We start from the raw sequence: 267,515 nt of genomic DNA, 5'->3' as shown, positions 1-267,515 counted from the left end.
TGCATTTTGCATATTTATTGACTAAGTATGAAAAGACATATAGGGGCAGGCTTATGTGTGATTTACTATTCATGTTTTTACATTTCCTGATTTTTATGTAAAATAAAGAATATTGGCAACTGGTTCCACAACACAATTTCTTCTGAGCATTAAAAAAAAAAAAAAAATTTAGCTGCTCTTTCTCCTGTTCATGCTGAACTATAATTTTTACAAAATATATAACATACTTGGGTTTTGTACATATATATATATATATGTTTTCCCAGGAATGTCTACTTTTTATCAATCAAGAACAATGTTTGGAACTAAGAGTTCATTTAGCACATTGTAAGCTTGAAGAAATATTAGACTTCTCTTTTCATGTAGGTTACTGTTTGGTACTGATTATGAAATATAACCTCCCAAAGGCACTGTCAGCCTAATATTTAAATCACATAACTGCGAACTCATTTCACCTGCTGCTATAGAATGGCAATTACACCGTAAAATGTAACTTGGAACAAAATGGAAGTAAACAGATTTGAAAACAAATCTATACATATAATTTTGATAAAAGTGGGAGAGTTTCACTTTACCTTTTTGATTGTTACACTGTTTGCAAAAGACTTAAGTGACTGGTGGGCTGATTCTAAAATGCTGGTTGTTAAACCTCAACCCAAAATGTCCATCATGATTTTATAGCATTTTTGATAGCTTAATTTAAAAGAGTTAAGATAAAATGCATATGTAAATAAAACAGTTCTAGATAGAAATTTTGGAGAAATGTTAATGAAAGTAATGAAATGAGGGCCAGCTAAGCTAGACTGGCCAAGAAAATAGCCTGGGTTTAGGACCTATATATAGAGGCCACCAATTTTTTGTAAATATCTGTGGTTTATTATGTTATGTTCTTGAAGATAAGAATTGCTTCACAAAAATAAGTGGATATAATAATGCTGTTTACATAGAAGTCTTTACAAATTTTATACATCTATGAATGCTCTATTTGAGTTTGAATTTGTCGTCAATTACATTGTAGTTATATTTCAGACACACTGTAATAGACTCTATAAATAAAAGTCGTCTGAAAAATAAAATCATGTTTGCATATATTTTATGTTTCTGTGAGAACCTTCAAGGAGATAAATTCAGTGCACCCCTAAATAAGATGCAGCAACTGATTGCTGTTTTTAAAAAACTGAAAGATGGGCAATTTCAAATGTCCTCCATGAGAATTCTTCCAGGATAAGAAAGATGGAAATAAAGAATATAGAATTCCAGAGCAATTCACTGACATCTATATTTCAGTGCCAAAGGGGAAAATTGAAACAGGAAGTGACAATATACAAACATTTAGCACACAGTGACAGTATGCATTTGTGTGTGTATGCGTGATAGCACTGAGAGATAATATGACATACATAATGGGTAAGGGCTTGGGTTTGAGAACCAGAACTGTATTTGGATCCCAGTTAAACCATGACTGTCTGAGTTTCCTGAACACACGATTTAACCAATACATGCCTCAGCTTTCTCCTCTATAAAATGAGGATAATAGTTCTAAGTTGTAATATGGTCATAGTACAGAATGAGAAAATCCCTGGGAAGTCGTTAGAACAATAGCTGACAACACAGAATCAAGAGTTTATATTGGTCGTGCTTAGTGCGGCAGTTGACTTGCCACTAAAAACTGTAAGAGCCCAAGCTAGCTCTCTAGCACACAAGAGCTCAATGCATTCTCCATACATGTTAAATAATAACAAAGTTCCCCTTATTTCATATGTCTTTGTGTAGACATGGTGCCCCAAAGGGTCTTGTGCATCCTTTGGACATGTAATGAGCATATAGTGATGTGACATATATACCAAAATATTTCAAAATTGAGCAGTTTTGATATTTGTGAACTTAAATGACATGCTAAAATGGGTAAACATGCACATTTACAAAGGTTTAGCTTATTTTATGAAAAAAAATTGGAGGTGGTCACTTCCATATTCAGCGAAATAGCCAATTCAAATCTCTTTTATTTGAGGAGAAGACAAAAATGACAAAACATGAATAATTAGAAATATCAGAGAGTAAAATACTGATTTTGTCAGATATTATGAATCCTAAATGTTTATGTATTACATTATGTTTCATTATATGTCTATTACTTATGTTATATACTATTTTATTTTGTGATAGTTAGACAGTATCAAGATGCTTCACTCTCAAAAGCTTCACAATTTTTGGTCATAACTTAAGACTTGAATTTGTGCATATTCTTTTATTGTAATTTTTTTATAATTCTGGAAGTACTCTAGTCATTTAATTAATAATTTATTTGCTGTTTTGCCAAAAAAAAATCACTCAGGTGCTAACTTCTTATACCTGGCAGTTATTTTGCTTCTCATGTTTATAAATGAGTTATTTTGTTTTAAAAGAGAGATTCAAAATTGTCATTTCACTTTGGCAGTTCAGGTCAAAGATTTAAAGAGACAAGATTAAAATTTGTAATTAAAATAAAAACTTGTGTTTCTGTTTGAATCTAGGACACTATCATTATCCTTGATGTTCTCAATATTGAAAATTAAGAATTTATTTTACAATGAAATTTTATGGATGAGAAATAAATACTAAAACTCTACAGAAATGTGTTTTCTTAAAATATCCCATCAAGCTCACACACAACCACCAAACTTCTAAATATCAAAGTTTAATTTGACTCCCTTTAAAAAACTAGTAAAGACAGATTTCTCTTGTAATCTGCCTAAACAATTCAGCACATCTTGATAAATTGTTTTTAGTTGGTACCCTCAATAGAATCAGCTCTGAGAAGAGAGGATTGGAAGGAAACAAGTGGGAAAATAATTACTCCATGTTTCATTTTTCTGCTTAATTTATTTCCCTTTATATACTCATGTTACCCTAATCATCTCATTTTGACTCTAAATTCAGAACAAAGATTGTTCACTGGTTTAGAGTCATCTAATTATGCTCTGACTCTTGCAACGAAAAGAAATGTGTATCTCTAAAGAAGTACACATCGTTCATTTATTTCAGATACAAATGGGTCTGCCTCCTATAAACAGCAGCCAGAATACCACTTAGAGCTAGGTTATGGGCGGAAAGAGATCTGGGAGGAAGCCAGGGCAAACAAGAGAAGCCATCTATTTTAGCTTTGTGACTCTAAGGCACAACCTGTACCAGAAAACTGTGCAATAACTGCAAGCATATTTAAAGTTTCCTGTGAAATAAAGTTTACAATTCACTAATTTTCATGCCTAGAGCTAGAAAGGGCACGATTAGCTTAGTCTAAAGAAGTCAGAGCTTGTACAGAAAAACAAAGCCCTTTGATCTGCACACAGCTGAAGAATCAGATGGCAGCCTTTGGCATTTTTTCCATATTAGCATTTTTTCTCTCTAGTTATTTCCTCCTAGAGTAAGAGAACCCCCCTTTTTTTTCCCCTCCCCTGTTTCTGTCATCTTGGTAGCTAAAACCTTCAAAACAAATCTCTTTCTCTTTATAAGATCGATAAAGCCAATTAGACATGACATTGAAAGCACTTACAGAAACCTAAGCTCTGTGTTTCAGAGTATATATACCATTGCCTGCCTTTAAGAATTGCCAATAAATGTAAATATACATTCACAGTAGCGTCATATTATGTAAAGTCATGAGTTTATATCTTTCTTTGCTAACAATGTGACTGAACTTTTTTTTTTTTTTATCCTCACCCGAAGACATTTTTCCATTTTTTGTTCAGATAGAGTGGGAGGGAGAGAGAGGAAGAGATAGAGAGAGAGAAACATCGATGTGAAAGGGACACATCGAGTGGCTGCCACTGCACGACCAACCAGGGCCGCGGACAAACTGCAACCGAAGTACGTGCCGGTAGCGGGAACCAAACCCGGGTCTCTCCGGACCTCAGGCCGACGCTCTAACCGCTGAGCCAAACCGGCCAGGGCTGTGACTGTGAACTTGAGTGATGTACTGATTTGCTGAGCCTCAGGTTCTTTATGAGACCGGTACTCAGGAATTCCAAAGTACGTTAAGTACACAGTAGTAACTTTAAATGGCAATAATTTATTATTCGTTTTTTAAGTCCTCTCAATCTAGGATTCAGTCATAAATTCAATAAAATGATATTGCGCATTTACTGTGTCCTGGAAGAATGAGCCAATGATAACAGTATTATGCTGTGTTTCCATATTGTATTATGGACACACGAGGGAGAAGACCCTAATCTAGCCAGGGTCACCTAGAGGTGAGTACAAACACCAACAGGAGTTAGCTTTTTGTTTGTTTGTTTGTTTGTTTGTTTGTTTATTTTTTATGTAAGCTTTCTTTTTCCCCTTTATTGATTTTAGAGAGAGAGGAAACGAGAGGGAGAGAAATATCCATAAGAGAGAACATCGATTGGTTGCCTCCTGCATGCCCCCTACTGGGGATCAGGCCCACAACCTAGGCATGTGTCCTGCTTGGGAATCGAACCAGTAACCTCTTGGTACGTGGGCTGATGCTCAACCACTGAGCCACACCAGCCGAACCAAAAGGAGTTAGTTTTAAATATGTTGAGTATGAGGTGCTATGGGTCAAAGTAAGGAAGTCCTGAAAGCAATTGAATATAAAGGGTCTGAAGTCCAATGAAGACATCAGGGTTAGACACATACCTAGGAGTCCCTGCTTCGTAGGGGTGGTTGAATCCAGAGCAGATTAAGTCAATCATAGTGTATGTATGCACGTAGAGGTATGAAACAGAGTTTTAAGGAGAGTGGACAGAGTATTAAGAGAGAGAAAGTGATCAGCATTACAAATGGCTAGAGTTGTCACACAACTAAACACCCAAGTGCCAGTTGTTTAATAAAAGTTACATTGCATGAGTCAATGAGTAATATGTTAATGCTTAATATGACTATTAACCACCTGTCATAAAATTTACCTTTCCAGTATATAGCTAGATAAATATTGTAAAAAGGGAAAATTTTTAAAAGTCAGATTGACTATCCTGTTGTGGCATATGTGCTTTTGCTTTCTCCACCTATTTTTTTTTTAATTAGGCTTTCAGAACATCAGTGAAAATATCAGATTAAGAACTTCTGATTATCCACTTCTCAAAAAAAGAATATGAACACTGGCAGTATTGCAAAATCAAATTTTCAGAGCTCTGGAAATTAACCAAAGAAGCATATTTTCAAGAAAACCAATGCTGATTCTCAATAAAAACAATAATCTCTATGGCAACTTTGAAAACCAATTGTCCCACAATCATAATGGAAACTGCAGCCTAAAAGCCGTTAGAGGGGACAGAACGGGTTTGGAGCTTCCTTAAAGCCCTATTTCCAGAAAATTGTTTGTCAAGTCCCTGGACAACCCACTTGCAAAGCTGTCTTTGTTTGGCCTGATTCAGAACTCAGCCAGTGCAAACAGCTTTTTCCCTGGGGTTGTTTGCAATTATTTAACATTGCAGCTGCCTGAGACAATGATAATAGTTGGGGTAAATAAGATTATAAAAAATTTTTAAAGGAAAAGCTGGGGACTGAGATGTTTATAATGGACTTTGTAAAAATACAATCTATTTCTGGGAATCTATAAACCACATGCATTTTCAAGGCTGTTAGTGTCTCAAGGCCATGAGCATCCTGAGGCCATGACCATCCAGGGCTGTGCACAAGCCCTAAGCTCTCACCTCTAGCTGACCTTGATGATCTGCATAAACAGGAAGTAAAAGCTAAGGTAAGGTTGTAAACTATCTGCATCTTAAAGGCATATCTGAAGAATAAAAGACTGGGAACATTAAGGGTCTAAGCCTAAGGCATCTAAAGAAATTCCTATCCAATCATTAGCTGACCACTAACCTAATTGAGCAGAGACTTCAGTGACCACACATGACAAAGAATACAGATTTTACTCATTTAGTCCTGGAAAGTCACTAAACAAACAAGCAGCAGCAGCCACCACCACAGCTAAAAGTAACAATGACAAACTCAGGGAAGGTGAAAAATCTGACCTTAATAAGATTAACAAGTGATTTTTGTATTAGAAACCATGAAGGACAGAGGCAGGGGGATAACATAGTCAAAGTATTGAAAGAAAGACTGAATTAAGAATTCTGTATCTAGAAACACTAACCATCAAAAATAAAGGAGAAAATACATTCTTATAGAAACAAAACCTAAAAGAATTTGTTGTGAGCATACCTGTCCTACAATAATTATTAAAGTAAGAGAGTTCTTAGGCTGAAATGGAAGGATGCTAGACAGTAGTTCAAATATGCATGAAGAAATGAGGAGCACCAATAAATGTAACCAAATCAGTAAATGAGACAATACAAATATACTATATTTTGTTTGTGATTTCTCTTTTTCTTTTATATGTTTTAAAAGACAAGTGCATATGCCCAGCCGGGGTGGCTCAGTGGTTGAGCATTGTCCCATGCACCAAGAGTTCACCAGTTCAATTCCCAGTCAGGGCACATGCCCAGGTTGTCCCCGGCCCTTGTTGGGTCGTGCAGGCGGCAGCCACTCAATGTGTCCCTTTCACATTGATGTTTCTCTCTTTCTCTCTCTCTCCCTCCCACTCTATCTGAACAGAAAATGGAAAAAATAAAATAAAATAAGATAAAAATAAAAATAAAATAAAATAAAATAAGATCCTCTCTTTGTATCTAACCTCTGGCATTTTGATGATGATGTGTCTTGGTGTGGACCTCGTTGGGTTCAGAACTTTCTATTGCACTTAGCATGACGGCAGACTTGTCAGCTTTCCAAAGGGTCTTCAAGGTCTGGCCCCTGCTTCACTCCACAGCCCTATACACACACCTCCTCACACTCAGCACTCAGCTTCCTGCCTTTCTCGCTGTTGTTCAGTCCTGTAAATTCACTCTTGCCCCAGGGCCTTTGCTCTCGCTCTTCTCTGCCTAATTCAGAACACAGCTGCATTATCTTAAAGTTGAGCTCAAATGTTTTCTCCTTAGGGAGGCTTTCCCTAATCGGCCCACTGAAAGAAACCCCACTGCCCTAGTCACTCTCTACCACGTTAAACTTTATTTTCATCTCGCCATTTACTCTTAGCTAATATTGTTATGATTCTGTCTGTGTGTTTGCTTATCTCCTCTCACTTAATAAATGTGACCCCGTGAGGAACAACCTCATTCATTTTGGCTCTCTCCGCTCCTGGAAGGCCGGGCCCCCAAGGGAAGCTCGGCATTAGTTAAGCAGATCATGTTAGAGCCCCGAGCTTCGTCCAATGGGCTGGAAAAGGAAAGGCCCTGGCGGACGAATACCGCAGAAAGGTCAGTGTCTGCTGATAGGTTCGTGCTCCGTTTCCCACAGACTGGTGGATTCCACGGTGGATTCCCTTGTGGGACTATGGAGGGGAAGAGGCCCGCAGGGAAGGGAATCTTTCCATTCGGATCTCATCTCTGGGCTCTGTTCGGTGATTGTTTGCTTCATAAGAAAAGCAAATGACCTCTAATCAACCCGTCAGGATGTCATTAACCACACAGGAATGTGGTGTGCTGGCAAATGTTTAAACACTGGCTCTCCTGTGGAAAAGTGCTCTTCTTCGTGTTTACCTTCTGTCAGTTTTCGTGGTGTCAAGACTCCCTCCACTGGCCAGTTTCAAGCAAGCTACCTGAAGTCGCCCAAGGCGGGGCAGACAGGACATGGCCACCCACCGCCCTCTCCAGCTGGGCCAGCTGGCGCCGGCACACGCGATGTAGACCACGTGCCAAGAACAGTGTGAAGTGTTTTCTGTTCAGCTCTCCCATCTTAGAGCGGCCCAGGAAACTGATGTTCTACACATATGTCAGAGATAAGGAAGTAAACTTAGGTAACGTACCCAAGGACACAACATTACGAAAGGGGTGAATCCAGAGTTCAAATTCAGATCCCTCTGACTCCACATCTTTCCTTTATTTTAGGTTGTGGAAGTCAAAAGCCACACAAAAACTCGGGAACAAACAAAATAACAAGACTTTGGATCGAGCTGCTTCTTAAGATCATGGCTATTTTCTGACCGTCCTGGATGTCTGGCAGACGATGTGAATTTTATTGCTAGCATCACTATATGTGGAGTATACAATCAGCTGGCTTGAGGATCCTAAAAGTAGAATATTAATCAGAATGCAGTGCACCAACAAATCTTGGGACCCCTCTCGTTGCTCCTTTTTCTTGTTTTCTTTGCTAGCCTTGAGTTTTTTTTGTTTGTTTTTTATTTTGTCCTTTCCCTCTAAATATTAACATACTAGACACGAAGAAGCACAAGTATTGAAGAAAAAAGTGAGTCACTGTCAAACAGGATGTGTCTATTCGTTTTGCAACTGTAGTGAAAAAGCAAAGAAAATGGATCATTTCCCAGGATAAAACTGTCCTTAAGGTACTGAAGAAGTCTGATCCCTTTGGAAGGTGGAGTTACCACCTGTCAGGAATAAAGGGAGAAGGAGCCTGGTCCCTTACTAGGCCAGTGATTGTTAGATATTGGTACACATCAGAATCACAACAGATGGCAACCCTGTATGCTCAGTTTCTGGTTAGTGGATTAGGCGCGGGGGGGCGGGGGGGGGGTTGCAAACCTGCATGTCTAGCAAGTTCCCAGGTGTCACTGAGGCTTTTCATTCAGTGACCACAGCTGGAGTAGGGCTACTCCAGATGCTGAGCAAGTTGTACATACCTCACAGCTGAAAAAGCACTGGTCAAGACCCTGCTTTTCAAACTAGACTGCACATTGGAATCACCTGGGGACCTTAATATCAACGTCTGGGTCTCAACCTGGAGATTCTGCTTGAACTGGACTGGGGTGCAGGATAGATATTGGAGGCGGTTAGAAACTCCCCAGGTGATTCTATTGTGCACCTAGTTTGAAAACCAATGGAAATTGTTCTAGACTTCAGTCTCAGGTGTGATATTTTTTACATACAGCTCGTGGTGACCCCTGCCCACACTGACCCATCAGAAAAACACTCATTCCCTCAATTTCCTAGTTTGTTTCGAGTGTGTGTTGAATGGCAGAAGTTGGAGTGCCAGCCGAGAGGTCCAGCAGACTGTGCCTGTGTGTCTCACTGCTAATTACTGCAGGTCGACCTTACTGAGTTGAATATGATAGTTAACTTCTCTATTTTTCTCCTGTTTGGGAAAAGAATAGATAATAGTGAGCAGTATATAAAAGAATTTGGAAAATTCTTGGAAAACTTTAAAGAGTTAGTAGAGAAGAATTTGTATTAATAAATGTGAAGACAGTGGTACTCATAGATGGTATAGAAAGGATTAAAAAATTAATCCAGCCCTGGCCGGTGTGGCTCAGTTGGTTGGGTGTCGACCATGCACCAGGAGGTTGCCAAGGTTGCTGGTTTGATTCCTGGTCAAGGGCACATGCCTAGGTTTCAGACTTGATCCCCCAGTAGGGGGTGTGCAGAAAGCAGCCAATCGATGTTTCTATCTCTCCCTTCCTCTCTCTCTAAAAAACCGATAAAAACACATTTACAAAAATAAAATAAAAATATCCTCCCAGATACTATGCAGCTGTAAGGAAGAAAGATCTCTTATCCTTTGAGATGACATGGAGGGACCTGGAAAGTATTATCCTAAGCAAAACAAGCCAAACAGAGAAAGACAAGTATCATATGATCTCACTTATTTGTGGAATATAATGAACATAACAGTCTGAGTAATGGGGTAGTCCCAGAGGTGTGAAAGTGGGGTACAGACTGACAATCCCCAGAAAAGGGGGTGGTGATAAACCACAGAACTTATGTGCATGTATGCTTGAACAATGGACATGGACAACAAAGCTGGGGACAGGGCGGGGAGGGAGGAAAGGGGGGAATCAGAGGGGGGAAAAGGAGAAACATCTGTAACAAAAATAAATTAATTAATTAAAATATATATATATCCTCCCAGAAAATCTGCTATATTCCAAACAGGAATGTTAAAGAATCGCAGTTCAAATAATACCTGTTTATTAAAATGTGCCTTGGTCTGAGATAACCAATGGCTTATAATTCTCTAGTATAAATATGAACCATCTTGCTCTAGCTCATAGATGTGTCTCCTTATGGAATCCACACTGAGGACAGAAGCTATGCATTTTCCAAGTGTGTGCTTCTTTATCGAAGTGCTAATTGCCTAATATATCATTTCTGTGCATATGTGGAGTTAAAACACATTACCTTCTTTCTACTATGAAAATCAAGATGATACTGCTCATTCCATTAAACGTTTTAAAATGATAATACAGTCCAGTAAAATCGTAGTTCCCTTTTGGCCTGCAAGTTTGAAAAATTCTTTATGTAATGGCTCCATCTTGTGGTCAATGGAATAAAGAGTTTTGAGGCTCCAAGATTCAATCCTAACTCTTGCTCCACAAATAATTAAACTTGTTTTGTTTTGTTTTTTTTAATCCTCAGCCGAGGACATTTTTGCATTTATCTTCAGATAGAGCGAGGGTAGGGAGGGGAGGAAGAGAGAGAGAGAGAGAAACATCAATGTGTGTGAATCAGAAAAGAATTGGGTGACTTTTTATTCAGAAAAGTTCCTCAAACTTGACTAACTTTTTTCCCTGAGAATTTCACTTTATTTATTTATTTATTTATTTTTAATTTTTTTTCCTTACCCAAGGATATTTTTTCCATTGATTTTCAGAGAGAGTGGAGGAAAGGAAGAGAGAGAGAGAGAGAGAGAGAGAGAAAGAGAGAGAGATCATGGATATGAGAGAGACACATCAACTGGTTGCCTCCTGCACGACCCCAGCCAGGGCCGGGATAGAACTACAACCGAGGTACATGCCCTTGACCAGAAATGAACCCGAGACTCTGGTTCTCTGGCCGATGCTCTAACTGCTGAGCCAAACTGGCCAGGGCGAGGATTTCACTTTCTATGTTGTCTAAATTGGCCCTTGTCTCTCTGAAGCTGTGTAAGTGCCAAAGTGGCTGTCGTCGTCCGGGTCCCTCGAATGTCCTTTGTCACACTCCCCGTTCTTCCCACCAGCAGCACTGCCCCGGCACTGAGTCCGGCTGCTGCCCTTGAAACTTTGTGTAGACTCCATGCATCACCACTGTGCCCAACTTTTCATCCTAACTTGTAAGAAACTTTATAAAATTTACGTTATAACCACAATGAGAAATTACGGGGAGCTGCACTGACCCACGAATGAAGTTTGGTTCCCAGAGACGGAATGTCCAGCAGAAAGAAAGACTCCCCACAGCACATGTGGATCCAATGAATACATGAGCTCTTTGGGGTTTATTGGTTTAGCTTAGTAGGTGTGAAGACCTATTGGAAAACATTCATTTTAAATGGATAGCAATATGTATACTTAATGAAAAAGTTACTATGAATCCATTTATTGCGTGGGTATAAATCTCATGAAAAACATTTTATTCTCCTGTCCCTAGTCTATTTGATGTTCTTCTGGCAAACATAACACAGTTTACCCATATTCTTTAGTTCATGCAATACAGTGAAATAGTAGACCATTTTAAACTACAATTCAATGTCTGTTTGAGTCTTAGCAGATAGAAGTTACTGGTGCAATATAGCTGAGTATTGATATATACAGCTAGTTTATTATTTTAGGAATCCAGTTTTAGCTTTACTGTTGTTTTGCTTTTTATTAACAGGAAAAGAAAAGAATCTTTTCTTGGAATAGGGAGACAGTGCCACACTTAAATAGAAATTATAATTTTACTCTTTATATTTATTTATAGAAATGGTGATTTATTTTTGTATGCACTCAAATGTTCTGGGCCACAATAAAGGATAGCATTCAAACGAAGACATATGGAGTCTAAAGGGATATTACTCATACCAAGGCATGTTGAGTCTATCAATTTGTCTCTCACAATAAAGCATGTACAAGCAGTTAGCTGAATAAAAAAAAAAAATGTTAGGAAGAAATACCATACTTTCTTCTCTGTAACATCTTTACAAGAAATTGAAAGCATTTGTTTCTGTTTTACGCTACAAATATGGGAGTGAAAAAACTTAGTCTCTTGTGGTACTTAAATATGGAGATGTTTTTAATAGTTTATTAAGGCGAGAGGACAAGAAAATTACCTCAAAAGTACGGTAAAGAAACTAAAAAACATATAGAAATAGGATATTAAATGCTCCAAATATTAAAATAACCACTGGGCCTCTTTTGAACCTGCAATGGTCACAGTATTTCCACTAGCTCACTAACAAAGCCTTACATTCTCTGACAGGAAATGTACGAGGAAAAGAAATGATCATCAATGATTTTTTGTAGGATAATTAATTCAATAGATATTCAATATATATATATAATGACAACAACAATAATAGCTAACAGTCGTTCAGCGTAATCATACTCGATCCTAAGTGATCTATTTGTCTACTTTTTTCCTCTATTACTATTTGGAACAAATTTTTGTCTGTGTCTCCTTCTTTTCTTCATTATCTTTCCCTGTCCTCATTTGTAGTAAGAGAATCACAGCGGCCCGAGCTGATCCACAGCAGTGTGGCAGAGGGGAGGTTTCGGTGGGGAGCGGGAGATGATGACGGCATGCCTGGATCTGCCTCCTCCTCCCAGCTCTCGCCGGCCCAGAGCAGAAGTTAAACAGAGATCTGGATTTCAAAGAGGCCGGTCATCATAATCCCACTAAAAATAGACTGAAGAGTCAAGAGAAGTAAAGGGGGCGGGGGAGTAAGGTGTGGAACAAGCACACTAGACCAGGTCAGGAACACCTCAAATAGGAGTCTCATAGCTACTCACTATAGAAGGTCCCTGCAGGATGGATGCTAAGAAATGGATCTCGGAAGTGTATCTGTGGACAGCAAGGATTGTCCTATAGGGTAGTAGGGTAAGCCTTAAATTACCTAAGATACAGAAGGCAACCAGCCACAGCTCTGGATTCCAATGATTTACAGGCTGCCACTCTGCACCCGGAGAGCTCTTGCGGGTGTCCCTCAGGAAGGACTGGGGGCTCTGGGGAGCTGCACCCATTCCCTCATTTGCTTTTCGTCTTTGCACCTCTCCTTGCAGGTTTGCTATAAGCTGAGGTGAGAGCAGCTGGGAAGCAAATCTCAGCACACATTCGCTCGTCGATCACAGGCCAGTCCTCTGCAGACCGGCCAGCTCAGGTGGGCCGCTCTTAACATTCCACCTCACAGATCACACTGGTCTTGCCGAAGGGTCTGCACTCTGCTCTGGGGGTGGACACAAGCAGGGTACTACAGAAAGATACACTCATTACCTCCTTAAAAATCTACTATTGGTTCCTCAGATTCCAAAATGAATGTGTTCTCTTCAGAAACTTGAAAACCAGAGAAACCGCCCCCCCACCCCCCCAAATGTTATGTCCCTTAAGATAAACAATTATCGCATTTTGATGCAGTTCTTCCCAGTGTTTTTGCCTACGCGGGTGAAGTTGATTTTTGTGTATTCATGTGGTCCGGATGTGGTCATGATGTCACAGAGCAATCTAAGAGCATTTATTTTTTAGAACTGTCGGCTGTCCATTCAGTGATCTACCTGGTTGATTTTTCAGAGCTTTCTCTCATTTTCTCCTTGTCTCTGTGTATCCCTGTCTCTGTCTCTCTCTGTGCCTCCCCCCCCCCCCCCCCACGAAGGCACTGAGGCTGGTAAAAGTTCCCTTGGACCACATGGGGAGGCTACACTATTTAATTTCATTTGCTTGACTGCAGTGGGCCAGGGAATCAGCTGCATTTTTGGGTGTTTCTTCCCAGCTGTGGTAAAAACAAAACATCAGTCTTGCTTCCCAATGTTAATCTCCTAGGGAGAAACTCCTAAATCACATGTGTGTAGAAACCCACGATTACAAACATTTACTAAACCAGCTCTCTGGTCCGGGGGCAGGCCCCCACAAGATTCTATGCTCCCTCGTAAGCAGCCTCACAGATCTGTTCATGCTTTGTTCCTATAACCACAGTTAGAACAGATCTATGTATGGGTGAGTAACTCCATTCTGACCCTCAGTTACTGCATGTACATTCCCTGGGTTTTTTTTGTTTTTGTTTTTGTTTTTGTAAACATGAGGGCCTTAAGAAACCCGAGAAAACTATAAAGATAAGGGGGTTAATGATGGCCTTGGGAAACTCAGAGGAAGCAGGAAGGGAAAGAGATTAATGGTTGCCCTGACCTCTGTAACAGCTCTTGTCCTTTCTGTATCAGTGCCCCCCACCCCCAACGGTGCCAAAAGCGGCGCCAAGAGAATGTAGGTTTTGTCTGTAGTTTGTGCCTCTCTAAGCAAGGAACAAATAAGGCTCGGGGCTGTCGATTTGGGAAGCGATACCCCCACAGCCCGCCGGCGAATAAAGTGCTCCTTGACAATTCGGCTGGGCGTCGCTGGTTCTCGCTGACGCGTTAAAACATAGGTATTTACAAATATTTCTCAAAGAGGGGGAATGTGTTTGAAAATATTTCTAATTATTTTTAACTCAGAAACTCATATAACTGCATGTGTATATAAACTCATAAAAATGGCCCCAGCCTGTTTGGCTCAGAGGTTGGAGCATCGGCCTGTAGACCGAAGAGTTGTGGGTTTGAACCCGGTCAAGGGCATGTACCTTGGTTGTGGTTCAGACCCCAGCCCAGGTCAGGGTCCTGCGGGAGGCAACCAATTGACGTGTCCCTTTCACGTCAATGTTTCTCTCTCCCTCCCTCCCTATGACTCTACCCGAAGATAAATGGAAAAATATCCTTGGGTGAAGATTTAAAATAACAAAACAAAACAAAAAATGTATAGAAGCATATACATCATATATTCATGTCTCTAGGTAGTGGTATTTAAGTGTTTTCTAAATGTTTGGTAAATTTATGAATTTCATCTTGTATGAAAGCTTTTAAAATCTAAGTATAAATTACTTTAGCAGAAAAAATTGTTCTCATTTATTTTAAAAATTTATAATTTTGCTCAGTGGTTAGAGCGTCAGCCTACGGACCAGAGAGTGCCGGGTTCGGTTCCCACTGAGGACACATACCTCGGTTGCAGTTTGTCCCCGGCCCTGGTTGGGGTAGAGTGGATGGCAACCAGTCGATGTGTCTCTCTCACATCAATATTTCTCTCTCTCTCTTTCCCCCTCTCTCCCTCCTACTCTATCTGAAGATAAATGCAAAAATGTCCTCAGGTGAGGATTAAAAAAAAAAAAAGATCTATCTGAGACATGATTCCAGGTCTTTAAAAAAACAAAACAAAACAAAAAAACAAAAACCTTGATATGATTAAGTTCAGCAAAGCACTTACCCTGGCTTATTTGCATCAATGCACCTGGGAGGGGGAGGGGGAGGGGGAGGGGGAGGGGGAGGGGGAGGACGGTGGTACCAGTACAGGGAGGAGCAAACACAGAGAGTTACATTGAGCGAACACAGGCCTCCCCTGTTGTGCAAGGGTTCTTTGCCAAGTGTCACCCACTTGGGGACAATTGAAGTGATGCATAGAATATGATAGGAAATTTGTCTTTCTGAATATGGCAGCAACTTAAATAATATCTTATTCTAAGACTCACTTCAGAGACCTATGTACTTTCCTTACCTCAGTCAATGAATCTTGAAAAGCTTGAATCAAAACTCAAAGTGACCAGGTAAATAGCATCCTGCCGGATTTACATCAAATTCCTAAAGATATTTGAAAACTATGTATTCTTCATCATTAAAAATAATAACAAACTGCCCCCCACAGAGGCCAAGGTTTACAATAAAATGTTTAAAACACTATTAAAATTGGAGAAAATATTTATGTCCAGAAGAAACTCTCAGCAAATAGACTTTGGCACAAGAGTTACTGTACTGATAATTCTTTTTTCCCCCAGCTAAATAAAAATGTAATTGGCATATAATAATATGTGAGTTTAGTTGTACAGTATGATGACTTGATACATGTATTATTGCAAAATGTTTGCCATACAAGGTTAGTAAACACATCCTTCACCTCACGTAATTACCATTTTGTTGTTGTTATGGTGAGGACGTTAAAACTCTACTCTCGTGGCGACTTTCAAGTATAGACTATGGCGCCATTAGCTATACTTTAGATCCCCAGAACTTGTTCATCTTTTCACTGAGAATCTCTACCCTTTGACCAGTACCTCCCCATTTCCCCCTCCCATGAGCCTCTGGCAATCACCATTCCGATCTCTGTTTCTATGTGTTCCATGTTTTCAGATTTCACATATAAATGAGATTATGTAGTGTCGTCCTTCTCAGTCTGACCTGTGTCACTTAGCACTGTGCCCTCAGGGTCCATCCGTGTTGTCATAACTGGCAGGGTTTTCTTCCTTTTTATGGCGGAGTGACGTTCCACTGTGTACATGTGCCACGTTTCTTAGCACTGAGCCATCAGCGGCACTTGGGTCGTTTCCACGTGTGGGTTCTTGTGAGCAGTGATGGAATAAACACAGGAGTGCAGATATCTATTTGAGATCATTACTTCATTCCTTTTGGATTTACTCTAGGCCCAGGAATGGGATTTCCGGATCCTATGGTAGTTCTAGTTTTAACTTTTTGCGGCAGCTCCAGGCTGTTTTCCACTGTGGCCCTATAGTTTGCAGTCCCTCCGGCAGGGCACAGGGACCCCCTTTCTTCACATCCTTGTGTCCTCGTGATCTGCTTTTTCCCTTTCTCTTTGAAAACAGTCATTCTCACAGGTGCGAGGCCCCCGTTCTGTGGCTGACGTGGGTAGCTTTCACTCTTCTAGCTTGTTCCACGTCTCTGTGTGTCTCAGCTTTGCTGGTCCCCTCAGTGAAACCAAAGTGGGTGCTTCCTGCAGTGCCCCGAAAGGCTGGGGAAGCTGGTGGCTCATCCACCCTCCTTTCCTGAGGAGGGGAACTCTTTCTAGCTGGAGCGTTACCCTTGACTCTGGGCTGAGACAGCCTGGGGGTTGGGGTGATGCAGACAACATGAAGCTGTTCAGCCTTCCCTTTTAGTTTTCGCAGGTGTTTTTGTTCCACCGTGTTGCTGAGGTTCCGTAAGTGGAATCCTGATCTCTCCCAGAGCTGTCTGTGCATAGCTGTCCAACTGTTCATCGTTGTGGGAGGGTAAAGGTCGGGGGAGTCTCCTATGCCACCATTTTGGTGACAGTATTAATTCTTCTACCTCTGCACATCACAACTAAAAACATTTTGAAGAATCAGAATATTTTTGATGACCCTAATTTCAATAAAATAGTAAGAATCATTTTTTTCTTATAATGACTCACTCTGAAATCTACAAATAATTACTGGCCATTTAGTCTGCATAAGCGCAGCACAATAAAACAACTTGGGGTCATAGGAACATATGCTTCTTGCATGAGTCACTCATTTTCATATCTGCTGTCACCATCTAGCCAATCATCTTTTCATAGTTAGGTTGTTGCAAGAGTTTCGTGTTTTCATTCCATTAGTCATAACCTTCCCCAATTAACCTTTCTAAAATCGAGGCAATGTTCCTATAGAAGGTGTTGCTTAAAAACAGTCTGTGTGCTCCCATCACCTACAGTGTAAAATCCACACTGGTTATTCTATCACTCTTATCAATTTCAACTTGCTTGGTTATTTTAATCCTTCACCATTCTGTCATTCAATCTGTCACTCCAATTAATCAGAGCTGCTCCCCTCACCATATCAGACACTTTTCTGCATCTGCCCTTGGCCTCTTGCTATTTTGTCTGCACTCTATCACTCTGAAGTCTCTTTCCCTCGGTGTATCCGAGTCCTCCCTGTTATTTGAGTACAACCTTTGGGGACTGTAAAGGAGAGACACTTGGCATGTGCCCAGGAGGCGATGCTCAAAAGGGCAGTTTATATCAGGAGAGGAGCAAAATGGAAGAAGGGCATTACCAAGAGGACACTCCAAAATCAATACTGGAGGAAGAAGGCAATTTTCAACCCGCGAGTAAAGTGGAAGAATAAAGAGCTTTGAGATTTGATCAAAAGAGTTTCCAAAAAAGACAATCTACAAGCAGAATGTCAGAAAATTACTGTGAGAGCTGTGTTGGAAGATATGAAAGGAATAGGTATTGGTGGGCCAGAGACTGGTTTGAGCATATTATCATCGTCTGCCTTCTATAGCTGTCCTCTCTTGTGGTTTGGCATGCTTTGCAGAGTTGGGGGATAGCCTTAAATTAACAACACTGCTCTACTGGACACAGTTCAATCTAATCTACTCCAGGCCTTCGTGAAACTTTCTTAAGTCACTTCAACAACTTCCTCTGACATCACAGCACGTGTTATTTCTGTCCCTCATTTGGCAATGACTTCTTGACTGCTTCAGGACATCTTTGTATTGTGGTTTTATTTTTACTTGACTTTCTCTGGTTGTGTCTAATATAACCTTATTAGGTTATGAAATTAAATCTTCCTTCAGTGTGAAGATATGGGGCTTTTATTATTTTATATCCCCTCTATTTTTTATTTTTTAAATATTGGGGTGATATTGTTACTTAGCCATAAGTAAAGATGAAATAATGCCATTTGCAACATGGATAGACCTTAAGAATAAATCCCCCTCTTAATTAAAGATAGTAATATACAGTTTATAGGCTCTCAAATAAATACTTATTCCACAACCAAGAATATGATTTTAATTTACTCTTCTCTTTAGGCCTAAAATGAAAGCTGGTATCATCTCCTTTCTGAAACCATGTCTAACACTGTCAAAATTTACCTAAACGTACATTAAGATAGAATGATGTTGATTAAATCCATAAGGAATACAGGCATAATTTAGGCTTACACTCAAGAAAGCAATGTTTCATCTGGAATTCTTTGGTTACAAGCAACAAAATCAACTCTGGCTAACTTAAGGAGAAAATAATATATTTTTAGGATACTCTATAGTTCAAAATTCATGGGAAGTCTGAAGAAGAGGCCTCAGGAACAAATGGTATGAACAAGACTGTAAAGGTTTAAGCTGCAGACCCATCAGATGCCACTGTCCAAATGAATAGGCTCGGTCCACTTCTACCCTGTGTTCACTCTTCGCTCAAGGTTCTATCTAAGTCATGTGTGTGTGTGTGTGTGTGTGTGTGTGTGTGTGTGAGAGAGAGCGAGAGAGAGAGAGAATCCAGTTGGCTCAACCTGAGTCATTTTGTTTCTCCTCCTGACCAGCAGAGAGCAAGACATCTTGACTGCACAAAAATGAGGTTCATAAATCTGAATCTTGTATTCTTACCAAAAGAATAATGGAGAGTAGACTTCCAAATAAAGAACAGCTGGACATTATAGTCCAGTAGATGGAAGTGTGAGGTTTTATAGGTCAAGGTTCATTCTGGTGAATGAATTTTTTAATCAGTTTAGACATAAAGCAAGTGGAATGAGCATAGGGCAGAGAAGTTATTTAAAGTTGGAATACCATGCTGAGGCTTTAACCTTGGGGCAGACTTGGCCCCGGAGTAAGTTTGAGACAGGAAGCACAATCAGGTCAACTGTGAATGCGGAGAGTGGGCAGGTTGCCAGGTGAGGATACTTGCAGGATTCAGACCTCGCTTATCTACTTGTTTATGTTGTAGGACAATGAGAAGCTAGGGAAATTCTGGGACAAGAGGAATAGGGAAACTGAGGCAGGAAAGTTAAAGCCAAAAGCTTTGCAGGCTGCTTGAAGCAGGACCTTATCTGGAGAACAAGGTTAAAACATCTCCTCACAGAAGAATGCAGGAGAGGAGGGGGAATGGAAGGGGAGAGAAGGAGGATGAATCAGAGACCTTCAGTGCATATCATCCTGAATTTGTTAGGATAAGAGGGGGGAGGAGAAAACAAAAATATAAACAAATAAACCAAAGCCAGGTGCTTTCCATAAACTATGGGAAAACCATAACAAAGAAAAGGGGAGATCAGGCATATCTACCAGGATATCTAGCAAAGGAACTTTAAAAAAAAACTTACAGACAGAAAGTATATAAGGCGGAAACCCCTTACCCTACTTGCTCTACAGATTAGCCGAGAGCCCGTCTGTGCTTCATAAGCTAGATGTATAGGTTTGCTTGCTTTGTTCCGTTAATAAATGTGCATGCTTCAATGTTTTAATAAATTCACTGACATTAATGTTTCGATAAATTCACTGAAAATAACGCACATATTACCTAGAGTCTCTTACATAAATTATTTTATATGAGAAGATGAGGATTGAGGTTGGGGACAGCCCACTCTCTCTGATTCAGGAGCCTCTCCAGTAGCACCTCTCTGGTGTCTGTAAGGGGTGCATGTCACTTTTTGTCACAGATAACTCTTAAGGTCATGTTGGTAAAGATTCCAATTGGTTCACATTGAATTGAAGCTTTGTGTGTGAAAGGTCATTGTTTCATGGTAAAGGGGGAAAAGCTATACTGACATGAGTCCCTATTGCCCAAGTAGCATCTAGGTTGCATAGAATTGTATTCAACAAACAAAGACAGTGGGTGAGATAAGCTGCCCACTTATCCACCAGGAGTCTCCAACCAAACACAAAGGTCGGAGAAATGCTTTTTTATCCATTCAGTATCTGGATATACAAAACAAAACAACAAAAGATTTATCAATTTTACTTTGGAAAAAGAATAATACCGACAGCCTAAGAATAAGTAATGGACTGTGTGGAGTTAAAAAAAATAATAATTTATCAACAGGCTATGTTTCTCGTGTTTGTGCTACTTTTTAATTGTTCCTATTATCTTCAAGAATAGTACATGCAAAGCTTACTCTGTAAGAAGATTCTGATTACTCTGGTCTTAGCAGTTGACCCAAACACTCTCATGTCTTCTTTAAAACAGAAGAAAGTTGAGGAAATAAGATTCTGTTAGTGCGAAGAGAGCTAATCTTAGTGTGAACACACTTTAAGGAGTGATTCAGGCCCTGGCTGGTTTGGCTCAGGGGTTAGAACATCGGCCTGCGGACCACAGCCGGCACGTACCTCGGTTGTAGTTTGTCCCCAGCCCTGGTGGGGGTCGTGTGGGTGGCAGCCACTCGATGTGTCTCTGTCACATTGATGTTTCTCTCTCTCTCTTCCTCCCTCTCTCCCTCCTGCTCTATCTGAAGATAAATGCAAAGATGTCTTCAGGTGAGGATAAGAAATAAAATAAAATAAGGAATGATTCAGGTTGCACAGGCTGTTCAGAACTAAATGAGATAGTTGATCTTACTGGTGGATAAAGAAAAAGTGGATGACTAGGACATCAAGAAGTGGAGACAAGAAAAATCAACATTTCATTTTCTTGGTATGTGGAAGGGAGTCAAAAACCAGTGAATAGTTGCTCAATTATTTTTGATAAACTCATAAATAAGAAGACAATGAATCAGTCTATTTTCATGGGCAAATATGGTATTTTCATTAGAGAACAGGTATCACTAAACTAGAGAACTCTTTAATCCAAATTGGGAGCTCAATTTCTAAATTTACATTTATACCTGGTAATATCTTACTGTTCTAATGCATGTGAGTTTATTTTACTTCTTGGATTAAAAATAAATAAAACAATGAAGTTTCCATTTTTATGGCATTTTAAGCATTAAGTAGGAAGATGGGTTCACATCGGCCATTTCCTCCCTACCAACCAACCATGAATAAAAGGAAATTTAAGAGATGTGTTCTGCAAAATGAAGCTCATTTTACAGTCAGATATTCCCTACACAAACACTGATAAAGAACATGTCCCATAGTCACTGTTTAACATGGATATTGCTACACATTGAAGCACTTAAACCCAATTTGCATATGGCTAGGAAGTAGTAATATTGGACTAAAGGGCCCATTAAAGTGTTATTAACTCCGTCTGCAGACACTAAACCAGTGTGGAGACTAGCAATTTTACCGACTACAGAGCACTTTTTAACACAGAGAATAAAAAAAAAAAAAAAAAAGGAAGCATGTTATAAAAATAAAGAAGTTCAGTGGGGATATTTTTTATGAAATAAAGTCTGTTCTAAGAAAAATGTTCATCTATCCTATCTCCAGGGCAACAAACTAGGGTGTGTGTGTGTGTGTGTGTGTATGTGTATGTGTGTGTGTACAATATTAACATTACTACTTACTATTACTTTTTGGGGATCAGGAAATGTGTGTTTGGGGGTGAGCAAATATGTATAGAAGAAACTGCAATCTCAATGCTGTTTCCAAAGCTCCTGGGAGCTGACTGACCTGAGCTCCTCACAGCAGGAAGGGCTTTCGCCCAGCAGCAACCTCTCTGACTTCTTTGTCAGCTGGGGGTTGGAACCTGTTCCTTATAAAGGTGGCGAGACCAGGCCAAGGCCACCCTTCTGCCTCCATTGTCGGTCCCTCATGCTTCACTGCTAATGTCTGGTTTCTGATCACAGCAGTGGGATCGGCAGATCTTTTAAATCACAGTGGACCAATTAACTAGATGAAATTGCTTCCGGGGATTGCAGTCTTATATTTTGCAGAGAAATACCTCAAGTACATATTTGCCTCCAAAAAAAAAAAAAAAAGCAAAACTAGGATCATCTCAATTTGAAGACGTATGTACTTCTATTAGACATAGTAAACATCAGCCACAAAAATGTGGAGAACTCATGGATTCTAAAATTCCAAAAAGATTCTAACATGCTTTTTCTGGAAAGTGGTAATGCGGCACACGAGTTTCAAGCAGTCACCAGTTCTTCCTAAGGATCTTCTACACCTTGCAGAATTTTAAAAAATAAGTGGCTTAATATTATATAGTTCCTTGATGGCATACTCTGATCAAAGGAGTACTTTATAAACTAATTTTTCCTTCACTCACCTCAGGTTAAATCTGCCTGAGGTTTCAGAATAGCATTTCTTGTAAGATGAAAGAACTTTAGAAGTAACTTACAGAATGCTAGTGCCAAACTTAAACAATGGAGATAAATATTTATTCCATGGCTGGTATGCACCAGGTGCTGAACAAAACGCTAGTAACCCCTATTCCCCCAAGCATACATTCTAATGTGTGTATGTTGGGGTGGAGAGGTAGGGTATCTGAAACATTTTTTAAAAAGCTAAACAAATAAATGAACAAGATAATGTCCAATAGTGGTAAATTCTAGGATGAAGGGAAGTCAGTGTGATATGAGAGGTGATGACTCTGGGGAAGGAGCAGGAAGGGGATACATTGGATTCATTCACCAGAGAAACACCTTGCCAAGGAGGTATATGTAAAACTGGAATGGTTAAAAAGTAAGTCATTTAAAGATCCAGAGTCACAGCATTCCAAACAAAGAAAACGGCATGGGCTAAGGGGGACACTGAGGGCAGGCGATTTGAGGAAGAAGCCTAGTGTAAAATGGTCGGAAATGAGGCTGAGGCAGGCCAGGCAGATCATGGGGGGTTTGTGTAACTTGTAAAGACTATGAGTTTTCTTTGGGATGCATCAAAGGTGGAAAAACAACGCTTTGATTTACATTGTTTTAAAATTTTATTTTATGTATTGGTGTGACACTGGTTAATAAAATTATATAGGTTTTAAGTGTACAGTTCTATAATACTTCATCTGCATATTGTGTGTTCACCATCCAATGTCAAGACTTTGTTGTCAACATTTATGCTCCTTTACCCTCTTCTACCTCCCCTCACCCCCTTTCCCTCTGGTAATCACCATGCTGTTTTCTGTGACTATGAGTTTCGGGTTTTTTGTTGTTGTTTTAGCCTAACCCTTTACCTTGTTCATCCTCCACTCCCTTCAGATAGCTGTCAGCCTGTTCTCTGTATCAATGAGTCTGTTTCCATTTTGTTTGTTAGTTTATTCTGTTCATTAAATTCCACATATACGTGAAATCATATGATATTTGTCTTTCTCTGACTGGCTTATTTCACTTAGCACAATACTTTCCAGATCTATTCATGCCATTGCAAAAAGTAAGATTTCCTTCTTTTTATGTCCAAACACCATGGCCAGTAGACATGAAAGATGCTCAACATCACTAATCATCAGAGAAATGCAAATTAAAACCACAATGAAATACCACCTCACATCTGTCAGAATGGCTGCCATCAATAAATGATTTACATTTTTAAAAGATCATTCTGGCTGCTTGCTGGAGTACAAACAGGGCAAGTGTGGCAAGAATTATAATTGCGAAGGTTTTGCACTAGTGTAGGTAAGAGATGATGGGACTTGGATTAGGGCGGTAAAAATGAAGGAGGCAGATGCAATACTGTAGAAATGTAGAGAGACAAAATGAGCTCTTGGAAATGAGTGAAATACTTATTTCCTAAACTTCCTTCAAAAACATTCACTTATTCATTCAAACATTTGTTGGGCTGAGCACCAAGTTCTGTTTTGGTACTTGAGATACAACAATGAAAATAAAGCCTTGTAGAATAATACTTTAAAGTAGACTAAAAAAAAAACAGTAACTATAATATCATATAATAAAATATAAAGTATTTTCATTTGCTCTCTTTTAATAGTTCTTTAAATACCTATAGTTTAGAAAAAATTGAAAATAGGAATATGCAAAAAAGGAGAGAAACTAGAAACTAGAAGTATCTACTAAAATTACCAAAGAAAAACATTGTTACTACTTTTTAGTTAAGGCTTTCTCATTTTTCTCTTGCTTTTAGCAACTGTTTTCTTAATGACAATAAAGCCTGAAAAGAAGTATTAAGCTGGAGTTAGGAATGTTGGTATATGGTTGGAATTTACAGTGTTCATAATTATTTCATCAAGCAGTAGTTAAAGGATTGTGTTCTAGTCTTAGCCAAGGTTGACAAGAAAAGAGCCTGTGGCCATCAATGACAGAGGAGAGAGACAGAGAGACAGAGAGAGAGAGAAGGAGAGAGAGAGAAATGGGGTTGAGCTGGAGAAGGAAGAGTGAATTCAGGTGGTGCATTATGGAGCTAGCCCACTTCACCAAGAAACATAACTGATCACTCAGACCTGTGGGATGTCTCTGGACAGGTTACCATGATTTGGAACTGTCCGTAAGAGGAGGAAAAGGAGAGGCAATATGTCTGCTGGCTCCTCCCTCTCTCTGTTCATTATGTAGAAATGTACTACCTTGTCCCCCTGTGGCACAGTGGTTCATGTGACCAGATGTGGTGAGCAGAGGCAGAGACTCCCTGCAACGGCCTCACTGCTCTCTGACCACCTGAGTCCGTGGCAGCTGCATGGATCAAGCAGGCAGAAGTAGCCCGGTCAAAGCAGGTGCAGAGTAACAGCAGCTCCATGGCAGGGTTGGCCAAGGAGACAGGAGGTGAATATGAGAATCCTGGGAGACAGCCCTGAAGCCAACTTCCTTTTGGCTTTCTCTGATTAAAAATCTAAAGCTCTGTTGTGTTCTCTTTGAATCAACTTAGACGTTTTATGCAAAAACTAAGAAAAATGTTTAATCTCTAAGCATAAAATTGCTTAAAAATTTGAAATATATACACACACACACACACATATTATTCTTAAAAATTTATAATCAGTCTAGCTTTTTTCCCCTAATAAGTGATTCTTAAAACAATTTCCTTTTCCTTTCAGAGACAAGAATATACTATGTGTTGGCAAAGGTTGGAGAAGCCCTTTGAGATGAACAAACTAGGCCACATTATCTCTTTCCCTTAGACCCTACCTTCCGGAGCTACACCTGAGCCACTTGATAAGTCTCAATACCAACTGCACCTGTCCAGCCAGCCTGAAGGTAACCAGGCATCCAGCCTGGAAGTTTTCACATTCCACAGAAAGCAAAGAGTTGCCCAACTACTTTCTAGTTTAGCAATTTTTGTGCTAAGTTTCATGGTCAGTATTTAGGTAGGGGTCTGCATGTGTTTTAGTTTCACCTACATGATCTGATTTAAAATTCTTTCTAAACTTGAGTTTGATGCCAATTTTTACTTTGGATTATGCTTTTCCTTCTCTTTTGTCCAAAAGATACATATTTAGACAATGTTTAGTTTTAAACTACAATTCTTTGGTTGGACTATTAATAAACACTGTGGTGGTTTCAACAGCAGCCTCTTAAGATTTGAATCATTGGGAAGGATGGGGTCATAATCAAATCAAACCTGCAGTGGATCACTCTTGAAATTGACCACTGTGTGCTTCTATTGATTTTCTCTATTGGATGAAAAAAAAAAAAAAACACAACAAACAGTATGGTCCCACGATAAAGCTCTCTGTTTACCCAATAATGGGGTCTGGGAACACTGCAGAAAGACTGAAATACAGGCCCTCCAAGTATCCTCTATATGCTCCACTTTTCTAACTTTTCATAAGTCAGAAAAACAGAGTGTGATGTTACAGTTTCTGACAAGGGTCTAAAGTATGACTATTCCAGACATTGGTCAAGAGCAAATTCTATGTCTTCAGTGTAAAACGTGTAGATTGGAAAGTTGACATCTTTTTGTGAACAAGTAGACAACGTCTTACGCAAATATTGTACGTGGAGAAGGACCTGTGGTATGGCTCCCCTCACTCTAGAACTCTCAGATTGTCTTACTACCAATTCATCTCTTTCTACTTCATTAGGAATGAGCCTACAAGTATATGCATGTTTCCCACAGGCACCACCAATGTCGCCAAATATATTTTTTTAAGGATAATATTGGGACTTCAGAAAATAACTTTTATTTTACTAACATCTTTATAAGAATCTGCTAGGTTTCTCCTCATACCTAAATAAGAGATTTAATATAATAAATTGGATATTGTTATTAAGTTGTGGGTTAGAATTATTTTCTATTCTAAATTTAGAAATAAGAATTTACAATATAGAGATTACTTGTAAATTCTAAGAAAATCAGTGATACCTCCTGACAATAAAGAGAATTCTGAAGGTACAAGTTTACCTCTGCTCCAAAAGAAAGGCATGAGATTTAAATAAGGAAGACAACAGGTAGCATGGATAGGCTGTAGCTATCTTAAGACATGGACACAGAGGTTGGAGAATAGTGTAATAGCTGTGGTCCTCACTCAAACGCCCTTTACCCAAGACAGAACACAGATCCCAAGCTGTTGTCAGTGTTGACATAAAACATTGACAAAGCTTTTCCCTTTTCTAAAGAACTGTCCTAGTGTAACAGGGTATCCTCCTCCTGTGGAAATACACAGGAAACCCTACCCTCTTCCCCAGGAGAGCATCTGATGCCCAAAGTCTGACTGTTGAGAGGTACAAGAGCCTGTTCTGCTTTGAGGGAACCCAACCTATGGTGGTCAGTATGGAGAGTGGTGGGCATTTTTATCAAATGTTCTTCTTCTTTCCCATTTTACAGCATAAGGACAGGAATTTACTAATATGAACATCTTTGTTGGACCATTTAATTTCTTGGGTCACTTAATAAAACCACCTTAAGAAGTCTTTATGAATTTTGGCCCTTCATTTCTCAGACAGCTCTTTGTTGGAAACAGTAGAAAGGGAGTATAGACAGAGAGGAGAAAAGTATTATAAGGTCTAACAATTTTTCAAGTCAGGTCTTTATGGAAGAGTTATATTTCAGAATAATATTAATATAGTTACACATAAATTCCTCCCAAAAGAAAATTGACTTTAAAAATTTTTTTTTCTTTATTGATTTTTAGAGAGAGAGGAAGGGAGAGGGAGAGAGAGACAGAAATATTGATGAGAGAGAACACTGACTGACCACCTCCTGCCTGCCCCCCCACTGGGGATTGGGCCCACAACTTGGGCGTGTGCCCTGACTGGGAATTGAACCGGTGACCTCTTTCTGCATGGGTTGACACTCAAACACAGAGCCACACTGGCCGGGTGAAAATGGACATTTGTGAGCAATTCCTATATGCCTTATCAAATTTTTTAAATTCTTGCATTTGAGTGATAAGTGAACGAATGACTATTTGTGTTGGAATTAACACACATATGAATATATTAAGTGATAACTAAGGTTCTCATCCAAAATATACATGATCATTCTTAAAAAAACATACAAGTAAATTCCCTGTCCTTGAATGTCTTAATTCTAACCCCTATAGATCCAGTCTTAAATAACAGTTCATTCATTCACTCATTCTGTCAGTCAATAAGCAAATAAGAGACACTGAAATACAGTAGCATACAATGGTGAGTAATTCCTTTATTCACCTATAGCCAGTCAACAACATGACCTAGACATGGGCATGCACTGTAACATACGCTGTGGAAGTGGTGAGTGCTGTGAAGACAGGCAATACCTGGAGAACGCAAAGGAAATGTACTTAACTAGAATCTGAATCAGAAAAGCTTCCTGAAAGAGGCGACACTTCAGCAAATACCAAAAGAATGAGGGACAGGAAAGCTCAGAGGAAAGGACAAGTGCCAAGGTCAAAAGTAAAGCACTACATGTTTGAAGAACTGAAATTGGGTCAGACTAGATAAAGGATAGCATATAAAGGGAAGAAGTCATACAGTATGAGCCTGAAATGCCAAAATGTCCGTGAGAGAGTCTTGCACCAAGGTTGGACTTACGTCGAGGTTTTCATGCAGGGAGTTTACTGGGGAGAACATTCAATATCAATTCCTCTCTGGCGGCAAAGGCCCTCTACTGCCCAACTCCTTTTTCCGTGTGCAGGGGAGAAGCTGGGCTGTAATATGGTCACAACAAAGTCTTCAGCCAATCCCTGCTCTGAAATTGGAACGGACCTTCAGAGTTGTCTCTGATTGAAACACAGAGGCTGGAATTGTATACCTCTGAAAGGAGCTGCCATTGGTTGCAGGAAGCCCAAGGAAGGGTGTGACTCTGCCATAAGTTCTCTTTAGTTGAGAGAATGTCCCAGAGAGAGACATCATTGAGAGTTGCTGGCTGCAACACTACAACAAATGCTTGAGTTCTCAGTAAAGCATGTGAAAGATATATCGTGTAAACCACGTTAGAACAACAGTAATCATGAGTTTTAAGCATGGAGAGACACAATCTGTTATACATACTTAGAAAGGTCTTTCTGACTGCAGTATGGGCAACAGATGGGAGAGAAGCATGATGAGAGCAGAGGAACCAGCTGAAAGTTGGTTAAAACATTTCAGGCACCAGAGGATGGTGACCTGAAGTAGGACAGTGACAGAAAGAATAGAACTGAAGATGGATCAAAAAGACACGTAGGAACTAGAAGGGGCAGGACTTGGTGTTTGGGTTTGAAAAGTTAGAGAAGAGTGTAAGTTGTAACCCAAATTTCTAGCTTGGGCACTCGTGATGGGAAACAAAGAAGATAAACCAATTGTTGATCATTATTGTATTTTTTTAGTAGTAGGAAGGAGATGCTAAATTCAGTTTTAAAAATGTAGAGTTAAAGTAAGTTTAACCATGGCACTAATGTGGAAGTTACTAAAAGGCTTATAGGGTCTGGATCACATGATAGTGATTTGGACCAGAAATAGAAATACGAGGGCCATCAGTACAAAGGTGGTAACTGTTGCCAATAGCAACCAAGATTGCTCAGGGAGGTGTAGAAAGGGAGGAAAACAGAAGCCCTGGGATAAAATCATGAGATCTTGACTTTTCTTTTTCCATAAAGCATTCTTTATATTCCTACCCTGTATTTTCAACTTGATTAAGAAGGAGAAGGAAGAAGAAAAGTAGTATTTTTTCAATAACTTTGGTGTGCCAAACACTTTATCTCACTATCTTATAATTTCAGATTTTCATTCACATTTAACAGAGAAAAACAAAGGCTCAGAAAATGTAGGCAAATTCTGGGAGTCACAATGCTATTTAGTAAAGAAGCTGGTATCTCACTCCAGATCTGCCTGTTTTACTGTAATGTTTATACTATATCATGGCTAAGGTCAAATAATCATGTCACATAGATTTATTGTTAATTATAGTTTTTATAAACAGTGGTCTTATTTTGGTTTATATAATGTTCTAACCTTTAAAATATTTCATAATATATTAAAAATTGAAACTAGAACATTTAAATCTGCTTTGAGAAATAAGAATAGGATCTCCTACATCCTCAAACCTTAAAGAAGATGTATAATGTTGCTTTGATTGAATAATAATAATAATAATAAAAGAGAAGAAAAAGGCATCATCTTTCAGTAATCACTTTGTGAAGTTTCTGTTTTCTGAAGGGAATTAAAAATGTATAGCAATAGACATTTAGGACAAAATTACCTCACAACAAAAAGTGTATGTACTATTAGCACTGATGTTATTTATTTATGTGTAGCTAGAATTACATGCCCATATAGGACCCAGGCTTATGAAAATGTCTAACAGGGTTTCTCAGGGCTGTGAAAAACTGTGACTGCAGAAGCCTATTGTGAGCTTTCTTGCAGGGGTTCTGAGAAACACCCCCACCCCCACGGCCTCTGTTGACAGAGATGCTCCAGTGATCTGTGCTCATTGATATCTACAAATGTCCTTGCGTACATAGGCCCAGAGAGGGGGAGCTCAGTCTTCCCACTGGGGAATTGACAGAGATAGTAAAGTTACCAGAGGGACTTTTTGGCTATATTCATGAGTGGGATAATCATTCTTCAGTAGTTGGCCCGTTTGGATATATCCTCAACATGGAAGATAGTACACACTCTCCATGAGGGCGGATCCCCATCTGCAGTTCCAGTGCTGAGACTTGAATATATATCTGCCATTACGGGGTGTTTAGGGCAAACATCATTGTACGGGTGGACACACTATAACTGCAAAGCCTCATGATTTTGCAGTTATGAATGAATGTTAAATTCCACACACTTTAGGATTCCTTGTAAGGCCCATGCAGGAACAGAAAGAAGACCTCCTTTTAAAATCATTCTTTATGTCACTAAGTATCCTTAGGATGTTGATTTTGTTTAAGATTTAATTGGGTCAAAAGCTGCTATGTAGCCCTTGAAAAATTCTTTTGCTCTCTAAGGAAAAAAACATTTAAACTGTGCAGATCCTATCCATCATGAATGTGGTTTTTAAAAGAATAAAATAATAGAGGATTGTAGATTGTAGAGGGTTTTGAAAATATATTATATAATTTTAAAATGAATTAAAATGCATTTAAGTGTAGTTTTACTTATTTTTTACATGATTATAGATGGGAAATATATTCAAGGTCATAAAAAACATTCACAGATGGGAAATATATTCAAGGTCATATAAGAAAAGAGTATTTAATGGTAAAAGTAGGGCTATAAACCAGGTTATTTTTAGTGTTCCAAATCAAAACATGTTCCTTGTTTCACAATTACTTGATAAATAATAAACATAAGATGATAAAACAATATCAATTGATGAGCACTAAGTAAAAATGTCAAGTCATATATTCAGAAATCTCAAGGACACTGAAAACATTATTAAAACTAAAGACTTATAATTTGCCTGGGGCAGTGACATTACTTAGTTTTAAAATATCACACATAAATCATTCCTCTAATGAACTTTATCTTATTGCTTTCACTTCTTTAAGGAAAAAAAAAAAGTGTCCCCTGTCATTGAAGATGCTAAATGAAATGCATCAAGAAAAATTAATAGGCAGTAGAGCCTGAGGAATTCTCCTGGAGGATATTTTTATGATGAAAGCTTGGCAGCTGTTCCCGTGATTAGTCATGACAATGCACAAACTCTCTGCTTCAGATAAGCCGTCCTATTCCTTTTTCTGGAATATTCCTCCTCTCTGGACTATTGCTCTCCGTCCCTTTTCCCTCAAGGAGGATTAACCACTCCACCCTCGTTATATTCTTCCCTGTGATAGCCCCACCTCCACTTCTTTATTCAAATCCTCCTTTCCCAGGGAAGATACTGATCTTGTTTTATTTTGAATTCCAATGTACTTTATATTTCCAGGACCTAACACTGATCTGATCATACAGTGTAATATTATCACATATTCCCCAGACCTTAAACATTACAAAAGGATTGAGTTGTATGTTCTACAGGGTAGGTAGCGGGGTACGGAGCCAATAAACTTTCCTTGCTAATAGCTAGAGTGAACACACAGCAATGGGTAGTATATCAGAAGCAAGGCTACTTGAACAATTCGACCCATCAGTGGATCACGGGTTAGCACACACGCTGGGACTGAGCTTTCTCTATGAAGAAGGAATACTTTCAGCCTTTCCTCTTACAGAGAATTAAGAATAAAAGAAAATCTTTTGAAAAGAAACTCAAAGGAGAGATTTCCAATTTAGTTTAATCTGAAAGTGTACTTAGCTAAAAATAGTTTTCCCCTGGCTGACCAGGGATCAGAATTCCCATCTCTCTGTGAGGGTAACAAAACCATTTATTTCCCACTGAAATGTACAGCAATCCTATGAGAGAGGCAGTGTTATTCCATTTTTCCCTCCAAAAGTTTCCCTGAATGCTAGGAATCCAGGATTGCAGAGAGCGTGTGGTCAAGACGTGGTATTTCCTACAGGCAATATTTACTCTGCTCTGTTTCATAAAACCAATTTATTTTGAAATAAAATACCTGTGCTTTTGTGTTTTTAACACTCAATACATATCAAGTGTTATTGTTCATTAGACTACTCATTCATTAGGCTTCAACATTTGAATAGCAAACTATTAACAACATATTACATTTTAAAAACTGTCATATTTGTAAGAAAAAATTGTGGGTTGAAGTGTGTTCTTAAAATATTTTTTAAAAAATTCACACAACATGAATCAAAGTCAAATGTTGTCTGCTTCTGTATTTATCAAGGTAGCCATGTGGGACAATAGCAAAACGGGGGTTTCCTCCAGCCTCCCAATCCTGATTTGTTAATTTACAATATACCTTAATACTGGAATTAGGGGCAACCTTCCACCTCATTTCGCTTGCTGACAGGGTAGTTCCTTGTACATGTGACATGCGCCTGCAGTGGAGTCCAGTTGCCGGTCCTCTGTGAAGAGGACAACGTTTTAAATCTGAAGACACTTGCAGCTGTTCAGCTAGTTGACTATCACTTCTGAGATTTTGTTCCCCGAAATAAAAATCACCTGGAGACTAATCATTAGAGTAGTAACCGAGCTTGGCGTGTCTGAAGATCTGTTCATGACTGGATTTTACAAGTGTGATCCCATCTCTGAAACCCCAAGCTTGACTTCCAGGGGTGCAGGTGGAGGCTGAGTGAGAACAGAGTCTCTGTGGCAGGTGCGGAGTTGGGACTGGACTCTCCTTATTTACATCTTTCACTCACACCCACGTGGCCCTGCACTTGAGCAGTAGAATCTAGTGTCCTGGCTCCCTCCTAACAGAGGCATGGAATCAGGTGAGCGAAGCCTTACACACCTGGTGTGGACCTGGCAAGGATCTGTCCCTAGAGCAGCGATTTTCAACTGGTGTGCCACAGGAATGTGTAAAACATGCCATCCTGACTATTCAGTCAGGGGCACTGACCTCTTTTCCCTTAGATTGTCAAATTTAAAAAAATGACAACAGCCAACACAACAATAGCCGTCCAGTATGAATAAATCAAAATTACTCCTATGTGTTGTGGGGATATTTTTGTTTGTTTGTTCTGTTTTGTCTTTTTGTTTTGTTTTGTTTTTATCAGATCAGCAAAAAATATAATGTATTTTCTGGTGTGCTGCAGAATTTTAGTAATTACTTTTTGTGCACCATGAGATGAAAAGGGTTGGAAATAGCTGCTCTGGGGATCAGATATACCAATGTGCTTTATCAAGTATTAAACACATTCATACAAATACAAATTATGATTCACGTTTATCTGTCATCAGCCCAACATTCTCATCAATTTCTATACAAAGGGGTAAGAGGAGGATGACTCAGCTTATATACCGTCACTATGAAGACCAGGTTTGCAGGTTTACTAAATGCAATAATACATTTTAAATTTTCTATAATTCGGCTATATCTACAAAAAAATCTGGGCTGTTTATTGTCTATTGTAATCATTGATTTTTTGTTTAGTTGACCCTAGTCAAGAAACCCTATATGTAGGTCAAGCCTTAGGGACAACTAGCTCTGTGGCCTCAGGCACATTGTCTAATTTTTCCAAGTCTTTCTCCAACTGAAAATTCTGGGGGTGGGAGGGACAGGAAAGAGATCAGGCAAAGGGAACAAGCAAATGGGTCTGGGTCGCCTGCTTTAGCATCTGCAGCCTTGATTCTGTGCCTCCGGGAGAACTCTGGCCTTAGCACAGGGAGCTTGCTGGCTTAGAGCTCTCCGCGCTCACAGATTTTCATGTTCCAAGCGTCCGAGGGAGCTGAGACTTGCTATTTGAAGCTAGCATTCCTAAAGCTGGGTTCCAAATACAATAGCTTAGTTTGGAGTTCTGACTAAATAAATACCCGAGGACTTTGCAGAAGCCGTAAAGGGTGGCAAACAAGACGTGTTTGTTGACTGCTTGATTGGCTGGAAGGCAGAGATAGTTGGCGACGACAATAATTTAGGACCCCTTCTGGGAAGTGACAGCCTAGCTAGGGACAGCATTGCTCAGCCTTCCATTGCATCTAAGTGGAACTGTGTGACTACCTCTCCCCACCGAAATAAAAGCCGGTTCATGTGCGTCACTTTTGAGCTGAGAAGTAGCTGTAATTCACGATGATCTTTCTCCATCTGCTGGCTGCTCTGAGTATCTAGGGGCAAGAAAGTCGCCAGACAGAAAGATGCGGGGCTCACGAATGATCGCATAGCAGGCCACCCGCCAGCCAGAAACAACCATGTAGAACTCTGCATGAGTAAGAAACAACTTCATTGTGCTAAGCCACCAAGACTTTTGGGTGTACTGGTTGCTAAAGCTAGTATTATTACTCTAATGAACATAAATTGCAAAAATAAAAATCTCACATTTTATGGAGTTAAACCTAAGATAACTAAAGAAATACTAAGGTGACTGAGCTGACCTAGAAATAATTAAATGTTCTGCCATGAGGCAAAAATGGGACATTAAAATAGAAGTTAATTGAAAGGACAAAGAAGAAATTTACAGTTGTGTTCTCCCTTGAGTTTATGACTTGTAAAACTCATACCTGTCAGTTACTAAATGTATTTTAATTTTGCTGTCTCCTGTTTGGTTGAACACAGTCTATTTTTCTGCAAATAATTTTACCTATTTATTCCTGTAAGTGAATGAAATGAATACCATACTCCATGTGGATTTTTAGTGTACTAGAGACTAGTACAATATTCAATTTTTTCTAATAGGTTACTTCAAGGTAATTGTGACTTGGGTTCAGAAGTAAAATATCTTCCATATAAAAGTTGAGTTTAATAGAAACTAAGAATGCCATTATTTTCTTCCCTCTAGAGTTAGAGAGCTTCTATTCCAGTTAGCCCAGGAACCCTCTACAAGTTTAAAGTAAAACATTTGATTTGAGGGGCCATCTTGTTTCAGGTCCTTTAAAAGATGTCAGTATTGCCCTGGTCGGTTTGGCTCAGCAGCTGGAGTGTCGGCCAGTGGGCCAGGGAGTCCCGGTTCAGTTCCTGCTAAGGGCACGTACCTGGGTTGCAGTTTGTCCCTGGCCCAAGTTGTGGTTGTGTGGGTGGCAACCAGTTGGTGTTTCTCTCTCTCTCTTCCTCCCTCTCTCCCTCCTGCTCTGTCTGAAGATAAATTCAGACAGAAGATAAAATCCTTGGGTGAGGATAAAAAAATAAAAGATGTCAGTGTTATCCCTTGTCCCAATATGAAAAGCAGATTTTGGCTTTTGGCTTTTGGCTTAGAGAGGCATTCTTGCAAAATGATTGTGTATCCTACAAAGCCCTTCCAAGGCCCAGCGGGAGGAGCCACATGCTTCTGGTCTAGCTGCTTCTAGCAAGATAACAGGCAGGAAAAAATAAAAATCTCTTTTGTAAATTAGTGAGATGCCATTTTACATAGAAATTACGGAAAATTTAAGGACTAGAGCTTTAATTCAATGTTCATTCATTCTTCCATAGTCAGAATCTTTTCAGATACTGCTTTAGACAACCTTATTTTGGGGGTGAATATGGGATGAAATGGTACATAGGATTATTTTCCCTTTTCATTCTGAAAAGTTTATCTGCAGCTTTCTCCCTGCATACATTTGAAAATTTTTTCCATAGATGACCCAGATATAAAATGAGAAGCTTTTATCTGCTTTTGGAAGGTTAATCAGTTTAGATTAAATGATCACATTGAATGCTTTACAATTTTACCGGAACTACCAAAACTATATGCTAAGAGAGAATGGATATGGAGGAAGCAAACCCCTTTGCCTTTATAAAAGAACCCCAATTTTACTGGGGGGTGGCAATGGGACCAGCTAAAAAGATAATTGTTTCAGAATCCCCTATAGAAGTGATGGCATTTTTCACATTTATGACCCATAAGACATAAGTCAAAGTTTCTAGATGATCAGGGAAAGCTCTTGGAGAAAGAGCTGAGTCAGCTGGCACTTGCCTTTTGCTTTTTATACTTTATTCCTCTGCCTGGAATGCAGTCAGGATGCTGAAGAGGAGGCAGCCATTTTGAGACCACAAGGCAACAAATTAGAGGATACGAGCCACATGCTAAGGATGGCAAAGTGGAAGGAAAATGAGCTGAGGTCCCCGAGGACTGTGGGTTTGCCAAGACTGTCAAGTCCTACCTTAATGTTACTTGACATCAATGTCACTTTTTCTGACTTAATGTCACTTGAGAAAAAATTAACCTCTATTTGATTAACCTAGTGAAAGTGGGATTACTCTCATAAGCTGTCAAACCTAAACCAAGTTGACCCAGTTAGATTGTAAGGAGAATGCTAATTTTTTTAAATAGGAAGTTTCCTAACAAGTATTTTTAAAGCATTCGTTTACTTTGGCAATTATTAAATGGATATATTAGTAAATTATTTTTTTACATTTCTTAAAACGACTCCTCCAAGGAACTCTACTAGGTGATAACATATGCAACTCCCATAAATGGATTATTATGGATGCATTTCAGCCCTCCATTTATTCACTCAAACATGTGTTGAGGACCCTGTAAACTCTGTGCTGGGTCCGGGATGCCAGGCTGAGAATAAATGCCCAACTGCAAGAGGCTCAGTTTACTTACAAGTAATAAGACAAAGCCTTCCAAAAAATTCTCTGTTCCAGTTCCTTGCTTCCCAAGGGGTTGTTTATTTCATGTACGTTCGTTCTACAAGAGACAGAAAAGCCTGGCACCACAGTCAGCGTTAACAAAATAGAGGAACTTAACCACCGAAGTGGTGTCCATCGCTCAATGTTCTGAACACTTTCATCATTTGAAAATTTAATTCAATGTTGCACCAATATGTTCATTAGTTGTGAGAAATAATTGAATACACTTTATCATTCTATCCACTGCAGAACTTGTTTTCCCCAAATCAGCTGCTGCTAAAAGACTAGTGCTACTTCACTTTATTTTTTATCATTTCTGTGATTTTTAAAAAACACTCCTAGCCCTGGCCGGTGTGGCTCAGCAGTTAGAGCGTCAGCCTGCGGTCCAGAGAGACCCGGGTTTGGTCCCCGCTAAGGGCACGTGCCTCAGTTGCAGCTTGTCCCCGGCCCTGGTTGGGTCATGCGGGAGGCAGCCACTCGATGTTTCTCTCTTTCTTTTCCTCTCTCTCTCCCTTCCACTCTATCTGAACAAAAACTGGAAAAAATGTCCTTGGGTGAGGATAAAAAAAAAAGTATTTCTTTATACCAGCATCCAAGGACAATTATTCATTGGAGTACGGTAGGCAAAATACTGTGTGGGCAAAAGGAAAACCACTTGACCTCTCTGTCCCCTTAGCACACCATCTAATTTCTTTTACCTCTGTTTCCTTAGGGGTTAAATGACGGCGTGAAATTAGATCATTGTGCTGTTCTGTGCACCTGAAATTGTTTTATTTCCCTGTTTTATTCTCAGTGTGATGCATTAGTAGACAAGTTTCCCCATTAAGAGCAGCACATTAAGATTATGTTTAAATGATGCATGGCTTCTTCTCTGTTTCCGTTGTCTCAGGAATTATGTCTTCACCCACATCCTCATATCAAACCACAGTTTTATATATAATTAAATAATATAATACATCTCATATTAATAATACCATACCACAATACTCAGGATCAGAATATAGGACTGGTTTTATTATTTCTAGCTTTCAAGGACATGCATTGCACACATTTGAGATAATTGTATGGAAATTAGATGGAGAAAGTATATTGTTCTTAATTTGCTATTTTAAAATATCCCCACCACCCCCATACTTAGAAGTGAGTCTAACAAAGCTTATTTCAAAAGCACAGTAATTCTCCTGCCCTGTTCTGAGAAACTGCTTTCAAACTCTAACAAAAGATTCATTCTGTGCAAAATATGAATGCTGAAATTCAGATCTCCCTTTTTAGTATTGACAATGGAAGTAACTAATGAACACATCCGACAGTTACCTGCAAACCACCACAGAGAGGTACCTGCTTTTCTTATTGCTTTTATGAAAATATCTCAAATCGAAATACACTCAGCACAACCCGTTTAACCCACCCCATTCTGAATCTGATATACAAGATTAAAAATGCTCTCATCTTGCTTGCAACAAGATGTCTAAGAAACATGAACACTCTTGATTCTCCTTTAGTTATCATCCTGCAAACCAACTCACACCTCCAACTGTTCCTCTCATCACATACACACACATTCCCCTTTACTCACCACAATGAGTTAAAGGTAGACAAAAGCTCTCGGTGGCAGCCTTTGAGTCATTACTTTGCGTTACCATCCCCTTCACTTTAGGTGTCATGGCACAAGTACTCTACAGACAGCAACTCATTCTGCTGGGTTTACTGCAAACACTGAAAGAGGTGTCTGGCACTTGCTGGAAGGTTTAGCTTTTATGCTTCTGGTCATTCTCCCCACAAAATAAACGAGACCAGTTTCTGAGCTATTCTTAACTCTCCTTCCAAAACACTTCAAAAGAGAAAGACAAGAAAGACTTCATGATTTTCATGCAAACTCCCAGCCTGCCTGCCTGCCTGCTGCTGCCGCCAATACTTCTTGCTCTTGCTGGTGATGACATTCAGCAAGCTCCCCAGTCCCGATGCTTCTTATGTAAGGCTGTCTAGGTCAAGTGTAGGAGACACACTGCCGGCCTGTGAAAACTCATGGAACTGTTACCTTCAGATTAACACTTCAGGGGCTATGGAAGCTGGAGGAAGCTGAGCTTGCACTACATCTTTTGGGGGTAAATATGTTTGCATGCTTCAGTGGTTTATATGCTATAGTCTTGGCAGATGCCTGTCAGCCATGCTGAGAGGTGCAGGGAGAAATTACTAAGAGATTCCAGTTCTGTCAGCATGCTTGAATAAGCATAGCAAATGTTCTAGCAATCCTACCTTTAAGGCATTTAAGGAGTAAATGAATTATACATTGGGGTTTTCTTATCATGCATCATCTCTAACTGTCAAGGAATGAATGTTGATTTGGCTGTTTAAACTCTGAATACAATCCATTTGCTCAGAGGTGTTGTAGGAGAGATTATTAGATGTGACTATTCATTTGAAGAGATTTACTGCAGTTCTTGGCTGTTACCTTGCTCTTAGCTGATCACACATTTGTTTCCCTTGTAAATGAGCTAGATGCTTTCCTGTGTGTGTCTTCTGTTTGATTGTGATACCAGGAGAAAGAAGCCTGCATAACCTGGCAGTTATGTGACTTCCACAAATAAGTAGCAAGGAGAAGACTGCAGTAAGAACAGCGCCATTCAGTCCTAGCACTGAATGATGTTGGCTTCCCTGCATTGATTCAAATGGTGCTGCGTTTAGGGAACTTCGTGGCGTGGTCCCAGGTTTGACATGAACAGTTATTCACTCTCTGGGTAAAACTAGAAAACGTCCAGCGCTGATTCTGTCTTGGATTCTCACACGGCTCTGGGACAGGAATTAGTTAAAATAGCAGGCTCTTGCTGCATGCTGCAGAGAAGCCTGGAGAGGCGGCAGGCGAGATTGCAGCAGCAGCGTGACGGGGGCAGGGAATTTTAATAAGATTTAACCAGAGATGGTGGTACAGCAGATGGCACCAAATGTAGAACATAACTGGATATTTTAAAACTAAAGACAAATGCAGCACATTTGAAAGGGTTTGGCTCCCTGGGAGTCCTTGGCCAGGGAAGCTCAGTCCCTCGGACAGAATGTCAGGAGTTAATAAAATGAAGGCTGTGTAAATATCTCCATGATGTAAAGAGCTAAATGGGGAAGTTGAATATTCAGTCATTGGGTGTCTTTCAGTTGGGGGGACTGTCACAGGCAGGTAATTAGAGCACCTTCAGTAGGTAAACAGGTAGTTGTAAGTATCTGGCATTTCTTGCGTTCGTTTTATTAAATTAAAGAAATGAAAACAAATGTTTCTAAAATAAATTTTTTGGGGGTGCTTTTTATTCTATTAATCATGATTAATAGTAACACGTTGATTACTTATGATGGGAATATACTGCTTATCATTTTAGGCTATATTTAATTGATTAAATGTGTATATGTTTTCCCAAATAATTTGAAGAGACAGTTACAGCCCCTCAGGGCCTGATTTTATATTACTGATGTCAATAGGCATTTTCTCCATAGATTTAGCTTGGCATTTGAGCCTCATCAAACTAGGTTTTGCTCAGTTTAGCATATAGAATATTTCTCATAAATATAATATTAAAAATGATGCATACATACTTAATTGTACTCACAATCTTTGAGTTTATTTATCTTCAAGAAAACACTCTCAGTACTCAAATTGTCTATAAATGATTTTCATTTGATACTTTTTAATTGGCCATTGTTGAAAAGGATTCTTTTTGGGGGGACAATGAAGCTTAAAGAATTATATTAATTTCTTCATTTTCAAAGTAAGGGATTTGAGTTAAATGAGGTATAAAGTTAGTTTTGGTTCTGCCATCTATAGATTCTCTAGGGGTGAATTAGCTTTATTGATTAATCTTTGCTAACGTGTGCAATTACATTATAAAGTGAGATTATTGTTTTAGAACCTACAATATTAGGCCAACATTCATGGAGAACCTGTTCAAGGCCAGTGATTCTCAACATGTCATCTCCCGACCAGCAGCATCAGCATCACCTGGAATGCAGATTCTCCGGCCTCACATGGGACTTACTGAGTCAGAACCTCTGGGGTTGGGGTGGGGTTCCTTATTTTTGAACAAGCCCCCACATTATTGTGAAGCATACTAAGGGTTGAGAACCACTAGCTGGGCAGTACTTTGGTTAAATATCACGAAAAATAGGTTTTACTACATGCCATCAAATATACATTACATAATGAAATTCTCTATTTTCCTAGTTGACCAGATTTCCTGATGCAAGCAGTTCTGTGTTTTAAAGATCTATGCAGTTGTGTATTTAGTACATCGTGAGCCTAACTTTGTCTATAAAAAGCTTTGTTTTCCAACAGTTCCATTTTTAGCGTTTAGAAGTTACATATTGTGATGGGGAAAACACAAAAGGACCTGTCTCTTCCAGTTGCTCACTGTGTGACTTGGAATGACCCTCTCTGATGTTCAGTTTCTCATTTGTATAATGAAAAGTTGGCCTAAGTAAGGGTTTCACAACTTGGCCCCACTGACATTTGGGTCAGATATTCCTTCTTGTGAAGCCTGCCCTGCACATCACATGACGAGGAGCATCCCTGACCTCTACCTACAAGGTGACAATAGCAACACCCAGTGTGACAATCAAAACTATTTTCAGCCCTGACTGGTTTGGCTCAGCGGTTAGAGCGTCAGCCCACAAACCAAAGAGTCATGGGTTCAATTGCAGCCAAGGGCATGTACCTCAGTTGCAGTTTGTCCTGGCCCTGGTCAGGGTCGTGCAGGAGGCAACCAATCAATATGTCTCTCTCACATCGATGTTTTTTCTCTCCCTCTCTCCCTTCCTCCCTTTCACTCTACCTAAAAATCAATGGGAAAATATTCTCAGGTGAGGATTAACAAAACAAAAAAATGTTTTCAGGCATTACCACATGTCCCCTGAGGGCAAAATTGCCCTCCCCTTGCCCCCACTTCTTCCCATCCCCTCCCCACGCTGGAGAACCACTGGCCTAAGTGAATTCCACTATGTAAAGTTCTATTATATTCATAGTACAAAAAACTTATTGCTCCTTTTGGAAACAGGCAGGTTAAAAATTACAAATAAATAAATAAATATATGTCTCGCTGGTTGGTATAACACTGATGTGAGCTGGGACCTCTATGCCCCCCCAGAATAATCTAGGTTTAATTTGGTCAAATACTTAACCAATTTCATAGCCCGGCAGTCTAAAACCATCTGCAACTTTGCAGGAAATAAAATCTTACATTATCTTTGTGTCCCGGAGTCCTGCTTCCGTGTATACTACCTCATCACTCTAAAGAAGTGACCCAGATTCCAACTGTCACGAGTTTCCACCAGAGATTTATCTATACCAGTCATCTTTGGGGTTTAATAGATTTCACTAAGGATTTGAGCTCTTCCCTGTCATCCTCCCTCCTCTCTCTTCCACCCCTTTAGACCCTCCCCGCAAGATGTTCTGAGAGCTACACATTCTTCTTCTAGGACGCACAATAGTTCAGCTTTTCACAGCTGTGATAGCTAGATGTAAATACCCAAATCCACCAAAGACTTCAGAAGGTCAAAGGCCTTTGGTTTAGGGCCATCTCCCATTCAGAGAAGGTGTTTGGGCTCCTAAAGTCATAGGACTGAGATTGATACTGAGTTTAAGTTCATTTTCACACGTATATAAGTCATACTGAAAAATAGCTGCTGGCCCCTAAAATTACATATATTGCCTGCTAGTTGTAGAATTTTAAAGTATATCTGCCCGTGAACTGTTACCTCAAACAGGTCAGCAACTTAGACCTGACATTTTGTAAAGCTAATATGTATGGTAGAAATAGATAAGTCCATATGCATACACGTGCACACACGCACACACACACAGACACATGCACACATCCTTCCCAAGAGTTAGAAATTATTATTTTTGTTTTTATTTTTATTTTTTAATCCTCACCCAAGGATGTTTTTCCATCCGTCTTCAGATAGAGTGGGAGGGGGAGAGGGAAACATCAATGTGAGAGAGACACATTGATTGGTTGCCTTCCATAGGACCCCAATCAGGGCCTGGAACAAACTGCAGCTGAGGTACATGCCCTTGGCTGGAATCAAACCTGCAGCTCTTTGGTCCATGGGCCGATGCTCTAACCGTTGAACCAAATTGGTCAGGGCTAGAAACTATTTTTAATACACTTTAATAAGGGACTTAATCTAAAAGGTATGTATAAAATGTACCAGATAGATAGATACATTTCAATTTATCAGAATTATAATAGCTTATATTTGAATAATTATATATGTATTTCCAAGTAATTTTATGCACATGATTCATTCTGAGACCCACAGCAACCCTGTATGACAGGTCCCATTACTGTTATACTTTTACAGATAAGAAAAAAAATCTCAAGATTTCCAGATGCCAAATCTACTTCTCTTTTCACTATTCTACAAGGCAAAACTCGATAGTATGTAGTTTGAACACTTTGATGAGTATACTTTCTGGTTTTTGTTAAAGACCTTTTTCAAGAATCTTCCTACTCCAAAATCATTCAGATAGCATAAGGGCTGATGTGTGTTACCAAGTCTTTGCTTTAGTTGCTAAGACAAATACACTTCCCCTGACTTATCATACATTTATCTATTTCATCTGCTCAATTAATTGTTCTTTATATGTGTTGTTAAGGTACTTATGGGTTGATTTCAGCATATCACTTAATATACTACTAATACGTTATCTCTTTTTAAGTGGTGATTAATGTCACTTAATATCTCAAAATCTCCATGAGGATGGGAGAAATTCCTCTCTGAAGGATACCATTAAATCCAATGTGACCTGCACTTGAACTTTAGCACAGTTACTGCACTGACCCAGCCGTCTGCTCAGTCTGTGAATCACAGCGCAGACCCTCCCTTTTCACTGCTATGCCCCAGCGCCCGGCACGATGTTGGGCAGATACTGAGTCTCAGTGAACGTTTACTGAATGACTGTTGCATAGTTGTCATTGCTATCTAGTTCCGTTATATTTTGGAATTTACATAACGTTATTCACCCAGGTCAACTAAATAGCAACTTCCAAATGAGATGTAAAGGGAAAAATCAAATTCCAATAGAAAAAAAAATGGATTCATTTATGGCTGTAATCTATTTGAAACTCCCTATGACTCTCAATCATTCACACTACTTTCTATATTGAACTTGAGAAAAAGAAAACTTTTGGGTTTGATATAGAGACTTTCTCAGACTTACAACCTGAAAAATTATTTCCAACATCAGTACTGTTGGTTTCCCAACACCAGATCACAGCTCCTTCAACTTAACTTGATCTTAAGGTAGACAACTGAGAACCAGAAAGATTCTTTATTTCATTTTAGAATGTTAATTCGGAAGAATTTATTAATAATTGAAGCTAACTTAAACACGTATTCAATGTAGTGAAATCCAAACGAGCTTGCGGCATATGGGAATTCCATTTTTCTGAAGCTGTCACTCAGCTCAGTATTAGGGTCTTCTGTTCAGAGTGGAAGTTGCCAACCTACGTCCTATCCCTGCAGTTAGGGGTATAAGTTTGTGGTTAAACAATTCCCTTTCTTACCACTGGTTAGCTCTGTGACCACAGAGAATTGATTCGACCTCTCTAAAATCTCAGTTTCTTCAGCTGCCAAGGGGGAACCATGCTATCTCCTAATCAGAACTTAAAAAAGAGATTATGTATGTCAAATGGTTTATTACAGTGCCTTTCACAATATTAAAAGTATTAAGGCAATAATAGTTAATAATAATATTTGTATCACATACTCCCAGACTTATCAGGCAATCACAGGGAGCCCTCCTGGTATTTTCTGAGCAACTAGGACATTTATATCAATATCAGGATTTGGGGCTCAAAAGATGCTACTAGAGTCAAGGATTGAGTTTCAAAGAACTGATGAATCAAAAAGTGGTGATTAGGCAGGGCAAGGCTAACCAATAATGGGTGAAAACCTGGATTCTTTCATGCTGTCCTTCTAAATCCTCTTCAAAATGTAATATCCTAAAAATTAGTCATCCAGATGTCTAGATTAATAAAATGTTAGCCCCTGTTCTTAAAAAATTAGATTATCAGGATAAATAATTCTTTGAGAGACTGGAAAAGCCTAGGAAATGTGACATTTTTTTCTTCAGAGTATAAAATAACAATTTTGGGGAGAACAAGTAAGTATCACTAGAAAAGAAATTTAAAAGTACACTGATTTTTTTTGGAGAAAAAAAAAATTTGGACCAAAAGACAAAACCAAACAAATTTCTACCAAGCTAATGTGGATTATTTGACAACAGAGCCTGAATTAAATAATTCTTTAGATTTTTTTTTCTAATTCTAATATTTTGTGTAAATAATTTTAACTCTGGAATATGATCATCCAAATAACAACCAAATCCAAGATGATCAGATTTCATAGACCCATTTTTTGTCCATTGATAATTAATGATAAATAAGTGTCTCTTAATATTTATATTTTATCATTATCCTAAAGTGCACCATTAGTTACCTATGTCTCACAATCTACACTTTATTTGATAAATATGCTTGTTGTGAAAAATTATTGCTTCTTCTTAAATAAAATTATTGTTCTCTGATAAAGTGGCATTATACTTAAAATTATTATTATTTTTTTATCCTCACTAGAGGACATTTTTTGCATTTATCTTCAAATAGAGCAGGAGGGAGAAAGGGGGGAAGAGAGAGAGAGAGAAACATCAATGTGAGAGAGACACATTGAATAGCTGCCACCCACACAACCCCAACCGGAGCTGGGGACAAACTGCAACCGAGGTACACGCCCTTAGTGGGAACCAAAACTGGGACATTCTGGTCTGCGGGTCAATGCTCTAACCACTAAGCAACAGGTCCGGGCACATTATACTTATTTTTATATCCAAAAAGTGAATGAGTGAAATAGGATATCTAGAAGTTATCACTGTTCTCTTAGGATTATCTCATTTGGGGGAAACAAGAAAAATAAAACAGGTGTCAATCTTCCATATGAAATTTCCTAAAAAATTCTGTTACCATCTAATTTTGGGGAAGGGAAAATGGCAGTAATAGTAAGGGGGTTTTGGATTTAATTGTACAGTTTCTAGCAAAAGCATTATGGAAAAATTTGTATTAGCACAGTCGGGACAGCAGAAAGAAATGTTTTGGTCTTCAGATTTACTAAACATTGTCCCCTTGACATTTAGCCAACTTTCCCACATGCACACCCCCTCTATCTAAAAAGGGTTTGGGGAACAAATAAGCCAGTTATCAGGACACTGCTAATATTAGTGAGTGCCCTGACAAGAATAGATGACTCCCTCAAACTAGTGGAAAGAAAAAACAAAATATTTGGTTTTAGCTTCTCCACACCATATTCTCTTGGTTTCCCCGTGAACACAGTCCCATCTTTCCTTCTGTAACAGGTGTGCCAGGCCCTGTGTGACCTGGCCAACTGCCCACCTATCCAAACTCGAACCTCTTCCATAGACCCAACCTCACATGTGTCTGTAAATAGTACTCCTCTTCCTAGAACATACTTTCTCTCTCCCCTCCACATGTCTTTGTACTTCTCCTGGCAAACTCCTATGGGAAACTCCTAGGTAAAGTCAAAATTTGGCCTAGATTTCACTCCCCAGTTAACAACAACAAAAAAAGTTGAATAATTCTTACTGATAGCTGTCAACCCCTGGATGGCTGTCAACACCAACAGGAATCCCCAGTTTGGGGTGTGGGAAAGAAGGAAACTTTATTCAGTACAAAGTAGATCAATTGTGATACTGCAAAGCTGTGAGGCAGTCCTGGGGCCAGTCTCCTCTCTGGCTGGACAGCTCTGCTCCGCTCCTTGCTGGGCTGCTGTGCCCTGTGCTGGTCCACTCTCTTCTGCACCAGTCTGCTCTGGCCTGCACTGGTCTGTTCCGCTCTGCTCCAGGGAGACATCCTCAGTGTTTTAGTTCAGCAAGGGAAGCACAGTCTAGTCTTTGGTAGAAAGGAAAGTACACTCTCTGAGCCAATGGGAAGCTGGCTTATATAGACATAAGTTCCCACTCCTGGTCCCTGATTGGTTCATCCTCATGTAAATGAGAGCTTCAAATCCTTGCAATTTGATTGGTCTAAAAGGCACCAGAATGGATTGCTCAGAATGGAGTCACTCTGATTGGTTGGTGAAGATGCTGCTGGGGATAGAGCTACACAGCTCCAATTGAATGGGATAAGCCTCAGTCCTGTTGGCTGAAATAGGGTTCCAGGAACTCCTTTATAAAGGCTGGCCAACTGGCAGTAACACCGTGCGGGGAGGCAGTCCAGCGCAGAGGCACCGAGTTCAGTGCAGGTTCTGTCCCTGAAGTACAGTTCTCGTGAGGGGCCCCTGTGTAGAAATGGATGCTAGGCTCTGTTTTTTAAAACTTGAACCCAGTTAGCCACCAGGAGCCCTTCTAAGTATCTTCCTTCTCAGGGTCCACATGCCAAAGGTGTGGAAAACAGGTATCTTTTTTTTTTTTTAATCCTCACCCGAGGACATTTTTCCATTTTTTGTTCAGGTACAGTGGGAGGGAGAGAGGAACAGAGAGAGAGAGAGAGAGAAACATCGATGTGAAAGGGACACATCGAGTGGCTGCCACCCGCACAACCAACCAGGGCCGGGGACACACTGCAACCGAGGTACGCAACCGAGGTACGTGCCCTTAGCGGGAACCAAACCCAGGTCTCTCAGGACCGCAGGCCGACGCTCTAACCGCTGAGCCAAACCGGCCAGGGCGAAAACAGGTATCTTAAAGCTGTTACTAGAGTAGAAAATGGTGCCAAAACTTTGGAGGGAAGTCTAATATATCTACCAAAGTTAAAAGCCACTTACCCTTACACTCAGCAGAGCCATTTCCTAATAATGAAGCCTGAAAAAAAAAAAAACTTGTACAAGTGGGAAAAGGGTTTGTAAGTGATGTCCTACACTAGCATTGTTTGAAATAGCAAACAAACATAAAAGCAAAAACAAACAAACAAAAACCCCTAGAAATAAGTGTTAATCATTGGAGGATTGATTAAATAAATTTTGGCATATATATCTAGATCTATTCAGTGTGTGTGTGTGTGTGTGTGTGTGTGTATACACACACACACACACTGTATATACATATATACTGAAATACTCTAAGTAAAAACAAGGTAAGAGATTCAAGATAAATTATGTACATCAAACAAGGTGTACATAAATATATATAATACACTGTTAATTCTGAAGAAAATATATAAAACATATATTTCAGATGCTTGGATAGACACAAGAAATTTCAGAAAAGTTTCAGAAGAATTGTTAACAGTGACTGCCTTTGCAGAACGGGTCTGGGGGAAGAGAAACTGGAAAGTTAAGGTCCACAAAGGAAACTTGACATTCGAATGTCACTTGAAAGTGGGTTAGGGGTTTTCTCTGTGGAAGAAGGCGAGTACCTGCCTCCAAAGGTGGGTGGGAGTGTTGGGTATTGGTGAGGACAGTGGCTGATTTGCATGTTCTGGGAGCTGAGGGATATGGGTAGTCTTAAGGATCTGAGGCGGGCTGTGAAAGTCATGGCCATCAGGACTACTTTTCAAACTGTAATGTGCACAGGTATCACTTTGTGATCTTGTGAAAATGCAATTCTGCTTTAGCAGGGATGAGTGGAGCCCAAGACACTGCATTTTCACGAGCTCCCAAGAGATGTCCATGTAGGGAGTCCACTGCCATACTTTGGGAAGCAAGGTGTTTTGTCTTCACAAAAATTAAGCTGAGCCAGAAAGCACTTTACTTTTTGTTTTTAGAAAACGAGCTGAGAAAAGTCAGCTCCTTGTGTATGATGTTTGCAACACGAAGCTTTGCCAAAGCAGTCTTACTGGGAAATATTCATGGTTAGCAACTCTGCCTTCAGCGCCTCTCCCTGGGTAACAAGCGTGGCTTCTGGAAACGAGAGCATCGCCAGACCGAGGCAAGCTCCCCCCGACTCCTCATGCATTTAGTTTATTTAGTGACTTAGTGAGTGTATTTCCAAACATAGCTACATTCTTTCACATTCTAGGAAAGACTGAAGAATCCAAAACATGTGAAAAGGAAGGACTGCCATCTGTCACCCTCCCACTCGTACCTCCCGAACATGTTTGGCAGAAATCGGGCTGTAAATCCGCTGCACACCCGCAGGCTGCCTTGGGCTGGCCACATGTGGAAATGTCTTCCCTCCGGGGCATCCCATGTGAGTGTGGTGGATGGGGTCCAGCCCACTGTGGGGTGGCTCTGTCGTCTCCCACTTGTTTGCCTTTAAACTTGGATCCCAGAGACTTACCACGAGGATTTTTATAAAGTGACATTGCAGAGACTTATATAAAACAAGACGGTATGAACTTGTGGTAAGATTAGGTATTCTGGAGGCAGATTGATGGTTTCAAACCCACACTTAATCATTTCCTTGCTGTATGACTTTGGCCAAATTACTAAATTATTCTTTCTTTTTTTTATATACAGTGGAAGGGAGGGAGAGGGAGAGAAAGAGAGAGAGACATCGATGTGAGACAGCAACATCGACTGATTGCCTCCCACATGACCCCGACCAGGGTCAGGGATCGAACCAGTGGTGACTCTTCAGTCCATAGGCCAACGCTCTTACTGCTGAGCTAAACTGCCCAGGGAAAGTTACTAGACTATTCTGAGTCTCAATTTGCTTATCTATAAAATTGTGATAATGATATCAGAATCTATTTCATAAAATTTCTGTGAGGTTTCAGCAAATATCAATTATTATTTCTCTTAAATAGTTATCAGAAATGATTTGAAAACAGGGATGTTGGAATATCAATATACTTCTAAGTACCTACTGTATACTATGCTAAGAGTTAAGGTATTAAACAGAATTTTTCTGCAAAATACTTTAAATTCATGTGCTTGCTATTTAACGCAAAAAGAAAGGAGTGTTTCTAGGGATAAGACAGAACACGGTTCTGTTCCCCACTTCCCACCAGCCCTTCACATTCGGTAGAACTTGCAAGTTATCCTCCCTGTGCTTACAAAGGAATGCAAGTGAAGAAGGACAGCATGATGAAGGGACTGTGCACAGAGCAGGTCTAAGGGAGCCCAAACAACTTGATGAGGTACCAAGAGATACACAAAATCGGGGAAGACTAAATATGCACATGGAGGAAGACAGTTGCAGAGCCCAGCACGAGCTGCAGCCATGGAAGAGGCCACCCCGGCAGAAGCTGCAGAAGCTTGTCCAGGGAGGGAGTGGCCACCCCGGCAGAAGCTGCAGAAGGCTTGTCCAGGGAGGGAGTAGTGGGAGTGAATGTCAGGTAGAAGTAGAACCAGGGGCTGGAAAGACCTTAGCCCCCAAAGGCCACTTTCCATGTTTAGATATAATCTGGGAGGTCTTGTCTTCTTGCTTCTTCTAAAATTGTGCCAGAGGCAGGCATTAGTTGAAAGTGGGAGGATCTCTCCCTCCATACCCCACCTTCCAGACTAAAGAAGTGGCTACATTCTTCTATGGGGAACCTCCTCCTGGGTCTGCCAAAGCTCTGCTCCTCCTGCAGTCTAGTCGCTGCTCCCTCCTCTGGCCTGTTAAAACCAAGGGGTAGCATTGGCTCTTTTCATTGCTGATTCCTGGAGGCTTCATCAACTATCTTAAACTACTTAGAAAATAGTTTCTCCATTAAATTATTTTTATTTCACTCTTTTTTTATTGTAGCAGCTATTTCTTGCCAGTATCCTGACTGAATCCAAGGTGCAATTTTAAAGCATTTGATGTTTCATGGAAGGGTAGCTCTGTTGTGACGTCCTAAAGAGGAGACAGGGCAGATGAAAAATGCATAAAGTTACTGCTATCTCAAGGAACAGAGGGAAGAGGAACACGGAGGCAGATAAGGGGAGTTAGGACATTAACAAATGTATACACACACACACACACACACACACACACACATATAAACTTAAAAACAACTACCACATGAAGAAGAGCAAATAATTTTTGCAGTTCATCATTGCTGAAGTCATGGAACGTTCTCCTTTCTGTATTTGCTTAGTTGCAGAAAGAATAAGGGGAGCAGAAATACAGATGGTCACATCGCATATGTGTTCATTAAAGAGGTAAGACACCAAAGGAACCCTTTCCTGTTCTCCAGCCTGCTCTTCCCCACAGAGAGCAGGAATACGGGTTCCTTTAATGTAATGATAACAACCAGAATGTCAAGACTTTCAAAGAGACTGAGTGGAGCATGGAAACCAGTACATTGGTTTGCTTATGTATCAAGAGCCATGGAAAATATTAAGACAAAGTGGTTGTCATGTCAACATCCCCAAATGAGTAGAGAAATCCATTTGTCTTTCATCCCACTACAGAAGACCAGGTTTAGGAGACGGCCCACAGGCACGGGAGTATGGCTGCCTAGCATCTCTCTCTTACCCCTGGGCCCCCTGTGACCCCGTTGCGGGTAAGACATTCCAGCGCTCTGCTATCTGATATGAATAAGGACGATCCTCAGTTCATGGGCCGCAGAATTTTCAAGCCATTATAGGAGGACTGGGCTAAATGTAATTACCGTCTGGCTGTCCTTGAAGATTTCTCCCCACTTGTTCACCCATCTTTTCCAAGGAGTTTGAAGCCTTGAAACGGACCCTGAATGACCTCTGTTCATTATATGGCCCACAGTGGAATTCTTGCTTTTCCCAAGGGGAGAGAGAAGACATGTAATCATATGTGATTTGTGTAAATTTGTGAATAGATTTCTGAAGATCGAAACTGCTTCAGGGTGAGTGAAAGGTGTTCCTGCCCTGGAGAAACATGGTAGTGCTTGGTTCTAATGACATATGCACACATGATGCACGGCTTTCTATGCTTTTGGTAAAGACAATGGCTTTCTGCCTTTGAACATGAAAGTAAAAAGGTGTAGGTAAGAACACTGTAAGGGAACAGGAACTACATGTTTGCTTGTGCTAAGTTATAGCAAAGTTCACTTTTAATCTGTAAAGATCTGTCTTCGTAAATATCAGTTATTTACTTTAGTGTAAAGACATTCCTCTTCATAACAAATATCTAATTAAACATCTTCAATATGTAGACAAGTGATGTAGTTGATTTGAAGATATATTAAAATACTGGTCAAATGGAAGTTCAATTTTTAATTTTTTAAGGTAACACCATATTGTTTTCCATGGTGGCTGCACCAGTCTGCATTCCCACCAGCAGTGTACTAGAGTCCCCTTTTCTCCACACCCTCACCAACACTTGCTATTTGATGATTTGTTGATGGTGGCCATTATGACAGGTGTTTGGTGATATCTCATTGTTGTTTTAATTTGCATCTCTCTGATGATTAGTGATGTTGAGCATTTCTTCATATGTCTCTTGGCAATTTGTATGTCCTGTTTGGAGAGGTGTCTATTCAGCTCCTCTGCCCATTTTTTAATTGGGTTCTTTGTCTTCCTTTTGTTGAGTTGTACGAGTACTCTATATGTTTTAGAAATTAACCCCTTATCTGAAATATTCTTGGGAATGATATTCTCCCATACAGTGGGTTGCATTTCCATTTTGGTGGTTGTTTCTTTTGATGTGCAGAAGCTTTTGTGTCATCATTTTTTCCTCTGTTTCTGTTTTCTTAGGTGATGTATCAGTGATAATTCTGCTGCTTATGATGTCTAAAATTTTGTTACCTACATTTTCTTCTAGAATTTTTATGGATTCATGGGTCACATTTAAGTGACCCCACTTCTAGGAATATACCCTAAGAAGCCTGAAACACCAATCAGAGAGAATATATGTACCCGCATGTTCATAGCAGCACTATTTACAATAGCTAAGATCTGGAAACAGCCCAAGTGTCCCTCAGTAGACGAATGGATCAAAAAGCTGTGATACATATACACAATGGAGTACTATGCAGCTATAAGAAAGAAAGATCTCTTATCCTTTGAGATGACATGGAGGGACCTGGAAAGTATTATCCTAAGTGAAACAAGCCAAGCAGAAAAAAACAAATACCACATGATCTCACTTATTTATGGAATATAATGAATATAATAGTCTGAGGAATAGGGTAGACCCAGAAACATGGAAGTAGGGTACAGACTGACAATCCCCAAGAGAGGGGATGGTGGGGGGAGGGAAGAGATAAACCACAGAATTTATATGCATGTATGCATAACCAATGGACATGGACAACAAAGCTGAGGACGGGGCAGGGGGGATGAGGAGGAGGGTGTCAATGGGGTAAAAAAGGAGAAACATCTGTAACAAAAATAAAATAAATAAATAAATAAATAAATAAATAAATAAATAAATGATATATTAAAATACCAAATTGGTATTTGGTTCAAATAAGGAATCAACCCAACACTAGCTTTAACTGAGTCTTCTTTGCAAAGGGGGCTGGGGAGATTTCTACATGAAATAGATCATACAAAACCCCAGGCATCATGTTTAGTTGACTTAAGAGAATGAGAAAGAGCATGCATCGGAATAAAAGGGATCCAAATTGGAAAGGAGGAAGTGAAACTGTCATTATTTGCAGATGACATGATACTATACTTAGAAAACCCCAAGGACTCCATCAAAAATTTACTAGCTTAATAAATGAATTTGGAAAAGTAGCAGGATACAAAATTAACATCAAGAAATCAATGGCATTCTTATACACCAATGATGAACTCACAGAAAGAGAAACTAAGAAAACAATCCCATTTACCATTGCAGCAAAAAAAAATTAAGATACCTAGGAATAAACTTAACCAAAGAAATAAAAGACCTATTCGCAGAAAACTGCAGGTCATTGAAAAAAGAAATAGAGGAAGATATAAAAAAGTGGAAGCACATACCCTGTTCATGGACTGGAAGAATTAACATCATTAAAATGTCCATACTACCCAAAGCAATCTATAGATTCAATGCAATCCCCATCAAAATACCAATGGCATACTTCACAGAATTAGAGCAAGTACTTCAAAAGTTCATATGAAACCAAAAAAGACCTTGAATAGCCACAGCAATCTTGAAAAAGAAGAACAAAGTTGGAGGGATCACAATACCAGATTTCAGGTTATACTACAAAGCCACTGTAATCAAAACAGCCTGGTACTGGCACAAGAACAGGCATGTAGACCAGTGGAACAGAACAGAAAACCCAGAAATGGACCCAAGGCAATATGTTCAATTAATATTTGACAAAGGTGGCAAGAGCATACAGTGGACTATGGACAGCCTCTTTAATAAATGGTGCTGGGAAAATTGGACAGCTACATGCAGAAAAATGAAACAAGACCATCAACTTACACCCTACACAATAATAAACTCAAAAAGGATAAAAGACTTAAATGTGACTGATGAATCCATAAAAATCCTAGAAGAAACTGTAGGCAACAAAATTTCAGACATCATACACAGCAGAATTTTTACTGATACATCATCTAAGGCAATAGAAACAAAGGAAGAAATGAACACATGGGACTGCATCAAACTCAAAAGCTTCTGCACAACAAAAGATACAATCATCAAAACGGAAAGGCTACCCACTGTATGGGAGGGCATCATTGCCAATGATATATCAGATAAGGGGTTAATTTCCAATATATATAGAGTGCTCATACAACTCCACAAAAGGAAGACAAAGAACCCAATTAAAAAATGGGCAGGGGAGCTGAATAGACACCTCTCCAAACAGGACATACAAATGGCCAAGAGACATATGAAGAAATGCTCAACATCACTAATCATCAGAGAGATGCAAATTAAAACAACAATGAGGTATCACCTCACACCTGTCAGAATGGCTGCCATCAACAAATCATCAAACAGCAAGTGTTGGCGAGGGTGTGGAGAAAAGGGGACTCTAGTACACTGCTGGTGGGAATGCAGACTGGTGCAGCCACTATGGAAAACAATGTAGTGTTACCTCCAAAAAATTAAAAATTGAACTTCCATTTGACCCAGTAATCCCACTTCTAGGAATATACCCCAAGAAGCCTGAAACACTAATCAGAAAGGATGTATGTACCCCCATGTTCATAGCAGCACTATTTTCAATAGCTAAGATCTGGAAACAGCCCAAGTGTCCATCAGTAGACGAATGGATAAAAAAGCTGTGGTACATATACACAATGGAGTACTATGCAGCTGTAAGAAAGAAAGATCTCTTATCCTTTGAGACTACATGGAGGGACCTGGAAAGTATTATCCTAAGTGAAACAAGCCAAACAGAGAAAGACAAGTATCATATGATCTCACTTATTTGTGGAATATAATGAACATAACAGTCTGAGGAATGGGGTAGTCCCAGAGACGTGGAAGTGGGGTACAGACTGACAATCCCCAGAAGAGGGGGTCGTGGGGGAGAGATAAACCACAGAACTTATATGCATGCATGCATGAACAATGGACATGGACAACAAAGCTGGGGACATAGGCAGGCAGCCATTGGTGTTGGAGAAAAAAAGCACGCATCGGTACAGAATAGAACCCAGCACAGCAACTTAACTTTTTATGATTGTTCATTCATCTTTAACAATTTACATTTATCTTTCTTTTCTCTCTTTATCCTTCTGTGGCAGTAGCTCTGGACTCAGTGCTTTAGATATTGTGATGTATCTGACATTCTTTTAAGAGTCATCTTTATGAAGCTTTTCTCTATTTAAAGAAAGACACAAACTTTAAGCATGTGAAACAGCACACTGTGTTCCCTTACGTGAAAGAGAACTACCGTGTAAATATGGCTTATGATTCTAAAGAAACAGAAGATATATTTTCAGATTGCATTTTGGCTTTTCAAAGAAATTCTAGAACTTCCTAACCGTTTGCTTCCCAGATGTTTCCTGGGGCTGTCTTTGGGCCTGCATTCCTGAGGTCTGCCAGCGTTACATTCTGAGTAGCTGGTGCTCCTGCCCTTGAGCTTGAACCCTTTGTGGTTAATTAATATTTAAGATCAGTACATGGAGCTAGACTGAAGGACAGTCACTTTCTTTAACCTTTGCTAAAACCAATGTTGGTTAGGGCATCACCTTCTTAAACAGTAAGGGCAAAGATACCACATCCATCTCTCTGTCAAAACACGAGTGAAAATCAATTGTGGCATTTCTAGAAATATTCCACTCACTTCCATTTTGCTTCTTACGTGCGGAGGCACCTAACTCAACATTAATTTCCTTCATGTGGAAAAACTTTGAATGGACTTTTGTGGTGTAAAAGCAGCTGTGTGACCTTGGACAAGTCCCATCTCTTCTCTTGACATCATCCCTCGGATCCAAAATAAGAATCCTTGTCTGGATGATCGCAGAGAACTTTCAAGCTCCACAGTCCCTGTGGGATTATCACCTCTATAAAGCAGTAGTAAAACATTTATGCCGGTTGACATTCTTTATAAGGTTAAAAAATTATTCCATATAAATATTTGTAGAATTTTATTCTGGGGTTTTGATTCATCGAGAGTCAGCAGATGTCTTCAGTTCATCTTCACAGACTACCTGAATTCAACCACAGACACAGGCATTTGTTCGGGAAATAAATAAGACTTTGTTCTTGCTCTCAGAGATTGGGGGCGAGGGCAGGTAGGGGGAGGTACACAGATAACAGGCAGAGGGGATAGAGCCAGAAAAGAGGCCTCTAAGCAGAGGAAAGGAAGGAAGCAAGCTGTGGAAGGTGTGATATTCCTGACTTATTTGGGGGAAGGCAGAGAGATTGTTGTTATGAAAAATGACATTGGTGTCATCTTCAGTAGATACTGATAGCACACTCTTACCGTTTAGCTGAAGAAAAAAAATAAATAAATAAACCAGGCTCTCAAATAAGAAAGAACTTAAAACTGAAAATTTGTACAGAACACTATAGTGATTTTTGAAGTGGAGATATAATTAACATAACATTGAATTCGTTTTAGGTGTACAACATAATGACTATATATGTATATGCTGAGAAATGATAAAGTGCTTTTTAAAAATGTTACTTGGATGACTGTATAATAGCAGAGGAGTAATATTTATGAAGTGATAAAAAGCAGTTTCATAATTTAATGCCCATTTTGAACTAGTATTGCAATGCTGACCTCATCGGATGTTTTACGTTCATATATTTCATTCCTCTTTGAGAAGTCAGGTTTGTGTATGACTGTGTCTTGCCCAAACAAACGATTTATGCCGTTTAGGGAGACCATTATTCCTTCTCCAACACCAATGGCTGCCTGCCTATGTAATTGAAAAGAAATTGCAGCGAACCTTCCAACAAGAAGAAATTGCATCCCTGGATGCAGTCATCCCTGGAAATGATTGCCTACGGACTTATAATTGAATCCTGGCCTTCATGGCTTCGGGGGGGACTGCAGGATGGCGTGGGGGTCTCTATCATGATCCCACAACCGCCCACTTTAAAATGCAGCATATGGTGAGGTCAGAAAACCCTTACTAGTCTTCTCCTCTCCTGCTCGGGAGGACATTTGGAGTCACTTTAATGACTTTTTAGAAACTTTTCCTAAACTTTAGATATTTCTGTGTGCCCACAGGCATGAGAAACATTTTAAAATAAAATTGGTAAGAAAAACAATTCCAGTGATTTAGGCTCAATACATTGTAGGTGATCTTAAAAATGGCACTCTATGAGTGGCAAAATCATAACCCTATACCACATTTGATTCAGTAAATTTTAGTGGGAAGGGCCTGAAATATTTTTAGTATTTCATGTTTGATAAGATAGTTGATTTGTGGGTTTCGGGGTGGATATATCGACTTTACCACCATTTCAAATGTGTACCTTCTAATACTGGTGTTCTGAAGCTAACAGGCCGATTTTGTGCTATTAAGAAACTAACTTTATACTTGCTGGCAAACTAGTTAGCTCAAGTCCTAAAAAAGGGTCCTTAATGGCAGTTTCTGCATTTATTTATCTAATAACTGGTAAATTTTACATCACTTCTGGCTCATTTTCAAAAGGACGAATTAACCTGGAAAGTAAAGTAAAGAGTTCATTATTTTCTGCTAGGAGACGGTTTTTATTTCTGAAAGAGTGGCTGCCAACGGCCCTGTGTTAGTCAATGCTTGGGGGAACGCGAGGCATTGGTATGAAGTCTTTGCAGAATGCTGCACATACAAAAAAGTACTGGAAACACACATCTACAAAAGCAAAATTCTAAGGTGGTAAATCATGCTGACTGGGGGGTCACAGCAGTCCTGTGCTTTGGTCAGGTCCATCTTCCGATCACCACGGGGCAAAGCCAGGATTTGAAGTGAGGTAATGATACAGTGTTCCTATGGATTTAGAATCATAAAGTCCCGGTTCAGATTCTGGCTCTGGCATTTGCTATCCATGTCGGAACCACTCAGCGCTCTATCAGAAGGCCTACCACCACTCACAGCCTCTGATATAATGGCATCCCCATTAAATCCTGAGGGACACCATCCCAAGGTCAGACCACTGCCCAGATTCAACTCCCCAGATTCAGCATTCCGATCCCTTTCCTTCAGGGAGGACCCAGCTTCACGTCACTTGGTAAGCCAAATTCCCAAACAAATTACTGCAGTGTCTACAAACACCTCCTGCCTTAAAATTCAAATGTACTTATAATTCTGAGCAAAGAAGTCTAAAATTCAAAACATAATGATTGGACCATTACTCTGGGAAATTTTGGGCCAAAGATCAAGTATGACCCCCGTCTGCTAGCCGGGCCCCAAACTGAGTTAACACTTTTCATAAGGCAGCTGGGTCAAAGATTCTGATCTCCAAGAGATGGAGATCAGACAGAATGTTTTGATAGCAAGTTCCCTTAATTTTCTGTGCCATAAAATATTAAATAATAACCTACTCTTAATCACACAGATTCTTCAGCCTTCTGATGACGAGCTTTCTTTCAAAATTCTAATTGCAACAGGTGATTCTGTCTTAGAGCTGACAGACAGAAAGACCTGGTACAGTTTTCCATCGGAGACACCTCTCTTCCTCTTTAGTACCCACGACTCGCGGACAGTGATGCTGTCCCACTGCCGCATCCCTGACTCATCTGCACATGGAAGAGCGAGCTGCTGCGACTTTCCCCCCGCAGAGCTCGACCAAAGTAACAATCCAATTCCCGTGACGGGGAGAACTATGCGGAGACTAAAGGACATCTTAGGCTTCCGTTCTCTTTGCCTTGTTAGACATTCTGTCACAGGGAAAGCACAGGTCCAGCCTCATAGCCCACTGAGCAAGTCTATGCAGTCACAGATTGAAGTATTGTCACACGGGCACGTGCAGTCTTCCCACCACCTGTGACAAGACGACAGAGACTCTCTTGGAATGGCTAACAGTAAGGGCGGGAGGGAAGGGGGAAGGTTACCATTTCATTCTTTGAAACTGGAAACAGAGCAATGAGAAAGAGAAAATGGTATCTCAATAAATTAACTTGATTCACGAAGATAAATAAAATGCACAGCTGGTTCCATGGGGAGTTTATAATTTGGGGGGCAAATGAGATACGTGTGTAAAACTCTCAGCACAGGTCAAAAGGAACAAGTGCAGTTGCATTTTAGAGTAGCACATATAAAGTTTCATTTATATTTATTTTTTGCCATGATTTATGAATAAGTGATTACAAGTGTAAATTACACTAATTGAATAAAAATCTCATATTTTGTTTTATGTCAGGCCTTATGTGAAGAATACTTAAAGTTGCCAAGGTTGTTAAAAGTGCTTCAGTTCTGACCAAGGAAGTGGCCTGTGTACAGAATGGGGAACTATTCATTCATTAGACACACTCACTGTGCGGCGGGTGGGATGTTGGCTTCTTTTTTCAGAGTGTGTGTCACAACCGCTATTGATTACCTTTTGTCTAATGCTTTCAAATTAGCAAATAACTACATTTCACAAAATAAAATGTGAAGTTGTTCTGTAATTAACAAAAGAAAAAGGATTCTATTTATGGAGGAAAAAAGAAAGAAAGAAAGAAAGAAAGAAAGAAAGAAAGAAAGAAAGAAAGAAAGAAAGAAAGAAAGAAAGAAAGAAAGAAAGAAAGACATTAGAGAAAAAAGAATATGTGACCTAGAGCACTGGTAGAATTTTCCGTGGACAGATGGGGGGAAGGTCTGTCAGGAGAAGTCAAGATTGTGAGCAGAGACACAGAGGTGGAAGGGGGTGGGGCTGTGGAATGCAGCCCGGCTTTCTGTTCGCCTAAAGTGTCAGAGTAAACTCTTAACGGAGAGATGTTGATCTGGGTCACTCACTGCTGTAACCTCAGTATCTGGAAGGGTGACTGGCATGTAGCAGCAGCTTGAGGAAGTGAATAGATGAAGTGCCAGGTGCCCAGAGTCTGAGCAGGATGTGATAGCCTCCAAGGGCAAGGTCCTCTGGATTCCTGCAGAGAGCGAACTGGTTAGGACTCCGCTGAGGAACAAAGCTCAACTGAGCAAAAATGGAGTTTACTTGCATCAGTCATGCAACCCCCAGTCAGGAAAGTGTCTGGATCTTGGGAAGGACTGGAGCCAGAAACAGGAAGTCGGTGAGACTTTATTGACTCTTTTTGTCACGACTTCTTCCATACCTGTAAGATTTCTTTTTCTCAGCACCCTGGCCCACCTGGTCCGGAGTCTGCCCTGGCAGGGAAGGCTGGACCCCACAGCGGCTGGTACCACACATGCATTTCTCTGTGATTAGGTCAGATGGTTGGACACCCTGCCTTCTCTGGTCCTCTGTAGCCTGGAGCACGGGTCATCTAGAGATTACAGAGCACTGTTATGAGCAGACACTAAAAAACGTGTGCCCTATAATAAGCAATTAGAAGGCATTAAAACATATGGCCCGGGTGTTCTTATTTTTATGCCTGTATGTCTAAACCATAAGTACTATTCATATGGAATAAATGTTTTAAAATACCTGTCAGTTGACATATTTTCCACTTCTTCATGTCTACATCCTGGTAATTATTTATCAAATACTAGTCACTTCTCTCTCCAGCTCCTTTCAACATTGTTCTGACTCTACCAGAGACTGAGCAACACCATTTCCCAGACACCGGCCAACATTATTTAATGTGCTCATGCTACTGTGACTGCCTTTTGCGAAAATTTAGGACTTTTGAGCTGGAACAGAAAATAATTACTCAATTTCTTTCTTTTATAGATGAGAAGATGGGTCCATGAGTAAGTTATAATTAAGGGTTAGTAAATGTTTTGCAAACATAGAAATAAAAAATACATTCTTATGATTCTAAAACACAGAAAGAAAGGTGGACTTTTACTATGTTGTAAAGAACATTGGATTTTGGGAACAAGAACCTTAGTTTTATTGCTTTGCAAGCTATATGTGTGGCCTTGAGCCTTACTAAATGCAGCTCAGAAAGCCTCTGCATTCTCAATTGTACAAGGAAAACAACTATAATAATATTAATAGTACCTATTGTTCAGTCCTGTAGTAAAAAGAAAAAGGAAAAATAGAATATTGAAGGTGATGTCATTCAATAAATGGTAAAGCACATGCAATGATAGTTATTAACAATAGGTATGTTAGGTGGAAAACAACCAGGATGAGATATTTACTGAAAACTACCACAAATGACTACACTTAGTTAATGGTGAGCTTATGCACAACTAAATGAAAGGCTGTTTCTGTTTTAAAGTACAGTATGTAACATAGAACATTCTGCTAACAGTTTCTGGAGTTATAAATAGATTCACATGGATTCTGCATTGTCTTAGGAAAACCTGATATATGTGGCTTTCATATTTCTATCAAAAGGTAATACTTAATTAGATTCTAAATTTGCTTACTAAAATATGCTATCATAATTAAACTTTGGGTCATGTCCACAAGATGGGAAAAAGAAAATAACACCATAGACATTTAGCGTGGGGAGATAATCTTGTTTGACCTCTCGTTACAGATGAAGATGGAGAAAATGTAAGTGTTAATAAAAGAGCTCAGTGACGGGCTCAAAGGCACATGGTCACTAATGTTGAACTTGAAGTAAATCTCACCATTTCTCACTCTGAGCTATTCACTCAGAACCTATTACTTAAACACAATGTTAAAAATGAGAACAATTTTAAGTTGATCCCCAATGGAAAACTATAGATCTGCAATAAAGGACAACCAAGTTTTCTCCAGGTGGCATAAAAACACAGTTTTATTCACAAGTTCTATAATTTGTAAAGATAACAATTGTTTATAGTGGGAACAAAGTAATACTTATAAACAAAAATAAAATGCAAAAACAATCAGGCTACTTGCTATAATAAAATAACTATATTTTATTTTAAACGTTTTCATTTTGAACCATTAGGTGTTTGATATAATAGGACAATTGGGAACGAAGGCAAAGCAAGAGGGAGAAATGAGACCAGCCAAAGGAATAGAAGAAGGCTGAGACAAGAGGTTGAGAAAGAACCCGTAAATTCGGCTGATGAGAACATATTTAACATTGTCCCACTAGATGGCGATATAATGTAAGGTGCTACTTAGACTTTTTTTTTTTTTTTAAACAAGCTATTTGCTGATTTGTATTAGGTACCATAGAGTGAGGCCGGGATGAAGCCGAGAGGATGCTGCAGAGGTCTCTGGTGCATGTTGTGTATGTGTACGTTTGTGTGTGTTTGTGTATGTGCGTTCTGCCCCAGTGAGACTGCAACCCTTGTAAATACTTGGTCACCTTTTGCAAGAAGGAATCTGAGCAACTGCAACTGAAGGCACATTGTTATCCTCTGGTCTCTGGGAGATGCAGTTCCTCATTGCAGATGGGTGATTTTCCTTTTTATCAGGTAAGCCATCTGGTTGTTTTTTCGTGATGTTAAACATATTCATTCCAGTTATTCCTTTGGGAAAAAAGAGCCCATGGAAATAGAGTTTGGGCAGAGCAGGAAGTCAATTTTTGTCTGTGAATTCGGACCAACTGTCCCCCTCCTCCCTCTCTTCTCCTCCTCTTCCCCTCCCCCCACCTCTCTCAACCTTCCACGAACTGAAATCAGGTTTGTTTTGCAGTTCAGCATTTCCATACAAGATGGGATTCTTTGGCCTGAAATAGCTTGGAATCCAGCCAGTTCTTGCCTTTGCTTGCCTCGATCCTATTCAAGGTCTCCTTTTGAATCCCCCTCCTTCAGGGTGCTTTATAGAACTGGACTAGCTGTGAATAGAGGTCACAGTGTTCTTAAGGAGGGAGCAAAAATTAGATCTCAGTGTTAAGCCCAGGAAGAGAAGGCAGCCGGTCGGCTGCTGGAGCCTAGCATTGCAGGGGTGTTCGGCCTCCTCGGGCAGAGGCTGGGCTTTTGAGGAGAAATGCCTCATGGCTTGCCTGAGAAGGGGACCCTGGTTTAGTCCCCCTAACTCCGAGGGAACATGCTAAAAAAAAGGAACTTGAGGGACGTGAGCAGGAATCCTTTCTGTGGAATGCCAAATGGGAAATATTGAGTTACTTTTCATTAGACAGAGGTCACTATCAGCAATGATACTGCAGATGCCGTTCCATTCCCCCGTGAACGTCTTGCTTTTCCAAATGGCACAAGAAATGCCTCCGGTTGGACAGGAGGCTTTCTTGATCGTCTTGTCATTGATTCCCTCTCTCCTACCTGTTTGAGGCCTGTGTTTAAAGACACCCCCCACGCTCCGTTACTTTTACTTCTCATGTTTCTTTTTGTTCCATTCAGTTGCTCTCTGACAGCTGTCACTCCTCTTTAACAAGTCAGTCCCAGTGGGGTGGTGGTACGTGCTTTTGATGCGCTGATGAAGTGATCAAAGAAAAAGCAGGGCAATAAGCTGTCCATATGTGCCTATGACTAGATAGTTCTGAGTGCGGGAGCATCCTTGCAGATTGCCAAACGTGGTTACCGTTGCACTTAATAAAATGTGGCTTCTTTTTCTATGGATTGACAGGTTCCTGTGTTGTTTCTGGTGTGCTAGTGTAGTCACAGAACCCGTTTCTCCGTAAAACACTTTAAATGATGATGCCAGACAGAAATAGGAAAATTCCATCCTGAGGCTGGTGGTGTCTGCCCTAGGAACAGTTGGGAGCTTACCTTTCCTATTTGCTGCAATACCTGGCCCGCCAGGCTGGTGCAAGGAGGCTCTGCACGTTCTCCGGGCATCTGCTGCTTTATTTCCCTTCGTCTGTGCACTTGAGAGCAGAGTAACTATGGCGAAAAACTCCTGCAAACCCCTCTTTTGTGGCTGTTGCTCTTTTACTTGCCATCAAGCCACTGCACCCTTCTTCCGGGAGCAGCGTTGCAGTTTAGGCCTCGCTCCACAAAGCTCCTTGAAGAGATTTTCAGATGGTGTCTATTTTAGGAACATAATGTGTAGACAGGAATGGATGGCCACAGAGATTTACGGGAAAACAATTTCGTGGAGAGGCCAAAGTAACATTATAAACCACTGGAACAGAGCACAGTGGCTGGTTATATATCTCAGGAACCCAGCAATGGAATTCGCTTCATTAAACTCACTGCAACTCATTTGATGACTTTTTTTCCTGCCCTCTTAACATTGTTGGTCTGTTTTTCCAAATATCTCTTTAGGCATCCCGTGCATCCAGAATGCTCATACAGGTAAACAGAATTAGTTGCAGCTGATAACCAATAGTCTCCATTTACTTCCTGTGATGTTTTCTATCTGGAGACTCATTCATTAGGGCACTTCCCCTTTAAGGCATGGTCAAAAGAGTATCTCCATCTATGGGAGGGGAGGGGAAGGCACAATTGGAGGCCTAATTAATTATATAGTATCCAAGAAGGCACTGGGGATCTCAGACAGGATTCTGCTTTACCAACCAGAGATACCAGGGGCAGACTAGAGACCCAGAGGCAAATTCTCTGGCCACCAACATAGGAAAACTCCAGAAGCTCCCAGAGGAGTCCAGTAAGGAACATTCTAACTCCTTGTGTAGAGGACACTGTCAGGGAACCCAGAGACTCAGAGAGGGAAACATAAGAGCATCTTTCCTAGGGGTTGAGGGGGAAATCTGGGGCTTGTTTGCAGTTATCCCTAGCACTGGACAGATCAGGCAGTCCTCACCAGTTTTTGATGGTATATGCTTGACACTTAAAAGCATCCCTCCAAAATTTAGCCTGGGGGCCCATACCAGATATTTTCCTGTGGGTGCTGGGAGGCCAATCCCTCACTTCCACCCTTTAAGTACCAAGAACCCAAGACCTGCTTTCCCAGCTACCTTGGAGAAGGGAGAGGAGGAGGAAGGGGAGGGTGGAGGGAGGGTGGGAATCAGTGACGGACTCTCTTGCAATCTTCAGCTTGGGTCTAGGAAGCTGTGACTCTGAAGTCCTTACTTCCCATTGAAATTCTGATGAGTCAATTAAGCATGTTTCACAGCTCAATTTAGATTATACTGGTGTAGGGTAGAGGAGGGGAAGAAAGTTATTCTGAGATCAACTGTGGTCAGAAAAATTAACCAGATTTCCCTTACATGGCGCTTTTCAAACTTTTTCTTTTGTCCATGTTTCGAAGTTCCTAGTTATTAATTATTTTATTTAACAAAGATGTATAGCATTTATTCGGTGCCAGCCACTATTCTAAGCAGCACTTTACAAATATTTTCTCATTTAATTCCATGAGATAGATGCTATTATTCTGTTGTTGTTGTTAATCTTCACCCAAGGATATTTTCCCATTTATTTATTTATTTTATTTTATTTTATTTTATTTTTGAGAGAGAGTGGAAAGGAGGAACGGAGAGAGAGAGACAGAAAAACATCAATGTGAGAGAGACGCACCAATCGGTTGCCTCCCCATAGAACTCCAACCGGGGATAGGGATCTAACATGCAACTCAGGTACGTGCCCTTGATCAGGAATCGAACCCATGACCCTTTGGGCCTTAGGACGACACTCTAACCACTGAGTCAGACCAGCCAGTGTGGTAGATGCTATTCTTAATCATCAATTTATGGAGGAGGAAACCAAGGCACAGTGAGGTTAAGTTAACTCGCCCTTGGTCAGGCTGTTTGTAAGTGGCAGAGCCCAAACCTGGCCCAGGGCCGTCCGGCTTGAGCGTCATCTCTGCCCTCCCGTTCCTGTCACCTGTGCAATGGTAGAGCTTCAGCTCAGCCGTGATGGTCAGGACTCAGGACTCAGGCTGGTGCCATCTGTACATGGCAGCTGTAATTCATCTGCTTTCTGACACACCGACATTTCAAAATAATTCTTCTTTGGTTTAGAAGGATGCCCTAAATCTATATTCATTGAAAAAAACAAATGTGCCCTCCTATAGCATAGGACAGTCCCTATTCTAGGTGCTGGACTATGCTAAATAAAACAAAATTCTTGCCCACATGGTGTTTTCAGTCTCATGATGGAGTTAAGCAGTAGACAAATAAATGTGTAATGAAATAACAGCAAAGATACTTTCTTTGAAGAAAAAAGAGCAGGGTAAGCCAATAGTGATGTTGTAACCCAGGAGATCGACCAAACTCAGACGCCGAAATGGGGTTTAACAAAAGGAGTTTATTGAGCTAAGTCCGCAGGCACCTGCAGTATGTCCCACACAGGAGTAACTGCGGCGGCGGAGACCTAAAATGGCTCCTTTTTATAGGATTTTGTAAGGGGGGTTGCTACGTGTAAGCAAGCATGTTACAGAAGCGGAATTTAGCAGTTAGTTAATTACCTGTTACTCAGTTTCCCAGACATCTCAAAGGTCAAGATGTTTTCAATAGATTATCCCTGGCGCTGACCCCAGGATTACTCAAGGGTTAGTTATTACCCCGGGGTTAGCGATTACTTAGGGATTAGTTAGTGAAGAATGTTCTTCAGTAAATGAGTAAACTGACAACCCTTTGGTTGTCGTGAAGGCCTCTGGGAGTTTGGGTCAATGGCACTGAGTTATAACAGTGAGAGCAAGAGCGGCATAAAGGGTGGAAATGTTACTGGACTCAAAGGGATCTGTTTGCCTGTGCGCATCCATCACAGCCCCGTAAAACGGGAGCAGGAGTTCTCTGCAAAGAAAGCAAGCTTTATATTTAAGAAGTGGCCTAGCCAAAGCCAAAGCCAGATTAGCTAATGCTCAAAGACCTGGCTCCCCAGGGGTGGGTTAAATCACAGTGACTAAGGGAGTTAGGTTTGTGGTCTGGTTGTGTCCTCTATGGAGTGGTCTGTGCAGGGTAGGGGGTACTGGTTCAGTGCATCTGGTCCTGATGTCAGCATGGATGGCATCCCTTCATCCGGTTTTGCCACTTTTCTCGGCCTAGAGCTGTTACACAGCTGAGGCCTAGATGTCATCTCTGGTTTGACACAAACGCTATCTCTAAGGTCAACAGACCCGAGGCGTTGTTCCTAAGATTATCTGAGGCGGATCAGAACCTTTTTGTCCTGAGAGCCTAAGGCCTAAGGGAGTGGTGGGTGCTGGATGAGGCCAGTTTAAATCAAAAGGAAAGAAAAGAGAAAAGATCATATTAAAGAAATAAAGTTGCTGTGCTGCTACAGAAATGCTGTTAAGGCCCTGGCTGGGTTGGCTCCGCGGTTAGAGCATCAGCCCACGAACTGAAGGGTCTCAGGTTCGATTCCCAGTCAAGGGCACATACCTGCTTGCAGGTTCCATCCCGGGCCCTGGTTGAGGTTGGGATTAGGGTCAGGGCTGTGCGGGAGGCAACCGATAGATGTGTCTCTCCCACATCAATATTTCTCTCTCCCTCCCTCCCTCCCTCCCTCCCTCCCTCCTTCCCACTCTTTCTAAAAATCAGTAGAAAAATATCCTCAGGTGAGGATGAACAACAACAAATAAGGCTATTCAGGAGGTGCAGAAAGTGAGGTTTATCTGAATGAGGTGAAAGAAGAGCGCTCTGGGCAGAGTAAAGGGAGGAAATACAAAGGTCCCAAAGGGCAGTGCCACAGGGCTATAAGGAATGGCACCTGTTTTGTGATTGAGAGAAGGAAGCAGGGGCAGGAAGTAGGCCTCCCAGGTGGCCCGGCCTGACTGTGGAATCAGTAGCGTGCTCCGATTGTCCCTGGCTTTTACAAAAAACAAATCAAGGAGCAGTTTCAATCTCATATTTAATTGTGACAAGTTACTGGGTTAAAAAAACAACAACAACCATCGTTTTCACACACACACACACACACAAACGTTTTAATAATTTTTGTGAAGTTCTTTGAAAAATACTGTGGTGTCTTAGAATACAGTGAAAATGACTAAAAAGTGTTTAAAACACACTATTAATGAAAAAAATCTGTTTGAATGAAATTATTTGTCAGAGTGCTCCAAATGATCAGTTAAAATAAAACTAGCCCCAGTGACCCGGTTGATCTTGCTCGCACTTAAGTACTTAGGCCTCGAGGCCTGAGCTGAGAAGGTACAGCTCACAGCAGACGAGCCGGGGACTGGTCTGAACGTCCCGGCGTGGTCAGGGCACTGCAGGTGCTCAAATCATTTCCTGTCAATTCATTAATGTCAATGTCATTTCCAAGTAACATGGTAAAACATAAACATTAGCTTTCATTTTTAAATGTATTAAACCTTTTGTTATTATATTTCTGTTTCTTCAAAATTTACAGTCTAATGGTTTATGTGTTTATATTTTCTGGCTGTTTGCTCCCACCCCTTCTCAGTTACCTACCACCCTTCCAGCTCCTCTCCAGCACATGTGAGTTTCTATTCTAACTTAGCATAGACCTTGGTTCTTATTTTATCCCTATACGTGGTAAAAATAAAAAATAAAAACCTCCTTACCTTCTCATATGGCCTCTCCTTTCTTCTGTGCTCCATCTACAGACAACATTGGCTTTAATGTGGATGAAATAGCTGTAATCTTGGTCTTTAACATTTTTCTTTTGTCACTTGTGTTTTTGATGTTATATATGAGATACTGTTGCCTAATTAAAGTCATGAAACTTTACTTTTATAATTTTTTCCACAAGTTTTATAGTTTTAACTCTTACATTTAGGTCTATGATCCATTTTGAGCCAATTTGTGCATATAATGTGAAGTAGGAGCCGAACTTCATTCTTTTACATGTTGATATCCAGCTGTCCCAGCGCTCTTTGTTTAAAAGACTATTCTTTCCCCATTGAACTGTCTCGCTAACCTTGTTGGCTGTGCCAAATTTACGTGCATGTATGTTCTAGCAAATCACTATTAACAACATTTTTTTAAAAATATTTTTTCTTTATTGATTTATTCTTTAGAGCGAGGGAGAAGGAGAGAGATAGAAACATCAGTGAGAGAGAACATCGATTGGCCACCTCCTGCATGCCCCTCACTGGGGATTTGGCCCACAATTTGGGCATGTGCCCTGACTGGGAACCGAACCTGCAACCTCTTGGTACATGTGTCCACGTTGAACCACTAAGCCACACTGGCCAGGCTTAACATATTTTTATTTACTGGGTACTAGAAACAACTTTTTTATTTAAGAGAAGAGTAGTGATATTATTCTTTCTTGAGAATTTACGTAACTTTAAAGTAAGAAAAAATTGACCCTTAAATGTTAAACACTTTTTTGACCGAACTTCATGTCAAAATTTTCTAATTGGAAATATATTCATTTTTTACTATACTGGGAATTTAAGAAGATAATGATACACAGTTTAGTAATGAGCTAATATTTTTGGAGAAAGATTACTAGTAATTTCTAAGAAACATCTCTAATGTATTGCACATGCTTTATCAAACATATACAGATGTTATCCATGTTCTTGATGATACACTTTGCTCGTCTGCTTTTAGTTCATAAACACCGTTGAAGAGAAACCTTTGAACTTGTGATAGAGGAATTCCTTTCGAATTGGGTTGATTGGTAAATTAGCTTGCTGGGGCTGCCATAGCAAGATAGCACAGAATGGATAGCTTGAGTAACAGAAATTTATTCCTCACCGTTCTGGAGGCTAGAAGTCTAAGATCAAGATGTTGGCAGGTTTGACTTTTTCAGAAGCTTCTCTCCTTGAGTTGTCAATGGTGGTCTTGATGTGGCCTCATATTTTGTTTGTTTTTTTTCCCCTCTGTGTGTGTATCCTTAGTGACTTTTTTTATCCAAATTTTTCTTTTTATAAGGACACCAGTCAAAATGCAAAAGATGCCACTCTAATGGCCTCGTTTTATCTTAATCATCTTTTTAAAGGCCCAATCTCCGAAAACAGTCACATTCTGAGATATCAGGGGTTATGGCTTCAACATATGAATTTTGCAGGGGTCACAATTCCGTCTGTAGCAGTTGCCTTTGGCTACACTTATGATTGCTAAAATACTGGGCAAAGAATATTGAAATTGATAAGTCATTTTTTTGTTTTTAATAAAACTTTTTCATGTACGGGACAGCACTCCAACCAACTGAGCCACCTGGCCAGTTGTACTTTTTTGTACAAAGATGTTTATTGTATCACTAATCAAAATAGTAAACTCAGTGTTGCTGAAGTATCAGTTAAGTGTTTGAATATTTTATCCGCTCCCAAACACTCTAAAATAAAATTATAGTACTTTGAAAATTTTGTAACAACAGATGAACTTTGGGAAAGGGTCTAAGATAAAGTTAGTTTTAAAATGTCAAAGGGCTGTTGTCTTGAAAATTGTATAATTTGGTAATCTACATTTTCCCTTTAGAATTTAGCGGAATTTAGGAAAGTAATTATATACTCCTGGAGTATCTTCTATTTCCAATGAATGGTTTTAGTAAAAATTGACCTCAGATTGAGATCACTAAAAAACAAACAAACATGAAAATACTAACACCGTATGTACATAAAATTTTAAACTATATAGAATAAAACTCATCAAATAGACAAAATCAAATTATAAACCTACCATCATTAGCAAATGAAATGACAAGACTAAATAATAGTGTATATGTACTATTGAGCCAGAGGGGGCAGAGTGGGGCAATGGGGGTGATTATCAGTATATGTTGCACTTGAAGATGTGAAGTTATTTGTGTTGAGGGTGTAGTGGGAGGAAGCTGTGTGAAGGGGAATAAATGGTTAATGACAAGTCTAAGATTGCAATATCTGGCATGTTTTAGGCAATTATTAATAATTTAAAAATTAAAGAGAAATATTGACTTAAAGAAAAGAAACCAGAGTTCAGAGTTTTTAATTAAACGTTCAGGGAGAAGGGAAAACTAAGAGAGTTCTGTTATATAAAATATTTCAATTGAAGAAATTCAGTGAATTTGAAAATCCTGGAAAGAGTTACTTTGAGACTTGACAAATGCTACCAGGCAGCAGTTTTGATATTACCCTGGAATGTGATATGCCATTTTAAAAGGCCAGTGGTATTTTGGGCTATGTATGTCAGTGTGTTGGCAAAACCAAAGAGGCAACAGACTGGGTTTAGGTCTAGAATACCATGATTTCTGTGCTACCTGGGCCTCGGCGTTTCAGGTTTCAGGTGATTCGAGAAGACTGGAAGATTGCACACCATTTTTTTAAAGGCATATAGAGGATTATAGATCAACCTGTATGAATGAAAACAAGAGTGCCTTTTGAAGACATTAAAAAAGGAGGTTTGAACATAATAAAGAAGTTAAAAAGAAGCAAGCAACGAAACAGAAAATAAGAGGGTGATCTCCATAAAACTCTCTATGGAACAACAAAGAATGGAATCTCATCTCTCTCTTCTCTGGGGCCAAACCTTATTTTATTGCTTTTCTTTACTCTTATTATTTTTTCATGCCTAGGCATTTTGTTTTACCCTCTCTTTTTGCATTTCATTTATAGCCCTTCCTTCACTCAGTGGGTTATGTAAAAATATTCCACAGTTGTGTTCTCCACGTGTCCATAGTCTTTGATTCATATAGAGTGTAAACCAGCTATTTTCAAAGCATGGTCCACAGACCCCCTTGAATTCCCTTGAAACCTTTTAGGGAGTCCATCACACAAAAACTATCTCCATAATGACACAAAACATTGTTTGTCTTTTCACTGTATTGACATTTGCATTTATGGTGCAAGAACAATGAAAACTCCTAGCCTTAACACTTGTCAAGTCAGTGGCACCAACTGTAATAGTATTATTCAGTCGCATTATTCTTTGCTGTCATTCACTCCCAGTAAAAATAAGTAAGTAAATAAATAAAATCGAAAGCCAGGTTTACTACAGAGATGTCTTTGATGAAGCAGTAAAAAGTATTAATTCTATTTCATCTAGACACAGAAGTACACACATTTTAACTAGTCTGTGTGCTGAAATGGGGAGTACACAGAGGGAATATCTGCCACATACTCACCTGGCAGGGGAGATGCCACATCACGAAGGTGGTTTTCCCAGGGCGGGGCTTATGCCTTGCACTCCAGGTGTGCTGACCCCTGCGGTTTCCCCAAATGCGGGAGACGCAACTGCATATTTGTGGTAGTAGAGGACTGCGTTCAAGCTCCCCTGGCAAAAAAGAAAAAGAAATTTGTCACATGCTAAAATATGACAATAGTTGACTCAAAAAAAAAAAACACACAAAAGACAATAACCAAAAAAACCTTGCGCAGCTGTAAATGTAAATGATAACATTGAATACAGAAGCAGATTGAAGAATCTAGACATTACAGCATATATTAAGAGATTTGAAAATTTGTAAAATAATTCCACTCAGATTTTTTTAAGGCTATGATTATTTTTTCACCTAATATATTATTTTGTTAACTTGTTACTGGTTTGTTATTATTTATAAATTAATTAATAAATATTTTTATGTTTTCTCTATTTTAATTTCTTATATGGTAAATATCAATAAACTTAATCCACATAAACAAATATGTAAATATTAACTGATCTTAAGAAAATCAGTGCTTTTATTTATATGTAATAGTCTCAATGCAAATTCAGTACAGTACCGTGATTGGTCATAATAAGACTGAAAATTCCAACTTAAAGTTGGAACAATGATTTTTCTTTTTGTAATGCCCAACATAGCACCATAGGTAATTAATAGACAGTCTATAAAGAATAATCATTCTTGACTTTATTCAGATGTTGTCATCATTGTTTTCATAAAATTCTCAACTTCTTGAAACCCTAAGAAGAGTAAAGGTTAAAGAATCAAGATACTCTGATTCATAAAAAAGTAAGGGAATGATATAATTCACTGCTGACACGATTATCATTGTGGTGTTAGCTTTTTAGTATATTTACAGAGTTGTGCAACCATCACTACAACTTAATTTCAGAACATTTCCATCGAGCTGAAAAGAAACTAATGCCCATTAAAAAAAAATGTTTTACTAATTTTAGAGAGAGAGGAAGAGAGAGGGAGAGAGAGATATAAAAATCAATGAGAGAGAACATCAATTGGCTGCCTCCTACATGCCCCACACTGGGGATCAGGCCCACAACCAGGGCATGTGCCCTGACCAGGGAATTGAACCTGTGACCTCTTGGTGCATGGGTCAACGCTCAACCACTGAGCCACACCGGCCTGGTGAAACTAATGCCCATTTGTAAACACTGCCTACTCCCACTCTCAGCTCTAGGTACCATCACTTAAGTTCTGTCTCTGCATTTACCTTTTGAGACTTCATATGCATGGAATCATGCAATACATTATCTTTTGCATCTTCTTTCACTTAACATATTAAAAATATATTTGAGGCTCATCTACGTTGCAGCATGTATCAGTACTTTATTATTTTTAATTGCCAGTAATAATTTATTATATGAATATAATACACATTTTGTTTATCCATTTACCAATTAGTGGATATTGGGAGGTTTCTACTTTTTGGCCGTTATGAATAAGGCTGCTATGAGTATTCCCATACAAGTTTTTAGATGCAGGTAGGTTTTCATTTACCCTTGGTTAGGTATCCAGGAGTGAAATTACCGAGTCTTGTAATCTATCTATGTTTAACACTGTGAGAAACTGCCAAAGTGTTTTCCAAAATGCTGCACCATTTTACTTTCCCACCAGCAATCTATGAGGGTTCCAGTTTCTCTACATTGTCAACAACATTTGTTGTCTGTCTTTTTTTATTTTTCCTCACCCAAGGACATTTTTCCATTTTTTGTTCAGATGGAGCAGGAGGGAGAGAGAGGAACAGAGAGAGAGAGAAACATCGATGTGAAGGGACACATCGAGTGGCTGCCACCCACACGACCAACCAGGGCCGGGGACAAACTGCAACCGAGGTACGTGCCCTTAGCGGGAACCGAACCCGGGTCTCTCGGGACCGCAGGCCGACGCTCTAACCGCTGAGCCAAACCGGCCAGGGCTGTTGTCTGTCTTTTTTATTATCATTATCCTAGTAGGTGTGGTGTGACATCTCATTATGGATTTGGTTAGCATTTACCTCATGGCTAATAATGCTGAGCATCTTTTGATGTGGTTATTGGTTTTCCATGTATCTTCTTTGAACAAATGTCTATCCAACTCCTCTGCCTATTTTTCTAATGGGTTTTTCTCTTTTTATTATTGACTTCTGAGAGGTTTTTAAAAACTATATTATGCATACACTCTGATCAGATATATGATTTGCAAATAATTTATCCCATTTTGTGGGTTGTCTTTACTTTCTTAATGTCTTTTGAAGAGCAAATAATTTTTATGGAGTCCAATTTGTCAATTTTTTAATAAATTTTTCTTTGTGCTTTTAGTCTAATATCTATGAAATCATTGTCTAATCTAAAGGCATGAATAATTACTCATTTTTTTTAACAATGTTATAGTTTTAGCTTTAATATTTACATCTCTGATCCATTTTAAATTAGTTTTTATATGGTGTTATACGTGGTTCTAAATTCTTCCTTTTGTATGAGGATATCTAGTTTTTCCAGCACCTATTGTTAAAAAAAATTACTTTCCCATAGAACTGTCTTGGCATCTTTGAAAAAATAATTGATCTGTGTCCTTAACTGATAAAAATTATTATCAAAGTTGTGTTTTTTTTCTTACTCATTAAAGAATGAATCAGAAGAAGAATTATTGCTCTGTGTGTGTGTGTGTGTGTGTGTGTGTGTGTGTGATGTCTAAATATTAAGAAAACTATTTGGTTACTATAAAATTGACCCTCTAGTAAATCATATTCATTTCACTATACGTACAGTGCCATTTACTATAAAATGTTCTGTATTTTAGCTTTTGATTTTGTTATAGCTGTTGAATTTTGAACTGTTGTGTTTTGTACCTCTCACTCTTGGAAAATAGCTTTGTTATTCAAATTATTTTTATTGGTTAATTCAGCAGCAATTTCTTATGTGCCTCTCATGAATAAAGCACTGTGCATGGTATAGTGAAGAATGCAAAGCTGAATGCTACTCTCAAGGTGCTCATGGATTAAAACAGAAAATGAGGCATATTCAGAAGTAAATACAATGGGAGGTGGAAGCTGGCAGGCAATGTGAGAGTTGCACATAGATGCGTACTCAAGTTTAAAAGTGACTTGCTATTTCTTTGGGGAAAATGCAAGTGAATGAAGGGATTAACCATGTATATGAAAGCAAATTGGGCTCCACCTTGGGCTATAAAATTAGTGAAGGGATTCACAAAGAATAAGTAGTAAGTATCTGATTGATGAAATATATGTAGCTATTACGAAGTACGGCCTGTGATAAAAAAAAAAAATGACTATGAATAACAATAGCCATTGTACAACTATTCTAATACTCCAAGTCTCTAGAACACAACCTAAAATCAAGAACTGAATACAAAGGCTTTTGAATATCCCAGTGTCTTTTTACATCTCTTGCTTTAAAATGAAATCTAGCTGGCCCTGGCTGGGTAGCTCTGTTGGTTAGAGCATCATCCCAATACGCCAAGGTTGTAGGTTCAATCCTCAGTCAGGGCACACACAAATCTACCAATGAATGAGTAAATGAGTGGAACAATAAATCGATGTTTCTCCCCCCCATCAATAAAAAAAAGTTTAAATTATTTTTAAATGAAGTCTAGGTAGCCTCATATAATTTTTTTTAATGGAGTCCTATTAGAAACAGATCTTTCAAACCCTGACATTTGGAAAAAGCAAATTAATAGGGACTAGAGGTTGAGGTGGAAGTAGAGATTTCTAGAATCAGGCAGTCTCTTTCAGTCAAGGAGAGGAAAGAAAAACTAAAAGTAGAAGTAAAGTGTAATTACTGTGTATTTGTAAACTATTAAATAAGGCAGAGAAAAGTATGTGATATTTTTAGAAGACTGTCAGTAATGGTGAAAAGCATTTTGTTTTCGTGGTAAACTGCATGAAAAGGCAAATCGGAGGGGTCCGTCTTTGAAAAAAGTGACTGAGGAACATTAGGACCTTCATCTTAGCTGAATACCTTTAAAAAATAAAAAACTAAGAAAAAGAAGAAAAATCTTATTTATATTGTAATTGATAGTCACCTAAAATAGTACAGATAAATACCACCATGACCTTGTGAATAGAAATTGTCAGACCGATTTAATTTCCTTCTGTGACAAAGTAAAAAAGTCAAGTTGCTCATGACAAAATAATAGATATCACTTATCTATTTGTATTTTGTTAAATACTACCATATAGATATACTTTTTACAGAAACATTATGGTGTGAGTGTGTGTAAGGCAGGTATTCACTGGAGAGGGCATTATAGACTTTTTGTAACCTCTGGAATAATTGAATTTGACTTCCTGCATATATTGGTTGACGTCATGTTGCTGTTAAGGTAATGTTTCAGTCATTCAGGATGATGAACAATGATTTCATGATATCCTGAAGAAATAGATCAGTTATACTCTACTGAAATTAATCCAGAGACTATTACTGTTGAATAACTTTTTACTCATCTTGATGTTGAAATTGAGAATAAAAATTAAAGTGGTAAAAAAAAACAGTTTAAATGGTATGTAGTAAATAATATTAATAGCTCTGAGGGATACAGGAAAGCAAATAACCTCAAAACCTTTAGAAATTGGCTCATTAAGCCAAGAGAGACTCTAGTGTGTAAATTCAGCCAAAGTGTGGTATATTTTAAATAAAAAAGAAATTATACAAATAACAAGGTAGTGGAAAAACTAGTCACAAGTTGGTGGAATTAACAAGGTGTTTGTATTGAACAGGAAGTCGATAAATATTTGTTATTTCTGATTAATTATAGGAAGAATAGGAGGTCATAGGGTATTTTTACATGTAAAGATCAGCTTTATTGTTTCAATCCTTTTTTGAAAAAAATGTCAAATTAATTTGTACAAAGATACAAGCTAAATTAAAAACAAGATATCCTATTACTAGTAGACGACTAGTATTTTGTATTAAGGGAAATGTGTGCAAAAGTCAGGCATCGTCTTTATGTTATTTTATTGCCATTTTTCTGTTAGAATGTCTGCACAGATCAGTGAAGTTGGGAAGAAATTGGAAAGGAGCAAATGAACAATTATATAGTATTCATAATATTGGACTGAGAAACTGTCAGTTTGGTAAAGAAAAAACTAAAGGGAGACAGTATAACTGCTTTCAAGTTTGTGCAGGTTTGTCTCAAGGAGAGTATGAGATTAGACCTTTTATCACTGGAAAAATAACTCCCTGGAAATGGAAATAAACTAGCAATAGAAAGCTTCATTTGGTTTATTTCTTTTTCTACTTCCAAAAATGATTTGATCTGAATTACAAAATTAAATGCAATATAATTCAGAATAATAAAGACCAAAGAGTCAAAAGGAGTAGTAATGTTGTTGCCAAATGCTGAAGTATAGTAATAATGTTTGCTGGATCTTGAGTTTAGCTTTGTGCTTCTAACAGCTAAAGGGACAGGGTCTGGGAACCTGATGGATTACATAAATAGACCCCATTGTCTACACAAGAAAGTAATTAAAGGGGAGCACACACCCTGGCTGGTTTTGCTCAGTGGTTAGAGTGTTGGCCTGCGGACCAGAGAGTCCCAGGGTTCAGTTCCTGCTAAGGGCACGTACCTCAGTTGTGGTTCGTCCCTGGCCCTGGTTGGGGTTTGCAGGTGGCAACCGGTCGATGTGTCTCTCTCACGTCGATATTTCTCTCTCTCTCTTCCTCCCTCTCTCCCTCCTGCTCTGTCTGACGATAAATGCAAAAATGTCCTCAGGTGAGGATAAAAAAATAAATAATTAAAGGGGAGCACACTGCAAATCTCTGATGGTCCTATGTTCCCTAGCATGTAACTTAGCATAGTTGTGGTTTAATAGTGTTTTTGATGATTAATTGATTGGCTGATTGGTATTTAGTCCTAATTTTTGTTGTTGCTGAATTCTGTTCTAGTACATATCTGCTGGCAACTGTATGCCTATGCTAACCAAATAGAAATTTCTGATGTTTTTATCATCTCCAACTTATTTTCTGGCCCTACTTTGAAACATCTAAAGCACTAGATATTTTTATACCAAGAGTCTGTTAATTCTGAAGTGCTATATTCTGAATGTTATTCCTTATTTCTGCCAAAAGATTATGTAACATATAAAACATTGACTTTATGTGGAAGATAAATTTGGCTCAATTTAATATTATGGGCACAACTTCGTGGAACAGCACTGAAACTTGTTCCTTCTGCCAATGTCATACAAGGTCTAAACTGATCATTTAAAAGAACACTTCTAGCCACACGACCCATTGAGTAGTTCTGAGCCTCCATTTGCGTCGCCCTTTCTGACAGACCTATCAGTATACCATCCTCAAAGTCAGTCAGTTTCCAAATGTCTTTTTTTTTTAATTATTTATTTATTTTTTCTTTATTGATTTTAGAGAGAGGGAGAGATAGGAACATCAATGAGAGAGAACATCCATTGGTCACCTCTTGCATGCCCCCCACTGGGAATTTAGCCCACAACCGGGGCATGTGCCCTGACTGGGAATCCAACCAGCAACCTCTTGATGCATGGGTTGATGCTCAGCCACTAAGCCACACTGGCCAGGCAATCTTTTTTTTTTTTTTTTAAATGTTTAAAGTGTAATAATAATGGCTGCCTTTTTCCCCCCTAGTAACACTTTTTATTCATCCTTTACAACATAGAGCTCTCTCTGACAGCCCAACTTGATATTTGTCCACATGCTTGAAATTATATCAAAGACCATTTTTGAGGAAGATTTGTTCTAGAAGGATTCCTTTAGTCTATTGAGCTGTGAAACAGTAGACCTCTATTCAAATGTCCAGCTTCCGGCTCACTATCTGAGTGGGGCTGGTCACTCTGTTATCTGTGATACCGTAACAATCTTGAACCTTCATTTTTCCCTCCTGTAAGATAAACGGTTAAAACATAAGAACCTTTACGAGCAAAGCCTTTTTACATTTTTAAATATTGGCCAGGGAACACTGACCAAATTTTAAGAAATTAAAATGCATTCAAACTACTGCAATTAAAATGGGCCATTTATTGCAAGATTACAATTGAAAATCCCGTTGATCAGAAAGAACCTGAGAAGTCAGGAACCAAATCAGGAGAACCCACTTTTTCTCAGTGGTTGTGTGCTTACTTCTTGTGTCTGCTTATCTCTCTTTTCCTGATTTGGCTGGTGTCCTCTGCTTGCTCATGGCCACAAATCACTTCCCCAGACTCAACTTTAGATCACTCAGTTCAGGTTCCCACAACATTCTGACTCACTCGGTCTTACTCCAATTTAAACATTCTCCAGGAGAATCCTATTGTCTCAGGTAAGCTTAGGGATTGGTTTCCCTGTGGTCAGTGGTGTCCTCATTTTAACCCATGGGCTCTGGTCACGCCAATGGGATGGCAACATGTAGTGGTGCAAACGGGGTTGTCTAGTTCATCCTTCAGCACGAGTTACACATGGTGCACAGTTTCCCAGGATGTATGAAGTCTGGGAAGCACCAAAAGTGTGTCCTTATAACAATCATTCATGCTTTATAAATGATAGAATTGAAGCTGAGGGAGGTCAAGAAACTATTTTAAAATCGCAATGTTATTAAGAATTAGAACCAAATTTTGAGCCAAGATATTCTCATTCAAAATCCAGTATTGTAGCACTGAACTTGCACAGTTAAGAAAAGAAATCTTTTGGTCGAAAACGATTCCTTCTGACAGTTAAATTAATTAAATCATGGATTTATCTTTAATTAACAAACCAATACTTGCATGAATTGACTCAATTTCCTAGGTACCAAATGCTTGTTTTTGGTATTTGTTGAGGGTGTTTCACCCAGTCCATTTTTCTATACTAGTGTTTCTCAGTACTAGTGTTTCTCAATGTTTGCCGATGAAGTGCAAGCCCCATATCCTAGTCACCCAGACAGGATTGAGGACAGATTCTGGGTCTAAATGCAGAACTCTAAAACAAAATTTGAGGGTGGGACCTTAGACTATGTATTTTCAAAGAGCTCCCCAGATGATTTTTATGAACGCAGTGGTTTATATCCTCAAAGTTCAGTGTTTATTAGAAAAACAATAAGCAATATGCCATATAATTTTAGTTCAGACATATAAAAATCTTTACTTCATTAAAATTTTATGTTACATTCTTGGATTTCCAAGAAAGGAGAATTTTTATTGGAATGAAACTCTGAACATTTTCATTGTGGCTACATGTTTCAGTTCCCTCGGTTTATTGGTAGCGTGTGTATGAGATGGGAGAGAAGGACAGATAGTGCCATCTTACGGCCTGTGCACTGAATGGATGTCCTAGGATCAGCCATTGATTATTCCTTCCTTCCTTCCTTCCTTCCTTCCTTCCTTCCTTCCTTCCTCCCTCCCTCCCTCCCTCCCTCCCTCCCTCCCTCCCTCCCTCCCTCCCTCCCTCCCTTCCTTCCTTCCTTCCTTCCTTCCTTCCTCCTTCCCTTCCTCCCTCCCTCCCTTCCTTCCTTCCTTTCATCCTCCCTCCCTTCCTCCTTCCCTCCCTCCCTCCCTCCCTCCCTCCCTCCCTCTGTTCTTTCGTCCCTTCCCTCATTCATTCAAAAAAACATTTACCGAGCACAGTGTGGCACACATTTTGGTTCTTGAATATGTCAGATAGAATGACTGTGCGTATATTTCTAGGGGAGCTGGAGGAGAATATTGAGTTGATTTAGTTCTTATTGAATATTTGCATGATTTGCCTTTTTCTTTAACGCTGAAATAGTCTTTTCCCCTTTCCTCTGTGGCGGAAAAACGAACAATGGTGCAGCAGTAAAAAGGGTCTTGACTTGCTTATGCAGCTGGCAAGATGTAGCAGTTTATGAAAATGCCCAGAGTGCTGAGTAATGCCTGCGAATGTAACAGGCCAGTCAGCCCCTTCTCCGCAGCTCAGTTCATGTCTCCACCAGTGCTATTTAATCCCTGATTTTTTTAGCCCTGTTTCTAAGCTCAGAGTGAACCTCAAACCAAATAAAGCATACAGTAAGTTTAGCACTCATTTCTTTATTCAAATCAATTTGTAGCATCAGAGCCCCTCTTGTAAGGCCCCTCAGCTTTGGTTACTAGATAGCTTAAAATATTTAAAAGTTCTATGTCTCCAGTTTCTAAAACTTGGTAAACAATTTCCTAAGGTAAATGCCTTTCCTTGTTGCCAGTGTATAAAGAAATTAACATTAGATTAGTTATGATAGTTTAAAACAAAAAAAAAGGGAAAGAAAATCTCTTTTTTTCTCTCTCTCAGCTGAAAACAAGCAACGCGAGCTACTCCAGAAATGGTTTTATTTCCAGTCTCCCTGCAGCATCTCTCCGCTGCATTAGGACATAGCTGCAAAACTCTACCTTGTATAACCGGCCCCATCGGTTGGTCGGTTGTTTAGTCCTCTTTCACATAAAAGTCATTGTTCAAGAGGGGACAAAAAATAAAAATACAATGCAGGTTAGCTCGTTATGTCCTGACATCTGTTTCAGGTAGCCTGTGGTGCAGTAAAATGCTAGTAACGGAAATAGATGTAATGGTGGTTCGAGTTATTTTTGGTAAATTGTGTTATTTTAAACACAAATCTTAGGAAAATGAAAATGTAAACTTTGATTATTTGATTAAGAGTAGCAAATAGCAATATGAAGAAACCAATAGATAATATATAATATTAGATTTTTGAATTTGGAATATATTTGGAAGATTTTGCTTAAAAGATGAATTTTAATTAATAATTGTCCAATTAACCAAAATATTTGGAGGGCCTATTAAGTACATATTACTCTTCTGGGTGTTATGGGAAGTAAAGAAAAAAATTGTAACTCTGTTTAGTATGCAACATAGTTACATTTTATAAGGCAGTATCTGTCACTGCCCAGTGAGTAGCAAAGACAGTACAATTAACCACTGAATAGCACGGGGTTGGGTGCACCAACCCTCCCATGCAGTCAGAAATCCATCTATAGCTCTTGACTCCCCCAAAACTTACTCATTGCCTACTGTTGATAGGAAGCCTTATAGAGAATGCTTGACACATTTTATGTTATATGTATTCTATACTGTATACTGAAAAAAAATCTATATATCTATATACTACAGATTGAAATATTTGTATATATACAAAAATCTATATACTGTAGATTGAAAAAAGTTTTATGCATAAGGGGACCTAAGCAGTTCAAACCTGTGTTGTCCCAGGGTCAACTGTGTAAGCTGTTGACTGTGGTGACGAGGGAAGACTTTGTGACCTATGTTTAAGGAGAGCTCAGTGTTGCCAATTTCTGTTTGTCCTTATGCTTTTGCTAGGAATTTATTGTGTCACATCTAAGATCGAAGGGAAAATATAATTGCCTTATCTCTCAGTGTATATAGGTTTATGATGCACACAGATGTTTAAGAGCATTTTTATTTTTGTTATATGGCTGTTCAAGTTTAGCAGTTTTAGCCATAGTCATCAGAAATCACCTTCTCTTTCTTTTCTTGTGAAATTTGCATGTATAGGACCTAATGAGTCAAGAGGAAAGTGATAAAATCAACAAAGGAGAAAAGTCTTTGATGTGGAAAGATGCACTACCCAAACCTTTGACGACAGTCTCACGCTAATAATTTTTGCAATAAAATAAACCTGAGCAATTAACATATGAGCAAACAGATATTATCTATGCCAACAACTGGGTTTTCAAAACCATCTATGTGAGATTGCTGTTAAAAAATGGAAGACAATGTCATTAATATAAACATCATTATTTACACATATTGAGGCCATATGGAATTAGTTCATTTGATTTGCCCTGCCATTTCATTTTTCCTTTTCTCCAAGTATAACTTAAAAAAAAAAAAAAATGACAGTGGCTTTAGTAACTTTATCAACCAGTCAGTTGGTAGATTAAGATTCAAGCAACCTTAAAATATACTCCTAAAGAGTTCTATTCATCTACCATTCATCCCTTCAGGAAACATTTATTATTCCTGTTGGACAGGAACTGCTCTGAGTGTTTTGAAATGGAATTAGGAAATCACAGCTGCTTATTTGACTTCAGAGGTGGGTTGATCGAGTTTGAACAGATTCAATGTACTTTCTAGGTGGTACAAAAGGAGAGTTTAAAGCTGGAAAAAGCCTTCCAGATTTTACCTGAGAATACTGATTTAATTAGTTATACATTGCAGTTCATAGGAAGCATTACTATCAGCAAGGTTGTTACAGTAAGTAAATGTTTTATTTCCATACATTGATCCTTTAATTTATCAGACGTGGGGCTGAGGAAGTCAAAGGTAGTAGTTGGTTTCATGGTAGCATTTTGAGTCATGCACCCCAGGTATTCATTCATCTGGACAATGTGGGTATAGATACAGTGACAATCTATCTTCACTATCTGGAAATACAACTTTTCTACCTGGAAAGACAACCCCACTGGGGATTGTATGACCCAGTCATAGGACACATAAATATACTACACTCATTTAAGCTTTGTAAACGGAGTTCTTCCTTTAAGTTTAAGGCAAAATAATTCTTTATCAACTCGTATAACCATACTTTTTTATTCCCTAAAGAAAATGAAACTCTTTTAAAATGTGAAATTACATAGTTTTACTAGTTTATTGTGATATCTCCACCATTTGTGAACATCTGCTCGCCACTGATTTCAACATTTGCCATTATCCAATTTTGAAAAATAAATCCCACCACAGATTCCCCTCATGCGTTAAGCTTGTCTTCCAGAAAAACTCTGGAATAAGTGACTTTTCTCTGGCGCTACCGTCTTACACTCCACCTTCCTTCTGTCTTTTTATAGCCAGTTGGTCCGTGGCATTTTGATAATTTTGTCAGAAAATCCCCACTAAAAATAGTTCATCCACAGGTATCCTTCTTTTGAAATGCACAGTTTCTGCCCAACCCCACACTCTGCCTATTCCCACCAAAAAAAGAAATCCGGAGACCCTCCTTATTTGATCCACTTTGATACTGAGAAATAAGTTATACAGAGAAGTAAGCAGTCTCTCTTTATTTTAATCCTCACCCAAGGATATTTTCCATTTATCTTCAGACAGAGTGGGAGGGAGGGAGAGAGAGAGAGACATCGATGTGATAGAGACGCACCAACTGGTTGCCTCCCTCACAATCCCAACCAGGGCCAGGGACTGAAATGCAACCGAGGAATGTGGCCCTTGACCAGAACAGAACCAGAATTGAATCTGTAGGCTGATTCCCCAGCTGCTGAACCAAACCGGTCAGGGCAGTAAGCAGTCTCTTTAAATTAATTAACACTGCCCTGGTTGGTGTGGCCCAGTAGTTGGAGCTGCCTGTACCCCAAAGGGTCTTGAGTTTGATTCCTGATCAAGGGCACATTCCTGGATTGCAGTTTTGATCCCCAGTTCTGGTCAGGGTCGTGTGGGAAGCAACCAATCAATGTGTCTCTCTTGCACTGATGTTTGTCTCCTCCTCCCTCCCTTCCACTCTCTCTAGGAATTGATGGAAGAAGTATCGTTGGGTGAGGACTAAAAAAATAAATAGATTGATTAATTAATTAACACTGATGTATGAACGATCCATATATTTCCAGAGATATTTATCTTTTAAAAAGAAAAGCTTTTTTACTGAATTGAAAATGTTAATTAAATTCTAGGCAACATGAAAATAATTTTTAGCAGAGAACCTTCTCTGCAGATTTAGGGTTGCCAGATTGACCAATCAAAATACAGAATGCCCAGTTAAATTTGAATTTCAGGTAAATAATGTATATACATTTGTAGTGTAAGTTAAATATTGTATCGGATATGTTTGTCCTTTAGAAAAGACCTGTTGTTTATCTGAAGTTCAAGTTTAACTGGTTGTTGTAAATTTTTCTGACAACCTTAGTGGTTACTAGTGTCCTCCACGGCTTAACCTGGTCCTGGCTCCCCAACTTCCGGTTGCCAGCCCCGCCTCTGCTGATGAGTTGGCCCTTGGACACCATTATGTTTCCTCTACCCAACACTCGATCCAGCAAAGAACAGCAGTTGTCATAACAAACCAAGCACTCTTCTGGGCCGACTCTTTAACATTTTAAAAACAATAATGCTGGGCTGCAGGAGCAGCCTGTATTTGAGACATGACGTGCCCTGGGCAGAGGGGACAGAACAAGAGGCCAGGTGGCAGCACAGCATTGCCTGGAAAGTTTCTGTTTGAGTGAAGACTGTGTCGCGTTCTCTCCTTCCATTGGCCAAAGCGAGTCACATGGTCAAGCAACAGTGGGGGAAGAAAGTACATTCCAGGATCCGCACCTACCTAGAGGGCCTGCAAGTCACATAGCAATTGCTAGAGTTGTACCAGTCCCTTCCTGGGAGCAAATGATTGAAGGGCTATCACATCTGAATGCCACTGAGGTGCCCCTTTGACTCCTTCAAGTCCTGAAGGCCTCTATGCCATGCTTAGTGTGAGTAAGACTAAGGTCCTTGCTGTCCAGGATCTAGCCTCCCAACTCTCCCGTGAGATTTTTTCACCCACCTAGGTCACTGCTGTCCCCTTCCCTATCTGTAGATCCTCACTACTTACCCATGCAGGGACAGCTCTGTCCCCTGTCTCCCCTGCTCTGGAACTTCTAACATCACATCTCTAAAGCATTTACAATTTTACCAAGAGAGAGAAGGAAGCATGGACTTTCAGCAGCTCCTGTTTGCTGTCCTTAAATTCCTGAGGTATTAAAGACCTCACAATCCAATTTGTTTGAACTGATAGAGAAAGGAAAACGCATAAGCACGGCACACACAGATCTATACTTCCGTAAACTACGCCACCACGGAATGATTTTCTAATGGCAAAGGCTCTCAGTCTACATGGAGGACACATACATTTCAGTCCTTCATACTGTCAAAGCATCGTTTTCCTTAGATACAGTAAGTGCAGGATATGTCTGTCCGGGTCGAGTGGTTTCCAGAGCTCAGGAAACAATCCGATGGTATAGTTAGAGGCATACTCTGAAATAGCCATTGCACATAAGGCTGGATCCAGTGATTTATTTTGCCAAATAAAATGTGCCATAGGGCAAAGAAAAACAGGATTCAAGAGAGAATATTATCTATTCGAACTAAATTTGTATAGGAAAGTTTCTTGTGAAGCAGGAGCTCAAGCCTGTGGCTGTGACATCATACCTGTAGTCAAGCACGTTATGGGAACTGACATGAGTGAGTCTATGTGCTTTTAAAATACATCAAATGCTGCCTCAAACATATTTCCAAACTAGCATCATATTAAAAGTTAACTTCAACTGAGGCCTTTGGAACATTAGCTTCTATTTTGTTTTTCAAAACATTTAATTCAATAGTTATACAGTGAGGCGAAAAACATGCCCCAAATTGTACAATAAAAAAACAGTATGTTATGTATATTTTGATTGCAAACATCCCTAGAATGCAGTGATTTATTTTAGTTTACCATACAGTACTCTTTATCATACTTTGTGTTAACTTTGCATCAGTATGTGAAGTAAATATAAACCATCTATTCAACAGAAAAATTAATTGTGTAGTCAGTTTTACAAAGTAGTTTATTGATATTAGATCAGCAAAAGCAGTAGTGCATAGAGTGAATTTTGTAGTTTGTAGTCTATTATTAGGATGTTCTGGAGTATACTCTTAAAATACACAAGTGCAGATGTAGACGTGTGTTAGTTATGTGACCTTATTTTAAATGTAATCTGCATGAAGCATGAAAACTTCGGGGTGAATAATAAAGTTATTAAAGAATGTAAATGTTTTAAACACATGTAGAAAATATGTTGTTTAGTTAATCCTAATTATAATAGTAAATATGGATATTATTAAAAACCAAATGAAATAAAGACTTATCATAAACATACCAGACTAAATTATTTCTAGAAAGTGAATGTATAAAACAACATTTCCTAGGCTTGTAAAATCCTATGTACAGCCATTTCGTTCCTGGGTGTTAAAAAAAAGTTATGTGAGATCGCAACTGTAAGAATAACATTGTAGCTGGTTATTTTTATCATTACTGGCAGTAGCGGTCTTTTGTCAAGTGGGTGGCAGAAGCACAAGGAAACCAGCTCAAATACTTCTCCACAAATTGCCATCCCCAGATGGCTTATGTCCCCAGAATAGTAGAGAGACTGCAAGGAGCTGGCAGTCATTTTGACAGGAATCTGTTTTCTCCCCAGCATGAAAATTAACCCATTTTAAAGACAGAATTGCAGACATATGAACTTTCCCCACCTCAAATTATATAGTATAAGGTGTTCAAGATACATAAATATTGTATGATTATGTTATAACTTCGGTGTTAGGAACCCTTTGGGGAGATGAAGGGGGGGCAGGTGAATGATATAAAGAGATTTGCTCAGTTGATAACTAGAAAAAAAAACAGGTTTAGCAAATTTTTTTTTAAGTTTTAGAAATAAAATATAAATTGTGGAAATATAGTTTATTGGGTTTCTAAATTTCAATATTATGAACATTTTTTTGGTGTCTCCTGTTTTTTAGATTTTTTAAGATAGTCTCTGTTTCTGCCAAAATTTTTCCATTTACTAGATTTGTGTTGTGTTTCTCCAAGGAATGCAATTAATTGAGTGAATACTAGTTTAATATAGTTCCTGTGTTGTATTTGCACACATTTTATTTAAGTTTAAAATCATTTAAGTACTTGAAAATTGTTTCAGAATTATTAGAAATTGGCTGCATTGGTTTGGGAGCCAGGAAATAAAAGCCCTGATCCAGTTCTGTTATTAATAAGCTGAATGACCCTGGACAAATCACACATTTGTTTTGAGGTAGGAAGCACCCAAATTCTAAAAAAGAAAAGTCAACTTTACTTTGCTTGATTTTCTTTGTTTTCTGTGAATCGAGAGGAATGGATTAGATGATCTCTAACTTTACTTTCAATGTTTGCTATTTCTTGATTTCATGATTTACTTATCTTTGTCTGATTTTCTTAAAATAATTTACTTAACATTTCAGAAGTTCAAAGGTTGAGGCAAACTAAATCTTCACTTTTGGAAAGCCTGTGTCATAAATTCTAATGACCTGTTCCACATCAACGTGAAAATACTACCACATTACGGATTACATATATGCTCTTCTCAGTAAGGAAACACTTCAAAGCTACAACCTGTGACAACCTAAGACAATATGTTTATTTCACTCATCAATTAGTCAATTGATTTTTTTTCCTTGTAAATTTTTTTCCTTGCATGGTCATATAAGGCATAAAATAACAGCAATATCCCAATAGATCATAATGGCAACAGTAGAAGCTTGGATGAAAAGAAGAGAAAATTGTCTCAGCATTGTTGGGGGAGGGGAATGAAGAGGGGGGAATTACTTTTAGGCTTTAAAAAAAAACGTGTAATTTAAGGACACTGTTAAACCAAAAAAAAAAAAAATTTTAAATCCCATAAAAAGTTATTCAATTATATTATTGCTCTCCTAAATCCACAATGGCATCAGAATGCAAAGTCGTTGATGTTGGAAGTCTATTAAGGGGAATATTTAAATTCCATCCCTCTTTCTCACATGGATTCAGAACAAAGAAAAAAATTAAACAGAGGACTCAAACAGATAAGTAACAGAGAATCCTTTTACAACCTCTTAGAAGGGTTTGGAGAGTGTAGCTTTGTGTGAAAACCCAAAGGGCCTGTTAACCAAACTCCGGAGTTAGGCAGACCTACCCACCTAGGCCAAGCTGGCATGGCCCGAGGTGCTCCCCAAAAGAAGTAGCATAGCAATTAACTTATAAAAGGCCAAATTTCTTCAGGTACCACATCAGTTATCAGATTAAGACTTTTGAATGAAATGCCACAGTGAAAATGAAATGCTCCATTCTGGGCCATTGTAGATATTTCTGTGTGGGTGGAAAAATACAGATGCTCGAAGCAGCCTGAACTGTGAGACCAGAGTTAAGCTTCCGGTAAATGAAGCTTCTCCATCTGCACCACGAAGGTAACCAAAACCACATTGCTCACTCAGCGAGCCACCTCAGAAGAGTCTTTTGGCTGTGATAAATGAGTGCCCAAGGCCGACGTGTAATACATGTGTAACTGCTGCCAAAGAGAAATATGAAATATCCATAAGCAGAAACCTCATCCCGACTAGAACATTTACTATAATAATATATGTAGTGAATTAAGAAAGTCTTAGAAGTAATGTGGAATATTATCATTAGTAACTTTTTTTATCCTCACCAGAGGACTTTCTCCCATTTTTGTTCAGATAGAGTGGGAGGGAGGGAGAGAGAGAAAGAGAGAGAAACATCGACGTGAAAGGAACAACGACCCCAACCAGGGCTGGAGACAAATCACATCCGAGCAAGGTATGTGCCCTTGATCAGAATCGAACCCAAGACTCATTGGTCAGTGGGCCAACGCTCTAAATGCCAAGCCAAACCAGCCAGGGCTATCATTAGTAACTTTTTGATCTAAGAAAGCACCCCCAAGAATATGTAGTACCATTAATATATCATTCTAATGCTGTGGAATTAGCTCCTCCTCTTTTATATCAGTTTGATATCACCAGAATGTATTGTGTATTTCATTTGTCATTTGTACATTCTGATAAATTTCCCCCTCTTATTCTTCTTTCACCCACATTAATTAATGTTGTTATACTATTGCTATTTCTTTCCACTCACAAATTCTACTTTGCTTTTTTACAACATGTTTTCTATGACCTCTGGCTTCCATTTATTTTCTTTTGGATTTTTTTTCTCTTCTTTTAGGAGTTCTGTGTGTGTGTGTGTGTGTGTGTGTGTGAGTGTGTGTGTATAATTTAGGAACATCTTATTTTTATTTCTAACTGCATCTGCAGTCTTACATGATATACTTTTTTTGTTGTTGAAAGTATAACAGATGATCCCCCCCCCCCCACTGACCCTCCTCCTCCTGGCTTCCACCCCCCTCCTGCTTTCCCCAAACTATTATCTGTGTCCATTGGTTATGCATATATGCGTGTAAGTTCTTTGCTTTATCTCTTCCCAACCCTCCCCCCTTCCCTCTGAAGTTTGGTTGCTATTTTAATATTGCTTGTCTTTCTAAAAAACAAAAATATTCTTCTTCCATTTTTCTGTTGCCCATTACACTACTTATTCCCAAGATTTCTTTTTTGTTTGTTTTATTATTCTTTCATATTTACTGTCTGTTAACATATACTTCCTGTTATTTTTGTTTGTTTCCAGCTATGGTTACTGAGTGTTCTCTCTCTCTCCCACCCTCCCAACTCTCAGTTCTCTCTTTTATTTTGTCTAAATGCCTGTCATTATCGATCATGAAAATATATCATTTCATTGAAGTCTTTTCTCACCAAGAAAGTTATATTGTCTTATCTCTTAAAAGAAGCCAAGGCTCCTCTGTCAACTGAAACACATTTTAATACTGGTTCTCATGTAAAGAGAAAGATGTAAGCCAAGACTGCAGAGTCTATGAGGTTCCTCTCTCCTGTGTCTAATGAGGTATAGTTTCATAAATTAAGACCATTTAAAGTATTCAGTTATACATTTTTACACTAAAGAGTGAGGTTTCCTTTCAAGTATAAATGGAAAACTCAAGGTTTATTTATTTTTTTAGCAGATTCTATGCAGATTTTAAATATAATCTAGAATTTTTTATAATACTACTGACAAAATATTTATATAGTTCTTTGATTTTTAAAAAAATCAATTTTATAGTTTTTCTCATATAAACCTTGCACATAGTCTGTTAGATTTATACCTACATATTTTGTTTTGGAGGGTGCTAATATAAATGGCTTTGTGTGTTTAATTTCAAATTTCATGTTCATTGTTTGGTATATAGAAAAGTGATTTACTTTTGTATATTAACATTATATCCTGCAAACTTTCTGTAACTGCTTATTAGTTCTAGGAATTTTTTGTTAATTCTCTTGGATTTTCAACACAGACAATTATGTCATCAGCTATAAAGATACTTTTACTTTATTGTTCTTAATATGTATACCTTTCATGTGGTTTTCTTGTCACATTGTATTAGCCAGGACTTCCAGGACGATGTTGAAAGGAGTGTTGAGGGGACAGCCTTGCTTTGTTTGTCATCTTAATGAGAACGTTTCTGTTTTCTTCCATTGTATTTTAATCACGTCTTGTTCTTATAAAGGAAATCTACGGAGTTTTTAATGTTACTTTTCAACTTACACAACTTGATTGTCTTATAGTTTGTAGAAATTTTTCAGATGTTTCTATTGAGTTTTCTTGGCATATAATCCAATATATATAAATAATTATACTTTTACTTCCTTTATCCTTATATTAAAAGAAGTAATCATTTCTCATAGCTAATTGTATTGGTTTGTACCACCAGAAATTTGTTAAATAATAGTGTTATATTTATCTTCAATGAAAATACATCGAGGATTACTTTGTAAAGTTTGTTACTGACTTTAGGGTTCATATAAATAAATACATGTTTATATTTTCAACACACTGTGAAGGTAGCACTGTGTATTGGTGAAGAAAAGTTATTTATTCAATAATGAATGCTATAACAACTGGAAAAAATGGATCTCTACCTCACTTCATAGAGAAAACAAATTCCAAATAGGTTACAAATTTATACTTATAAAATTATAAATATAGCCATGTTAAAATTTCAAAAAACACAACATATGATATGTTCCTCTAAGGACAGGGGTGTTTTCCTAAGCATGATACAAAATCTAGAAACCAAAGAAGAATTAGAGTAAGATCATCACATTAACATTTTTGAAATTTTAATGAAAAAATTTATATCTGCAGCCCAAAAGCATCATCAAATCAAAAAATATATACCTTTTAAAAGGCCCTATATCACAAAATTATATGGTTTATGTCATATCTAAAAAGGTGCTGTAGATTAGCAGGGGAAAAAAATGAAAACATGGGTTGTTCTTTAAATAGGCAGTCACACAAAATGAAATAAAAGTAGTTCTTAAACATATCAAAAAAAAGTTCAGACTTTCTCATTGTAAAACAAATGCAAATTAAAACTATAAATCACTTAATTTTTGCCCCAATCAGATTAGAAATGTTGAAAATATAATGATATGTGCTGTGGATATAGATGGACAGTCACTGTGTTACTTTGCTGTCCAGAAAATGAATTTGTGCAGGCTTCTTAGAGAGTAATTATGCAACTATATCAAAATTAAAGATTCACATTTAACACAGCCAAGTCTAACTTTAGAAATTAATTCTACAAATAGATCTACATATATGTGAAATTATGTGTATAAAACATATTCATTGCAGCTTTATTTTTAATACCCAAAAGTTTGAAACAAGCAGAATACCCGTGACTGGGCACTTGATCCAATAAATTATGGTACTTATAAGCAATAGTTATAGCTGCAATTTTATTATTGTAATTCATATATACAAAAGATGCAATTAACTGTATCATAGCTGACTGACCTTAATGAGTTAATGCAATGTCCAAATAGAAAGTGTGGCCAAGCTGTAGCTTAGGCTCTGGGAAGTTCTGGCTCAGTAATATCTGTGAAATTTGAGCTCATATTAAATATGCCTGAAAAGAATACAATTGGGATTTGACCTCTGGCATCCGATCAGGTCTGACTCTGCTATCTGGAGTTGAGAATGTTGCCTCGGGTTCTCATAATATGTTTAGTACTATAGGACTATAATATCAGCAAGAATATTATTATTGCTTTAGTGAAGAAAAATAATGCAGTTTCTATTGAGCCTGTGGAATCCTGTCTTCTCTCTGGTCATTTTTCCCTGAAATAGGAGAGTCCTGCTGCCCCCTGCATCCTTAGCTCTCTTCTTCCACCACGACTCAATCTAGTCATTTCCTGCCTGTCTAGTCTTTCTCTCAGTCTTAGTCATATCAGTGCCATTTGTCCAGTCTTGAATTGTCTGTGTGTGTGTGTGTTCAAAGAAGCTCACCCCAGCAGGGCTAATGACATGAGCAGGTCACAGTTCTAGTTGTCTCAATGTCGGAACAGATGAAGAGCCAGTCAGGACAGCAGTGACCGTCTGATTGGTCATGAAGGCTGGCTACAGCAAACTGACCTGACCACCTCGGGCAGGAACCCCTTGTGAGGACAGGAGGGTTGAGTTTTATATCCTCTCAGAGACAGTTTCGTTTGTACTTCATCCTGTTGATGTGCTAACCATGGTCTCTATGGGGCTACATCCTCCTCTTCTGAGCGTCTCACAGAGTGAACAGCCCATTAGGGACATGGTGGTATTTAGCCTAATGTTCTTTAATTAAGGCTAGACTTAAACCACTTTCTTAACTTATGGCACAGTGCCTGTATCTGCAAAGTACAAGAATGAATGAACATGGTTGGTCCACTTAACAAAACCCTAGATAGAAACCACGTCTGTTAAGCCGAACTCATGGGAGCAGAACGTAGAATGGTGTTGGCCAGGGCTGGGGAGGGAGAGATGGGGAGCTCCTATTTAGGTCTCCGTTTGTTTCAGTGTCATATCAAGGACTCTGATACCTGTCGGGTCTGCTGAAGAAAGTGTTGTCATTTAAGACATGTTAGTGATGTTTTCCCACTCCTGAAGTAACTGGAGTAAAGGGCTAAAGATCTGCTGTACATTTTCAGTTAACAGTACTGTCATACACACTCAAGATTTTTGTTCAAATGGTAGATCTAATGTTAAATGTTCTTATTACAAAGAAAAAAAGAATTTATATTTAGTAATTGCATTTCAATTTATTTGGAAATAAAAAGTTCAATACTCTAGTAATTTAATGCAAGAGTTTATAGATAGTAAGCCCTCTCTTAATCTCCTTAAAATATCAACGTTTCTTTTTTAGGACTTTCATATGCAGAGTAAATGGTAATTAAAATGTGCAGGATGACAAGATGGAGCAAACAGTGCTTGTACCACCGGGACCTGACAGCTTCAACTTCTTCACCAGAGAATCTCTTGCGGCTATTGAACGGCGCATTGCAGAGGAAAAGGCTAAGAATCCCAAACCAGACAAGAAAGATGATGATGAAAATGGCCCAAAGCCAAACAGTGACTTGGAAGCTGGAAAGAACCTTCCTTTTATTTATGGAGACATTCCTCCAGAGATGGTGTCAGAGCCGCTGGAGGACCTGGACCCGTACTATATCAATAAAAAAGTGAGTGTTTTTTATCAGGCATGTTTTGCTGCTAATTGCCTACTGCATACCTTGGACTGTTATAGCACCTACACAGGCTGACTTAGCACAGTCTTAGTATCCTTTTGTTTAAGAACTAAACCATGTTTGCATGTATTAATGCACATACATGAGAAATGAATATGTCATAACAGATGGGCTGTCCCAAATGCACCACTGCAGATACCTAATACCAAATTTAAGTTATAGGCAGCTAATTTAATGAATTAAAAGTTCTCCCCAGCGGTTGCATTTACTGTAGAATTTTATGTGTTTCCTGTACTTGAAAATCCTGGAATTATCACAAGTTATAAAGACTTCAAAAATATTATTATTGATTTATCATGGAACAAACTTGGATGCCACAAGGGTTTTCAATTTCTATATCATGTTATATAAGTAAATCAGTTAGTTTCTGGAGCATTGCTATATAAATTCCAATTTAAAAAATTATTCAATCTTTAGGTAAAATATATTTATATTGGTAAGAATTAATAAAAATATTATATTTAGCCCAGGCCGGTTTGGCTCAGCGGTTAGAGCATCAGCCTGCGGTACAGAGAGACCTGGGTTCGGTTTCCGCTAAGGGCACGTACCTCGGTTGCAGTTTGTCCCCGGCCCTGGTTGGTCGTGTGGGTGGCAGCCACTCGATGTGTCCCTTCGCGTCGATGTTTCTCTCTCTCTCTCCCTTCCTCTCTCTCCCTCCCACTCTATCTGTACAAAAAATGGAAAAATAGCCTCGGGTGAGGATAAAAAATATATATATATGTTATATTTAGAAGAACGTATAAGTGATATTTTAATGCCTACATTTTCTGTATCAATGTTGTAAATGAATACCTTGTATTAAGCACCCAACCTTTCATTAAGACCATAATTTTACCAAACCAAAAAGAAAAGCTTACAGAAAAAAAATAAAATAAAAAAAGATTACTGCCATGGCCCGTTTGGCTCAGCGGTTGGAGCATCGGCCCGCAGTCCCGAGAGACCCGGGTTCGGTTCCCGCTAAGGGCATGTACCTCGGTTGCAGTTTGTCCCCGGTCCTGGTTGGTCGTGCGGGTGGCAGCCACTCGATGTGTCTCTTTCACATCGATGTTTCTCTCTCCCTCTCTCTTCCTCTCTCTCCCTCCCACTCTATCTGTGCAAAAAATGGAAAAATGTAGGGAAAAAAAAAAAAAGATTACTATATTGATTTTGAATTAAATTTATGACTAGCTCATTTGCAATATTTTATTAACTTTTTCATCTGACACAAAACATTTTTGAACTCTTGGTGGAAGGGTAAAGCACAAAGATTGTAAATAAGCAAATGAACTATTTTACTTAGACATGGGCCTTAAAATACCCTAGACTCTTTTTGTTGCTGGTACAGTTCTTGAAAACATGAAGTTAGTCCTTGTCATATGCATACATTTGGCATTTTAATATGTAGATTTGAGACTGTTTTGTAAATCACTTCTTATTGCTATAGTTTCAGAGATAAAAAACCTTTTGTATTTAGTGTTTCATTTTTTCTTTTAACTTTCAGGATACAACTGGTTTAAGTGTAACACACTTTCCCTTTTTGCCCACTTTACAGTAAAGGAAGACATAATCATTTCCCAAAGATGGTAAAAAAGGTAAAATATCTGTAACAAAAAAATAAATTAAAAATTAAAAAAAAAAAGTGGAAGAACAACAACAACAAAAAAAGATGTTAATTTTCTTTATTTAACATTGCTTGTCACATAATCTTGCCAAATCTTAGTAGGTATGAGTTTATCCATTTCATAACGGCCTTTAAAATTATAAGAAAAGGTGCACTTTATCATTAAATCAGCCTTTTGGAATACAATTTAATATACTGCCTGAAAAGCTAAAGCCTAAATTAAGCAACCTATGAGGGGTTTATATGTATAAGGAAAGTAAAAATGCAGGTAATCCAATTATTTGAGCATTTTAATTTAATGTTACTTCATTATTGAAATAATGGCTCTGCTGTGTTCTAGACAGAAATTCATTCACCCCATAGAGTATGGTAGTTTATTGGTAGACATTGGACACATTTAGTCTATTCAAAGACTGCTCTTATTATTATGGGTTAGGGGGCTTGACCCCCAGAAAGCCTTTTGCCTCTGCCAGACACCCAGCCCCCATCTCTATGGTGTCAGTAAACACCTTCTAAAAACTCTTAAAGCCACCCAGAGTCTTCATCAAGCATGGCTGGAATCTAGCATCCCAACTCATACGCTGTATCCTTACTTATGAAACTATAAATGAATGCTTCGAGAAAGACCAAACTAATGCATGGTGACAGGAGCAGAGATTCTTCATACAAAAACCAGATCATTTCATCAATCTTTTTCTTTAAAGAGTTTTCAGACTGATAAAAGTTGTTATCCTGAGAGGGTGTCCCCAAAACAAAATAATTGGCTCATAATGAGTGAAGCATAACAAAGGATATAAAGGCAGATGGAAAACAAAACTGTGTAAACCCTTTAAAGACTTAGAAAGATCTTAAAACTGAGTGTGAAAGGGAACTCTGATGCAATGACTAGTCAGCCATGGACTTGTGCTGATATAACCCTTATAAACTTTGTTAAGTTCACAATAAAACTTGCCATTAACATCTTCTATCCTTATCTTCAAATACACATTGTATGAGGAAGGAAAAACATTTTGGCATTTTGGAACAAATCACAATGTGCATGTAGAACAACCTGATAAGAAAAATGTTGTTATCAGGAAGGACTTTTCCCCAAGGTAAGGCGCATTCATTGCTTTCACATTGGGCTGACATCAAACGAGCCTTCAAATGTAAGTCATTCAACAGCAATGCAAATGACTCTTCTTCCAGGACTGCAGGCCTTCAAAACCAATATGGCGCACTTAGGATACCTGACTGAGCTATGTGTTTGAAATTTTATCCTTTTGCCTTTTCGTGTTTTAAAACTTTCTCTAGTTGCCTGTACACAGTCTTCTTCTTAAATTTTCTTTCATAATTGTATTATTTCATATGAAGGACTAATATTAAATTCTGAATTAGTTTGCTCTGACTAAAGTTGGACTGCTTAGCAAAATATTAACCCTTTAAAAGTAAGACATTTTTCTTTGGATGTTGGATGACTACTTTTACTTTAGTGACTTGAGTGTCTGAGATTGGCAGGGTGAACTTCATTAGAACAATGTGGTACACAGGTGCAGTACTCAGGCATAGCTACAGGGTCTCATTGTGGAAATGTCACTAGAGAAGATGCTTCTCAGAATGAGATTTCCCACCATTACTGATATTGAGGATATGGAGTGTATTGCCTGAGTGAGTTGGAATATGCAAACATCGGTTAGGCCAGTGACTTCTGTGAGGTTTTACTCAAGTACAATAATTAATGTGCCATTCATATTTATATACAAAGTCTCTAGTTTCTTTCTTAATAATATATAAATAAACAAAGCAAGACTACTATAAAAGTGGTTGCAGAATCTATTACTTTTGTTATACTTTTGATTACAGTACCTCTATAAGAAATATATATATATATATATATATACACACATACATATATATCTATATGAAATTTATGTGTAAGGAATAGAAATGACACTAAGCTTTCTGTGATATTCTACAAAGACAATGCCAGTGAGCTTATGGAAATGTCACTGCTGATGGTATATTTCCAGATGGCATATGCCCACATATTTTTATCTTCTTTGCCCCATTTTAAAATGTGCAAATTACATAATATTAAAAAGTTCTACTAAATTTTTTAAAATATGTTTTTATTGATTTTTTTAGAAAGAGAGGAAGGGAGAGGGAGAGAGTAATAGAAACATCATGTGAGAATCATCGATTGGCTGCCAATGCATGCCCCAGTGGGGATCAAGCCCGCAACACAGGCATGTGCCCTGACCAGAAATCAAACCAGTTACCTCTTGGTGCACAATCCACTGAGCCACACTGGCCAGACTGTACTAAAATTTTTAAAGTAGTTTAATCCATGATCAGTGACACTGTAGTAGTAACTGAAGAAATAGTAATAACCATCTCATGAACATTCCTGGTGCATGGAAGCATAGTACCCTTACAGACCCTCAGATATTTTAAGCTTTCAGAAGTCCAAGGTAAGAACTAAGGCATAAAAGAGAATACTGTCATGGAATTTTCCTTACTGTGTGAGCTCTGGACCTGTGGTCTTCAGAACATCATTCAAGGTTTCAAGGTTGGGTTCCTTTTGTTTGTTATTTACTTTACTTGTGTGGCAAGGCACATTTTAGCTTTTGAATGTAGCTTTTTTTTTTTTAATTTACTTACGGGATTTCTTTTCACAGTGACCTTTCATAGCTTGGGCTAATTTTGTACCATTTGGCTATGCATTCAAATTCTTCACATACTCTTCTTAAAATTATAGATGACTCACTAGTTCCATGGAAAGAAATATCCTTTTGACAGTGTGACAGTGTACTGGAAATAGAATGAAGTATTTTAGATCTGTACTGAGAATGAATAAGTTTGTTAATTATGGAATGTAGAAATGTATCCTTTAAAATGTATCTTTCCCTTGAATGTCTCATAGACAATTTATTTACTTATTATTATTCTTATTTTAATTCTCACCCAAGGATATTTTTCCATTGATTTTCAGACAGAGTAGGAGGGAGGAAGAGAGAAACATTGATGTGAGAGAAACACACCCGTTGGTTGCCTCCTGCACAACCCCAACCAGGGCTGGGGATCGAACTGCACCATTGACCAGAATTGAACCCGAGACTCTTTGATCCATGGGCCAATGCTCTAACCACTGAGAAGACCAGCCAGGGCTCATGGACTATTTAAAAACAACATATTCTCTCTTTTTATCAGCTCTTTTAAAAAAGATGCATACGCCTTCTTTATTGGGCCTGCATGAAGAGTCATACATGAATTTATTTAATTTTTAAATTTTTTTATTTTTATCCTCACCTGAGGACATTTTTCCATTTTTGGAGCGAGGAAGAGAGAGAGAGAGAAACATCAACATAATAGGGACACATTGAATGGAAACCCCCAGCACAACCCCAACCGGGGCCAGGGACAAACTGCAACCGAGGTACGTGCCCTTAGCGGGAACCGAACCCGGGTCTCTCTGGACCGTGGGCTGCCACTCTAACTTCTGAGCCAAACCGGCCAGGGCCATGAATTTATTTTAAATTCATGACTGGTCTGTTATTGTTACAGGAATATTTAGTTGTCATATTGGGTAGAGAGTGTTATTTGCTTTGTTTTTAGTTGGATTTAGGAGATTTTTCTTGAAAAAGTAATTTATTTAAAAAATCAGAAAAGTAGATGGTAATTAAAAACTCATAATTCCATGAATTATCATATGGACCGTCCCCAATTTACAATCTTTATTTGCATATTATTCTTTCCTCTAGAATTGCCAGTCACCCAGTTTCTCCCTTACATCCAAGACAGTACAAATGACTTCCACCTCTTTCTCCTCCCCCACATTATTTCTTCCTTAAGCCCCACCCCCCTCCTCTTTCTTTGCCGCTTCTAAGCCTCTGTCTCTGAAACTATCCCAAGATGATGATATTGGTAATAAAATAATGGATGGCATTTATTGAGCACCTGCTGTTTTAATAAGAGAGCCTTCAAGTTAAAGTGACCTAAATGCAACAGAAACTCATTAAACATAAAAAGGAAAAAAACAAAGAAAGAAATGTGTAGGGTGAATCTGGTTTTTATATCCAAGGATTCAGTACCTAAAACAACACCCTCAGGACTCAGCCCTTTTCCTCTGTGGTTCTACTTTCATGGATGCTGGCTGCACTGTCGGCTGGCCATTCCCTCAAGATGGCAAAAACAGCCGCCGTAGCTCTCAACACACATCCTCCAGCCTAGGAGCCACGGGGAAAGAGCTGGCTTGTTCTTCAGAAGCTCTAACAAAAGCCCTGTAATCGGTTCTAATTAGGTCCCGTGGCCAAGGGTTTGTGATGTTCTCATTGGGCAGAGCGATGTCACATGTCCACCTGTGTTGCCAGTGGATGGCTCAGCTCCACAGAAGCCACCAAGGCAGACAGTGGGGCAGCTGCGTTTCTAAAAGGACAAGACGGGAACTGTTACAGAAGGATGCTAAGCAGGAAAAACAGCAGCTCTATATACTATGCACTGTGTATCAGGGCACTTATAGTTCTTCTTTCTTTCTTTTTTTAATCCTCACCTGAGGATATTTTTCCATTTTTGTTCAGATAGAGCGGGAGGAGAGAGGGACACAGAGAGAAACATCAATGTGTTCACATCGACTGGTTGCCTCCCGCAAAGCCCCAACCAGGGCCCGGGAAGAACTGCAACTGAGGAGCGTGCCCTTGACCGGAATCCCCTAGACTCTTTGGTCCTGGGCCGACGCTCTAACCCCTGAGCCAAACTGGCCAGGAAACCATTCTTATTGAAAACACATGTCCTTCCAAGATAGCTTTGGTCTGTATTTAAAAATAATGAAACTGAGGTGAAGTTATTTGCCTGAGATCACAAAGCTATTAGGTAACAGAGACTAGATTTAAAACCTGATCTTCAGCCTCCGTGGCCTGTTGCCATGTTACTGTGGGTCTGTGCTCCTGTAAATGGTGCCAGTGGCAAAGACAAGTTGGTGATGGAGCCTACGTGAGCCCGTTACTGCTTTTCCTGCCCCTCTGTCCAGCCACTTTGCTGGATGTATCTCCCAAAGCTGACTCATCACTTTACTGTTTCTGCTCCATCAGGAGCATCTGCTGCCTTTGTTAAAACTAAAATCTTAGACACTCAGTGGGAATGAATCGCTTCTAAAGTCAGTAGAAAATTACATTTCCCACCAGATTCTAGTTGTGTGATAAGCACCTTTATTTTTTTCCCAAAGAGGACAGATTTGAGAACCTTCTATTGTGTGCCTCTGTAAAGAAATGGGATTCAAATTGGGATCTGAAGAACAGAAGGGAAAAGAGAAAGGAGACTCTTTCAGGGAAAGGGAACAGTCTATCAGATGGTCTATAATGTAGCTGGACTGAACTAAGAAGAGAATAGGATGGGCTGGGAGGTGGCTGAGGGCTAGGTAAGAAAGAGGCCCTTTCAGTGCATCTTAAAGAGTTGGAAGGTTAAGTGCAAAATGAATTATCAGAAGGCTTTGGGTAGAGAAGTGACATGATGCACTTTACTTTTTTATTTTATTTTATTTTTATCCTCACCTAAGGATATTTTTCCATTTTTCTTCAGATAGAGTGGGAGGGAGGGAGGGGGGGGGGTGAGAGACATCAATGTGAGAGAAACACATCAATCGGTTGCCTCGCGCACGATCCAAACCAGGGCAGGGATGAACTGAAACCGAAATACGTGCCCTTGACCAGAATCAAACCTGTGACTCTTTGGTCGTCAGGCCGACATGCTAAACGCTAGGCCAAACTGGCCAGGGCTGCACTTTACATTTCAAAAGATCAAGTTAGGAGTCTTCTGGACACTTGGTCTAGATTTTTGACAATGAAGATGGCAAATAATGGATGGGATCAGAATCTATTCCAGAGGTGTGATGTTTAAGTATGAGAGGGAATAAGCTCATGGCACTGTTTTCTAAATATGGAATTTGGGAGAAAAGTTATTGAACAGGAAAGTTGCAATGTGGAAACTGGCACCGCTTTCATATACATAAGTGGCCATATGTGTATATGTTTGAAAACCAGATAGTCATACATTTTAAATATTTTTAAAATTTTTTTCTTTATTTATTTTTACAGGGAGAGAGAGATAGAAACATCAATGAGAGAGAACATTGATTGGCCACCCCCTGCATGCCCCTCACTGGGGATCGGGCCCACAGCCTGGGCATGTGCCCTGACTGAGAGTCGAACTGGCGACCTCTTGGTGCATGAGTCAGTGCTCAGCCAATGAGCCACACTGGCCAAGCACATTTTAAGTCTTTTAATCTTTGATTTATATGGCACTTTAGAATTTATTGAGGGCATTCACATGGTGCATTTCATTTCATACTCAAGGGAAACCTGAGATCAGTACTATTATGATCTTCTTTATTCGATGCAGAAATCAACATGGAATAATTTGCTCAAAGTTCTCATACAAGTGTGAGCTAAAACTGGGCCTCAAATTAGTTTTTTTCAGTCAATGAAAAGTTAACAGCACAGGAAATGTTGTACCAAACCTGTGGGATGGGCTAAGCTACAGAGCTAAGGAATATTTGATGCCCAGATTTTATCATTTCACCTGTGGTTATAGGTTTTTCTCTGTCTGCGGCAGAGGCAGAGATGTTCGCACCCCTGGCTGAAGGGAGCCCAGCTGGCACCTCCTATGGGGTCACCTGCACTGGCCCCACCCCCACCATTTCACCAGCTACAGGCCAGAGACAGCAATTTTACAGACTCTTCTTTAGGTGCAAATTCTTCTTTGCAGAAGCTTAAAGAAAAAAAAAAACTGGCTGAGGCATTGAACCCACAGACACATTTTCTTGACTCATGCAATATTGTTTAACATTTTTGAATTAGTTTTAGAGATTTCTAAATCTGCAAATTATACACACACTCATACACAAACACACACGTGCATAATCATGCATGTTTAGGATTTCTGATCTGCATACCAAAAACGAGCAGGTCCCTCTTTCACCTAGCCTTTGTGAACATTTTGTTTGGTGATTGCTGGCTTAAAGACCACATGTGTAATTAGGCGAAGGCTGTGTATTAAAGCTTGGTGGGTCCCGTCAGGCAAGTACCACAGGTTGTTCTTTAGGTTGATTATCCATAGTCTAAAAGGAAAAACAGAATGAGACTAGGAAAGAAACAAAATTATTTGAATATTGCATCCTCACTTCAGAGTCAGGTAGAGAATTGTGAGGAAGTGTGCCATCCCTCAATGAGCCAAGAAAGGAGGGAAATCTTGGTCTGAATCCATAGGTTATAACCAATAGGCAGGGAAGTAGGTAAGAGTTTAGAAAGCCCACAGGAAAAAATATAGTTAAATGCTGTGGAATTTCCTCAGTATGAAAAATGTCCCCAGGGATATGTAATAATCGGAATATCTTGACTTTTCTATGCAGTTCTTTATACCCAAGCATCTCTTCTGCCACATGACTCCCATTGTCCCCCTCCCTGCCGGAACCTCTTAAGCCAGCAGCCTGGAGTTGGCAAAAGTTTTATCCCAGTTCCGGCAGAAGAGGGGGCCAGGGAATTCTAGCTCCAAGGCCAGGACAGCATCAAGGGGAGCGAGGAATGCCTTGCAGTCAACCTCGTACTCTGTTGTGGGAAAAAAGGTTCAGAGTTCTAAGACATTTGGCTTCCAAATACATCTTTGGAACATAGCGTATGTGCAAGTTAAAAATTGCTTGTTTTAAATTTGGAAGTTAAGGCACAAATTTAATAACCAATAGAAGATTGTGCAGTTTTTCTATTGTTCATGATCATTGCTCACCTCTCTCTGTTACTTATAGCTTTTGGCATTGAATCCATGTGTACAGCATAAACATTGATAACTTGGGCAATTTAAAAAAGCACTAGTTAACCAAAACAAGATTCACAGCCCTGCTATCGCACAATCACTTGAGCTATTTTTTGAAAAAAATTCAGAATACTAGGCACGAGAATCTCTACTGAATTGAAATCACAACACCTGTATGAGCTAAATACACTTATTCCCATTTCTTAGAACAGGCAAGTGAGTCACAGCAAAGTCAGGTAACTTGTCCAGCATCTCACTGCTGGAAGGCACGCACCAGAGTTGGACTGTGACCCAGGAATCTGACTCCAGAGTCTGCACGCTTAATAACTACAGAAGTTCAAACAAATCCCACCTATATTTTCCTAAGGTTTCTTTACAGATTAACTTGTTGATTGCAAGGGATGTTTACCTTTTTTCCTTGGTTTATCTATAAAGTCAGAAATGATATTTTACCTGGCAGTCTTGCTGAAGGGAGTCAGACCTAGGAGTACAGTGAATGGCTTATGTCTGGGTCTATGCTGCCCAATACAATAGACATTAGCTATGTGCAACTATTGTATGTAAAATGCGGCAAGTCCAGACTTTGAAGATTTAGGATTTTATGAAAGAGGATATAAATAACTTATTTCAATCTTTTTAAACTTATTTCAAACTTCATTCTTAAAAGGTAACATATTGGAAATATTGGATTAAAGAAAACTTTGTTAAAATTAATTTCACCTGCTTCTGTTTACTTTTTTAAAACATGGCTATCAGAATATTTAAATCACATATGTGGCTCAGATGACTACTTCATGTAATATTTCTTTTGGACAGCTCTAGTCTAGGTAAACCGTCATTTGTCCTTCCAGATTTTCTCCTATTAGTGGAGATAGTTGAAGATTCACTGACTCATAAGCTTCTTGGGATAACGACTTATCTTTGTTTCACCTATAAGCCATAACACAGAGCTTTGCAAATATTGTGTTAAACAAAACACATCTTTTACATCAAAGTCAGTTAAATAAAAACTTGGACCTAAAAGTAGTTCCATGTTACTTTCCAGGTATCTGCAATACTCATACGTATTAACACCTTTTTGTACAGGGGCTCAATAAATGTTACTTGAGTTTGGTAACTATACATGAAGAGATAAGTGAAAAACTTGACCAATATCTACTATATAAAGAGTTGTGTTCCTACAAATATATCTTTAAAAAGTGATATTTCATATACAGAATCTTATTTTTCTAATTCAATCCAACTGTTATGTTTTGAAATTTGTTCTCAAGCACAAAATTATTCACATGTTAATTTGATTTCATGATTTCCTACAGCCTTGGACAATAAAGAGAAGTCTGTTTCAAGCTAGGTGCTACTGTATCAGCCTTTTCTCCTCCACCACCAATTTTGAACTTTTCCTTTTGTATTGAAGTGACATCAGGCAATAAAAATTGTCCTGAGTTGTGTTAATAAATTTTTATAGAGCTCATTTAGATTTAAAGGATGTCAAGATACTTCACTGTAATGTCATCTAATACATTCTGTAAAAAAAAAAGTCATCATTGAGCTATATGTTTAGAAAGGGTTAAGATGGTAAATTTTGTTATATTGTTTACCACAATAAAAAATTGAGGAGGAAACATTAAAAAATCACACTCAATTGAACAGTTTGTAAAGCTTGATTTGCTTAAAGTTACATAATACAGGGTGGGGCAAAAGTAGGTTTACAGTTATTTGTAAGGAAAATAATACAATAATTAATAAGTAATAACCTAAGAATAAATTCTTTTTTTTTTTTTTTTTTGCATATTCACAACTATAAACGTACTTATGCCCCATCTGTATTTGTTTATACAGCTTGAGGTACGGAACATCTTGGCTAGTCTTTGAATTCTTCCCATTTTGAGCCTTTTCTTCTCTGTTAAATGGGGAGGTCAGGAATCAGTATGCTTGAAAATTCTAGAGTTACTTGACGACTTGTAAGGAAACAATGTTCCCTTCTGACTCTCTCCACCCTTCAATACCATTAATACCATTATTTGGAGAAAAATTTATCTGAATCCTTGGGGGCAAGTAACGTTCATTAATTCTAAACACTTACAAATGAAATGTGTAGCTTCTGGGCAATGCGAGCAACTATAAGGAGAATAGATACAGAGATGAGGAAAGGGACATCAAATCAGTTGCAAACAGTAAATTTGAAGCTCTGAATGGAATTTATTGACATAAAAATTGTAACACATTTGAGATTCTATATATTGGATGGCTCTTGAAGTCTGCTTTATTTAAAGGCTCTTTAAAACAAACCCTTAAACAGTTTGAAGCAACATTTATGAAGTTTTTTGATAAGTATATATGTTTCAACCTTAGGAAGCAGAGGAGTGCTCACAGAAGAAATCCTCTGAAATGTTCACCTAATGTTCTTATTCTCAACTTCCTGGGGCGCTCGAGCAAGGAAGCCTTGGCCATCTGTGTGTCTGGTGAAAAATTAAAACAGAATAAACTTAGTTGTACTGTGAAACGTCATTAATTTCATTATAAATTCAAATTGCAAGCACTTATACCAGCTACACATATTTCTTGTAAATTTTGTTAAAAATAATGATCTGCCACCCTGGCCAGTTTGGCTTAGTGATTAGAGCATTGGCCCCTGGACTGAAGAGTCTTGGGTTTGATTCCTGGTCAAGGGCACATACCTCAGCTGCAGGTTAAATCCCCAGCCCCCAGTCAGGGTCATGTGGGAGGCAACCAATTGATGTGTCTCTCTCACATCAATGTTTCTATTTCTCTCTCCCTCCCTCCCACTCTAAACATCAATGGAAAAATATCCTCTGGTGAAGATTAAAAAAATACATAGTAATCATCATCATCATCATCATCATCATCATCATCTTCCACACATTCATTGAGTTTTATAAATACAGAGAATACAACCCAAAATCAGTAAAAATTTCCAACTAAGGCTGGAACAATTGAGAATTACGTCCATTTGCCCCTAACTTTTGTGTCAAAGTATTAACTCCTCTGTGTGAAAGGACTTTCAGCTTTACTTGTCAGCATCAGGGGTGCAGTGGCCTTCACTCCATTCACCTTAATGGTTCCAGCCCTTAGTCTCCCATCTGGGACTCCTCTGTTCAGATTCTGAGTCTTGCTTCTTTTTATTTTAGTCCTCAGGGTAGAATCTTTCCTGTACTCCATCTTTTGGCTTCTACAACTTTGCCTATTGCTTGACCACCTCTTTCACTATCTACTTCCTTCTTCCTTTGGGCTGGAAGGTACACGTAGCTTAAGCCACCGGTGGCCTCTGTGTGCATGGTCCCGTCTCCTTAGGATGAGCCAGGTGATTTTTCCTGGTCAATACCATCATCATCCCCCTTACCCTCAAGCCCATGATTTAGGCCACCTAGGAATTGTAATTTCTTCTTCATTATCTCTTTGAATCACTAGTATCTATTGCAAAATTAGTTTGTAATATATTTGATATAAAGAAATTCTTATTTATAAAGCATATATGTACTAGTTATATTTTTATTGGCTCCCTCATTCCTAGCCCTCAATATTTCTATCAGGTTTTACTTGGAATGTCTTTGGAGAAAGGAAGCACATGTTGTAAGTTTGCAAGATGGACCGTCCTCAGTCCTGCATTAGCTCACTGTGGGCCTTTTTGTGTCCTTGTATGCATGTACTCCCCAGGTCAAAGGTAATCACATTGCACAAGTCTGTTCCCCTTTTATGATAAGCTCACAATGTCACATAGGGACAGGAGCACTGAATGAATCAGAGAAAGGGGGGTGGGGTGGGACTAAGCGTTGTAGACTTGGGTGATTACTCCTCCTGTAAACTCTTCCCTCCTACAGTGGACTTGGTATACAGTTGTCTTCTTATTCTGAACCAGAGACTTTCAAAGACGAAAAAGAAAAGATAGGGTCTAAAGTTAGAGCAATGCTTCTCAAACTCTCTGTTGTGAAGTTGAAGTCATCATTCTTTTTTTTTTAATGTTTAATTTTTTTATCAATTCATTTTTGTTACAGATGTTTCTCCTTTTCCCCCCATTGACACCCTCCTCCTGATCCCCACCCCTGCCCTGTCCCCAGCATTGTTGTCTATGTCCCTGGTTACGCATACATGCACTTAAGTTCCGTGGTTTATCTCTTCCCTCCCCTGCAACCCCCACTTCTGAGGTTTGTCAGTCTGTACCCTACTTCTATGTCTCTGGGTCTATTTTGTTCATCAGCTTGTTTGGTTCATTATATTACAATAAAGTTAACTACTAGAAAATTGAAAAACAGACCTATGAAATGCACCCCCATTTTACTATTGCATTCAACAGATATAAAATTAGTCTGTGAAATTGACTTACGAGTTTCTAAACACGTACTCTCACTGTCTGGTCACAGACCAGCAACAACTTGGACACCAGCACCCGCTGGGAGGCCACACTTTCACAACCCTGGTTCAGGGCACGCTACGCATACCAGATAGGAAGCACCATTTTCAAACAGCAACTCAGTGAACATTTTGAAGTGACTATTTTAATTTAGAAAACCCTGTGGGTAGAAGGAAAAGAAATGAGAAATCTGTTAATAACCTGACAATGAAATGAAGAGAATAAACCATTATCAAAGATTCTTAGTAGAAAGTAAACATAAAGTTAATGCTCGCCATGTCATAATGTGATCTATATGGATATGCATTCTAAAAAAAAAAAAAAAAGAAACTTTTGAAGAATGGGTGAATTTCAATTAAAAAGGTATGAAATTCTCTTCTTATGAAATGTTCTTCACAGAGAAAATGGCTTTCCCCACTACCAACTCTGTCTGATTATAAATAAACATCCTAAGAAACACTGTCAGAATCTTTCATATGCTGTTGTATACTGCTGCTTTATTTTTATTTATTTTTTGTCTGCACACTGCTAATTGCTCTTAATTGGGACACCTAATTTTTGGAATGCAGTTTCATTCACATTCATGGATCCCAGGTTCTACGGGAGCTTTGAGCTTTTCCTCTGAGCTAAGAAGCACTACAGAGATAGGCAGTCAGTTGGGATTGGAATTCAATGTGTCAGCTAATTCAGAAACCCCAATACCGAATTTAGCACTCCTGGTCAACAGATACTCTCCAGGGAACTTGCCCTCCAAAAATCAATTATTGGATTATACCCATCTAATCCAAGAGTGGGTTTGATGGTGACTATTCTTATTTCCTATTACAACTAGAGCAGTACTCTTTATTTCCTAAGCACAAATGGTAAAAGAATGGCTATTTTTAAAAGTATGAGTCTTGTTGAATAATTTTGCATTCCACAGGGCTAATTTTCAAGATCTTTGCAATTGGAAAAGCTGAAATCGCTCCAAAGGAATGTAGTGTCTTAGGATTTTTAGAATAAAATGAAATATGCAGCCATTTAAGACATTCATTTAACTCAGATGTTTACAATATTAAGAAAATAAATAAATTCTTTTGGCGAATGTCTTATGTGTGATGAAATTGCAGGTAAGCTCTGGGTAAAGGTAAGTTACACCTTTGGATGTCCTCTCTAGTTAAGAAGAGATCAGGGACAGTTTGTCCTCATGGTGCCCATCAAACGTCGTAACATTGGAAAATTCATTGTGACAAATAACAGAAAGTAGACAATAGAGTTTAAATGGTTTATACTTTTATACTTCTATGTTGTGTTCCTATCTTACAGACTTTTATAGTATTGAATAAAGGGAAGGCCATCTTCCGGTTCAGTGCCACCTCCGCCCTGTACATTTTAACTCCCTTCAATCCTCTTAGGAAAATAGCTATTAAGATTTTGGTACACTCATATCCTTTTCAAGTAATCAATATTAACTATTTGTACATGATCTGTAAGTGCTTTGTAGCTAAATATAAAATTAAGTTGGGACATATATATATTTTATGGCTTTTGTCACTCTAATTTTGTATCTACTTGCTTTATTCTTTTTTTATAAGCCCTATTCTTAAATTTCATTAGTCATGTAGATCTCACTGAAACTTACAGCCTTAACATTATGTATCTACATATATCTTTCTAATAATACTTGTATATAGTGAGTCCTAACAATCGAGTGTAAGATAGCTATATTTATCTATACCATCTTTGTACAGTTTGTGATTATCAGGAACACGCAGCAAAGAATGATACCCCAAAGAAATCTACTTCCAGAGCCAAGTTTAGACATATCTATATTAAAGAGCATTTTAGTGTACCTTAGAAGAAACCTTTAAGCATATTTTCCATGAAAGATGATCAGGTGGCTTGGCCAATACTTAGCTAATTCTTGAACTTTCCTAATAAAATCTGTGAAGGCAATGCAGGAATATTGGTTGGATTTCAAATTTAAGTAATTGAATTATAACTCTGCCATGCAAAACTGATTGCTTAGTAGACTATGGGAGTTAATGAAAGAAGCTTAGACTATATTTCAAATGGTCTTTAGGAATGTAGCACTGTGATACCCATGGTGTTAAAATAAAAAGACTTTGCAAATAACTTCATCTGTTCATAATCATTGGCAAAAGCTTTATTTCTAATTATGTCTCATTTGATGCTTTGGCGATAATAAATATAGAAATACTTATATAATGATCATAGACTCATATTATCTGATTAAAAAAAAAGTATAAACTTTAAAAGACCATTCTATTTTTAAACTGATAACAAGAAAGTCCTTAGTAGTATAAATATGCTATTATTAAAATTTAAAGATTTGAAACATAAAAATCTTACGTTCAGCATTTTTACGTGTATTGTTTCCTTATCCTAGTTTTTTGTTTCTAGTGCCACCATGTGGTCATTTGATGAAAACTCTCTTTTTTTCACTAATGGAAAATTTTTGTTTTGGCAATAAACTGTAGTAGAAAGAATATTGAATACGAAGGCAGGAAAGGTGTGCTCTAGTCCTCAGCCAAGCTATCTAATTTCTCTAGGCTTTGGGCCTTATTTGTCTGATTTCTAAAATAAAGCAGTGACAGTATTTGTTTTTCTAGGTGACTTTTAGCTCTGTAATTCTGTTTTGTTTTAGTCATTTGTTTTAGCTAATATTTTGGTTATATCACACATACTAACTCATTTAATCTGCACCTCAAGCTGATGAGGTCTGTAGGTGATTAAGTCTACACAAAAATTAAGTGCCTTAAATAACTGTCAGTGAAGGCAGAAGATTCAGTGGCATAGAGAGGCTGAGTGACTTGCCCAAGACCAATTTTAGGCTGAATTTTAATTATATTGACATCATGATAAGGCCTGGCCTTCAAGAATATTCACTTTTAATCATATCCAATGCTGCTGGACTTAATTCAGTCAAAGTAGAGCAACCCAGCACCTAGCACCATGCTGCACTTTGTACATACATTTTTAATGTATTGAACTATGTTATATAACATGTATTTAAGAAATTACAATATTGCAGATATGTGCCCTCTTCAACAATTTACTTCTTTAATCACCTGCATTAGATTAAGTCAATCTCTCTGCTCAAAACCTGTATGACTCCAGATTGCACACAGCTTTCCCACTAAAGGTCTCTGGGGGATACATATATTGATTTAATAGTAGTAGCAAAAGCAACACTGTGTCCCTATGTAAAGCTTTCTTGTACATGATCTCATTTAATCTATATCACTACTCTGTCAGGGTGATGTTCTCACCACTTTTTACTGGTGACAACACTGAAATGTGAAGAGATTGGATGACTTGCCCACAGTGTATTTGTCACTGAGCCCTGGCTACACTGCAGTTTAAGTTTTTCAATGTTAATTTTATATCATATAATAGAATACATGGATTTGGGTTTGTGTGTGTGTGTTCCTTAACAATAACCCACATTATTCAGCATGCTAATTATGTGCACTATTTTGACGAACTGTGTGTTTATGACAATGAGTAACCCTCCTGACTGGACAAAGAATGTAGAGTAAGTTCAATATATTTTAAACCACCTACTATGTGATTATATATATGCATGTGTGTGTGCTTTAAATAGATAGATAGGTGTAAATATAGATATATAGACATATAGACAGGTATATGTATTTAGGATTTTGAAACTATGTCTTAATGTACCTTCTAAATAAAACCAAAGAGCATATTTATTAAAGGCATTTCTAGACACAATTACAGAGCAGGAAGGTGACACCCATAACCTTCAGGCCTGCTGGTGGTGGGTCTAGTATCTCTCCTTCACCCGTACTTGGTGGCTACCAGAAGCCCATCATTCTTGGACACTTACCGCTATTCCTTTAGGATCTACAGTGGCCAAAGTGAATATGATGAATACAACTGCAAAAAAGAGGCAATATAGTAGACCTTGATTCCAGATAAATTCGAGATGAATTCAGCGAGCTAAGAATTCACAGGGCAGGTGACCCACGCCATACGAGGACAATGTTGAGTCTCACAGAATGTTCCCTTCCAGCACGCACATCCCATTCAGGTCAGGCCGATATCCATTTCAAGCATGATAGTCACCAGAAATTCGCAGAAAAATATATTCCAACAGTTGGGATTTTAGAACTTGAAAATTCAATAGAGGACTAACCTAACTGAGGTGAAAAGGTAGCCTTTTCGGGAACCAGCTGGGGCTGCTGTCACTGCCCGTGTTGGAACCACTGTTACTCTGTGGCTGTTGACGCTTACATAACAGCCCGGAGGTATTCCCAAGAGTCTCTTCAATTCTTACAGTTCCACGTGGGAGTCGATCAGAAAAGGGACAAAGGTTATGAAGGAAAAAAATTATATACAAAAAATACCTAAAGTACAGAAGGTAACATGTGAGGCCTACAGATCTTTAGTCACCCGAGTTTTTGTGATTTTGTTCTGCAGCTTCTGAGAAAAAGATTTAAACTTTGGAAACACCCAAGTTTTTGAATTAGCCTAGTATTTTCACCTCTTTCGACTACTTTGATGTTAACACAATTCTTGTTCCAAGTAAGTTAACCTGTCTTACCTTGTGGAACTAGAAAGACAAAGACTTACTAATTGATTGGTGTTTTCTCATTCATAAAACGTGATTGAAATAGAGTTTTTTTTAGGTTCTAAAGGAAAATCATGTTATGCTTCTGCAGTATTATCGATTGGCCATGCTATCACATGAATGCACCAGATAATTCTCAAGGTGCTTTATTCATTTATGTCAATACCAAGACAGTTCAGACAGCAGCTACCTAGATTTTATATAGCATCTATTCCTCACTCTGCTCTGAGGACACTTTTCATGTGTTAGGGAGTTTTTAAATTTAGTGCTATGTTTTATTTCCATTAAAATAACATCAACCCACTTAGATTCATTTTATAATATTCACCTTGTCCACTGACAGAGTGGTAAGAAATTGATATGTTATGAAAAAACTTTTTACTTTATGAATTCTTTTTGGATACTTGTCTCCAGGTACACCTTCACAGGAATATATACCTTTGAATCACTTATAAAAATTATTGCAAGGGGCTTCTGTTTAGAAGATTTTACTTTCCTTCGGGACCCATGGAACTGGCTGGACTTTACTGTCATTACATTTGCGTAAGTGCCTTTTTTTTTTTAACTTCCAAAGGGTGTGGTTTGGTTTTCTATGAGTGCTTGTGCTTTGAAAAATGTTTAACTGTAGAATATTTGCTGTGATTTGTACATTTAAGCTGCTGATTTTAATTTTGGACAACAGAGGTCAAAGTGGCATTTCACTTGGGCACGAAGTCTTTTTTGTGGTTGAAATTGCAATTTTCACAGGTAATGAACATCTGCCCATAAATTTTATACGTGCTGCGTTTTCAACACCCCCCCCCCCCATATAAAGGCACACGTGTACTCATCATACATCTGTGAACGTGGCTTTAAAAAATACAGGCGCATCATGTGTCCCCTCTCCATCTTCCTTTATTAGTTCGGTAGAATAACAGAAAATAAACATCTGCTAGCATCAAAACATTCTGAATCCAACTAATAAGAAAAATGAGTTTTTTAAAGATTATATTTTTATTTCATCAGCATATCATTTTAAGACTTACAAACAGACATAGTCTCTCTGCTACTTCCTATTTCTAAACTGATTCTTCTTCATTCTTTCTCTCTTCTTTCTCTTTATAATTTTTGTCATCTCTCTCTCCACCCTCAACATAAACCTTATCCTTACCCCCTTCCATATACAGCCATCCCTCGTTTATCGTGGTGAATCCGTTCCAGACTCTACCGGTTGCACCTGGCGTTGAAGGATTCCTGGGGTGCTTGAATCCATAGGCCTACAGTCCATCCGTACAGCAATTTTCATTGTAATTGTAATACAGGGATGTATAATTGACTCAGACACTGTCGTTTTTTTTTATCATCCTCACCCAAGGGCATTTTTCCATTTTTTGTTCAGGTAGAGTGGGAGAGAGAGGGAAACATCGATGTGAAAGGGACACATCGAGTGGCTGCCACCCACACAACCAACCAGGGCTGGGGACAAACTGCAACCAAGGTACATGCCCTTAGCGGGAACCGAACCCGGGTCTCTCCGGACCGCAGGCCAATGCTCTAACCGCTGAGCCAAACCGGCCAGGGCTCATTTTCACTGTCTTGATCAACATTTTAATGAATAAATTTGAAAAAACCGCGCTAGAGTGAAGTGGCGAGGGACGGCTGTACACTCCGTTGGTGCACAGTATCTGCATCCCTGTTCCCCTCTTCCCTTTTGCTAATGGTACATTTCCCCAAGAAGAGACTCGGGAACGGAATAGAAGATCACTCCTGTTTAGGTGAAATTATAGTACGGAGGAACGTGGGCCTGTACCACCTGCCCTCCTCAATCTTTCAGGAGCTAACTTTTTTAGCCTCTTACAGGTGTAATGAGGCCCACAGGAAGAGGAGAGCTGATGTTCTCAGGGCTCCAAAGGCTGCCTGTCCGTCTTAGTTCCTTATCTAGTCTGGAAGAGTCACGGCTTAAAAGAAGGCATATTGAGACTACTGTTTTTTGGGAATAAAATAGCAGTAATGGCAGGGGCATCCTTGGGACCCCATAAAATATTGCCTGAATTTGCCTAACTTTCACTTAAGGGTTACTCTAGGAAAACTATGTCATGTGCAAATAGTCGGGCAATCTGCCTTCCATGCCTGCATTTTGCTTGGGTGATTGTATGCATCTTTTTCCTAACTGAAACCTTGAAACCAGAACCAAGGTTTCTTTTATTTTTACTTAATTCTCCTAAGTTATCCATGATGTTCATTATATTGCTTTTCAAAATAGCAACAGGATTGTGTAACTTATGAAGTTTACATTTATTTGATGGCTTTAAATTGTGTGAGTAAAGAAAACCATAGCAAAGACTTTAATTTTTAAATTGCTACTTACAAAATTATCATTTAAAATCACCAAGAATGTCTTCATAAAAGACCCAGCAAATATGTAAAATCTTGAAAAACTCTGATTTAATTCTACGGGTACGTAACAGAATTTGTAAGCCTAGGCAATGTTTCAGCTCTTCGAACTTTCAGAGAGTTGAGAGCTTTGAAAACTATTTCTGTAATTCCAGGTAAGAAGTGGTTAGTGTAAAGCATAAGGCTCCTTGTACCTACAGCTCTTTCTTTGTATCTTGTCATTGTGTTTGTGTGTGAACTCCCTATTGCAGATATGTGACAGAGTTTGTGGACCTGGGCAATGTCTCAGCGTTGAGAACATTCAGAGTTCTCCGAGCACTGAAAACTATTTCAGTCATTCCAGGTGAGAGCCGGGTTAAAACCCACAATGTGTTTTTCAGCAACAGCTTCTTTGCTTGATGTGCAGCATTACAGAAAATCAGAACCACAATAATCAAAATTATAACAATCAAAATTGGGTGTTTCAAAGAAAATGATTCCTATTACTGGAATATAAGTTTTTATGGTCTCACATTTTTCAGCAGCCTTGGAGTTTTAACAATTTCTTGCCTGAAACGCTGTAATACACCGTCTGTGTGATTTGCACTTAGAGATGTCATTTTTTTCCTCTATATCACTAGTAAAAATTTGGTTCCTAGTGAATGTACCCATCTGTGATTTCTTATTTATTATAGTCTTTGATGACTGTCTATACAATGTAATCTTAATATTGCTTAAAAAGACAACAGAATAAGATGGTAAAGACTAACATGAGTCTGCATAGAAGATTTATTATCTTAAGGTGTAATTATACTCCAAACCACCCCCCAGTTTTATATCAAAATCTTTTTTACTTATAAGTAGGAATTAAAAAAAATATTCAGGTAATTTGTTATCAAACTGCCTCTAATGAAATTATGGGGCAAGTTTCATTAGCAAAGAGAGGAATCCAAGAGCCTTTATTAATGTAGGCTTTGTGAAGAGTGTGCATCTGCCGTTATTTTCTCTCCAACACACTGGGATATGGGTCTTCATGTCTTGTTTAGATCATTACGTTTCTGGAGGCCATCTCCATAAGCACATCAGCCTACCGTGAAGTGTTGCTCTTTGATTAGCACTGGAATCATTTTCAGACTTGTGCATGGAGTCTGTTTTTTGAGAAAACTGTGTGATGCTCTTATTATTTCAGAACTTCTAAATCTTCATGGTAACGGCTTCTTTTTCTCTTTCAGGCCTGAAGACCATCGTGGGGGCCCTGATCCAGTCTGTGAAGAAGCTCTCAGATGTCATGATCCTGACTGTGTTCTGTCTGAGTGTGTTTGCACTGATCGGGCTGCAGCTCTTTATGGGCAACCTACGGAATAAATGTGTACAGTGGCCTCCCACCAATTCTTCCCTAGAGGAGCATAGTATAGAGAAGAATATAACTGTGAATTACAATGGCACACTTGTAAATGAAACTATCATTGAATTTGACTGGAAATCATATATTCAAGATTCAAGTAAGAATTGTTATGCAGATTTATTTTTTTATTGTTGATCTGCCTTCCATGTAGTCATGGATATTTTTTTAAATGATTGCATCACAGTTTGTAATCTCCTAATCAGTGGTTTGCACATACAGTTATTTTACTGATAACTATTCCAATTTTGACTCCTAAGTGGCATTTTCTGTTGTATCATCATATGGGAGGCTGAAGAATTCAGCTGGAAAGAAATTTTCCTAGGATCTTCAGTTGCTGTACATTCTTCTCATGTTGATTGAGACAATTAAATAACAAACATCTCTAAAGCCCTTTCTAAATTGTAAAGTACTATGCAAATGTAACCCATAAAACATTAATTACAGAATGCCTTTTATATACTAGAATCTGTACAGGATGCTGGGAAATTAATGGTGATGACACATGACTTCAGGGTGCTTTTAGTTTAGTAGGTTATTTTCATTGTCATTTTATGGAAATCAAGTGAGACCCAAAGGCAAACATTATTCTTCTATTTGTAGAATAAGAATTAAAAGTAGTAATACATCAAACAGAAGGAAATTAAAGTTAATTAAGCTTTAAAAGAGAGTAATAAAAAATGTCAGATAAATCAGTGAATTTATGGGCATCAGTTTATTTTTATTTCAAGAATTTAGAGACAAAATAGTTAAACATTTAAATAGTCTACTTTAGAAGGATGGAAAAGTAATTGGCCTATTACCCTTTCCTTTTTAAAATTAACAAGTAAAGTAAGTTTAATTTTCTCTTTTACTTAATTTTAGTGTCTGCCAGTAGCAATATTTCAAAGGCAGAGAGAGTTAGAACATGATTTACAGGGACAGGAATGTCCTTTTAGAGAAAAATATTAAAAACATAAAACTTAGACTTAAGATGTACTTAAATTTAGCTATATATTTATTATTTTAAAGTGATGATTAATACTTAGAGAAAAAAAGTCAAAGAAGAATGAAAACCATAGTGATTGGTTGTGTGGATCAATTAATTATAATCCTACTTGTTACTGATGGTAACTGGTGGTTTGATAATTCTTAAAGTAATGGTAATGTAATAAAATTAATCAGTGTCTTTTTATAGTCGCAGATCTGGAAAACACCATGGTTACTACAGATTAACTTTTCTATGATATTATTGATATGTCAACAAATAATTTGTAAACAGTTGTAAATATCTAGATTAAGAAAAATACCTCGATTAAGAAAAATACATGTCAGAGCAGTACACGATATGTCCCTTATTAATTCCGTATGCCAATAGTCTACTGCTGTCCTTAACTGTCTGAGAACTGTTTATTTTTTAAATCTAATGTCAAAGAACTGACTATGAGGATGTCATTTAGGGTTCATTCTCTCTAGTGCAAATTCATTGGAGGCCTTTTCTTATATTCAAAGTCAAGGATATCTAAGGTCATTTTCAACTCTTAAAATCTGTTTCCTAATAATATTCCATTTGTTGAAAAAGTTTATTTTAAACAAAGTGCAAATATAAACAAACTAGTTTATCTTTGAAAGTTCTAGAAAATTTAATTAATTAAAATTAAATAAACACATGACTGCAAGCTGTTTTCTTCAGATTAAGCTTACAAATGATGAATTTAATGGATAAGACGTCACTTGTAAATATTTGATATCAAAAATTCATTTTGAAAGTACGTATTTCTTTCACTTTGTTTAATTTTAGTTAATAGTTTAAAAATCCTATCATAATTTTTCTGTTTACTTTCAAAGAAATAAAGACATTAGAAATGAAAATTTTATTTTGCATTTTGTGTTTTGTATTCCTCAAAGAACTATGCATAGGATAAATTTCTCTGAAATTTTAGGATCTAGAAAATATTTCTTCTTACAAAATCTAAAAATTTTCTCTTTAAAAATTTCTCTTACAAAATGATTATTTAATTTCATGTTTCTATTCTTGTTATCCCCTTATTTATTCATGCAGTAAACTTTGTTGAAAGGTTACTACATTCCAAACACTATAATGTGGAAATAATTAACCACTAAGCTTTCTTTCAAGGCAAAAGAATATTTGTAAACAATTACACTAAAGGGCAACGAGCATAATAATAATTGAAGTACACACATGTTATTGTCAGCAATTTTGCCAATGTTTAGTGGGAAGAAAGTAGAGAATATCAAGGAGTAATTCACGGAGGTGACTCTTCAACTGAATATTGAAAGAATCTAAGGAATTTTCCAGAGACAGAAAGCTTTGAGATAATGTAGTATTCACCTACAGTAATTATTTAAACTTTTATATTTAAGATTATTTTCTATTTCATGTGTTTCAGTAGTTGACATGACTTATGCATCCTTTATTAAAAGCCACCTATGACATATTCTGGAATTTGATAGAATGTAAATTATAATTAATTATTAAACATTTATAAACTATGTTTAAAAATATAGAACACCAGAAAATATATAATCCTTTCATTTTGAAATATGTGATTGTTTGGAGAACACAAAGGAATCCATTTTATTTTTATCTATTTTTATAGAATGTAATTTTTATTTTATTTTATTTTATTTTATTTTTGGTACGTACCCCTAGTGGGAACCGAACCTGGGACTCTCTGTTCCACAGGCAGACGCTCCATCCACTGAGCCAAATCGACCAGGGCTGTAATTTTCATTTTTTATGAGGGTAAAACACTGACACCTTTTAAAATATGTTAAAACCTGTAGTTATCACTAACTTTACATTTACAAAGAACAAATGCTTTGACTAGTAATTATCTAATCCCCATAATATAATATCTAGTATTTGGAGGGAGAAGAGGCAAATACCTATGTCTTTGAATTATATAATGTACTTAAAATACTCAATGCACTTTAAATGTAGGGCTTGACCTTCTTGTTCTCATTTTGCAATGTAATGCAAATGTTCATCACATGACTTTCTTTTCTCTAAACAGGATATCATTATTTTCTGGAAGGTTTTTTAGACGCATTACTATGTGGAAATAGCTCTGATGCAGGGTAAGCCAATAATTCGTGTGTGTTCATGTCTGTGTGTGTATATATATACACACACATTTTTTTTCTCTTTTTTTGTGTGGAAACTGACAGATAACAGCCAACTAACTGTATTTATACTAATTTACTATAATTATGCTTACTTATAAGGTGAGGGGTTATTTAAATATTAGGCAAGTATTTATGTTTTATAAAATGAGAAGTAATAGTTTAACTATAATGCTTTTTTTCTTAGATGAGTGTATATGAGCCAAAAGTCATCTCTGGAGGCTTCCACAGTAGGTACAATGAAGGAGAGATATGTTAAAACACTAGTTATAGACAGAAAACAATTTTTCAAAACATTATTAGAAATTCTATGCACTATTGTAATGATGACATCAAGTGGCTAGTAAGATGATGTTACGTAAAAAGTTGAGAAAAGTATGAGTTACTTATTTATCATACTTCTGTTCCTTGGAACAGACAATGTTATAAGTATAGCATTCTACCAGAATAAAAAGCCGGCAGAGTTTCTTGTGAACTTTCTTTTTTCCCATTTACAGCCAATGTCCAGAAGGATACGTGTGTGTGAAAGCTGGCAGAAACCCCAATTACGGCTACACAAGCTTTGATACTTTCAGTTGGGCTTTTCTGTCCCTGTTTCGACTTATGACTCAGGACTTCTGGGAAAACCTTTACCAATTGGTGAGAACCTGAAAAGGCACATATTACATTTAAGTAGAAGTATATAAGAAAAGCAAGTTAGTTATAAAATTTAAACCACAGAATAATATAGTAGAAAGAACACAGCTTGAAATAGAGAGATCTGAGTTCCTTTAGCCTATTGATTATAACATGTATTAAGCATAGGGGTTCTCTCGAAATTCCCCTTGGCTCAAAACTTCCCCTGTATAGATATTCCCAAACAGAAGGTCACACCTTCCTCTCAGTTCTATCTATTCCCTCAAGTATTATTTACATTCCTCATGTAGCAGGTGCTGAAAATGAATAAGAAGATGTAGAAAGATGACCTTGATTTCTTCCTTGACTTTCAAGACTCAGCTCTTTGATGAAGGTCTCCATGGTATTTTACTCGACTCTGTTTTATTCTTGGTAATTCTGAGAATTTCCTCTTACAGATCAGAATTTGAATGCACGAGTTAGGGGAGAAGAGGATAAGGTTAAAAAAACAGACAGAGAGGTAGGAGGGTTTGTGACCATCATAATTATTGTTAATATCAGAGTCATACAAAACATATGAGTAAATTGAAAGCTGAATAATATTGAAAAAATAATGCTAATGTTGTTGTTTCCAGACATTACGTGCTGCTGGAAAAACATACATGATATTTTTTGTGCTGGTCATTTTCTTGGGCTCATTCTATCTGATCAATTTGATCCTGGCTGTGGTGGCCATGGCCTACGAGGAACAGAACCAGGCCACCTTGGAAGAGGCAGAGCAGAAAGAGGCCGAATTTCAGCAGATGCTCGAACAGCTTAAAAAGCAACAGGAGGAAGCTCAGGTAAACTTATCAAATGAAATAAGTCCTGTCTCATGGTACAATCTTTTTTTATTGTTATAGTTGTTACAAAGAGACTGGAGAGAGTGTGAGAAATAGATAATTTGGTTGTATTTAAGAGAAGCTGGTAGCATAGGTGATTAGTAAAGATTTCTACATTTTGATCATCTATACAGATCATTTAGTTTAATTATTCTAAGATGTTTAAAATATTGACCATAATAGAACTTTCTCATGATATTTTAATTATCTGAATATTTTTAGAATTAAAGGGAAAGTGATTTTGATGTCTTCTCAAGTGAGTCTATGGCATTAGGAGAAAATAGTAAGAAATCATCTTTTCTTAGAAAAAGAATTATTGATTACTGTATTAAAAAAGTCACTGGATTCTTAGAAGGTAGTCCATTCCTGTAATTAAAACTAAACACATATATGTATATATTTTTTAATTCAATTCAATTTTTTTCCATCACCATTTACCTGTTCTATACCCTCTTCCACCTCCACCCCCCCCTTCCCCTATATTGGTTTTTAATGTGGTTCTTAATTGCCTTTCTTACATAAATAAAGAACTTATCAAATACTATAATATTATCTACTATAGAAATATTCAATAGGCATATGAAAATTATCAATTTTGTGGAAATCAGGTAACCTATGGATAGCTTATTCTTGAAGTAAAGTGTTGGTCCTCATAGTTCAATAAAATGCCCTTCCTATCACTTCCATCCTTCCTCACTCTTGAGTTTTGCATACAAACTCATTGTCTTTACCCAAGTTGGCTGAGTAATATTAATTTATTTGGAGGAATCCCTGTATTGAGTGTACTCTGGGGACAATAATAAAAATCAAACATTGCCAACTTAGTACCAGTACAGGCTGCAATAAAAAAAAATACTGTTTTAGGCCCTGGCAGGTTCAGCTCAGTGGTTAGAGTGGCAGCCCATGGGCCAAAGGGTCATGGGTTTGCTACCCAGTCAAAGGCACACACCTGGGTTGCAGGTTCGATCCCGGGCCCAGTTGGGGTTGTGACGGAGGCAACCAATATATGCATCTCTCTCACATTGATGTTTTTCTCTCTCTCTCCCCCTCCCTCCCTTCCTCCTGCTCTTTCTAAAAAGCAATGGAAAAATATTCCCTGGTGAGGATTAACAACAATAAAAGCATTGTTTTGGTCCCATGCTCCAGAAGTGGCCAGCACAGGCCAGGAATAGTGCTGAGTTGAAGAAGCTGGGAACAGTACTGGGGAACTGAAGGTCTTGTCTTGCTTAGCAGGAACGATTGACCTTCCTTTCTTCAGTCTCTGATAGAGCACGTGCAGGGCTGAGACAGGGACTTAATCACCTTCCTGAATTTTATTGGTTATATTTTGAGGTTATGGTACAATCCAGTTTTAATCACTGGAGAGAGGACCTCAACTCGTGTCTCATTCCTGCTGTCTTTAGCTGTGACCCCAAGTGACTCATCAGCTTTTCTTCCCAGCTCCAGTTTCTTTTTCAGAGAAAATACAACAGTGCTAAGTAAATACCAATTTTTAGAGAAAATTAAATCTGAAACAGTACAATGAATTCCTGTTCTTGTTGATGCCTGATTGATCTCTTTGAATATGTGTTCTGTAAAGCATAATACAAATACAATAAACGTTAGCACAGAGAACACCAAGTTAACTGTGAAAGAATTAAGTGGAAAGAAAAAAATAATTCCCTCTAAAAATTGCAGAGCTTTTTCTGTGTAAGATCAGCTTGAGTCAGCCAAATGTTTTTTTTTTTAAATGTCGTGCAAATACTTGGGCCATTTTTGAAACCGAGAAAGTCTTCACTGATGCCATGGCTGAAACCCCTTGTCCTCGATGCAGCACGCGGCCGCCGTGACGGCCTCGGAGCACTCCAGAGAACCGAGCGCGGCAGGTCGGCTCTCCGACAGCTCCTCCGAGGCCTCCAAGTTGAGTTCCAAGAGTGCTAAGGAAAGAAGAAATAGGAGAAAGAAAAGAAAACAGAAAGAGCAGTCTGGTGGAGAAGAAAAAGATGAGGATGAATTCCACAAATCTGAATCCGAAGATAGCATCCGGAGGAAAGGGTTTCGCTTCTCCATAGAGGGGAATCGCTTGACCTATGAGAAGAGGTACTCCTCCCCGCACCAGGTACGGCGCTGTTGCCTGAAATGATGCATGCATGAGAATTAGAATGCTGAAGACAGGGGGGGACTAAATCAGACTTATGAATTTTCATCAACTGAATTGACTGCTATGTTTATTATATTTAAACCCATCTTTTCTTCACATAGTTATGAAAAAATTTTATGCTACATGTATGTCAATCTACAACTTGGTGTAGTTGAGACAACATGAACTGAAAGTCAGGAGACCTGGGTTCTCATCCTGGTACTGTCTGCTGGTACTGGTCACTAATGACATTTAATCTTTCGGATTTTCAGCTTTTTAAAAATTAAATTTATTGGGGTGATATTGGTTAATAAAAGTATATAAGCTTCAGAGGTACAACTCTGTAATATATTATTGGTATATTGTAGTGTGTTCAACACCCCAGGTCAAGTCTCCTTCCATCACCATTTATACCCCCTTTCCTCAGCTTTTTTTAATGGAAAAAAAAATGTGGATTTGGGATGAGCTGATCAGTAATGTCTTTTTGGTAATTTTATGTTGTCCCCCCTCCCCCAACTTCTTCATAAATCATCACGTGTGCTTCTGAAAATATTAGTCATGGTATGCTTTATCAAAAAGTACATCACTCTGATTTCAGATATTTTAACTTTGAGTTCCAAGAACACGGAACCTTACAGATAAAACAGAAATTATAATTAACTTAAAGTGATTTTAGAAAGATGGATTAAAACATTCTGTGAAAAGTAATTAAATTCCTTGAAAGAGCAATGAAAACAAATGTAACCTTATCATGGTCACGCTGCTGCGTGTTTATCAAATGTTTACAATGTCCATAGCAATGTAACAAGGACGTTTCCTTTTGAACTTGAAAATGGTAGTTCAGGGTTTTGCTTTTCAATATCTTTAAGTTGAGATCTATCTCCCCACTCATTACCCTCAAGGACTAGAAACCTTCTCTTCTAAAACCAATTTAACTTAATCTGAAGAAACAAAATGAAAATGTTGTTCATCAAAATGAATGAATCATGTTCTGTGAAGAATTCTGAAATCTCCTTCAACTTAATCTTTCCAAAGAAAAGCACATTTCGAATGGCCATATTAATATGATTTCACTTATTTGTTTTTTTTTATTTGGTTTCAAACTTTAGTCTTTGTTGAGCATCCGCGGCTCCCTGTTTTCTCCAAGGCGAAATAGCAGAACGAGCCTCTTCAGCTTCAGGGGGCGAGCAAAGGATGTGGGGTCAGAGAATGACTTTGCTGATGACGAGCACAGCACCTTTGAGGATAACGAGAGCCGGAGAGACTCTTTGTTTGTGCCCCGACGACACGGAGAGCGACGGAACAGTAACCTAAGTCAGACAAGCCGGTCGTCCAGGGTGCTGGCAGTGTTTCCTGCCAACGGGAAGATGCACAGCTCTGTGGACTGCAATGGTGTGGTTTCCTTGGTTGGTGGACCTTCAGTTCCTACATCGCCTGTTGGACAGCTTCTGCCAGAGGTGATAATAGATAAGCCAGCTACTGATGACAATGTAAGGAAGTTTTAAACAGTTCAGGCATGGCTGGCCCATTATTGCTGCACCAGCCAGTTTTTTAACCGAATGGAATCCCTTGAGAATGATTCTTGGTTGGTCAAGCTGTGAATGCACCTGCATCTTGTAATACCGTTATAGACTAACCAACTAACACTTAAAGCCTCAGCACTCTCTTGCATAACACCTGAATGCATTTACCTATTAAACATGCTAAGGATAAATTCGACACAATAATAAATTACTGCCTTCAGTTGGAGGATTTGCTATATACCCACGCTGAATTTAGACAGCAGGACATCTTCTAATGCTCTGGCATAAAAGGGAACGAATGATGTCTGCGTTTAAGTATAAAGGGTGTATAATAAATCTTTCCAACAGAGTCTCACTATAGCCCTGCTTCAGTTTAGAAGATTTTCAAGAACACTATTCCTAAATAGATAGCTTCATTGTTACCTTAAAATTTCTCATATTTATTTTACTAAAAAAATGCTGATATAAGTCTTCTCAAAACTAATCTAAGTGAAAAGAAACAAACCAATGATTAATACAGACAGGTAAAAGAATTGTCTGTGTTCAAAGGTACCTTATGTGTTTGTGATGTATACCCAGATAATAAGAAATTTCTAAACTTATTCTGCCTCTTATTAGACTGTTAACTCACTTGGAAATATATCAGCATGATGAGGCATGACTAAGTCAGAACTAGATGACTTATTGCTTTGGTACCCTGGATGAAACTGTTGTCCATGCAGCATGTGTGTGTGTGTGTGTGTGTGTGTGTTTTAAACATACATTTTGTGTTGTCAATGACCATCTATGTCTTGTGCCCAGAAAATAAGATGGCAACTACCTGTGATCTACCCATTTGTATTTCTTTAAAAATAAATGGCTACCTTTCTCAAAATAAAATGCCATGATCATTTACATGACTTTTCCAAATTATTATATTTTTTACTATTAGTTCCAAAATAAGGGTAACTATTAAATATGTCTCTCAAGAGATTATCAACTATATCTAAATTACATTATGTCTCATAAAATTATGAAGTTAGAAGGTTAAGAAAACTCAGTTTTTGCTGTATGGCTAAGTGGTTGACAGTTTGGACATTCCAGGTTAATAATACAATAAGTCAGCAATATCTGCCATCGCCAATTAAATATGAAAGTGCATGATGCATGTGTTTCATGAAATTCACTGTGTCATATTAGTGTTTACTTATCCAATTGCTCAAGTTAATTATTTAATACATCAGAATTTTCTTTACAGGGAACAACCACTGAAACTGAAATGAGAAAAAGACGGTCAAGTTCTTTCCATGTATCCATGGACTTTTTAGAAGATCCTTCACAAAGGCAAAGAGCAATGAGTATAGCCAGCATTTTAACAAATACAGTAGAAGGTTTGTAACAAATTCCACTTCCATTTCAATTAATTTTACTAAACTTGTCTCTTTTGAAATAAATATCTCTGTGCATTAGAAGTAGTATATTCTAAAGAGAATATAATAGATCTTATTCAAGAGTTATTATTTGTTATACCTACTTATAAATTCTAGGAGCTTTTAAAATTTATTTAAATTCAATGATATTGGACCTCTAACAAATGTTTTCCAGTATGTGGAAACTCCTTGAAAGTGAACAACAAGCATTTCTATTAGTGGTTTCTAATATCATTTGTCATAGTGATCTTCTCTTCTAAGTAGAACTACTTAGTTTAAGACTTCCAACATCAACCTTAAATAGTCTCAAGATTGGAGCAGAGGAGTACGCCATTTTCACGAAATAAAAATACATTTAAAAGATGATTCTTGGCTCACATTGATCCCTACCCTATCTCTTTGAGCCAGGGGATGATAGCTCAGCCAGATACGAACGCAGAAGTACACACAGTATCTGCACTACCCCAATCCATGTTTCTATTGAGACTTTATTCACTTAACTTAAGGCTAAGTGCTGAGCCACATTATCAATGCATACAAGGAAAAAAAACACTATTCTTTGTTACCTTTGTTTGATGTGTATGTCTAAAGAAATATCTTTGGGAGTCTAAGGAATACATACTTTAGGCTTTTTTTTTTAAGTATAAAAGAGGTTGACTTCATAGCAAAGGGAAATGTGTTGATTACTAAAAAGAAATCTAGTGGATCTGAAATAAATGTGTGTATAAAATAAATCTTTTGGTGGTTATGCTTATGTTTTTAATCTAGAACTTGAAGAATCCAGGCAGAAATGCCCACCATGTTGGTACAAATTTTCCAACATATTCTTAATCTGGGACTGTTCACCATATTGGTTGAAAGTGAAACATATTGTCAACCTGGTTGTGATGGACCCATTTGTCGATCTGACCATCACCATCTGTATTGTCCTAAATACTCTTTTCATGGCCATGGAGCACTATCCCATGACGGAACATTTCAATAATGTGCTTAGTGTAGGAAACTTGGTAAGCATATTGGAAGGTAAATGTGTTCAGTCTTTAAATGTTGTGTTTGAGAAACTATTTACACTTAATAGCGTATAGCAGTTTTTCTACTACACTTCCTATTCCTGGCTCCCAAAAGAGAGGAATTGTATCTAGCTGGCTACACTAAACATTTTGCCAACAATAATAGCCCTTTAATGTCAGGACAAAAACTAAGAGAGTAATAGGCATAGGACTATTTGAAAAGTCAATGTTGATAGTTATAACTTTTTAAAGGTGCAGAAGCAGTTGAAGGACATCCTTTTTGAAATGATAGTATCACAGTTCCTCTACCTGTCGAAGGCTAAAATAAAATTGTTGATCTTTTTATCTTGCTCAGTCATCATCATTATAAGCAATAATTTAACCACTCAAAAATGTCTCCAGCTTTTCCACTTCCAGGATCTAGGTAGGACATGTATTGTTGTATCCATATATTCTATATCAAAATTATAAAATATTGAAATCTTCCAGTACATTTTGTGTATTATATGATTAACAAGACCATTTTGGGCAAAGGTTGCCACTTAATTCTTTCTCTTCTGTGCTTAAAAAACAAATTATTAAAGTGTTTGTCAGTTGACTCGGCTTAGGAATATTAGCCTTTATTTGCTGAAAGAAGGATCTAAAGTAATGCATGCATTTTCCATAATCCTTGTTTTGAGATAATAGAATTTCGATGATAAAAAGTAAAACATCCTGCATTATGGTATTTACATATGAAAGCTCAAGTGTATATACTATGGAAATAAATTTTTCTTGTGCATAACTAATTGATAATAGTAATGCACATATAATAATAGATATACACGCATAATAACTCTCTGATTTGAGGGAAATGAGAATAAACTTATAGATAAATAAAACTGTTTATGCGCAGTCTTGTTAGTATCTGTTCTGTATGAAGTCTGGAAGAAAGGAAGTTTGATGTAATGAGCAGAACACTGTTAAAAACAGCTTTTCACTCATGTTTTCACTAGTTTCCCCATTTTCCAGTTGTATGATATCAAGAAAATCATTGGACCCATCATCAGAAAACGTAATTATAATACCTGCATTAGCCACTCAATAAACTTCTATAAGGATAAAGTGAAATAATGTATATGAGAGCCTTTTATAGAAATTACTCTACAAGTGTAAGCTAGCAATAGAATCATTATGGGAAAAGTAGCATAAACATTTTGTTCTACGGGCAAATATTGTGTCATTCTACTTTGTCATTATCTGATGGAATTAGAGTAATTTTGTTTTGATTTTAGGTTTTCACTGGAATCTTCACAGCAGAAATGTTTCTGAAAGTTATTGCCATGGATCCTTACTATTATTTCCAAGAAGGCTGGAATATTTTTGATGGTTTTATTGTGACGCTTAGCCTGGTAGAACTTGGCCTCGCCGATGTGGAAGGATTATCAGTTCTCCGTTCATTCCGATTGGTAAATAAAAACAACAACAAAAACCTGTCCAAAAACACAGTCATAGGTTTGAACATACAACAATTAACATTAACATTTAAAGTTTTTGTGTAACATTTGCAATGTCACACTTATTTTTTAAAAACCATGTTTATTGCAAAAAGCATAGTCATGGAAAGTTTAATATATTTTTCAATTACCATTCTAAATAATTATTGTTTCTAGAGATGACTCATACAGTTAATATTTATGTATCTAAAAAATATTTTTAATAAAAATTTATCATATTTTAGTAGTAACTTGAAAATATAAGCAGCACTTTGCAGCAATGGATGATGATCAGATACAAGATGTGCATGAAACTTTTTCTAATTCTACTTCTGAAAAACATGCTCCTTTCTAAAAATCACGAGAGAAATCTGTAGCATTAATTAATATGCCCATTGATTCACATATATGTTCTGGCACATCAGGAAAAGAATTATAATAATGGGAAATAGTCCAAATTTTAAAATGCAGGCATGTCTAGCTATGTTAGTGCCCAAAGAATCATTAATGATTAATAAACACTTTTCTCCACTTATAGTAGGGCTCAATATGATGTTACTTTGCATGCTGTGAACAAATAAATATCAGCAGAAATTATTGCAATTCAAATGTTAATATTAGTGGTATGCTTTATAACCACCTTCACAAAAAATTAAGGACAGTTGGACCCCAAGTAATCATTAATCACTTACTCTTCGGGAAAATGATCTACATGGTTAAAATATGGAAGAACCTCTTGTTAGAGGATCCAAAATGAGCCATGAGCTGAAAGTGTTGAAAGGCAGGGCTGATATTCTAACAGATTCAATTTTAATCATCATTTCTTGGTAAACCATAATATATATAATAATTTTAAAGACCACGATTACATATATTAATTTTTTTATTTTCCAGCTCCGGGTTTTCAAATTGGCAAAATCTTGGCCAACATTAAACATGCTAATAAAGATCATCGGCAATTCAGTGGGGGCTCTGGGAAATCTAACCTTGGTGTTGGCCATCATCGTCTTCATTTTTGCCGTGGTCGGCATGCAACTCTTTGGTAAAAGCTACAAAGATTGTGTCTGCAAGATTGCCAGTGACTGTAAGCTCCCACGCTGGCACATGAATGACTTCTTCCACTCCTTCCTGATTGTGTTCCGCGTGCTGTGTGGAGAGTGGATAGAGACCATGTGGGACTGCATGGAGGTCGCTGGTCAAGCCATGTGCCTTACTGTCTTCATGATGGTCATGGTGATTGGAAACCTGGTGGTATGTGCTCATTTAAGATATGTATTTAAGAAAAAGATTGAGAGCACAACAGAATGGTGACCATTTTATCCAACACAGAAACTATGATTAATCATTTAAAAAATCTCTCACCTTAGATATGCTTGTAGTTTCATTTTTACAACACAGCAATATAGCAGGGATCCTACAGTAATTATGCTCAACACCACTTTGTCAATCACTTCATCACACTTATTATGTGAATTCTTATACAGTCTCATATTGAAGACAGGCCTAATAAGATGTTGGGAACATGCAGAGACAAGGGAAGAAGTCAGAAAAAAATTTATAGAAAACCCAATCTTATGTGCTAGTTTAGGACTAAAAAGTGGAGCCTTTAAGTGTTCATAGAGTTTAGCATTTCCTTGCTCCTTCATGGCAACAATATTCAGTCACTGTCTGTCATATGGCAGATACATTAGCCAACTGGGGCTAGCCAATTCTCTAGTGGCCCTCATTCAAAACAAGGGTTGGCTAATAAGTACTGATATTATCTAAATGGAGTAACTGACCAAGTCTTCTCTATCTTAAGTTGGGAATATTGTTTTTACAGTAGAGAAATATATAATACATTCCAAAGAACATATACATTAATGTACCAGTATTATGGGAATGTTAGGGATTATTTATAAACACTTCTACTAATCAGTCAACTAATCCAATTAGTGGGGTGTGGAAAACGTAATAGGTTAAGAAATCAAGTGTTGCCCTACCAGTGTGGCTCAATGGTTGAGCATCAACCCATGCACCAAGAGGTCACTGGTTCAACTCCTAGTCAGGGCACATGCCCAGGTTGTAGGCCAAATCCCTAGTGGGGAGCATGCAGGAGATGACCAATTGATGTTCTCTCTCATCAATATTTCTATCTCTCCCTCTTCCTTCCTCTCGCTCTATAATCAATACAGGAGAAAAAAAGTTAAAAAAAAAAGAAATCAAGTGTCAATGCCTATGTTAAACACCTAATTCTCATTCTGGGTCATAATGGTCATTTTTCAATTAATGTCTAATTCAAGATCATTCTTTATCAATAAAGAAAGTATGGAATTTATTTAAATTCATAATTGCAAACTAATGATTTTTAAGTTTAGGACTCTTGTATAAGTACATACATCAATCTGTTTTCTTATAATCATACAATTTTAAACTTAACTAAACATTAGTGCATCTCATTCAGCTTCTCATTTTATAAGTGTGAGAACTTGAGACCAACGGAAATCATCTCTTTGTCTAAGGATGTGTGTATAGTGAAGTAGCCACTGAGCAAGATCACAAATTCAGATCTCCCAGTTTCTGTTCACTATGCCTTGGTGTTCCTTTTTCATCTAGTTGTTAGAACTTACAGTTTCCTCTGCACTTAGAGGAATAAGTGATCTCAATCTGCTCTTCTTCATATTGGACTGAAATTATACTCATGTTTGCATTATTTTTAAGGTCCTGAACCTCTTTCTGGCCTTGCTTCTGAGCTCATTTAGTGCTGACAACCTTGCAGCCACTGATGATGATAATGAAATGAACAATCTCCAAATTGCCGTGGAAAGGATGCATAAAGGAATCGCTTATGTGAAGAGAAAAATATATGAATTTATTCAACAATCTTTTGTTAGAAAACAAAAGATTTTAGATGAAATTAAACCACTTGATGATCTACGCAATACGAAAGACAGTTGTATGTCCAATCATACAACAGAAATTGGGAAAGAGTATGGCTATCTTAAAGATGTAAATGGAACCATAAGTGGAATAGCCCCTGGCAGCAGTGTTGAAAAATACATTATTGATGAAAGTGATTACATGTCATTTATAAACAATCCCAGTCTTACTGTGACTGTACCAATTGCTGTAGGAGAGTCTGATTTTGAGAATTTAAACACAGAGGACTTCAGTAGTGAATCGGATCTAGAAGAAAGCAAAGAGGTAAGATTTTTTAGTAGTGGGTAGGTATGAATTTGGATGTATATATATGTATTATATTGCCTGTATTTGCGATTATATATTTTTCATCTAGAATTTTTTTCCATTATATAAAGTTTTATTTCACTGAGAAATCAAAAGATTTATGCCCATTGTTTTGCCATTTCCAGACAATCATATTGTTGGAGTCATATAGTAGATAGCCTTTTCACACTTGTTTCTTTTATGTAGCAATATGCATTTAATTTCTTCCTGTGTCTTTTCATGGCTCAGTAAACTGTGGTACATCCATACAATACAATATTATGTAGTGTTTCTAAATAATATTCTATTTTATGGATGTACCACAGTTTATTGACCTGTTTACCTACTGAATAACATCTTGGTTGCTTCCAAGTTTTGTCAATTATGAATAAGGCTGCTATAAATATCCATGTTAAGATTTCTGTGTGGACATACGTTTCAACTTATTTGGGTGGAGAACAATTGGTAGATCATATTACTGGTAAGTTATGTTTTGTAAGAAATTATCATATTGCCTTTCAACGTGGTTACACTATACTATTCTGCATTTTCATCAGCAATGAATGAGAGTTCCTGTTGCTCCATATCCTTACCAGTTTGGTGTTGTCATTGTTGTGGATTTTAGCCATTCTGATAGGTATATAGTGGTATTACTTATCACATTGTTGTTTTAATTTGCATTCCCCTGGTGATGTGTGATGTGGAGCATCTTTTCATATGTTATTTGCCATATATATATATTCTTTGATGAGGTGTCTGTTAAGGTCTTTGACCCACTTTTAATCAAGTTATTTGTTTTCTTATTGTAGAGTTTTAAGAATGTTTTGCATATTTTAGGTAACAGTCCTTTATCAGCTTTGTTTTTTACAAATATTTTCTCCCAGTCTGTGGTTTTACTTCTCACTATTTGGACAGTGCCTTTTGCAAAGCAGAAATTTTTAATTTTAACAAAATTCTGTTGATCAATTGTCTCTTTCATGGATTGTGATTTTGGTACTGTATCTTAAAGGTGATTGTCTTTCCCAAGATTGTCTACATTTTTTCTTGGGTTATCTTCTAGGAGTACATTTAAAGTTTTGCATTTTTACATTTAGGTCTGTGATCCACTTTGAGATAACTCTTGTGAAGGGTATAAGTTCTATGTCTAGATTTTTTTTCATGTGGCTGTCCAGTTATTCCAGCATTATTTGTTGGAAAAGACTATATTTGCTCCATTGTATTGTCTTTGCTCCTTTGTCAAAGAGCAGTTAACTATATTATGTGGGTCTATTTCTGGGCTTTCTATTCTGTTCTGTTGATCTATTTGTCTGTCCTTTCACCAATATTATGTTGTCCTGACTACTGTAGCTTTATAGTAAGTCTTGGAGTTGGGTAGTGTCAGCCCTCCAATTGTGTTCTTCTCCTTGAACATTGTATTACCTATTCTGAGTGTTTTGCCTCTTTATATAAATTTTAGAATCAGTTTGTTGATATCCACAAAATGACTTGCTGGGATTTTGATTGAGACTGCATTGATCTATAGATCAATACAGATCAAGGTGGGAAGCACTGATATCTTGACAATATTGAGTCTTTTTACTCATAAACATAGAATATCTCTCCATTTATTAGTTCTTTGATTTCTTTCATCAGTGTTTTGTAGTTTTTATCACATAAATCTTTATACAGTATATTAGATTTATATAGAAGTATTTTATTTTGGATGTGCTAATGTAAATGGTATTGTTTACTTAATTTCAAATTCCACTTGTTAAATGTTTGTATATAAGACAGTGATTAATTTTCCATCCTGCATCCTTTCTATGATCACCTACTAGTTCCAGAAGGGTTTTTTGGTCGATTCTTTTGAATTTTCTACATAAGTTATTATGTCATCTGCCAAAAAAGACAGTTTTATTTCTCCCTTCCCAATCAGTATTCCTTTTATTTCCTTTTCTTCTCCTAATGCTTTAGCTATGACTTCCAGTATGATGTTGAAAGGAGTGATGCAAATGGGCATACTTTCCTTGTTCCTAACATTAATGGAAAATCTCTAGTTTCTCATGATTATGTATAATGTTAGCTACAGGGTTTTTTTTTTTTGTAGATATTCTTTATCAGATGAGGAGGTTTCTCTCTATTCCTAGTATACTGAACATTCTTATTATGAATGGATGTTGGATTTGGTCAAATGCTTTCCAGCCTCAGGTAGCAGTACTTCCCACCCTTCCCATCTAAGTTCACTGATCTTTCATTTCCTAAAATTCCCTATGTTTTATCAGGTTTTTATCTTTATGCCTGTTTTATCTGTCTGGAATATTCTTTTATCCACTCCTCCTTTACCAGACTCACCCCACCAACTCATTCTTCTGGTTCTAAATATAACTTTCTTTTACCCTGCCCTTTTTTAGACTGAATTATGTGGTGCTCTCAAGATACCCTGCACTAACCTTGTTACAGTGTGTGGTCATTGTTAGCTTATCTGTCTCTTCCACTGATTGTGAATCTATGGGGTCAGGTAACAGGTCTATTATAGTCACTATTTTATTTTTTAGGACCTAATTTTGGTGTTGGATATGTATTAATATTTTTGGTAGTTGAAAATGTCAAATATTAGCAATTACATATGTTACAAACTATATAATACTGTTATTAAAATTGTTACCATTTATTCAGTAAGACATGCCAAGCATTTGCCATGTGTTATCTTGTTTGGTCCCTATAGCAACTATGTGAAGTAAGGACTATTTTATAAAGTAGAAACTGAAGCTTAAGGAATCAAGATCATTGCATAAAAGTTCATAAAACTAGTCATTGGATTCAAACCCAAGCTTGTCTGACTCCAAACAGAACTCAACCCTTTCATCATACAGTTTGCCTAGTCAGTAGACACATTAAATATTTGTTAACTATAAGTTATTTAACATTAAAAATTGATGTCAAAAGAACACTGGTGACTATGTTCAATTCAGCAAAGTGAATTCCACAATGGAAATTACTGATTTGGTTTACAATTTTGTTTTCTAGCCTGGGAATTGTAAATGAATTCAGTAGACTTTTGGGGAGAGAGGCTGTCTAACTTATATGCATTATAATAATTTTCTGTTGGTCCAATATATGATGGGATGTTATGTTTCTTTTGTTACTTTACATCTAATCACTGATACAAAAATTTATGTTAAAGCATAATTTAGAGTATATTGAGTTTATTCTTCCACTTTCCCCCCTACTCTGAGCAAGTGTTTGACTAACACTAGATTTCACAATTAATAAGAACAATTTGATACTTAGTAAATATGCATAATCCTCTGAAGATTGTGCTTCTGACATACAGCTTGATGAAAATATCAACTGGGTTTTAAAAATGATGTGGGAATTGCCATGGCCAGTTTGGCTCAGCGGTTGGATATTGGCCTGCGGTCTGGAGAGACCTGGGTTCGGTTCCCGCTAAGGGCACGTACCTCGGTTGCAGTTTGTCCCCGGCCCTGGTTGGGTCATGCGGGTGGCAACCACTCGATGTGTCCCCTTCACATTGATGTTTCTTTCTCTCTCCCTCTCTCTCCTCCCACTTTATCTGAACAACAACAAAAAAATGATGTGGGAATTAATGAGTCAATATTCAACCTTTCTAGATGCTCTGTGAAAATACTAAATCTCAGTACAGTGTCTTTTCCTTTGATATTATATGGCTGTTTTCTTGAGAGTATTTACTAAAGGTAATTTTAATATACATAGTGTACATTAGAAATATTTACTAATGCACTATGTATACAATGAAATATCAATATTTTTGAGGTTGTAGAGAACCTCATTTATGTATGTTTTAAGATATATATCTTAAATATATAACTATAGTAAAAGTTCACCTTTAAAATAATACATGTCACGCAGCACTATTTACAATAGCTAAGATCTGGAAACAGCCCAAATGTCCATCAGTAGAGGAATGAATAAAAAAGCTGTGGTACATATACACAATGGAGTACCATGCGGCTGTAAGAAAGAAAGATCTGGAAAGTATTATCCTAAGCGAAACAAGCCAAACATAGAAAAACAAGTATCATATGATCTCACTTATTTGTGGAATATAATGAACATAACAGTCTGAGTAATGGGGTAGACCCAGAGACGTGGAAGTGGGATACAGACTGACAATCCCCAGAAGAGGAGATGGTGGGGGAGAGATAAACCACAGAACTTATATGCGTGTATGCATGAACAATGGACATGGACAACAAAGCTGGGGACAGGGCGGGGAAGGAGGGGGAGGGAGAAATCAGTGGGGAAAAAAGGAGAAACATCTGTAACAAAAATAAATAAATTAAATAAATAAATTAAATAAATAAATTAAATAAATAAATAAATAAATAAATAAAACAAAAAAATAAAATAATACATGTCTAGCTTTACAAATTAATATTTTTCAAAAATAACATATATACACACATATTCTGTGCTCTTTTAAACCTTAAATTCCAGGCTTATTTTTTAATATATTTTAGCACATTATAAATTGAACTCCTGTTAAACCCTATAAAAGCTCCCAAGTTTAAAATAAAAGCAAAAACATTCTAAAACCAAGTCAGAGAACAAGAAAATATCATTTAATTATTTACTCTTAAAAAACTATGGAGTGTTTTATTTGCTTCACTTTGTTTTCATGCTCAGAGTCAAAATCATTTGCTTCAGTAGTGAACATTTTTTAAAAAGAAAAAATGTTGCATAAAGCCACTGAGGAGGAAAATGTTCTTACCATCAGGGTTATAGCTATTAAGTGGTTGTTAAAGGAGGCAAATTAAATGCCTCAGGTATGATGTGGTCCATTCATTCTCTAGGCTCACTTGCTAAGTCAGCCTGCCAAAAATACGTGGAGAATACAAGTCAGTGTAGAGTTTAGCTGTTGAAAATCTTGGGTGACAATATACATATTTTCAAACAAACTAGCTAATTTTGGAAGTTAGTACATTAAAGGTTGATTAATGGTTTAGTAAATATTAAAATGGATTTTTAAGATAGTCTATTAATCTCAAAAACTATGAGAACCAGTGGCTTTATTAGGTGAATTAAAAAAAAATTTAATTTAAGAACAAAATTTTAATTTATAGGTTTTTAAATCAATAAAATACTTGTTTGAGAATATTTTAGATTTGATGTTATTCCGTTTCTTTATAATTTTATCTGAATTTATACCTAATGTATTATTGTAGAAATAGACTCTTTGCTCATATTTAAAAATCTTTCCTTTCCCTTTTGAGTAATAATGCTATTATTCCAATCAAATGAACTACTCCGAGCCACATCATCTTTGATTTCAACAATGAGAACTATAAGAATATATTGATAAAAGTACAGTATGCTAGTTGTGAGGATTTAATAACATGCTTTTAGCCTGAATAAAACAAAGAAAAAGTAATAAGGACACCAATAATTTGAATAATATACATAATAAAAGTAAATATTCTGAAATTGTATATTATCTCAAAAATTGTATTTGCAGAGAATTCTTATTTTCAAGTGCCCATGGTATATTTACATACATTAACAATATACTGGATCTCAAAGTGGACCCCTATAAATTCAGAACAGCGGGTACTGTATAGGGTTATTATTGCCATAAATTCAAAATAGAAGACATTATGTAGGTTATTATCTAATCACAATGCAGTTAAACTAGAAATTAATAGTGAAATCATAGAAAATACTCTAATTATGTGAAAATTAAGAGATCTGCTCCTAAACAAATATTGGGGCTTCTCTAAGTCAAAGAACAATGGTTTGCTCAGTACATGTTTCTCATGACCATTTGTAACTTAATAAAACAGCAATCGGATTTCATCTTTACATTGTGAGTTGTGGTAAAGAAGTTAATATACATGATTTCCTTATTTCGTCTTCTTGTTCAATCCCACTTGGGCTCTAAATTTAAAGTTTCTTCATTTCAAAGAGAATTCAAAAGCAGTTTATAATAATAATATTTTCTTGGTAGGCTACTCATTAGTTACCACAATCAAAGTGATTTACTTTTTATGTCCATCTCACGCACAGAAACTTAATGAAAGCAGTAGCTCATCTGAAGGCAGCACCGTGGACATTGGTGCACCGGCAGAGGAACAGCCTGTGGTGGAGCCGGAGGAAACCCTTGAACCTGAAGCCTGTTTCACTGAAGGTAAAGGAAATGACCCTCAGGATAATCTTCCATTTATAGAGTGAGGTTTATTTTAGCTCTAGGTCACCCAAAATAGACCACTCATAATGAAATAGAACTCTGTAGTGGGTCTATTTCAATTACCTCTAATATGCTAACAGATTTAAAATCTGTTGTCATGTTTCAGTTATCTCTGCCCATTATGTGGAAGGGATCATGAACATGGAGAAAAATATTGTAATATAATCAAAATTAGTAACTAATTTCTTGTTTTAAAATAAAATGGTAATTTCACAAGTTGGCATCTTAAACACCAACCAAATTCTCATACATAGAATTTGCATTTAAAATCACTTTCTGACTGTTAAAATTAAATGAGCTGCAAATGACAAACTGTATTTTTAATGACGTCATCATTTTCCAATGCTTATTGGATGAAACAGGAAATAAGTACTGCTCAGTACCTGGTAACTGAATAATATCTAGTTGAACCTGGTACAATGTGGACAATAGTTTTAAAAGCTTTGTTTTCCCCATGAATAGTAATTACCACGGTCAGATTTTCTGGGGAATTTGAGTTTTAAAGAGATAAATATGTTTGAATATTCTCTATTTAGTGATCTGTTCTTCAAAGCCTGATATCTATTGTCTCCCTCTCTGTCCTATATAAACTGTACACATCACTCCAAGTCCTTCTCAGACTATCTTCATCTGACCATAGCAGAAAGAGCTCAACAGCTATAATAAATATATCCATTAAATTATCCTGATAACTAGTCATATACTCTTTTATGAGAGCTCTCCTCTCTTTTGAAGTGTTATATGGATCTTCACTGTCTTTCTTACTCTCTTCCTCTCTCATTTCTTCCTTCCTCCCCTTTCCTCTCCTGTCTCCCTTTCCTTCCAGTGTACCTGATTTCAGGCAGGGTTCCTGTGTCTATATCTTTTCTTGAAAACCAGGATGTAATGTTCTTGGGAGCAAGGTCCATGTTCTCTTCTTTTTCTTTCATTCGTTCTTTTTCTTTTTTCTCTTTCTGTGTGTGTGTGTGTGTGTGTGTGTGTGTGTGTGTGTGTGGTCAGTGGTGCTTGCAAAGGTATTCACAGATGCCTGTTGATTAATTACTATATTAGAGTGAGTGAAAGCAGTGTATGGAAGGGAATAAGAAATCAAACAGAGCCATGCAAATCACATTTAAGTGAACAAAATTAATTTTGAAAATTAATTTCTTGAGTGCACCACAAGAAAACCTAAACAGTATCAAACCCAGCATTGTTGGGAAAGATTTAGGTTACTACTGTATATCCTCTTTAAAAGGGAAGTTTTCTATTTATTTTTAATTCCCATTTTGAAGTCCTTTTCTATAGAGACTTTAACAGAGCAGAATGGGATGATAGAGGAACAGGGAAAAGCTACTTTACATTGATTTTTACTTTATAAAATTCTTTCTTGGACAATAACAGTCAAGTCAGAAAGAGCAAGTTTTACTAGTAAGGGAACCATTTAAAGAGTCTTAACGCTTGTTAAAACTTCCCACAGCTAATAAACGTGCTCTTACTACTCCAGGTGCAGAAAGTTATCCTAGCAAGACAGAGATGGCAACAGGAAAGAGATGAATCGGGGCCATGCCAGAAGTTACTATTGAAGCAACAGAATTATTTTATCTGTTTAAACATTGTATTTGCAGACTGTGTACAAAAAAGGTTATTGCTGAAGCAGCAGAAGTGATGTGACCTGTTTGAACATTATACTTGCAGGCTGTGTACAAAGATTCAAATGCTGCCAAGTCAGTGTGGAAGAAGGGAGAGGGAAACAGTGGTGGAACCTGAGAAGAACGTGTTTTCGAATAGTTGAACATAACTGGTTTGAAACCTTCATTGTTTTCATGATTCTCCTTAGTAGTGGTGCTCTGGTGAGTGAATATTAAGCAAAAGGAGTATAATATTAAGTTTTAGAATAAGCTAATACCAATGACTTAGTAATCCTTTCTGTTGCATTGTTTTAGTAAATGCACCTCTCCCCTGAATCCTCGTTGTACATTAATTTCCATTTCCACAGCATCAGCCATCACCCCTATTTGATTAATCACAAATTGTTATCTCTGCTTATGAATTCTTCCTTAAACATACATCCATCTCTGTATTGACCAACCTACCCTTCTACCCATCTCCACTGCATTTAAATGACCCCAATTCATATCTTCCAGACTATAGACCTAATGTATAACTATTCATTTCTGAATTTATTTTTACTATGTATACACATATTTCTAATAAGTTATTTATTAACTCTTTCTTATTCAGTATCCTAGAAAATTTCTCTCTCTAATTTATTCATTATAACTAAAGAATATGAATATTCAATTACTTTTAACAAGAAAGTAAGCATGACAACTATAGTGAAATTAATGATAATCCTATGGTTGGGAATTTATAACTTCTAAATTCTGATGAATTGTGTTTCTGAATGGTATTATTTTCCCTTTATGGACAGTCAGTAAGTCCTTTGGAATCACTTCTTTGCCCCTTTTGAACTGTGTAACTATTCTTATGCCACTCAGGAAACAATGAATATTGGTAACAAATATTGGGCAGTTGCCTAAGGTGATCCATTCAAGGATTGGTTTCTCTTTATGTGAAGGTTTTCTTTACATCAGAATCAATTTGCATTTATATAAAATAATTTACAAAACTATAAACTAAAACATATAGATAACATTTCTGAAAAACACTAGTACAAATGGAATACTTAAGCCATTAGATAAATGATAGATGGATAGATAAAGATAGATGAGTGGATTGTGCCAGATTGAAACATTACTTATATTTCTTTAACTTAAATTTATAATTAGAATATAGGCCCATATTTTCCTGCATATTTCTCTGATGAAACAAATTTCTCTACATGCTACTTAAGAAAAGAAGTAATCATTTACCATTGAAACAAATGTGAGACTTATATGTGAAATATCAAGAGGGGTTCATATTAGAAGAATACATATTATGGTCTCAATAAGAAGTAATTTTTTTGTTTAATTCTCATTCAAGGATATTTTTCCATTGATTTTTTTAGATAGAATGGAAGGGAGGGAGGGAGGGAGAGAGAGAAAGAGGGAAACATCAATGTGAGAGAGACACATTGATTGGCTGCCTCCTACATGACCCCAACCGGGGACAGGAATCAAACCTGCAACCCAAGTAGGTTCTCTTAACTGGGAATCAAACCTGTGACCCTTTAGTCCATGGGCCAATGCTCTAACTATTGAGTCAAACCAGCCAGAACAGACATGATTTTATCTAAATGAGAATTAATGTGAACTAGTAATGTACCAGACCTCGTCTGTGCTGAGAAATATATACTGTCAACAAAATTAAGGAAAAAAAGGGGACAAATGAACCCAACGGTGCAATAAAATTGAACATTGTGATTATCAGTTACAATTTCTGCTTTACGTAAAACATGAGCTTCTCTTTTTATTTCTTCAACCTCCTTCCTATGGCAAAAAACCAACAAAGGGAAGTAAAAGAAATTAAACAAAAGGAATAAATAACTTCAAGTTGGGGTAACACCATCAGGACATGACATCAATAACTATTTCCTAATAAGCCAAATTAATTCATTAGAATTATGTTTTTACTCTTTTTCCTTTCAGGTATAATATAACCAAAGAGTAAACTTTTCTCTTGATTCATTTTAAGGGGAAAAAAAATCAACAATAGCTACTGTTCCTCTGTCCTCCCATTCCAATTGAATATTATATATATATATATATGTGTGTGTGTGTGTGTGTGTGTGTGTATATATATATATATATATAATCACAAAAGATAGCTTATTGATTATTATAGTTTTAGAAATCTAAAATGTATAACTTTTTCTTTATAGGCATTTGAAGATATATATATTGATCAGCGAAAGACAATTAAGACAATGTTGGAATATGCTGATAAGGTTTTTACTTACATTTTCATTCTGGAAATGCTTCTGAAATGGGTGGCCTATGGCTATCAAACCTATTTCACCAATGCCTGGTGTTGGCTGGACTTCCTGATTGTTGATGTATGTATCCTCCATATCTTTGTCTTACATTCAAGGTAGTTTGTCCTATGTATACACTAATTCTAAAACAGTGAATCTCTAACGACTATGTTGTGTTTACAGGATGTGCTATTTAATGGCCTCTGAACTAATTCACTGAATGATACTGCAGTTTTTGTAAGAATAAGCTAACAGTAATAATTTGAAAAGGGAGGGATGGGAATTATGATGATTAGGAAAAAGCTGAATGTAAAAACAGCAGTTTGTAGGGAATATGGTAAAATTGGGTATGTTGCTTCAATTCCTTATATTTTGAATCAGACAGATGGGTTTGAATCCCAACTCCACCACTGATGGGTTGTAACCCAGTAAATTACTTGGCTCGTGACTCTGTAAATATCAGTACGCATGATGTTAAAGGCACTCAACAATTAACAGTCATGATGGTGGGAGCTCCTGCCAATTTTTAAAATTCTCACTGGTCTATTCAAAGGTTTTAAAGGATAGGTATAAAGAATATATATTATAGATTATAACGTCATTATAGGAAGTAAGGTCTATAGAGTATGGAGAAAAACTATTTCATGAGAGTTTTCCTAGACTATAGACTAGTAATGTATCAGGTCGTCAGATTTCTATGCCTAATGATTAATACTTCATCTGCCCTAAAAGAAATGGCTGCACTCGAATTTGTTAAATTTAAACATCACATTTCATATTATCAATTTGGCATGATTTCAGCTTCAGAAAACTGTATCCAAAACATCACAGATTTCACAGGCCATAGTTTTATCCCAAAAAGATAATAATCCAACAGATCTATGCAGGCTTCTTGTGGCAAGTATTTCCAGAGCTAAGAGTCCTGCATGTGTTACATCTTCTTAATTCTAAACCAAGGCAAAGCCAGAGCTATTTGAAAAGTTCAATAATGTTGCTTGAAATCAGTGAATTGAGAGAAAACCTCAAAAGAATTGCTTCATCATATCATAAAGAGAACTAGTTTCTAATGTTAAAGTTTCAAACATTATAAATAATATTTCAGCTGTTAACAATTATAAGTTGGTTTTAAATAATCATTTCTAATATATTTTATGAAAATAATTCTACAGAGCATTTTGTAGTTTTACAATAATAATGCTTTTATTTTTCAATGTTCTATTTTTAAAATTTCATAAGGATTGGTAAGTCACTCGGAAAATGACGAAAAGAATTATAGCACATCTAAAGTAATGTGAAAATTATAAGTATAAGGAATCTTAATACACTTAAAAATAGAAAATTTTACATAAATAATGTCCAGTATATTTGGAACTGTCCAATACTAGCCACTTTCAAATGAATGAAACTGTAACTCCATTTGGACATGGAGTTTTGGTAAATTCTTTATTTAGAGAATTAGATGCCTAACATTTTTATTTCTTAGTCTTTGCATAGTTCATACAAATGAAGTAAATTCATTGATCTATTTATTTGATAAATATTGTCTGGCCATTTTGGACCAGGTATATAGCAGTCGCTATAAAGTAGTATAGAAAAGAAATTGAGAGTTTCATGATGAAATAGCTTTCTAAGTTGTATTTACTTACATAGGAATAAACTTTAAGCAAGCAAAAACACAAGGTATTAGGAAGACAAAGAATCCCCTTCAAAAATAACCTACACAATTTATGTGATTTAGCACATTAACTTCTGAGAGTATCAATTATGATTAGTTGAACATACCAATGCAGGATAAAGATTTCTTGCTTTTTCTGATACAATAGCAGTTTTTGTTTGTCTGTTTTTAGTTTTGTTTTTCTTTATTGATTTTAGAGAGAGAGAGAGATAAGAACATCAATGAGAGAGAATATCGATTGGCTGCCTCCTGCATGTCCCCCGCTGGGGATTGGGCCCACAACCTGGGCAGAGCCCTAACCAGAAATCGAACCTGGAACCTCTTGGTGCATGGGTTGATGCTCAACCACTGAACCACACCAGCCAAGCCAGTTTTTGTATTTTATTTAGCCACAGGCAAAGCCCTATATCCCCCAGCAACTTAATAAAATAAAGGAAGGATATCCAATCATATTATCTTATACTTAAATTTCTTTCTTTGTTAATTTTTATTTTGTTTTTAAAAACTAATGGATCTACTAATAAATTAATTGAACAATTACAAAATTACATGACATTTGAGGTTTTTCATTCAACTAGCCTTTGATTAACATCTTAAAAGCTACTTTTTTTTGCATCAGACTGAAAATACTTCCTTAATATTTTAAGATTTATTCAAAGTATGCAGCCATTTATCTTCTGAGTAACTATAAGCAAAATCACATTTTTGTATGATATAGTAACTAACAACTGAATGACAATTCTCTCTGTTCGTGTTTGTTTATCGGTGCAGGTTTCATTGGTCAGTTTAACAGCGAATGCCTTGGGTTACTCAGAACTTAGTGCCATCAAATCTCTCAGGACACTAAGAGCTCTGAGACCTTTAAGAGCTCTATCACGATTTGAAGGGATGAGGGTAAGGAAACGGAAAGAACCAGAAGTATTGTCTATAGCCAGAATTAAATTAAATTAAATTTTAAAAGGGAAAAAAGAAATGCATGCGAAGGAATGGCAAATCCTTGCAAAATTGCTACTTATCTTTTTGTCTGTTGCATATTTACTTCTAGGTGATATGCAAGAGAATTTAGGCCTCCCTTGAAATGATACAATATCATTTATCTGCTGTGCTTATTAAAATGACTTTATTTCCTAATCTATCTTGGGAGTTTCCTTACAAACCTGTATACAAAAAAGCAAATGCACTCTTAAAAATACTATGTGTAGTGACATGATAATAACTAAAGTAAATTTAACATCATGTGCTTCTCATTTGTGATGATCTAAACTGTACTTTATGAGTTTTATTGAAAATATATGAATCACACATGTGCCTAAGAATAAGTATAAAGGAAAAAAATAAAAAATTGTCAGAATTTTGTCTGTATAATGCCAAAGTTTGCATTCTTTTAATGTATTCAAGGGTAGATATTAAACATTGATTCTATTTTAAATTTCTAAAACATTATGTTTAATATAGCCTCAATTAGTAACTGCGTTCATCTTCTTAATTTATACAAATAGTAATAATGTCAAGATTTTATATATAAATTCACTCAATTTGTCATGACAGTGAAATAAAACATTCATAGCATAATGAACACAAAATGTAATTTTGACTCATTGCATAGATATTTCATAAATTAACCATAACTTAAATCTTATCAGAATTACACAAAATTTTATATTATTTTTTTAAGGATATACTAAACTACTCCTGATTCTTAATAGATTAGAAATTGTACCTTTACTTACTTGTTGATTTTCCATACCTTTTTAAAAGCATGAAGCTTTTATATAAAATATATATAATGCAGTTATTTATTTAAAAATTTATTTTTACCAAAACAAAGACGCTGAATTAAGTGTGACTCAAATAGAAAAACATTGCTCTTTTGCTGCCTAAGATTTAGTTATGTTTATAGAAACTAAGCTGAATTATAGATTCCCGTTTGCATTTTCTAGGTTGTTAATAGCCTTATGTGTTCTTCTAAAATAAAATGTATTTTAAATGCCACTTTTTAAGAACATAAGACTTGTCTTCAGTTTCCCTAACATATATAAAGAATTTCCTCACTGGAAACAATTTAACACAATATAATACAGTCTTAATTTATTTCTCACAGAAATCTTTATATTTTTACTAAAATATTAAAGTAAATTCTCTCTAGAGTATGTGAAAATTAAGTTTATTTTCAATTAAAATGTCACCTTCTATTGTTTCACATGGCCAGTGTCAGTTCAGGAGAAAAATATTACTTTACTATATTCTACTTGAAAACTTGTTACCTGTACCAAAGTATAGTAGTTCCCCCTTATTCGAGTTTTCACTCCATGGTTTCAGTTATCCACTATCAACTGCTAACTGAAAATATTAAATGGAAAATTCCAGAAATAAACAATTCATGAGTTTTAAATTGTGTGCCATTCTGAGTAGGGTGATGAAATCGCACACCATCTGGCTCTGTCCCACCCAAGACATAAATCATCTCTTTAAACAGTGAGATAGTCACTGAGTAGCCGCCTTGGTTAGCAGAGTGGCTGCCACAGGATCACAGGGCTTGTGTTCAAGTAACCCTTGTTTTGCTTAATAATGGCCCCAAAGCACCATGGTAGTGATGGCGGCAATTCAGATGTGCCAAAGAGTACCTTAGAGTGAGAGCTGCCTTTGAGTGAAAACAGAAATACAGTGCAATAAGATATTTTGAAAGAGACCACACTTACATAACTTTCATTATAGTATGTTGCTATCATTGTTCTATTTTATTATTAGTTATTGTTGTTAATCTCCTATTGTGCCTAGTTTATAAATTAATCTTTATCATAGGTTTGTATGTGCAGGAAAAAACACAGTGTATATAAAGTTCAGTACTATCCATGGTTTCAGGTATCTACTCCGGGTCTTGAAATGTATCCCCCTCAGATAAGAAGGGATTGCTGTAATACGTTTTAAAAGTCTCCTGAAATCTGAACAATGTTAAGCATTTGAAGCTGTTATAAACAGTTCAAAATTGACCATGAATCAAATGACTAGATACTCCCATATTTAATGTGTTATTTTCATAACAGCATTCACCTGTGGGTCTACCTACCTGCAAGTTTTACAGAAATAACCTTATCTATAATTATTAATCAATAATGCTTTTTATATTATAAGGAGAGATTCATTTTTGAAACTTGGAGTTTTAAAAAGCATAAACTCCATATAACTGCTGATAGAAGATGAACTAATCATTTAAGTTACCAGATTTATGAATATGGTTCCTCGCCTCATAATTACAACACACACAACCCTGAAATGGCTGATCATTTCAGTGTGTATTTGGCATTGTAGAGACAAAATAACCTGATTACGGATTCTATTTTTTGTGTTTCTTAAGTGTTTGGATTTTTTGACTTTGTAAAAAATGTAACCATGGATGATGGTGAGGATAGAGATAATAATGATGATTATAATTGGGAAGTGAGATTTGACTATACACAGAAACTCTCATTTTGCTCTTTTCCCGAGCAGCATAAAAATCACAATAGCTGTGTAAAAGCATAAATCAGGCATTCATTTTATTTTTGTTGTGTTGTCACATTTTCAAAGCATGTGCTTTTATGCGATATTACCAAATAAAGCATGTTGAACAATGCTTGATAGGAAGTTAGAAAGCAATAAACAAATTATCATCACGTTGCACTTTACGTTTTGCATGTTTTATGCACATTCTGGCTGAGAGCTTTTAAACATTTATTGTATTTCAAATTTCCAGTCCAAGTTTTTCAACTTGTAAAATTGAACTGAGTGAACTGATGTTTTGACTATCTAGAGTAAAATAAAATTTGTACTTAAATTTGTGTTTTTAATTTCTTAATCTAGGAAATCGTAAAGACTTTTTTCAAAAGAACTCAAGTCTTGATTGATAGGGGATCAGACAGAGAACATCATATACAAAAAGTAACACCAACTGTTCTGTCATATCAGATTTCTACCTAATAACAAACTATATATTTCTATTTTATATAGGATAATCTTGCTCCAACTTGGATGGGGTGGAGCGCTGGTTCCTCCCCTCAGCCCTTTATTATGGGTACTGTATTACCCCTTTTGCTACCTTTCATCCGTTCACTGTGACTTTGTGTAGTGGGATGAGGGAGGGTTTGGGAAGGGTACTATTACACTACAATAGGGAAAATACAGTATTTACATTCTAATCCCCAATTTTCATTCAACTGTCTTGAATTTTTATTTTTATTTTTTTGAGAAAAGTAGCTTTCAGTATTTACCTTCTGTGGATTTGAACCCCCAACTGGTGATACCTTTATTAAGTTTCACTGAAAATGATTTAGTTATGTGTATATGGAGTTATCTGCCAAAGGGGAGATTGATTGGTGACGGTGGGGGACCTTGGTTTAGAATAATTGGGTGAATATTTTAACTTGTCAGGTTGATGATGCTCTTTGAGGCATAAGACCCTTGCCATTTTTTTCATTGGTCTTGGTCCTGAATATTGCCAACAAGATACCAGCAGTTGATTCCTTGCCTTGTTGACATGTGAGCAGATGTTAGGGGGCAGTATTTCTGGTTTCATAAGACTGGTATTGACTGTGTTACCATTCTCATTTTTTTATTAAGTGTAAGTGTATAGCGTTACTTTCAAAATGTAACAAGGCAAAAACATATTTAAAAAGCCCATGTGATTTATGTTTTAACTGAGAATAAATTAATATATTAGGACTTATTTGAAGTATGCAGATTAAAACACCCACCTAGAAATAAAACAAAAACATCTTATCTTGATTAATGATAAGATGTTTTAATTAATAAATTTAAATTAAATTTATTAAATTAATGATTTATTACATTTAATTTAAATTTATTAATTTAATAAATTTAATGTATAAACTCCCTCTTAGAATAAAATCACTGTGATATCTTCTAAGATCCAACTAACAGCTTAGGATCTGAGAAGACATCACAGTGAAAGCATAAATTAAAATAAATCTACATTTTATGTATTCTTGAAGTTTAGGAATAATGTACAAGAAGGAGAGTTTTCACTTTTGAGGCAGAAAAGGTTGAATATTTATATGGATAATTGATATATCTTTCAAAAATAATTACCTTAATTAAATTCCACAACAAATATAGTCCTTAGATTTTTAAAAGATTTTCTTACTCTTCTTCATACTTAATAATGTGTGATTTCTACTTTTGATTTTTATTCATATAGTTATTTTGCATTTTGATTAGAGAAACATTAGAATCCATGAGTAGTAATGATCTGAGGTTTAAAGACAATTTGTTCAGACAAGAGGACATTTCCTCATGTATTAAAATTCCTCACATTAATTTACACATTTAATTGTCAATTCCTCATTTCTTATTGATTTAATAAAAATGCAGATAAGGGAGCAGAAACAAAGTTTTTGTAAGAATGGGTTGTGCTAGAATAGAGAAATTTTATTTAATGACTGTTTTACAAAAAATCATCAAATAAACATTTGAGAGAAGAAGCAACCGCTAATATTAAATCATTAAAATAATTCCTTTCTTAGATAACTCAGTTTAGGCAGCTCGAAACCTTAATCTGTTCTTTCCAATTTATTCAGGCTAGTTCTGCCTCACACCTTTACCACGTGGGAAACACTGCAGTTGTACGTCTCCCTCTGTGCGGAACCAAGAACTGGCTTGAGGCTCTTGGGAAAAGTCGGCCCTTTCCCTCCCTGATCCTTCACTGCCTAATTTAGTAAAATTTTGAATATGAGTGGACCTTTGTAAATATCCTAATACTATATGGAATTTTTTCCAAAATATAGTTATATTTTATATAGAAGGTTATTTTACCTTCATAAAAATAAAGCTTTTCTCTGGGCCAAATGTATGTCAATATTGCAATCATAGCTGAAAGGCACTGTGCTAGAATACCGGCATTGTGAATTCCATAGGGTTGTTTTAACACCAAAAAAGTCCCCCTTTTCAAAGTAAATCTCTCAGATATATTCACTAATCCCAATCTTTTTGTTGTGCCCAGCTCTGTATTCTCATTCCATATCCACAATGAGCATTCAACAGTTATGCTTTGATCAATCAGTGCTAAAGCTATAAACATTCATTCATTCAACGAACCATTTTTGTATTCCTCTATTCATCGCACTCTGTTATATTTCTATGTTCAAGGCATTCAAGACCTTGGAGAATTCACAAATATATTTTTGCATCTTAAATTTAAAAATAGAAAAAGCCTATCGACTTTGAGGATTACAGGAATGTAATTAACTCTAATACAGAGCAATATGAGCACCAGATAAGTGCAAGTAACTCTAAGGAGGATTGGTGAAGTTGAGTGCAAAGAGCACGAGATGCCTCTTCTTTCTAGTCTACTTTCTGAACTAGACCCAGGAGAGCACAACACTGAATTATCTCTGTGGCCCTGACCAGCACCGGAATTCTAATTCTTGAATTCAAAAGAGGAAACATTCATCTTTATTTTGGAAGCTAAACTGAGGGGGTAAAGTTAGGCTCCATGAAAAAAAAAAAAAAATGCTGCTTGAAATAAAGCTTGTGAGAAGAAAGAGTATTCCAGAAAGGGAGATTTTTGGACAAGAAATTTCAAAGGAAATGGCATCTCAATTCTAAGGAATTATATTAGTTGGATTGTCCTGAAGAGGAGGTGGTGGGTAGGGAAGTTGAAACTAGAAATGTAGATTGTGCAATGTTTTGAGTATCAAGGTAAAGAAAATATTTGATAATGAGTGGGAGCCATTAAATAATTTTAAATTGAGACTTTGAGAAGATTAACTCATCTTACAGGATCAAAGGAAGGAAAAAATTAGAAGGATCTAATGAGAGTCAGGAATGAGCTAGCAGAGGTCAGAGCTGGGATGGGGAAGGTGAAAATGGAAAAGAAATGACAGAGGCGAGAAGGGTTTTGAAGAAAGAAATGTGAGACCTACAGATTGATGTGAAAAAAATTCAGGAAATAGGTATAGGTAACCATATTACCTATGGTCATGCTCTAAACTGGCTATTGTAGGTAAAAATATACATTTGGACATATACTCTTGTATATACACAACAGATAATAACTTTTTATCTGGATGGTAGGCACAATATTTGTAAAAGGAGGCAAAGTATAACTTGACCTCAGCTTTCAAATTTTGAATCCAAGAGAAATCTACATGTATCCACATATTTAAAATGAAGTATAAAATAAACATTTCTTCAATCAGTGTATCAACACAGAGAGCCAAATGAGATCAGGCAAGGTGCCATGTGTCTGCATGGTAGGCGGCATAGATGACATCATTCGGATCTGCCTGGATAACTCAACCGACTGAATTTTTCATGCTCATTTCTCCACCTTTGGCATTAGTGGTTTTATCATTTCCTTTGGCCCACTTATTACACTGTTTTGTAATCCCAGAAGGCCTACAGTTCTTTAAAGACTTTCAGCAGGGCTCAGAAGCATAGGGAATTCACTCACGTATTTGTTTTTTCAGACAGGCAGTCACAAAACTGTTCTAAAGACATGCTGACATCAAATGGCAGATAGAATATATTTTGATGCCTGTTGTTTACTTTGGATCAGATTGACAAGAATAATAGAGATTCATAGGTAGAATTAACTTAGCTATGAACGATCAGGTCTGAAGCGTCATCTGCCACTGATGAGCATTCAAGGGGCTCCAGTGAGAATTGTGGAGGAAACAAGGACAGTCATCCCTACAATGTGGCCAAAGATGAAAACTCAGATTGAGAATTTATGATCCAGGAGGCAGGGGCATGCTTCTCTAGGAAAGAGTAGGTAACTATTTAGCAATGAACTTGATGCAATCACATCAAATTTGGGAACTATAGATGGAATTCCTCCTTTTCTTATTTTCCTAAGAAACTGATTTCTATTATGTTTCATTTAAAATAAGTTTATTGAATTAAACTCAGTAAATGAAACAACTGACATGACTGGAGCTTGAAATAAAGATGTGATGATCTAATGAAATACATAATGCTAAGTTGTCTTGCTTCTTATGCAAAAATTATTAGTCATAGCAATGCATGAATAATTAAGGACAAAATTATATTAGGTATTTAGTATTTTTATATTTATACATCTTAATTTTCAATTTATTAAAGTATATTGGTCAAATCAGCTCATCCAAGTATTTTAGCTTTGTTCTTTAATGTATTGTCTTTTTTTCATGAGTTAGTCTGTATTAGTATTCCCTACATCTCTTTTTTCTAATAAACACATATTCTGACTTCCTCTGGCAGCAAATTCCTCTGATTTTTCTTTTCCTTTAACTTTTGAGTATTTCCCCCTTTCTATTTTTAAACTCTTTTGTTTCTTTGTCATATTGTCTTTATTTGTTTCCCTAAAAGTACTACTAAAGAAAGAATAGATTTTATTGTACGATTTTTTTACTTTACTTTTAAATATCCCAGTATAGTCTCAATAGTGAAAAATTAAAGATTAGTAGGGGAATGTCTTATCTTCTGTAACCAACAAGAATTCTGACTTTTCTTTTTTTCCATTTGTGTATTAGGTGGTTGTGAATGCCCTTTTAGGAGCAATTCCATCCATCATGAATGTTCTTCTGGTTTGTCTTATATTCTGGCTAATTTTCAGCATCATGGGCGTAAATCTGTTTGCTGGCAAATTCTACCACTGTATTAACACCACAACTGGTGACATGTTTGAAATCAGCGAAGTGAATAATCATTCTGATTGCCAAAAACTAATAGAAAGAAATGAAACTGCTCGGTGGAAAAATGTGAAAGTCAACTTTGATAATGTCGGATTTGGGTATCTCTCTTTGCTACAAGTTGTAAGTGGACATTCGTTTTCCCTGAAATTTTATTGTTTGGAATAATAACAAAGTAATGACATAAATCTACTATTTAGTTACTAAGAAGAAAGTTTATAACATTTATGTTTTCTAATTTTGATTTATTAGTACCAGTTTATGAGCCCAAATGGGTGGAAAGTCCATATAGTCAAGCAATATATAGTTGATAGTGGCCAGGTATTTCAGTTCTTTCCAGAGCTCTTTTTCTCTTTCTTCTCACATTGCTTTCTCTTCCCATGTGAAAAAGTTGATTAATGCATCAACAAGGTTATTATTTTTCTCTGTTGCAATTGAAAAGCTTGTTTCACTAAGGCATCGCCTCCCCTCCACATTCCCCCCTCAAAGCACACAGATTCAACACACTTGATTGGATTGACTCTAATTAGTGAGAATTAACTGCTGCTGAGTTGTATCATTTGGATTGAAGATTGGGGAAAGATATTTAGGTTTTAGGCTGTGTGGAAGGATACAGGAAAGAAACATAATGCCTGGATACAATGCCTGGATACAGGAAAGAAACATAAGCAGCTGTTGTTTCACCTCAAATGACCTTTCAATACAATTACTTAAGTCTATTTTATCTTAATAGTAATGTTTTCACTCCTGGGTCTCTAAGACTGATTTATTAAAAAAAAAAAAAGTTTACAATTTATAAAAACGTAAAAGATGATGGCCCTTTAAATGTTTTTATATAATGCTATTTTTAGCTACAGCTGTATCACAACAAAGCAGTGGATAGAGACAGAATACAGATGGTTGGAAAAGCATTGTAAGCACGTTGCTCTAATTTGGCCGCTGAAACTCCACTTAAAATTTTTAAAAGCTGTATAAGTTCTTCCCTTGTGGTTCTACGGCGTTTGCAAAGCAGAGATCTATTTCTTTTCACCAAGATTATGATTTCAATTGTTCAACCAGAATACTAGACAAGTAAACAAACCTACACTGGTCAAAACCGTCTTGCATCTCTTTCAGAGGCGTCTGTACTATTATTTTTACACGTTCTTCCTACCTTCATGTTGGAAATTCTTATTTCCCTTATGGATGTTGCTGACTTACTCTGAATGTGCGTGCAATTAAAATAGGGATTTAAAAACTTTGGCGAGTATGATTTCTTTAAATATCATAGTAGACACAAGGTATTTTCTTGGGCATTTATCCTAACACTTAACTAATAACCACACTTGTAAATATCACCAAAGTTTTCACTTTATAAAATTGAGAAAATAGAACTTAAAAATTTCAAGGAACTCCTTAATATACCAAACAAAGGGTAATGATCCTGCACAAAGCCATTGAATAAATTCTGCTATTAAGGAAACACTAAATTTCATACTTGGCTTTATACATAATTTCTTTTCTCTTGATTGCTAATTCACTGAAATGGTTCCTTGAATCGCTTTTCTCTGTTTCTGTACCTAGTGTGTAATGATCATGTTCTATCATTGACCTCATCCATTGACACATTCAACATTTTCCTCTTTGATATAAATATAACTTCTGTTTTCTAGCTAACGTTTTCTTCACTGCTATCCATCCTTATATGGCTTTATTCCCACCATATCCGCCACTTCACAAGTGTTAGTGTTATGAAAATATAGGTGTGTGTGTGGAGATCAGATGCGTTGTTAGACTTGCTAACTAGCTAAGAAACAACCCCCTCAGGCCCACAGGGCTCAGATTTATATCCTGGGACAAACCGCTGTAAGTTCTTAGACTTAGAATCCTTCTTAAATTTGTAAGTACCAAGTGTCTATAGTATTGCACTTTTTTTCACCTTTCTTATCCATATTACCTCACTCTCATATAAAAAGTATAGAGAAGAATGTAATATAGGATTATTTCTGGATGTTATGTTCCAAGATTCTTAAAAGTATAGTTGAAATTCTGACTTCACATATAGGGGTGGGCAATAGTAGGCTTACAGTTGTAATACAAATAAATAATACAATAGTTAATAAATAATAAAAATAAACCCTGTGTTTCATGTACTCACATCTGTAAACCTACTTTTGCCCACTCCTGCATATCTGTACAATCCTTAGTGTTACAAATCGAGAGAAATCTTAAACTTTCGGTCACTTCGCTCACCTTGCAGGTAGATTTCAGCAGATGATCCGTTCATTGTAATTGTTTTGCTGCTACAGACATTGCCAAATGTGTTGGTATTTGTAAAGCTTTTGAAAAAGTATTCAATCAAATTTTGATAGCACTTTAAATTGCATGATTTCATTAACTCTGAAGAATTGAGAAGTATTTGTGACTTGGTTATCAAGCAGAAAGATATATCGAATGACCATTTTGTTCATTATGTGTTCGAAATGAAAAGACTTACTAAGATATTGTGTTGGTCCAAAATCTATGTAATGTTTGTTTTGAAAATGTTCTTTTTTAAAAAAATACATAATTAAGAATATTGATTAAAAATCAGGTCTCAATTATTTTTATGCCAAAGTAAAGCATGCATGTCCTTTTTAATAGGCCACGTTTAAGGGATGGATGGATATAATGTATGCAGCAGTTGATTCCAGAAATGTAAGTATCTTGTACATTCTGTCTTTTTATAATATGGTTAGGTGCTAAAATTAATTCTGCAGAGCATAGCAGCTACATGGAATGATTTACAATGAATACAAAAATAAAGAAAAAAGTATGACTCAAATTATTATTCAAATATATCAGTTTATCCAAAAGATCTTATGAAGGTAAATCAAAACTAATTATTTTGAAAGGCAGACCCAAAGTAGCATATTCATATATTTATTAACTAACAAATGTCCTTCCATTAAATATTTTTTATTTTGTTTTCTCTTATCTATTAGTTATATAATCAGTAATAATTTTGGTGTGCAGGAGCAAATGTGAAAATATATGTGATTACCATCAGTAATTGAAATACACAGTTACTTCCTATATTGAACAGTATGAAAATTAGGGATGTTGTCATTCAGGCAGCCTTAAATTTCTATAACAGTTCCTTTCAAATTCATTATTTTACATGATTTTAGCATCCATAATTTTACTGAAGCCTTTATTAATGCTGTTATCACATCTAGGGCCAACAGAGTCCTTTAAGTTTATAGCACCAAAGTCAAGACCTACTTTATTTGATAGCTCTTACAACAGCCTCTTTCTAGGAGTCAAGCAAAGAATTTATACCCACGCTCTTTCCAACTCTGCTCCTTAAACTTTGTAAAATTAAGTGTTTTCTTAAAGTTTTGATCTTTTTATTCTGAAGCCCAATCTGTTTAGTTTATCATCACAGACTCTGTCCTTGAAATCTTTAAACTGACCTGACAGAGCTCACTTTTATCGTTCTTGATATACACTTCCCATTAGGGTTTTAGTTTTATATTGAGTACCTTCCTGAAATCCTCCAGAGCTGTGTTATTTCACTTGGTTACTTATTATTCTCTTTTGTGTGTTTGGTTAGTTTTTAGCTCTATTGTCTTTAGAAAGAAATAAGACTATTAGTGAACTATCCATAATGACTTCTTTACTCCTTTACTAAATGATGGATGGTAAAGTTCAATGCTAATTCACAATAAGTAGAATCTAGATATTAAATTATCAATTGAGGATTTATTTACAAGATGGAATTTTAGTTATGTCTACTCAACCTGAAAACTTCAATGAATGTTGTAATGTTAAAGATATGATGCCAAAAATCTAAATGAGTCACTCAGTCCTTGCTTGCCGAATCAATTCATGTATGCACAAATGGTTGTTTCTAAACAGTCTATGCATATTTACTCAAGTAACAATTTTTCATTAATTTTTAAATTATTAAAATTAAGTATCTCAAAAATTGTACCAAATTTCACATGCTACTGTCTAAATATCAAGATGTTACTTGTATTTACAGTTATAAAAATAGATTCTTAAGTGTCCTAATAACCATATCTTTTACCCAAAGATATCCTTAAAAGCTACTTTCAGAGATATTTTTCAGAGGTAGCTGATTCAGAGGGAAAAAATAGTTCTGCTTAAATATCATCAGGAATTTTTCATTCTCATGAAAAAGCACCAATGACTTCTAGCATCAAAATGTATTGTGATATTTTACAAAATATTTTCCTTTGGTAGGTGGAATTACAGCCTAAGTATGAAGAAAGTCTATACATGTATCTTTACTTTGTTATTTTCATCATCTTTGGGTCCTTCTTTACCTTGAACCTGTTTATTGGTGTCATCATAGATAATTTCAACCAGCAAAAAAAGAAGATAAGTATTTCTAACATTTTCTCTCCCACCAAAGATAGTAAAATTGTTTAAAGTGTTCTTACCACCAAATGATATTTTAGTTAAGAAACCAAGTGGGTGTATGTATATATTAAAATATCTTTCTGTATCCTCCCCCTATGCAATACATTGCCCATCTCTTTCGGGTTATAGAAAACCAAGAATGTGTTCCATATTCCTGTGCATCAGCTTGCAAAACCTTTCTCCCTTCTGTTTTTTTGTTGTTTTTTTTTTAAATCACAGACTACTTTTTTATCTTTTGTAGGAGAATAATTAGAAAAGAACTAAAAAAGAGCTCAGGTATATGCCCCTTTCTCAAAGTCAACTTGTTTTATCCCTCCAACTCCTGTTCTAAAAATATATCTTCCAGCTAAAGCTCTCCTTGGTTCCTTCTATACATTTCCACTTCATTCTTCCTGATATTTAATTATAAACTACCAGTTCCAATCTTCAATTAAACAGCTCTTTATATTATTATCATCATTCCAAATATATATGTACATTAAAGAAAATATGAAAAATAGAGAAATATCATACTCATGAGTAACCACTATTCACATTTTCTATTCAGACTTTCTCTATACTTATACAGAATTCTCTTTTTGACTTCACATAAGTAATTGGTTAAGTCCTCATATATACATTATCATAATTTACTTAACCATTTCCCAGTATATTGATGATTCAGTTTGTATTTAATCTTTAATGATTTAAATAGTGCCTTGTCAAAAGTCTTTATGCAAAAAAAAAAAAAGGTATTTAATTATTTCCTTAAGTTAAATTCTCAGAGTAAAGTAGTTTGCCTCCCTCCAATAATATTCCCACTAATACTGCTAATACTAATGTACGGGTATGCCAGGTCACTGCTGTTTCACTGCCTCAAACACTCTTTGTTTTTAATACTTGACATTTAATCAATAGAATTAGTATTTAATCTTTATTTTATTTCTTTTAGTGGTAGGTTTGAACATGATTTGATTTCAAGTGCTTTTTGCCATTTATATTTCTTTGTATACCTCTTTCATCTCATTTGCTCAGTATGTTTTCTTATTCTACAATGACTGCTTTCGTTATATGACTCTTTTCCTATTAGAACGTTCCTGTCCCATCCCCTTTTATTACTACTAATATTATTCTGTAGCCACTATCAAGCTACTTTATTTCGCTTATTAGCCCGAGTTCCAAATCCTCTGGACCTACTGATCTATCACACACCTGCCATACTTAACGATCTCTGACCCATCTCCTAACTCTTCTACCATCTCATCCAGTTTTTTTCCAACTCTTTTGTACCAATTCTTGGCAGAGTGAAAGCACCTTTTTTATGAGTATTCTAGACCATCTTGCAGTATACATCTTCTAACTCTTTAGTACATTTAAAATAAAAAGACTGTCGTCTTTACCTTCAGCAAGGCAGCATGTAGAGTATGTTTAGTTTTTCATAAACCAATTTTACCACTCCCTTAGTGTATGGTCTGGAGTAAATACTTAACCTCTCAGTTTCTGAGATTACTTCCTCCATAAAATAATAATGAAAATAATATATCAATATTGGTGATTGTGAAAATTAAATAAAATTACAATACTTAACAAGTACTTTTAATTGTTCAAATTTAAAATACCAGGTGTAATTATGATAACTGACTGAATTTAAATTTAATTTAAATTTAAAATACCAGGTGTAATTATGATAACTGACTGAAATCTGCATATCCTTTTTTAACTGGCCCTTTTCTATTTTAAGTTTAACATTGAAAAATTTTGTGCAAGGAACACAGTTTTAACCAGTTTTGATTTTTCTTTTCTATACTTTGGAGGTCAAGACATCTTTATGACAGAAGAACAGAAGAAATACTATAATGCAATGAAAAAATTAGGATCGAAAAAGCCACAAAAGCCTATACCTCGACCAGGAGTAAGGAATACCAAATGATATGGGAAAAATATACAAAAACAAAAACTTGCATGGGTTTTCCTTCAGAAGAGATAGCAGCTAACATTTCCAACAGCAAAGATTTCTTCCATTTTTAGAGCATCATTAATTCATATCTTTTATGGTAATGCTAAAAGAGTTAAAAAAGGGAGACCAAAAGAAAAAGAAGAAGAAGAAGAAGAAACACAGAATGCACCCTTAATTTCAAGGGATTTAGAATTACACCACTAGAATTCAAACGAATGGCAAAGGACACATAGCAGTGTGACGGGCACAAGAAAAAGTTGATCATATAATTCAATAGTAGTTGCCAAATAATATGGAGAGGAGTAAACCTTGGAGAGTGTTGGAATACATGCAGGACTCTGCTAGATTATCAAGTTACTGATGGGTTGTGTGAAATAGCACCTTGAATCTATTTTATTTTTCATTAGAGGTTCTGAGTGTTTTAAAGGAGGAAAGAATTCTAGCGTCACTATGGAGTTAGAAATTACTGATGTCTACAGAAGTTAGAATCAGTAAATACAATTCATAACGACAAGTAACATTCTCAGGTTTCCATGGTGAACCAAGCAAATGACTGCTGTGAAATGTGCCGTATCCCACACTGTATTGATTTTTATGTTGATGATCTGTGAGTTTAAAATAATTCCTGGAGTGCACTGGGGAACAAAGTACTAGTGAACATTCATTATATGCTAGCATTCTTGAGAATGATGAGTAATATATACTTTCCTTTGGTGGGCCTTAACAGTGGAAGCAGAAATGGGTCTACTGTGTATAGGAACAATGTGAGATAGAAGATATCTTCAGACTACTCACTGACCTAGGGACATAAGCCAGACAATGGCCTGCAGTGACTGACAGTGGCAGAACTGGGAAGCAGAACCACAAATCAGTGAGAGGGATGTAATATTTTAAAAATATTTTTTATTGATTTTTAGAGAGAGAAGAAGGGAAAGGAGAAAGAGAAACATCCATCAGCTGCCTCCTGCACGCCCCCTATTGGGTATTGAGCCTGCAATCTGGGCATTTGCCCTGACTGGGAATTGAACCAGCAACTCTTTAGTGCAAAGGACAACACCCAACCAACTGAGCCAAACCAGCCAGGGCTGGCGATGTGAATTTTTGACATCAAAGAATAAGGAGTGCTTTTCTGGTCTGACTATCCTTGTGTCTGACAATGTCAGCAGACTCTGTGGTGGAAGATCATCAATACTGCCATACATGAACTTCAAATGTGTAATGTTCTGGAAATCCCAAGTGCCCTCGAACAGTTCTTTGAGAATAAGACAAATGAAATGTTAAGAGATACTGCATTTTGAAACAGATGCATGGTGCAACTGATCATGGGACATTTTGGTAAAACAAAAGAAAGCAGGTTTCTTGAATTCTCATAATCTTAATATGTTAATATGAATTTTGTGCCTCTGAGAGAAGTGTATAAGTATGAATGTTTCTTATCAGAAATCTCCTTTTGACAAAAGATTGTTATTCTGTGGAATAAACATTGGTAAATAGCAATGTAGATAACTGAAGCAAAGAGAATAATGCATTATAAACCATCTTTTACAAAACTCAGGGCCAGTGGTTACTCTGTACAATACTAGAGAGTGAATGGAGAAAGTATTTATATAGATGGTAATGTGTCCAGGAAAACTTCTCTATTTGCTAAAAGCATTTCTGTTTCTCTACAGAACAAATTTCAAGGAATGGTCTTTGACTTTGTAACCAGACAAGTTTTCGACATAAGCATCATGATTCTCATCTGTCTCAATATGGTCACAATGATGGTAGAAACAGATGACCAAAGTGAATATGTAACTAGCGTTTTGTCACGCATCAACCTGGTGTTCATTGTGCTGTTCACTGGAGAGTGTGTTCTGAAGCTCATCTCCCTCCGCCATTATTATTTTACCATAGGCTGGAATATTTTTGATTTTGTGGTTGTCATTCTTTCCATTGTAGGTAAGAAGTATAAAAATCTCTTAAGCTCAGCTCAATGAAAGTAAAAGTGGGAACAACCAAGTTTAAATTAGAGGTCATCCCACCACTCAGAGATAACATCTGAGAAAATGTTACCATATTTCATCTAGGTGTGTTTGTTTTTCTTAAAAAATGAGATTCTTGTCTTATATACAGTATTGTATCCTATTCTGTCCATTTTATACACTAGGTGTACTATTTGCCGATATAATAAAGTTTTATTCATTTGAATTAGAAATGTACTATTAACTAAGATCAAAATGTTTTGACATGTTGAGATTGAACAGCCTATACAATATCTAGATGGCTCTGTTGAGAAGAAGACTAGAAATTTAGTCTGGTATTTAGGAAATATATTGCATCAGAGATATGGACATAGAGTCATCAGCAAGTAGATAGGAGTGGAAATTGTTGGCACAATAAAGAAAACCTAGACTAAGAAGAGAATAAAAATAAGAACAAAATGTTAACAAATGCATACAGTAAGTTCTTACAGGGTATCAGGTAGAGCTTTTCTAGATTACCCTGAAATGGGCGTATGTCACTGATGCACAAGGGAAGGGAGATGGCATGGGACAGTGTGTCATCATTGTTTCATATACTTCAAAGCCTAGAAAGTTCAACAGGTCACGTGAGCAATAGTTCATCTCATTAAAGATGCTACTCTAGCTTCAGTGAAATGAAGAAGTCTGTCTGTGGGACTGAAAGATTCATTCTTTCTTAAACCAGATGTTATGATTGAATTAATATTTAACCATCCAATAGGAGGCACCTTTGTTGGGAAGATTTTTATGTCATTCTCCCCTGTGAAGAACTTGGTTTTATATCCAATTCATATGTTGTATGTAGCCTTTGATTTCTACACTAATCCCTGGTGTGGTCATTTGTTGATAGGGCACTAAAGTTGTATGCACCTCTCTTGAACAACAGAAATTTATTTTCTCCAAGTTCTTGAGGTTAGAAGTCCAAGATCAAGGTGCCAGCATGGTGGTTTCTGATGAGAGCTCTCCTCCTGGCTTGTAGACAGCTACCTTCTCACTACATCCTCATGCGGCTGTAAGGAGAGGGACTTGCAGAGAGACAGCAAGCTCTCCAGTGTCTCTTCTTATAAGGGAACTAATCCACCATGAAGGCCCCACCCTCATGATCCTCATCCAAACCTAATTATTTCCTAAAGTTCTTCTCTCCAGCTACCATCACATTGGGGAGTTAGGGCTTTAACATATGAATTTAGGGATGAGAACGTTCAGTCTATAGCAAATATTGAGTTAATTTGATGCTAAATGTCAAAATTATGGTTTATTAATAACATACATATAATTATATATATTATATGAATGCCAAATTTAAGATTTGTAATTGAATTTCAATCATACTCTGACTTTACCTTAGAGCCTTGACAGAAAATTAAGTATTATTTTAATAACTTCTTCACTGGTTGGCATTCTCAATTTTTTTTCTTTTATCCATAGGCATGTTTCTGGCTGAGCTGATAGAAAAATATTTTGTGTCCCCCACCCTGTTCCGAGTGATCCGTCTTGCCAGGATTGGCCGAATCCTACGTCTGATCAAAGGGGCGAAGGGGATCCGCACGCTGCTCTTTGCTCTGATGATGTCCCTTCCGGCGTTGTTTAACATCGGCCTCCTGCTCTTTCTGGTCATGTTCATCTACGCCATCTTTGGAATGTCCAACTTTGCCTATGTTAAGAGGGAAGTTGGTATTGATGACATGTTCAACTTTGAAACCTTTGGCAACAGCATGATCTGCCTGTTCCAGATTACCACCTCTGCTGGCTGGGACGGATTGCTAGCACCTATTCTCAATAGCGGACCACCTGACTGTGACCCTAATAAAGTTAATCCTGGAAGCTCAGTGAAGGGAGACTGTGGGAATCCATCTGTTGGGATTTTCTTTTTTGTCAGTTACATCATCATATCATTTCTGGTTGTGGTGAACATGTACATCGCTGTCATCCTGGAGAACTTCAGTGTTGCTACTGAAGAAAGTGCAGAGCCCCTGAGTGAGGATGACTTTGAGATGTTCTACGAGGTTTGGGAGAAGTTTGATCCCGATGCCACCCAGTTCATGGAATTTGAAAAACTATCTCAGTTTGCAGCTGCTCTTGAACCCCCTCTAAATTTGTCACAACCAAACAAACTCCAGCTCATTGCCATGGATTTGCCCATGGTCAGCGGTGACCGGATCCACTGTCTTGACATCCTATTTGCTTTTACTAAGCGGGTTCTGGGAGAGAGCGGCGAGATGGATGCTCTCCGAATACAGATGGAAGAGCGATTCATGGCTTCTAATCCATCCAAGGCCTCCTACCAGCCAATTACTACAACTTTAAAAAGAAAACAAGAGGAGGTGTCTGCTGTTATTATTCAGCGTGCTTACAGACGCCACCTTCTAAAGCGAACTATAAAGCAAGCTTCATTTATGTATAGTAAAAATAAAATCAAAGGTGGGGTTAATCTTCTTGTGAAAGAAGACATGATAATTGACAGAATAAATGAAAATTCTATTACAGAAAAAACTGATCTGACCATGTCCACAGCCGCTTGTCCACCTTCCTATGATCGGGTAACAAAGCCAATCGTGGAGAAACACGAGCAAGAAGGCAAAGATGAAAAAGCCAAAGGGAAATAAACAAAAACAAAGAAAAATAACTGGGTTACTATTTGTTTACAGCCTGTGAAGGTGATGGTGTATTTTTGTCAACAAGACTCCTTCAGGAGGTCAATGCCAAACTGACTGTTTTTACACAAATCTACTTAAGGTCAGTGCCTACAATAAGACAGTGTCCCCTTGTCAGAAAACTGTGACTCTGTGTGCAGGGGAGATGATCTTGACAGGAGGTTACTATTCTCACTACCAGCTGACACTGCTGAAGACAAGAGACAAAAAGGCTACTCAGAATGCAGGGACCAGTTCCAAGGGGTGTGAACCTATGAGCTGGGTGGTTTAACATGAAACACTTTAGTGTAGTAATTGTATCCACTCTTTGCATTTCAACTGCCACATTTGTCACATTTTTACTAAGTCTGTTAGTGGATTCATCTTTTTTTTAATCCATATGTTGTTTATTATATGTAACTATTTTTGTAAATGGGGTTTCTGTTGGGAAATAGATTAAAGGACCTCTTTAACAGGTATGCCACCGGGAGGAATGGCAATCCCTTCGCCCTCCCATCTGGACAAAGACGTGGTTTGCATGAGGGCATGCTACACTTAGAGATCATGCATGAAAAAAAGTCACAAGGAAAACAATGAGTTCTTCAATCCCATCCATGTTTCTGGGAGAGGTAATTCAATGATACTTGGAGGTGCTTTGCTCATCTTGTTTTTGTTTTTGTTTTTTCAAATCCAGAACCTAGATCATTTTGGGGGGTTAGACCATTAAATGTTAGCAGGTGCAAACTTCATTCAAGTGTCTGGAATTATAATATTATGTTTTTGTTCATTGTATTAAAAAACTGAATAATGAGCATTGCTTCTCCCCTGAAGACTGAATTGACCAAAAAAAAAAAAAATTTCTTTATAAATTTCTGCTTAATCCTGCACTTTGTTTAGCCATCTTCAGCTCAGCAAGGTCAACACTGTATATGTTAATGAAATGCTATTTATTATGTAAATAGTCATTTTACCCTGTGGTGCACGTTTGAGCAAACAAATAATGACCTGAGCACAGTATTTATTGCATCAAATATGTACCACAAGAAATGTAGAGTGCAAGCTTTACACAGGTAATATAATGTATTCTGTACCATTATAGATAGTTTGGATGCTGTCAATGCATGTTTATATTACCATGCTGCTGTATCTGGTTTCTTCCACTGCTCAGAATCTCATTTATGAGAAACTGTATGTCAGTGGTAAAGTCAAGAAAATTATTCAACAAATTTCATTTCTTTAAGTCATTAAGCAATAGTTTGCAGCACTTTAATAGCCTTTTGGTTATTTTTAAATTTTAAGTGGATAACATATGGTGTATAGCCAGACTGTACAGACATGTTTAAAAAAAAAAATACTGCTTAACCTGTTAAAAATGTGTTTAGACTTTTATAAGCAAATATAAATACTGTAAAAAAAAAAGTTGTTTTATTTTATTTTTCAGCATTATGTACATAAATATGAAGAGGAAATTATCTTCAGGTTGAGATCACAATCACTTTTCTTACTTTCTGTCCATAGTACTTTTTAATGGAAGAAATTTGCTAAAAAAAAAAAGAAATGAAAACAAGACTGGGTAGTTGTATATTTCTGCTTTTTTATTACATTTGCTAATTTTAGATTATTTCATAATTTTAAGGGGCAAAATAGGTTCACAACTCACATCCAAATTATGCTTTACAATTGAAAAAGGGTATAAAATTTAATTTACATATTTTGGTAGCATCGGCACTGATTGAAGGTAGTGTTTATTTTTCATTTGTGTCCTTTTTTCTAACTTCTGCTTATATTTTTATTTCTCCGGAGTCATGCTGCTTTAGACTGCTCTAAATATGACGTGGTTGTCACATTTTCTTTCCCCACAAAAACCGAGAGTAGTGAACTTATCTAGTCAATTACATCAGGTCATTTTGTGTTTCTTCCAGAAGAAGCAAACCACAGGCTCCACTTTTTCTTAAAACTACTTAGATAAACTGTATTCTTGAACTGCATGCTGGAAAATGCTACTATTACCCTAAATGATGCTAACCAACATTAAAAATGTGCAAAACTAATAAAGATTACATTTTTTATTTTATTGTTTGCCCAGTTACTTTTAGTTAAAAGTGTTTTATAACAAAATGAAGATATTTTTATTCCACAAATTGGGGGAGAAGGGGAGTCACTCACACACACACACACAGACACACACACACACACACGGGTCTACTTGGGCTGACATAAAGGTATGTCTCTGTTAGGGGAAGAAACTAATGTCAGAGCGTAAGCTGGTGGCTCCAGAAGGAAGAAGTAAGGAGACCCAAGTAATGGTGGATGACCACTCGAGGCATGACAAGCAGCCCTTAAATCTGTATTTAAAAAGTAAAAGTTGCTATGTGTGAGTTGGGTATTTTGTTTGTCCCTCCAGAACCATGCTTCTCCCTCTGTGTGAGGGTAATTGTCTGCATTGCATCAGACTCATCAATCTCTAACTCTTTGGCTCCCAACTGCCTTGGCCAATGGAAAGGCCCCACATGAAAGCGTTATCAGAAAAGCACCAGGGGGAGAAGAATGAATTTGGTATTTATTCCCCAGTTCCTTTTTCGCTGGGTTGCTCTGGGCTGGCAGTGGCTGCATTTGTCAACAGCAAGTTATACCTGAGGTTGGATAGCCCCCTCCTACAATGAAAGCTACTTCCTTGGTGGTCTGGTTGTGACTCCGCCCTTGCTGCCGTGGACCTGTGGCTGGACTTCCCCGGTCCTCGTAGCTTTCCGCTAATTTTGCCAACCTTTTAAAGAGCCCCCTTCATGAAAATTTCCCCTGGTGCCTCATTTCAGGATGAAGTCTGTCTCCTGCCTGGACTATGTGGTACTTAAATAGTTTTTGAAAGTGGGCAGGAGGCAAAGATTTGCCCTGCGTCAGCTTGGAAGTTTCATCTAATTAGCTTTGGCATAGAGAAACAGTAACTGAGGGAACTACAATGAAGTAGAGTACAGAATTCACAGAGATCATGGGAAGGTTACTGGAGTGGTCCAGACAGTAAAACGAGAGTCTGAAAATAAGCTTATCTAAGTTTATGAAGAAAGAGCAGCTCTCACTTGCCATTGGAGGAGCACAATCTCAGTCATGAAGCCAGAAGGGAGAACATGGCCTTGACTGGAAAAGGAGCAGTAATGCTAACCCTAACCTTAACCCTTCTGCAACCTCATCATTTCATAACATCATAGCCCTAAAACAACGTGACGGTCAATTCTGATTTCTCAATGGCTGAAAAGAAATTTCTGTTTGCAATCAACTCAAATAAGAATTACAGAAGAATTCCTACAGATTTTTTTATACTCCACATCCATGCCAGTACTCACCTAATACAAAGAGAACTGGTGAACATAATCATATAAATGACCACATTAATTTTTGTATTATTTTGCATAATATGTTTGTGCCAAAAATTTAATGCTCATGGCATGGAGTGATGTTAGTAAGACACAGTAAACAATTTGAAGAGGGTTCTCACTGGTCAAAATAAGCAATTTGACATTAAAATAAGTAATGATGGTAATAAATTGTGACCCATTGAATAAAATAAGAATCCACTAGTATATACTAATATAAATAGGGAGAAGGAAAAAAATCTCTTCATTCCAGTTGAATGTTAGCTAATAAGTGTAGTAGAAATAATGAAGTTAGAAAGTCACCAAATGGCCATCATCATAATGACAATTGATTCACGAAGATTCATCAATGGATACTAAAATTCATGGGTGAGTTCATTGAAGAATAAGAAATTTACATAGTCTCAAAGTATCTCTTCTGTGTTAATTTTTTAAATTTTTAAAAGAAAAAAAGTTTACAGTAGAGAAATCCAGCAGACACTACCCTGAAAAATAACATTGCCAATTATGGGACCAACTATACTGAAAAAGACATATTTTGGTATACAGTCAAAATTGCATGACGAGAATCTAACCATAAAGAAAATCAAATTCAGTACATCTTTAAAATAATGACTGAAGTCTTAGAAAACGTTAATGTCCTAAAAACAAAGGGAAAAATGGGTAAGGAACTGCTTGAAGTTAAGGAGCTATAAAAACTAAACACAATGTTTGATTCTAGACTGGATACTGGAATGGGAAAATAATAGTGATTATAGACACTGAGAAAACTGACTAAGTTGAAAAGATAAGACTGTTGATTAACTATTAACATTCTAAAAGAGTTAATTTTCCTAATTTTATTAAGTCTAGTATTGCTGGGGAAGTTGTATCACCAAGAAATTCTTAACATCACAAGTGGATAATCTTCCATGTCAACTCAATGTTGCTGAAGTTCCTTATCATCCCCTCAGGACCCTTGTATTTACAGATAACTCTGGTTTTTACTTCACCAAGAAACCTGAGGACATTATCATGAACTTTTTCAACTTCTTTCCTCCCCAATGAAAAATGTCTTCCTTCTCTTCCCTTCCCTTCTGTTCCCTTCCTTGCCCCCCTCTTTGCTGTCCTTGCTTCCTTTCCCCCCACTATTACTTCCCTTCCCTCTCTCCTTCTTTGCTTTCCTTCATATCTTCCCAGAGATCATTTTTGCCCATTCTACATAACCCCGATACCTTGCTCCATGAGTTATTCTCCTCTCGTGTCTATTCTCTGACTCTTGACTGATCCTTTATTTGAATTTGCAACTTTCAAAATTGTTTTTTTTATCTCAAAACAAACAAACAAACAAAAAATTTACTCAACTCTGATGCATTTTTACCCACTGTCCCGTTATTTCATTCCTATAAAAAAATTACCTGCTAAAATCGGGGTTCTATACTCACCACTTTCAATCTCGGTTAAAATTCAATGAAATATAGACCCAAATGATATTTATGAGAAAATTCGGCTGTCAGTAGTCTTGTTGACATAGCACTTTGAGTTTTCAAAATGTTACTGAGAAGGATAATAGCCTTCTCAATAACATTAGGAGAAAAGGACCAGAAAATACAAAAGGTGGATACGAATGAAGAGTATTACCCATGTGCAGCAAGTCTGTACATACTCTGTTACTGCTTATCATTAATTTCATCTCCTCTGTTTAATATTTTCTTAGAAAGGCAAGATGTTCATAAAGCTATTCAATCTTAACTGCAGTGTTTTTTCTTTGTTTTCTAGGAATATAACCTTTATTTGTGAGGGTACAGGGACCAGAAATTTCTTAAAATAAATTTATAGGAAATTATATTTTATGTAAATTCTTCATGAAAAATATATTGTCATAGAAAATCTAATTTTCTCACTAAACTATTAATTATTTCACTACCCTGTGTTAAATTTGCCAGAATTTTCGTGGGAAAGCATTAAGATACAAGTTTTTCTTTTTTTTAAGCTGTGTGAAATAAATTGTGACTGACAGATCCAAATATCAAACTAATGCTGAATTTTATTCTTCCAAAGCACCTTGTTTCTCTCTTTAATACTCTCAAGTCTGCCTCTTTCTTCCACCAGTCTATAATTAGCCAAATTCAATGATCTTTACTCAGTTGTCGTCATATTTCATGGATTTTTAGAATTTGATGTTCATGATCATCACCTCCTTCATTAAATTGTATCCTCCTTTGCCTTCTATAAAGCTAAATAAACTATTCTAGGCCCCTCTTGTATTTTAGACTCTTTGCCTTTACTCTTTATTAACTTTTTCTTCTCCTTTTAATTTTTTTTTTTTTTTTTTTTTTAGAGAGAGAGGAAGGAAGAGGGAGAGAGATAAAAACATCAGTGAGAACATCAGTGAGAGAGAACATTGACTGGACATCTCCTGCATGCCCCACACTGGGAATTGGGCCCACAACTTGGGCATGTGCCCTGATTGGGAATTGAACTGGCAATCTCTAGGTACCTAGGTTGACATTCAACCACTGAGCCACACCGGCTGGGCAACGTTTCCTCTCCTTTTATTTTATTTATTTATTTTTTTATCCTCACCGGAAGACATTTTTCCATTTTTTGTACAGATAGAGTGGGAGGGAGAGAGAGGAAGAGAAAGAAAGAGAGAAACATTGACATGAAAGGGACACATTGAGTGGCTGCCACCTGCACGACCAACCAGGGCCAGGGACAAACTGCAAACGAGGTATGTGCCCTTAGCGGGAACTGAACCCGGGTCTCTCTGGACCGCAGGCTGACGCTCTAACCGCTGAGGCAAACCGGCCAGGGCTCCTCTCCTTTTAGATTTGTACCACAGTATTAGCCTTTTTTGCCAAGCCTGTGCTGCTATTCCAACTGTTGGTCATTTGTACTTGAATATTCAGCTATCACCGTCAACTAAACATATCCGAAACGAATCTGGCTATATTCTATTTCTCTCAGCCACCAATAACACTAACTTGCTTTCCCAACATCTATTGTTTAGGTTATCCTTTCAGTTCAGCAAAAGAAGTAAGTACAAATTTACTCTGTGGGAGAACAGAGTAAATTCTGATCTGGGTTAGAAGAATCAGAGGGGTAGGGCAGCCCAAAATCATCAGAAGTTTTATAGGATAGTGGTCAAAAGCATCGACTCTGAAGCCAGATTGTCTGGGTTCAAATATCAGCTAAACCACTTACCAGATGGACATCCTTGAAAATTTTCTTAACCCCTCTTTGCTTTAATTTTTCATCTATAAATGGTAATAATAATTCTGGAGAGGATGAAATGAGTTCACACAAGTAAAGCTTTCGGATCAACAATTCCAAGCATATACTAATTACTGTGTGTGTTTGTCCTGATGGTGATGACCAAAGACATACATGAGAATGAGAAACAGGAGGCATGCCCAGAACACTCACGGAAGTTCAACGTTGCTGAAGTGAAAAGTGAGTGCTGACAGTGGCTGGGAGGCAAGCAGGGGCCAGACAAGGAGGAACCCTAAGTGCGCGTTGGGGCTTTGGCTTTAACTTATGATGATGAAGAATCCTTAAGGCGTTTGTCAAAAAGTAAAGTTAGAGTAAAGGTGCCATTAGAGAAGATTTTGACTTTTAGGAGAAGGAAACAGAAAGCAGGGACATAATTTAAGAAGCTACTGGGGAACATAAGAAAACGATGATGAGACAGAAGCCTTGACGACCTTCCTCATCTATTCTACCTCCTGAAACCAAACCCATCCTTCAGGATTCGGTGACAGCTTCCTTGTTTCTTAATACTGGAAGATAATTTTATCTCCTATGACCTCTATGGGATTTTGATGTACGTGTCCAAACCCAGACACTTTTGACAGTGAAGGAGGGGACTGTTAATAGTTGCTCTTAAACAGCAGGCATGGGCAAGACCCTTCTAGGCAAACCAGGACCTCATACATGCCATTTGTACGGCATTTAACCTGACTCCATGCAGTCAGAGGTTGGGATACTGGTTTCTTTCTCTCATCATCCTTCTCCTCCACTTCTGCTACAAGAACACACACACACACACACACACACACACACACCAGATAGTGTCTGATCATCAGAAAATGGCCTTAAAAACTTTGTATCCTTTATGGTGCTTTGTGCACAGGAGGTGCTCAGCAGATAGTAAACGATCAAATTAGTTAACAAATTTTTAGCATTACTTTATTCTTCTCTTAAAATTATGTACCCCTCTAAGATCTTTTCCACTTTACCTGTATACTATATCAGAGACCTGTCATTATATGTAAAATGTATAAAGTAATAACATATCACAAAAGTTACAAATGAAAACTTGGCCTTGGTGCACTATAGCAATATTGGATATATATAATAAACATTTAAATGAACATTTATGACATCCATAAGAGCACATATACTTCCTCTCTATTACCTATTAGAAATAAACATAGGTATAAGTGAACACATAGGTACACATAGATATATTCACAAATATTTCCAAGGTAAAAGAGTCCATAAATTGATTTGTAACTCTTTAGATAGCATTGCACAGAACTTAAGGGTTATATAATACTCACCTCATTCTTTGTAACGGTGTAACTGTTGAACTTACCTATTTTAAATGTATTCCTCTAAAAGGAATTAAGGCTTCTAGACCTTGTTTCCTCTTCAGCATCTTCTGGCCTGATTCTTATCTGCATCATTAGTGCTCATCGTTCATCGAGGATGGTAAAGAAATGTCTTGTTCAGCAGCAGCTCTTGAAGTCATAAAAAACACACATTTCTAAAGGCAAACAGATTGAACCTTTGCTCAACCTAAGTGGAAAGTGCAGCCTCTGGAAAAATATCTGTCAATTTATACTGACTGATAGCCCGAAATAGGTGCAATGCTAGAGCAAAATATGGTCACTATAATGTAAACTTATAAACATGTAAAAAGGTAAATAATAGGATTTACGGAGAATGGTTAGAGTACCTAGAAATATTTCGCTCAGAGAAAAGGAGAGTGTGGAAGGACTTTAAATAAGCAGGTGTCATTCTCTTTGTCATATATTATGCTTTGCTAAAATAAAACTCATCAGGCAGTAAACTGCATGGAATACAGTATGCCTTAAGACTTGATGATATTCTGTTTTCCTACGCCAAAACCTTGGTATGTCTATGGCATTCTCCCTGGCCATCCTTTAAAAATCCAAGTCCAGCCAATGATAATCTCAATATAATGGAGTCCAAGTCTCTGGGCCTATTATAAAAACTCTTACCTATCAATAATCTTAGAACAATTTTTTTTTTTAAATCCATCTAATTTGAAAAACCTGGCAGGTAATAGCTAAAAATACCATCCTAAGTCTTACCTTAAATTAAATCAGAATCCCCAGAAAGGGGCTTGAAAATGTCTATTGAGTTATACAGAGTTAGAATGGGATAGGAGAACACTATGACAAGTTCCCTGGTACAGTCTTATGATCAGCATGTCTGGAAAACCCTGGCTTAGTGGTAGGTAGCCTGGTAAGGTTCAAGCCCTCAGGAACTCATCATTAGTTGATTATAGTAGTGTAGTTACATTTACTACCTTTGCAATCTCATGCTCTCTCATGCTTTTACATATCATCCATAATCTGAAGATTCCCAAACCTATGTATTCTGCCCAGACTGTTATCCTGAACACGATGCCCCATTACATTATCTAACTGCCTCTTCAATATCTCCACTGGAAGGTATAATGGATATTTTAAACCTATGTCCTCACCTGAACTTCTGATTTTCCACTTAAATCAGTTTTCGATGGCCTTCACCCACTCCTGACCATATTTTCAGACCAGCTATTATGACAGCATCCAGATTGTCCTCTGCGTCCTTATAATACCCTAGTGATGAAGCAAGGTTGGTCAATAACTAGTCTTAACATCATATTTTAAATGTTTATGAAAGAAGTGGTTTTCAAAGCAGAGTCTCAGACCAACAGCATCAGTATCACTTGGGAGTGTATTAGATATTCACATTTTTGTCCTCATCCCCTTAGGAGGCAGCCCAGCTATCTGTGTTTTAACAAACCCTCTAGGTGATCCTGATGTATCTTCAAGTTTGAGAAGCACTACACTAAAGCATTTAAATGCAACTAATAAATTTAATTTTTAATTCTAATTAATTATCTACATTTAAGCAGCCTCATGTGTCTAGTGGCTATCTTATTGGACAGCCTAGTTCCAAAGGCTTTTCTTTTTTGCTTCCACCCTGGTACAAAAATACTAATGGCCCAGTGATCTACACAAATCAAGGACAATGGAAAATATGGAGAGCAACACAAAACAGCAGCTCAAACTCTCCTCTGCGGATGAGTACAGATAGGGTTATTCGTTGTACTATTCCACTTCTCTATTTAAAATTTTCCAAATAAAAATTTGGGGAAAAAACACATACTGCCACAAATTAAAGCCCAGTTGTAAATGGATTTATGAACAGGAATCCCGACTGTGTTAACTCCAGTTGTTTTAATTAAGCCGATTCAAACAGTGGTCAGGCTGATGAATGAGAAACCAGGAGTTCAATGTGAAGAGAGGAAACCTGTATAGTTTGCAGTGAGGAGAAAAAAATATAGATAGATAGATGATAGATAGATAGATAGATAGATAGATAGATAGATAGATGATAGATAGATAGATAGATAGATAGATAGATAGATGATAGATGATAGATAGATAGATAGATGATAGATGATAGATAGATAGATAGATAGATAGATGATAGATGATAGATAGATAGATAGATGATAGATAGATAGATAGATAGATAGATAGATAGATAGATAGATAGATAGATAGATAGATAGATAGATAGATAGATAGATAGATAGATGATAGATAGATAGATGATAGATAGATAGATAGATAGATAGATAGATAGATAGATAGATAGATAGATAGATAGATAGATAGATAGATAGATAGATAGATAGATAGATAGATAGATAGATGATAGATAGATAGATAGATGATAGATAGATAGATAGATGATAGATAGATAGATAGATAGATAGATAGATAGATAGATAGATAGATAGATAGATGATAGATAGATAGATAGATGATAGATAGATAGATAGATAGATAGATGATAGATGATAGATAGATAGATAGATAGATAGATAGATAGATAGATAGATAGATGATAGATGATAGATAGATAGATAGATGATAGATAGATAGATAGATAGATAGATAGATAGATGATAGATAGATAGATAGATAGATAGATAGATAGATAGATAGATAGATAGATAGATGATAGATAGATAGATAGATAGATGATAGATAGATAGATAGATAGATAGATAGATAGATAGATAGATAGATAGATAGATAGATGATAGATAGATAGATAGATAGATAGATAGATAGATAGATAGATAGATGATAGATAGATAGATAGATAGATGATAGATAGATAGATAGATAGATAGATAGATAGATAGATAGATAGATAGATAGATAGATAGATAGATAGATAGATGATAGATAGATAGATAGATAGATAGATAGATGATAGATAGATAGATAGATAGATAGATAGATAGATAGATAGATAGATAGATAGATAGATAGATAGATAGATAGATAGATAGATGATAGATAGATAGATAGATAGATAGATAGATAGATGATAGATAGATAGATAGATAGATAGATAGATAGATAGATAGATGATAGATATAGATAAATAGATAGATAGATGATAGATAGATAGATAGATGATAGATAGATGATAGATAGATAGATATAGATAGATAGATAGATAGATAGATAGATAGATAGATGATAGATAGATAGATGTCAGCTATCAGAGGGAAACAGCTCGCCTCCAGGCATTTGTGGATGGAAAGGTTTTCTGCCTCAGGGATATAAGTGGGGTGCCTTCAGGGTGGAGGGGATGCCTGTGCATCAGTGTGAAGTGACTGAGTCTCTGATGAGCTTCTGGCCTAATGTCTCATAGATAAAGACATCAATCTGGGGGAATGAGAGGTATTTAGGGCGAGCTTTTGGAGTGACAAGCTGGGAAGAGGCACTTCAATGGAGCAGAGGTGTCATATCGCGGTGATTAACACAGAGATGTTTAAGTGGGTGCAGGGAAGAGAGAGAAGAATGGAAAATGCGGAAAAAGTAAGATCAGTGAAAAAAATTATACCCAAGGAAGATCATAGCACCTTGCATAGCCTCTGTATATTTGCAAACTCAACATTTTACACTGTGGCAACACTGCCATAAACAAAGTTATCAAGAATCAGACACCTAGAAAGCTGAGGCCCGATTTTTCTCAACCTTAAAATAAAATAAGAGCCCAGCTGGTGCTCAGTGGATTGAGTGTTCTCCCATGGACTGAGACGTCCCAGTTCGATTCTCGGTCAGGGCACATGCCCGGGTTTCTGGCTCGATCCCCAACAGGGGTCGTGCAGGAGGTGGCCAAGGGATGTTTCTCTCTCTCCCTTCCTCTCTCTAAAAAATCAATGGAAACATTTTTTTAAAACGAAGTAAAAACAAGAACAGAACTCTGGTTATCTCACATCCAGAAATAATAGCTGTGTTGTGTGAATTTATGCTGGGTAAGATTTTTCAGATGTAAACTTGGACCTAAGTAAGCAAAAAAAAAAAAAAAAAATGATGTATTGCCTGCCTTAAAGCCACTCCAGGCACAGGGGTAGTTAACACTGTTCTTTGTTCCTTTTCTATCAACTAGAAAAGATTCTTTAAAGGAATAGAAGGAAAAGTAGATGGCATTTTATCAAGTTATTCTGTATATCACAGTTGTAAACATTTAATAATTTATTATTTCTATTTTAAACTATTAGCTTCTTTTGAAATGTATTTTTCTGTGCCTTCTCTCTCCTTCTTTTGTATATATGTCAAGATATTGCCCCCAAAACAAGAAAAAATAACCCTTCTGGGAGGTCTCCATCATGGTATTTGAGGAAGAAACAGTCACTACATCTGGTAGCTAAGATGTATAAGGAGCAGATTTCCTGTTGTCAGATGTTCTTAGCCAACAGGTAGCTGAGCTGTTTGGGTATTCTTTTTTTTTTTTTAATCCTCACCCAAGGATATTTTTAAATTTATTTTCAAACTGAGTGAGAGGGGGAGAGAGAGAGAGACCCACTGGTTGCTTCCCACACGACCCTGACCAGGGCCCAGGGACCGAACCACAACCAAGGTACATGCCCTTGTCCGGAATCGAATCCACAACTCTTGGGTCCATGGGCTGACGCTCTGACCACTGAGCAAAAGCGGCCAGGGCATGATGAGATATTCTTAAAGAAAACCAAAGTATTATACAGTGGTCTAAAAGAAGTCAGTGTGGGAACTGAGTGGAAAGATTCCATGGACTATAACAAATGACGTTAATGTATCTTTACTGAACCTGGGCAGAGACCATTCAATTCCGTCTCTTATTTAATTGCACTTCCTAAAACAGCTGTTAAAAGCTGTCATTATGCCTTGGCCAGTTTTCTCAGTGGTTAGAGCATTGGCCAGGGGACTCAAGAGTCACCGATTTGATACCAGTCAAGGGCATGTACCTCGGTTGCAGTTTGGTCCCCAGCCCTGGTCATGGTCGTGTGGGAGGCAACCAATTGATGTGTTTCTCTCACAACAATGTTTCTCTCTCTCTCCCTCCCTCCCACTCTGCAGATAAATGAAAAATATCCTTAGGTGAGGATTAAAAAACAAAAAAAAAGCTGTCACTATTTGTAATTTATTTATTTTCTTTTGTGACTATCTATTCAAGGTCTATCTACCTTCACTAGAGTTTAAACTCTTGGAGGGCCGGGAAAAATTTATAATATTTGGTGTCTGAATGAAGGCATAATTAAACTGTACATTATTAGAACTTAATTCACTTCTTCAATTTTTTCCATAGCGTCAGTTAGCAAAAGAAATGTGAAAAGCAAGTAACTGAGCACTATTGTCCTCTGCCTAACTTAAATGAATAAAATTGTAGAATTTTAAAGGAATGAGTAATGACAACCATCTTATGTTTTGCATCAGTTTGATAACTCAAAAGTATAGTACTTTTGTACTGTGCTATTTGGAAAAGACAAGAGCACTGGATGGCATGCGGAAAGCTGAATCCTAATCTCAGACAGGTATGCTGGGTCGCCCCATAGTCAAACAGCTCACTAGTTAAGGTGCCGTCTTGTAACTGTGCTATGAAGTTTTATATAGTGCTTTCCAATTTTTGAAATACTTTCACATAATCTCACGTAGTCTATACACTAACAAAGCATGACAAAGCAAATATTACAATCCAATTTCCAATTATCCACTACAAATGTATAAACTAAAGCAGAGAAAAGTTAATGACTTGCTTAAAGTTGCAAAGCTATTAAAGAGCCTGAACTCAAATTCAGCAATTCTGACTTCAGTTAATCTCTAGTTTTTCCATGACGTCACCTCTGAGACTAAACTATGGGCTAGTATTTGGACTTCATACATTTTTTACACTCTGTATCTCCTGTTTCAACTTACGGTAAAATAGCCTTAAAAAGAAAAGGCGAACACTGCCTCTTATTATTATTCATAACTGCCTTGCAGGCTAGATCGACAGTAGAAAATGTGGGTAGATTATTTAATAACTTTGGGCTTCTTTATACTCCTTTGTAAAATAAAGAAGTTGAACAATAGCCTTTAAACGTTTTTTCAGCCCCCAAATTTAATGATGATATATATTTATCTCTTTTTTTTCTTTATTGATTTTAGAGAGAGAGGAAGGGAGAGGGAGAGAGAGATACATTGATGAGAGAGAACTTCAATTGGCCGCCTCCTGAATGTCCCATACCAAGGATCAGACCCACAACCCAGGCATGGATCTGACCAGGAATTGAACCGGCGACCTCTTGGTGCATGGGTCAATGCCCAATCACTGAGCCACACCAGCCAGACTTTATCTCTTTTGTTTTATTTTTTGTCTACTTACTTTTACTTTGTCTTCACCAGAACCACCTATTTTTTCTAAGGGTTTTCCTTTAACTTCTTAAATATATGATGATATAATATAGACACAAGTGGATCTGTGTAAGAACTGGGGAGAAGAAAGCCAAGCAAAGACACAATTGAATTGCCTCCATAGTTCTCTACCATTTACTAAATATTTATGGGACCGATGTTGCAATCTGTGTTTGGAGTAGTTGGGAGTACAAATAATTACAAGTTAATTCAGTTCTTACCATACAGCTAATACTGCTGTGTCCATTAAATGTTAACTCATTTAATCTTCTTTCTGAGGTATTAGTGTCACTTTATAGCTGATGCACAGAGAGGTAAGTAATTTTTCCAAGTGAACAACTGGTGAACAGTGGCATTAGGATTTGATGGCAGATGGCCTGTGTCCAGGGACCAAGCACTTACCCACTATATTTTATCGTGAGGCTATAAGATGCTCGCCATTTAGTAGAGAAGGTTAAACAAACAAGTACACCATAACTACAATGAAAAGAATATACAAGTTGTTAAGTCTTACAGAGCAGTTAATGGAGATGGAAATGATTGGTTATAGAGTGCTGATTACATGTCGGGAGCTTTTCATATGTTGTTAGGTGGTTAATTTCCTTAGTAAATAAGGACAATTAGGCTCAGAAAATTACTTCCTGAAGTGACAAAAGTAAATAGCATAACAGGAGCTCCACCTTAGGTGTGGGAGACCATATTTTTGCCATTACACCATGCATCTCACACATCCAGTTAGTTATGGTGATTCCTAAAGTCTTCTTAGGGAATGAGATTTCATAGGAGCTCCAAAGAAAGAGTCGATTTTCTCAATTGAAGAAAGAGCTCAGAGCAAAGTTGGGGACAGCATTCCCAGAAGGAATCGTTGTTCTGTTTGCCTGGAATAAAGGCTCTGTAAAGGGAAAATAGGAAGTAAAGCTTGAAAAAACAATGAGATAAAGGGTCTTAGATACCAGACTCAAAAGTTGGTAGACAAAAGTGAATCATAAAAGTGTTTAAGCTAAGGAATATTCATTTTTTAGACAAGACAGAGTTTTTCCTGGCCCGAGATCCAAAAGAAACTCCTCACATGAGACCTTATACAGGCAACACCAGGCTGCTAGGAGTGTCAGAGCAAATTCCCAAAGTAGTTTTAAACTAACGGACACTAAAGGGGTGCCAAACATGGTGTTTCGTGCTACATAATTTAACTTTAGAACAAAATTCAATGAAGCAAAGTCTATAAAAGGGCTAAGTTAGGATGGTCTAAGTGTGCAACTTTCCATTGGTCTGGCAGCCCAAGTTTAGACTTTAAAGATCTCAGGAAATAGCTTGATCGTTTGTTCCTTTAACCACGTTCCTTAGAATTTTCTCCCAGATGAACTTTCCACTTGGAACCAAAAGCATACGGCTTAAGATTATAGACGGTTGATGAGCACCTTGGCTGGTGGTATTCTTAGCTGCACACCAAGTGCAGAATAATCCACTGCTCTCAGTATCGGACCAGCAGCTAATACTAATTGTCCATTACCACAAACATTTAGCTTGACTATAAATGTTGGAAACAGCAATAACAAAAAACAATACTCAAGAAAAGATATGTTCTTCTTTGGGTAGAATACTCCTACAAAGAAAGTCAATGAGAAAAACTGCCTAGGCTTGAAGCCTGGGAGAGTAGCTACTGCCTTCTCTCAAGATTGTCATTATCCAATCTACTGGCATGAAAAAAACAGTTAATGTTCATTGACTCCACAACAAATTTAAAATCAGATTGAGGCAACTACAATCACATCAACTAAATTAAATAACGCTAGGATGAAAATTTGGAATTCATGTAAATGAGTCTACAAAGATCATCTCAAATCTTAACTGCCACTTAAAAAAAAATACCTTTAAGCAGAAACAAAATATCTTTTAATTCATTACATTTCAATTTAATTCTCTGAACTGAAGAAATCTATGAGTAGCTAACAGAGTTACCAGATGGATATAAACATAAAAGTTTGCATAGAGATTAATTTTATTGTCAACTTAAAATCAGCAGTATCATTTTGTTAAAACCTGAAAAAAATTGTCCCTCTCATTATCAGGGCTGTAAAAAATATATATTATTTAATATGCATTCTAATAATCATGGGATTGCAGCAACACTTGCAAAGATGAGCCCAAAAGGAGAATTCCCTTTCTGCTAAAAATTTGTGATTTTCCTGCGCCACCCTGTGGCCATAATGCAACCACTACAAGTGAAACTAAAGGTTTTTCCCCCACACTGGTCAGGCCTTCAAATAGCCGCATTGCGGGAATCGGCCTCAACACAAACTTGACGAAAATGGTGGCTTTCCTTGTAGCCAGAGATGAAACACAGATTTGCCCATTTTCCTACTTCCTCCCCTCTTTTCTTCCTTGTTTTTTAAGATTTTTAAATTATTTAGAGCTCAGCAGGTTGGGCGTCTTCCCTATTTTCTTTATTCTTCAAGTCCATATCCTCAGGCCCGCCCACCCTCGGTCCTCCAAGGGCCGATTCTCTGACCTCCTTTGTCTTCCCACCCGCAACCCTTCTCGCAGGTCCCGCCCCCGCCCCTCCTCCTCCCGCCCGAAATCCCTGCAGCAAGGACCGCCCCCTCCCCTCAGCGGCCAATGGCGACGTGGCCCCGCCCCTCCAGCCCCTCCTGCTGGGCCGCGGAGCGCGAGCGGGTTTCGGGCCTCGGCAGCGGCGCCTGAATGTTGGGTTCGTCTGCGGGTCTGCAGCAAGCGCACTCCCCGGAGGCCCGGGCGCAGCCCCGGGAGAGCCATGGACTCGCAGGTGCTGAAGGTGAGCAGGCGGAACCTGGACGTGCATTGCTTTTGGGGTTGATCGGGAGCAGGGGGGCGTGGGGGGGTGAGGGGAGCGTGGGGGGGCGTGAGGGGGGCGTGGGCAGAGCGTGGGCCGCCTGCGCGAGCCGACCGCGCCGGGGCGTCATCGCCCCACGGTGCCCGGTACCTCAGCCCGGCGGGCCGGGCGCGTGGCCCCGTGGCCCCGTCATCGGGTCTACTCCGCGGGCCCTGCTTTGGAACCTTGAAGTCGGGGCAGCCTGCCCAGCGCGCCGCTTACCTAGTTGCCATGTGTGTGCTTGTCCCACCCGGCCTGTGTGTGCTTTTACTTTTGTGCCCCGTTTGCTCGGAAAGCTTGGCCAACGTAGGACACCTACTGCGCCTCCCGGGTGCGGTCTGTAGTAACTTACAGCCAACTAGTGTCAGCGCCTCCGTTGGACAGTAAAAGGAGCGTGGGAAGGTGATAGGAAAACAGTTCAAGACACAGGAGCGGAAATGGAGTCGTCTTTATTTTAGGGCAGTGTCTTCTCTCTGTTTATCACCGATTCATCTGTTCAGCAAATATTTAATGACAAATCACTTAAGAAATGTTAGTGTATCCAGACATGAGACTTGAAAATAAGTTTGTTGTTTAGGATGATGGTGCTCTCCATTCATTTGTTCATTGATTCATTCGTTCAGCAGATAGTGATGGGGCCTCACAGTGTGTCCACAGGACGCTGGAGACGGTGATGAGCAGAATCGAGTAGTCCCTGCCTTCATATATTTTATAGGCTAGCGCTGGAGAAAACTTAATTAAGTTAATGCATTAACTATTGAATGCCTCCTGTGTGCCTGGCATTATTTGCTATAAGCCTGCAATAATAAAATTAAATAAAACCCTTCCAGTCTTGGAGCTTATTTTGGCCAGGAGGCATCAGACTGTAAGCAGGTAAATACAAAGTGTGCCATATTAGTGGATGGAGGACAGTTTGGCAGAGATAGGGAATGCGGGAGTGTCCTGCTATTTTGCCTTGATTTTTACATTATGCTATCTTCCTGTAAAGCCTTCCTTCATTCCCTTAAATGTCTGTCATCACCTGAAATATATCCTTTGTACTACCAACCAAATGAATTCTTTAATAAAAGCACATTTAGGCTAAAAACTGTTATGTGGCTCCTCATCACTTAGATTAGAGGATCAATTTAGTATGAGACACTTCTTGACCCTACCGACCTCTCCAACTTCGTCATCCAATAATCCCTGTCTTAAGGCTCTAGAACAGGGAATGGCAAACTCTGTCTATAAAGGATAATGGCTTTGTTCTGATAAAACCTTATTAATAGGTGCTGAAATTTGAATGTCATAATTTTCACATGCTATGAAATATTTTTCTTTTTTCTTCTTCTTAACAATTTGAAAACGTACAAACCATTCTTAGCTTGCTGGTCATAGAAAAGCATGCAGAGGCTCGATATGGCCATGTGCCGAAGTTTGCCAGTCCCTCTCTAAAAGATGGAATGGCTTTTAGTCCTCTGCATTCGTGTTCATTGCCGATTACTGTCTCTGTGTCGTTGCAGTTCCTCTGGCTGGCTAACTCTGTGCCTTCCTCACAAACCATGAAAGGAGATAGAAGGAGTGTGTATATGTGTGGAGGAGAGTAGGAACTTGCAAATCAAGAATCAGTCCTGAAGTCCTCCCCAAGAATCATTCCCTTCATTTTACTCTTTTCTGCCATCCACATTCTCCTATATTCTCAAAGCAACTTGTAAGCTCTTTCCTTGCATTTACTACATTGTCTTTCTGTTTTCTTAATAGTCTAGTCCAGCGGTTCTCAACCTGTGGGCCGCGACCCCTTTGGGGGTCGAACGACCCTTTCACAGGGGCCGCCTAAGACCATCGGAAAACACATATTTCCGATGGCGATTCATAACACTAGCAAAATTACAGTAATGAAGTAGCAACGAAAATAATTTTATGGTTGGGGGTCACCATAACATGAAGAACTGTAATAAAGGGTGGTGACATTAGGAAAGTTGAGAACTACTGTTCTAGTGTCATTTGAAAAAACGTAAGCATTTCTGGGCAGGAGCTGCCATGTCTTATATTCATCTTCATATTCACAGTACCTAGCCCAGTGCCTGACACTAGTAGATGGTCAGTAAATGTTTGTTGGACCAAACAACCTAACCTGAAGCAAGGTAGTGGTAATGTGTATGGTGAGTGGGAAAAATCTACTGGCTGCTTACTTAGGAGACTGGGCAAACTGGAAGGGGGTATTCCACGATTCCATATCTGGCTGGGGAGTCGGGGCAAATGGAAGGATGAATCTGGAACTTAGATGAGAGGTCTTGGCTGGACACATGATTTTTTATTCTATCAGTATATAGGATTAGGATTTTTTTTTTTTTTTTCAGAATGGGATTTTTACAGTATGATACCTTAATCCTCACAATGACCTGTAAAAGATTAACAGCATTTTACAAGTGAGCACACTCAGCAGCTATAAGATGAACCAGAAATTTGAAACCAGGTCTTTTTGCCTTTAAGCCATGTCCTTTTAACAGTACCATGCCACTGCCTTTCCAGAGCGTTATAGATTCGTAGTGATACTAAATGCTGAACAGAAGTCATGTAAAATGATATTTAAAGTGTCCTTACTGTTGGGAAACTAAGAGGTTATTTGCCACCTTAGGGAGAGGGCACGGGGGGAAAACTGCATTTTATTGCAATATGCCTTGGGGGGTCTTGGAGATGGAGACAAATCACACTTTCAAGAAATACAGCCTAGAAGGAGACTAGAGAGCAGGACAGAGCAGGACGGAAGCGAAGTAAAAGTTACTGAGAACATTTGCTTAACAATTTAGAAGAAAAGATGGAAATTATTAGAAAATACTGAGATATTGAAATAATTTTGTGTTCATTGTGTTCTGCATTCCTAGTATCGAGTGCTATGCTTTAACAAGTTTTAGATTATTCAAAACTTTAGGTTAATACCTGCTTAGAGATCTCAGAACATCAGAATCTCCTTGTAACATTTAGTTCTTATTTTCTTTTAGACTTTGATTAATTATTATTGTCAAGAGAGGTATTTCCATCACGTGTTACTTGTTGCCAGTGAAGGAATTAAGAGGTATGGTAATGACCCAGTCTTCAGGTTTTATCATGCCTACGGTACATTAATGGAAGGTATGTGCAAATTATTTACCATGCTGAGTAAGTTTTAAATTCCTGTTTTGTACTAAGAATAATTTTTCACATTATAATTTCGATTTTCAGGTAAAACTCAAGAAGCTCTTCGAGAATTTGAGGCTATTAAAAATAAACCAGATGTATCACTTTGTTCTCTACTTGCACTGATATACGCCCATAAAATGAGTTCTAATCCAGGTATAGTATTTAAATGTAATGCTTAAGTACAATGCTAAGGACACTTTTTCCTACTCAATTTATTTTTATTTTTCTCAATAGCACTTAGTCTGATCATTACTCTATTACATATTGTCTGTAGGTGCTATTTATAGCATATATGTTTTATCTTCCTGATAAGATTATAAGTTAATCAAGCACAAGAAATATTTATATTATATTACTTTTATATTCCTTATATCCTCTGGCAGAATTTTCCTTTGTACATGGAATTGTTTGAGTTAACATAAAGGTGAATGCATATTAGCAACTGCTAAACAGACCAAAAGAATAGCTGAAAACAGATATGTACATTAATTGCTCTGCAGCAGCCAACTTTACACCTAGTTATATTCAAATATATAGCTATATGCAGTGTCTTCTACTGTATCTTAAGCTTCTTGAAGGCCATTACATCCCCCAAGAGGGCTGATATACAGTAAACATTTATCAAGTAGTAGTTTGGGAAATATGAATACATTATAGAAGGAACTTTATATAAAACCAGCAATTAAAATTATGTGAACTGTCTTAATATATAGTGTATCTTAATTGCTGTGATGGAATATCAGAATTATAGGTAAAAAAGAAAAAATAGCATTGTATTCCATATATATCCAGTAACAGCTAGTAGAATTATAAATATAGGCCTTGTTTCAAATAAGTAGACAATAACCACATGTCCTAGAATAGCTTTTTAAGTATGAGAAAACATGTTTTTTAAGCAAAGTGTCACATACCTCCTCACCCCACATAAATCAATAAAGTTATTTAAAACAGTAATATGTTTAGCAAATAAATCTAACAACCAGATGCTTACATTCTGCAAGGGACTGTTCCCTATGTAGTTAGAAGATACAAAAGAATTTTTTTTAAATATGGTTTTATTGAGTTTTGAGAGAGAGGAAGGAAGAGAGAGATAGAAACATCAATCGGCTGCCTCCTGCATGCCCCCTACTGGGAATCGAACTGGGACCTCTCGGTCCATGGGACAATGCTCAATCCACTGAGCCCCACCTCCCAGGCAAGAAGATACAAAAGAATTTTAAGAAGTGATTCATGACATCAAGTTTATGATGTAGTTGAGAAAAGAAAATGTAAAAACCACCATGATTAAATTCTAATGTTACTATTAAATAAAATGATAAATAAAACAAATGAATCGATAGTTAATTGAAAATAGTATATACTGGCCCTGGCCGGTTTGGCTCAGCGGTTAGAGCGTCGGCCTGTGGTCCTGAGAGACCCGGGTTCGGTTCCCGCTAAGGGCATGTACCTCGGTTGCAGTTTGTCCCCGGCCCTGGTTGGGTCGTGTGGGTGGCAACCACTCGACATGTCCCTTTCACGTCGATGTTTCTCTCTCTCTCTCTCCCTCCCACACTCTATCTGAACAAAAAAATAGAAAAAATGTCCTCAGGTGAGGATAAAAAAAAAAAAAAAAGAAAATAGTATATACTGTTAATCCATAAGAGTAGCCTGGAAAAGCTTCATGAAAGATAGGAACTTAATCTGTTCTTTGGAAGACAGGCAGGATTTCGGTGTAAGGCACACTTGTCAGACAGGAGAACTCCATGAGCAAACACATGGAAGTGGTTCAGGATTCGGCTCTGCTGTGGATCCCCTTTCTCCGTGCCCCAGCAGGAGTATTAAGCCGGAGCAGAGAATTTTCATAGGAGATCTGTAGTCAGTAAGTCTTACAAAAAAATTAGTACAGTCCAGCCGGTGTGGCGCAGGTTGAGCATCAACCCATGTACCAAGAGGTCACCGGTTCGATTCCCAGTCAGGGCACATGCCCAAAGTTATGGGCCAATTCCCAAATGGGGGTGGGGCATGCAGGAGGTGGCCAATCGATGTTCTGTCTCATTGATGTTTCTATCTCTCTCTCTCTCTCTCTCTCTAAAATCAATAAATAAAATAAAAATAAAGAAAAAAAATTTTTTAATTAGTACAAAATATTTTCTTCCTAGAATCAAGTTTTCATTTAATTTATTTCCAACATTATTGGTTCTGTTGGGAAATGTGATTTCTGGGACCCTAAAAAGATGGAGGCAGAAATATTACCTAGAGACACTTGAGCACCGTCTCTACTTTTAACCTATATGACGCCGTGTAGGCTTGACCCAGGAAGGGCCCAGAACTTTGTCAGTATTGCCTAGAAAAGGCCTAGATTGTTCATATACATTCTTCCTGAATTCTGATGTAAGTCCTGAATATCAAAGGGCTATAGTGCAGTAAGAACTTGAACTGAGATCTGGCAAGAGCTAACTTTGTGCAGATGGTATCACAGTTAAATGATGCCTCTAGAGACCTGATGGAAATCTGGGCAGCAAACTATAGTTCCTGCTCCTGCCCAGATGAGTTCTTTCTGTCTCTATATCATGGTTCTTTTTTTTTTTTTTTTTAATCCTCACCCGAGGATATTTTTCCTTTTTTTTTTTCGACAGATAGAGTGGGAGGGAGAGAGAGAGAGAGAAACATCGATGTGAAGGGACACATCGAGTGGCTGCCACCCGCACGACCAACCAGGGCCGGGTACAAATTGCAACCGAGGTACGTGCCCTTAGCGGGAACCAAACCCGGGTCTCCGGACCGCAGGCCAACGCTCTAACCGCTGAGCCAAACCGGCCAGGGCTATATCATGGTTCTTTAACGGACATTTCTGAGGGTGTTCAGGTGCATGTGGGAGATGGGGGGCAGAAGGAGTCTTCTTGCCAAGCAAGCTGTAGCCCACCAGAAATGATTTTGTTTCCTAAAGTCATAAAGTGGTACTTTGGTAATTCCACATTTAAATTTAAATTTGTGTCATCAGAGTTAAAGGGAAGTGTCACTTACCTTACCTTGGTGTAGCCATTTCCAGAAAGGTAGAGTCTGTTAGAATCGCCAACCGCAACTTGGACATTTCTTCTTCCTTATTGCATAACTGACCCATATTCTGATTTGATCCAGGATTTGGATCTAATTGACACTTATGTCCTAAGCATACACTCATAGGTAATAGATTTGACAGTAGTGATTAGAGTTATTAGAAATAGGTCACCTACTTAAGGGAGCAGCTGTCCCGTATGAACTATGTAAGTAACAGTAATTTTACTACCCTTCACTGGCCTGTGGCAGTAGCCTGGCATGTTGATATATTTTAGAAATGGATTAGAGAGTTGGGTAATTTTAGTACTAGTCCTGATTTGCTAGAATCATTGCTCATTTTTTTAAGTCTTATTATTTTAAAAAATTGCATAGATAGCCTTTATATTGTGGGACTGACAAACTATAGAACTGTACATTAATTAACCACATGTAACTAATAAGCACTTGGGTTTAGTTTGAAGAACTGAATTTTTAATTGAATTATAATTACTTGTAAATTTAAAACTGATACTTGATGCATTTATCAGAAAAGTTATGTTTAGAACAATGAGTAAATGAATATCCTTTTTCATAAATTTTATGAAATTGAAGTACAAATTAAGTATTTCTGAAGAAAATTTTGCAACTTAATGAGATGTGTGCATAAAATGGATACCACATTTTAAAGATTTAGTAAGAAAATGCAGTTTCTCAATGGGTTTCTTAACAAATATGCAGTGAAATAATTTAAATATACTGGACTAAATAAAATATATTATTATAATTTTGCTTGTTTATTTCTGCCTGCTTAATGTGGCTATTAGAAAATTTTAAGGTACATATGTGGCTTGCATTTTATTTCTATTAGTTCTGTTATAAAGAGAAGAACTCAGTTATCTGCCCTGTTAATCATCTGACCTATTATAAATACCTGACCAAGAATTTAATTTTCATTTATGTTTTTCTTTCCCCTTCCAGATAGAGAAGCTATTCTGGAATCGGATGCCAAAGTGAAGGAGATACGTAAAGGAGCAGAACCGAAAGCTTTGTACCACGCAGGCTTATTTTTATGGCACATCGGTCGTCAGGATAAGGCGAGAGAGTACATTGATAGAATGATCAAAATGTCAAATGGTAGCAAAGAGGTAGCCATTTAATTCTTTGTTATTGCTCACTCTGTTCTCACTTCATAAATAGATTTATTTTAATATTTTGTAACATCATGGTTCTTAAAGATTGTTTTTTATGTTGTTTATTAACTCCTGAAAAAATCCCTCCCTGGTTGCCTTCCTTTCCTTCCTCCTTCCTGTTGCTTTCCCGCAAGGCTCCATGTCTGCACTGTTAATATACAAAGATAAGGAATGTTTACTCCGTGGATGGGTCGAGTCGTCCTGTCATAGAGCATATACCCCGCTGATGCATCAGGAGAGCTGTGATTCAAGTGCACAGGAGAATAATCGTTGGCATTTATTGCTTGTTTACTTTGTGCTAGGCACTATTTTAAGTACTTAAGGAGAGATTAAGTCTGTAAAGTGTTAGCAGAATGAGGAAGACTTTCTCGAAGGAAGTCACATTTGAACTAATACATGAAAGATAGATAGTTTCTATAGGCAAAGATTATGGAAAAGGGAAGTGGATACTCCCAAGGCGGGAAGTAACAGGTGGAAATGGGAATACGGGGTACATAGATGAAGAGGGTGGAAGAAAAGCTTGCAGAGGTGGGTTGGTGCAAATTGAAGGATCTTGACAGCTAGGTACAGTATTTGTATCTAATTTGATAGGCATTGAAAGACCATCGAAGGTTCTTAATCATCACAGTGACGTTATTGGAGTACACATTCAGAAGTTTATTTAATCGTGCTTTATAGGATGAACTCATCTGGGGAGAAACTAGAATGCAGCCCAAATGGTGCTGCTTTCTGGTGGAAGGTTTGAGGGCCTACACTAAACTATTGTACGGTGGGTGCACATCTGAGAATTATTAAATACCCATGGACTTGTCAACTGACTGAATATAATGAGGGAAAGAAATTGAGAATGTCTCTGAGATTTAAGCCTGGACGGTTCAGTGACCAGTTAACACGCATGGAAACTGTTGAATTGAGAAGGTAATCTTAAAGAGAGGAAGGAGTTGCATTTGGCTGAAGACATGCTATATTTCAGGCTCCAGGGAACAGTAAAGTAGATAGTCTGTGGGTTATTGGAAAAAGAAAAGTTTAGAAGAGGTATTAGACTACAAATAAAGCTTGGGAATTATCCACACGAGACAGTAGTTGAAACAATTCAAATAGGGGCCCTGATCTTGTGAGTAGAGATAGCTCTGTTTTAGTAGTATTAGCTGGCTTTTCAAGTGAAATACAGGGAGCTAAATATAATCTCAGTTAAAGATTTACATATTTATGAATTAACCTATATATTTTTTGATAGAAGAGCAGATTTCCTAATTTTTATTTGACATTAAAAAGAAAAATATTTGACCTGTGTCCGTCTTCTTTCTAACACTGTAAATCTTGCAACCCATGGGTTCACGAACATTTCTGAAGGTGAACAACCATGACTTCTTCGGTTTTTAATTTCCTAGGCCATTAATGCTTTCATTTGAAGCTCACTGGGCTAGTCACCGAGATTAAGGTGATTGTTGCCAAATCATCTTAACGTTTAATGTATGTGAAGTAAGGCTTCTGTCTTTCCGTGTTAGTGCATTTCGTCTGATTGCCCAGAAAGATCCCAAATGCTTATTTATGTCTCAAATCACATATTTAACTATTGTTAAGAATACTTTACTGGCAAAGTCCCAGATAAGACTCTTGGTTATTTTGCATTAATGGAGTATTTGATAAGCTTCTTCATAACAATATTGAGCAGAGCAGTAAGGCTGAAATGCATTATACTTTCCCACGCTCTAGGCCAGCAAGAGTTGGAAAGCGATTTTACTGCAGTTTTATTGTTCATAATATTATTTGATAGAGTGGTTTTTTTTGTTACTGATTACAAAAAAAATGACATTAAGTTTACTTCTTTTACCATTTTTTCCCCCAAAGAAATAAAAGTATGATTAGAATTTTTCATTTACAGGGGCAGATTTTGAGAGCATGGTTTGATATTACAAGAGGAAAAGACCCTTATACTAAAAAAGCACTAAGATCGTTTGAAGAGGGATTACAAAATGGAAATGATATTTTTGCTCTGTTGGGTAAGGTAAGTTGGAGTTAGGGTAAATAAATCATATTTTTAAATGTATTCCTAACCTAGTTGAAACCCAGTAAAACTAAGTCGCTCAAAGATAATTTTCATGTTACCTTTATCAACTCTCAACTGTAGGAGGGGCTTGCATTTGTATAGGGCAGTGAACAGTAAACTAGAGAAATATGTTCCCTGCCACATTCCCGAATCCTGGATCAGTTTTCATTGTTTCTGTTGTTGTTGGTGTTGGTGATGGAGGTTCCTGTGTGACTTATTCACCAAACATTTATAGTGTGTCTGATAGGTGTGAGGCATCACTCGATGGGGGACACCCTGAGCAAAATAAAACCTCTTGCTTTTATGGAACTTATAATCTGTTGTTGGAGACACAATAAACAAAATAAGGAAGTAAATTATATGCTATGTTAGAAGATGATCTGGGCAAAGGAGAAACAAATGGGGAAAAGTAGAGGTGAGGTATGAACTTGCGATTTTAAATTATGTGGTTAGACTAAATGACATTTGAGCAAAGACTTCAAGGGGGTGAGGGTTAAAGCTCTATGGGCACCTGGGTGAAAGCATTACATATAGAGGTGATAGTAAGTTCAAATACCTTAAGGCATGTTCATAGCTTTGCTAGGAGGCCAGGACACTGAAGGGAATGAATGAGGAGGAGAGTAGCATTGAAGGCTAGAGGAAAAGGTGAGTGTAGGGCCAGGTGGGTATGGGGGAGATGAGGTGAGGAGCTGATTCTGAAAAGCCTTTTCTTTTACTTGGAGCCTGATACACAGTCAGAATGAAATGAACAGTAATATGATCTGACTGACATTGTGAGGGATGAGCAATTGGCAGAGTCATTAGAAATCATTGGTGGATGGCAATGTTTAATTTGGACTGTTCTTCAATCCTTTTGATGCCTTCTGAACACCTTAAATATTTTTTGTTTTTGTTTTTTTAGTTTTTTGATTCAGCAAAAAGAAATTAAATGTATATGTTAGGAAAATAGTTTACTAGATAAGCAGTCATTTGGGGGGATAAAGAAAAGGAGAAGAGGATTATTAATGTCTTGGCTATTGTTCAAGTTACATACATTGTTCTTGTGAATTTTTGGATAGTGAGCTTGTTCAGATATTGGCCACCAGTACAACTAGTACTCAGGCTAGAGAAATCGAGCACTTAGCAAATTTTTTAAAAAGTTTTCTTGATTATTTCTCTCTCCGATCCTTAAAGAAAAGTTAGTTGATAGTCTTCCCGGTTAAGGCTATTTGAGTGTTAATATAAACAGTTTAAGAGGGATTTAGAGTGGAACCTCAGTTCTCAAACTTAATTCTTTTGGGAAGGCTGTTCCAGAAGCCATTTGTTTGGAAACCAAATAATTTTTTTCCATTATAAATAATTTAAATTGGATAAATTTGTTCCAGACCCCTAAGTGATTCTCTGTTTTAACCTTTCTTATATACAGTCCTGTCTGATGTACTGTTTAATCTATAAACAACACTTCTTTTCTTAAATTTGTGGAACCACCTCCTACTCGCCTTAAACAGATCACTTTCAACACTTGTTCAGGGGTGTCTTTCAGGAGGTCAGATGCAGCATCTTTGCTTTTCACCTATTGTCCCCGAAGTGCTACCACCAGCTAAATGCTTTTCACTTACCCAGATCAACAACAGTCTTTCTACTTCTTTTGTTGCCTGTGATCATAGTTTCCTGAGCACTTTCACACCCTTAGCAACATCACACTCTTTTTGGTCTCTTTATGTTTTAAAATTGTGCTAATCATCCCTTTCACCGGCAACCAAAGCAAAAAAAAAAAAAACCACGAAAATATTTACAGCACAATTTCCTGAGATGTTAATTTAATGACAGGAGGTTTAGCTTAATCTGACTCATACACAAGCATTCTCACCTTTGTAACCTGAAAAATGCTTTTTGTCATGCTGATGTATCAGCAGGAAGGGGTTGTCAGGTTGAGAACCTAAGTTTTCACTAAATCAAGGTTTACCTTCAATACTTAAGATTAGTTTTAATTCTTTTCCTGATATATCCTGTTTTAATTATGTATTTATTTATTTTATTGTTGAAGAAGTGCAGGTTGCATTAGTCTGATTCCAGTGAGGTATAATATTAACCAAATACACAGCAAATTTAGTTTCATTTAATATGATATTCTGCATTCATATGGAAGTTGATGGTCCAAGGAAGTATTAGATGTGGTCTTTTTGCATGATTTTGCTGTTTTACATTGCCAGCTATTTAGGCAAATCCCAGGGGCATAAGTAATTTCATTAATTATCTTCATTAATCTTTTTGCTATTGTTGTCAACTATTGTGAGATGTAAATAATTTATTTTGATGTAGCAGCATCTTTGTGTTGTAACCCAGGAGATCGACCAAACTCAGACGCCGAGATGGGGTTTAATAAAAGGAGTTTATTGAGCTGAGTCCGCAGGCACCTACAGTATGTCCCACACAGGAGTAACTGCGGCCCTGGAGCTAAAATGGCTCCTTTTTATAGGATTTTGTAAGGGGGTTGCTACGTGTAAGCAAGCATGTTACAGAAGCGGAATTTATCGGTTAGTTAATTACCCGTTACTCAGTTTCCCAGACATCTCAAAGGTCAAGATGTTTTCAATAGATTATTCCTGACGCCGAGCCCAGGATTACTTAAGGGTTAGTTATTACCCCGGGGTTAGCAATTACTCAGGGGTTAGTTAGTGAAGAATGTTCTTCAGTAGATGAGTAACTGGTGAAGGCCTCTGGGAGTTTAGGTCAATGGCACTGAGTTATAACATTTGGATGGTTCTCATATTTTTCTTTAATTATATGGGAATATAGTCTCAAACTGTTTGAGGAATATAGTAAGACTGGATACTTATTTTGAACTGAAATATTTTAGAACTAAATTTATTCCTAAAGGAGATCCAGAAGCAAAATTTTAAAAGCCTGTTATGTGATAAATATGCCTTGTTATCTGTTCTTAAAGTACTAACTATATTCATAGCTTTATTTTTTCTATGAAATTAATACATGGACATTGTAAAAAAAATGATCAGAATACCGTAATCTCTGAATAAACAATAAATATCACCATTAGAGACAACCAAACTATTATGTTATAAATAACATCTCTTCGTATTAGTAAGTAAAAATCTGCAAATCTACATCATCACTTTTAATGGTCACCTAAAATTTTATTAATAGATAAGCCATAATTAAATCCTCTGGACATTTTGGGTTATTTTTATTTTTCTATTATAAATAATTCTACCATAAATAGAATCGTATACTTCTTTGTGGTCTAATCCAATGATTTCTTTAAGGTAGTCCCTAGTAATGAAAATGTTGAAGTAGAGGGAATGGATTGAACTTTATTTTGCTCATTGTTGTGTTTTTCTTTTAATTTAATTTTTCAATTAGTTTACATTCAGTATTATTTTGTATTAGTTTCAGGTATATAGTATAGTGGTTAGACAGTCATATACTTCATAAAGTGACTACCCCTACGTACACACATCTGATATTTCAAGTACCCACCTGGCACCATATATAGTTACTACAATATTGACCATATTCTCTATGCTGTTCTATGCATCCGCACGACTGCTTTGTAACTGCCAATTTGTCCTTCATCCCTTTACCCTCTTCACCCAGTTCCCTAACCTCCCTCCCTTCTGGCAGCTATCAGTTAGATCTCTGTATCTATGAGTCTGTTTCAATTTTGCTCGTTTATTTTGTTCTTTAGATTTCACATGTAAGTGAAATCATATGGTATTTGTCTTTCTCTCACTGGCTTATTTCATTTAGCATAATTCCCTCTAAGCCCATCCATGCTGTCACAGATGGTAAGATTTCATTCTTTTTTATGGCCAAGTAGTATTCATTGTATGTATCTACCACAACTGTTTTATCCACTTGTCTATTGATAGGCACTTGGATTACCATATCTTGGCTATGGATAAATACCGCTGCAGTGAACATAGACGTGCATATATTCTTTTGAATTACAACCAAACCATGGTTCTCAAACATCTCCCATCTTGAACTGTTCTGTTCTCAAATAAGTTGTTCCCAGAAAAATGTCTCTGGTATGGAACAAAACTTCAACTTTCAAGCCACAACCCTTTTATGCTGATACCTGTATGATCAGTCACGCTTCACTCAGGCAACAAACAAAGGAGAGAATGTGCAAGTATGAGTCAGTTTACTGCTAAACCTCAAGTTATTAACATCTCAGGAAATTGTGCTATAAATATTTTCTAGTGGGAAAATATAATTCAGTTTTCAAACAAATAAAAAGCTTCTCAAACAGCTATTAAGTTCTAGAACCAAGGTTCCACTGTAGTGTTTTGGGTTTCTTCAGATATATACCCAGAAGTGAAATTGCTGGCTCATAGGCAGTTCCATTTTTAATTTTTTGAGGAAACTCCCTATTTTTCACAGTGGCTGCACCAATCTGCATTCTCACCAGCAGTGCCCGAGGGTTCCCTTTTCTCCACATTCTCTCCAACACTTGTTTGTTGATGTATTGATGATAGCCATTCTGACAAGTGTGAAGTGGTATCTCATTGTGGTTTTCATTTGAATTTCTCTGATGATTAGTGAATTTGAGCATATTTTCATATGTCTATTGGCCATCTGTTTGTCTTCTTTGGAGAAGTGTCTGTTTAGATCCTCCACCCATTTTTTAATTGGTAGTTTTGGATATTAGTCCTTTATAGGATGTTTCATTGGTAAATATGTTTTCTTATTCAGTGGTTGTCTTTTCATTTTGTTGATGGGTTCCTTTGCCATTATTTCGCTTATTCTTTAAAATCTTATCTTCTTTAGCTTGAAAGTATTTTTAAAATAATTTTATAGAATTTTATTTTATTTATTTATTTTTTGTTACTCCTCACCTGATGATATTTTTTCCTTGATTTTTAGATAGAGTGAAAGGGATGGAGGGAGAGAGAGAAACATCGATGCGAGAGAGACACACTGATTAGCTGCCTCTTGCATGACCCCGACTGGAGCTGGGGATCGAACCTGCAACCCCAGTACGTGCCCTTGACTGGGAATCAAACCCACGACCCTTTGATCCAAGGGCCAATGCTCTAACCACTGAGCAAAACTGGCCAGGGCATTTTTATTGAATTTTAAAGAGAGAGTAAGGGCTAAGGAGAGGGAGAGAGAGAAACATCACTGATTGGCTGCTTCCTGCATGTCCCCTACTGGGGATTGAGCCCACAACCTGACCATGTGCCCTGACCTAGAACCAAAGGGCAGCCTTTTGTTGCAAGGGACGAGCCCAACCAACTGAGCCATATGCTGGGGCTGAAAGGAATTTTTTCTTAACGATACAAAATCTCTTAGTTTTAGATGCTGCTTGTAAATACACAGGAAAGATTTTAAAGGGGAACATCAATAATACTTTCAACAATAAAGATTTTAAAAAGAGCAAACATTATTTTATGGTGTTTCTAAAAACATTTTTAAACAATTTTAACATCTAATTATATTTCTCAGGTATTTAAAAGTGGATTTTAAAACAAAAATCACTTACATAAAATACTTTTGTTCTGTGATGTTCTCAAATTTTGTTTTGATAAAAACTTTTTTCTCATTATATAAGTGATAACTATTCATTACGGAAAAAGTCAGAGAACAAAAGTATAGAAAATGTTAAGCATGAGTTTTCTACCTACTTCAGGATAACTGTTGTGAGAACCTTGGTATATATGATCATATTTTTATGTCATTTCTTTTTGATCCCAATAGGCACAATGCCTTGAGATGCGCCAGAATTATTTAGGTGCTCTGGAGACTGTGAACCAGATAATTGTGAACTTTCCAAATTTTCTTCCGGCTTTTGTACAGAAAATGAAACTACAACTAGCCTTGCAAGATTGGGACCAGACAATTGATACCGCGCAGAGGTACAGTGAAAAAAGATGATACTCGTACCTTTGGACCTATAATTTTGATAAAAAAGAAAATATGCATGTATTTTTTTTATCATAAGATTTTTTAAATTTGATTTTTCCAAAAATACAGAATTGAGGAAAAATTTAACACTGCCTTGTTTAAAACTGAATTTTTTTTTTTTTTTTATCCTCACCCGAGGACATTCTTCGATATTTTGTTCAGATAGAGTGAGAGGGAGAGAGAGAGAGAAACATCGACGTGAAAGCGACACATCGAGTTGTTGCCACCCACACGACCCAACCAGGGCCGGGGACAAACTGCAACCAAGGTACGTGCCCTTAGCGGGAACCGAACCCGGGTCTCTCCGGACCGCTGAGCCAAACCGGCCAGGGCTAAAACTCAATTTATTTGTTTACATAAATATCTGACTAACTGTTCTAAGAGACTCTCTTTTTTTGCAAACAAATGCCCCTGCCCTCATGAAGCTTATAGTCAGATGAGAGGAACCATATAATAAGCAGAGCAAATAAGGAATTATGTAGTATGCTAGAAAGTTGTAAGTGCTGAAGAACAGACAAAGCTTGAAGGTGAAATTGGGAGTCGGGGAGGGGTGGTTTTATGGGGTGGTCAGGGAAGGCCTCACTGAGAAGGTGGCATTTGAGCAAAGGGAATAAGCCGTGCAGATATCTGCGGAAAACTGAAGAAAGAAGGAGAAGCAAGTGTGAACATCTTGAGGCAAGAGTGTGCGTCATATGTTTAAGGAATGTCAAGGAGTGAAATGACTGGGAGGAAGTCACAGCAGAAGGGTGGGAGGGGGCAGGCTGCCAGGTTGTGAATGACTGTTGCAAGGAGTTTGGTTTCTCTTCTGCAGTGTGAAGTCATTGGAGGGTTTCCTCTCTGCCTCCTTCCCACACTCTTTCTCCCTCTTTGTTTCTTCCTCTCCCTCTTCTTTTTCTTCTTGCTTTTTTTAAGGTAAAGGACCCAGTGTTTTGTCTTCTAGGTTGTTCCCGGATGTGAATTGTATTGATTGCTATATACCACATACCTTGTTGCTTATGCTCTGTGTTTCCTATAAATTGGTAGTGAGTCTGGCTTGGTTTATGTTCATGTTCAGTTTTTTATTTTTCCTTTTCACTAATTAATTCATAAGTGGTGATGTGTTCATCCATCTAAGGGATATAATCTCTGCTTGTTTCTCTTTTTGTAATATTAGCAGCAGTTTGTGCTCAATATCTAGGTGCTTGCTTTAGTGTTATAATGTGGTTGTGGCATACTTCTGTAAAGAAAAACTTCTAATTTACTGATTGGTTAGCCAGTGTTATCACTCACACAGGAAAAGTTGGATAGATTTTTGAGTCTTTTTCTGTATTTCTGGGTTTTAAAAAACCAAAACACAAAGTAGTTCCCTAGCATCTTCTAGTAGTAGTAATTGATTAATGGTTTGTTTGTACGACGTGGATTAAACTTGAGAGTTTCTAACCATTTCAGATATTATAATTATTCAAATTTTCTCATTTTTGGTCGTCATTAGTAGCCTCTTCGGGTTAGTTCCTAAGTCTTTTTGACGTGATCCTAGCAGTCTTTGATAGTTTCCTTGCTATTTGGTATGGCAGGGTAGACCAGCATCATTTTGGGTATTATTGTCTCAAATTGGTAGGTATCAGCCATTGTCCAGGGCAGACAGTGGGAAATATTTGGAGGCCAAAATTTGGGCGCAGGTAACTATTTGATATTTATATATTTCCAGATTTCTAGGCATTTTGTGTGTGTGTGTAGTATTTATATAACATATAAAATATATGTATATATATTTGGAGGACATTTGTAAAATAAAAAATAGACTCATAATAGAGTTTTTAAACTTGATTTTCTTTTAACTTAGTATTTCATGAATATCCTCATTCATTCACACATTAACAATTATATAACAAATAATAGTTAATTATTTATTAACAGTGAATAATATTTAATGAAGTGAACATACAAATAGTTCATGTAATCTTTTCTATTTGTAGGCATTTAGGCTGTTTCCAGTTTTTTGCTCTTTTAAATATTACAGTGAGCACATACATGCACCTACACGTAAAATCTTTATACAGATGTAGGGTTATTTCTGAAGGATAGTTTCTTAAATGAGGGATCACTGAATCTAAGTGCCTTGTATTTGTTAAGGTAGGCTAAGCTCCCATAAAAATGGATACAAACACACATGGTTTACTGCGATAGAATTTTGTTGTTAGATGTTACCGTTTTGGGCGGGTGTTTCCACTGATCAGGCAGCCTCCCTGCACACTGTCATCAGGGACCCAGGTAGGCTTCTCCATGTTGCAGCTCTGCCATTTTCTAAAACCTCACTGCGTTGGTATCCAGCTGGCAGAAGGGGGATGTGGAGGAGTTTTTCTACTTAACAGCCCAGGCACACAAATGGCATATATTGCTTCATCACACATTGGCCACATGTCACTACAAACGTGGCTGGGAAATGCTAACTAGCCATGTGCCCATGCAGATATGGGAAGAATGGCTTTGAGGAGAGAGAGTGTGCAGTCTCTGCCTCCGGTGTACACACTTACGACTTTGATAAACACTGCCAAATTGTTCTCCTAAGAAGTTATACTAATTTATACTCCCATCAATCGTCTGTTGAGCACCCCCTTCCTCTATCCTCACCAATTCTGCCTGTTACCAGTGTGGGTTTTTTTGTTTTTGTATTTTTTAAACCATCTGTAAAGTAAGAATAGTACCTTAGTTTTCTTTTTATTTCCTTGATCATATTGAGATTATCTTTATATTAAAAACTTTTTTTTTCTGTAGACTGGTCTGTTTTTAACTGGGTCTGTTCTTTCCTATATTTCTAATGGATTTTGATATTTTTAAGGGTAAGTTCTTCATTATGATGTTTCTTTTTGATAGTTTTCTTGGCTCTTCTTTTGCAGTTGACTATCATAATTAACAAGTGAAAAAGAAACCTTTTAATATTTTGATTTTACTTGCATTAAATCTATCGACTATTTGGGGAGAATTTTTTTCTTAACCCAAAATGAGTGTTATGAGGCAGCTGTTAGTACATAGCAAACAACTACAAATCTCAGGGCAAATGATAATAAGGACTCATTTCACTTTATTGTGGGTTAACTGATCTAGACCAGGCTTGGCTGGGGCTCTGCTTTAAATGTCAGATCCAGCTGGGTGGCCGTGAGACCTCCTTGGGCTCTGGTCAGCTCTCATGTGTTCTCCCATGGGCTCAAGTCGAAGAGCAGCAGCTGCCCAGGGGGAACTTGTCATGGTGATAGCAGAGGTGCAAGAGGACAGGCAGAAATATGTTCTGCGCCCTGGCAGGTTTGGCTCAGCGGTAAAGCGTCGGCCTGCGGTCCAGAGAGACCCGGGTTCGGTTCCCGCTAAGGGCATGTACCTCGGTTGCAATTTGTCCCCGGCCCTGGTTGGGTCGTGCGGGTGGCAACCACTCGATGTGTTCCTTTCACGTCGATGTTTCTCTCTCTCTCTTTCTCCCCACTCTTTCTGGACAAAAAATGGGAAAATGTCCTCGGGTGAGGATTAAAAAAAAAACAAATATGTTCTGCTCCTGAATCTGAGGCATGGCACACTGCCAACCTGGCCACAGTCAAAGAGCAGTAGAGAACACCCCAGCTTTGGTGGGAGCAACTGTTCAGTTACATGGCAGAAGGAACGAATTCAGGGAGGATGGGAAAACTGGAGCTAATAATTCAATGTACCACACCATCCATGATAAGAAAATTAGAGTGTGACCTTATTTACTTAGTTCCTTTTCTAAATGCCCTTGAGTAAAGTTTATACAAAGTTTTGTAGCTTTTGCAGACTTCTTACATCTTTTTTATTGGAGAGGGGGTTGATCCTATTATTAGTGGAACATTTTTTCATAATATGTTCTGATTTGTTTTTATCACATAGGAATCTATTTTAATGTTGTTAATTATACTAACAGGCTTTTAAAAATATTCAACCCATATTTGCATTTCTGGAATTATAATAAATTTGCCTAGTCAGGATGAATTACTCTTTTCATATACTGTTGTATGTGGTTAGCTAATACTTCACGTAGGATTGCCAAGAGGATTCCATGAGACATATACAATCTATTCATATCTTTCTTATTAAAAATTAAGATTCAGGATTTTTTAGTTTAAATAATGAGGTTGATAATTTTCATAAAGGAGATGTCATTTTACTAAATAACATTACTGTTTTAAACAGTGGAATAGTCAGACTAGCAAACTAACTTTTCAAGCCCTCAAATAAAAGAGTATACATAAATTTATTTCAACAAAATGTTTTTCTGCAGGTTAATGCTTCAAGATAAACAAAATGTGGAAGCACTAAGAATGCTGGCCCTTTACTATTTGTGTCGGGAAGGGGATATAGAGAAGGTAAGTTGTACTATTTAACTTTCCTATATTAAAAATACAGGGCGTGCCCTTTTATTTATTTATTGTTTTACTCCTCACTCGAGGATACTTTTCCATTTTTGTTCAGATAGAGTAGGAGGGAGGGAGAGAGGAAGAGAGAGAAACATTGATGTGAGAGAGACACATCAACTGGTTGCCTCCTGCATGATCCCAACCGGGGCCGAGAACAAACCACAACTGTGGTACGTGCCATTGACTAGAATCGAACCTGAGACTCATTGGTCCGTGGGCCAATGCTCTAACTTCTGAGCCAAACCAGCTAGGGCCAGGATGTGCTCTTTTAGAATGTATATTATGGTAGTTTTTGATTCTTGAAAATACACCTTAACAAAGAGGCGAGCTTCTTAAATCAACTAGTAAAGTAAAAACATTATGTAGTCAACATTACCCCTGAAGATTTCCTTTGTCCATTAATTACAGCATATGTGGTTTTCTATATAAAACCCCCATGCAGTAATGTGTTTGATCACCATAACTGGAGATACTGAGTATGGAAAAGTACACATACAAAATATAATTTATAGTATTTTTAAAATCTAAATGAGTTTACATAAGTTAAATGGACTTAGGATAAAATCCCATTGTATCTTATAGTAAGGTACACATTTGTCTAGTAGTAAACACATCGACTATATACTGTATTATAGACTACCAAAATTAGAAATAGTGTTATAAAAAGTAGCATATTTGGCCCTGGCCAGTTTGGCTCAGCGGTTAGAGTGTCGGCCTGTGGACCAAAGAGTCATGGGTTTGATTCCAGTCAAGGGCACGTACCTCAGTTGCAGTTTGTCCTCGACCCCGGTCGGGGTCAAACAGGAAGCAACCCATCGATGTGTCCCTCTCTCTTTCTCTCTCTCTTTCTTCCTCTTTCTCCTTCTATCTCCCCCCTTCCCACTCTATCTGAAGATAAATAGAAAAATATCTTTGGGTGAGGATTTAAAAAAAAGTAGTAGATTTGGATTGTGTTTAGTCTGGTTAAATTAGTTAATATGATAGTACCTAATAGGTATTTTAGTGAATATTAAAAGAGTTTTAGTAGAGACAACTCTTCAGTAAATTTTCCAGGTATTGAAATTACTTATACTAAATATCTTCATGACTTTTCTATTCTAGATAATATTTTAAATATAAACCAGGTTAAATAGGTAATCCAAGAACTGATCTCATATAATATTAATGTTTATAAATATGTTATTGTTTATATCTCATTTGTGTCATGTATTTATTGTTTTAGAGGGAGCTTGACATGTATACTTAATTGAATATTATAGGTATCTTTACCTACCCAAAGGTTTCCATTCAATAACAAATATTTTTAAAAAAAAAACATTCTAAAACTCAGTTTGCTATTAATAATTATTGAGCTTTTTAAAAGAAGTTTTAATCTTGCAACATAAGATTTCATTGGAAGAGGGGGAATTGATAAAAGCAAATATCTTTTAAAATAATAATAGTATTTATTAGTTTACATATTATATATTATGTTCTTTATTTCTTAGTTTATTTTAAAATTATACTGGGTAATTTTGTTTTAGGCTGCAGCCACCCTGGAAAACTTAGGCAATGCATTGGATGTCATGGAACCACAGAATTCTCAACTGTTTTATAAGATCACAGTCGCCTTCAGCAGAACTGTAAGAATACCCACTATGTACCAGAGCTCTGTTATCTACTGCTGGGAATAGAAAAGAAGTCACAAAGGTTGAGGTGCCAAAGAGCATATGGCCTAGAGTGAAAATATCATATGTATATAAATATGTGATACATTCCTAAGAAAGGCAGTCCTGAGGATACATGAGTTCCAATTATAAGAAGCCATCATGGAGGCTTCCTGGAGGAAGTGGCCCTTGTTGAACGTTTAAGGAGAGGGAAGTGCCGTCCAGGCTTTTAATAAGAGCATAGGACTTAGTAACAGGGCTGTTTGTTTTGTTTTACAAACTATTTGAAAAAAGTTTTAATGTGGGTAATAGACTATTTTGGTGGGGAAAATGGTTGATGTCTTACTTTTAAAAATAATATTAAAGAAATGTTTGCATTACAAGTACCCAGTAAAAAAAGGTAATTGAGAATGAAATAGAAAAAATTAGGAGAATCTTGAAATCAATACCTGAAATGAGCAGATTGGAAAGTTACTTAATTACACTAGGAAAAAAAGAGGAAAAGGTACACATGAGTAAGTAAAACAATTAGCAAATATAGAGTTGGAAGAAAAAAATTAAGGCTGTTAATTGATAAATGACATGAATTTAGCAATCGTCAGATTGTGTGAAGTTTAAAGAAAAGCAAATCCTGTCATTACAAAAGTTTGGTTTAAGGGAGGTATATTTACCCTTTTTATTTGCCTGTTACCAGACACCTGATTAGTTTACAAAAATTCAAACAGTTTAGTATTTTACTCATAAAAGTTATTGTTTTCAAAAGTTACAAACTTAACTCTAGCAGCACTGTGTTTTTTTGAAATATTTTTGAAGCTTTTTTTAGAGGTGTTTTCACTTTAAAATGTGAATTACAACGTAGAAATTTCCATAAAACACAGAAGCCCAGTGTAACGAACAGTGTGATGAAGACGATAAAGCGAACACCAGCATGATCACCAGTATCTTCGCAGCAGTCATGAAGTAGGAAGCTGCCACCCCCCAGCCACCTGAGAGGCATCTGTCCTTTCACGCTCTTCCCCTGACCCTGCGTATTCTGATGTTTATGACACCATTGCCTGGGTTTCCTGGTCTTCTAAGAATATAAATACAAAAACAGATTGCAGATAAAAATTTCCCTTCCCGAGTGACATCCCCAACCCAGGGGGAAGCATAATTATGAAACTACTGTACATCATTCCATGCTCTGTGTGATATTTTTACTGTGCATATTTGTATTAGAGAGGAATTGTTTTATATGATATAAAACTTTTTGTAGATGGCCCTGGCCGGTTTGGCTCAGCGGTTAGAGCGTCAGCCTGCGGTCCAGAGAGGCCCGGGTTTGGTTCCCGCTAAGGGCACGTACCTTGGTTGCAGTTTGTCCCCGGCCCTGGTTGGTCATGTGGGTGGTGGCCACTCGATGTGTCCCTTTCACGTCGATGTTTCTCTCTCTCTTCCTCTCTCTCCCTCCCACTCTATCTGAACAGAAAATGGAAAAATGTCCTCAGGTGAGGATAAAAAAAAATAATAATAACTTTTTGTAGATGGTATCAAAACTGTACATAATATTCTGCATCTTGCTTTATTGAGGTATTGATTCTACACATAAAATTCAACCATTGATTCTAAGACATAAGCTTTTTTTTCTTTCCAATTTTTATTAATTTATTTTTGTTACAGATGTTTTTCCTTTTTCCCCCCTAGACACCCTCATCCCCAACCCGCCTCCCCCACCCCTCTGGCATTGTTGTCTATGTCCATTGGTTACCCATACATGCATATAAGTTCTTTGGTTCACCTCATCCATTCCCCCTGCCCCGCTGCTCTGAGGTTTGTCAGTCTGAACCATACTCCTTTATATGTCTCTGGATCTATTTTGTTCATCAGCCCACCTTGTTCATTATATTCCACAAATAACTGAGATCATGTGGTATTTGTCTTACTCTGATTGGCTTATTTGCTAAGACATAATCTTTTAAAATAGTCCTAGTGGTGGCACCCTTGTCTTTAGGGTAAAAGTCCTAGTTTTTAATTTCATTAAAAAAATGTATGTATATAACCTTAAAGCCATAAGTTTCTTGTCTGTTTTGTAAAATAATCATAAGACAGTTTGAAAAGAGATCTAAAATATACTTGTATTGCAACATCATTAGGAATATACTTTTCAAGATAGCAATTTTTTAAAAACACTACTCAGGATATATAAGTTCTGATAGGATGTTAAATTCTTGCTGTACTGTCTAGATAATAAATACAGAATTTTCTTTTTCTTTGGTTATTAAATCATTTTATTTACTTTCATTTTGCTTCTGTGAAGTATAAATAACATGTATATTTAGAAAAAATAATTCTTTTGATTGAATAGAAGTACTTAATCTTTTCTTTTTAGTGTGGACGTAACCAACTCATTCTTCAAAAAACTCAAACCTTACTAGAAAAAGCTTTCAGTTTAACCCCTCAGCAGCCGGAATATGCTATAGAACTTGGATACCAAATGCTTTTACAAGAAAAAATTAAAGAAGCCTGGAAGTGGTATAACATAGCCATAAATCTCGAAGAAACTAACATCACTGCTCTCATTGGTATGAACGCTGTTTCTATAATTGTTTTTCATATAGATGCAAGTCATGATTGCTGTTCATACTGCCATTAAAAAATGTACTTTGTGGTTTTCTAAAATTATTCTCCACTACCCACAATAGAAAAAAAATCATACATCTTTAAAAATAAAATTTTTATTTTATAGTTAATATCTTGAGAGAATAGGTTTTTATGAGATAGTTTCTATATATCATGAATTCCATCATAACAGATATTATATGAATACCAATGTACCCATTTTATTTTCTTTTGCCCTTTCTTCTTTTTAATCTAAAATTTTTACGTATTATGGGGGGGGGTCTGTTTTATTAATGTTTTTGTTAGCTTAAAGTTTGCATGCCTGAAACCAAGTATGTGGGCTTTGTTTTGTCTGGTTTTAGGGTTAATTCGATGTCAGTTAATAGAAGGGCAATTAGAGGACGCAGACCAGCATCTGGAATTCCTTAGGGAGGCTCAGCAGTCTCTTGGAAAATATGCGGTACAGTAATTCATTTCTTAGATACTAGGTCCCAGACACTATTTATAAAATACGGAATTTTAAATTGTCTTATTATTTAGTAGTGGCTTTAAAGGATTAATGTACACTCATTTTATTATGCAACTTTATTAATTTACCTCCGTGCAACATTAGACTTTAAATATTCTTCCACAAGATTCTATAAATCCCATCAAGCTAAAACTTAAGTGTGAATAACTTTTTCACATAAATAGCACTTCATGTACATTTGAAATCTAAATAGAAATAAATGGCTTCATAACCAAATGGAGTAATTCATAAAAACGACTGATTTTTCAGGAATTAACCTATTTACACGCAATTTTTGCTATGAAGAAAAATAAACCACAGGAGGAAGTTACTGACTTGTTAAATGACGTCCTGGATACTCATTTGTTACAATTACAAGATTTACCTCTTGGCATACAGTATTTTGAGAAGTTAAATCCTGATTTCTTGCTGGAAGTTATTACAGAATTTCTGAATTTCTGTCCAATACAGGTAAGTAATTTTGGGACTTTTTAAGGGGAGAGGGTAGTTTTTTAATTTATTGGAATTACATTGAGTAATAAAATTATATAGGTTTCAGTTGTACAGTTAGTTCCATAATACATCATCTGTGTATTGCGTTGTGTGTTCGCCACCTGAAGTCAATCTCCCTCTGTCACGTTTATCCCCTTAACCCTCTTCTACCTGCCCCCCCTTTCCCTCTGGTAACCACCGAGCTGATATCCATGTCTATGAGGTTTTGTTTTTTTGCTTAATCCCTTCACCTATTTCACCCAGTCCCCCAGTGCCTCCTCCGATAGCAGTCAGTTTGTTCTCTGTGTCTATGAGTCTGTTTCTATTTTGTTTATTTGTTTATTTTGTTCATTAGATTTCCATGTAATTGTAATTTCCATGTAATTGGTAGACTGGCTAAGAGTTGGAGGTGGACCTTTGAGTGTCTTGGGCTTTCTATTGATCAGCTCAGAGCCTGAGGAAGCCAGCCCTCGTTCACAGCCTAACCCCCTCCCCACACGCCCAGGCCCAGTGCAGGCAGCCACAGACAGTGAATTGCACGGTACCTCCAGAGAGGCCGGTTACAGGCAGTGTCTGACATCGGCCTGCACCAAGCCCTGTCCAAGTGGACCCAGAACCAGCACAACCAGTGGAGGGTAACAAGGACTTGAGGAGAGAATAAGAACCAGGACTTTCCTTCTTTCACAGAGAAAATGAAGCGAGAAGCCAGAGAGTATGCAGTCAAAAGGCAGATGGGCTTTTTCCCCACTCCTCTACTGATGGGCACTAGGGCTGCTTCCAGATCTCGGCTATTGTAAATAATGCTACAGTGAACATAGGTGTGCATATATTCTTACCAATCAGTGTTTCAGTTCCTTAGATATATTTCCAGAAGTGAATTGGCTGGCTCTTGCAGCAGTTCAGTTTTTAATGTTTTGAAGAAACTCCATACTGCTTTCCACAGTGGCTGCACCAGTCTGCATTCCCACCAGCAGTGCATGAGGGTTCCCTTTTCTCCACACCCTCACCAACACTTGTTTGTTGATTTACTGAGGACAGCCATTCTGACAGGCGTCAAGTGATAATCTCATTGTGGGTTTAATTTGTGTTTTCCTGATGATTAGTGGTGATACTGAGCATCTGTTCATATCTATTGCTCACCTGTATGCCCTCTTGGGAGAAATGTCTGTTGAGGTCCTCTGCTCATTTTTTAATTGGATTGTGTGTTTTTTCCTTGGTGTTAAGTTGTATGAGTTTCTCATATATTTTGGATATTAACCCCTTATCAGATGTATCATTGGCGAATATGTTCTCCCTTTCAGTGGGTTGTCTTTCATTATCGTAATGGTTTCCTTTGCTGTGCAAACACTTTTTAGTTTCATGTAGTCCTGTTTGTTCATTTTTTATTTTGTTTCCTTTGCCCACGGAGATATATCAAAGAAAATATTGCTATGGGAAATGGCTGGTGTCTTACTGCTTATGTTTTCTTCTAGTTATAGTTTTGAGTCTTACATTTAACTCTTTAATTTATTTTTAGTTTATTCTCATGTATGGTGTAAGAAGGTGGTCTAGTTTTCTTCTTTTGCAAGTATTCGGTTTTCCCAGCACCATTTATTGAATAGACTGTCCTTACCCCATGCTCTTGCCTCCTTTGTGAAATATTAATGACCATATAGGTGTGGGTTTATTTCTGGGCCTTCTGTTCTATTGCATGAATCGATGTGGCTGTTTTTATGCCAGTACCATGCTGTTTTGTTTTTTCTTTTTTTATCCTCACCCAAGGACATTTTTCCATTTTTGTTCAGATAGAGTGGGAGGGAGAGAGAGGGGGAGAGAGAGAGAGAGAGAGAGAGAGAAACATTGATGTGAAAGGGACACATCGAGTGGCTGCCTCCCACATGACCCCAACCAGGACCGGGGACAAATAGCAACCAAAGTACGTGCCCTTGGCCAGAATCAAACCCACACCTCATTGGTCTGCGGGCCGATGCTCTAACTGCTGAGCCAAACTGGCCAGGGCATTTTTTCTTTATTGACTTTAGAGAGAGAGGAAAGGAGAGGGAGAGAGAGAAATAGAAACATCGATAAGAGAGAACATCAATTGGCCATCTTCTGCATGCCCCCCACTGGGTATCGGGCCCCAAACCTGGGGATGTGCCTTGACCGGGTATCGAACCAGCAACCTCTTGGTGCATGGGTTGATGCTCAGCCACTGAGCCACACCCGCCGGGCAGTACTATGCTGTTTTGATTGCTATGGCCTTGTAGTATAGGAAGTATAGGAGGTACCGTGATCCCTCCAACTTTGTTCTTTCTCAAGATTGCTGTGATATTCCAGGTCTTTTGTGGTTTCATTTAAATTTTTTGGAAAATTTGTTCTAGTTCTGTGAAATATGCTATTGGTATTTTATAGGAATTGTGTTGAATCTATAGATTGCTTTGATTAGTATGGATATTTTGTTGTTGTCAATTCTCAACTGAGGATATTCTTCCATTGATTTTTAGATAGAATGGAAGGGAGAGAGAGAAACATCAATGTGAGAAAGACACATCATTTGGTTGCCTCCTACACCACCCTGACTGGGGCCAGGGATTGAACCTGCAACCCAGGTACCTGCCTTTGACCAATAATCAAACCCATGACTCTGGTTTGTGGGCCAGTGCTCTAACCACTGAGCAAACTGGCCAGGGCAGTATGGACATTTTAATGATGTTAACTCTTCCTATCCATGAACACAATATGTGCTTCCACTTATTTGTATCTTCTTTAACTTCTTTCTTCAGTGTCTTATAATGTTCCAAGTACCAATCTTTTACATCCTTGGTTAAATTTATTTCTAGGCATTTTATTTATTTTGATATAATTGTAAATGATAACTGTTTTTTTTAGTTTCCCTTTCTGATAGTTCATTATGGGTGTGTATAAATGCAGCTGATTTCTGAATATTCATTTTGTGTACTGCTACTTTACCAGATTCAGTTATCACTTCTAGTCGGTTTTTGGTGGAATCTTTCGGGTTCCTTTTATACAATATATGCATGTCTGCCTGTTGAGATCACATATATGTGGTCCAGCTGGTGGGATCCTGGATGCAGACGGTTGGTCCACCTGTGTCACGTGAGAGGACTTCATCTGTCGATACACAAAGACCCTTGTACCCACTTCAGCAGCTGCTGAGCTTCCCTCATCCAAAGGACCAGGATTGGTGAACCCATCCCCTCTCTGGACCTCAGTGTTTCTCCAGGTCCCAGCTACTTCATCAGGGCTGTGATGAGTAGTCTCAAAAATATATCTCTGAAGAATTGTGCAGGAATGTCTGTGGAGGAACCTGTCAGGATGAGCACTGCCGGGTGAAGGGGCCACCTGTGCAACGTTGACAGGTCATGCACACCGTCCTCCCGGAGGAGGGGCCTGTGTCTAACAAGGAAGTGGGAATAGTGACCTTTCCTTACTGAACCCGTGCTGCCCACTTTCATCATCTATTCTTTTTAAGTATCCTCTCTAGAATCACACCTGGGATTGACCTCAGTCTCCCAGTCATGATCTCAGAAGTCAAATGTACTTTTCAGTACTCATGCAATATTCATAATTCATTCAGCACATGCTTACAGAGGGCCCAGCACTCTCTTCAGAGCTGGGGAAATACCTGTATAAAAGCAAAGTACAACGCTTGCCCACTTGAAGCATGTGTACTATCAGGAGGAGGTGGCTAATATAATCAAGTCAGTTACATAGTATATTAGAAGATCACAGAAGAGAACAACAGGGTGGGAAGAGAGAATTTATATAATGTGGTTAGGATAGGCCTCATTAAGATGGTAAAGTTTGAACAGAAACGTGAAGGGGTCATGTGGAATTTGCTGTGGAGTGTTTCAGACAGAAGGAACAGTTATTCCCTGGCCCAAAGGGACACAAGGAGTGGGTGTGGCTGGGCGGGTGCGGAGGAGGGGAGTTGTCAGAGGTCACAGGAAACCACTTGTCACTACTCCGACTTCAGTTCTGGGTGTTGTAACTTCTTTGACTTGAATTCTGAGTACAGTGGAAGCTACCAGAGGGGTTCTCGCATGATCATATTCAGCATTTTAAAAGGATGTTTCTAGCAGCTGTGCTGAGAGTTAACTGTAGGTGGAGCAAGAAATAATTAAGCATAGTTAGCTCCCTAGTCCTCAGACATCCTGTTCTTTCATAATCATCTTTATCAGCATGATAGAACCTACTTAGCATTTATAATGTTGTTTTCATGGGGAAATATCAGAAAGGCAGACTTGTCTCTCCAGCTCTGTCCCTACTTCTTTGGCCCTTTTAATATATAGTTGTTTTTTTTTTTTAATCAAATAGATGTTATCTTAGAGATTGTCTACATAAGTTCTGTTTTTATTTTTTTCTGATTCATTCTGAAACTATTGAGAATAATGTTTGTTCTCAATAACGAATTCTTTGCAAGTGGCAAAGAACATCATCAGAAACTTACCATATCACCTATACTTTCATTATTTTCAGTTTTGCTGGAAAAAATATGCTTTAAGAAATGTACTCTGTATCCATTACTGTGTGAAGAAGTAGAAAATTCTGGTATTCAAGACATAAAGACCCTTAGTCCTATAAAAGTAGCAAAACTAAGTATGAAATGACTATAGAACTGTGTAAGATACAGAATGTTGACTTTTATTTCATAGATTATAAGTGCTGTAGAAATTTCAAGGAGTTGAAGTTTTCTAGGCACCAGTGGTCATAGTCTGCAAATCTTTTTGAGCACACATTTTTGTGTGCTGTAACATAGGGAGAAGATGCGACACTTTTTTGTCAGTAACAATCGCTATTGTAGGAGTGATGGTCAGTTAAGAGGCCATACTCCAGTGAAGAATGTGTATATGTGGGGTGCGGGGCGGGGAGGGGATGGAGGGGGGCATCCTTCAGGTAAAGGAAGCAGCATTATTAGGGCAAAGCAGGGAGAATTGAACGTGTGCTATTTAAATTCTGAGATCACATTTCTAAGTTGTGAGTGGATAACCACTGAATAAAGATTGGTTGAGTAGACCACCATTGAAAGAATAATAAAATGGTCTAGTACTTCTTTAGTTATAATGTTCATTTTTAATAAAAAGAGAAAAAAAGCCCTGGCCAGTTTGGCTCAGCGGTTAGAGCGTCGGCCTGCGGTCCTGAGAGACCCGGGTTCGGTTCCCGCTAAGGGCACGTATCTCGGTTGCAGTTTGTCCCTGGCCCTGGTTGGTCGTGCGGGAGGCAGCCACTCGATGTGTTCCTTTCACATCGATGTTTCTCTCTCTCTCTGTTCCTCTCTCTCCCTCCCACTCTACCTGATCAAAAAATGGAAAAATGTCCTTGGGTGAGGATAAAAAATAAAAAATAAATAAAAAAAAAAAAGTAGAGGGCTTGCAACATGCCAGGGAGAAGAGTGGGAATATGAAGATATGATTCATTTGGTGGAGTACACATGAGTGTGTTCTACCTTCTGATTTCACTAGGAAAACAAAATGTGAATCCCCTAAAAACTGGCCATACATTACTCTCGGGGGGGGGGGGGGGGGTAGCGCAAATTACTGAATTGTGGGAATCACAAGGCAGATTTAAAATCACAACTCACAGTGCCTTGCCTCTCAACTCCAACAAGAAACTCTACCTCTTGGTTATCTTTCCCTTGAACAGATAGGTTTGTTTCTATGTCATTGAATGAGTAATTGTATAATAATTTCATAAATATTTTGCTGAACAAAGCCATTATATAGTCTGTTCATAGGTCTTAGGAAATAAATTAGTATTATCTAGTCATGGCAAAGATATTGGGAAATACATCAAATAAGAAAAATTTTAGAAAAATAATATGGTTTTGATATTCACATTACAATGAATATGTGTTTATTTTTAGCTGAATGCCGTTATAAACTTATAAAATAACCTGCTGACTTGTTTTGTTAAGCCTGCAAGTCCTGGGCAACCTCTTTCTCCACTTCTCAGACGTTGTACCTCCATCCTGGAGACTATAGTGAGGACTGTACCAGGCCTTCTGCAAGCTGTCTTCCTAATAGCAAAAGTGAAATATTTGTCAGGTAAGGTATACCTTGAAAGCTTAAAAAAACTTTATATTTTGATGTCGATAAAAACAATATAAGTAAACTAAGAATTTCACATATATGAAGAATAGTCACATAAAATGCGTATTTTACATGTGCACAGATTACTTTTTTTAAAATTCTCACTCAAGCATATTTTTCCATTGATTTTTAGAGAGAGTGGAAGGGAGGAAGGGCAAGAGGGGGAGAAAGACAGATGGAAACATCGAAGTGAGAGACACATCGATTGGTTGCCTCCCGCATGACCCCGACCAGAGCCAAGGATCGAACCTGCCCTAGGCATGTGCCCTTGACAGAATCGAACCCACCACCCCTCAGTCTTGTGGGCAGATGCTCTAATCACTGAGCCAAACCAGCAGGGCCAGATAGCTAATTTCTATCCAAAATAAAATTGAATAACTTGCTTTACTCTTTAATTCTTTTAAAATTACTAAAATCTTTTTGTGGTTCAAGTGAATAGTCGGGGAAGTACAAATTTACCACTTTAAAAAATTTCCATCAGAAAGTACTAGGGCCTCTCAGTGATAATTTACAGTCTTTAATCTATAGTTGTTGACTCATTGGCATAACAAAATGTGTGATGTTTACCAGGTTTCATGCCATAATGGAATTTTGTAATTTCTGTTAATTTCTGTGACTGGTTACATACAGCCAAAAATAGATGATAGATAGATAACTGACCAACGTCTATTACAACCTTAGCTTTTTAGGAAACACACGTATGTATGATATATACACAAAAGTAGACTGTCATATGGTACCTATATATGTACCTTTGCTTGCTGAATGCTATGCTAAGTAAATTAAGTTTATAAAGTACTAATGGGCAAAAACCAAGTTAAAGGTACTTGCCATCTCTCGGCCTGCCAGGATCCGTGCAACGCAATGAAACTACAAGTACTCGCTGCTTGGAGTGAGGGGGAGCTTTGCAAGATAGCAAATGCTCCAGATCTCTGGACGCAGTCCCATTTATTTGCAGATTGATACCCCCAGGTAACAAGTGGATATAAGTAAATTATTTCCTTGAGATGACATTACTGCATACACCCTCGCTTTGTCTCTTGCTTTTTTACGGGAAGAGACCTTGAAGCCAAAAGATAACAAACCCTTATTCACATGCAAATGAAACACCCAATACACCTGGGTGGGCCAGGTTTCCCCCCCAGGCTAGGATTCCAAGAATGCATTAACGCAGGGTTGAGAGTGTTTAACCCAAGGTTAAAAAACATCTATCTTCCAGCCCCCCCAATCCCACAGGTATTCTCATAAACAGTTATATCTTGTACATAATGTAAAAATTTTAAGAGAGTACCTTCACTGAATTTTTTATGACAGTTTTAACCATTTAAAAAAAAGACCTAGATAATCTCAAAAGCTTGTTTCACCTCAGAAGTACTCCAGTTGTGGGAAATGACCTCCTTCTGATTGAGTCACATGATACTTCTTTAATTGAATTTATCGGGGTGACATTGGTTAATAAAATTACACAGGTTTCAGGTACATCATCAGTATATTGTAGTGTGTGTTTACCACCCCAAGTCAAGTCTCCTTCCGTCACCATTTCCCTTCTTCTACCTACACCCCGTCTCAGGGCATTTTGATTTTCTTCCCAATTGGAATGGGTATCACCTACTAGTTAATCATACTGGGACTTTGAGTTCAGATTACTTTATTAAATATGCATTATTTATTTCTAAATTTGATAGATAAGTCTCATTAAAGGAATACTTAATTGCCAAAGTCTTTAGGAATGAAAGTCTTACATATTAACCCATTTTAAAAAACAGCAGCCCGAAATAATTTGAAATGGTACTGATGTTACTGAAATTGTCAAAATTCAGGTTTGTGTGTCTGATGTGCAGATAAGCCAAACACTGAGACAGTGTGCTTGGAGATAAAGGTTTATTGATTTGGCTGGAAGCCCTGACTGGAGCCTTATTTTGTCTGTCGAGGTGTCAGATCATGTTCAGGAGAAAAACCGAGCAGAAAATAATTTAGTATCTCTCCCTCCCCCATTTTCCTAGCAGAGTTGAATGAGGAGCTGGCCTAGCTATGCTTACATAAGGCCGATTTATGAGACAGCCAGTGCAGTGCTATCACTAGAAACCGCTAGCACCCATCTCTGCTGTCCAGAGGAAGAGGCTCCTTGTACCCCATCCACCAGCCAGGGTAGATCCCACTCTTGCGGTCACTTTAATCTTGATCGTTTGCTTCTATTTTAAGACTCCCAGATGTACAGTAAGTAGGTGTGTTTCCACAAGCTTTGATATTTCAGTTGGTATTCAAAGATATTTAGAATCTAAAACTCATATTTCTAAATCTCTAGAATATATCCTTATGCCTTTTTGGTAATTTTATGGACAGTAATAAAATTTCTAGCCAAGAATGATAACTAGACTAAATCCTCTTTGTTAATGTGGCACTATTAACATTCTACCTATTTAAATTTCTATGTTTTCTAGAGTTTATTTTAATGAAATTATAAATAAAAAAATTTTTTATAAGGAAAATGGATAAAGGTACATGTATAGATCTCTCAGTAAAAGTGATGACTGATTACGATCTTTTCACACACTTTCTCTGGTTTGCTCCTTATGACCAAGGTATGGTCTTCCAGGTGTACTCTGATTTACAAGTATGTTCTTTTATGGGGACTACAAAGAATAGAGTAAACCATGGCCTTATGAACAGAGGACTTTAAATTCAAACACTGGAGCTATCCATATACTACTTTTCTCCCTCTTATCTCTAAGATCTCCAGCTCATAATCATTTGAATTATGGTGCTTTGTTCCCTTCATTAGGTGATATTGAAGCAGCTTATAATAACCTGCAGCATTGCCTGGAACACAGTTCTTCTTATGCAGATGCTTATCTCCTGATGGCTCAGGTTTATTTGTCACAGGAAAAATTTAAATTGTGTTCTCAGTCTCTTGAACTTTGTCTGAGCTATAACTTTAAGGTAAGTATTCCAGAAGACATATCACCCTCCTTGAACCTGTAGCAAATGTTTACATATCAACTTGAAAAAAAAAATTTAGCCTTTAATATTTTGCTAATAAATGCATTTTTCATGGAAAAGATTTTGGATTCACAAGCAGTAGTGATATCAGACGCAGTGGGGGGTCCTCTTCCTCACTGGATGCTGCTGGGGGTGGACTTCTTCTTATTTCCTGAGACACACATGGGAGAATGAGTAATTTTCATTTGTGTGGAATTACATCTGCATTTTCAAAGTCAAAATTCCCTCAGTCCAGTCATAGTAGAAGTGTAACTGGGGTTTCAGTAAAGTTAGAAGCAAAGCCAGTGTCCAGCATTTCCTTTCCATGTTTTAGCCGGGTCCAGTTCAGCATCAGGCTAGTTACAGTCCATTAGTCCATTGGGTGTGGAGTCCTTGTGGCCAGGGGCCACACAGAGAATGCCAGAAAGCCAAGCGTGATCCATGCACCAAGCGTGCCAAGAGGAACCAACAGCATAAGAGAACGAGCTTTTTTGTTCAGGGAATTAAGTATCCCAAATGTCCAGGTGCTTGCAGTGGCCACACCCATTCTGGACAATGTTCTCTGTTCCAGGTGTGATTGACAGGCAAGTACCTTCCCTATGTTACCCCAACTTTACTGGCCATGTATCTGTCTTCCCTTTGTTGAAACCCTGGGAAATGTAAAGTTGTAACTTCCTGATGAAGCTGCCTAAATAACAAGCCTATAATGCCTGACCTTCCCTTAGCTCCTTTCCCATTATTCATTACTAGCTAATTACAATGCTATCTGTAGGAGAACAAATGAAAGCAACTGTGTGTAGTTAAAGAACTATCTGGACTTGGCAACAAAGACATGGGGTCAGTGTCTGAACCTCTCTCTCTGAACCTCAGTTTTCTTTTCTACACAACTCATAATGCCCTATGGTTATAGTAATCATTAAATGCAATAATGAAAATATATGAAAATAATTGTAAATTATAAAGAATGCCAACTATTTTTATGTATTGGGGTTTGATTTATTGCCTGTTTCCTTCTTGGACCTTGGTTGGTTCTTTTTATTAATTTTAAATATGTTTTTTGTTGATTTTTTTTAGAGAGAAAAGAAAGGAGAGAGAGATAGAAACATTGATGTGAGAGAGAAACATCAATCGGCTGCCTCCTGCACAACCCACATTGGGCATCGAGCCTGCAACAGGGGCATGTGCCCTGACCAGGGATTGAACTGGGACTTCTCAGTCCATGGGACCATGCTCTATCCACTGAGCCACACCAGCTGGACCGGTTGTTCTTTCTAAATCCTCACCCAAGGATATGTTTTTATTGATTTTTAGAGAGAGGAAGGGGGTGGGGGGAGAGAGAGAAAGAGAAAGAAAAAAAAATCAATCAGTTGCCTCCCATACTCACCCTGATTGAATATCAATCCAGAAACCTAGGTATGTGCCTAGACTGGGAATCGAACCTGCAATCTTGTAGTGTATGGGACAATGCTCCAACCAACTTAGCCACCTGGCCAGGGCCTTGAACCTTGGCATTTAATAACTCTTCTCTAGATTTGTCATCAAAGAATGCTTAGTCATTTTGAAAGTGTGTGGTTTGAGGATATAAACACACTAGATTTCTATTCAAGAGATTCTGTGATACATCCCATATCCCTCAGCATTAGGGAAAATCCTGGGTTTGGGTGCTTCCTGAACTATTGGGAATTGTGGAAGACCTCCTCAGATTTTCACTTTAGTTCACAGCGTCTTGAGTCCTGTTATATGAGAACCCATCAACGGACTAGAGAATTCAAGTTCCAAGCAAGGTTTGCAGATGCTAACACCTGCTCATAGGGTAGCAGTTCTCAAGACTGGTGGCGCGTCCAAACTGCAGTGTAGGCACTCCACCCCAGTCGTGAGAATCTCCAAGAGAATAGATAAGCAGGAGTATTTCCACAAAGCTCATAGCTAACTGAGACTTAGAACCACAGCCTTAAGGAGGATTGTAGCTGTCCCAGGCATCAGATGGCTGCTACTTCACTTCATTCTGGATTACCTTCTTCTCTTGTCTTCTTCCTCACTCATTTTTATCATTCTGTTTTTCTCTATACGCTGTTGCTAGCCACAGTAAAGACAGAAGCTTTGTTTCATGTTTCTGAGTAATACCAAAGGGCAAAACCAATGTTTGATTAACGTATCCTAAAATTTTAACCTTAAAATTAAAAAATAAAGGAAAGAGGGAAAATGTTGTTTCCAGAAATCAAATAACTTTATATCAGTATCAGAAATCCCAGATTAAAAAAAACTCCTTTCCTGAAAACTCAGCTAATTTCTTAGAACGTATTTGCTAGCCTTGCATGCTCTGCCTGCCTCTCTCTGCTGTCGTGGTTGAAGCACTTGATTGACAGGTTTGTCATCCAGGGGCATGCTGGGTAGTGGCAGGTTTCCTGAATTTGATTTAATACAGTAACAGATCAGAAAGTTAAAAGTACAGAAATAGCCCTGGCCAGTTTGGCTCAGCGGTTAGAGCGTCGGCCTGCGGTCCGGAGAGACCCGGGTTCGGTTCCCGCTAAGGGCACGTACTTCGGTTGCAGTTTGTCCCTGGCCCTGGTTGGTCGTGCGGGTGGCAGCCACTCGATGTGTCCCTTCACGTCGATGTTTCTCTCTCTCTCTCCCTTCCTCTCTCTCCCTCCCACTCTATCTGTACAAAAAAAATGGAAAAATATCCTCGGGTGAGGATAAAAAAAAAAAAAAAAGTACAGAAATAGACTTTACATATACAATCACAAACTGTCTTCAAAGATCCTATTATTTTAATGCATCATGAGCTGTAAATAGTGTGTCAATGTTATAAATACTCCAAAGAAGTATTTCTGAATATTATTTTTCAGGTGAGAGAATATCCTTTATATCATTTGATAAAAGCTCAGTCACAAAAGCAAATGGGAGAAATAGCAGAGGCCATTAAAACTCTGCACATGGCAATGAGTTTGCCAGGAATGAGGAAAATTGGAGGCTCCTCAAAATCAAAATACAGAAACACTGAAGTTGATGCAAGCCATCGTTTATCGATCTTTCTTGAGTTGGTAGAGGTTCACCGCTTAAATGGAGAAGAGGTGGGTCAAGTTTTAATTCAATGGCTCAGATCTGAACGTTTTATTCAAATATATATATATTATATATTAATAAGATATACAAGTAGGAAATGAAAAAGCTAAAATTTTTCATTTGACCAAATGGTAAAATTTAGAGAATTTATTTCTTAATTTCTTTTTACCAAATCATGTACTTTTTACAAGCCCCTGAAAATAAACATAGTTTGCACTTGGAAGACATTAAATATCTGTGTACTTAGGTTGGCTACCATGAACTGTTATAACATAACATAATATAACATAATATAACAAAATGTAAATAACAATATAATGTGATATGATATATTATTAAATGTATATAAAAGCATAATAATGTATGATTACCTTTGCTACCATGAAAGGTAATAATATAAAATAGTTATAATTCTGTGAATTTCTAAAAGGATTTACACACACAAACACGTGTACACACAAGTACTACTGAAATAAAATGAAAGTACCAACCTAAAATTCTAATAGTTGAGGAAACAAAAGAACCACTGGATAAATACCAGCTTTAATAAACTCATAGGACAGTCATAAAATCAAATACTTAAAAAAAAAAGATAACACAGGTGGGTGGATGGATGGATGGATGGATAGCAGGTAATTCTGAGAGAATTGAAGAAAATGAAGAATTTCATGTCATTTATGGATTGTAGCAGTTGCTAATCATTTATTTTCATATTTCAGTGAAAGTTAAGGCTGTGTTTAAATACTTGCCAAATCTCATTTTCTATTTCACTAGTAAATAAACATAAAATATATTTAAAAAAGAAGAAACAGTTCTACCATAAATAGTTGATTCTAAGATGTGCTATTTTTTTTATATTTTAACATTTCTGAAATGTGAATGTTTTATAATCTCTAAAGTTGAGAGATGTATCTTAATGACATTTTAGATTCATTGAGATACAAATTTGGAAATGAGGTTATATATTCACCTGAGGTATAACAAAAATGATGTATAGGGAATAAAGTAGTCTGCTACATAATGAAGAGCTGTTGGGTGCAGTGGTTACTGGACTAGACCCCATCAACGAGACAGTAATGAATGTGGCTAAGAATTTAGGCTTTGGAGTCAGGCTGCCTGAGCGTAAATTCTGGTTCTATCATTTGTTAATGTCTTAACTCTCTAAATCTCAATTTCCCTACGGCAAATTAGAGTTAATAATAGTAACTACCTTACCGTTTTTGTATGTGAATCAGATAGGTTAATACAGTGCTGAGTACAAAGTAAGTGCTTATTAAATTAAGTTGTGACTTTTGTGTGTAGCAACTGCTGTTGCTTCAGTTATGAAAACACTTTGCAGCTAACAAATGTTTATAATGTCATCTGAATCTGGTTTCTGGGTTTAGTCTTAAATTGTGCTTTTCAAAAATTCATTAGTATTTCATGAATATTATAACTGTGCTAGCATTTATTGTTCATTCTATTTTAGTAGAAAATTCTAATTTCTATTGTAATTTGTTGAGTATTTTGAATGTAATTTTAATTTCATCCTTACAGCATGAGGCAGCAAAACTGTTACAAGATGCCATCCATGAATTCTCTGGGACGTCTGAAGAACTGCGTGTCACCATCGCGAACGCAGACCTCGCTCTGGCCCGCGGGGACGTCGAGCGCGCTTTGACCACGCTTCGGAACGTCACATCCGAGCAGCCCTATTTCACCGAGGCCAAAGCAAAAATGGCAGAGATATACCTGAAGCACAGAAAAGAGAAAATGTTGTATATCACTTGTTATAGGTAAAAATGGGTATTTCAGCCCATTCTGATACATTTACCTCAAAATTAATTCCAAAATTTCTTTTACTTTTCTTTTAACTGCTTCATGGATAGTTGATAGATCTTTGCCTTCGTGTTCTCTCTACTGCCTCCTATCACCAACCGTAGTCACTCCAGCCAAGGTACTCACTTGCAAAAACATAAACCATAGTAATAATGATTACTGCACCCTGTGGCTTACTCTACTTTCTCAGCTCTCCTCCCTCATTGGTTATTAGTTTTAAACACTGAATCATCCTGTTTGGGAACAGAAAGAACAGCAGTTGCATGTATTTTAATAACTTAAGAAAAGTATGTAATGTAACATGTTCATGTTTAATTCTTAATGTACTAGTTATAGAAACAAAATTATGGTGTAGTATACACCACACTAAGGTATGCGTTACAGATTTCCTTGGTGAAAGGACAGGGGCTTTAAAGTTATATCATACTCTGATGCCCTTAAGAGTTATTGAGGTATACAACGTACACACACACGGACATACACATGCATACACATGGATATACACACACAGACAACACAGAGGTTGCTCTTGCTCTTCTCCCTGAACAAAAAGATAAACACAGAAGCACACTCCACATAAGAGAAAATTAATGTTTTTATCTCTGGAGAACATTATAAAATACTGATGAATTAAGTCATTAAACCAAGTCAGATCGGTACATCTCATATGTAAATATCAGAGCTCAGAAATCTCAGATGCTGAGTAATTCAAAGAAACTAGGCAGCACCCCCTGTATAGATGGATGAACTGGAGTTCCTACATCCTATCTCCTAGGATGTTTCCTAAAGATGAGCACTAACTCATCTCTAATGAGGAAAGTGTTTTCAAATAGGGTTGACTTATTGAATGCAGTATAATGCAGCAGTTAAAAGCATAGGTGTTTGTTTCAGGCAGATCTGACACATCAGCTGCAGACAAACTCAGGGCCATCTCTAAAATCAGAATAACAATTATTTTTCTCATAGAGATTTTGACCAATTAAATGAAGTAGTGTATGTTAAAGACTTAGCATCACTTTATTATTTAGGAACGTTGGTATTTTGACCTTTAGTAGTTAAAGTTTGCAGGTAAAAACATAAACTGTAAATAATGAAGTAGAAGATTGTATATTTTTAAGGTAACTCATTTCAGCACATCATTAATGCCATGAATGTCAGAGCTCAAGGTGGATAGGAGAATAAGTGGTTCCCTCCGCATCATTTTTTGGTACCTTATTTCCATGTTACTTCAAAATTAAACATAACAAAATATATTTCTGGATAGAATTTATCCACCTATACTCTGTTTACTGTATTTCAGAAAATGCAAAGATTTACTGAAAGAAATTATTGATCTAGCATAAACAGTCTGTGTGTGGGTATGGGTGTTTTGTTTTTTCTCCCACAATATTATGCTGTTGGATATGTAGAGGGACTCTGAAGGCTATTGGTTAATTGAAATAAATGAGCTTACCTTTTGTTGGTTTAGAAGAAAATATTTGTATTCATATACTAAATAGAGTTGGTCTGATTTCTAGAGAAATTGCTGAAAGAATTCCCAGCCCTCGTTCTTTTCTTCTCCTTGGAGATGCGTACATGAATATTCAAGAGGTAAAGTCTCTGAGGCTACTAACTTACATTTTTAAAAAATACTTTGTGATGAGTATAACATTCTATTACAAGGAATTTGGTTTTCTAAATCATGTTTACTTAATATTCAAAGATTCAGTCATTGCAATGAAAGGAGACAACCATTACAATAAAAGTTTTTCTTTTCAATTGAGATCCAGTAATTCAACACTATCATTATTTAAAATAGAGCTGATATCAGAAGTAAGTTAAGAGTCTCCTTTAAACAGGATGAAGAGAACTATTGGCTACGACAGTGTGTTCTTCAAAGGGAAGCAGTCCTCTGACTTTTTATCTGGCTTTTACGATGACTGCCAGAAATGAAGAGTCAAGAAGCCATCTTTTCGTTCTCACATTATTATTTATGAAGACAAGGGAACAATTAACCTGGGCTGGATTATACTGATTAGTTTTACCTATGCTAGTGACTATCACCTCTCTGGTATTATTAAGGTTTCTGGACTTAAATATACACTTTGTCAGTCTTATTAAGTATTCAAAAAATTATATAAATGTTGCCATTAGTAGGATCCAGCCAAGCTGTTTATTTATTGCCTATTTTTTGCGTCTGTCAACATTAGCCTGAAGAAGCCATAGTAGCGTATGAACAAGCATTACATCAAAACCCAAAAGATGGAACACTGGCAAGCAAAATTGGGAAAGCACTTGTGAAAACTCATAACTATTCGAAGGTAAGTACTTTACAGTTTAAAATATATCTATTGGGTCAAATTTTTCAAACTCTACTCTATGGAAGGTCTTCAGCAAGCATTGTTTGTATCTTGATGGTTGTAAAACTCCAAATTTGTGTTCACGCAAATTTGTTTGGAATTTGTGCCGAAGCCTTTCTTATGTCTCACATTCCTGTTCACTGCATCTTGCAGACTGTTTGGATTCAGGTTTACTTCGGGTCTCATCTTGCACCTAAATTCTTATCACTGAATCAATTATGATAAACTGGCTATTGTTAACATCTCGTTCATTATATGACCAAGCATAATAGATGTCCTTTCTGTTGAATGAATTTTGGTAAGCCATGTGCTTTGAGGGTTGGGGTTTTTTGTTTTTTTTTTTTTGTTTTTGACTAGTAGATTAATGGATTTTTTTTTTTTTAGTTGTTATATTTTTGCTCAATTTGTGGTGACTACAGAACATATATATCACAGCCAGCAAAGTATTTGCATTTGATCAAGTTCACTGGCTTCTGAATGAAATCATTTAAAAATTTTACCAGACACTTTCGTAAGCTACTCATTCAAGAAATGCTAGTTGGCCCGGCCGGTGTGGCTCAGTGGATGAGCATCGACCCATGCACCAAGAGGTCACCAATTTGGTTCCCCATCGGGACACATGCCCAGGTTGTGGGCCTGATCCCCAGTGCAGGGTGTGCAGGAGGCGGCCAATTGATGTTCTCTCTCATTGATGTTTCTCTCTCTCCCTCTCCCTTTTTCTCTTTCTAAAATCAATAAAGAATAATAAAAAAAGAAATGCTAGTTGTCTTGTATGATGCTTGCTTCTCTGAGGAGCTAAGCTCCTCCTTGGTTATTTTCAGTTATGTGTATGTTTTAAATCTGTATGTAAATTGCCTATGCTTGAATGCCATTCTCATTGCCTTCTTTTCCCTCACTAAAATGGATTTTGTTTAGGCAATCACTTACTATGAAGCCGCACTGAAAAGTGGACAACAGAATTATCTCTGCTATGACCTGGCCGAGGTTTTATTGAAATTGAAACTGTATGACAAAGCAGAAAAAGTCCTTCAGCATGCTCTAGCTCATGAGCCTGGTATGAAAGTCCTCCTGATTTGAAAAGAGTATACCTGATACACCTTATATTTTTTATTTTTATATTATTTAAATGTGAATTTGTATTCCCAGTATTTTATATGTGAAGTTTGTTATTTCGTTGATCAGCATGTCACTCTACTAAAATATGATATTTTAAAAAATCAATGACAGTTTTATGAAACAGTTGATTGTGTTACAGAAGGATACGTCCCAAAATGATGTAAAGGAAGGTTCTTTAAATTGCATCTGTGTCTAGTGTTTAAACAAATAAACATTTTTATAAGTTTTTTAATTCACTATAAAAGAATAAAATGGCCCTGGCCGGTTTGGCTCAGCAGTTAGAGCGTCCACCTGTGGTCCGGAGAGACCCGGGTTCGGTTCCCGCTAAGGGCATGTACCTCGGTTGCAGTTTGTCTCCACCCCTGGTTGGGTTGTGCGGGTGGCAGCCACTCGATGTGTCCCTTTCACATCCATGTTTCTCTCTCTCTTTCTCTTCCTCTCTCTCCCTCCCACTCTATCTGAATAAAAAATTGAAAAATGTCCTCGAGTGAGGAAAAAAAAAAAATTGAAAAAAAATTTTTTATTTTTACTAAAAGCTAGTGTTTGCTCATTGCCAAGACCGAAAGGTCAGAGAAGTAAATGAAAGTCATGTCCTCTCCCACTCTCCTGAGAAAACCACATGCAGCAACTTGTGTCTCATCCTGATCCGTCTCCCTCCCCCTCTCTCCTAGTCACTGTCTCACACTCAATTACATGCCACTTTTTCCCACCACAATGGGGCCATATAACACCTGTAGGTCTGCAGTATGCATTTTTCATTTAATAGGTTTTATTCATGCTGGTAAATATAGCTCTTTATTTTTTTAGCATAGGTATTCTCATGTACATCGGTATTATAATTTATTTAGAGAGTTCACTACTGATAGACATTTAAAGTGAAGAAAAGTTGGACACAATAGAGACAGAATTCTTGTTTATATACCACTGTGTACTTCCTAGAATTGAGTCTTGCTGCATTACTCTTGATTAAGAAGGTTGTAAGTGTCACAACATAATGTAAAATTAGAGAAATAATTTATATTAACCACTTCAGATTGTGGCCCAGATCATGTACTTGATAAATGGTGGAAGAAACATATTTCTGTTAATTATTTAGGGCGTTTTTACTACTCTTAGATCACAAAATAGTAATACTAAATATTTAAATTGCACTTACCACATTCCAGACTTTAGTTGCTTTACATATGTTAAGATATTTTGTACTTATTAACTTTAAAGATTTTACAAAACACCCTCTGAGATAGGTACTATTATTTCCCCTCTTTTACAGATGGAAGGGAGGCATAGAATGGTTAAGGACCTTGTTCAAGGTTAAGTAGCTAGTAAGTGATGAAGCCTAAATTTGAAGCCAGACTGGTTGGCATCAAAGTCAGTGTTCTTAATGACTATGCTTTATTGCTTATCAAATATCTATTTAAAAAACAGCAGTTCTTCATTGCATGTAGCAACTGTTATATCTTATCTTTTAATAGATTCAGTGAACAAAATTTTATATACTTAATAATAAAATGAACTTATAAACTTTGTTTATTACCTAAATATATGTCTAAGAAAAACTTCCAGTTGTTATCCAGTTCTTTAACTTTTCTTCCAGTCAGTTTTTATCCCCTTTAAAAAAATTTTTTTTTTTTATCCTCACCCGAGGACATTTTTTCATTTTTGTTCAGATAGAGTGGGAGGGGGAGAGAGAGAGAGAGAGAGAGAGAGAGAAACATTGACGTGAAAGGGACACATCGAGTGGCTGCCTCCCCGCACAACCCCAACCGGGGTCGGGGACAAACTGCAACCAAGGTACGTGCCCTTAGTGGGAACCAAACCCGGGTCTCTCTGGACCACATGCTGATGCTCTAACCGCTGAGCCAAACCGGCCAGGGCTATACCCTTTTTAAAAATTTGGCCATTCTTTAGTTAACTGGCTGAAAAAAATTTTAACTTTATTTACTATCTTTCAAAACTATTCTTTCTAAAGACCAGTTGTAAAACTGGTAGAAAAATGTAAACATTTATGTTAATATTTTTTCCCCCAATGTATTCAATTCTTTCACAGTAAATGAACTGTCAGCTCTCATGGAAGATGGACGTTCTCAAGTTCTTCTAGCGAAAGTTTATAGTAAAATGGAAAGACCTGGTGATGCAGTCACTTCATTACAACAGGTAAATGCATTTGTTTGTGAATGCGGTTGTGGGCTGGAGGATGGACGCAGAAGGAACTATGCCACACGGAAGAGTAAACCAATCTCTTTGACCCATCGGTCACAGAAAATAAGTGAAACCGAGTGACTGAATGCTTATGGATTGTACGATTTAAATATATTATTACTAATTATTATAACAGATACGGCAGTTGATATTTTTAATCCTGTCTTACAGCCATAGAGGCTTGATTTAAAAACTTGTGAAGTTACATTACTGGTTCCATAGGCAGGATTTGAACTCAGTTTTTTTTCTTCCTTTATTTATATCTTTAATTTCTTTAAATATTTTGTCTTCATTGTAGTGGTTTCATCCATTTTTTCTTTGAGGTATTCCCTAAGTAGCTGATTTTTTTAATGATTTTTCAGTTTCCATTTTGCCGACAATTTTATAAATTAAATTTTATCATAATTTACTTTCTGCATCTATCAGGATATGGTCATGTGATTTTTCTCCTTTTTTTTTTTTTTTTCTATAAACGTGATAGATTAAATTGATTGATTTTCAAATGTTAGATCATCTCTAGAACCCTGAAATATATGTTATTTTTTTATTTTTAAAAAAATAACTAGAATTTAAAGATATTGCTACTATTTTGTTTAAGATTTGTACATCTATGTTCATGAAAGAGACTGATCTATAGACTGGATGCTCTTTTTAAAACGTTTGGAACAATTCAATATTAAAACCACTGGCCCTCAAGGCTTCTTTGATGGGACATTTTTATTAATGGATTCAGCATCTATAATGATCTCAGACTGGTCATATTAAAATTTTTTATGTAAGTTTGGGTGGCTATATTTTTAAGTACATAATTTTTTTATTTTATTAAATCGTCAAATTTATTGACGTATCTCTTCATTGTCTCTTATCTTTTGAATATCTGGAAATGCTGTAGAAATATCCTCGTTTATAGTCTGACAGTGGTAATTTTATTTTATTGTTCTACTTTCTTTGGAATTAGTTTGCTGATCTTTTTCTAGACTAGTTACATAGGCTGGGCTAGCCTTTGTTATTTTTTACTCGTTTAAGGTGATGCATTTCTCTCTAAACACTGTTTTAAATACATCCCACAAGTTGACTGTTTTTCAGTTTATCATATTTCCTCATTTCTACCTTGATCACGTCTTTGATCCATGGGTTATTTAAAAGTATAGTGTTCGATTTCCAGGCAGTTTTAGTTTTCTCGGTATCTTTTTGATAATGATTTCTAGTTTAATTTTACTGTGGTCAAAGACCTACTTTGAATGTTTGCATCCTTTGAGATTTGTTTCATAAAGCTTACGTTATGCCCTACATTATAATCTGTTTTGGTAAAGGTTCCATGTGGGTTTGAAATAATGTGTTTCTGGCATTACTGAGTGCTTGGTTCAACACATGTCAATTGGGTCATTTGTTAATTGATTTTCCCTATGACTTTGCTGAGCATGAAGTAGAACATAGAACATCTGACTATTCTTGCTTTCTAGAATACCACACTGCTTGCCTTCTTTTGACCTTATTTTCATTTACCCAGAAGAGTTCTGCATTCCGCAACTAATTTATTAAATGTTTTGGTGTTGAGCTTTAGCTAACAGAAGTTCATGCATACATACACATATATAAAGTGACCGGTGTTTCATTGGTGATGTTCAATCATTTTTTTTGGTTCTAGTTGTAAATGAATTGGGCTTGGACTTGGATATCTGTGATACCCATTTAAGCTTAAAATTTCACTGAAATATGTAATCTTCAATAGTGCTAATATCTTATCAGTAATTGTCAGTATATTTTATCCCTATATGTTTTTTCTTGTTATAAATTTATTCAGCTTTTTGATAATACTTTGAACTAAAACACAACTACCTTATATTTTGAATCACATGATAGAAAATTCCATCTAACCCTAGATTAGCTCCCATTAGCTACAAGGAAAGTATAATTTTGGTAAACTTAGACTTTTAAAAGAATTTAGAAGTGAATTTGGCTTATTTTATCCCTTTGTAAAGAATAGTCCCAGCTGCTCTAGTTTCATGAGCCTCTGTGTTATATCACATCATGCAGTACTGAAAAAGGAACAGACAGTATACCACGGCTAGACAACGCCAACAAACCAAGGTCTAAACAGTTATAAGATTATATGTTATAGTATGGGGATTATTCATCTTTAATAAAATTTAAAGAGCTATAAAATTTTTCCAGCTACTGTATAACATTCTATGTATTGTGATCTATAAAAAGACATATTTTGAGATATAATTCAAACAGAAACTTATATGTGTAATCAAAGTTTCTGACATTTTAAAAAATGTTTTTATTGATTTTTTTTTTTTTTTTTTGAGAGAGAGAGGAAGGAGAGGGAGAGAGAAATAGAAACATTGATGAGAGAAACATAGATCGGCTGCCTGTTGCACGCTCCCTGCTGGGGATCAAGCCTGCAACCTGGGCATATGCCCTGACCGGAAATCAAACCAGTGACCTCTTGGTACATGGGATGGTGATCAATCCACTGAGCTACACAGGCTGGGCAGTTTTTGACACTTTAAATTCATTTAGTCAGCAACCGTTTATTAAGTTTAATTTTCTTCTATATTATGGAACTTAGGAGTTCCATTATAGTATTTTTGCATTATTGCTAAACATTTTAGGCAGTGGCAGAACCCAATAAATTTAGGGAAATCCCAAGTCTTACTAATGTTACTTTCTAAAAATTTTAGAGTTCTTTTTTTTAAAAATATTTTTTCTGTCTTGATTTAAGAGCGAGAGAAAGGGAGAGGGAGAGATAGAAACATCGATGAGAGAGAACATCGATTGGCCACCTCCTGCAGGCCCTCCACTGGGGATCGGACCCACAACCTGGGCATGTACTCTGACTGGGAATCGAACCGGTGACCTCTTGGTGCATGGGTCAACACTCAACCAGTGAGCCACACTGGCCGGGCTCAGTGTTCTTAAATAACTCCGTGTTTCTCCTTCCCTCTCTGTCACCTTTCAGCCCTCTCGTCGTTAACGTTTGCCCAGATGCCTTGGTAGCCCCTAACTGATCCCCATCCTCTTTCAATCTTGTTTCATTCCACCCGGTTCCCCACAGCACCATGCGCTCCTCCTAACAGGCAGACCTCCTCTGTCTCCCTTTGCTTATAAACATGTAGTAGTAGCTTCCTGTTGTGTCTAAGACAAAACATACATTATTTAATAGGCTTACCTGATGTAAACTCTTCCTTTTCAACCATTTTTCCTTCTAATTTTTTGATCAACAGTAGTATTCTTTGCCTTCTTTCCTTCACATGTAATTCCTAAAACCTTTACTCCATCCATCTCCTTTCTCTCAGATCCACATGTAAATACCAGTCATTCTTCAAGTCTCGCCTGACCTCCAAGAATGGGTTATGTCTCATTATTATGTACTACCATGGCAACCAGTATTTTTCAGCCATCAAAACTCCTCCTGATTTGCCATAATTTATCTATCTTCCTGCTAAAATTTAAATTTCCATGAGTGCAGGCAAAGTCCTAGCAAATGCTTGCTTCAAAGTAGGTCCTATGAGTTACCACACATTTCGTTTTCTCATAGTTTTTGTGGGCCAGGAATCTGGGCATGATTTAGCGAGGTCCTGTACAAAGTGTCAGGACAGTCACAGTGTGGCCAGGGCTGGGTTCTCATCTGGAGACTTGTTGGAGGGGAGGACCCACTTCCAAGCTGACATAGGTTGTTTGTGGGATTCATTTCCTCTAGGCTGTAAGTTTAGGGCTCTAGCTTTGTGTTGGCTGAAAGCCACCCTTAGCTCCTAGAGGTTCCTCAGCTCTGCCTGGTGGGTTAGCTAATCTAGCCACTCCGTTCTTCAAAGCCATCAAGGGAGAACGTCGCTAGAGCAAGTCTGCTAGCAAGACAGAGTTTTACATATTGTAATTGTGGGAGTAACATTCCTTCATATTTGCTATATTCTTTTGGTTACAAGCAAGTGACAGGTCCTGCCTCACACAAGGAGAGGTGATTATACAGGAGTGAACACCAAGAGGAAGCCCTATTAAAGTCTGTCTGCCACGATAGGCACTCGAAACTTTTGTTGAAAAACTGAAATGGAATCGTGGATTATTCTAATTCTTTAATTGCTGGAAAAGTTATAGGGAAAATCACTGTTTAGTAAATTATCTTTTCTGTGAAAAATACCTAAATAAATCGAAGTAAAGAACCTATATGACGTAAAACATTTAGAAGTTTTATAACTTTATAAAACTATAATTGATAAGTACAGACTATATTTGACTCTGCTTTTTTCAGTTAATACTCATTTGTGTGGATTTTTCCAGCATGTCTTTATAGTTCCATCTTCATCATAAAGAAGCAAAATTTTATGAAACAGTGTTAACCTTTACCGCATGCTGTATACACTAATATTGTCTAATCCTTTCTCTTTTATTTCCAGAAGAATGCTTATTATGATGCCCTAAATTAATATTATGATCCGTGGTTCCAGAAAATACCCAGCTTTAGACCATCTTCATTAAATACCAGTTGTCGACCAACATTTAGACGGGGTCTCAAAAAGGGGTCCCTGTGTGTGGCATGATGTGTGGCAGATGGTGAACGTTCACTGTTTGGTACATGAATGCATGAATGCACTAGTGAATGATTAGCTCACAGTTAAATTTTATTGTGCAGGCTTAAAGCATAGGAGTTCTCTGTCACTTATTAAAGGAAGGTCTCACTGTGTCAGAAAACAGATCTGTGGGTGGAAAGGCTAATGTTCTAATTTAGCAACTGTCTCTACATTCTTACTGGAGAAAGACCCTTCCCTTCCTTCTGGGTGTCTGTGCGTAATGTAGAACCACACACACACACACGCACACCATCGATTGATTAGCCATTTTCCATTATTAGACATTAGGTTGTTTCCAGATTTTTTGTTTTTGTTGTTTCTTTGCTTTTCCAGCAAATAACAGAATGTTTTTTCTTTATAACAAATACGTGTTTCTTTCTTTTTCTAAGTAATTTCCCCAGTACCTTTCCAAGAGTGGAACAACATTTTTTCCAAATGTTTGTTTTATGGTTGCATTTCCTCCGTAGTGAGCTTTCTGTACCTATCCTTATAACAGTGGGGAAGACTCAATGATTTTTAGTACTTCGTTGGAAAGTATGGACACGCTGGCTCATTTGCAAACAATTGCATGTGTAAGAACTCAATTGAGACATTTTCTTTGGATCAGGCTTTGATAGCTTGAGGGCCAATAATGCTTAAATAAGTCTTCTGTAAAATTTATGCTGTGTGTTCATTATTGAGGATTGTTCATTTCTATTTCTTTCTTTAAAAATTCCTTTTTATCCCTATTTTTTCCCAGGCTCGAGAATTACAAGCTCGGGTACTAAAACGTGTTCAGGTGGAACAGCCAGACGCGGTTCCTGCACAGAAACATTTAGCAGCTGAAATTTGTGCAGAGATTGCAAAGCATTCTGTTGCTCAGCGAGACCATGAAAAAGCAATTCAGTTTTATAGAGAAGCGCTTGCTCATTGTGAAACAGATAATAAGGTCAGTACCTTTATAAAATTTTAAGCGCCTCTGATTCCAGATGTCATCTAATTTTCCCAAATGTAAAGTTCTTACCAGCTTATTAAGGAAGAAGATTAGAAAAGAAATGCCACAGAAATACGAGTTAAAAATTAATGTTGTTTCTAGAAATCCCTCAAAATACTTATGTGATGCCTTTAACAGTCTTAGAATCTAAAAATTATTATGGAATAAGTGATATAAAGTAAATCTTCAAGCTCTTTGATTTTTAATATCTGTGTTTTAATAGTCACTTTGAAACAATTTCTCGATCTCAGATGAACATCTGGCTCTAGCGGACTCGGTCCAGCTTACAGACAGACCTTGTGCATCTGTTTCAGGGCTGGGTGTGCAGAAGTGACTAGATTGAATCTCTTACCTCCAATGGCACAGTTTGAGAGTAAATGCAAGATAATTTTGGTGTCGAAAATGTATATATATGACTGGTTATATAACTAAAATGTTATTTCTCAGATGTTGATAGAAGCTTAACATTTTTCTTGGAAATCTCTAATAAATAGCTGAATACTTACAGAAGTGATGCTGAAGAGAAGGCCATCATATTCCAGAATTTAAAGTGTAGGTTTGAGCATTTTGAAATCAATACGACTCTTTAGGATGCTAGGCAAACAAGAACCTTTAAGGCGTAACCAAAAGTCCCTTGTTCAGTGATGGCTACAGGAGATGTGATTCTAGTTTTAAGTATAAAGCCTACCTTAGGAATTATCTGCTTCAAGCTTTTTTTTGACAAATGAGAAACAGGTTTCGAGGGGTAAGAGCAACTTGGCCCCATTACTGGAATCCAGCCTCCCAATTTCAGGCCAGTGTTCTTATTTTTCAAGCGAGTTATCATCCACCCCCCCCCCCCCGCCCCGCCCCGGCATAAGAGAAAAGAAAGATGAGCCTGTCTATAGTTTTCCTACCTATCATGCTTGGCATTTTTATTCTGATAACTTTTGATCAACTGAAGTGTAATCTGTGCCCAGACAGGTTCCTCGGTCACTGTTTGTCCCGAAGATTCCCACTAATCTTGCCCTGTGTGCCTGCAGATAATGTTGGAGCTGGCACGGTTGTACCTGGCCCACGACGACCCTGACGCCTGCCTGCGTCACTGTGCCCTGCTTCTCCAGAGCGATCAGGACAATGAAGCTGCCACCACGGTGAGTCCAAGAGACTTCAGTGGACACGGCTGTGCTTTACATTCCCTGGGGGAGCTTCACCTTTTACCCCCTAAAACGAATACTACGTGAGAGGCCTGCCTCATGTTGGCTCTTGGAAGAAATAACATTTTTAACATCATTAGTACATTTTACCAAAGAAGACTAAGAATCTTTTTCTCTGTAAGGTCTGACTTGCTGTCTTGGGCCTAGTTAACTTTTCTTTGTGTCTAAGAGGGTGCGTGGTCGAGAGAAGTTCATGTGGTAAAGTCATAATTTGCTAAAGACTAATTTTTAAGTACTTACTCAGACATGCTGGACTAATTTATAAGTTGCGGTAGGCCTTTTGGACTTACAGAAGAAAACTTCCTTTATTGTCCTAAGATGGTGTGTTTTAAATAGAATTTTGTTTTACTTTCTCATTTTTATTGGGGCTGAGGTATTTGTTAACTTTTCAAACAGCTGTATAGATGACAGTTTGTGAGGTTTATTATAACTAAAAGGAAATAGATGTCATCTCTCTTTTAAAACATAATAAAATCTCAGGAGGTCTTGCTTATTTGAAATTCTTTTGAAATATTCAGAATTTAAGAGTGTTTTGTTTTTTTTTAAATCTTGTCATTTTAGCCAAGCCCAGTGAGGAATCTTTCTATGATGACACATAGAGGGTACAATTCCCTTCAAATTTCTGCTTTTATTTTCTTATTTTTAATATTTTATATTGATATTTTAGAGAGAAAGATAGAAACATCCATGTGAGAAACACTGATTGACTGCCTCCTGCACGCCCCCTACTGGGCATCATGTCAGCAATCTGGTCAGTATCCTGATCAACAATCCAACAAGGACCTCTCAGTCCAGGGCATGACCCTCAATCCACTGAGCCATAGTGGCCGGGCTTAAATCTCTGCTTTTAAAATAACCACTAGAGCCTGGCTGGTGTGGCTCAGTGGTTGAGCGTGGACCCATGCACCAAGAGGTCACCAGTTTGTTTCCGGTCAGGACACATGCCCAGGTTGTGGGCCCGATCTCCAGTGGGGGGCATGCAGGAGGCGGCCAATCAATATTCTCTCTCATTGATGTTTCTATCTCTCTCTCCCTCTCCCTTCTTCTCTCTCTCTCTAAAATCAATAAAGAAAAGAAAAGAATTTTAAATAAATAAATAAAATAACCACTAGAAACATATTATCTGCTAAAAATACAGTTTGGAAATAGAATGTTGTTTCACGTCCTTGATCATCTTCTGTTACACTGATCTCCATGCTAATCTGCATAAGGTGCACTTGGATTTTAAGTGGCTTCTTTTTATACAACTTCCCTCATATTTTTAAGATGTGTTTTCATAGTGCTAAATCTTTTTTAAAATATGTTTTTATTGATTTTTTTAGAGAGAAAGGAAAGGAGAGAAAGAGATAGAAATACTGATGTGAGAAACATTGACCGGCTGCCTCCTGCACCCCCCCTACTGGGGTTCAAGCCCGCAACTCGGGCATGCGCCCTGATAGGGAATCAGACTGGGACCTCTCAGTCCATGGGACGACGCTCCATCCCCTGAGTCACACCGGCTGGGCAATAGTACTAAGTCTTCATAGGAGGAATATGCTTTGTAAAATATATGGCAATATTTTTATAAACAACTTTTACCTTTATAGATGATGGCAGATATCATGTTCAGGAAACAGGACTATGAACAAGCAGTGTTTCATTTACAACAGCTTTTAGAACGCAAGCCAGGTAAATAGTCATTGATTTCATTTGCTAATGCAGTCACTTCTTGTCTCTTCTTGGCTGTTGTGCCATTTCTGCCTTGGGTTCTAGACTCTGTGTTGTCCCTTTCTCCTTCTTGAACTACTGTTTAAGGTGGTACATGTACTATTTTCATTCTCTCTATCTGAAGCTTTTTCCGTATTGTTGTATTTCCCTTTGAGCAAATAATCCACCCTGGTTTCTTTAAAAAATGGACCTCTCCCCTTGTGATACTTTTAAAATCCTCACCCAAGGATATATTTTAACTGATGGGAGAGAGAGAGAGAGAGAGAGAGAGAGAGAGAGAGAGAGAGAGAGAGAGAAACATCATTTGGTTGCCTCCGATTAACACCCCAACTGGGGATCGAACCCACAGCTTTTTCAGTGTATGGAACGATGCTCCAACCAACGGAGCCACCTGGCCAGGGCCCCCTTGTGAATATATTTAAGCCCTCACATGAAAGATTTGAAGAAGCTCTCTTCCAGCAGCTGAATTTTCTCTCACCCAGGCTATTTGGCACCAGCTTCTTTTCCAAATAGGCAATAATAAAAGTGGCTTAGTAGACTGTCTACTTTGGACGGTTCATAAGCAAATATCAAATGCATTATTTATGGATGCCATATAAGAGCCTTGTACTCCATAAGTACCAAGTGACACACAGCCACACCTCCAAGTCTCTGCATGTTTTTTTCCTTTTGCCTTCCTTATTCTTCCACTGTCTTTTCCTACACATAATCCAAAATATACATCCTTTGCCAATATCTAAAACCTGACCGCACTGCCGCCACCTCCATTATAAAATATCTTATGTGATGCTGAGTAGGGTGACCATCTACCTTGATTCGCCTGAGGCTGAAGGCTGCCCTGGAAGTCAGGGCTTGTGATGCCAAAACTAAGAAAGTCTCAGCAAACTGGGATGAGTAGGTCACCTTAATAAGGAATCACTTCATCCATGCCTCTTCATCCCATTCTACTATTTTGCCAAAAGTATTTATGCATATATTTGTCATCGCCATTAAACCACAAACTCCTCAGGTTTGCAGGGATCATCTCATACTCGTGTGGCATCCTCCCTGTCAGACACATGGTGAGAGGCACATAGCTGGTGCGAAGTAAATGTTGATTGTTGGAATGGATTGGTGAATGGCTGAGAAATACTAAGTCATTGAAAAATACAAAACTTTAAGTTTTCACTGACTATGTGATATGTTTTTAATTTCGAGTTCTGTTTTATTTCTATTCGGACTTTACAAACTTACCACTGATCTGTTTTGTTAGAATTTTTCTGAAACCTGTGATCTACATTACTTTATGTGTGCATTATTGCTCATCCTCAGTAGGTCATTTTATACTTTAAATTAAGGCTGTGTTTTAGCTTATTTGAGAAATGCACTGTCCAATTTGACTTAACCTAGCTGGTTTAAAATTTTCCGTGTAGATGTGATTACTGCTCTCTTGACAGTTTACACCTTTTCACTCTCAGAACCTTCAGATCCTCCTGCCCTCACACTGATCGGTGAACAAGTCCCATCAGTTCTGTTTAATAGTAACTATCACACCCAGTCTATCTTCTCCTAGCCCAAGGCTCTGATTAAGACCTTTATCACTTCTCCCCGGGACCAGTGCAGTTTCCCTACTAATCTTCCAGCCTCTAGGTTCTTGCAGCTCTAGGCTATCACAAGACTGCCATATTAATTCTAAAAATCAAAAACGATTCCTCTGCTTGAAATTTAGGATGGTTATGCAGGGTAAAGTCTAATATTATAGCATTATTTTGATCATAACATGACCCCAGATTATTCTTCCATTCATACTTTTATCCTTCTTCCTCCACTTTAATATCTAGTAAGATCAAACATATCGACACTCCCCCATGCTCTTCTCTGCCTCTTGGAAGGCCTTTGTCTAGCAAGATTCTCCTCTCCTGGATGCTCAACAGTCTGATCCTCTGTGAAACAGCTCCAGCTGCCCCCAGGCCAAGTTAGGAATTCTGTGCGTTATAATTGCACCACACTTTAGTCGTGCCTTGTCACATCACACCATAATCGCCTTGATATCTTCTCACTATATCCATCAATACATATGGACTGTGTTTTTTCAGAATGTAATACATTTCTGATTTCACGAGGTTCCTTAGGTGCAGAAATTTGCCTTCTGTCAAATTTCATGTTTAACCAAAAACCAAGTTAATGTAATTTAATCTATCACTGGTAATGTAATATAATAACTTGAGCATATAATGACTACCTTTCAATAATATTGTGTGGTCATAATTGTTCAAGAAACTAGCCTCACAAGGTTAACTTAAAGTAATATTAGCAATATCATATGTCATACATAGTAATATCGTATAAAAAATTGGGGGCCAGAAATTTTAACCTTAATTTCTGCTTAATCCTTCTAGAGTCTGTGGCTTTATTGTAGGGTAGTCATCCCAGGTCTTATTAAAACTTTTAGGAGTTGTAACTACTAGTAATGATATTTGTAGTTTTAAAGATCTCTCATATCTTTATTTTATTTGGTTCCTATTGCACTCTGAGTATTAATACTATAACACTATTTGAAGAAAATAAGTAATCCTAGACTCAGAGAAATTGGGTGATTTGCTTGAATTTACATAGCTAAAAGATAAGACCAATACTTTAATCCTCTTTTTCTGAAACCATATTCTTATCATGCTCTACTTTTTAGTGATTCTAAAAGGCAGGAGGAACTAAATCTTTAGACCCAAGAGTATGGTTCAAGGAAAGCAAAGGATGACATTGTCAAACAGGATTATTTTGACATCTTGTAATAGAGTAGATGCAAAGTCTACAGAGGTTTTTTTTCTAATATTTTTTTTTATTGTGGTCAAACACACATAACATAAAATTTACCATTTTAGCCATTTTTGCGTATATAGTTCAGTGGCATTAAGTACGTTCCCATTGTTGTGTAACCATCATCATAATCTACCTCCAGAACATTTTCATCATTCCAAACTGAAATTTTGTACCTGTTAAACACCAACTTCCCACTCTTTCTTCCCCACATCTCCTGGTAACCACCATTCTACTTTCTGTCTGAATGTGACTGCTCTAGGGACTTCATATCAGCAGAATTGTAGAGTATGTCCTTGTGTGCCTAGTTTGTTTCAGTGAGTACAAAATCTTCAAGGTTCATCCATACTCTGGTGTCAGGACGTTCTTTCATTTTTAAAGTTGAATAACATTCCATTGCATGGACCTACCACATTGTGTTTTTATCCATTTATCTGTTGATGGACATTTGGATTGTTTTCACTTTCTTTGGGCTTTGTGAGTAATACTGCTGTCAACGCTGGTGTAAAATATTTGTTTGAATCCCTACTTTCAGTTCTTGTGAGTATATACCCAAAAGTGGAATTGCTGGATTGTATGGTATCTTCTCTTTTCTTGGAACATACAATCAAGGATAAATTGTCTTTAAAAGCCCGAACACCCAAAGAGCACTACAGAGAACTAAAATATGAGCCATTGGTAATTATGGATCCATATTAAAATTATGTTTTTGAAGACCATTTAATGACAACTGAGAAATGGTCACTGTATAACAATGAATCAAAACCCCAAGTGTGGCTTCCCTTTTGTAATATGTAAGCAAAGAAACATATTCATTTAATTATATTTAAATATTTATTGATTGATTTTCACTCATAAATATATCAAAGGAAACCAAAATGTGGCAATCTCTACCTTGTGGGAATGTGAGTGTTTTGTTTTGTTTTTCTCTCTCTCTCTTTTATACTTCTTTGTATTTTTTCAAATTTTCTAAACTTTCCAGACATTATTTTTACAATCTTATAGAACATCTATTAAAATATTCTCAAAACTTAGTACTTTCGTGATAAGAAAGAACTGGATAGAACTGAGAGAAGAAGGCTCTCTAAGAGTGTGCCAGGAAATTATACCTGAGACCAAAGAACTAAGTCATTTTTCCCCAGAAGGTAAAACAGGATTAAACTACTGGGAGTAATATGTTAAGGTTTATAGTATGGTAAGCCAGTGTCTAATATGGTCTGTACACACACATATGAAGGAAAGGCTGGGGTACGTTTCTGATCACTTACTCCACACACTGTCATCAGAATAGACTGTTCTTACCCCCTTGCCTGCTCCATTAAGTAGAAAAGGAGGTCTCACCGATAGATTTACCCTGTGCAATCAAATCAGTCCTAAATTTTACATTTTGAGTTTAGATTATCTGTCTATGCAAAGATTGTTTCTAGAAGGTTTTGGTCCTAGGAATGATTAAAAAGTAGGTTACAGCAAATGTGCATTTTTATGTATTTGCCTAGATAGCACCTCTCCCTGTGATCAGACTAACCTATCCTTTATCATTTGATAGATCATCAGTTGTCCACACAGTCTCTTTAGGGACTTATAACTGCTATGGCCTTCCTTTGTTTATATTTAAATTGTATTTTCCTTGAAGTAAACAATTCTCTAATAAAGTAGGATTATACCCATCAAAACAAAAGATATAAAATGTGTCTATATCTGAAATATTCTTTGTTTCTAGATAATTATATGACATTATCTCGCTTAATTGATTTCCTAAGAAGATGTGGAAAGCTTGAAGATGTTCCAAGATTTTTCTTAATGGCTGAGAAACGTAACTCCAGAGCAAAATTGGAGCCAGGATATCAATACTGTAAAGGATTATATCTTTGGTAAATCTATTGGCAAATAAATCCTACACAATAGTTTCCTTTTCTCATTGTGACTAAAGTAGAATATGCATTTCTTTTGTTTCAAAAAATATCTACGTTTTAAAATATGTTAATAGTTCCATTTACCAAACAAGTTATAAAGAACTTAATTTGTAGTCAGTGATTGAAATAAGTCATTTTCTTCTAACATCTAACAAGGTATACTGGAGAACCAAATGATGCCCTCCGACATTTTAATAAAGCTCGGAAAGATAATGAATGGGGACAAAATGCCCTTTATAACATGATAGAAATCTGCTTGAATCCAGACAATGAAACTGTTGGAGGTGAAGTATTTGAAAATCTGGATAGAGACCTGGGGTGAGTAGTGTTTGACAAATTGCCCTTTTTAAAAAACACTTGTTGAGCATAACAATCAAAGCTACCTTACAAAAAAAAACTGAATTCTAGGATAGTACTAATGAAGGGTCAGATGAAAAAAATTCACAGCTAGAATAACTTTAACAGGCAGGAAATGCTTTTACTTTATTTTTTTTATTGATTTTAGAGAGAGAGGAAGGGAGAGAGAGAAACATCAATGAGAAAGCACGTCGATTGGCCGCCTCCTGCATGCCCCCCACTGGGGATCGGGCCTACAACCTGGGCATGTGCCCTAACCAGCAATCGAACCAGTGACCTCTTGGTGCTTGGGTTGATGCTCAACCACTGAGCCACACCAGCTGAACAGGAAATGCTTTTAGTAGGTTTCCTAAATCAGAGTAAAGGTGTTATGAAGACTCTCCCCTGTCTATGTAAAAAATTGGATACATTTTAGAATTTGATTACTTTCACAAAATTGTTCACACACAATAAGAGTAACTCTTTAACAAATGGTAGTTATATGTCATACCCTGTGCTGTATACTCTATATGCATTATCTTATTTATTCCCTACAACAGTATTGTGAAATAAGCTCAGAGTTATCTTGTCTAAATGTAATTGAGTTAGTAAGTAGTGGGGGCAAGATCTGGACTGAGCTCTGCCTGACCTCAGAGCCACTGTGCTGTACTGCTGGTAAGTGGCTCTATTTCTTTTTTATTATTATTATTAATTTATTTTTGTTACAGATGTTTCTCCTTTTTTTCCCCATCCCCCCCAAGGTGGCTCTGTTTCTGTGAGCCCATCCTCTGTGTTACTTGTCCTCTCCTCAAACTGGGCAAGGTATGGTGAGGGCTGCATAAGTATACAAATGTATTAGGTATGAGGGTAGTTTCTGCCTTCGGGAACATGTAATTCACCTAGCAGACAAGACAGCATCTGAAAGCACTCAGTCTCCACCAGAACAGATCTGAAGTGGGGCGGGAATTCACAGAAAGCATAGCAGTGCAATGCAGTGCAGGGAGGATGTATAAAGGAAAGTGAGTAAATTAGAACCAGCTGCTGAGATGCTTCAATGACAGATTTGAAGGCTTGAATTCTAGAGACCATTGCAAGTTTTAGAGCAGAGAGAGACATGTTTGTTTTAGAAAGGTTAAGGTAACTTACTGTTACATAGCTATAGGCTGTCCCCATGGAATTCTTCAGCAAATACTTGAAAATACAAACTAGAACTCAGAGAGGATTGGAACTCACAGTTGGAGATACAGATTTGGGAGACATGTGCACAGAGTGGATAGTTGGAACCCCATGAATGGCCTCTTTGCAACTAGAGTATAGTAGAAGTTTGAGAACTAAATTTTGGACATGCTAACATTTAAGGGGACTGGGGAAGGCGGGAAAGTCAGAAAAGGGCAATCAGTGTGTTGGAAAGAGAACCAAAATTGTGTAGTGTTACAGGAGCAAAAGGAGGGGAACTTGGAAGAAGGTAGCCAGCAGAGTGAAATGTTTTAGAGAAGATAAAAGCCTAAGGCCTGAGAAAAAGACCAACGGTCTTGTTGATTGACTTTGAGAATTTAATTTTCTTTTATTAATTCATATGTATCTGGGGGTGGGTGTGTGTTTTAAAAAAAATAAGAACAATGCTAGTATATATTAAAATGGTCATTGCACTTGAATGTACAACCTTTTCACATATATATAATTTCTGAGCATCTGATAGGCAACTGGGTGAGGAAAGTAAAGCAAACTTTATATGTCCGAGAAACTTAGGTTCAAATCCTGAGTTAGCCATGTATTAGCTGTGTGACCTTTGGCATAACTTCCCCTGTTTGGGCCTTAGCTTTCTCATATATAAAATGGATTCAATGTAGATTGAATGAAATAATCCAGTGCTTGGCACATAGTAGACACTTCAATGGTGTTAGTTTCTTTTTTTCCTTCCTCTTTTATTTTTCCTTTTCTGAATAGATATACCCCTGATAAGAGGGTGATTCTACTTATTCTGAATTCTAGTTTTATACTAGCTGAAATGAAAACACTTAACACATGTAGATATTGTTCAAATTTTGTCTTCACACTAGAGTGAACAAATGTTTAATGGTGTTTCACTGAAGCTATATTAATTTTGTTTAAAAAACACATTATAACTGTGCTTTGTACCAGAAGAGAATAAGTGACACTCTTCAAACGGATTTCTTTTAAATGGGTGACAAAGGAAGAAACCTCTGTACCTTAGAGCTCATTCCAATCTCAGTGAATGTGACTTCATGAGTAACAGAAATAAGAGATTTCTTTTTCGTTGCATACAGTAATTCAACAGAGAAGCAAGAGTCTGTGCAATTAGCAGTGAGAACGGCAGAAAAACTCCTGAAAGAACTAAAGCCTCAGACGGCGGAGGGTCACGTCCAGCTTCGCGTCCTGGAGAACTACTGCCGGATGGCCACCAAGCAGAAACCCAACGTGGAGCAGGCATTGAACACCTTCACCGAAATAGCAACCTCTGAGGTCTGTAGGTCTTCTTTTTCAACTTCCTATGTTATCTTTCTTTGGTGATAGAGAAATATTTATTTTGATAATGTCTGCTTTCTGAAAATTGACTTAATTTCATACTAATCTTAAAAATTAGGTATGTAGTTTGGCATAATTTTACAGTTACGAAGAGACACTATTACTGTTTTTCTGTGTTGTTGATATATTCATCACTATTAAAAAGGTGAATTTTAGAGAAAGAAAATTCTTCACAATGGCACAGATTACTTCTCGAGGGAACGGCTGTACGCCCTGGAGAAATGCTGAGCTGTAGGAGGAGCCTAGGTTCACGTCCTGAGGGAAAGTAAGCACCTGGTCCTTTCATTACCCACCTTTCCCTTACATGACTTTGAAACTTTTCCAACTCCAAGGCTAAGAGATCGATAATGACAACCTAATTCAGTCATGCAATCACTACAGTGTTCTTTAGCGACACTGAAATAACTCCTGAATTATTATCATTATTATTAGATTAAAGGTTTTCTCTTTACCCGACTCAGATCCACCTTCCTTCTTATTCTATGGTGTTTTATTTTCTCCTTTTTATTTAATTTATTGGGGTGACACTGGTTAACAAAGTTCTACAGGTTGCAGGAGCACAGTTCTACAGCACATCCTCTGTACACTGTACTCCCTGCTCACCAGCCCAAGTCGAGTCTCCTTCCGTCACCCTTTGTCCTCCCTTCACCCTCCTCCACCTCCCCCGGCAGTCACCACACTGGTGTCCGTGTCCGTCGGCGGTCTAGTTTTTGTTCCCTCACACAGCGCTGTATTTCTTCAATTACTTGGTATTAAGGAAGAAATGCTAGGCATCCACCCTGTAGCATTTGGTAATGGCTAGTTCTGAGCATCTCACTGGATTTCATGTCCTTCAACTCAATGATGTTGTAGGCGACTGAAAACTCATCATTTTGTGCGTCTCCGAAGATTTGCTGTTTTCTTGTGGTTCAGAGGTCACAGTGGTAGCAATAAACTACCCAAAACCCCTGCTGTGCCTCCCAAGCCCTGGAAGGATTTGGAGAAACCTACAATACCCTTTGCTGTTTGGGTCCAAGGGTCCTCGATGGCACTGTAAGCCACCCTTGGAGCAAACAGCAAGGTAGCATCAGCAGATGTCCCACCCCGGAGGAGAGCCCTCTGCTGATGTTGGGGTGATGGTCCCCGGGGTTGTACTCAGCTGAATCTGCTGTGAAGGGAGACCAGAAATGGGACTATCATGTAAGACCAGGAAAATGTGTGAGAACACGAAGCACCATTCCACATAGGCGTCATAGCTGCCACTGTTGTGGAGGAGCATTCTGTCCTGTAATTCGCGTTTGAAGTGTGGGGCTCGAGAGAATGCCAAAGCAGCGAGTGACATCACAGCTATTTCCCAGAAAGACGATCAGTTTCAGTGTTGGTGAGACTACACGATTTTTATATCATTCTTACATACGTGATTAGTAATATACTGTCCTCAAATCTGTTTACTGACCAATCTGTCCAAAGACTGGTGTGTGAACTGAGGTTTCATAAACAAATTTTATCTCGCATTTTTTTTCTTTTAACTCATAGGCTGCGTTTATTAACTGTGGTGACTGTTGGCTAACCAGCCAGTGGGTGCTACATACGGTAGGAACCACAACGTTAAATGAGGCATAGCTCCTTCTCATCAAGTTTCTTATAACTAGGGAAGATGAGCATACTGACTGTGGTACAAAACAACATTTATGACATTCTGTGCTACCGTTGCAAATAAAAGTGCTGTAGGAAACGTGTAAGGAGAGTTGGGAGACCCTTTCGCGGAGAAGGTGTGATTGGAGAAGAACCAGGATCGGTTGCGTTTTCCCAGGCAGGACGGAGAAAGTGCATTCCAGGTGAGGGGCATGGGGACAGGAAGGCAGAGAACCGCTGTGTGCACAGCACCATGTGGCACTCAGATTGGTTGGAAAGAGGTATGTGACCGGAAGTCCTGGGAAGAAGCAATGGAAAATACATTAAGCACAGCAGGGTGTTTCCACTCGCTTTCATTCCATCACCCTGAACCGTAAAAGTATGTTGTTTATAACATGTTCTGGTGTCCTTTGTGATCCAAAGTGTTGCAGCTTAGCGTGACTGAGCATGCGAGAGGAAGGCTGGCTGGATGCCTGGGGATGTCTGCACCAGACGAGACATCGTGGGTCTGAGGCAGGGGACAGAACTCAGATTTGCATGTTAGAAACTATTCAGGGTTCACTCAGCAGTGACCAGGCTGAGGAATTGGTTCGTTCTAATCAAACTCAAGGTATGTGATTGTAAAATCAGGGTTCATTTTTAAGTGTGGAGTGGGGGATATTTTCAGAATGTGGGAAGATCTGGATGTTCTTACAGGACCCTCCTCTTTGTGGGCTGTCCTGGGATCTGACAGATGCGTAGCTGACCTCTATTTTCTTTTCTCTCTAGCCCACTTGGGGTGAGAGTGGGTTCAGTAATGACAGTATCCCACACACCTCTACAGAATGTACTGCCAATTGGGTGGGTTTGACACTCAGATAAACCTTTTTGCCATTCTTTAATGAGAGCAAATTACATACTGGAAATGTACTGATAGAAAATTAGAGCCAGGGAAATTTTATATTCCTAAAAGCTGTGTTCATCAAGCTCTGATGAATTGCCTGTTCTAACCCAGGGTTATTTCTGACTTCCAGCCATGGTCAGTGTCGGACGTTGAACATTTGACTGCTCTGCTCTCCTTCTGTTCCTTACTGGTTACCCAAACTTGGTTTCTTACAGTGCACCTTTATCATAATTTCCAAATCACAGTTTCTCATCTTTTATTTGTGTTTTAAACGGAAGCATTCTTCTTTACAAAAAGCATCACAGCTCTCTGCTGAAATTTAGAAGCACCCTAGCTATATCAGGGACATGCACATTATTGCTGAGGTAATCTGGTTTTCTGGAGAGATCACCAGTGGCCTTCATTTTATACTTATTCATTAGCGTGTTGGTTTCAGAGGGTGACATTTCTGACTGTGAACTCTATCTAGAAGACACCATCAAGAAGCTGCAGACTCGAACTCTAAAAGCATATTTTAAGACACAAGTGATTGATTAATTGCATGCCTTATTTATTTATTTATTTTGTTAATCCTCACCCAAAGATATCTTTCCATTGACTTTTAGACAGAATAGAAGGGAGGAAGGGAGAGAGAAACATCGATGTGAGAGAGACTCATTGATTGGTTGCTACTCACATGACCCAGACCAGGGCTGGGGATCAAACCTACAATCTAGGTACGTACCCTTGACCAGGAATCGAACCCCCATGACCCGTTGGTCTGAGGGCTGACACTCTAACCACTGAGCAAAACCAGCCAGGGCACATGCCTTATTTATAACATTTCATTGGTCTGTCTTTACTGGGGGAAAGAGACTGCTGAATAAAATGAAAAAGAGAAAAGAGACAAAAGGGCAGTAGAGTCAGGACAGGTCAGGAATACCACTGCAGGTGGATCATTGTTGTTCCTTTTTACAGCTGAAAGAACGAAGGAGTCAAATGCATATGTTCCATGAGGATTACACTGAAATAGAATTTTGTTTGTTTTTCTGTATGCACCCAAAACCTAAAGAGCCAGTCAGTTCCATTAAAGACTGAGTGACCCGAACCGTCTGGGGTTGTGGGGTTGTGGCAGCTGCACATTTATTGGATTATCTTAACCACGCGGCACCTCACCCGCCTCCCACATGGGTGCTTGAGCTTACCTGATGTGTCAAATAACGACCCCATCACAGACGTGTGTGTGGAGCCCGAAGTACAATCCATATTTTGTAGCACTTGCAACGTTCCATGTGCTTTTCATGTAAACATAGGACATTTACTTATGTTTGTGTATCTGAGGATTGAACGTTTTGTTTTCTTCCAGAAGGATCATATTCCAGCACTTTTGGGAATGGCAACGGCGTACATGATCTTGAAACAGACGCCCCGAGCCAGAAACCAGCTGAAGCGGATTGCGAAAATGAACTGGAACCCTGTTGATGCTGAGGACTTTGAGAGGAGCTGGCTGCTGCTTGCGGACATTTACATTCAGTCTGCCAAGTACGACATGGCAGAAGAGCTGTTAAAACGGTGCCTGCGTCACAACAGGGTAGGCGATTGAAGAGTGAAAAAATAACTGTTAACCTGTATTATATAAGCTTTCTACAATAGGTTATTTGAGAGTGCTGGTCCATTTCTAAGGATTCCTCTGTGTGTGTGTGTGTGTGTGTGTGTGTGTGTGTTTTGAAAATTCAGTGTTTATCCTTACCACAATCAGGAAATAAACATGAATAATAAGAAAGAAGCCATTTGCCCTTGAAAAATTTTAAAAATAGAGATTTATGCAGTTTCAAGTTTCAGCTGTGGTATGCCCTACTTACAGAAAGTGTTTTTGGAATGTCAAGTATTTGCCTGTGATTACCCATGCCATCTCAGAACTAATGAAAATTGCAGAACATTAATTGCAGACGTCTGTCCCTCCTAAGAAATACTCCAGGGCTGCAGCTGCATGCCATTCCACCGTATTAGAATCCACTGCGCATAATCTACTTTGTGGGGGGAAGTCTTCTCAGCATTTAATTTGATTTGTTGAATAAGTCATTATCTTTAGGTGTGAAATAAAAAATCTTAAAGTCCTTAGAATTTAAGGCTCTTTACTTAACAGTGCATTTTGGCCTTAATCACACACACAAAAAGGATGTCTCATTAAATAAAAGGGTTGGTTTTTTTTGTTTTGTTTTTTTAATTTTTTTTTTATCCTCACCCGAGGACATTTTTCCATTTTTTGTTCAGATAGAGTGGGAGGGAGAGAGAGGAAGAGAGAGAGAAACATCCACACGAAAGGGACACATCGAGTGATTGCCACCCGCACAACCCAACCAGGGCCGGGGACAAACTGCAGCCGAGGTACGTGCCCTTAGTGGAAACCGAACCCGGGTCTCTCTGGACCGCAGGCTGACGCTCTAACCGCTGAGCCAAACCGGCCAGGGCAAATAAAACATTTTTTAAAGTTAAGAATTTGTTACTATTTGTTGACATAATTGTACTCAACTTAGAAACTTGAGGATATGTATCTGTATGGATTCATATCAGTTCATTCAAATTTAATCACAGGAAGTTGATGTTTTATTTTCTTCAAGAAAATTACATTACAAAATGGATCATTTGCTTTTTAAAGAGATCATCTGAGCCCTGGCTGGACACTGGCCGGGGTCCTGTGGGAGGCAGCCAGTCAGTGTGTCCCTCTCACATCGATGTTTCTCTTTCTCTTTCTACCTGAAGAATAGCGTCGGGTGAGGATTAAAAAAAGAGAGGGATCACCTGATACTATTAAATTACCTTCTTAGGAACTTTAAAAACCTAAAACATGCCCTGGCCAGTTTGGCTCAGCGGTTAGAGCGTCGGCCTGTGGACCAGAGAGTCCTGGGATGGGTTCCCGCTAAGGGCACGTACCTCAGTTGCAGTTTGTCTCTGGCCCAGTTGGGGTCGTGTGGGTGGCAGCCAGTCGATTGTCTTTCTCACATCGATGTTTCTCTCTCTCTCTCTTTCCCCCCTCTCTCCCTCCCGCTCTATCTGAAGATAAATGCAAAAAATGTCCTCGGTGAGGATTTAAAAAACAACCCCAAAACTTCAAGTCATTTATCAGTTTATAGTGTATACATCTAATTTTAAGTTAACTGGCCTCGTAAAACAGAGAGCACTCACTCAAAACTGCCAGATGCTTGACCCTTTCATGCCAAGTCTAGGATTAAGCAAGAGTGCATAGGAATTAAGGCTTTGGTGCAGCTAGAATTTCAGTTTCCAGCATGCTGTCAGCAATGCACTGCATGGCTACTATAGAGGCGTCAGCCCTGCTGATTGGGCTGGTCAGTATTCGAAGCATCAGATTCAGGAGGTAGAGTTTGGAAATCTTGAATTATGTAATTTTAAAAAAGTGGAGATCATCCAGATCGGGAACAGGAAATGCACGACATGACACTAGACCATCTTGTCATGTCAGATGGCAAAGAAGCCAGGGCTTTGCGGCTTGGAGGCTGGCTGTCCGCAAGCAAAGCTGTAGAGGCTACTGTAGACCAGGCAAACATGATCACCACAAAAAGCCAGACTATGAAGTTTATTGGTCCTGGCTTGGCAAACCAGCAGTGCCACCATCAAGGGAAGTATACAGTAACCTAGAACACAGAGGTTCTGAAAAAAAGAGATGTTTCCTCCAAGAAGTTTTGAGTTGAGGTTCATGGTAACTGCACCAAGCCAGATGAAGACAAACACCTCTGCAAACAGGCCATCCTTTTCACCATCTGCAGAGCCTCTCTGAGCATTACTGCGATGTCGCACAAAGGATCAAAGAGCCCTATGAATCCCAGTTTCTTATTCTATTTTGTCATCAGTTGGATGATTCTTACCTTCACTCCTTAGTAAATTAGGAAATGGAAATTAAAACCCTGTGAAGTGAAAGCTCAGCTGAACAATGCGATTCACACTGGAGCTTTGCCTCTGGCCCTGTTTTGTCTCATTTTGGAGGTATTTTTTAACGAGCTGTATGTGGAAATGATAAGGGAGCCATAAAGCACTGTCAGCCACTATGTAAGGAAAAGAAAAAAGCTATCAGAGATCAACTGAATCTTGTTCAGGACCCAGGAACCAACTTGAAGACCCTCTCACTAACAAAGTTGGGAAACTTTAAACATCAATAGGAATAAAAAGTGCAGTGAATTGAAACACACTGTTTAAATCCATGAATTTGCACAGACCAAAAAAAGCAAACAGAAAAACACATCGGTCACCACTGCAATATGCTAACGAACTATTTCAAAGGCTGGCAAGTAAAGGTAAAGGGTCAGCATGTTTCCCACCGTTTCCGGATAAACTGTCCTACTGGGTAACGAAGTAACAGAGGAGACGTTTCTCATGATGGGTGATTTCCAGCTAACAAATGAAGAAAGTCTGATAGAATAGTTTTCAGCCCTGATGAATTAATGAATGGGTGTGACATTACAAAAAGAGACTCGGATATATGCGCCTCCTGACGGAAGAACACACCATCTGTGATGGGGCTGGCCTGCGGCAAAACAAGTAGAGCACTCGCTTTGGTGTAACCTGTAGAGAGGCTCTCGGAGCCTCAGTAATTATCCTGGATGCTGCTACAACTCTGTGCTATAGGCTGTGTGGCTTCTAAACAAAGCACATTTATTATTCATAGCTCTGGACTGGAGTCTGAGATCAGCGTGGGGGGGGGTGCTCATCCGGGTTGCAGATTGCTAGCTTCATGTTTCATCCTCACCTGGGGGAAGGAGGGCAAGAAAATTCTCTAGGGTCTCTTTTATAAGGCATGAATCCCACTCCTGGAGCTACACCCTCATGACCCAATCACTTCCTAAGGACTGCACTTCACATAGGATTTCAACATATGAATTTGGAGGGGACACAAACATTCAGTCCATTGTAGTAATCAAGATAAATAATAATTTAATGCAATATTATTTTTAAAAAATCAAAATGTTAAATAGATAGCATCTGACAATGCCATGCTGAGCTACAATGAAGCCTGAAGCAAAAGAGGGAATGAGTGTCCCAATATCCGTGTATGTTTGTGTGTGTGTGTGTGTGAGTGTGTGTGTGTGTGTGTAATGGGTCGTGTTCTTAATGAAAATATTATTGCTTTATTTTCTTTCATTAAGGTCAAGAGAGTACAATTGTAATAATTTTGTTTGGATATAAATAAAATGTTCAAACTTAAAATACTGTGAGTTTTAACGTATCTATATGTCAATTTTTCAATTTTTTAAAAAGTAAACGTTCTAGAAAAAAAATTATTATAGCCCTGGCCAGTTTGGCTCAGCGTTTGGAGCATCGGCCTGCGGACCAGAGAGTCCCGGGTTCGGTTCCTGCTAGGGGCACATATCAAAAATAATAATAATAACTATTATTATTATTATAAAATACCAAAAGAACATATATACTAGGATGCACATTTTTTCCTTTGCCTCAGGTTTCAGAGTGGCTTGGCAGGGCCTGTTCTAATGAGGATTTTCACCTCTTTCCGCCCAAATCAAAATCAAATCCAAACCTCTAGGTCTAATGACAGTTTCCAGAACATGCCAGTAATATGGCCGTATATTCACTGAGCACCAGAAAGATGCACTCAGCTCATGATGGGCTTTGAGAAACACTAGAACAAGCACTCTTGTTTCTGTTACATTGATGGCAAGAGACAGAAAGACGGAGAGATAGAGGGGAAACCTCTAGATCAAAAGAAGCTGAGAGACATTTCAATGAGTCACACTGAGTGGGCCTTATTTTAATTCTTATCCTAACAAACAAGAAAATTATATTGAGACCATTTGATACTTCAGTGGTGACTGGGTATTTGATGTCAGAGAGTTGTTACGTTACATTTAGGTGTGACAAATTTTGAGTTGTGGTTATATTTAAGGAAAGGTCTCATTTTTAAAGAAGCATAATAAAATAGGGTTGAAATGATAATATTTGATTTTTCTGATAATACAAAAGGACACGTGTGGGAGGTAGAGGTGAAACAATATTAGCTATGAGTTAATTGTTGATGATGTGGACTCATACTCTGTCATTTCTATATCTGTGTGCTTGAAATTATTCATAATAAAATGTGTCCATGTATATGTGTAAAATATAAATTCCCTTTCTTCTCACCCAAAAGTTCTGAGTCATAGGTTTGAGATGGGAACTTGGCCTCAAAATCTTTTATTAAGTCCTTTAGTTGATTTGACTGCCTAGCCAACATTGAAAACCACTGTTTTCTGTGTGCCGTTTAAATTAGTTAATATTGTTGCCCTCTGTGGTCATAAGCACCCCATAAAATCTTAGTGGTATCAAGTTTAATCTATTGATCCATCTTCCATTTTCCCTCAGTCTTGTTGCAAAGCTTATGAATATATGGGCTACATTATGGAGAAAGAGCAAACGTATACAGATGCCGCCTTAAACTATGAGATGGCCTGGAAACACGGCAATCAGACAAATCCAGCAGTGGGTAAGTGTGACAAATTAGACACGGTTTTCACAGGAAACTTGGCTTTTATTTGTAAATCTTCATTTACATGCATTTGACTTTTAAAAAAACAAAACAAAAACAAAGTACACACTAAGAGCCTATTTCCTTTGTCAGTCATTCTGAAAAAATAAATTTTGTATTCACAATAAATTATTAGCTACTAATAGTTATTAAGTGTCATTTCCTAAGATTCAAATTTGTCCTCAGCCACCTTAGAGGACATCTAATTCTGGCCCCTTCTCTCCCTTCACCCTCTGCTCTTTCCAAAATGGAAATCCTGGGGGCAGAAGTGTTCCATTGTCAAGGGAGTTAGAAAAACAGTGCATTCAGTCAGGTTCCGCAGATATCTTCACTGTAGATGTCCTCAAAGCCTTTAAACCCCACTGTGAATTGTGACGCTGTCACAGAAGGCACGTTTCCCATGATAATTTTACCATGAGACATTTGTTCTCCCTGAGTGTCTGGAAACGTCATCGCGTTCCCATGGTAGACTGTGTGTTTGAGGACTGCCAGCTTCCAGCTACACTAACAGATGAGTGGTCACAGATACACTTAATGACTCCGTCCCCCCACACTGAGGGAGCTCATGCCCATGCTTCTCTGTCTTCACACAGAGTGGGTGCATGCTTCATTGAAACGGCCCAGGTCTGTCTTCCGGAGCAACCCAGAGCCCTTTTCTTCTACACCAGTGGCCCTCTAGTCCCAAACTTCTGTCCTGTCTCTCCTGAGGTTTCTCTTCCAACCATCCTCACTGGTCCATTTCTCCTGAATCGTGCTTCCAAGTCTTTGACCCTCCTTGTTGCTGTCTCCTGGAAACTGAAACAGTGTTTTCCCACCTGTGCTTTGGGACAGTTGGTGAGATATGTATGGCCACAGAGAGAGAGATGAGTGTGAGGAGGTTAGATTCCATGCCAGTTAAGTTTGGGAAAAGGTGTCTCATTTGTCCGTGTCTTCCTGACCGGTTGTACCAGAAACCAACCAGTTAGTTCTTAAGTATGATTTAGGATGGAATTGTATTTATAGTGAAGCTATTTTTAAAGTTAGGCATTTAGTAGTTGTTAATTCAGCCTAAGATGACATCTGTCTTTTTAGCAGCCATATCACAGTGTGGATTCATTTAATTTGGAGTCAAATAGGTCATATTTACACCAAAGGCTATCAGTTCAGGACTTCCCCTACCTTATATTTTTTTGTGATTTTACTAGACTCGTATAGAGCACAGGAACTAACATTTGCCGATAGTATTTTTCCTTTTTAGGTATTCTACATCTTGCAGAATAAAGTCATCTTGTAAAATGAAAATTCCATAAAACCTTTAAAATAAATACATGTAATTTTTATACTTTGTTCCACAAAAAGAATGCATTTGGAAGTTACATTATTTAAATATACTCTTCCATGGAAGACTTCAGCAAATATAGAGATTCCCACTGACTAGTTCTTTCATTGTGTATTTTATAGATGACTTTATCAGTTCTTGTGCCTTCTTGAGTAAGCATTTCTCTGAGGCTCTCAATTCATTCTTCAGTTTCTTCCTTAACATTGCCATCGCACCTGACACACCCATCCTACCTGGCTATGTTAATAATGCATTCCCCATTTTCACTTGTCAGGATATTCTTAATATGGTCGCGTTCTTTCCATGGGATTCAGGCCTCAGTATTGTCCCTGTGAAGGGCACCCGGAACGGACATGCAATGAGAGAGGAACACATTCTCGGTTCACTCGGCTGTCACATCGTTCCAGCCCCCTCCCTCTCTCCACCCCTCCCTTTCTCTCCGCTTGGTGCATGGGTCGATGCTCAGCCCCTGAGCCACACCCGCCGGGCTCCTTTCTAAAAATTTTTTAACAACACGACCTATCAAATGTCTTTCAATATTAAAACTCTGTACTTCTATCTAATGCATTGCTTTCACACACAGAAAAATTTGCTAGTATTTGTGTGGTGCTCTAAAAATTTTAAAAGCTTTTCACAAGTATTTCATCTTTAAAAATTATAATAAAATAGAGAAGAGTTATTATTTCCATTTTTTAGACAAGGAGGCTTGGAATTGACAGCTCAGGTGACTGGCCTAAGGTCTCAAGGCTAGTCAGCATGTCAGAAACCAAAACTTAAATCTAGATTTTTTTTGGCTGTAGTGTCCATGTAAAGTATGTTTAGCATGACGTCTTAAATTGTTTTCCTTTTTAAATGTTACATTCTCTATTTATTAGTCCATTTTAGAACTTCTTTGTAATGGTATCAAGTTTACCTTTCTGAAACTTACTGTTTTCATCTAGGACAGTTATGAGTGTGTGTGTGTGTGTGTGTGTGTGTGTGTGTGCACGCGCACTTCCACATGACTACATTAGCCAGTTATTTTTTTTCAAACATTTCTTTGAAATTCTAAAAGTTTGTTTCAGTACTTTGATTAGAGCCCAAGAGCAGTGTTCAGATTTCCCTTCTAAGTGGTAAAGTGTAATTTATTAATTACATATACTTTTACATCATGTTATGTCTTATGTATTGCATACACTGCCACCATTACTTTTTTACCTTCCCGTTAGTTTGCTCACTGTTATATTATTCTTACAGAACAACAGTCATTTAAGAATGTCTTTTAGCCCTGCTGGATTGAGGGTCGTCCCATGGACCGAGCGGTCCTTGTTCGATTCCTGGTCCGGGCACGTGCCCGGGTTGTGATCTCGATCTCCAGCAGGGGGGCGTGCAGGAGGCAGCCGATCCATGTGAGAAACACTGATGTCTCTCTCCCTTCCTCTCTCTCTAAAAATCAATCAAAACATATTTTTTGAAAAAAAAAGGATGGCTTTAAAAAATAAAAATAAAAAATGAGTGTCCTAACACTTTTTCTTTCTAAATTGTCATCATTTGAAACATGACATTTCAGGATCAGCAATTGTGATCCTTGTTACTCATCACTGATGTGGAATATCTGATGAGTAATCCACTCTATTCTGGGCCACTCTCCGCCTGCTCTGCCCTCTCCCCGCCTGCTCTGCCCTCTGCCCATGTCCTCTAAGTCCTCTTGGTTCCTTTACACATCCAGTACGTTCTGCCTGAAAGTGTTCTCGCTTCACACCCTCTTGGCTCATTTTATGCCTCCTTCAGATTTCAAATGTTGCCTGACACCAGCTCCTCCCCTACCATGTTCCTTATTGTAGCTCATTTGGCCTGTACCTTGATTTCAGGGCGTTCGTCTCAGTTTTGAAATTATTCAAATGTACTTTCTTTCCACATAGGCTATAAACCTCGTGACTGTAGGAACAAGTTTGCCTGGTGCTTTGTCAATCTCTGCTGTATAAATGAATAGCTGTGTTACCATTTGCTGCCCTATGATGAGTTTTTACTGTAGCCTGTAAGTTACAGAACCACACTGGTGGGATGGCAGTCTTCTGACCCACCAGTGTATTCACTGTGGTCCTTTCTTCATCTCCGTTTTCTTTCCTGCCTGTTCTCCTTCTGGTCACTCCGCTTCCGTGATCCCAGCTCTTCTGTCATAGAGCAGCCACCTGCCTCTGTTGGGTTCCCTAATACGTAAGCACATGGAGGAGAAGGCAAAAAAAAAGGTAGTACTAGCGGTGTGCTCTGGAAATAGTACTCATTATGGATTGTTTTCTTTTCTTTTTTTTTTTTTTGTCTTAACAGGGTACAAACTGGCTTTTAATTACTTAAAAGCAAAAAGATATGTGGATGCAATTGATGTATGTCACCAGGTAACACTGCAGTTTTGATTTCTTACAATCTTTCAGATGCACAGTTTCCTACTTTTCAGTTCATTTCAAGCTATACATGAATAGAGTCAGAGGATGTAGTATTTACTTAAATGATTTATCAAATGCAATTGGGAGAGAGGATCAGTTTTCAAAGTTTAGAAAATAATAAAGTTTACTTAAATAAAAACATGTTTTTAGTTAGACTGCAAATGAAATAAAACAGTGTCTTTAAATTGGCAGATATTTGAGCATTGTTAAAGATTCTCCAGGTCATTTCATTATTCTGTGTAGAAGTTCTGTGAATGTGTCTAAGTGTGGTTACTAGAGAACTCAAGACTTATAAATTAGACCTAAAGGATATTTTTGTAATGTAGAAGTCACTTGATTACATTTCAGTGATTGAGCCCCTACTAAATGATCCCTTACTAAAATGACAAATAAGTTGCAGTTTTAGAATTTGCCGTCTCTTTATATCAACATTATCCCATTGATATTCCATGTAAAGCATTATATTAAGCGTTGTGAGAAGCTCCAAGGAAAGCTCCTTAAAAAGAGTTGTATGATGGCCCCTATTCCAGATAGCTGTGTCAGCATCCTTGTAGTACATACTTGATCTCAGCGACTGCTATTGATTCATGAATCTCTGTAAACCAGGATTTCACCTTAAGGTTAAGGTTGTACATTAATGTAAGGTTATACATTAGAATCATTTGTGGGGTTTTGTCAGTTTTTAATGACTAGCTCCCCACTTCTAGACCCACTACTGGAAATTTGTATGTTTCAAAATCTCTCCAGGTAAATCTGATGTATGCTCTTGGTTAAAAATAATTCTCTAAAAGTTCATTAAATATCATGTACAAATAGCTAAATTTTTAAAATATTTTAAATTGTTGATACGTAGTTGTTTTCTGCTGCTGACCTATTGGGGAATTAATTGTATCTGTTTGTTGTATTTTTCACATGTGGTATTCATACACTACTGTTTTCATCTAATAACTTAAATATGAGTGAATCATCAGATCACATCTCAGATGCCACTTTTTAAAATTGTGGTTATATTTGCAGTGTTAATACAATGAAACCTCAACTGTAATGTTCATTACATGTAAGTTTTATAGTTCTCTTGTTTTTGATAATTACAAGTTCTTATGCTTCTTGTTTTGTTTTTATTTTTGCTCTCTGTTTTTGCAGGTCCTTGAAGCACACCCAACTTATCCAAAAATCAGGAAGGATATTCTTGATAAGGCTCGCTTATCTTTAAGACCTTGAAAATTATTTTAACTTGGGTTGTTGGTTAAGTGGGAAATGAATCGGAGTTCTTCCAGTTCAAAATTGGTTGGAGCTACTACTTTGCAGTACAAGCATACTTTCTTTCTCCAGCAGAGGCCGCTGTTGTAATACAGAGACAGGCTATTGCAAACGGAGGTTTCCTGGTGGAGAAGGTGAATGAAGTGCTGGTTTACTTGATTCAAGTAGATGCAGATTTTGGTGTCTCTGTGGTCAAGATTATAGCCCATTTACATAAAGAATATTTTATTAAAATCTAGGTAATTATGTATCCTATGTCTTTCCTAAGTTCATTATTTCGTAAAATGTATTTAAAATACAACTGTTCTCCGGTAACATTTTTTTGTAACATGGTTGTTTCAAAGATCTGAACAGATTTTCTTGTAAATAACTTACAAAAAAGAATATATATTTTAATAAAGATTTTAGAAATGTATGGTTTGTATTCCTCTTGGAACTCAAAAGACATAGTAAGTTTTGCAAAATTAGGGTGAGCTTCTCATGCAGTCTGGAATGTCAATGAGTAATATTGCAGAAAATGTGACTTTCCTAGGAAAAGATCTTTTTGGAAAAATATAAAGAGTGTGAGTTCCCCTTCCCTTTACTGAACTCATTCTTTCTGCTCTCGCTGCCAGTGTGGATTTAAGAAATAACCAGTACCTGAAATCCATTTAAATAGGTAAACCTTTATAGCAATATTTAATCTTAGTGCAAAAACTAGGCCTTTTGTTGTAATTTCAGACACTGCAACATCTGGTGGAGAAGGGTGACAAAATACTTTTTGTCAGCAGGGACTCACAAAGCACAACATCTGTTCAGCCTACTGTCCTAACACCATCCTAGAGAGCAGTTGTCACCCTTTGTGACAATTTTTTTATTTTTATTTTTTCTTTATAGATTTTAGAGAGAGGGGAAGTGAGAGGGAGAGAGAGATAGAAACATCCATGAGCAAGAACATCGATTGGCCACCTCCTGCATGCCCCCCACTGGGGATTTGGCCCACAACCTGGGCAGATGCCCTGCCCGGGAATCAAACCGGTGACCTCTTGGTACACAGGTCGACACTCAGCCACTGAGCCACACCGGCCAGGCACCTTTATGACAAATTTAACTTAATCTTAGTAAACTCAATTCTTGGCATTTTTAAAAATGTGTTGTCTACATCTTTTTCAGTTGTCTTTACAAATACAATAAACAGTCTTCAATTTCATTAGCATTTTTAGTAAATACAGTATTTTAAGTCATTTCTTTAAGTGACCTATGTTTATTTCTTTTGAGTTACATTTTATTTCTGGCCTCTTCTCCAATTTTCCAAAGTCCTTTTAATTTCAGTTATATCTTATAAAGTTCTCTTTCACCTACCTTTCTTTTATGGCAATTCGTAAAAATGTTTAATAATAAGAGCATTTATGAAGCATTTCGTATTTTTTAAAACACTTTCACATGTCTTATTACATTTCATCCTCAGAGCTCTATAGCATAGGGATTATCATCACTGTTTGCAGTTCTAGAACTGTGACAGACTATCTCTTTCTCTGTAATTCAGGGGGGAAATTTATCTTTCTGCTTGAATAGACATTGGTAAGGACATCATATAAGAGAATAGCTTTAGCAGCTCCAATGAACTTGCATCATGGAATACTAGAATCATGGAAATTGGATAGAGAAAGTAGAACATCTGTTCTCTCAGCAAGACATTTCCAAGTCAGTTCCCCTACCTGTTAAATGAAGAGTTTGTTTTTGTTTCTTAAGCAACCACTTATTTTGCACCTGCCATTTGTTACATACCATTCTGGGAACTTTCCTTTTGCTATATCTTTTAATTATCACTCAACTCTCCAGAGAAATAATATTCTTAGTTTTCAGATGAGGAGCATGAGGCTCAGACTAAATGATTTGCCCAAGGTCACAGAGAAGTGTCAGAACCTGGATTCCATACTGGCCCAGACATTTTCAAAGTCCACACTCTATTTCCTATATTAAGATACTTTTTGTGAGTAAGAGAGGCTGTGTCTGTAAGAAAAAATTAATTTGTCTACATCTGGCTAGCAGATGAAACTAAGCGTTCTATCACAGAGATGGCTAAGAAATGAGGAACAAGATGAACTGAATGGAGTGAAAAGTTCTCACAAACGTAGGAACTGTCAAAGAAAAGTCTAAGTGCAGAGCAGAGCAGATAGCTGTCAAGAACATGATTTGAAGTCAGACAAGCCTAGGTTTGAGTATTGGCTTTTCCACTAGTAGATGTTTCCTCTTTCTCTAGTGACATAGACTCTCTGAGCCTTGGTTTCTCATCCATAAAGAAGCATGTAAGGTAATAACCTGCCTCAGGTGGTTTTAAGTATTAAATGAAAGAACATATATAAAACCTCTAATGAATCTGATTCACTTAAGCTCTTAATAAATAGTAGCTCTACTTATTTATTATTATAAGTGGAACAGGACTAAGTAGTAATTGCAACTGAGAAGAACCTTCAGCAAAAGAGAAAATGCAGTCCGAGGTGAGATGAAGAGGACAAGAAGTTCCCCTGGAAAGCATAGCCTACAAGGGTGCAAGATTCATACTCATTCTCTCCCTCCTTCCACACACCTTTCGTTTCCTCCCTACACGCCTCCCTCACTCCTCTCTCTCTCTCACACACACACGCTCCCTCCACCAAACATGCTACACTCTTAACGTGCATAATCTAATTTCATCCGTCTCAAACATACTTTTGCCCTACCTGCTATTTGGCTTTCTCTACTTCTATCCCATACCCCTATGTCCTTACTCCAGGCTTCCCTCTCTAGCTTATTCTGTCTTCCATTCAGGTATCAGTATCACCTCCCTAGAGGCCATCTTCATATCCAGGCCCACAATCTAGTAACCATCCTATCATTCTGTATCATATGACCCTTTTAAACGTTCTATTTAGCACTTAACTAATCTCTGATGCTTTTCTTATTCACTAGGGCTTGGTTTTTGACCATGCCTTAGGTGATGTGCCCAAGATCACACGTCCTGGAAAGCTGGAACTGAAATTGCTCTGAGCTGCTCCTTCAAGGAATCATGTTAATTGAGACTTGGGGACCTACACTCAGGATGCAGAGGGGCAGGACACAACATGAATGAAATAATTTTCCACCTATGTGGGAGCTGACTACCAACCCGCCCATGCTAAGGAAGCAGTTACAAGTTTAATGCACTCTGACCTTGGTATGGTGAACTGGGGCCTAAGAAGAAATAGCTTTCTTCCCCAGAAGTCAAGAACCTAGAGGAATTCTGGAAGGGTTCTATGTATGGACAGGTGAGGAAGCTGGATTGAACAAGTAGATAATGGAAACCAAAAGACCAATTAAGACTGATAGGAACTATATCTTAGGTTGGGTCTAGAGACCTCAAGTAAATAGCCTCAAAACAGGATAAAAACAGTGCTAGTGCTGATTGTGAACCCTGAAAGAAAAAAGGACACCTTCTAAAAAAAAAGGCTCTTGGTGGCTTACTGGGCTTAAACAAAAAACAAAAAACACAAAAAAACAGATCCTGGCCATTTCTGCACAGGGTCCTCTCATGCAAACTACCTACCTCCACACTGAACTACCTGGCTGCACTGTGACTCCATGAGCCAACTCTTATAAAGGGGTTCCTGGAGTCCTATTTCAACCAATAGGACTGAGGCTATCCCCACCCAACCGGAGCTGCACAGCTCTGACCAATCAGAGTGGCTCTACTCTGATAAGTCAGGATAGTGCCTTTGGACCAATCAAACTGAAGATTTGGAGCCTTCATTTGCATGAGAGTGGACCAATCAGAGACTAGGGGTGAGGACTCAATATCTATATAAGCCAGATCCCCTATAGCTCAGGGAATGCACTTTTCACCAAAGACGGAATACTGCCTTTCCCTGGCTACAGCTGAAACACCAGAGACATCGCGCTGGAGCAGGTCAGAGTGGACTATCCATCCGGGAGTGGAACAGAGCAGAGCTGCCCAGCAGGAGAGGGACCCGGCCTCAGGACTGCCTGGTCCCAGAGCTGTTCCACGGCCATGTGTTCATAGCCATGCTGTATCATGTTAAGCTGTTTGCACTGAATAAACTTTCCCTCTTCGCTGTGCCCCAAGTTGGGGATTCCTGTTGGCATTGGATTGATGCCCACGGCATCAGTTGACATGATAAAGTAGCAAATGTTTTGCGTTTTGTTTTTCATGAAAGATTGGCAAAGATGTAAGGAGACCAACACATTCCCCCAGGGCTGGTGCCGTGCAGTGCAGTCGGGCAGTTGGGCAGTTGGTCTGAAGAGCAGTTGGGCAGTATGAATTAAGAGCTAGTCCTTTCCTTAAGTAATTCCATTTAGAGAAACATATAGGAGATACTCAGAAATGTTCTCAGATGAACAGTGCCCTGACCGGTTTGGCTCAGCGGTTAGAGCGTCAGCCTGTGGTCCAGAGAGACCCAGGTTCGGTTTCAGTAAGGGTGCGAACCTCGGTTGCAGTTTGTCCCTGGCCCTGGTTGGGTCGTGCGGGTGGCAACCACTCGATGTGTCTCTTTCACATCGATGTTTCTCTCTCTCTTCCTCTCTCTCCCTCCCGCTCTATCTGAACAAAAAATGAAAAAAATGTCCTCAGATGAGGATAAAAAAAAAAAAAAAAAGAACAGCAAAAAGCTTGGCTTTTTGGTTGTTACCAAAACATTCAACATAAATGAAGTGATCAAATATATTAAAATTTACCCAGTGGAGTACCAGGAAGTCATGGGAAACTTTAAAAAAACTTTTCAAAGATTTTTTAACTGCTAAAATCTCGTAAAATAAGTGAAAAAGCGGGAAACATTACTTCATATATTAATTTTCAAAAAAATAAATACATAGATACAGATATACAAACCTATATGAAATGAATCCAATTTTAATAGTTACAGCTGAGTGATGAAATATCTAAGAATTTTTATTTCTCTGCCATTTTTCAAGTTAACTACAATAAAAATATACACTAAAAATAAATTTTTTCCTTTTTTCTTTACATAAGCTGCTCAAACTTGCTTTTTGATGACTTTTTAAAACTTTTGCTGAGCAAAAATGAATAGGGGAAAAAAAGGTAACATTCAACTCCCAACCCACACTCTTTACTAATTATTTAAACGAAATGTAATCTCGTTCATTTCAGTTGTCAGAGAAAAGGATTCAGAAATTAGACGACAGACTCTGCCAGAAGATAATAATAAGAGTGGTAATAGGCTTCATGACGGAAGACCCGAAGATTGCTCAGGAGAAAGACAGGCACCTTTTGTCAAAACGAGTGAAGAGTGCAATCCTGTAACTATAGAAAGAAGAGCAAAACTGGTTCTCTCCACTTTCAGTTCATTATCTAGTAACAGTTTTGATGATCCCACCACAGTTAAAAAGAAGCCAGCAGTAATAACTGAAATCACACAGGGCCACAGTGTGCGGTTGTGCCGGGTGTGTCTTAGACAGAGTGACCCAGGAGAGGGAGGCTGACACCCACACTTCATGTGTTACACCCTGCAGCTGCCTCCCCTGGAGGAGAGGGACCTCGTTTCTCATTTGATCAATTTCCTTGTAGGTTAGTGAGAGCCTTGTGAATGGACGGTGAGGAACCAGAGACAGTGTAGAGAAATGTTTAGTTAGATCCAGAGCGGAGGGAACAGGAGCAACAGAGGGATGGATATGAAGAGATATAAGAAGATTCTTTGTTTCATTTTTTGAGATAGAGGCTACTTGAGCATCTTGGAATATTCATGGGAAAAGCCAATAGGAACTGAAGGTGTAAGAATAGAAGAGAGGAAAGCCTGGGTAGAGAAGGGGTGGGATCCAGGTGGTATTTAGAAGAACTAGAGCTCAGGGGACGTGTGATTTTTGTTGAGGGAGTAAAGGAACAACACTGCAGAAAGAGGTAATACTTATAAAGGTAGCCTCAGGAGCCCTTATGCTAATAGGCTCCACTCGTTTTATAATAAATAAAACGGACTTTGACCTGAGGGCAGTATTGCTCCTTCATATGCATGAAATGTTGAGGCCTGTATTTGCCTTGGTCTCCGAAGTATTTTTCACTTACCTTCCAGGTTCCTGGTTGTGGTTGCTGGAAGTCTGCCTGCCAGATTAGAGGGGGGTTACTGTAACATAATAAATCACAGTTATGAGCAAGAAAAAAAGAAAGAGTGCTACCCACTTTTAATACTCTTCTTAAGAACCAGATGTTTTCTAGACACATGCTTCATGCTGCAATCTGCCTTACAGTGCACATAAATGAACCTGGCACGGCGCCCAAAAAAGCAATTTGATCCCATAAATGAGGAAAGCTGAGTAATGAGCAGGTTCTAAATGTCTTCCTTCCGAGCGGTATAACCTTAGACTCTATGGCAATCTTTAAACCAGGCTGTTTTCAAATAGTGTGTATGTTATTTTTATCTTTCTTCAAACAAATTCTTTTGGCAATGTAAAAGAAACTCTGTTTTAAACCAACAGAAGGGTATTTTAAGAAGGTAATTACTATTTCAGTTTCTGCCAAAGGAAGGCTAGTTTTATTTTAATGGGTAAATGATGTAAGAACCTTAAAAATAATACACGAAACAGGAAGAGCAGAGCTGTGAAGTGTTCTGTAGTATCCTCACTTACAATGGGCCGGGGTAATAGGTCTTGTTTCACAGAGAGAGAGATTTTACTTTCCTTGAGAAAAACACTCAGCTTCAAGACACTAAAAGGGGAAAAAATATGCTAAAATGCTAACTCGTTATATAAATGCTCTTTTCAAACAGTTGAAGTTAAATACCCAAAGTGGTTCTAGCCAATGTATGAAAGCTTCTCCCTGATACATAATTTCTTAAAAAATTTTTCGTCCATTTTTTTACGTTGACTGAAGTCACAAACTGCAGAGGATGGTTTGAGGGGGATATAGAGATACAAGAAAATTCAGGATATTGAGAACACCCAACAGCAAAGCTAAGATGATTGAAAAACATGCCACACAGAAGCAAAGGGAAGCGGGATGGAGCTGAATGTCGATCCCAATGTCCCTTCTCTCAGCTAAACACCCAGCTCCACCATGTCCCTGATGGAGTGGAATCTCTTTGGATGAGTTGGTTATTGTTGTTTTCATAGATGTCTCAAAATGTAAACATTCATTATCCTAGTTCCAATAAAAACCTTGTTTTCTACAAAAAGAAAAAAATTCTCTCTTGGTTGATTTTTTTTAAAGTTTCATTTGGAAATCATTTCACACTTAACAGAAGTGGCATGAACAGGAAAAGTACAAAGAGCTCACTCATGCCACCTACCCGGATACATACTACAGTATTGCTAATACTTGACCTCATTTGTGCCTTCTCTGTGTACGTAAACAAATTTGGGGATATACATTTATGCATGCACACACATGTATACACACACTATACGTAAAATATTTTCTCTGAACATTTTGAGAGTAAGTTGCATACATCGTACGTGTCCCTGTCCCCCTGAGTACTTCAGCGTGTAGTTCCTAAGAATAGGGATATTCTCCAATCACAGTACAGTTACGGACTTCAGTACATTGCCATAGATACAATGGAACTTTAAACTATTACTCTTTTCTGCCATTGATCCAATAATGTCCTTTCTAGCACCCTTTCCTCTAGTGAGTTTCCACTTTGGGATCAGGTATTGCATTTATTTGTCACGTCTCTTTGGTCTTGTTTAATCTGGATTGTTTCCACAGTCTGTCTCTGTCTTTTATAACGTAGCTATTTTTGAAGAATACAGTTTTCCATCCCCACCTTTTATTTTTAGTAGAGTGTTTCTCCGTCTTGGGTTTGTCTGATATTTCCTCATGATTCGATCTGAGTGGAGCATGCCTGGCCCCAATGTTGTAGAAGTGATGTCGTGTCCTCGGGCATCACAGCTGGACGGTGTGCACAGGGCCCCTCTGCCGCTGTTGGTGATATTCATTTTGATTACTCACTGTTTTTTTTTCACTATACAGTTGCTACTTTCTCCCTTGCAAGTAATAACCAATCTCTAAAGGACAATTTTAGATCCTATAAATATTCTGCTTCTCCTCAAAAATGGCCACTAGCTTGGCATGATTCCTGCCTGATCTAATCTTTACCATGACAGTTCTAAAGGATGACATTCTAACATCAACATTTTCTCCACATGTACCAACCAGCCAGCCCCTCCGCATTTCACTGTAAGCAACAACCCTTCCCTTGCTTGTTTATTATTATTATTTACTTTTTATATATTTTATTTATCATTTAATACTATGTGGGTTCATGAATTCCTATTTTTGTCAATGGCTCATAGTTCATTAGTTTCCTTAATTATTTTGGTGCTCAACTTGTTTCAAATCTGGCTAACAGGAGCTGCCTCATGCTGGCTCCTGGAATCCTTATGATTGCCACCATCATTTTTTTAAAGCACTTTTCTCCTTTCTAGCATAACAAAATGTCCCAGATCCAACTTCTAAATAGCCGGCTCCAGCCCTGGAATCAGCCATTTCTCCGCGGAGCCCTGGATCCCTTTAGTGGGGCTGGTGTTACACACCAAGGCCTTGGTGCCAAGCGTGCTCATTGCTGCTGGGGTTATTGCTTCTAAACTCTTTCAGCAAATGGAAAACATGCATGTCCATATAGACTGACATACATGCATATACACATACATCCATGTGTGCACAAATACACAATACACACATATAAATACATACATGCTGACACATTTTAGAAATCACAAAATTACACCAATTCCAAGTGATCGCCATAGGCTTCTTTCTTGCTTTTCCCGTTTCCATTTGTTCCCTCTTCCACGGCGAGACTCTGAGTTCCAACAACCTCAACGTGCTGTCTGTTCAATTCTCCAACCCCGGAATCGACCTAGAACAGTTTCCGAATCGCTTCACCCAGACACCCAATAACAAAAAACAAACCTACTAAAGAGCGCTCGGGATTGGTTTCCGCCCCCCACCTCCCTGACCACCACCAAGTCTGATTGATTTTAATGTTGAGAAATTTAACAACCTATCTTCAAATGTTACTTTACGCATTTCGCGGTGGTATGAGGTATTTTAAAAATCAGACTAAATAATGTATTGCTGACAGGAGCTGCTGCCTCCTAGGCCAGATTTGCAGTCTCCTCCCAAACACGCATCTACTGGCAAAGTAAATGCCATCCCTCCCGACACCCGCCGGTCACATTCACGATGTAGTAGCAGGAAAGAGAGCAGGAGACTGGAACGGAAGAAAATCATCACGGGCTCAGGATTCACAGTTGAGCTTCTTGTTAAAAATATGTGGGAGATCTATATGATCATAAACAGATTTATGTTTTTGTTTGTCCTTAAGTATTTTCAGACCCTTGCTGTGAGAGTCGACATGGCAGTTATAAACATTTCTGGAAACATAGGAATAATGTCTTCCTTCCTAGATTAGCTAAAATACGAGTTTCTGGTTGGGAGCCATCTCACACCATTTCCCCAGCAACCTGCTTTTTCAAACGGCTGCCTCTTTTTATTGAGTGAATCCTGGTTTTGCTTGAAAAAGTTAGATTTATTTCCCCTATTCTTTATCTTTGTATTTGTATTTTATATCTATTTTGTTGAGTCCTGTGGCCTCGCAAAATGGTTTTGAATAGCGGAGCTGCAGAGAAGATAGGGAGGTCAGCTATGTTAATTTCAAAGCGCCCCAGTCTTCGGTGTGAGGTTGCCTAGCAACCCATCTCTCAGGCCTCCTTTGTGGATGCAAGGAGGCAATTCTTCTATAAATTCTCAAGCCGAGATGGTTTTATAAAGTGAAAAACCTTTTGCAAAGGGTCCAACACGACCCCTGTCTCTCCTTTTCTGCCAACTTTGTGCACTTCACTCATGATGAGAGAAATATTTCATCTTTTGAGGCCTTAGATCTGACATGGATATAAAACAGAACTACACACGCTGTGGTCAAACAGTGGAAGTGACCTGTATCCCTATGTTAAATTCAGACACATGAATTAAACTACTCATATTTCTCTTCTCTTACACGAAAGCATACTTTCCCTTCCAGTTCTTTTTTAATTGAATTTATTGGGGTGACACTAATTAATAAAAACGTCCAGGTTTCAAATGCACATTTCTATGATACATGATCTGCACACTGCGATGTGCACTCACCACCCAAAGTCAAGTCTCTTCTCCACCATTTGTGCCCCCTTTGCCCTCTTCCCCCTAACCCCACCTCCTTTCCCTCTGGCAGTCACTATACTGTTGTGCGTGTCTGCTTTTTTTCTTCTTTTTGCTTAATCCTTTCCTTTTTTTACCCAGCCCCCAACCACTCTCCCTTTTGACAGCTGTCAGTCTGTTTTCTATCTATGAGTCTGCTTCTGTTTTGTCAGTTAGTTTATTTTGTTCATTAGATTTCACATATAAATGAAATCAGATAGTACTTGTCTTTCTCTGACTGGCTTATTTCACTTAGCATAATGCTCTCCAGGTCAATCCATGCTGTCTCGAAAGGTAAGATTTCCTTCTTTTTTATAGCTGAGTAGTATTCCATTGTATTAATGCACCACAGCATTTCTATCCACTCATCTCCTGATGGGCACCCAGGCTGCTTCCATAGCTTGGCTATTGTAGATAATGCTACAGTGATCATAGGGAGGCATATATTCTTTCGAATTAGTGTTTCAGGTTTCTTCTGATACATTCCCAGAAGTGGAATCACTGGGTCATAAGGCACTTGTGATCCCCTCAAGTTCTAAAAGCCAGTTATGTGCTTTTATGAAACTGCACCTGCCTGCTGAGCATTAGTTACCATGGTGATGTGAGGCTGGAGTGGTGTTTTTCTCCTTAGGCACAGGATGGCTGAAATGTGTTCAACCAGGGATTCACGCAGCATGCTGACTAGAAATCAGGCATCTGGGAAGACCCTGCTCTATTTCTTTTTATCCGTGCTAAGTTGGAAAAATAACTGACTGCTCTGCTATTCCCCCAAAGCTATTAGCTTTTTAGTAGTGAACTTCAGTGAGTGGCAGAAGTGCCCTCCCTTAGGGCACAGAGAAGAAGGGAGAACAATGACCCGTGCCAGTAAAACCCACACGAACAGCTCAGAGGTGGAGAGAAGGGGACTGGAGAAGACAAGCTGCCCTTTCAGACGTTCTGAAAATACAAAGTGAAAGGAACAGCTAGAAATCCATGTATTTCCACATTGTAAAACCACCTACATATAATTTTTTGAACCACCTGTGATCCCCTAACCTTGTTTTCTCGGCAGCTGATGCTGTTCAGGAGAACATTATGGTTCAGATCAATATCACTTTATGGAGAGTCTTTATAATTGCTAGATCAGTCAGAGAGAGAGCGACATGCCTCGTGCCGTTTGCACTGGTCTCCATTTATGGCTGAGAAGAGAGAGGCAGTATAGTCTAGTGGGCTTTGGGGTCAGATGACCTGACTTTGCAACCTCTGCCACTTGTTAGCAGTGTGATTTGAGATACGTTCCTTAAGCTCTCCAGGTCCCAGTTTCCTAACGTTTGCAGTGGGACTGAAAACAGGAGTGTTGACAGTGAGAAATATATATAAGGCACCTGGCACTAATAAGGGTTCAGACACGGGAAGCCGTTATGATGAATTTGGTCTAATCAATCACCAAGTGCTCCTTGAATACCTGGGCCACGTGCTAGATGTGGGGAGGGATATTGAGGTCCCATCCACAAAGAGCGCAGCCAAGTTTGGGGATGCCTCCTGCAGGTTAGTGACCTTCTAGACACTTCGGTTTGGTATGATATTCTCACAATATTCCATCCGTACTGACATGGCACTCCTTGTGGGTCTGCCTTCAGGGCCAATTCGTGGGGCAAGGCTCACCGCTATTTCACAGGTAACTTGTGTTACCAGCACCCTCAGTCACCCTAGTCCTCAGACTGGAGAATGGCCTCCACCGGTGGAGTTAGAATAATGTGTCACCACCTCTGAACGCACTGCCGGAAAGAGCGACCAAACTGTGTTCCTCGATGGTACGACACAGAACGTATATGAATTCCCAAAGTGCCTTTGTCGGGCTCTCTTTGCTGGCAACAGTATACCTTCTGGTGATTTACTAACAAATCATTGATATCGTTCCTAGAAAGCATTACCTTTTAAATACTCAGATCATTTTGTCTAACCCCTTCATTTTACTTGTAGTGTAAGGAAAGGAGTTCCGAGTTGCTGATTAATTTATACAGTTCATTGGGATACATTCATTATATATGATGATACTATATATACATATACATGCACACATATACACTCATGTCAATACACACATATAAAAAAGAGAATATGTCCTATAGATCTTTTTCATGTTTGTCTCAAAGAAGACTCCAAGTTCCCCATTATTATGAGTGATTACAGTTTGCAAGTAACAGAAACTGACAGAGGATGGCCTGGGTTACGTGGAAGGTTCCGAGGATCTCATGGGGGCTACTAAGGTCAGCTCGGAGATGGAGGCAGAAAGCACCTGGAACCAGGGACTGGAATGCAGACAGGATGTTACTTCTTTCCTCTGCTGCTTTCTGCATGTCTGTATTCACCTACCCACCCATTTGCTAGTTCAAGTCATTCAACAAACACTCACGGAAGGCCTGTTCTGTGCCCGGTGAAGGGCGTCCCCTAACATCGTGCAGACATCTCGCCTGCGCTTCTCCCAGACATTTCACTGCTCCTCTGCCACCGTGTTAGCCACCTGCAGAGACCTATGTGCCCACGCCCCTCAGCTCCAACGTCCCCCAGCTCTGACGTGGAGGGAGGCAGCCAGGGAAACAGGTTGCCCAGGCCTACCTCTGTGGATCGCAAGGTTGCTGAGCAGACAGCCCTGAACTTCACTATAAGCACTCTGTCTGATCCTTGGGCACCTCTCTCTTCTCAGTACTTAATCCAGAATATCAAAAAAGAATAACATCACTGACCAACTACATAGATAAAGTATACATTTCAGTT

The 267,515-nt window shown here is 37.7% G+C and overlaps 2 protein-coding genes and 1 non-coding gene across 7 annotated transcripts; all 3 read left to right on the top strand.

The window, feature by feature from the left end:
* The first annotated feature begins 38,620 nt into the window (after positions 1-38,620).
* Positions 38,621-165,047, top strand: LOC118625237 (sodium channel protein type 1 subunit alpha). Of its 5 annotated transcripts, none has more exons than XM_036254019.1 (27): positions 38,621-38,848; positions 93,571-93,883; positions 109,003-109,121; positions 111,146-111,235; positions 112,709-112,837; positions 114,919-115,010; positions 115,879-116,148; positions 119,066-119,129; positions 119,672-119,813; positions 120,425-120,631; positions 122,484-122,768; positions 123,899-124,246; positions 125,550-125,682; positions 126,490-126,728; positions 128,006-128,179; positions 129,101-129,457; positions 130,907-131,389; positions 137,435-137,555; positions 139,290-139,444; positions 141,418-141,591; positions 143,957-144,079; positions 151,693-151,974; positions 154,474-154,527; positions 156,079-156,216; positions 158,045-158,149; positions 159,865-160,135; positions 161,626-162,832. In XM_036254019.1, the coding sequence occupies exons 2-27, from the start codon at positions 93,620-93,622 to the stop codon at positions 162,801-162,803; spliced, it is 5,997 nt and encodes a 1,998-aa protein (XP_036109912.1). In that variant the 5' UTR covers positions 38,621-38,848; positions 93,571-93,619; the 3' UTR covers positions 162,804-162,832. The 5 variants fall into 5 exon arrangements, with proteins under 5 accessions (XP_036109912.1, XP_036109914.1, XP_036109911.1 ...); XM_036254021.1 differs by lacking the exon at positions 38,621-38,848 and adding an exon at positions 62,158-62,414 and having other exon boundaries at positions 123,899-124,195; positions 161,626-165,047; XM_036254018.1 differs by lacking the exon at positions 38,621-38,848 and adding an exon at positions 62,158-62,414 and having other exon boundaries at positions 123,899-124,279; positions 161,626-165,047.
* LOC118625922 lies at positions 71,800-71,961 on the top strand. The gene has a single exon (XR_004958772.1). It is a non-coding gene; the product is annotated as a U1 spliceosomal RNA (small nuclear RNA).
* Positions 165,048-179,852: 14,805 nt separating the features above from the next.
* Positions 179,853-254,923, top strand: TTC21B (tetratricopeptide repeat domain 21B). Its single transcript, XM_036254768.1, has 29 exons — positions 179,853-179,947; positions 182,986-183,115; positions 183,206-183,316; positions 187,157-187,323; positions 189,254-189,376; positions 195,119-195,276; positions 199,587-199,671; positions 201,246-201,344; positions 203,734-203,926; positions 204,326-204,423; positions 204,742-204,942; positions 210,878-211,007; positions 213,835-213,992; positions 216,881-217,105; positions 218,634-218,872; positions 220,433-220,505; positions 221,105-221,215; positions 222,170-222,308; positions 224,418-224,524; positions 229,883-230,071; positions 231,139-231,249; positions 232,899-232,980; positions 237,533-237,683; positions 237,882-238,043; positions 240,350-240,545; positions 244,451-244,675; positions 249,454-249,574; positions 253,242-253,309; positions 254,501-254,923. The coding sequence occupies exons 1-29, from the start codon at positions 179,927-179,929 to the stop codon at positions 254,576-254,578; spliced, it is 3,951 nt and encodes a 1,316-aa protein (XP_036110661.1). The 5' UTR covers positions 179,853-179,926; the 3' UTR covers positions 254,579-254,923.
* Positions 254,924-267,515: the final 12,592 nt, after the last annotated feature.

This window comes from Molossus molossus, unplaced genomic scaffold, assembly GCF_014108415.1.
Source record: "Molossus molossus isolate mMolMol1 unplaced genomic scaffold, mMolMol1.p scaffold_m16_p_11, whole genome shotgun sequence".
In the NCBI taxonomy this organism is placed as follows: Eukaryota; Metazoa; Chordata; class Mammalia; order Chiroptera; family Molossidae; genus Molossus; species Molossus molossus.
Note: the sequence above shows the minus strand (reverse complement) of the source record. Positions and strands in the feature narration are given on the sequence as shown.

What these genes read in the sequence shown, in the direction of transcription:
- LOC118625237 (XM_036254018.1), top strand. Translation starts at nt 93,620, where the DNA reads ATGGAGCAAACAGTGCTTGTACCACCGGGACCTGACAGCTTCAACTTC. An exon ending in CGTACTATATCAATAAAAAA is followed by an intron (nt 93,884 to 109,002) that starts GTGAGTGTTTTT and finishes CCTATCTTACAG; the next exon opens with ACTTTTATAGTATTGAATAA. An exon ending in GGGAAAACCTTTACCAATTG is followed by an intron (nt 119,814 to 120,424) that starts GTGAGAACCTGA and finishes TGTTGTTTCCAG; the next exon opens with ACATTACGTGCTGCTGGAAA.
- TTC21B (XM_036254768.1), top strand. Translation starts at nt 179,927, where the DNA reads ATGGACTCGCAGGTGCTGAAG. An exon ending in GTCTGAGCTATAACTTTAAG is followed by an intron (nt 213,993 to 216,880) that starts GTAAGTATTCCA and finishes ATTATTTTTCAG; the next exon opens with GTGAGAGAATATCCTTTATA. An exon ending in ACAATGAAGCTGCCACCACG is followed by an intron (nt 231,250 to 232,898) that starts GTGAGTCCAAGA and finishes TTACCTTTATAG; the next exon opens with ATGATGGCAGATATCATGTT.